This window comes from Delphinus delphis, chromosome 15, assembly GCF_949987515.2.
Source record: "Delphinus delphis chromosome 15, mDelDel1.2, whole genome shotgun sequence".
Classification (NCBI taxonomy): domain Eukaryota; kingdom Metazoa; phylum Chordata; class Mammalia; order Artiodactyla; family Delphinidae; genus Delphinus; species Delphinus delphis.
In genome coordinates, this window is record NC_082697.1 from 3,761,226 (window position 1) to 4,049,583 (window position 288,358).

General features: G+C 47.5%; 2 protein-coding genes across 2 annotated transcripts; both read right to left on the reverse strand.

Annotated features, from left to right (window-relative positions):
• Positions 1–51,501: 51,501 nt before the first annotated feature.
• On the reverse strand, positions 51,502–72,137 carry EDN3 (endothelin 3). Its single transcript, XM_060032638.1, has 5 exons — positions 72,086–72,137; positions 71,169–71,457; positions 54,549–54,722; positions 53,418–53,473; positions 51,502–51,542 (listed from the first exon to the last, which is right to left on the reverse strand). Exons 1-5 carry the CDS (start codon positions 72,135–72,137, stop codon positions 51,502–51,504), a joined length of 612 nt encoding a protein of 203 aa, XP_059888621.1.
• Positions 72,138–111,114: 38,977 nt separating this feature from the next.
• On the reverse strand, positions 111,115–223,106 carry ZNF831 (zinc finger protein 831). Its single transcript, XM_060033321.1, has 7 exons — positions 222,823–223,106; positions 188,172–191,801; positions 186,806–186,945; positions 162,443–162,594; positions 136,312–136,326; positions 113,932–114,083; positions 111,115–113,193 (listed from the first exon to the last, which is right to left on the reverse strand). The coding sequence occupies exons 2-7, from the start codon at positions 191,763–191,765 to the stop codon at positions 112,348–112,350; spliced, it is 4,899 nt and encodes a 1,632-aa protein (XP_059889304.1). The 5' UTR covers positions 191,766–191,801; positions 222,823–223,106; the 3' UTR covers positions 111,115–112,347.
• Between the last annotated feature and the right edge of the window lie 65,252 nt (positions 223,107–288,358).

Below are 288,358 nucleotides of genomic sequence, written 5' to 3' on the forward strand. Positions count from 1 at the left end.
GGGGCACAAACCCGCGTCCCCTACATCGGCAGGCGGACCCTCAACCACTGCGCCACCAGGGAAGCCCCAATTTTTTTTTAACTTTTCCCAGGCAGTACCCCAGGTGGAAGCAACCAAGCCTAATTACAAACTCACCTTTTTCTCTGCAAATTAAAGCTCAACGAGATACCATTCCACGTGCGTGAGAACAACAAACATTTAAAAGCCCATCAAAACCGAGGCAAGGATATAGAGCAACAGGAGTTCTCAGAAACCACCGACGGTGGTGGGAAAAGGCACGACTACTTTGGGACTTTTGGGAAGTTCTTGATAGAGTTTAACAAGGAGGTATCGCGTGACACGGCAATTCCACTCCTAGGAATTGACCCAAAAGGAATGAAAGCACATGTACAAGAGTGTTTAAAGCAGCTTTATGGATGACAGCCCCCAAACTGGAAACAACCCAACTATCTCTCAATAGTAGATAACAGTAAACAGATTGAGGTATATCCACACAATGAAATATATTCATACAAGAATAAAAATAACAGATTGCCGAGGTAGACAACACCATAGCCGATTCTCAAAAGCATTATGCTGAGTGAAAGAGGCCAGGTGTGACTGCGTATGTCTGTATCAGCCCAATTATATGAAGTTCAAGAACAGGCGGAATTAGTCTGTGGTACCAGCAACCAGAACATTGGGTGCCTTTGGGTCGCCAAGGTTGAGGGGTGTGGGGTAGTCACCTGGAAGGAGACAGCGGGACTTTCTGGTTGAAGGAAATGCCTTATGTCTTGGTCAGGATGCTGGCCGCATGGGTGTACACGTGGTAGAGTTTACAACGCTGTAAACTTAAGATGGAAGCATTTTACTGAACGTAAATATACCTCAAACCGAAAACGTGGGGGGAAAAGAGCCACATTTCCCAAGGCCAGATTTCTAGCCCCGATCCTTCATCAGTGTTTCGTCCTTTGATCTGTACTAACTCTGCATGCCAAGACCCTAGCGGCGGGGGTCCTCCTGGGCTCCAAAGGCACGCACTTGAAAAGAGCATCCCTTAAGCAGCTGGGGGCACAAAGGAAGCCGAGAATAGTTGAGAGCTATTTTGACACTGTGGTGAACACGTACGGAATCGTTCTGTGTAGATGAACGCTTCTGGGTATTTTCTTGCCTAATAAGGAGAAAGTTCTGTGTGCCATTTCTTGGCCTTGGAATTCCTGCCAGGGCGACCTGTTGAGGCCCAGGAGGGTCTGTGTAATAAGTGATAGAATTTTGTTTATGGGGAGCCAGGTACCCTGGACCCACCTGGTGGGCTGATGGGTGGGATCAGCTCTCAGGTGATTGCTGAAATTACTGGCTTACTGGCTCACAAAACTGAGGTGCTAGCTGCACCCCGCTGGGCTGGGCCTCTAGATCCTAACAGCCCCGGGGAGTAGTTACATTTGGTCTTGACATGACCCCACATCTCTATTTCTAACGGTTACTTATTCTGCCCCCGAACTCTTGCGTGTCCGCCTTGCCGACAATTCCAAAGAAGCTCCCTTATGTGGGGAAGAAGATGGGAGGCTTCCGAGTGGTCCCACACGGTGGAGAGCGGCAGAGCCAGGTCCCCAGCCTGTCGCTACCATACACCGCATTGCCCCCGGCCCACACTCTCTGACTCCGCAAAGCCTCCATCCCTCCAGGGGTCTCTGCTCACGGGGCTACCCAGATTCTCATTCGCTGCCTCCCTGCATTCCAAACTGGCTTAACATCCTGGATGGTTTACCGCTGAAAGTGGGCGCCTCTCACAGCACCTGGGAGAGCCTCACCTCTTTGGACAGCTGGTCCTCGTCTGAGGTCTTCACAGCATGGGATTCAGGGCTGAACTGATGTCAGGGAGGCAGAGGGGGCGGAAGCATGCTCGGTACTACCGATTGATCCATTGACTGGCCCGCATCCCATTGGCGATCTGTTTTAGGAGTCTCCTGGGGCATGCACGCTTCCGGATTCGATTTTTACTCCATCAATTAAGGATGCTGTGTGAGCCCGCTGTGTCAGCTAAAGATCAAACTCTAAATAATGCTTAGCGTCTGTTCCGGAAGCATGTTTGCTAAGCCTCGATCCCACGCTGGAGAGGTGAGGCTGTGAAATGTCTAACACCCCACGCAATGCAAACACACCGGGGAGAGCCAGCGTAAATCAATTAGAAGTATGATCATTAGCATTCAGGTGAAGGCAGCTACTGAAGGGGGTTGAGATACGGAGGGTTTTTTTTTTTTGCGGTACGCGGGCCTCTCACTGCTGTGGCCTCTCCCGTTGCGGAGCACAGGCTCCGGACGCGCAGGCTCAGCGGCCATGGCTCACGGGCCCAGCCGCTCCGCGGCACATGAGATCCTCCCGGACCGGGGCACAAACCCGTGTCCCCTGCATCGGCAGGCGGACCCCCAACCACTGCGCCACCAGGGAAGCCCCGGAGGTTTTTTTTTCTCAACCACAAGGTCATTTCGCCTTCATCGACCTACCGACTGTTTTCAACCCCGGATTTAAACAATAAAATGTGTTACCCAAGTAAAAATGCGGCAGTGAAACATCTTTATCACTCTAGTGTGGCTTCCTGGATGTCAGCTAGGAACGTGCAGGGAGAGGGCAGAGGCAGGTGGCGGCGAATATCTCCCCTTGTCCTGACCCCTGGGAAGAAAGCTTCCAGCAGGAGCTTAGGGCTGTGAAGTTCTGGGGCAGAGGGCTGCTGAAGGACATATGGGTCTTTATGCTGACCTTGGACAACAGGTGTGTCCCAGAAAGGTGTGCCCGTCTGCATGGGTAGGGGTGAACCCACCCCGGGCACCCCCAGACACCGAGAAGCGTTACCTACCCCGTCTCTGTGCTCTGGCCCATTGATTCTCATTTGCTGTTATGTCCACTTCTTTGCCTTTGTTTCAGTGCCCTCTTCCCATTTCCTCAGCCCTGCGGGTGGTTTGATTATACTTTTTCTTTCTTAGCCTTTTAAAATATTCGTATGCTTCGGGGACCCTGGTGGGGCCGCCCTTCGAACAGGAAATAAACCTGCTATGTGGACACCAAGCCCTGCTCCATCCGTGGCTCCAGTCCCAACTTCCATCTAAACCACAGCCCAGGTGAGCCGCAGCCCAGCCCAGCCCAGCCCCGTCCAGTTCAGCCTTGGCTGGTCCAACTGGAAACCATCTGGCCGCTCTCTTGCCATCACCCGGGGCTGCAGCGGCCAGAACCACGGGGGGCCAACAGGAACATGCCCATCAAGCAGCCAACGTCAATAACAGCTCGAACGAGGACATTGGATTCCTGATATTCTAAATTCAAACTGATGCTAACTTTTCTTTCAAAACTTTTCTTTCTTTCTTCCACCCTAAATACAATCCTACATTAAAATGCACGGAAGGAAAGAGCCAGGGAAGGCTGTGAGCAAAGTGGGACCTGGTGAAACCGGGGGCATGAGACAGCCGTTCTCCCGCCCCCGCATCCTCCCACCCCCACCTGCTGGAAGGACTTTCAGATTCCAGAAAGTCTTCAACATGCTAATTGATGACACCCCAATGAAGAGCTAATGTAAACACTAAATGAGAAACTGACTATAATAACGTCAGCTTCTGGGGCCCCTCTGGGTTTGAACAGAAGATACCTGCTGGGTGGCGGAACACCTAATTGGGAATTTAATGAGGCTCCGGTCGCACGCTAACAAGTGCTCCCCAGGGTGGCGATGCGGATGCCCCCCCAAATGTACCCAAGGGGCCGGAGCAGATGGGCCGGGCCTTCTGCAGCTCCAGGCGGCTGCTTCTTGCTCAGAAATTAGCCCGAGAGGCTCCTTGGAAGCCAAAATGACTTCTTCAATAACTGCAATTTGAATTTCTTCCCCATTCGCCAGGGCCTTAAATCTATATGGAACGCGCACGTGTCGGCAGTCGCGCTCGCCGCTGCCTCTCGAGGTCGGAGACGTTCCATCCAGGCAGATGCCGGGTTTCTGCGGAGTCCCCCATCCCTGCCCTGACTGGCCTGGCTGTAGAGGGGGCGGATTTATCAGTGGCCAGTCGGGATGGGGGAGCTTTGGGCAGAGAAGTGGAAGGCCAGCCCAGGAGGGAGGGAGCCCTGCAGGGGAGGGCGCCTGATCCCGAGCAGGGGGTCCGGGAGAAGCAGCGCAGCTCTGGCCTCACAGGACAAGCTCTCGGTGCCTCCTGGTGACCTCTCTGCTCTCCTCAGAGGAGCAGCGGGGGCCTGCATCTTCAAACCTCTCGTATAACTGTACAGGGAGGGGCACAGCTCCCTAGAGGCACACACCAGGCGGTGACACCTAGCCACCGGGATCTCAGAGGGCCCACGTCGCTGCCCTGCAGTCACCACCCACTTTGGAAGGGCAGCCATGACCCTGACTCCCACCAGCATCACCTTACTTCCCCTGCTCCACAGACTGTTAAGTGGAGCCATTCAGAGAAGACTCTTTTAACATCTGTCTTCTCTCACCCCCGTGTCTGTGGGATCCTTCCAGGTCACAGAGGTTGCCGATGGCGACTTACGCAGGATTCCGTCACGTGGATGGACCACCGGCCCTTGGGCGGCTCCGGGCCTGAGCTCTTGGGGAAAATGCTGCTGTGAATATTTAGTGAGTTTGGGTGGACCTAGGAATTTGTACCTGGCATGGATTTGGGCCACAGGCCGGGTACGTGTGCCGCGGAGAATGCCAGGCAAGTGTTCATATGGAGTCTACAGATGATTCTTTTTATTCTTTACTGGATTAATCATTTTGATTTTGGAAATCGCTACGGCAGCTTTCTCTCTGGATCACAAAACGTTCTCCCTTGCCGTGACAGTGATCGCTACGGCCATTACTTTTCTCATTGCTGTCGGAGTGGTACTTTTTGACGCAGTCTGCCAAGAGCCAGAGGAGCGCGCCACTCCCCAGGTGAGGCGGAAGGATCGTGGCGGTGCAGAATTGAACAGGTGGAAGTTTAGGCTTAAGCGACAGAGATAGTAACAGTCAGCACCTGCCTCTCATCTTACCTGAAACCTGGCTATCTTTAGACCTTTGGACCTTTTAAAAGTCTCGAGCATTTTAAAAGGAATAAATGTTGACTTTTTAAAAGCTTAAAAAAAAGAAAGACGGGCTCGCTCTCACCACTCAGCATCCATCCGAATGCCACATGCCTGGAGAGGCCTCAGCAGACCTCACTAACCGGACACCCTCCCTCAGGAGGCCCCACCCCTTCCTCTGCGGAGCATTTGTCATCATTTTTAGTTGGACATTTATTTTTTTGTATATCTGGTTAAGGCCTGTCTCCCTGCTGTGCTATAAAGCCCATGAGGGCAGGGAGCTGATTCTGCCTTCTGCTCTGCACTCATCCACTCCGTCAACATTTATTAAGCTCCAACTGCACGCACGGCACCCGAGACTCAGCTGTGCACAAGACCAAGTCCCTGTCTTCAGGCGTCTCGGAGCCTGACAGTGGAGAGCGATTTTAAGCAACAATATAGAAGGAGTCCTAGGTACTCAGAGGGAGTGGGGGGATGGGTAGAAAGAGTAGGGGGCCCCCTGCACAGAAGGAGCCACAGCAGCTGCAGCGAGGGGCTCGGGTGGGAGGGAAGGAGGTCAGAGATGGGACGGGGGTAGGGATGGCAGTGCAGGTACATCAGGGGCTCAGAGGGCAAGGGGAGCCCCCGAGCCCAGCCCAGTGCTCCATGTGAACGAATGAATGAACGAATGTCCTCCTAACGGTTCACACAACCAACAGAACACTCTTCCTGTCCACCGCTCGGAGTCCTTGTCCCTTCTGGAAGCTGCAGCCTTAGAGGATCCACTGAGCACGTTTGCATGCAGAGAGTCTCTGACTTCCCCTCCCTCCCTAACCCTGCCGGTCAAGACTACCCACCCCACCCCCGCCAACACCTGGGGCAGCCGCGTTGCGTAGCATTTCCCAGGAAACTAAGCTGAGGACATGGGGGCAAGCAGCAACTTATCAGTCTCTGCCCCTCGAGGCTGCTTGTAGGGCGCGGTCAGCTAACTGCTACGTGGCAGGAAGCTGAAATAAGCTGAGTCATCCTTCCTGTGGCCACTGCGCTTGCGCTAAGTATACTAATGAGGTTTTAAAGTAGCAACCTATCCGATGCTGGCTCACAAATCGCACCATCGGCGAAAGCCAATCACAGAGCGACACATGTTCTTAATCCCTATATAAGCAGACTGCTATAGGATTGCGGGGTCTTCCTTCCATCTTTCTTCAACCAAGCTGTGCTCCAATAAAGTGTGATACGAGAAGAATCTTGCGTGTGGCGGCTCGTTATTCTGCTGGTCGGAAGCGGCCCGCCGCAAGTGGTGCCGAAACCGATTCAGAACTCGACACACGGAGTGAACCGTCGGTGAGTAGTCCAGTCAGGTATGTTTTCAAGATAGCGCATCAGAGAATGAATAAACAGGGACTACGGTAGATAGGCCTGAAATTATGAAAAGAGAAAAAAGAAAACAAAAGGAAAAGCAAGAAACGGTGCCAGGATTATATCCAATCCTAGATGAGTTTAAGGAATTATATTTGTTTCAAGATGAATTAAATCCTAGAGAGGAGGAAGATTTAGAAGGAGCGGCCGCGGCATATGAACAAGAGCGGTATGGGCATTGGTACATGCCGCCACTCGCTAGCCCACCATATTTTAATCCTGCGGAGGCTAGAGCTTCCGCCCCTGATATCTAATAGAGGGATAAGACGTAAGTTATAAGGCATGACCGCCCCTATAGAAGCCCGCGGAAATTTAAACCGCCGAGGCTTGGGTTTTTCTCAAGGGTCACTGAGTTTATGATTACATGGAGGACCACAACACCTGTGTGGGTACCTCAGTGGCCTTTGTCAAAGGAAAAGCTGGAGGCGGCATCCAAACTAGTGGATGAGCAGTTACAATTAGGGCATTTAGAACCCTCCCAGTCACCCTGGAATAATTAAGAAAAAATTAGGGAAATGGCGTAAAGATTGTTTCTTTTCTATTCCTTTGAATAGTCGAGATAAAGCCCCTTGTATGGAGTTGCTTGAACAGGCCTTAGGCGTTTTGATTAAATATTTAGGGAATGGGGGATTGTTTCTTGCTCCCGAGGGAATACAGAAGGGAGATGTTGTAAATTTTTTAGGAGCTGCTGTACATGGGAATAAGATAGTACCTCAAGAAATTGAGATTGGGACTAATTGCTTAGAAGCATTGAATGATTTTCGGAGGTTGCTTGGAGATGTGAATTGGATTCGGCCATATTTAAGTTTTAACCCGCTTGGATCTAAAACCTTTGTTTAGTGTATTAGAGGGAAATCCTGATCTTAATTCTCCACGCCAATTGACCCCAGAAGCCCATCAGGCACTTCAAAAGGTAGAACAAGCTATTACAAATGCACAATTAGAACGCTGTGATGATTCTCAACCTGTTTGGATGTGTATTCTTCCTACCTTGGGGTTTCCAACTGGTGTTCTTTGGCAAAGTGGACCTTTATTGTGGATTCACACCAAATCTGTGGGAATGAGAACTTTGTCACATTACCCATCTATGGTTGCCGAGGTCGCCTTATTGGGTATTAAGCAATGTGTTTCCTCTTTTGCAAGAACGCCCGAAAGGCTTGTAGTCCCATATACGAAAGATCAAGTAGAAGTGCTAGCAGCAGCTACTTCCGAGTGGTCCATACTTATATGTATATTTTCTGGTATTATTGATAATCATTTGCCAAAGAGTGAACTTTTGAAGTTTGTGACTCAACAATCTGTTGTATTCCCAAGAATTACTGTAGATCAGCCACTGTTTAATGCTTTGACCATTTATACAGACGGGTCTAAAACGGGAAAAGGAGCTTATATGGTCCAAGGAAAACAACCAGTGATCATTGAATGTCGACCTGATGCTCCTCAAGTGGTTGAATGTCAAGTAGTCTTGGAAGTTTTTAAACGCTTTCAAGAGCCTTTTAATTTAATTTCTGATTCCTTATATGTGGTGAATGCTGTTAAGCACTTAGAAGTTATTTCTTTTGTTAAAACATCTAGCACTGTAGCTTCCTTGTTGACAGGAATAAGATGTCAAATATTACATCGTCAACATCCCTTTTATATTACCCATATTCGGGCTCATTCTTTGTTACCCGGCCCCATGGCTAAAGCTAATGAACAAGTTGATCTGGCCACACGCGCTCTAACAGCGCTAGACTCTACGACACAGGCTCAAGAGTTTCATAAGCTATATCATGTGTCATCTACAGTCTTAAGAAAAAAATTTAACATTACCAGAGCTTTGGCTAGGAATATTGTGAAGAGTTGTTCTGCTTGCGCCCAATTTTTGCCTACCCAAAAGACTGGGGTTAACCCCAGAGGCATTCTTCCAAATGAATTATGGCAAATGGATGTTACCCATGTTTCCTCCTTTGGAACGCTCCAATATGTACATGTTTCAGTGGATACCTGTTCTGGAGTGGTACATGCCACGTCTCTTTTTGGAGAAAAGGTTCAAAATGTTATTACCCACTGCCTTGAAGCTTGGGCAGCGTGGGGCAAACCCGCTAAGATTAAGACTGATAATGGCCCAGCCTATACTTCCAAAAGCTTTGCTCTTTTTTGTCAAAAAATGCAGGTGATTCATATTACAGGCTTGTCCTATAATCCACAAGGACAAGGAATTATAGAACGCACAAATCGCACGCTTAAAGAACTCTTAATAAAACAAAAAGGGGGAATCGCAGAGAACTGTACCCCTAGACAGAGACTTTCACTTGCCTTATTTACCATAAATTTTTTACATTTAAATGATGATAAAGAAACCTCTGCTGAACGCCATGTGGCAACAAACCATAAAAATTATGGCAAAGTGATGTGGAAAGATGTGTTGTCCAATCAATGGAAGGGCCCGGATCGTGTTATTACTCGATCCAGGGGATCTCTTTGTGTCTCCCCACAGGATCAAGATCCGATCTGGGTGCCATCAAGACTGACGAGAATTGTTGAAGAAAACTTCAGAGAAGATGCTGAGCTGGATGTTCCTGATGATTCTTAATCGAAGTCTTTGTATTAGTTGAAATTCCACAAAGGATTATTCAGATTGTGCAACTGAGTGCTGCCGGGCTAGAGCCCGTTGCCTTTGGAGATTTTGCCTCTTGGCTCTCTTCTGCCTTTTCCTCCTTTGGGGAGTGGGTGGGGGTAGGAATCTTTGGAGTCTGCTGTGTATTTGGGATTATGCTGTGTCTCTGGTTGGTCTGTCGTGTGCGCATTAGGGCACATCGAGATAGGGTCCTGCTCACTCAGGCACTTCTGGCTATTAATGAAGGAGATTCTCCCGCAGCCTGGCTCTCCGCCCTGAATAATTCGAAATGATTGCCCTTGCACAGAGAGGCCTTGTTGCCATTGCACCTCTATAGGGAGTCATTCATTGTCCTGATTGCCCTTGCACAGAGGGGCCTTGTTGCCATTGCACCTCTATAGGGAGTCATCCATTGTCCTGATTGCCCTTGCACAGAGAGGCCTTGCCGCCATCGCACCTCTATAGGGAATCAGCCATTATTCTGAGGCAGCCCTTGCACCCTGCGGCCCTTGTTGGCATTGCACGCAGGAGGGTGCCTCAGACATGCCAACAGAAAACTGCCCTGGTACGGGCTATGTTCTGCTTGGTGTTCTAATAAATAAAAAAGGGGGAGATGTAGGGCGCGGTCAGCTAACTGCTACGCGGCAGGAAGCTGAAATAAGCTGAGTCATCCTTCCTGTGGCCACTGCGCTTGCGCTAAGTATACTAATGAGGTTTTAAAGTAGCAACCTATCCGATGCTGGCTCACAAATCGCACCATCGGCGAAAGCCAATCACAGAGCGACACATGTTCTTAATCCCTATATAAGCAGACTGCTATAGGATTGCGGGGTCTTCCTTCCATCTTTCTTCAACCAAGCTGTGCTCCAATAAAGTGTGATACGAGAAGAATCTTGCGTGTGGCGGCTCGTTATTCTGCTGGTCGGAAGCGGCCCGCCGCAGCTGCTGTCCCCCGGGCAGGGCTATTCCGTTTCTACTGAGGAAACTGAACTGCCAAGAGGCCACTCAGGGTCCCTCAACCCTTGATGTCTGTCCCTTCATCACCACCTATTTTTGATTTCCAAAAATGCAGCTGAAATAGCAGCAGAACAGATGCTCCCTTTGGGACTACAAGGGGACTTGGGGACGTTGGTGGTGATGGTGGGGGTCGGGGGACGGGGGAAGCCCTGTGGGCTCCAGGCCTGTAGAAATGGCCATGGTTGCAGCAGCCGTTTCCATGGGAAAGAACCCCAAAGACTAAACAAAGATGGCTTGTTTTGGCCGAGCAAACTTGGGAGTTGAAAGGCTCCGGATAACGTATGTCAAGTTTCACAGCTCTGAGAACAAGTTCACGTCCAGCCAGCTGAGGAATTCCAGGCAGAGGTCAGAATTCACTGCTGAGCCGTCTGCACAGCGGAGGGTAGAGGACTGGGCCCGGGACGGGAGCCAGGGGAGCCTGCTTTCTCTGTGGTTTGGCCTGTCAACATCGGGACTGGAAACGAGCATGGGAAAGGTCAGCGAGGGGGGACCGGGGTTGCAGTGTGTGAGGGAAGGTGGGGTCTCTCTTCTCCTCCACCCATCCATCTCTCTCTTCCTCTTTCTTTCAAGAAACAAGCCAGTGGAAAGCATTCTGTTCATCAGTGCTTAGATTTTGAATCAGCCATTTAATCATCCAACCCTCTATCCTAATAACCAACATTTTGTTTATCTATGTATTCAAGTATCCGACATTCATCTATTCAAACATCTCTCTGACCATCCACCCAACCACTTGTTTGTCTGTTTGTCCTTCCTTCCGTCCATCGAATCACCAACCATCTATTCAAACACCACTGGAGAACCATCTACCTGTCCACTCACCTACCTATCCATCCACCCACCCATCCATCCATCCAACAAATATATCTTGTACTCACTCGGGATCAGACATGGTTCTATGAGACACAGTGATGAACAATACAGACCCAGTTCTTCTGGAGCTCATTTCCTAGTGATAAAATCCAACAAATATTCAGTGACTGCCTATTCTGTCCCCGGCCCTTAAACGGGAAAGACTGATACAAAACGGGCAGTTGCCCCAGACCTCTAAATGCTGGGGTCGGGGAAGCACAGAACCTAGGGGGGCATCAAAGAGGCTCCTGCCTCTGGCCGGCACGTTCAGGAAAAGCCTTCCTGGGAGAAATGCTCTGTAGGTTCTGGGCGGTGAGTAGCAATGAACAAGTAGAAAACAAAGTCCAAGCGCAGGCCCTGCCCTTCCTCCCCAGCGTCTAGAACAAGATGTAACAGGCAGTAGGAGCGCCATAAACCCTTGTTGGATGAATGTTGGGTAAAAGTGAGAGAGAGCGAGACGGTGCTTTAGGGAACTTGACGATCGCGCTTGGTACGGGGCCCGAGGCATAGTTTTAATGCAGTGAAAGGTTAGAGGGCATAACCGTTAGCCCATCTGTACAATGAGGATGATAACAGTGCCTGCCTTGCAAGGTTGTGATGAGGATTAGAGCTCCCAAAACACTCGTGGCACACACTGGTACCCTGTGTTACTATTAGTAATTAAGGTCAATAGCAATTGATCATTAATGACGCAATTAAACAACACGATACTGCAACGATAATCACACTGAACGCTACCTTATTGGCACCTAGCTATTATTATTGTCATATAGTACCGTCATTCATTACAGGTGATGCTTTTCTGTACCGCTTTGCAGGAGGTATCTGCTGGGGAGTCCGGAGGGTACCACGGCCTCATCTCTTTTCTCTCCCTACTGAGCCCTGGCTGAGAGCAGTGGAGTAGCCCTTGGACTGTTGGACTCAGAGGCTTCTAGGAGGGCCTGCCATGTGCCCGGCCTCTGGCTGCTGTGGTGACGAGGGGATGGCTGCAGAAACGTACAGGTGAGCAGGTCCCCACCTGACCGGAGGTAGGTCTCGCCCACGGCTTCAGAAGTGGTGCGTCCTACTCTCTAAATAATGCCATTATGGCTGTCACCCATGAATTTCGCTAAAACCTTTTGGAAATTGTTTATATTTTCAGCCGAATGACCTCTCGGGGTAATGAGTTTCCATAACGACTAATGGGTGGCCGGCGTGCTTCCGCCAGGCTGGGCACTGCCTGCTGGTTGAGCGCTGATGGAAGTTCCTGTTTGCATCCTCCCGCAGGCAGGGGAGGGGCGGGTGAAGGGCTGGGTCTCTGGCTTTGCCCCCAAATACCCTCTGACATGAGCCTCTCCCCACTTGGGGCTGAGGGGACAAGCTTGTGGCTGGCTGGAAGCTTGGAGAAAGCACTCCTAGGCCCAAAAAGGGGACACCCTGGCTCCGTGGCCACCTCTGCAGCTAAACAGAGGGAAAGCTTGGAACGCGAGAAAGCGAGGGCATAAATCCAAGTGTCAGCGTCCACGTCTGGCCTTTTTCTCGATCCGCTGTTCCTGCCGGTCGGGGAAGAGAAGGGGAGATTTACGGATACCACAACAGACCACCTCCGATGGAACTAGGTGTTACAGTAGAATGGGCTGCCTCTGACTTGCAGGAAACACTCTGCCAGCCAGCAGACTCCCCAGACCCCGCTCCGGGCCTGGAGGAGGGAAGGCTGGGCTCAGTTTCCAGCCTGGAGCCCTCCCGGCACGGCTCCCACCAGAGGGGATAAGCGATCCTACACTATTTTCAGTGCGCAGAGGTGAGCTGATGGGCAGCTCTTTATGAAGGATTAAGAGCCGGGGAAGCACCTGGCAGATGTCAGTGGCCTCAAAACGACTCTGTCTCTTTCTATATTGGGAGCCGCGTGCCTCTCGCCGGAACTGAGCTCTTGGTACCAGTTTCAACTCCTCACTGGAAGTGAGGGGCCTCGGTCACTGACAAGGCCAGGTGGTCCCATTGACCCCGAGGGCCTTTTTGCCAGGCTCAGAGGCCACGTGGCACCATCTACCTTCTTTCCAAACCCAAAACCGCCCGGAGGGTACCCCCAGGGTGGAGAGGGGACTACCTGAGGACCCCACTAATAGCTGCGGGGGGAACCCTCCCAGGATGATCAACCTACTGGGAACCTCTGCTCCCTCGTGTGTAAAATGAGCTCAAGAAAGATGAGCCCAGACTCACGAAATGTCACAGCTGAAAAAGGCCTGTAATGAGCCTTTGGCTGTGTTCCAGGGCCTCCGAAACTCGTCTGATCACAGAATGCATTCATTCACTCATGCACTCCGCTGACGTCTCTGAACACCTACTATGTGCCAGACAAGGGGCCAGGCGTGCCGATGCAAGGATGAAAGGGCACGTTCTCGTGAGGCAGGAGACACACGAGCAGATAAACAGAACAGAATTCCGGGCCACGATACGGGGCGATGCTATAGGAAGGTAGACAGTGTGACCTGGGGAAGTGACCACTGAGCTGAGGATTGAAGAACATGATGGGTGGGCCACGGGCAGATCAGAGCATTCCAGGCAAAGGAAACGGCATGTGCAAAGGCCCTGCGGTGAGAACCACTTTGGAGAGAACCACCGACTGAATGAAGCCCAGAATGGCTTAACAGAATAAAGAGGGAAAGAGCGGCACAGGTGCAGGCAGAGACAACAGGGGAGGACCCTGGGGCCACAGTCCCAACTCCTGTGGGTTTCACTCTCAGTGAGTTGGGAGCTGCTGGTGAGTTCTGAGCCAGGGTTTAGACTTTAAAGTTCACTAGGTAAAGAACAGACGTGGGGGCCAGAGAGGCATTGACCGCTGGAAATACTGAGTCAGGGCCCCCGGGCAGAGCCAGGCTGTCAGTGTTTCTGTAGAGTTTGGTGCTCAGGCAGAGGTGGACCCCTCTACAGGCTCTGGCCCCTCGGTGGTGGACACAGGTGAACTGAGACCCTGAAGGGTCAGCGACTCTCCCAAGACGGGCCAGGGGCTGCTGGCTTCTCGGCCTTTCCTCTGCACAGAAGTGAAGCTATGTCAACAAAGGGGAGAAATCAGAAGCAAGAAACTTTCTGAGCCTCTGTTAACTGTGTCCTGAGCAGAAAGAAAGAAAAGAGCTCAGAAATGATGGAGGGGGGACGATGAGCCGCATAAAATTGGGCTTATGAAAGAAAAATCAATCTGTACTCCTTCTCAGGAAGAGGGCCCCACGGGGCCCAAATTACCCCTGTGGGTTATTTGGTTTTGCCTTCAAATCAGAAAATTGTAGTTATTACAGCCCCAGGACTGATTGGCACGGAGGCGGCCTCGGGCCGCACCTCTGGCTTTGTCTGCGCAAGATGGGGATGGAGGGTGGGTCTCATTTCCTCCCTGGTGGGTGAGGTCCGGGAGGGCACAGCATGGGCGTCTTCATGGGGCCAGTGAACCAGCAAACCGCTTCCCTCACGCGCTGGAGCCCTGGTTCCTCTAGTCTGACACGTGCGGACGCATCGCATACTTTTGATGTTCAAAGGGGTGCAGTCAGAGCTGCCCCCCAGCTCTGGCAGCCCCTGCCCCCAAGGCTGCAGCCTGCTGCCCCCTCCCTCCAGCACAGCACAGCAGTAATGGCCCATTGATCATCCACAGGCTTTAACCTTAATCCCCTTTAAGCCTCAGTCAATAGCCCTTAATTCACGATCACCTGAAATGCCATTGATTTTTTTTTTTAATTTAACCTGCCGTAAGTTTCCACTCGCTGGCACTGCCTCCCAGAGGGAAGGAGATGATTTCAAACCCCCTCCCCAGAGCCATTAAAACACCCCCCACCCCCCTCCAAAATAAAAGCCTATCTCTCAAGCACAAAATAAGCTTTTTTTGGGGGGGGTGTCATTATTTATTGTAGCTCCATGACCTTTTAAATTCCTAACAGCTCCAAGAACAAAGGCAAGTCGCTAGGGCACGTTAGTTTTGCAATTTGTTATTAATTTGTGTTCCTTGGATGTGAGCAGATACCTTCCCTCTGGTGTGTGTGTTGGGGCCTCGCCTGCCCCCCCCTCGTGTGAGGTGGGTTTCCATTTGCCAGTTGGTCTCCCCTAACCCTGGTCGTCCCTGGTCACTTTTGTCCACACCACCAGACTGGAGACACCTTGTCAAACCACCACACTTTTTTTTTTTTAAATCTCTCCTCATCGCGTATCATCTTTAGAGGAGATAAACTGGTAAGAAGACATTTTTACCACCAGCCGTGTCGGTTATTCAAGGGCTAAATTCATCCGCAAGTCAAGTTTCCACATATTAATCATGTTCCCACAGAGTGGGGTACTGGAAAGTCTAGAGGGGCAGGTGGGGTGTGCAGGCATCTGACCTTGACGTTGCCTGGCTTGGCCACTTACAAGCCTTGTCATCTTGGGCCAGTCCCTTCAGCCTCTCTACAGTTTGGTTTCCTCATCTACGAAAAGCGGATCAGAGTGACAAAACTGAATAGAACTATACACACACACACACACACACACACACACACACACAAATGGTGCATGCAAAACCAGTGATCTCTGAGTAAGGGCTGCAGATGGAACCAGTGTCAATGTTCCTGCTTTTGATACTGGGCTATGGTCACATAAGATGTCATCAAGCTGGGTGAAGGGTACATGAGACCTCTCTGTTCTTTGTTTGCAATTTCCTGTCTATTTCAAAATTAAAAAGTTGTTTTTCATAAACAACAAGGTCCTACTGTATAGCACAGGGAGTTATAGTCAATATCCTGTAATAAACCGTAATGGAAAAGAATATGAAATATACGTATAACTGAATCACTTTGCTGCACAGCAGAAATTAACATTGGAAATCGACTATACTTCAATAAAATCAGTGTTTTTAGAAAAAATTTTTTTCTTAAGGGCATAACAGTGTCGATTTTACCAGATTTTAGAGGGGATTCAGAGAGCTAAGTCAACGCGGAGTGCTGAGTGCCAAGCCTGGCATCCGTTACTGTGTTTACTAATGGGATTTATTTTTGACCCATCGGTCTATTTATTTAAACCACCGGCAGCTCTTTTTCTCATTAGGAGTGTCCAGAAAATCAGAATGGTGTTTGTTGAAAGGGTGTCTGCTGTGCTTGGCAAAAGAGAAACTTTTTCTTTTGTGGTGGTTCATTTATTCTCAAGGTTAATTGTTGCTAATTGTACCACTGGATTGTCAAAAGAAGTGTCAACACAAGCCCAATTAGATGTTCTGGTTGTTGATTGGCTCCCGGAGGTGGCCAGGAAGCAGAGCCTTGGGGAGAGTTTGGGGTCCACAGAACAAGATAAAGTCCAAATAAGGGAGGGAGGACCCTGGCCACTGGTCCCTGTGGTGCCTGTTATCCCTCCTACCCTGTAGGAATTCAAGTCTCCTCCAGGCCTTTGCAAAGCAAAGTGCGTCTCAGATAGAAATGAAGCTCTGTCTTCATTTCGGCTCTTAGGCATCAGACGTAGCCTTTTGCAGAGACCTACAGTTCTGCTCCTGGATTCTGTAGTTGCACGACAAGCCCCTGCTCCTGCTTTTTAAGCCCTTCGGTTGTTCACACTTACAGGCAGCTGGGGGTGTCACAGGCAAAGCTGCACCCAGATTCATGCTCATATCCCACCATTGCTGTGTGACCTATTGCAGGTTCCTTAACCTCTCTGGGCCTCTGCTTTCTCTTAGAGATTGCTAATTAAAAACACTTTTTGCTGTCAACACAAGGGAAAGCTGGCTGAAGGGTCTAGAGGAATACTATTTTTGCAAGTCTTCTGTAAGTCTCCATTCATCCAAAAAGTAAAAAAATTTGACCCAAGCACTAACTTCCTAGGTTGTCTGAGGACTGGAGATGACAAATGTGAAGTGCTTGGTATGTACCCGGCATTCACTAGCTTTTATGCAGAAGAAAGAAACAGCCCAAACATTGCTTCATCTTCTTTTTTTTTCCTTTTCTCCCCTGCTGTACTCTGTTTCAGATTAGGAAAACAGATTGATCCAGCTCTGAAGGGGTGATATAAATTAAAGAAGCTTATGGTCTATGAAAGAATACTCTTGATTCTATGGAGGGAAGCGTGTTTCTCCCCTTGGGATTGCAATCACAACCTTAGAAGCGAGTTCCTGGGGCCGCCAGCTGAACGCACTGCTGCTTCTCCCACACCAAGGGTGAGAGCCCACCTTCTCCCTAGGGCCATGCAAGGCAGGAGATGGTGGGGCTGGTACAGGACCCGTCCTTAAGCTGCTGAGAATAAAAGGAGGCTCAGCTTCCTCCTGTGGCGGATCCCCCAGGCGCTCCTGGCAAGCTTAACCATTCTGGAGCCCAGGGACAGATGAAGAATGGCCTGTATCCATTTCTGCTATTAAAGCAGGAGGGGTCCCTGATTGTATTTACAGGGAGAGTTGGCAGCGGAAAGGCAATTCAATTAAACAAAAGGCAGGACGCCCGGGAAGTTTGAAAGGAGGGTCAATGGCTGAAATGCTTCATCCAAACACAATTGCATCCCCACCTGGAGGCTGCAGAGAAGCTGCGTCCTGCGCAAGATTTACGGCCCCGAGCATCGCCTCCATTGGGTAATAAACTGTGTCCTCTAATCAATACCGGTGCTGGCTGCCCGTCTGCAGCCTGGCCACCCATTTAGCAAGATCACTGAGTAATGGAAAACGCAATCAAGTTGTATAATGAGTCTGGGTAATTGGATGGACCAGGCAGAATGGCCCAGCTAAATATATGCAGGCTGCCCGTGTATTAATTAAAAGCTTGACACTCCAAGCCCCGTCCAAAGTGCCCCATTAATTATTCTTTGAATCCAAAGGTCAGAGGTAGTGGGTGAGTTACAAGATGGCGATCACATTGCTCAACACCAAGGCCTTTGTGGTCGGCACCGCGTCGGGGCCGGGATTGACCTGTAGCTCCCATGGCGCATCAGCTCTCCTGTCACCTGGGCACCCTGGGTGCCGGACCTGGAGGAAGGGCCAGCAGCTGCGGGAAGCGCTGACCCAGCTCAGCCCCAACCCGGGGCCCGGGCCGCAGCCACCCAGCAGCAGAGTCTCCCTTGCATCGGCCCAAGGAGGAGCTCACCCCATTAGGCCCCTCACCTGTGACCTCTGCAGGCACACACAGGTAAAGGGGCTTACCCAGAGTCAGCAGGTGAGGATTCAAACCCAGAGCCATAACATGGTCCTTATTTTATATAGGAAGAAACAAAGATATTTTGGGCTTCAAGCAAAAAGCAGAAGTGGTGGAGCTCCCCCTGGGAACCTGACAAGCTGTGTGACCTTGGGCAAGTCGCTTTGCCTCTCTGGGCCGCTGTTTGCCTATAATTGATCAGATCACCTCATCTCTGGGACTCGAAACCACTTCAGAGAGGAGTGGACCATCGGGAGGGGTGGCCTCACTTAGCAGCTGCCCCTGGGGCCTCAAACAATCCTTGAAGTTAGTACAGAGGCACGGTAGGCGGTAGCAGCGGCTCCAGAGGCCTCCATCTCCACCGCGCTTGTGTCTCTGGGCCTGAAAGTGCCAGGCGGAAAGAACGTACAAGACTTCCGGAAAAACCCAGAACCGTGCCAAGAGTCAAGGACCAGCTATCTCCTTGGAAGGGTCAGCAATTTGACAATATCCCTCAGAGTTAACCACTTGGCCCCTTTGATTTGGGGACTCTGCTTCCAGGAATTTACCCTCCTGATCCATTGGTTCGTGCGTCTAAGAAGCAAGGGGCTTTCAGGCAGGATTTCTTACAGCCCTCACCTCCGGCTCCTAGGTCCCTGAGACCCATGAGGGGGTGTCGCACCATGAGAACCCCACAGCCGGCCAACAGGGAGGCTCACCTGTATTCCTCCACTCGATGCAAATATTTCCGGGGGGCTACTTCAAGCCAGGTGCCGGGCCAGTGACCAAGATAGGGCCTCCGCCTCCCTGGGCTCATATGGGAAGAGATCCCAGTTAATCCAGAGGAGAAAAGCTAGTGGCAACCAGCACACAAGAGGCTCCACTGTAGTTGTTAAAATGTAAGATAGACACATACACGGGTGAATATATATGGAAAAGTTCCAGAAAAATGTAACATCAGGGTGAAGGAGGGGGGAACATTTTTTCTTTTAAATTGTATTTCCTCCCATCATGATTAATTTGCTTTTGCACTATCATGAACACATATTTTATAATTGTTTTAAAAAGAGTTTGAATTTGAAAACTTCCATGACCAGCCCTGAAGTCTGCCGATGAGACGGAATTCCTCCTCCCTCCAGGGATGGCCCCCCACCTCCTGGCCTCTGAGGGAACCGCACACACATCAAAGTTCAGAAGCCAGCAAAGCCCGGGAGAGAGCGGCCAGGCGGTGTTCTAAGCCCGGCTGGTCCTTGAAACCATGTGACTGTTTATTTAACTGATGGCTGCTGTCCTAATTCAAACGATGTTCTCCCTGTAAGAAATGAACGCCCCTGAATCTGTCACCGTGACAAAGTGCATCTGCGCGTGTCCTTCAGGGGCCAAGCTGGCAGCTTAAGGTTTTGTACATTAATTTTTAACACCTTTTTGTAAATGGGTCTTTAGAGAGGGAATCAGTAGGAGATCACATACGGTCTCCCCGCCTCCTCCTTCTCCCGGGGTTCGTCTGGAGGCAGAATGAAGACACCCTTGTGGGCCCTGCCGTGGAAGGAAGGTCACGCTCCCCCAAAGCTGTGGCTGATGGGTAGAAAGAGGCAGGTGACTTTCTAACCGCGAGAGGACACCCCGGCTTGTGTCCAGACGCGTGCGCCCCCAGTAGGAACATCCTGCTGTCCTTTGAAAATGCCCAAACCTTGTCAAGGCTTCTGGGCTGCCTTCTCCCCTCGCTCAGCCTGCTCTGTCCACATGGGCACCGTTTCTGTTCCTTGTCTTGTTCCCACAACAAATGTTCTCCAGGTGAACTGATTTATTCTGTTTCCGCGAGGCTCTGACGTGGATCTGGCTTCAACAAGCTCATGTCCCATAAGGAAGGACAGAAAGGTTCTGCTGTGTGAGCTTGTTCGTTCGTTCATTCATTCATTCACTCATTCATTCTCAGCCCATCTGAAGCTCCTGATGAGGGCTGAGTACCACGCTGGGTCTGGGGACCTGGCGGTGAACCATCACACGGGAAAGCCCGTCCACACGGAAGGGGAAGGCTTCCCAGGCGTGGTGGGCACTCGGGGATGGATCCCCCTCCTCCATGGTGCTGGAAACCAAATGGAGCCTGGGACGTGTGAACAGGCAGGGTTTGAAGGCAAGGGGAGACGGCCAAGGAGCCCGCAGACTGTTACCAGCTTCTTGAGGCTGGAGCTGCGTGCCCTCAGTGCTGGGTTTCCATCTCTGTCTCCCACGCGCCTTTGCTCACACTGAGCGGAACTCATCCTCGGAAGCCTTCCCCACCCACTGCCCAGCACAGGCCGCCTTCACCCCTCAAACTCTCTGTGCCTCTGTTTCCTTATTCCCCCAGCAGGGATGGGACAGCTCCTGCGTGGCCGGTGCCAGGCTGCCTCCTAAACCCTGTCTGTGCTGCATCCCTGTTCGTCATCCCAGCAACCAATGCAGCAAGTTCTAGCTCTGCCCCCGCGACCCCAGGAGGAAACTAAGACTCAAAGAGCCCAGGAATGGCCAAGGCCACGCTGCCGCTGAGCGGTGCAGCCGGGATTTGAATGTGGCCACGTCTGACGTGAGTGGCGATGGCCTTGACCACGCCCCTTCCTCCACGGATGGGGGTGGGAGGCACTGGGCTGCAATGTGTAGATGCCAGGGCTGGGCACGGCCAGGCTCAGTTACAGCTTCCTTCCTTCCCGCTGAGGTCCGGCCCGCATCCGGTCAGCATGAAATACACCACGGATGACCTCAGCTCCAGCCATATCCGGGCCGTGGCCTTGGGGGAGCACCCAGAGGGGGTCCAAGGCTGGGCCACACTGAAACCCCAGACAGTGGGTGCCCTGCATCTCCCCAGACCAGCTGAGAGCCCACACGGGACCCCACCAGGTAGAGGCAGGGGTCACCTCCACCTGCTGGAGAAAACTCCTGGTATTTCATCGCACCCTTTTGTTTCTTAGAGGGTGGGCCCTGGTCCCGGTGAGCAGGTGGGGACACAGAGAGAGACAGACACAGAGAGAGAGGGTGGCAGCGGTCCTAAAGACAATGGAAAGCACAGCAGAGGAAGCCTGGCCCCGACTTCGATGGAGCTGAGTGGGGAGGGGGAGACGCGCAGAGGTCAAAAAGGCCAAGGCAGCATTTCCCTTCTGCTTTCCTGGACCCCAGGAGCCCCTTGGCAAATGTCCCTGTGGTTCCCTTGGGGCCATCCCCGAGGCCCTGCGGCCCGGCGATAAACCCATGACAATGGGGGCTCCCCTGAGGCCTGCTTCCTCCTTCCCCACGTGCACTATTAATTATAACAACCCCGAGGATATTCAGAATAGCTGCTTCCTGAGCCCTTGCCATGCCCGGCGTGGCTGTGATCCCACCGGACACTCATATCAGCCCCATGGGAGAGGAGCTGTGGTCACGCCCATTTTTCAGATGAGCAAACTGAGGCTTCAGGAGTCCAGCGGCCCACTGCCCAAGGTCATTCGGCTGGAGCAGCAGGACTGAGCCCATGACCTCGCTGTTCCCTTTACTTCATTCATTTGACTCAGTGACTAGACATGAAGTGGACGAGTCTATCCTCTTAGAAAGGGTCCCCCGGACAGGCCTGCCTCCCCAGCTACAGTGGACACACCTGAAACAAAGGCCTGTGATGGCCCACAGGGCCTGGTGCTGGGCAGTTATAGAGGTCCAAATCCACACTGTTTCTATCCAATCTCAGCCTTATCAGGTAATACCATACCTTTGTGTAATTATACTTAATTGAGGGGGAATTGGCTTTTATCACAAAAGCCATAATTCTGATTTTGCTTTTTCATTTTAAAAATTCCATTTATTTAAAAAGCAAAACAAAAGGCCTAAGAGGGCAGGGATGGGGGTATTTAGGCTGAGACAAGAAGAGCCGGCCAGGTGAGTGGGTGGGGGAGGGCATTGCAGGCAGAGAGAAGAACACGTGTGACTCTCAGACGGGCCCGGCCAGGCACTGGCTAAGGACACAGGGATGACCAGCCTCTGCTCTGTGCACACAAAATGGAACAAATGGTCATAGCAGTGGCCAACTGGAAGCCGGTGAGATTCAGGCCTGGCTTGACCTGGGGTCCGAATCCTAGTGGGTGACCTGGGGGGGCCTCTGAGACCAGCGTCCTCATCTGTCTCGGGGACGGGGTTCAGATTGAAACGCGAAATTGCTACTGCCCCAGTTGGTGAGTCAGGCAATGGCCCCCTGCCCAGAAGGATGCCGGTCCAGAGCCTGCAGGCCACACAGAGCAGGGAAAGTGCCCTCCTGCCGGGGGCTCCAGGCTCCCGTGGAGCCAGTGAGGATCTCAGGCCACAACTCAGAGGGGCCATGTTTCTTAGTCTCCCCATCACTGGAATTCACTGCCGTGGGCCTCTCCTGTCAGCTGGAGGGCACCATGGGGCTCCCTAGGGCGTGCTGAGGTCTGAACAGCCTCCAGAGTGAGGAGAGATGCCTCTGGCTGGTCCACCATCCACAAAGGTGCCCACACTGCCCCAGCCAACGAGATCACGTTGGGGAACCCGTGTGAGCTCAGACCTCCCTCCTCCGGCCTGTCCTGGGCCCCGAGTGAGGATGAGCGCCCTTCCACAAGCTCCAGCTTTCCTCTGTCTCTGCCAAATCGCCCCCCGCCCGCACTCTCCGCAGTTCCCGCAGGACCCCCAGCCTTAGTTCTGCAAACAGCCATGATCGGGTGGGGAGGGCGGGATCGTCTCAATCTGACCCAGACGTGCACCCGACGTGTGTACATCTTCTGCTCCATGTCAGTGACCCGCGAGGCCTGGGATGCAGTGGGTCCAGCATGGATGGAAACCAGGGAGGTGAGGGCCCCCTTCCCTCACTCAGCTTCAAGCAGGCAGGAAAAACAAGCCCCCTGAAGGCAGCGACGGCCCCCAGCTCCAGCCCACTGTTGCCAAGTGTGGATGCCCAGATCACCCGGCTCCTCAAGAGAACCCAGGTGCCTGGCTTTTGTGTGGAACCTGCGGATTTCCCGTGGCCAGTTCACAGGGGACCTGCTTTCATGGGAGGAGGGAAGCTCCAGCAGGTGACTCCCACCTGGGCCCGTGGAGCACACACCTGGCAGGAGGCCAGGGGGTGCAGCCGGGCCGGCGAGCTGCCAGAAAAGGGGGAAGGAAAAATAGGAAATCCGGCCTGAATGACTGTTTAAAGAAATGACCAGTTAACACTATCTGGGGAGGCCAGTCCTTGTGAGGAGCAGAGAACAGGGTCACCCGAGGAGACCCCCAGAACCATGACTGAAAAAACAGAACCATCCCGAATCCAGTGGGCCAGAGTGAGGGGCAGCGGGAGGCGTGTTCTAGGAGAAGGGAAGGAGAAATCTCGGCACCACAGGAGATCCTATCGGCCCTGCCATCTCCTGAGAACAAATGATTAATTACCCAGATCATGCCAGTGGTACCAGCTCTGAATTCCTTGAACGATTCAGTACTGACGTCAAGGTTCAGGTGGATAAGTAACTTCCGCCTTGGAGAGGAAGGAGTATAGCATCTGCCTGTCCTCAGATGAAAGATCTCCAGATAAGTGCTGCACTGTTGCTGCCACACTCCATTAGGGAAAGCAAGTTTAACCTATTCCAAGCCCTCAGGTTATGAAACGCAGCCACAGTTTCCGAGGGAGAGAAAGTCATTTTTCTTTTGTTTTTTTTCCACTCTTCAAATTTAGTTTCACTTGCTAAGGCATGCACCAGAGCTTCCTGCTGGCAGGTTGGGTCCCAACTCAGCAAGTTGGCACACAAGCCCACCCCAATGTGCTTCTCCCACCCACCTCCCTCTGCCCCTGTCACCCACCCTACCTGCAGGAAAACGGGCCCTCCCTCCCCTGGGTCCCCATTGCCTCTGTTACCACTCTTCATCTGACTGGGCCAAAACGTAGGTATTTATTTGATTCTCTTTCCCCACCATGATGAGCGAAGGACTTCCAGAAAGATCACTGTGTACTCCTAAGGACTTCATACAGAGCCTCACATCGCAGAGGCACTAAGTGATAATTGGATGGATAGATGGAAGGAAGGAAGGAAGGAAGGAAGCAAGGAAGAAAGGAAGACCTGCCAATAATTAAAGCAACGCTCATCAAATTGTAGTGTGCAGAGTCCTCATCTCTAAAATGGAAACAGTAACCCTACCTCTGAGTTGGGGGTATTATTGCCTCCATTTCACAGATGAGAAGGCTGAGGCTCAGAGAACCCAAGTTCCACAGAGGCTGCCTCCTGGTCACCTGCCCCAGAGCCCACATCCTCAGCCTCCCTGTTGATGAGACACACACAGCTCCCGTCCCCTGGTGCTGAAGTCTAGGTGGGGAGGGTGGGAGGCTCGTGGCTAACTTGTCCTCTGGCTGCCACTGGGTAAGGGTACGGGGGAAGCAAAGCAGGAGGCATCGGAAGGGCCAGAGAGGGACTCCACATGGCGGGGGGTTGGGGGCGGCGGGGGGCGGGGATGAAGACGGTTCTGGATTCAACTTTCATAGTGATTGTTTGCTCTGATTGGCTCAGGGTTACTTGGATAGCTATAAAACGGCGACCTGGCCCAGTGCATTTGCCAACACTATCAACCCTTGGATGGGCAGGCGGTGGTGAGGAATTCCTGTAAAAGAACTGAAGGCAACTCTGAACTTGCCTCTAGGTCTCCCTGGTTAGCTGACATTTTATTTTTTATTTTTTGCGGTACGCGGGCCTCTCACTGCTGCGGCCTCTCCCGCTGCGGAGCACAGGCTCCGGATGTGCAGGCTCAGCGGCCATGGCTCACGGGCCCAGCCGCTCTGCGGTATGTGGGATCTTCCCAGACCGGGGCACGAACACCGCATCCCCTGCATCGGCAGGCGGACTCTCAACCACTGCGCCACCAGGGAAGCCCTAGCTGACATCTTTCAGAGCTGGGTTGCCTCCTGGGTGGCCCACTGAAGCACAGATCATAGCTTTTCTGGTGCATTAAATGATTCCCCCATTAAAGGGGGCCTGTTTGGCCAAAGATCTCTGGGGGAGGAGAGGAGAGGTACGTGATGACCCCATAGTGAGGCCGTGATATCCACATAGACAGTGACGAACAGCCCAGGGCCTCCGGCAGGCTACACTAAATGTTCATGTCATCGTGGCTGGTTTTTGTTCCTTACGTATTTGTTTAGATTACACCATAATCCCTGGAAAAGGTAAAAGGCCCTTCCAGAGTATATGTTTAAGACCCATTAGGAAAACCCTGCTGTGTTCGAATAGAAAAATAGGATCTGGGTTAATGAACTGCTTCTTTGTGTTTGTTTTATCTTGGTGTCCTAGGGGGTTAGTGCTGGAAGCAGCACGGATGGCCCCTTCTTCTCAGCCCTGTGTTTTACAGAAGGGGAAGCTGAGGTTCTCTGGACTGCAGGTTTCTCGCTGTTTAAGTGACATAAGCAAAGAGGGGAGGTGAAAATGACCCATGAAGTAGTGGGTTACACTGGAGATACCAGTATGAACTCACTGCTGACCTTAATATAGACACAGGTAGTCGCCTATGAAAATATGTGTTGATACGTGTAGTGCCTGGCTTAGTGTACACACACCCATCTCCTCACTGCCGGCTGAGCACACCTGGAAGCAACAACACCCCAGAAGCAGTGAACACACCCAGCACCCAGATCTTGGTTTCTAATACCATTCTCCAATAAAAGCAACCAGAGCTCCTTAGAGAAGTAGCTTATTCTGGACAGGAATATGCAAGATGAACTTGGGGCATCTTACAGTGCCAGAAAGTCAGGAAATGCTTACTAATAATAATAATGACCACCCACAATGATTGGGGGTAAGTCAAAGAGACACGGGAGCCAACGGAAGAACCCCGAGCGGTCAAAGCCGGACAATTTATGCAAGAAAAATAAAAATGTAATACTGGATTAAAACTCAAAGCTAAAGCAAATATCCATGAGACCATACTGACTAAATAAATGATTGAATAAATAAATAAACTGGGGAGAAGAGAGAAGTCTCCCATGAAGAATAATCCCTAATAGTTGATGTATCCTCCAGCCTCAAGGAGGTGGAGCGTGACCCCTGCTCTTTACGTGTGGGCGGGGCATTGTGACCCCTTCCAAAGGGGATGGGATGCAAAGGGAGGGGGGACAAAAAGAGTAACTTTACAGTAGAAAAAGCTGATAAACACAACCTCAGCCAGGTGGTCAAAGTCAACGTCAACAGTGATAAGTCAGGTTGAGTGCGTGGACTCCTGATACGATGTGAGGAGAAGGGTGCCCTTCGACTCTTCCTCCCCAAAGCCTTTAACCCTAGTCTAACCAGCAGAAAAGCATCAGACAAACCCAAATTCTACAAAATACCTGACAAGGAAAGTCTGGAAAACTCCACAGCCAAGAGGAGCCTAGGGAAACGTGACTATCAGATGTCATGTCGGGTCCTGGGTGGGATCCTGGGACAGAAAAAGGACATTAGAGACCTAAATGGGAAGGAAATCCAAAAAACAGGGGATATGTGTACACGTGTAGCTGACCCACTTTGCTGTACAGCAGAAAATAACACAACATTGTAAAGCAACTACACTCCAATTTAAAAAAAGAAAAAGGACATTAGGGGGAATTCCCTGGCGGTCCAGTGGTTAGGACTCTGCGCTTTCATTGCCGTGGGCACAGGTTCAATCCCCGGTCAGGGGATTAAGATCCCATAAGCCATAAGCCTCACAGCGAGGCAGAGGAAAAAAAGGAAAAAAGGACATTAGGGAAAGGACTAAGAAAACCCACACAAAGTACGGACTCTATTGCTCCCTTAGTTGTGACAACATACCACACTGATCTGAAACGTTAGTAGGGGAACTAGGTGTGGGGTACAGGGGAACACTCTACACATTCTTCACAGTAAGTGTGTAAATCTGAAACTGCTCTAAAATACACAGTTCATTTGTTAAAAAGGCCTTCACCTCCACTGAATCTATAATCAGGAAACGGCAGTATACTAAAACATGGCCCCCCAAAGAGATGGGGTCCTAATCCCTGGAAGCTCTAAACGTGCCTTTGTTCGGAAAACGCATCTTTGCAGATGTGACCAAGGGTCCGGAGATTACCCTAGATTATCTGCGTGGACCCATAGTCCATGACAGGTGTCCTCATAAGAGCGAGACAGAGGAGAGGAACAGAAGGGGGGAGGCCACCTGATGATGCAAGGAGAGACGGGAGGGATGTGGCCACCGGCCACGGAACCCCTGGGGCCACCAGAAGCTGGAAGTGGCAGGAAGGATCCTCCCCTCCAGCCTCTGCAGGGAGTGTGGTCCTGAAGCCACCTACATTTTAGACTTCCACCTCCAGAGCTGTAACAGGATACATCTCTGCGGTTTTAGGCCCCCCCCGCCCCGGGTCACAGTCATTTGTTACAGAAGCCACGGGAATGCAGTCAGTCAACCATCTTTTCACAGAGTCCTGCCAGGAGCCCGGTGCCTCCCAGGTGCCCACGATTCAGCCCTGAGAACGACAGCAGGGTCCCCGCACTGAGCAGGACAGTAAGCACAGCAGGCGATGAGGATATAATTACAAATGTTCGAGGGATCACGATGGGCTGCATCGTGAGAAGTTCACGGCCACAGCAGCACGGATCCGGGGATCTCACCTAACCTTGGCGCAGAGGAGGCCCCGCTGACACTTTAGCCGAGACCTGAGGGGGAGAGGGACCAGCTGAGTTTGTGTGGGTGATGGGGATGAGGGGAAGAGCATCCGGGCACAGGGAACAGAGTGAGCTAAAACTCTGCGGCAAAACGAAGCACAGTTTGCTGAAGGAGCAGCAACAGGACCAGGGGCGGGATTTAAACCATGAAGCACCGGTAGCATGGTGGGAGCCATCATGAGAGAAGACCCAGGTGGTCGCAGGGGTCTGGACCCCTCCTGACAGCCCAGCTGTCACCCCTTTGTTGATGGATTGGGAGAGGTCCCGAAGGTTCCTGGGGAGGGGCGCTCAGGGCAGCCGCGGTTTAACAACCGGCAGGGAGGGATTTCACAATTCCAACCAGGCGTCAGAAAACATTTTCTGTAAAAGGTCACATAGTAAATATTGTAGATTTGGGGAGGGACGACTCAGCAGAGGAAGTGGAGGAAGCAAGCCTGGAGCAATCCGTAAAAGAACGGGCGTGGCTGCGTTCCAATAGAACTTCCTTTGTGGGTGCTGAAGTGTGAATTGCAGGTAATTTTTCAGGTCATGAAATATCGGTTTGATTTTTAAAAATTTAATCAACCATTTGAAAGTGCAGAAAGCGTTCCTGGCTTGCAGGCCTTACAAAAACAGGGGGTGGGCTGGATTTGGCCACAATTTGCTGGCCCGATTGTCCCATCGATCAGATCGTAGCTGCACCCGGCACTGAAAGTATCAGCCCCGAGGTTTGCAGGGCTCCGGTGTGCAGAGAGCAAGGCGGAAGGGGCCACATGCCCCTGGGGGCGAGCTAGGCGAGGCGGGAATACAGGCCTCGGTGCTAACCTGGCCTTCCAGTGCCCAGACACTGGAAAGCCTTCCCCTCAAATCTACCCTTTGGGCTTTCTTTCCAAAAGACCATGGAACAGCAGGAGGACGGGGCTGAGTCTATGGGTCCCACTGCCTTGGACTCTGTCTGCTCAGAGGCGACGGCAGCAAGGCGCCTTTCTCCGTGGGGCTGTGGTTTTGCCATTGAACTCAGACTCCATTAGGCAAGGCTGGGCTCTAAAACCACATCTGAACCTGTCACCCTATGGTCCTGCCCTACCCCCCACACATCTGATCTCCGCCAGTCTTGAAGGCATGGGGGAGGGGAGGCAAGTCCCCGGCAGGAGGGTTTTACTTGGAAGTTGATTTTGAAAGATACAGCTTTCTTGACCAGCAAGGCACGCCCCTTAGAAGAAGCTGGGCAAGGGATGGGGGCCCAGGGAGGCTGGGGCGGGAGGCCAGAGGCCCCTATTTTCAGGTCCTCCAGGCCTGCGCCGAATGTCAGCAGCTACAAAATATGTTATTTATAAAGCGCCTTTGCAGAGACAGCACCAAGGTGAGGAAGCAGCCTGGCATCCCACTGCCCGAGCCCTTGCCAAGGTCACCTCTGTCTCTCACCTGCTTCCCTTCCACCCCTCCGGCTCCTCCAGCAGCCCCTTCACTGTCAAGTCACCCTCTGCTCAGTGCCCTCCAATAACCCCTCATCTTGGCCTCCGAGGCCTGTGTGGTCCAGCCCTTGTTGATCTGCCTGGCTGCATCTCCCTCAATTCTTCTTTTTCACATGCCCCTTCTCCCCTAACCACAGGGCCTTTGCACCTGCTGTTGCCACTGCTGACGCTCCCTGCCCTGTTGACTTAGTTACCTCCTTCTCACCCATCAGGGTGCAGGTCCTAGCTTCGTTTCTCCCCTCTTCTCTCTCTCTCTCTCTCCCTCTCTCTCTCTCTCTCTCTATATATATATAGAGAGAGAGAGAGAGAGAGAAAGAGAGAGAGAGAGAGGGAGAGAGAGAGGGAGAGAGAGAGAGAGAGAAAGAGAGAGAGAGATTCCCTGGAAACAATATGTCTCCAATGGATACAGTTATGTAAAGCACTTGGCACATAGGAGGTGTTCAGTGAACGGCTACTGTATTTTTTCTATTGGCTCAGTCACTATGCATCAGGACCCTAACACATAACAGGTACCAGGCTAAGTGTTGGGGAAGAGGGAGGTTTGGGGTTGAAAGGCCTGTCCTCTGGTTCTCACAGTCAAGTGTCATTATCATCTTCCTTTTACAATGAGGACAATGAGACTCTGAAAACTTAAGTGACAACTGCCCAGAGGCAGGACAAAACCCGACCTGAAGTCCATGCTCATGACCCCGATGCCACACTTTTGTACAGGCCTTTTCATCTTTCCAGGACACCGTTCTCTTTCATCTTTACCTCGTGGGTAAGCAGAGTTACTATGCCACGTTATGGATGGGAAAGCTGGGATTCAGGGAAGTCCTGAGGGTGACACCGGGTCTGGGCCAGGACTCGCCTGCCCACATTCTCCCCAGCCGCCGTTTGCTTAGCAGAGCCCCAATTCCCAGTGGCCAGGCAGACTGGGAAGAGCATTCACACCCATCCCCTTGAGCCGCGCCTTCCAGAACTGTGTGGTCCTCCCAGCCGTGGGTTCCACCAAATGAGTTTTGCTGTTACTTCAGTTAGCGCTGCTTTTGGAATCATTGTCTCTGTTGTGTTTCTCTCGCCTCAGTGCAGCCCAATATGTTCATTTCCATGAGCCAGGAGCCCCCACGAGGTGCTAAGAAACAGAGTCTGAGCTACAAACACATCTGATGTTCTCTCGCTGCTCAGCCTGGGAGCTGAGGGCCACTGCAGAGACTTCGGGCCACATGCAGTAAAGACATGAGGCTCTTTCTTTCTCTGGGAAGTTTTTTTGGTTATTGAAACAAACCTCTTATTGACTCTGGTTCTGTTATTATGGGGACTGGCTCCATTGGAGTCAGGGTCTACCCTCTGGTCCTAACACCCACTAGTCATGTGACTTTGGCCAAATCAATCTTCTCCCTGAGCCTTGGTCTATTTACTGTACATGAGTCAGCATCTGCTGCATAACAAACAAGTCCCAGACTAAAAGGCTTGAAACAATAAACCTTTACTATTGTTCATGGGTCTATGGATCAGCCAGTGGTTCTTCTGGGCTCAGCTGAACTCACTCGTTATTCCGTGGTCCTCTGCAGTTTAGGTGGGCAGCTCTGCTGGTCTTGGCTGGGCTCTCTCATGTGTTTGGGGGCTGGCTGGTTGTTGGCTGGTCTAGGATGGCCTTGGCTGGGACAACTGGGCTCTCCTGCTTATGGCTTCTCATCCCCCACAGGCTTATTCTCATGGCAGCTGGGCAGGGTCCCTAGAGAGCAGAATCACTGAAGACCTCCTGTTGCCTGGGGCTCTGGGCTGGCACACTGGCCATTCTGATTCATTAAGGTGAACAAAGCCAGCCACAGCCCAGCCCAAATTCAAAGGATGGGGAAACCGACATCTTTTGGGGAGAAGACAGGGAGTCACATCACTAATCCTGTGGACACAGAGAGGGTTAGGAACCGCGGTCATTTCTGCCATGTCTGTCGCCACCTGTGTAGCAGCCACTGGTTTATCTTCTCTGGATTTTTGACCTCCAGCATCCACTTCTTCTTTCTCACGTCATCCTTTTGGGGAACTTCCCCGCCCTTGAATGTCATCAGGCAAGACTGTTAATAACGAGTGTCGCTGTCCCCAAGCTAAGAAGCGGGCCCACCAGCATGCTGGCCGATCGACCCTCCCTCCGTGAACAGTGATGATCCAGCAGAGGGTAACCGAGCCTGGAAACGGCTGCATTCGCTCACTCCAGGAGTGATTCTGACCAGACATTTCCTGCAGCCCCTCTGTCCTGGGCCTCGAAAGCGTCTTTGGTTCCAGCCCAGCCCCAGGCCTGGTTCTCCTGCCTCATCGATTCTGTGAGCCCCCAATATCCTTCACTGACCTCCTTGCCCTCCCCCATCTCCAAGCCCATCTCCCCCCGGCCCAAGTGGTCCTCCCAAAGCATAAATCCCAAGACGTCACTCTCCTGTTCCCAGCCCTGCAGGGGCCCCTCAGCTCAGAGTCCAGACTGCTTCCCTGTGGCCTCCAGGCCCCCAAGTGCGGCCGGCCATCGGTGACCCCGGCTCAGAGCCGCATGGCTTCAGTGTCTGCTTCCCTCTCCACGTGGCCTCTTCCCTGTGTGTCTGCATCCTCTCCGCTTCTTCAAGGAGCACCATGTCCCTAGATATTAATGAGCATCTTGCATCTAAAGGTGGCCAGTGCCGAGCAGTCTTGGGGTTCGCCTTTGCCCGACCTGCTGTCAGCGGGCACTGAGTTGCTCTCAACTTCTCACTATTCACGGCGCCTGGGATGAACAGCCTTCTGCAGACACACCTGCTGCGCTCCTGCGGGATTCTTTCCAGAGGTGACCCACTGGAGCCAGGAACACATGAACTTCACCTCTTGGCCTCAGCCTCCCATGACCCTCCAGAAAGGAGGCCGCCACTCTGGCCTCTGCCGGCGGAGTATCAGGGTGCCCACCTTCTCACACAGTTGCCTACAACATGCAGATGGCTTTCAAGACCCTTGGGAGTTTGCCCCATGCTGGACACCGCAGACAGTTTAACCTGAATGTGACCAGGTCCTTGAAAAAGTGGCACAGGAAGTGGCTGAAGCCTTGTGTAAATGTCCCAAGGCTAACACAGGCTCTGAGGCATCGCCAGTGAAGTAAAAAACAGATGAGAAAGGTACGTGGAAGTTTCGATCTCTGGGAGACCTTTGCCTGCAGCCTGACCAAGGCACATCATAGCCCAGCAGGCGACAAGGTCTGAGCTCATTTTCAGCAGGTCAGCCCAACAGGCAGCGTTGATGCTGGGGATGGGTTGGAGGAAAGGGGGCACCTGGAGATATTTTGAGGTCATCTTAGCCTCTCCCTAAAACATGAGTTCTAAGCCGGGACCGATTCCTCAGGGCACATCTGGCAGGTCTGGAAACATTCTTCACAAGTGGAGGGGGGCGGGTCTACTGGCATCTCGTGGGTAGAGGCCAGGGATGTCGCTAAACACCCTACGATGATGCACAAGGACAGCCCCCGCGATGGAGAAGGATCCAGCACAAACGATCAGCGGCACCGGAGCTGAGAACCCTTCTGCAGAACTGGCGAGAGGTTCGGATTGTGGCTCAAGGTCAGCCTCTACCCGGAATCCTTCTCCTTCCCTAGTTTCCTCATCTATGGGATGTATATCAAAATGGTCCCCACACAGTGTTATGAGAATCGGGTGAGACAGAGCAGATGACGAGACCTCCATCACCAAGAGCGTGTCTCCGAGCAGACGCCCAAGTGGCTTTTCCAGACGAACGTGGGCTCCTGCAGCAAAGTGAGGACCAGGCAGGTGCAAAGCAGAGGCTGCCGCCCTGTGGCATCTCCAGAGCGTCTTGTCTTCATCTCGTTTCTCCAGTGCATCCATCTGCCGGGTGTGACCAGCCCAGATGAGAGGGCACCAACCGGCAGGGCAGCAGGCCATCTGCACGGACGCCCAGACACCTCCCTAAATCACAATCGCTCCTGTCGAAAGATGGCGGCCACTGTCACCACGCTGCCTGGTGGCACTCTCTTTGACAAAGGAACTCGGGGCTCTGGAGTTTTCTGGGAAAGAATGTGTGTTCCACGTGCACCCAAGTTCAGCAGCAGTCAAGCTCCCCCGACGAGGGATGGGCGGGGAGGGAGACACGTCACATCTTGGCCATAAATCTCTCTTGAGCAGACTTTTCCTGAGAGCAGGTCAGCAGCCCCTCCGGCCTCTGTCACCTCGTGCCTGGCTGGGCTGTTGTTCCAGTGCCCCAGGGTCTCTGGGGCCCTGTCTGACCCCTAACCCTGTGGGGAGCCCAAGAGCCCCTTCTAATGTGAACCTAAATGTCCCCGCCCCACTCCATGGCTCCTCAAGGAGCCTCAGTCTTTGATGCCTTACTAAAAGCTGCCTTCTCCAGGAAGCCCTCCTGATGCCTTCCCAGAATCCCAGGGCAGAACAGTAACAGGGAGCTTGTGCCAGTTTTCCAAACACTTAGATGTATTACCCCATTTAACCCTCACAAAAACCACAGATGAGGGCACCAGCACAGAGAGGTTGAGCAATTTGCCCTAAGTCACAGAGCCAGTAAGTGGGGAGCCAGGATTGGCACCGTGGCCGTCGGGCGGTCTCCAGAACACTTAGTGCCCTGGGATCCCGCAGTATGTCTTTTAGACCTTTGATCGCCCTCCAGATGGCTGCCTGGATGGCTCTACCCAGAGGACCAGATTCCAGGAGGCAAGGACCAGCCTCAGAGCCCCAGGGCTGAGCCCAGAGCCTGGCGCCGGGTCAGTTCTGAATTGTTTCCACCAGGCCCTTTGGCTCATGTGTGATTCCAAGCTGTCTGAAGGACGGGCTGAGAGACTTTCTTTTCATCACCATCCATCTCCCCAGCTGCTCCCTGGCAGGCACCCCCGGCCTCACCATGCTGGGCGCAGATGTCGTCTGGCTGGAGCAGAGCAGCGCCCCTTATGGGTGAACCCCTGCACCCTGCGACTTAGCGCCCCGTCTCCTTGCTGTTCTTTCAACATGTGCTTCTTTGCAAAGACGACCAGTCGGGGAGTCCTAGTCTGACAGGGTGCACGTTCCAATAACCCAGATCATGTCCTGGCCGAGGCTTAGAGCGGCCCGAGGGGGCTCCTCGTGTCACACGCGGGCGGCCGCTGGACGGTGAAGGGTTTCATGGCAGATACATGGAGGGACTGCAGACACAGGCCCCTCCTCTCAGCCCCTCTTCCTCATGATTTTCATTGATGACACATGCCCCGTGCACACCCTGCTAAGTGTTTATGAGCACCAGCTCCTGTAGCCGTCACGACCACCCCGTGAGAAAGCGTCCTCACTATCCCACTTTACAGATGGGGAAATCAAGGCGGAGGGAGGTCAAAGAGCTTGCCACAGACGGCCAGAGGTATGGGGTCAGGCTTCCGGCCCCGAGCACTCAGGCCTCCCCGGATGCTGCTGATAAGGGGCTGCACCCCAGACCCCAGCTTTCGAGTGCAGTGCATCACCGCTGCCTCACGCTTTCACCCTCACCTGCGCGGGTGGAATTTCTCGGAGTCCCCGGCGGCCTCTCAACTTGTGCAGATACAGGGCCACGTATGTCCTCCAGCAGGACACCGGCCCTCCTTTTCTCCCAACTTCCAGGAGAAAACCCATCTTCGGAGAAAGACCTCACTGATGAGGTGCTGCCACCCAGAGCCATATCGTGGCTCTCACTGGTCCCAGGCACTTTCGCCCTCCTGGTCCCCTTCCTCCCTAAAAAGTACTGAAAAGCATATTTTACAATTACATCGGTACAAGGATGAAGGTAATCCAGGCTGAATCTGTTATTAGATACTCATTGTAACGATGTGCATTTTTCTTCCGACTTTAAAAGAAATGTCAACATTGTCAAAGCGCCCTGGAAGTCTTGTGGGGCGTAGCGCTGTGTTTACTGAGTCTAATGGGGAAGGTGGCTCTGAACTGCTGGGCTTGCGGCAGAAGGGGGGCGGGTCCCGAACTCTGCGCCCCTGGTCTGGGGGCCCACAGCTGCGCTGACTCCACCTTCTCATGAGAGAGCGGCTCACGTCCACATGGCAACGGGAAGGTAGGCAAGGGGGATGCCACGGAACCGCCCCCCGTTTCTTGTCTCTGTCCTTTAGGAAACCACCTTGCCCCAAACTCTTTCATGCACGTCAACATTGCGGGTAACCCACAACCCATCAGTTCCCCAGACATCAGGCTATGGATTCCAGCCTCGGCTTGGCCAGGCCACCGTTCACCGCCCTTCCGCCCACCAACATCCCAGGATCCAGCAAACACATGCGTCTGCCTTTGTAACAGGGGGCCCTGCCGCGTGTTGGAATTGGAACCACACCAGCATCCTCCCAGCGCACGGCTGCCAGCCTGACCCTAAGCCTGCCTGGAGCCCTTACACCACCCCAGACGCTGTCAGGAGCGCCTCAGTTTAGGCAGAGCTGGTGTTCCTGACGGGTTATGTGTGAAAGGAATTTTGCATGCGTTTTGTATGTTTCCTAAGACACCGATCCAACCCTCTGACTTCAAGTTTCTCTGAACCTCGGGCCCTGGGTCAAGGAATCAGAGTTGATGGTCTGTGCGTGAGCCCTGATGAATGGTCGAGGGGCCAGCGCATCTGCAGAAGGAACCCCTCTGCACGTGGACAGTCACCTCCAAATGTCCGTTCCCGGGCCAATGACAGCCCAGCCAGAAGACTATGTTTTGGTGTTTATATTTTCTCACTCCACCGAAAACTTCTTTGACAGCTGTCATTGGATTTCTCGCTTCTTGCTAAAAAACTTAGGGGAAGGTTTCAGAATATTATTTAAGCAACAGGTTTTTGTTTTTTTTCTCTCCAGGTATTTTGCTATTTTAAGTAACATTGTGATGAATACCTTTGTGATCAAAGTTCAAGGTATGAACATTTGCAAGTTCTTCCATCATTTTGACAGACTGTTTACAGATGGACCATTGCAGCTTGCACTTCTGCCAGGAGGCGATGAGGATGGTACCTCCCCTGTACTGTTGTCAGGTTGGGTCATTGCCGAAGTCAGTTCTACGCTCAGAAACTGCTGTCTTGTTTTGTTTTCCAATTAGGGAATAAAGGGCTGAACCGCGCCAGACACAGACATCTGTTGGAATGTGCAGAACGAAATCTCCTCGACCTCAGATTACCAGATGAAATATAGGACACGCAGTGCAATTTGAATTTCAGATAAACAACCAGTAATTTCTCAGCACAGTATGTCCCAACGATTGTATGGGATATACTTCTACTAAAAATTTATTGCTTATCTGAAATTCAAATTGAACTGCGTTTCCCACATCTTAGTTTGCTAAATCTGGCAACCCTACCCCAATCCCCCTTTGTAAGCCTGTGTGTTTTATCTGCTCTTTTCCGTCACACATCAGGGCAAAGCTTGTTACCTCTATCATTTATGAGCTCTTACTCTATGCTAAGATGGTCCTAAAGCACTTTCTCTGCATTGACTCATTTCATCTTCACAATGACCCTACAGGTCAGTACTATTGTTTCGCTTACAGCAATTAAGCAATTTATTATCTTAAAAGTTTCTGTGAGTCAGGAATGCAGGAAGGGCTTGCTGGGTTGTTTCCACTTGGGGCCTTTCCTGAGGCTGCAGTCAAGATGTAGACCCAGGATGCAGACTTCTGAGGGGTGGCAGTGGGCAGGACGATCCACCCCCAAGGTGGTTTCTCTTGCCAACCGGGAACGTTGCTGCTGACTGTTGGCAGGAGGCCTTATCATCCCCCATTTTTACAGGTGGAAAATTTGAGGCTCAGAGAGATTAAGGAACCAACCAGGGCAGCAAGTGGCAGAACTGAGGCTGGGGCCCAGGCCTCCTGACTCCAGAACTGAGCCCTGCATTTCTTCTCCGTTTCATCGTGGGTGAAGTATTCTAAGTGCATCAGAAAGGAAACTGTTGTAATGAGCTACCTTAAGTGCTACTGTGTGCGACTCTGAGCACAGCCAAAACCAAGAGGAGGTCGCCCACCAGAATTCTGGTAGACCTGGAAAAGACTCATCGGTAATTACCCTATGAATTTATGACACAGTAACAGGTGTGCTGAAAGGGCATGGAGTTTGTTCCTATAGGCATGTCCCATGCCAACAGGATTATGCTCTTAATTTGCTATTTCATAGATAATTTGAAGATCCAATCCGTTCCCTGTCAGAACAATTATAAACTCGAAATTTATGGAGCCCACATTACCGAGCGTGGACCACGCAATTCTGCAGGTGCAGAAAATACGACATCAGAGGATGATTTCATTGAGGCCTGAGTGCAAAACAGTACAAATTCTGCTGTTCCGGGCCTTTTTGCTAATTAACCCTGAGCCTCTCAGAGGCTTCCAGGCTGAATGCCCATCTCCCTAATCCTTTCACAACAGTCTCTTCCCAGCTTCCTCTGTATTCCCTGCAACTCTCAAGTGAGAGACGGCTGGGCCCCCCTGACGAGGTTGGGAGAAATGTGGTAACCAGAGCAGGTGGGTACCACTTGTGGTTGGCTCCAATTCCAGGCCCACAGCTGCTGCCCAGCTGCAGGGACCCAAATCCAAACATTTTCTGAGGATTTTCCCACCATCTGGGCTCAGACACTCCCATGCCCAGAAGCTTCCTTGTGAGCCAAAGGGGCCCAAGTGTTCCATTTCAAATGTTACCAGTGCCATTTCCAGCCTGTTCCTGTCCCTGAGAACATTTGAATCCCCTCCCCCCGATGCCCCCCACCTCCTGCAGCAGTGAGGCCCCATCTGTCTTCCAGCAAGGACTGTCCATCAGAAGACGGGCTTCTGCCCAGACCCTCATCATGCCTGGTTCAGAAAGAGCCTGGAGCCTCTCCAGTAACATCATGTTACCCTTTGCTGTCCTCGTGGTTTTACTATCCTAACAGAGAAAAGAAGCAACTCAAAGTTCCGAGAAAAAGCCCTCTTCCCATGCTTCAAAAGTCTCAGGATATTCTCCCATTAGCTACGTAACAGCCCAGACATCTGACACACGACAGGGGACCAGGGGTCCATGTTGTTCCTCACAAGACCCCAAGAGCCTGGGCAAACCTCCTTGCCTTCTTTTCCTCGCATATGTTCTATTGCTGTGCTCTTGAAAAGCGGGTCTCGGGCTTCCCTGGTGGCGCAGTGGTTGAGAATCTGCCTGCTAATGCAGGGGACACGGGTTCGAGCCCTGGTCTGGGAGGATCCCACATGCCGCGGAGCAACTAGGCCTGTGAGCCACAACTACTGAGCCTGCGCGTCTGGAGCCTGTGCTCCGCAACGAGAGGCCGCCATGGTGAGAGGCCCGCGCACCGCGATGAAGAGTGGCCCCCGCTCGCCGCAACTGGAGAAAGCCCTCGCACAGAAACGAAGACGCAACACAGCAAAAATAAATACATTACTTAATAAACTCCTACCCCCAGCATCTTAAAAACAAACAAAAAAAGCGGGTCTCACATCATTAATTCATTCATTCAACAAACTTCCCTGGGCTCTAGACAGCCAGCAAGAACAGCAGGAAGGTCACGTTTATCGAAACCATTCAAGGTGTCCAGGAGCTCGTCAAGCCCCTGGCAGATATTAACAAAGTCCACACGGCAGCCCTGTGAGGAAGCTGACATTGCCACCCCAGTCTTGAAAGCAACCGGGGCTCAGAAGATTAATTCACTGCTTCAAAGGCAGACAACTAGTTAACAGCAGAGTTACAAACCCCAGAACCCAAGGGAGGGAGGCCTCTGATGAGACATTGGGACCAACACACACACTTGGACACCACACAGCTTGACGCTGGGAAAGACCATCACAGCGAATGTGCGTTTCGCGTCTCTGTCACTGGACTTAACATCAGGAAACACAGATTGCACTGTATAGGACAGACAGAATTCGGGTACAAGGAGGTTCTATTTCTTGCTAGGGCTAAACATTTCCTTGAACTATAAAACACAAATGAGAGATTTGCTGTCTATCTGTGATAAATACACCACTGTAACTCCAATTTTCCACCTCTCTCATATATCCACGCCCTTTGCAATATGATTTTGTGATCCCTGCTATTGAGAAACGGAGTTCATTTCTGTGCCGCTCGAACCTGGGCTGCAAGATGTGGAGGAACTGAGGCCCCAGGGACCCTGCATCCTTTGCTCCCTCACATTCCTGCCTCCAGCAGGGAGACCAGCCTGTGGGAAGAAAGGGACCACACGGAGTAGAGCCAGGTCAGCCCAGCCAGTCCCGAGCCAAGCCACCAGCTGACGGTACATTATAGAACAACCCGCAGACAGCAGCCAAGCCTGCTCAGTAGATACACTCAGACGACCCACAGACCCATGGGCAAAATAACAAATGGTTATCTTTTCAAAGTCACTAAATTTTGAGATGATCTGCTACCAAGCAATGGCTCACTGAACTGTTGACAGAAGCTAGCCACACGTCAACCATTTTGCTTCATTTCTCAAGACTGATCATTTGAATCTAAGCAGTACTTGGACCCATGATAATCTAGAACCCTACCGGCAAAAAAAGAGAAAGAAAAAAAGAACCCTAATGGCAGCCCGGAGCCATTCTATCCCGAGGCACATCCTTGTAGGAACAAGGCTTCGGTTGAGAAAGCGCTCAAGGACCCGCGTTTGAGGGCTGAAAAACTATGAAATCTATTGGCTCCGAAATACAAACAAACCTTGCAAAATAAAATTGATAAATGCTTCACTAAAGGCCTTCAAAACATTAGCATTTCGTCAACTAGTCAACTGCAACTCTGCTGTATCCACATGTAGCTGTCTAAGTCCAAGTTAACACACCCGAGCCAAATGAATCATTTCTTCTGAGTACAATTTAAAAATGTTGAAAATCATAAGTTCGTATAGTTATATCTTTGCCACTTTAACTGACCCTAATTCCACATGTGTCCAAAGAAAAATAATAAACCTTTCAGAGGATTTCACAGGCCCCGCAAAATTGTCTAGCAGGGATGTGCGCCTACTTTCATGTAGTCAACATATTGTGGCCCGAGACCGCTGACAGTGATGGTGACCATGGCCTGCAAAAGTCTGCAAACAGCTCTGGGAAAGCATCCTCATTTTTCAGATGGAAAAAGTGAGATCTTGAGAGGCTAACTGCTAAGGAGACATTAGCACTGATCTAAAGCAAGAAACACACCACGGGCAGACGAATGTGGTGACTCTTGGTGAGACAGCGGAAGAGCCCCATAGCTGGCAGGTACCTGTTAGGTGTCCTGGAGAGGAGGCCTGCTTGGTCCTTGCTCCTGTATCAGTCACAGAATCCCAGGCTGATCACGCTCTGTCTGCTGGCTTGCTTTTCCACTGGACGGTGGGCCCTCCAGGCAGGAACTGGGCAGTACTCCCTGTGAGGGCTGACTGCTGGTCTGAGTGCTGCGGTCACGCAGAAAACACGATGGATGTCCTAGCATGGGAGACTAACAGAGGGGACGAGAAATAAACAAAATGACAAAATAAGTATGCGCAGGACCAACTACACATGAATTAACAAGGAGGTCTGCAGCCTTGACCTGCACCTCCCCCTCTGGCTCCTCCACCTACCCTGTCTGAAGGGGAACCCCCTCTGTGAGATGGAACTGGGGAGAAGGGCTGAGGACGGGAGGCTCTTGCCTCGTGGGAGATGTGGAGAAAGTGTGAGCGGGTGCGCGTGTGCGGGAAGATGCTGACACGTGTTGCCGATCTGTAGGGTCTCCCTTCAACACCTCTGGGAAATTCAAGTAAAGGACTCGGGTCTTTTCCATCACTGAACTGTGCCTCTTAGCGGCTCTCTCCCAAGACAGGACCATGTAGAGGAAGGCTTGGTGTGCACGGTGAAGGTCACCAGGAGGACAGGAACTCAGGAAGCTGCAAGGAGTCTCGTGTGGTGGGAGCATCAGTAGTAACTGGGCAAGATGAGGTTGTAATAGATAAACAACAGGAACCTACAGCAGAGCTCAGGGACCTATAGTCAGTATCTTGTAATAACCTATAACGGAAAAGAATCTGAAGCCGTGTACCTGAAACTAACACAATATTGTCAATCAACTAGCATGAAATCTAAAAAATAATTTAAAAGATGAGATTGTAGATGGGGAAGGACCAAATCAAATATGGCCTCACAGTCACAGGAGGGATTTACGCTCACTTTATCTTAAGAGTAACTGGTAAGCAGTACGTTCTTAGGAACTGGCCTTCCCCCTGCCCCGCACCCCATGCCAATACTGACTTCCAGTTTACATAAACCAAGAGAAAAAGCAAAACCTTCAGAACTCATCTCCCCCCAGATCTAAGCTAGGGCCATATTTAAAGTCCCTGCGCCAGTTGGAAGTCCCTCTGTTGTCAAATAACTTTGAAGAAGATTCAATAGCAATTCTGATTCATACTGATGTTTTCTTATCTCTAACTTATACCTGTAATTAGGACTCCTTGATCCCAAGTAAATCAATTAGTCACTAGGAAAATGTTTCCCCTGGTCTTTGATCCAAGCAACTAAGTGCATGAGTACTTAAAATATAAAAGATATGACTTCTGAAACTCCAGACACCCTGACCCTGGGTAAGACTGGAGTATGGTTGTGGGTGATGGTTTCCTGGGCATCCCCGTAACGCTACACACACACACACACACACACTCGTTGGCCTCAGACTTATAGTTACATTGCAATTTGTGAGACAGTCTCCTCTAACACTTTTCTTAAAAAGAAGGCATATTTCCCCTTTGAATTTTCTCTTTCCCCCAATTAAAACCCTAGGCTCTTTCTTAGGTCACAGGGCATGGAGAGAAATAAAGATGGTACCGGGTCTTCTCTGGTGAGAAATGCTAGAAAGATGTGCCTGGAAAGAAGTCCCTGAACACGCCTGTCAAGATGCATTTCACGTTGGCAGGCTGCAAACTGAGGAAAACCATGGTTTCTCTTGGAAGCACTTAGTTCACTTAATTCAAGGCAGACATGATACCTTAACCAACGTCCTTGGGTTACAGGCACGTGCAATAGGGCCCCATGGGTTTAGCTGCCCATCTCCCATTTCCCCCATCTTCTGAGAAGAGCATTGAAGCTTCCTTCAGTCCAAGAGCTGAGTGAGCATCGGAGCCCAGGCCAATCCTCTGGCCCAGTGACCAGTTCAGGGATGGACAGATGACCCAGGTTGGCCCGGTTGCAATGGATGCAGGACTTTACAGGAGCAACGGAGTCAAAGCTCTCTCTTTTCCCTTGGACTTGGGACCACAAGAGCTGGTAATTACTGGGTTCTGTCTGGTAAGTTAGAGGAGAGTGCCCACATTAGAATTTTTATCCCATTACATGAGCTTCAGGAACCGGAGGGATTTTGCTGAGAGAAGAATGTGTAATTGCATAAAATCCAAGTGTAAAGAACACCCAGTGCTTATACGAAGTTGAGCCAGAGAGAAAGCATCACCAAGAACCATCACCAAGAACCAGGCTTCATGCTCTCTTGTCTCTCTGCTAGGACTGTAGGTTCCTTGTTCCTCTCTCCATCTCTGAAGACGGGCTTTCTTCAATGCTCTAAGGCAGTACACACATACACACAAACACACACACACACACACACACACACACACACACTGGAATATTACTCGGCCATAACAAAGAATGAAATAATGCCATTTGCAGCAACATGGATGAACCTAGAGATTATTATACTAAGGGAAGTCAGACAGCGAAAGACAAATACCATATGGTATCACTTATATGTGGAATCTAAAAGAAAGATACAAATGAATTTATATACAAAACAGAAATAGACACACAGACATAGAAAACAAACTTATGGTTACCAAAGGGGAAAGGTGGGGGGAAGGATAAATAGAAGTTTGGAATTAACATACACACACTATATATATATAATAGATAACCAGTAAGGATGTGCTGTAGAGCACAAGGAACTATACTCAATATTTTGTAATCGCCTATAAGGGAAAAGAATCTGAAAAAGAATAGATATATATGTATGTAAAACTGAATCACTTTGCTGAGCACCTTCAGCTAACACAACACTGTAAATCAATATACTTCAATAAAAAATTAAGAAACTTTTTAAAAAGAAAAGGGAGCTCCTTCCTGAGCTGTGACACCCCCAATTGCAGCGCCCTCACCCCCAGTATCTATCCAGCTGTCAGACCATCCCACTTCTAAACTCCTAATGGACAGTTTGTTCAGGTGGCCAACCCTGGTCCAATCAGATATGGCCAGAGTGGCGGGGTCACGTGGTATAAACTCTGCCACAGAGATCTACCCTGTGGGTGGGCGGTTAAGTTTTTAAAGAATGGGCTTTATAGACACCCCCAGAATGTCTGGCATACACGGATATGGACCTTGTCTTTTGCATTCTCTATGAGGAAAATATGCTCGTGTTGGTGAAAAGATGCAAAAGCTATCATAATGGGATGGAGGCCTAGTGTTTCTGAAAATGGCAACCAAACGAAGGAGTCCAGTCTGAAAGAATTGCCTATGAGGGGGTTCACTCAACAGTAAGGAAGAAACAAATCTATCCTGTTTTTAATGGCTCCCACTGCCCTTCCTGATGTTATCAAAATTCCAGAAAGAATCAGTCACCCCCAGGATCACTATGGGACAGGAGAGGTTCTCAACAACCTTCAGTGGCTCCCACTTCCTTGTGTACCAGTCCTCACTCCACTCACTGTTTTCCCTAATGTTTCACGAGTATCACTCGTGAAACGTATCTCCCTTTACCTAGACAGTACTTTCCATCCCAGCCCATCAGGCCTCCCTAATTCTTAAATAAGTTGGTCCTTCTTACCTCCTTATTAGCCGTGGCACTTTGGGGACATTACTTCACCTTGTTAAGCCTCAGACAGATTACTTCTCTAGAGGTGGGGATAATAACAACACGTTCCTCAACTATGACAGTATCTACCCAAAATACGGACATCTTTCCGCTTTAACACACCGATCTCACTTCTAGAAATGATGTGCACGTATATGAAATGACCACTGTGGGGTTATTCATCATAGTATTATGTGTCATATAATAAAAATATTGAAAGTGACCCAGTTGCCTATCAATAGGTATCAGTTGAAGAAACCATGGTAAATTCATCTCCTAGACATAAGAAGCAAAAAAAGCGAGGTACAAAAGAAGTGTGGGTTCATGGTATAATAGAAAATAAATATTTGGTCTCTGTGCCCAGTTTCTGTCACCAAGCTTCTAAAACCTCTGGAATTTCCTATCTTTTCTGTACTAATGAGGTGACTCATGGCGGGGGGCAGGGGCCTAGGTATCTTCAGGATGGGGGCTGATGCCAGAAGGACGAAGCCATGATTAAAGGGTTGGAACGTTCAGCCCCATCTCATGACCCCCAGGGAAGGGAGAGGGACTAGAGGTTGAATTCAACCACCAGTGGCCAGAGATTTAATCAGTTATGTCTCGATAAAAACCCCTACTGGGGTTTGGGAGCTTCTGGATTGGCGAATACATTGATGTGCTGGGGAGGGGGTGGGCTTAGAGAAGGCATGGAAGCTCTGTGCCAGCCTGACACCCCCTCCCCCAACAACCTGTTCTATGCCCCTCTTCCATCTGGCTGTTCTTGAGTTACATTCTTTGTCAAAACAAAACAAAACAAAACAAAACACCTGTAGTTGCAAACAGAGTGCTTTCCTGAGTTCTGCAAATCATTCTAGTGAGTTATCAGACCTGATGGGGGAGGCAAGGTTGTGAGAATAGCCAAGCTGTAGTCAGCTGGGCAGAAGTGGGGATCCCCTGGGGACCCCTCTTGTGCTGGTATCTGCAATGGGGTCGGTCTCCTGGGAATGAGCCCTTGATTTGTGGGATGCGATGCTACCTCCAGGTACCTTGAAATGGAATTGAATTGACACCCAGCTGGTGTCACAGAATTGGAGTATTGGTGCGGGAAAATGACACGTATTTGGTATCAGAAGAAAACCATGCATTTGGACTAAGAAGTGGTGTCCGGAAAGAAAAATCACAGTGTCGTATGCTTTCACATAAGAAAGGAGAGAGAAGCAAGTCTATGCGTTTGGATTTGCCCATATTCTCACAATGGAACAGCAGAAGGGGAGACTAGAAAGTAACAAAAATGACCACCTAGAACAGGGTGGCCAGGTCAGAGATGGGGATAAGACTTCCCTATATGTAATTTTTTCATAGTTTTAATTTCTCAATCACGTAAGAGTATCACTTGTTAAATGCTTTAATTTACAAAATCTTCGTAAAATTATCACGAGCCTTAATTCCTCACTGTCTTGCCATTAACTAAGTGAGCGCTATGCAGATAGGTGAGGACCAAGTACGAGCCACGTGACTGTGGGCTAATTACCTCTCTGGGTCTCTGTTTCCTTGAGAATCTGAGATGAGGACAATGAAAGCACCTATATCATGGAATTAAATATACCGAAGATTTTAAAAGGTGGCACATACTTTGAATAAATGGGAGAAATTAATGTGTGTTTTGGACTCCTCATAGTACCTTGCACAGGGAGAACCCCTACAAACATCTGTGGATTGACTGACCGGAATAAAGCTTTACAGGAAAACTTGCTCCCTGGAAAACCTAAAAGAGTCTTCTAATGATAGGCCTGGATTTTCAATACTAAACTCAGACTCAAAGAAAGAAAGAAAAAGAACATAAAATATGCAGGCAAGGGAACATGAAGAAAATAGGTACTTGAAATTCTAAAGATGTGATACACACACACACACACACACACACACACACACACACACACACACAATGGAATATTACTCAGCCGTGAAAAAGAATGAAATAATGCCATTTGCAGCGACATGGACAGATCTAGAGATTATCACACTAAGTGAAGTAAGCCAGACAAAGAGAAATATCATATGATATCACTTATATGTGGAACCTAAAAAGAAAATGATACGAAGGAACTAATATACAAAACAGAAACAGACTCAAAGACATAGGAAAAAGATGAAAGGTTACCAAAAGGGAAAGAGGAGGGAGGGATAAATTAGGAGCTTGGGATTAACATATGCACACTACTATATATAAAATAGATAACCAACAAGGACCTACTGTATAGCACAGGGAACTATACTCAATATTTTATAATAACTTTTAAGGGAAAAAATCTGAAAAAGAATATATATATATATTATATATATATAATGTATAACTGAATCACTGTGCTATACACCTAAAACTAACACAAAGTTATAAATCAACTATGCTTCAATAAAAAAATAGATTTTTTAAAAAGAAATTCTATTAATAGACACTCCAGAGAGACAGACCAGCAGAGCAGCAGTACTGGGGACAGAGCATAACGTCTTCCAGAAACTTTTAAAATAGGAGCTGGGGGTAGAGATCCTCAGACTGAAAAGTTATACGAAGTACTAATTGGTATACACTGGAGGAAAAAAAAAAAAAATCCCCACTTAGACACTTGCTACTGAAACTTCAGACCATCAGCGATAAGGAGAAAATTCCTAAAGTACCAGAGAGAAAAGACAAATTACCAAGGCAGGAAGGGCAGTTGGTCTTAGACAAGATTTTCCCCAGCAGTAACCGACATCAGGAGAGAATGACATAACATCTTTAAGCAACTGCGGGAATACAGCTGTCAACCTAAATTCTATCCCCAGCCAAACTGCCATCTATAAATTCCAACATAAAGACATTTCAGACGGACAAGGACACAGAAAATTCACTACTCACGGAGTTCTCTGTAGCAGGGATTGGCAAGTGGTAGCCCACTGGCCCACTGACTGTTTTGGCAAACAAAGTTTTATTGGAACACAGCCAAGCCAGTTCATATATTCATATACACATTATCTAGGGGTGCTTTCCAATTACAACAGCAGAGTAGCTGCCACAGACATTGTATAGTCCAGACAGCCAAGGATATTTACGCTCTGGTTCTTTACAGGAACATTTTGCTGATCCCTGCTCCACAGGACTCAGTATTTACACGTGTGTCTATTCATCCAACATATACTTGCTAAGCCACACCTAAACACGGTGAGATGAATGATGGCAGGTCCTGGTCCAGGCAGACGGAAGCTTAGCAAGGGCAGTGCTGGATAGCCACCCCTCTTTTCTGGGAGGTGGAGCCCACAGGTGTGTCTGAAAACAGCAAAACAGACATCTGTCTCGAGAGAGACAACTCAGCCCCCTTTGAATCTCATGTTTCAGACAGGGAGCTGGTACCCTGAGATAGTTCAAGGGTCACAGAGTTGGCTTTGGTTCCTTGTGTCACGGACCTGGTCATGAATTCCTCATCCCTCTCACTTGCCATCTGTCCACATCTGCTCTCTCTGACTGTGCCCTGATGCACAGCTGATGCTGCAACACCCCGCATCCCACCCCCGCAGGTGGTGCTGTGCGGGGAGCCGATACTGGCCAGACTTGACCTTGGTGGTTATTGCCAATAGTGTAGATAAATAGGAATGGATGTAGAGCAGCTCCATGATGGAGGTCTGTTCAAACAAAGACGGGAGAGGAGAAGGGAGGAAGGAAGCAGGGGAGGCAGCAAGCTCGTGTTCAACAGACGAACCCCTCCTCCCCGCCCCGGTCCCATGGGATTCTTTCCCTCTGTCACGAATTCTTGATCCCTCTGCCTCTTCCGTTTCTCGCCCACCTCTTGTCATTTACTCAGCGCCTCATTCCGGAATGCTGGAAGGATTAATGTGACACGCGTGGCAGAAGGGTGCTCATGTTTATTCACTCCGGCCCCCCACTGTTATAATTCTTACAATTTCCCTGCACTAAATACCACTCAGATCTCAACAGTTCTGAGCTTTCCTGCCAGCTAAGAGACAAGAAATCACATATTCAGGTGACGGAAGGACCCAAGTGGATTTATAATGGTGTGAATAGCAGGTAGCTTGATTTACCAAAGCTTCGAGATACTTAAGAATTCATATAAAAGGATTTGGGGATTTTGAGAATACATGTCTTCCAGGGGTGGGGATGGGGGTAATTGACTATCCTGACAATTTCTCTAAGTCAAATTCTATTACTCTGAGGAACATTCACAGATGTGCTTCCGTGAGAAACTTCTAAGTAAAAATAGGAACCCGGGACTAGTTCAGGGCAAACTTTGAAGACTGTATCTTTGCCTTGTGTGAGTTTAGGATTCAAAAAGTTGTCTATATACTTGTTTCTTTCCACTTGGCCTCCCAATAAGGCTGTGCGGTAGGCAGGGGCCAGTGGTCACATCCATTTATAAACGAAGAAAGTGAGGCTCAGTTTAAGGTTGGTTCCCCTCGGAGATTTGGTGGCAAAGCCAGGTCTCCAGACCGAACAGCCCCTTCCACTGGGCTTCCCCGGCCTGCAAACTGGGCAGGTGATAGACCCCGCGCCTGGAAAGGCCCCCAGCTTGGTTCTACTGTTGCCGTCTTGAAATTCTCAATAATTTTGACCCAGCGTTACCGAACCAGGTTCATTTTGCCCAACGCACAAGCGAAAATGCTAAGACTCCAAGGTTTGCAGCAAAGAAAGGGTTTACTCACGTGGCAGCCAAGCGAGGAGATGGGACACCGAGTCCCGGACGCCCCTTCTTGAAGGCAAGGGGCTTGGGGTATTTGGGGATGAAGAAGCAGGGTGTTCTGAGGCGTGGGGGCCGTGAGCAGCGTGGAGAAGGTGGTTGGAAAAAGATGCAGTCATTGTCATTCTGCACAGATGTAACCAAGCTCCAGGCCTCTGCACGTTAAAACATGGAGGTGCTTAGCACAATCGGAGGGTGGAGACTTGAGCCCTCTGACGTCAAAGGTCACCGAGCAGACGCTCACACATGCCCAGTTGGAGGGCTGGTGGTCTTATCCAGTCTTAACTGGCTCCGCTTGAACTAGACACAGCTGACTCCAAGTTCTTGGAAACAACTTGGACAAATATCTTATTCTTTAGGCTACGTGCCCCTTGGAGGACAAGCACGTTTTTTGTAGCAACAATTAAAACGACCTTGGTGGTGAAAGCAGGGTACAGGTGTAATGGATTCAGCTAATGATTACCCGCGGTCTCACCAGGAGTCCTGCATTGGCATTTTGCACGGGGCCCTGTAACTCCTGTAGCCCATCCTACCCACAGTTCCACGGGCTCCCCTTCTATTCCTCCACCCGGATGCCAGAAACGCCCGCCACACTGGGGCTTGCTCTCCCAGCTCCCGGGACTCCTCGGCCCTCCTCCTTCTCCCTGGATCTGCAGCAGCTAAAAGGGCTGAGAGTCCAGGAGGAGTACCCCCATGCACACTGGCAGCTCCTCCTGAGCGGCTTCACATCCTACAGGATAAATCAGTACCCAACTCTATCAGTTCATCAAAGTCAAAATTCTCTAAAATGTGTTTAATTAAAACAAGAGTCTCTTGGGCTTTCTCAGATTAGACGTGATCAAACCCACCCAGAATACTGGATTTCTCTTGGCGTTTAGGCTGGGTCTCTGTCCAATTCCCTGCCTCTGATGGTCTCCAATTCTTGACTCAAAAGGGAGAGAGGGAGGGAGAGAGAGAGGGAGGGAGAGAGAGAGGGAGGGAGAGAGAGAGGGAGGGAGAGAGAGAGGAAGGGAGAGAGGGAGGGAGAGAGAGAGGGAGGGAGGGAGAGAGAGAGGGAGAGAGAGAGGAAGGGAGAGAGGGAGGGAGAGAGAGAGGGAGCCCATCGGAAAGGCTGCAAAGGTCCACTGTTGGCTGTTGGCTATGACCGTCCTCTCCCTGGAATCCTGCCCAGCACGTGTCCGTGCCTCTGGGGACAGAAGACAAAGCTATGCATCGCTATGAAGGTGACCAGGATGGTGCCCGGGGAAGAAGCCAACGCTCTCCCCAGATTTCTCTCTTTCCAACCACCCCGAATGTTCTTTCTTCCTTGGATGGTCTCCAGATCCCGCTCCTTCCTTAAAATTCAAGCAGCCCCCCTCACCCATCTTGCTCCATAATTGACTTTAGATGAATCTACTTCCCGAACGGTAACTCTTTTCTGTCCTCTCCAGAGGTCCATCGAAAACTGACATGTAACCATGCATATCACACCAGCGAGAAAAACCCACATCAGAGCAAACTTTGAGATTTTTTTTATTATGCATTTGACAGTATTTTGTGTTAGCACAATGAATGAATTTCTCTCTGAGATATCATCTTGCCACAGAGACAAACAGTGCACAGGTGTTTAAAAAATGTGATTCAAGCCCTAAGGACTATGAGTGGGACTCAGAACACAAGTGAACATCTCTCTATGTACAGAGGCTTTGCGTTGAACACATCCGCCACAAGGAGTTGACACAGAGAACAGTTTCACAATAAATAATTGCTTCTCTAAACTGTACCCCATCCTGCTGCCAAATCAGTCCTTTCCATTTCCTTGTGACACTCACTTTTATACCTGTAACGCTTAGGATATACTCATCGAAAATTTAGCATTTGGTCAAGGCTAGCACCCCAGCATCCACCATCACATCAGGACCTCGGCAGGCACTCAAAATGCCGGCTCTTATCTCTCTGCCGTCGGGGGAGGGGGCGGCCTCTCCCCATCCCCGTGGATGACTAAACACTGCATCAGCTTCAGAAGCTCAGCAATCTCAGCGTGGCCGCTAGAGCACAGCTGAAAGAGATTGCGAACTGTCAGGTGTTACGATTCCCAGTTGTTGCCAATTACATAGATAAATAGAGATTTACGTAACTTACAAAGCCTTTGTGTCTGCAGCTTACTTTCAAGCCGTTCGCCCAAAGATCCACATTTCTTCCGGAAAACAAATATCACCTTAATAGCCTTGAGCTGGGGGTGCCTTTACAGTGGCTTCCAGGCAACTGGGTCTACTGCTCATCATCTGCCTGTGAAGGGCACAGAGGTCTCTCTGCTGCACGCCAGGGGGTTCAAAACACAGGTGTTAATTTCCTCCTTCTCTTATCACAAACATCAAGGTTTCTTCTTTCTTTCTTTTCTTTCTTTATTTTTTTGGAGATACATTCTTTTAGCGGCACCAAGCACAGCTGAAAATGCCTGTCTAAATCCTCTAAGCCTGAAACTAAACTCATCAAACCTGTACAGCTGTGATCCGCGTCTCAAGTTGACGCCCGGCGGCCTCAGCGGCTCACACCCCATGCCTGCCCCATGTGAGGGCTCAGACGTCGGCATGCTCCTCCCAGGGCCTGCATCTGTTCCAACATGGACAAGGTTTACATTTGCAAAGAGTTAGCTTGAAGTCCACTTATTCTCCAAGAGAAGTGGCTTTGCAACGTGCCATACCTCTCCGCAAACAATTTCCTGCATGAAACCGGAGCCCTGGGCGGCGGGCCCCAGGGCACAGCTGGGATCGTTTTACCCATTAGGGAAACTGGGGTCTTTGGATGGGGCATTCTTGGGGAAGGGCTGTATTGTTAAGTGAGGACCCTTTGAGTGGGTTTTCTCCCCCAGGCAAAACTCATTTCTTGTCCTCAAAGAGGTGGAAATGTGAACCCAGCAGAAGCCATAACTGAGGCCTTCCTGCTGCAGGACCCTCCCCCAGGGGGCTCCTGAAAGGGCAGGCAGAGCCCGGGAGGCGGGGAGGTCCACTCCCCGGGCAAGCATTTGATGGTGGAGGTCTAAAGCCTACTCGCTTTGTCCGGCCTTAACTTTAACCTATCTCGGAAAAGGGAGGCAAAAGAAAAAAAAAAAAAAAGAGGCCTGTTACAAAAGACGAGCTCTCTGCTGGCTGAAAGAGGAGATGTCTCCCCAGCCTATCTCTAGCCCGTTCCCTGTTTTGAACGGAACCTCCTCGCCAGAGCTTCTAGGCAATTTCAGAGCCTGCCATCCACCTGGGAAGGTGTGAACACAATCATCGCTGCTGACGCGGCCGCGGCGCGTTCTCTCTCCCACGGTCTGCTCCCATCTTTGATGATCACGTGCTCAGGATGGCAGCAGCTTCCACTCTGAGAATGTCAATCTGGAGATTACTGACTTGAGTCTTGCAAGAAAGTAGGGACCGGGCTTGTAAGGAAAGACTTTTTCTTCCCAAGTAAAGCGTCTTACAGGAGCTTGACATGCATCGTAAAGACCTAGAAGAAGCACCTTTCCAGGCCCCAGTGGGACATCTGTGCCACTGTTCTCATCTCCTGGACATCCAACAGAATGATAACACCAACAGCAAAAGCAACCAGTGCTTTTTCTGTGCTGGCCTCTGCTGCCTTCCTAGAACACACCCAGCACAGCACATTCCTACCACAGGGCCTTTGCACTTACCCTTCCGCTGCCTGACATCCCCTTCCCTCTCTCATCCCTCTGGCTCACCCCTCCCCACTTCCTCCAGTTCTTTATGCCAATGTCACCTGGCCAGTGAGACCACCCCTGTCCACCCACGCTGCAACCACCCCCAACACTTCCTGCCCCCAGCCTGCTTCCTGCTCTCCTTCATATGCCCCATTCTGTGTTTAATGTATTGGTTTGCTATCTTTTTCCCCCACTATGTAAGTGCCGGGAAGGCTGACCTTCTGCCTTATTCCCTGTGGTGTCCCCAGCATCTGGGACGGTGCCCTGCACATCACAGGTGCTCAACAAATCTTTGCTGAATTGAATAAATGCCACGATGGATGGTGGTTTTAATCACGTCCCTCCCTTGCTGAGAAGGGTTTGGTTTTGGGGTGAGGAAGAGGAGAAAAAGGAAGAAGAGGCAAAGTGGGGACCAGCTGGGGCCTAATTCATGCTCTCCTGGGGTCTGTCTCTGCCTCTCCTCTGCATTTTCATTGTGGATGCTGACAGAACCCTCTCCAGACGGCTCAAAGCAATCTGCCACCAATTTGGAAAGCCTCCCGGATACTAAGCAGGGTTTAATCCTCCCTTGATCAGACCCTGTAGGACCCCAAGCCGCCCCCCCCCAGGCCATTACTATGAACATCAATTACCATCCCGTTGCAGATGTGTAGGCAACTCAGTAATAACGATTTCTGATCGACTGAATGACAGATAAACCCAGTTGCGCTGCAGGAAACCCTCAGGATCACACAAAAAGACAAGTGGGTTTAAAAAAAAAAAAATTCCTAAAATGAACTGGAGGACTCGGAGGGCCTGGTGCCCAGCTGCTATAATTCACCTCTGTCCAGAATCAGCTGCTGAAAAGAAGAAATGATTCTTTTTGTAGAGACCACCAGTTGTTCTGGGAGCAGAGGGGCAACATGGGCACCGATAGATAAGCCTGCAGGGGCTCCGGGAAGCAGCGATCGGTGAGATTTGTCCAGACCTGGTGAAATCCAGGGCTGGACATCACTGCTCAAAAGCTACAGGGAGCTCAGGACTCAGCTCCTAAGACGCAGGGCAGGCTGTCCACAGCTTTAGGCTGTTCTGTCCCCAGGGTAATCTACCAAAAGCACCATTGCCCGTGGATGCCCACCACACGCGGTGTACCGCTGTCGGCCCGCACAGACCAGATGCACCCCACACGTCCTCTGTGCCCCCCATATGGCAGCGACTCAGAAAGCAGCTTCACCTCCTCGGACACACGCCCCCGGCAGCACCGCCAGCCTGCTTTCCTGCTTCTTTGTCAGGTGTTTGTGCCGTCCTTGAATTCCTGTGGGGAGAGAGCTGGTCTGAATGAATCAACCCACATTTCCACACGGCTGGTTCTTCAGCACCCAGTTAGGAATGATTTCCTCTTCCCACGAACATGAGCGCGGTCCCCCAGGTCCGCATCTCAGGCAAAGTTTCTGAAGGCTGAGCACACGGTCAGTGGATTCCTACCAGAGTCCAGCCTCCACCCACACTACTCAGTTATTCATCAGATGTTAAGGAGCCAGGAAGGAAAATGTGATTGGCGCTTCTGGACAGCAGATCCTGGGCCCCTGGCTACCACAGCACCTGCTGCATAGGAAGCCCCCCTGCTTGTGCGTTTCACTTGCTCAGGAAGCACCTGGAGGTCCCATCCCACCAGCGATGGCTCTTGGAAGAGGCAGCTCTGCCTGGCGGGGCTGATGCGTCTTGGCCCAAAGTAAAGAAAAGGAGGAGCAAGGGGCATGAGTAGTAAACACCAGCTTAAGTGGCTACACGGGTCGCACCTAGGGTCTGCTTGTTTATTCAAGTCCACACTGACTCACAAGCTTCTCTCCAGCAGTTAGAGCAGACTACAGGGTCTCAAACTCAGGGGCCTGGGGGGCCACCAAGTAAGATGATGAGTGACACAGGTGAATGGACATTGCATGTCCCACTCGAACCTGAGTGGTCCTTATTTGGTTCCAGCCTATCCGGCCAAGAGGGGATGTGGGCTGGTGAGACCAGATGGTCCCATTTGCTACTTTTGGAGAAGCGTAAAATATGCATTTGTTGAGGAGGGGGGTGATTCTGCAATTTTAAAGTGTTGGCAACTTATTCAAATTTTGGCAAATTGCTGTGCAATTCAGAAGAAATACGTCTGGAGGCCAGACATGGCCGTGGCGCGTTCAAGGCCTTGTTTTGAAAGGCATTGAAGGGACGGGGCTGCTGCACCCTCTGCGCCCAGCCCGCCCCCACACTCACCCACCCCCGCCTGCAGGACCGCATCGGGTGGAACAGGCAGAGCCCTGCTGCACCCACGTGGCCCAGGGCAACCGATCTCTGGAAATGCAGAAAGCCAGGGAGGGGGCTCATACCCGCGGGCAGCCAGGGTCCGGGGAGGGGGTCGTACCCGCGGGCATCCGGGGTCCAGGTGCAGAAATGCACGCAGGCGGCGTCCTCGCTCTCCGCACAGGCGCAGCGCGGCGTCCCCTTCGACGGCTGTGAGCTCCGCGGAAAGGTCCCGGCCGACCTCCTGCCCCGGAAGCTGCCTCTGTAGTTGGACAGCCCATAGGGCACAGTCCGTCTGCAAAGGACAGAGAAAGGTCAGGGCCACGTCTGGACGAACCGCCCCAGCCTCTGTGCTCATGGAGCTGGTGAGAGCGTCTGAGATGGTGGGCCTGGGTATGAATGAGGCAGGTGGTACAGTCCTGTCCCAGGAACTGGTGTCCACACCCTCCCCTGCACCTTGGGCCTTGGGAAACCTCTGGAGTGAATCCGTCATCCCCGCTACCCCGTACTCCCCAGGCAGTGGGCTGGGGCAGCCGGGATGGAAAGATGGGGAGGCCCTGGGGGAGATGGATGATGGCCTCTCTACATCCTCCCAGCAGCCAGCCCTCTTGCGGAGGGAGCGAGCAGACGCCGGGTGGATGCGTTTTTAGTCTTTTCAAGACCCAACTGTGGCCAGCGCGCCTCCCAGCCCGGGTCCTTCCAGGGCAGTTCTGGTTTTCCTTCCAGCACTCAAACCCCTGACATTGACATTCCCGCTGCCCTGAACACTGGTCCCAGCTTTCATCCTTGAGCCAGTGGCACCTGAGCCTGGCCATCCAGACCAGTCAGACACCTTCCAAACCCGCAGCCCAAGGCCGGCCCTGGCTCCCGCCCTGCTGGCCACCGAATTTCTTCTGTGCGCACATCATGTTTACAGTCTGTACTAACTGGAATAGGACAAATCCAATTACGGCCATTAGAGACACATGCTGGCCCCCGAACACAGCTTCCTCAAAGCCACAAACGTCAGGGGAACCCTCTGTGCCCTGTGAGATTCAGCTGAGGACAGAACTGACCTTGGGAAAAGTCTTCTTATGAAACTGTTTACCCATCTCATTTACGGTTGGAGCTGGGATGAGGGTGATGGTGTCATTTGAAACAATAAATGTTTACATCTGTTTCTGATGCTCGTGTCCATCCAAACCATTGCTCTCCAGGGACGGGAGGCCACTGCCAGGCAATTCAGTGGGGAAAAGTGAAAAGCATATGCTTAATTCATTAGCTCTACTGAACAGGGTTTGGGGGACAGACTACTAGTAACTAGAGGAAACACATGTGGCCAAAAGTTACTTTTCCAATAAGTCTTGGTTTTCCTGCTAGTTCCCAGGATCCACCACCTTGGCTTCCCTGAGCCCCATGGAGTCTCACCAATCATCCACCTCAAAGGGGGCTCTGACATTCTCTGTGCGTTTTCAAAATAGCATCAAATTGAATTTCCTTTAATTTGAAACACACGCCATGGAGCCTTTCTGGGGTGGTGAGGGCAAAGTGGGGGGGGGGTGCCCCATCGTGACCTAATGCTTGGAACGGACCTGCTCCCTGCTGGGCAGGACACTGGAGCTAAGAACATAACCCCATAACCCCACCCTCTTTCTCTTTTCCCCTCTCCCCATTCCCTCCCACCCAAGTGAGTTGAGAAATGGCCTTGTACGGCTTCCCTGGATCCAAGCAGGCCCAGTACTGAGCAGTCTGTGCTCACAGGATGGAGAAAGGAAGCGGGGGCCAGTCCCCTTCTGAGCTGAATCTTGGCTAAAACCCCATCTTTTCTCAGGAATGGGAAATAGGGGTGGGGGTGAGGTTGCAAAACAATACAGACATTGTGGTGAGGCAGGATTTGGCTAAAGGTATAGATTTCCAGTAACAGGGCCACATGAAATCTCTAGGTGTTGACATTGAACCCACACCCCCATTTCTTGGTGAAAATTACACACAAGGAATAACAACCACGGCTCCCATTTTTCCATCAACAGCAAGACCTGCAATTTTGAAATTGCTGTCAGTGGATCAGGCATCTGTGTGCGCAGAGCCACTCAACTTTGCAAACGCACGAAGTGTTTCTAGTGAGGAAACAAGGCGACATGGTATTTGGTAACAGAGAACCGCTAAGCGCTTTCCCAGCAGCCTCGTGGGAGGAGCTAGTATGCAAATGAGCCCTTGTAACTTTCCAAGAATGCTTATGGAGGCACGAACCCCCTGCTCCCAGCCCCAGGTGCTCAAGGTGTGCACTCCGCTGGCGGACCTGGAAGCCGGTGGGGGATGACAACATCTATGAACCAGAGGACTTAACAGATGGTCCAGACCACAGATGGCCCACCCCCATCAAGAGTTCCGGGTCCAGTGAAGGCCCACCTCCCATAGGTCAAAAATTTAAAGGTTTCTAAATTAATCTGATAAGTGCTTAAATAAGACAGTTCAGCTTCAAAACACCTTGGAAGTTGGAGCTTGATTTTAGGGTTCTGGGGCTCCTTGGAGTTCCATGTTGGAACACGGCAGCACAAGGTACATTACCTTCCATCCTGCTCCATCCCACATGCAGCCCGAGCTCCATCTACCCCCCCATCCCACAAGCAGCTGTCCCTTGACCACCCTGTAGGCCTTGGGAGATGTGCTGGAGCCCTGTTCTGTCCGTGGGTATCAGACCCTGGAAGTGGGCTCAGGGACATCTGAGTAGAGGGATTCCAGGATGGTGACTACCTGGAACATGGTCTAGAAGAAGGGGTATATGGCTTTCAGTCTCATAGACTCCTTGCAGTGGGGTGGGAGATATGGCCAGAGGAGGGTCAGAGGTACCCTCTACGCCACAGGACCAGGGCAGGTGTCTTTCTTTTTTCTATATATATGTATTTTTTAAATTAATTATTTATTTACTTTTGGCCACGTTGGGTCTTCATTGCTGCGTGCAGGCTTTCTCTAGGTGTGGCGAGCAGGGGCTACTCTTCGTTGAGGTGTGCGGGCTTCTCGTTGCGTTGGCTTCTCTTATTGCGGAGCACGGGCTCTAGGCGCGCGGGCTTCAGTAGTTGTGGCTCGCGAGCTCTAGAGCGCAGGCTCGGTAGTTGTGGCGCAACGGGCTTAGTTGCTCCGTGGCATGTGGGGTCTTCCCGGACCAGGGCTTGAACCCATGTCCCCCGCATTGGCAGGCGGATTCTTAACCACTGCGTGCCACCAGGGAAGCCCCTAGGTGTCTTTAGGTCTAAGAGTGGATACCAGCTCCTCAAGAGTACAAGAAAGGGTGACTTCTTTTGCACCTGCTGTGGACCCAGCACAAGGCTGAGCAAATGAAGACTATTAATTAAGCAACTGGTTGTTGATTGTGAGATAAACTAGTCCAATAAGACTGGATTCTCTCCAACCTAACATTCAACAACCACAAAATTCATTACAAAGAATTACCAACACCTGCCAAGCATCCACTATATCTGGGCGTACCTCATTTTATTGCGCTTCACAGATATTATTGATTTTACGAATTGAAGCTTTGTGGCAACCCTGCATTGTCAGATGATGATTGGCATTTTTTAGCAATAAAGTATTTTTTAAGGGATATACATTTTTTTAGACATAATGCTATTGCATACCTAACAGACTGCAGTATAGCGTAAACGTAACTTTAATATGCATTAGAAACCAAAAAATTCGTGTGACTTGCTTTTTCGCTTTGTTGAGGCTGTCTGGAACCAAATCCACAATATTTTCAAGGTCTGCCTGTATCTCCCTGGTATTAGTCTAACTGTGACGAGGATGCAGAAAGGCCTTAAGGAGTTCACATGCTACTGGTGTATGAAAACAGTACAGGTAAAGGAAACCTGACAAGCCCAATACGCCCAGGTATGTGCAAGGTACACAGAGCACAGAGAAAGGTTACCTGGTGATCCCGTTATTATGTTGTAAAGCACTTACATGATGAGCACTCCACCCGCTCCACAGTTTCCTGATCTATGAAAGGGCTGTCAGACGGACTGAATGATACACTGCACTTCATGAAAAATGCTTAGCAAAGAGCTCCTAGTGGTGAATTAACGTGGCTGCTGTTGTTGCTTTTTTGGTCTGGGAATTCAAGTGAGTTGTACCAGGCAGAAAAACCCCATCTACCAGGACTGCGTTTGAGATGTGTGCCTAAGTAATAAAGACAGGTAAGAAGGACCCAGAGTGTCGCAGGGCACAGCAATGCCATTCTTTGCCAGGCTTCCTTTTGGCTGGTCTATCATTCTACACTGTCTACCCAATAAGCACTCGTGTTTTAGTTGGTTTGGTACCTTTATCATTTCTTGAATGTTTCTTGAACGGTGAATTGGAAGGACCTAATGATGGAACCAGGAAAATGAAGTTAAATCGGCTGAGAACTTTGACCAGCACACCATCTGACCTGTGGTTTAGCCTGTGTTTTACAGTGGGGCTTAGAGAACACAATTCTTTGTAAAAGTAGTCAGTTCTCCCACCTGTTAATGTTCCAGTTATAACACAGAGCTCCAAACAAAAGAGAAGCAGATGAGAAGGTGAGTCCAAGTGCTCTTAGACAAAACACCCCAAAACATTCACATAGGCAACGTCTAGCATTGTGTGTATTTGTATAATAAATTGTCCTCAGCGTATGTGGTCAGAACATTCATTAGTTGATCAGTGATGGTGGTACCAGAGTCATATTTACCATTTACCATTTTCTCCCACGTGTCATACATAAATGTTAAATACTAAACTTCCAAATCTCCTGTATTCATGGTTCATCTGCATCGTCACACTGGAAGAACTTTCTTTCTTTCTACAAGAAGTTTTTAAATAAGGAAAGTTGAATGTTTCTTTTAAGAATCTGTTTTTGAGTTCAGTGTTGCCTTTTCCTACATGAACCAACCATCTCCACCTCTCTGATCGGAAAATTGGCTTCAGTCCCTGAAGTGAAAGGAGGGAAACAGATATTCACAAGGGTCAGCTAGAAGCAGCAAAAGGAGCTTCACTGGCCGAATTCTAAATTCTCAGGAAAGTTTATCGAATTGTCCTTGAAAACCCAGTTTTCATATCCTCCCCCCCAACGCTGAATAGCACTCAACAAATACCTGTGGAGTGGTTTTCAATGTACGGGCCCTGGACTAGACTGTGGGTGAACATCCGTGAACGAGACAGACCAGTGGCCCTGTACACACACAGTTGTAATCTAGTACAGGGGTTAGCAAATTGGCATTTTTGTGGGCTTCATCCAATCAAAAGAGGGTGGTTTTTCTTTAATCTGAAAATTTCATATAAACATCACAACTTCCAGCTTCTCTTGTATAACTGGAAGTTATACTCGCTCCAACCCCACACTCTAACGTGGCAGCAGGTGTCTGGAGCTGAGTGATACTGTCAGAGCCTGGCTCAAGCTCTCTGTTTGGCCCCAGTCCCTGTATCTGTCCTTCTTTGCTTGCTTCTCTCACCTGTCTAGCCCTCAGGGGCATGTAAGTTTACAAGGCCTGCTCTAGCGGCTTGTCCCATAAAGCAAAGCCAGACAGGTCACGTGCCGCGGTGACAAAATTAGCACCTGCTACTATTTTTACAAATAAAGGTGGTGTCATTATCAATTCAAAAAGCCTAGGTTCTAGGGAGTGTCTCCCCAACGAACAGAACATTTTCACTTCACGGTCAGAACATGAAGTTGACGCTCTGGTTCACATTTTTCCTGCTGAAAGGGAAAGCAAGGACAGGATCGCCTTTGGGACGCACCGTACAGAAGGCGTGACTCTGATGACCAGTCCTGCAGCCGAGAGGAAGGGGAACAACTGTTTCTCAGGGGGAGGCAGACAGGCAGGGGCAGCAGCCCCAGCTACCAGGCACCAGCAGTCATTAGATACTGCCCCCCCCCACTCCCCAGAGAATCAACTTCGAGACTCCAACATGCTTTCTAACTAGGGCTTGATTTCAGATTTTATTAAATTCCTTCCTTAGAAGACACCACTCACTTGTTCTCTCAAGCTTCAAAATATCTTCTTGGGCAAGGAAGAAAGTGTGGATCGACTTCACTGACTGTCTTTGTAACCTTAGCCAGAAAAAACTGCTAGCTAAGAACTCTGTCTAAGAGTAAGACAGGATGAAGTAACTACAGGAAGTGGCTGAATATTCAAAGTCTATAAAAGCATCCATTCACTTCAACAAGCATCTAGTGGACCACCCCACCCCCCCCCCCCCCCGCCCACTGCCACTTTGCACAAAGACATAGAGGCAAGAGGGAAACACCAGCTCAGAGACAGGAGCACCCCTCTCGAAGGACTTAAAAGCCCACAATTCTCTAGAGCCTGGGATCAACGCTGGCTGTTTTTGTCTCCTGGAATCCAATCGCTTATCTTTCCCCTGGGGAATTATCCCTCCCTCCCTGTGTGAGGTCCTGCAGAGACTGTCGACTGACAGTCTCACCTTCCCCTGCCTCAGGACTCAACAGGTGACCCAAGCTGGCCCATCACACCCGCTCCCTCCCAAGACACCTGAGCAAAGCAATTCACGGTCAGAAAATACTCTGAAGCTGCTACTTGCCAGGTGGCTCCGTCCTGCCTTGTCTGTTCGACTGTGCCCCCACTGGGACCCCCAGTCCCGGCCTGGCACCTCTCCTTTCTAAGCCTGGTACCGCTTCCCCCTCCCTCCCAGTTTGTGGGCCACGCCGCGTCCTCCCAGGAAACTCCTATGCCGTGTTAGCAACACTAGGTTTCTGTTGCTTGCGACCAGCGACCTCTAGCTGACCCCGGAACTCACTTTCTCCGGATGGATGCAACCATGACCTCTTGGGTTTCATAGAAAGACCCGGAGTCTCTGCAGCTGCCAAGGACAAGTAGAGATTTTCTTCATGGAAACAAGCACAAAAGAATATGTTCCGCATCAGGACAAAACCCAGCCAACGGAGCTGGCTGGAATCCTTCCTTCCCAGGTATGCCCACTGTGAAATGTTCGGTTTGGATCACACTTTGGGCGGGTGGAAGCAAGCGGATGACCCCACGATGCTCAGGGCCCAGCCCCCAGACACTTGGCTGACCACCTCACAAGGCTCACCCTCCAGTGACTTGATTCCTTGTCCACTCACCAAACGCCTGTGAAAGTCTGCTTGGGACAGGCCTTGTGCCAGACAACCACTGGGTGCCCTTCCGACCTCCAGGAAGGAAAACAGCCAGAACACATCTCCTCGTCGGCCTCGTTATGCGAGCAGAAGCACACACACACGCTTTCTGGTTCTAAAGGATACGCCCCAAGCTTCATGCTCACAACATAAAGTGAAGTGACCGTTTGTAGCTTCACTTCTGCAGAAAATCCCCGCATCTCTAAGGGGGAGGATCCCAAGGCGGATTGCTCCTCCACCACCCGGCACTGGGGAAGGTCCTCCTGCAGCCTCAGAAATAGCCAGTGGCCCAGAGCATTAGAAACATCAAAAGAGCGAGCAACGTGCTGTGGGCTGGAGATTAATTTTTTTTTAAGACATTCCCCCCACCCCACCCCCCAAAAAACCAACCCACGACTTTCGAATTTATCCAGGACTTGGTTGTTGGGGAATTTTACCAGAATTACACACATTTTCAAAGAGAACAGTGACTCTCCATCAATCGGACCCAAGGCGTGGGGGCGTTCCTCACCTGTGCTGCAGGTGTGGCTTCCTTCTTGTCCCCTGGGGTTGGTAACAGCTGGTCTCTGCCTGTTCACCTCGGCACCCAGGGCAGCCCAGGCAGTACCTGGCTCAGAGCGGGTGCCCAATAATACCTCAGCATCTCGGTAACAAAGGTCTGCTACGTGAAGAAAGGAGGGAGGGAAGGAGGTCTCAATTGGCCGTTTCTTCTAGGCCGTGCCCAGCCTGCAACCGTACAGAATTCCTGGCTGAGTCACTGGACTTCACTATCGTTGTCCTCAATCGGCCCCTCTTTGCGGTTCTTCTAGAGAGAATATGGTCTCTAGATCACAAGAAATGGAAGAACCATGTCTTGATAGTAACTTCCACAGACACAAGAGGAAGAAACCAGGCTGCCCGGATGGATGAGGCCTCAGAGACAAAACCAGAGGCTGCCCTCGGCAGACAGACCCAGGTTTCTGGCCCAAATTGAAGACTAGCTCCCTGAGAGGCCCTAGGCGACTGGCTTCTCTCTGGGGTTGAGAAATGAAATGACTGGCTCTCCGGAAGGTCCGTCCAGCTCCAAATTCCATCGAGAGATTCCCGAATGCCCTCACTGTTACTTGAGCGTCTCCGAACAGCACAAACCCTAGAGCAGGGCCCAGCCCTTCTCTCCAGCAATTAAACCACAATGAAATGTGGGGTCTCTACCCCACCCAAGCGGAGAGATTCCCAGGATCTCACCAACTGTATTTAGAAAGCTTTGGCCCGAAGAGTAGGACTCTCCCATGTCCTACCGCCACATAACTGAGCTTAAAAATCACCCCAAAGCCACAGGCTGTCTCATCCCATCAGCTCCCTGGACACGGCATCCTCCTCCCCTAATGCAGACACAGGGGCTCTGAATGAAGGATATTTGACCAGTGGTCAAAGCAAGGGAGAACGGCAGAAAAATCCTTCTGTGTTCGGTGTGTGGGGTGGGATTTCCAAGAATGACAGCTTAAAAAAGAAAAAAAAAGTTAGGGCAACAAACGCCTGCAATATTTGGAGAATGAAGCCATCTATGGAATCCAACAGATTAGCTGGTTTCCCCTCCATCTGGTACAACCCAAATGCGGCCATACGAGTTAGGCTAGAGTTTCTCTCCCCAACCCCCAGTGACCCTAACGAATTCCAGGTCGAATGTAGGCATGAGCAATCCACGTCTGTCTGGCATGGCCTCATTATAACTTTATGCAAAGCTGCAGACAGATGTGGCTCAAAATAGTTCCCAGCAGTGGAAACAGAAGGGGTGAAATAAGGAGCAGGTATTTTTTTAAGAATGGGGGGTATCTGTACAGGGATTAAAACAAAATACAGACACCATCACACATCCCTTTAAATAACCCACAGAAAGCAAGAGAAGACACCGTTGCTAATTTTCAGGAGACTTCATCTTACGGATGGAAAAATCCTACTGAAGGAAGACATGCTCGCCATGGCAACAAAAATAAAGACACTCGTTTTCTTCCTAATCTAATTGTTTGCATCCTTGTGGCAGCTCTGATCACTGGATTGCTGACCTCAAACTAAGAAGACCTGAGTCCCTCTAGAGAGACAGGCTTTATCCCCAAACAAGAACCAAGCACAGGGGCAGATCCTGTCTTTATTAAAAATGTCGATATTTGGTCGATTATGACGAGTGATTTTTGCACTAATGTTGACTTTTTAAAAATATCGCGTTAAGTTTTATTTTGCTTTTTGACATCTCCAAGTTTGCACCTGAAAGAGTGGGTCATAAGTCTCACCCTATTCTCCACCCTGCAAGAAACCCACGGAAATCGGATTTAGAAAAACCCAGAAAAGCTACAGACACCTCTGCTCTCTTGCCAACTTGCTTCTGACTTTTGGCAAAGCTGCTGGCCGCTCCCCAAGTTGTGGGCTGTTCGTGCCATCACCGAGCAACAAAGGATCACAACACGTCGGCCACATCAGCCTTCGAGGCTTTCTCATGGATGCGTGAATCTGTTTCTGTTTTTTAAATTACCGGGCCGGGCACAGGGTTCGCTGGCTGCCCTGTTCTAGTGTTACTGTTTATTAAGGCCTCCTGCTAAGTCAGCCCTGAGAGGCTATAAAAGAAGAGAAGACCTGTGTCGCCACGGCTCTGAACATTGCCAAGTTCTCCCAAAGCTCTTGGCTCTCCTGAGATTCTGAGCTGGGACACGTGAGAAAGGCCAGGGGATGCCCTAGCCTGCTGTCCATTCCTAGGAGACTTAGCCGGGGAGCAGGGCTTTAGAAACCCCCTGAACTGTGTCTGGACCGGCAGCTCATCTACACTGTGGCCATTGCCCGGATTTATTTTCCTTCCAAATACAATTGGTTCCTATCCCAAATAGGGGGAAAGTGTGTGTGTTTGTGTGTGTGTGTGCGTGCGTGCGCACGCATGCGTGTCCCATTTTAAGGAGGTCTCTGTTTCCACCGAAACATGACTTAGAATGAGATGGGGTCATTTCCCTCTTAAACAGTTGATCTATTTGTTATGTGCTCCAAAGCTGAGCGTCAGTGGCACGGGGTTACCTGGAGCTAGGAAAGGGGCCCCAGGCAGCCCCACTGGACGTGCTGAGATGCTGCCAATCCGGAGCGGGATGAAGAGCTGGCGCTACAAAGCCCTGTGAGTTCCGACCCAGCCGTGGGACCCCCTTAATGAAAGCAATGTTTGCTCCCCAGCTTCCTTTGTTTTAAATTCTTGCAGGAATATACCGCACCAGAGATGTCAGAGCCTTTCATCTGCCTTCACATTTAAGGCCAAGTTCCTAGCTGCAATGCCCCTTTCATCTAGCAGAAATCTAAATTCTCCCTCCAGGGTCATGCAGGGTCACGACCTCTTCCTACCGAGTTTTCTGGAGGCAAATCAAACTGCCTTCCAGCCTCAAGCCTCTTTCTCATCCAGTCAGGATCAGCTGCATTTCAACGAACCCATTTCTGTCCCTGGATATCTCACCTCCTCACAGCCACTCTGGGGTAGAAAAGGGGACTTTCAGTCCAAGTGAACCCAACCGGAAGGTCACCTTGTGTGAGCCGACCTTGCCAACAAACTCTGAAATTTAGCCCCGAGGCCGTCAAATTTGAAAGACGCATCTTGCTGTGAAATGTTCTGAGCTACGGCTACCCAAACTCAAAATTGGGATGGAAACATCTACTAGATTTCCAAGGGGGAGATGGTTACACGGGAGGGAAACAACTCAGAGCGTCAAACCACGATCACTCAGAACCCTGAGTTCAAGATCACTTTTAGTCCGGCTGATACAGTCTTTTCTTATGTGTCCTTATTTATTTACCACTTTTGTAAACAGATTCCGTAGTTATTTCCTGGGATCCCTTCCTAGTGGCGCACACTCAGGTCCCCGGCGGTGCTGGGTGCCTGGGAAACGGCTGCAAAGCGTTGTGTCTATGCTGCTGGACTCACCCTTACTAAGATTTCATCGTTTAACAAAAAAGTTCTAAACAGATCATTCGAATTATCCTGAAATGCCACACCCCCTCCCTCTCCCCTGCTTCAACTGTACCCACCTCCCCATTTAGCAGAGGGAGCCCAGGGCAGCACCTTCCGAGAACACCATGCCCTGTTGCCCCAAATTCTAGTTATTTACCAAGGTAGGTAGGACTCACGCAAGAAAGGAGGGGCAGAAAGGGCAGAAAGAAATCTCATCAAGCCTGTAACAACCTTTGGCCACCAGAGCGCTTATCAAGCCACTTATCAGCAGTCCTCCAAACACACCTTTTCCCAGGGTCTGTAAACCTTATGCAAATCAGATGCTAATAGACCGCGCACCGAGGGCCGTAGAGTAGGGAAAAGCTGAGGTATCCGGGGGCAGGCTCCTCAGCGTTACTGCAGGAAGCAGCGCGAGCCCAGTCGGAGGGTCCAAGGAAGCTGACCTCAGCAGGACTCGAGCTACCTAGTCACCGGCTTCTCCAGTCACAGACTGGGATACGGCAGGTGCAGCGGCAGGAAGGGTCAAGCAGCCCCAGGGGCTGTACAGTTATCTGCGTGGTCACGTCTTTGAGGGACTGAGTGTCTGCTAGAGTCCAGACACTGTGCTGAGAACGCCCCTCACGCTTTCTCATGTCATCCTCACACATCTTTACTCAGAAGCCACGGTCAACATCAGTGTGGACCATTGTCACCATCATCACCATCGTCTACATGGTCATGACGTAGCTCAGAAAGACTATCCTTCTGCCTCAAAAGCTGCATCTCCAGCAACGATGCTCCCAGTCCTGACTCACGGGTCACATGACCGTCACTGGGGTCTCCGAAATCACATGGTGGGCGGGCAGCCCGCCCCGCATCAGTGGGAGGCTGCAAACCAGATCCATCCATTCCTCTGGGATGTTCTCAAATTTAAAATGTCCCTTCTGGGGCTTCCCTAGTGGCGCAGTGGTTAAGAGTCCGCCTGCCGATGCAGGGGACGCGGGTTCGTGCCCCGGTCCGGGAGGATCCCACGTGCCGCGGAGCGGCTGGGCCCGTGAGCCATGGCCGCTGAGCCTGTGCGTCCGGAGCCTGTGCTCCACAACGGGAGAAGCCCCAACAGTGAGAGGCCCGCATACAGGGGAAAAAAAAAAAAAAAAGTCCCTTCTTAGAAACGTGCTGGCATATTTCTCTTGAACAACACAGGAGGCAAAGATGAGTCTGTGGAATTGTTGCCTTTTTGTGGTAGAATACATTGAAATACAATTTAAATGTTTTGCTATTATTATTTTCACTCTGGGGAGACACATGTCATTCCTGAGTCAGTGTGGCCAGGTTGATCATCTTGTTAGGTCACCATCCTAGAGCCACACTGATGTCTGCAACTTACCCAGGGGCACAGGGAGAGGGTGGTACCACCCCCAGGCCATGCAGCGAGTCACATTCAGGACACAGGGCAGAGCTCCTGGGTCTGGAGTCTTCCCACGAGATTACAGAGCCCAGATTTTCCACCACAGCCATGATTCCAAACATCCCGCACTGCTCTTTCCAGAAATACATTCCTACTTGTCAGCCCATGTGGCTCGGATTTTTGTTTGGAAACATGGTCACTGTCACAGCACCACAATGCCTCCCTCATTATGTCCTTGGAGGGATTTAACAGATGGAAATTTCCCTCAATTCTCAGGAGAAAAGTGGGGAGGAACAGAGCAGGGCTCCTTGCTGGGGGCCCTGCAGCTGACTCCACTGGCCATCTGAGAGTGAGTGGCTTCACTCCACAGCCAGGTGCACAGTGGCAGGTGCAGAGGGACTGCCCTGCTATGGGGTACCATTAGCACCGAGAGCTCTGTGATGGTTCATTTTTTATGTGCCAACTTGGCTGGACCATGGTACCCAGATATGTGACCAAATGCCAGTCTAGATGTTGCTAGGAAGGTATATTTTAGAGGCAATTAACATTTAAATCAGTAGACGTCGAGTAAAGCAGATCACCCTTCATAACGGGGGTGGGCCTCATCCAGTCAGGTGAAGGAGAGGGCAGAGAGGAGTGAGGTGCCCTGAGCAGGGAGGGAATTCTGCCTCCAGGATGCCTCAGACTGAAGAGTGCAACATCAGCTCGTGTGTGTGTGTGTGTGTGTGTGTGTGGTGTGTTTATATACACATAGATACCTACACACACACGTCCTATTAGTTCCATCTCTCTGGAGACCCTGACAGACACAATCCCCCACCATGTCACAGGACACTCCTGTTTTTGAAGTATTCTCATGGAAAACAACCCCGAGGGCACAGGGATGTAAGCACGTGGGCTACTTGTCCCTACTTCTCTACTTATTATCTTATTCTCGGCAAATTTTCCATGGCCTTAAGACGGGATGTGTTTTTCTCTGGTGTGGAGTTTTGTTTTTGTTTTTGTTGGCAACAGTGGGGCTGCTGGGGGGAGGGTAGGGGCGGGGCTTCCTAACGTGGCCAAGGAGAGCCATGAGCATCCCTTGTCCCGTGGGTGAGCTGCTATCTCCGCCGCCTCCCCAGGGGCGAGAAGGGCAGTGCCCAGGATGCACTTGGTTCATTTCTCTTTGGGGTCCCAGATCTTCTGGAAGAAACAATGGAAGTTATGGGCAACAGCTCTGGGAAAATCCACATTCCCGCACACGTCTATAGGGATGTGAGACCTCTGGCAGCACCCACACACCCTGGGACAGCAACGCCTCATGTGTGGGAGAAAGACCCGCAGACAGAACCTCAGTGACAACAAAGACAAGGGCCTCACAGGAAGTCACCAGCGTTACTGGGATCTACTACGTGCTGGGTGCTATTCGAGCGCAGGTCTGGAAGAACCAAGTGTGCAGAAGGATGTGGGGAAACCAGAGAACTTGGATCTCACACCCAGAAAACACCTCTGGGAGCAGCTGGTCTCTCGAGCCTTCACTTTCCACGTGAGATACAGTAACTACAGCATCCCTCCTGAAGCTTTTGGGTCCTTAAACGCAGCCAAAACAACCATTCTCCAAGAATGCCTGCAACCTTGCAAGCATCCTTCCGAGATACAGCCGGATTTTTGCCTCTGCCTCCATGTGACCGAAGGGCAGAAGAAGGAAAGACACCAGAAGCTGAAAACCACCCAAAGTTCAAGACTCTCTGTTTAGGCCTGAGGCTCCAGACCCCTGCGGGTTCCCAGCATAGCCAGCGGTGGGGACGGGATGCAACTCACACCCTGGAGAAGTTTTGAGACAGCAAGAGGGTCTGCTAAAGAAGAGGGGGTGACAGCTAAGGGGTGGGGCTGGAAAAGCCCTCGGTGTGTGCTACCCTCGTCCGTTTAGCTCAATCCAGTCATTCTTCAGATGCTTCCATTTCTCCAAAGGTCCAAGTTCCCTAAAACCCATTTCCTCACTTCGCGATCTTATCCAACATGTTTTAAAGTTTGCCAGTGGACCTGTCCATATACCAACAGAGAATTTTTGGACGGAAGGGAAGAAAGAGGGAAGGAGGGAGGGAGGAGGAAAAGAAAGGAAGACAGAGAAAGACCATCCAGGAACATCTTCCGTATAAAAGTTATGTCGCTTGTCTGACTTCAAAACGCTCAAGCCTGGCTATTGTCATTTTTTTTTGTTTCCCCGGGTAGCTCACGAAACTCCCAAACACCATATTTAATCCTTTCCCCCTAGTGTTTAAAATGAATCAGGGTCAGGGAAGAGGGGAAGAGGTAAATCAAGCTGTGAGGGGAACGTTAGCAAGTTAGCTAGAAAAAGCCACAGACCCATGGCTTCATCTCGGGCCCTACACCACAGCTCAGAACTGGGAGACAGGATTCGCACCAGGTCGCAGGGCTTTGCGACAATCGCTTCCCGCAGCCAGTGCTCAGGGCTTGGCAACAGGCAGAGAACTAAGGTGGTCTCCAAATGTCCCCTCCTCTCCTCTGCAAAGGCCCCCCTGCCCCAAATTTGCTTAGCTTTCTTCTTTCTCCTTCTTGACCCACAGTCTGGGATTCCTACCAAGGCTGCCCTCAGTCCTGGGTTCTGTGAAGCTAATTTGGTCAGAGGACAATGCCAGGAAGATAAGTATCAGAAATGACAAGTGTCAGGGTGATGGGGACGGTAGGAGAAGGTGACCCTGATCACTGTCTGAGAACAGAAGGCAATCAGTGACAGCCCGTCCAAGGGTCCCTCCCCAGCACACATCACTTTTATGACCTGGCCCCATCCTTCCTACTGTGGGCTGACGGTATGTGCAGGAGCTGATCAGACACAGCCCGGCAGGCAAATTCTGCAATCAGGGTCAGCTTCATTTTGGGGGACCTGGGATAAAATGCAAACGTGGAGCCCTTGCTTCAAAGAGTATTAAGCATTTCCACCGCTGTGCTGCACACCTGAAACTAACACGATATTGTAGGTCAACTATACTTCGATTTTTTTTTTAAAAGTATTAAGCATTTCAAGATGGCAACAATACGCTTTAAACCATGAGGGTCTTTCTGACCTGGAGCCCTGTGCACGTGTCCAGGCTCCCCGCTGGAGCCAGCCCTGCTTGCCATGCTGGACAACAGGGTGACTTTCCAGACCTCTCCCAGATGCACTGAGAGGGTTCACGACCTGGTTTGAAACACATTCGGCCCCCCAGGTTCACCCTCTTTTGCACTTCATCCTCGAGGTGTCAGTGAAACAAGGTGGGTATGTGAGGCCCATCGAGATATCACCCAGGGTGCTCAGAGGTTAGATGGCTCGGGATGAAGGAACCCCTGAAAGACCCGAATCAAGGGGCTCCAAACACAGTGGCAAAGTTGCCTTTGCGGGCCAAGGGCTCCAGGAAGGCTAAGAACCCCTAGTCAGGTGCAAGCAGGACGCCCAAGAGACCCCAAGAATACCTAGAGACATCTAGAGCCATCTGGTCCAAGTCCCAGACTGTAGAGACCAGGAAGGCAAAGTCCAAAGGCTGGTGACCAGAGCACGGTCAATCCCTCTTCGCAGTTTGCAGGATGATGTTTCTGCAGAAGGGGTTCCTGAACTGAGTCGCTGCCCACGGCCTCGGGAGAGAGTGAGCTTTACAGCAAGGAGACCCCACAACTAAGTCAGGTGTCACTGTCTCGGTCCTGCAGTAAGAGAGTTCTTAGGGACCGGAAGGGCCAAGGGGGAGCTGTCCGGGGCAGGGGGTGACAGTGGGCAGGAGAAGCCAGCCTGGGGAGGACCCGTGGGCTTGCCCCCACAGGAGGTAAGGAGCCTGGAGCCCATGGAATTTCACCCCTACGGGGCAGGTTCCACGAGGTCCTGCCAAGCCCACCCCTGTGCTCCCTAGAGAGCGGGCTGATTTCAAGGAATCTGAAACTCCTTGGAGGCTGGCAGGGTCAGCAAGGGGGGCCAGGCCCACTTAGCCCCTGGGGCAGGAGATAACTTTCCGGGCTTCTTCCCTCCCAGAGGGACTTCTCAGGTGTCTAATCCCTCTGGCCGGCTCATTTCACTCAGAGGGAGGGCTCGCCCTTCCACCGGATCAGAAACTCTGGGGTTGGGTTTCTCCTGGGCCAGACCCTCAGAGGGGATGGGGGTCACACCCTTGACCTGCAGACCTGACCTGGGCTGGCAGGAGAGCCTAGCAAGGGCTGAAGGCTGTGCCAGGCGGGCTCTGGGCTGACCAGGCTGGGATGGGACCAGGTCATCCCGGAGTGTGAAGAGAGGGGCCTGGCCCAGGAGCCCCCGCCCCCAGGGCTGACTCACTCAGGAGTGTTGATCCAGATGATGTCCAGGTGGCAATAGTAGACACACTCTTTGTCCTTGTAGGTGAAACATGTACAGCGCCGGGCTCGGTGGTGCACGGGGCCCCCCTTGGCCGCCTGCTCCCCAAACCGACCAGGTCCCTCCTCCTGCCCAGGGCTTCTGGGGCTTGGACCGCGCACTGCTGTTGTGGCCACAGTCTCCTCTGCGTCCCCCTCCGATGTGGCGGCAGAGGGGGCCCGGGGCTCGCCGCTCCTGCCAGCGTCCCCAGGCTGGGGGCGAGGCACCAATCCTGCAGAAGGCAGATTGAGGGGCTCCTGAGTTGCCGAGGGTGCAGGCCCCGGACACCCACCATCCCCCAAAACCCAGGGGAGGGGGAGCCAAACCTTCTGCCAAGTTTGCAAGCTAATGGTACTTTCTGTTAAGTCTCCAAGCTACGCCCGAGGTTCGGAAAAGTGTGCAAAGCTAGGCGCGCCGCTTCCGAAAAGTTTGCAAGTTGCGTGCACGCTTGGTGAAAAGCTTGGGAGCTCTTCTCGCCGCGCAGCGCGCGAGCTATCTGTGCCCGCTGAAAACGTGCAAGCATTGTGCAGGCTTTCGGAAAACTGTGCAGTCATTTTGCACAGTTTCGGAATCGTTTGCAAACTTTTGGAAAAGTTCCCGACTTCACGAAGTATCGACAAAGTCCGCCCCGGGCCCCGGGTCTCCAGTCTGCGTGTGGGCTGCAACCTCCCGAGCCCCCGGGGGTTCGTGCCCTCAGCTTCTGCCCCCCAGCCCGCCCCCCGAGCGCCTGCAGGGGTGGCGAGCCGGGGCCAGAGGCCTCTGCCAGCAGTGCCCCCTTCCCCGCGCCCCCCGCCCCGCCCGTCCCGGGGTCCTTTTGTGTGCGCTCGCGCCAGGAGCCGCGCGCCGCCCCGCCCGCTTACCTGCGGCAGAGGTCACTGCGAGCCCGAAAAGGAACCACAGCCGCAGCTCCATGAACCCCGATCGGCCGCGGGAGCACCGGGCCGGAGGACGAACGCCTGTGGCCGTGAAAGGGGGCTCGTGCCGGGCACGGCGGGCCTCGCCCTCCGGCTAGGCGGTCTTCGAGGCCGACCACTGGCTGGCTGCGTCCCGGGCTGCGGCCAGGAGTTGGCTGCGACGGTCTCGAACTTCAGAGCGCGCTACCCATCCCGGCGCAGGGCTGGCCGGCTGTGCGCTCCGGCTCTTCTGCTTCCCGCACCACCCCCCTCGCCTCCCCGCCCCCCGGAGGGGCTGGAGCTGCCGCGCAGGGCCTTTGAACCCGGGGCGCACGGGGGTCGCCTCGCAGGCGCGGGGGAGCCGGCCAGGCACAGGGCCGGGTGCGATGGGTGGGGGCCGGGACAGCTGCCGGAAGGCCACGCGCGCACACACTCGCATACACACGCACACGCGCGCACTCACGCTCACGCGCCCACCCCGCCGCGTCGCTGCCCGGACCCTGCAGCTCCCACCGCAGCTCAGTGGGAGAGAGAAAAGGCTGCGCCTGAATCCTATCTTTTATCTCTGGGGCTCTGGAAAGCAGCATTTCTCACCGTTCACCTAATGACACCTTACCCTTGCACAGACCTGCCTGCCAAGGCCCTGGGCGTACTTTACACTCGTGACTCACGGGCACAGGCAGCGTCTGCCCGCCTCTCCCGGGAGCTCAGAGCTCAGAGGGTTTGGGCAGCAATCAGGGACAAAGTCAACCAAGAAGTGGAGCTAGCGGTCCTGGGGTGTCCGTGACTTCCGCACAGTCCCCTGCACTGGGGAGGTGGCTTCGGTGAGAAGCAGGTTCCTCTCTCAGTCGTGGTCTTCCCACCCCACGTGTCGGAGGCGCTCCTAGCTCACTTGAGACTGGTCTCCTGCCCTGAGCACCACAGGAGAGAGGGTCGGTTAATTTCCTTGTTAAACACCCCCTTTGCTGAGAACTGTGCCTGGGCACAGGAAGTACTCAAGAAAGATTTGTCGATGAATGAAAGAATGAATGAATAAATGCTTCCCATGGACTCCGCCCTGGACTGCTGACCTCTGAGCACACCAAGAAGCCCTTAGAGCCCCTCCCTGGCCAGAGTTCCCCGACCAGAGGGAAGGATGCAAAGAGAGGCAGTGCTCCAGGTGGCATCGGGCACTTCCCTCTTGGCCACTGCCTACCCCATCAGCTTGGACTGGATTGGAGTTGGCGTTCCCTGAAAACCCCAGGCAGGGCAGGGAGTCACAGGCCACACAGAGGAAGATAAACAGGTCTGAGGCCCTGGAGTCACTCCTCATGTCGCAGGGTACTTGTGGTGACTTGAACATGTCCACCAGTCCTTTGACACTCCTCCCACAAAAGACACAGTCGAGTACCACCCCACTCCCCTTCAGCCTGAATGACCCACTTGGAAAAAATCGAAGGCAGCAGAAGTGACATGAGTGCCTTTGGAGGCAAAGTCATAAAAGGTGGCACAGCACCCACATGGCTCTCTCCCTTGGGATCCTGGTCCTCTGGACACAGCTACCATGCCGGGAGGAAGGCCAAGCAAGCCCACAGAGAGAAACTGAGGCCTCGCAGACAACAGCCCATGCCAACCACTGTGTGAATGAATGAGCCTTGAGGTGACTGGAGCCCCCAGCCTTGAAGACTTCCAACCGAGGACTAGCCATCCCCGCTCTGTGCCCTGTCTGAATTCTGACCCAAGAACCCATGGGCACAAGAAATGGCTGTTCTGCACCCCACTCTGTGTTGGGCAATTTGTTACAGAGCTGTAGTAACTAGAAAGGTACCCGAGTCCCCAGAACTGAGCTGAGGCTTAAACTTCTCCATCACCTCCAGCCCCCTTCCATCCTACCCAGTCCCTGAGTCTAAGTCAAGGTGTGGAGAGGGAAAGATCACATCTTTTAAGGTCATTTGTCACCAAACAGGACAAATACTTTACAGGGGCCTCTTCCTCATTTTCTGTGTTGCATGTTTTGAAAATTAGAAAAGTCCAAGACTAGAATTACCTTCTGCTCCTGCCGGGCTAGAACCTGGATCGCTTTGTTATCATCCCTCTCCTTGGACTTAAAATATTCATCGCCTACAAAATGAAAAAATCCTGGATTGGGGGATGGCTGGAGAAATAGAAAATACGGTATACTCATCGGCTAGAAAGAGAAAAGGGGTAGAGGGCAGTTTCCTGGTATATTCAGACACAGGAGAGGTCAGAGCTCTTGGACCACTCTGAGTCTGCTGCCTTCCACGGCTTGGACTAAAACCTGCCCCACCCGGATGAGCCTGCAAGGCACACGTAGCTACGGAATACCAGCATGGCACCGGCCCGTCCTCAGAGTCTTCTAATCTAGTTGAGAGAAGGAGAGTACGGTCAGCTGGAGAGTCAGAAGAGTGAGAATTTCAACTGGTCCTTCCAGCAACCTGAGGACCGTGACGGAGGTGTCCCTGCCATGACACTCAGCGGCAGCCACGCACAGGTGAGAAAGGTCCCCCCTTTTCTACTCCTTCAGTCCTTCTGCCTGCGCCCAGGAGGCTCCTCAGTTGGGTGTGTCTTTAACGTTCTAACAATCGAACATTTTTGTGCTTAGAGCCGTGAGCAGGCCACCGAATCTAGCTAGGATTTTTTCTCGTTTTTTTGTTGTTGTTGTGCTAACATGCGTATCATGTAAAATCTACCATCTTAACCGTTTTTCAGTGTACAGTTCAGTGGCATTAAATCCACTCATAATGTTGGGCAACCATCACTAACACCCATTTCCATAACTCTTTTCATCTTGTTAAAGTGAAGTGCTATACCCGTTAGACATTAACTCGTCATCCTTCCCTCCCCGGCCCCTGGCCACCACCATTCTATTTCAATCTGTCTCTGATTTTGACTACCCTAAGTACCTCATGTAAGTGGAATCATACGGTGTTTGTCCTTTTGTGACTGGCTTATTTCACGTAATATAATGTCTTCAACATTCATCCATGTGTCAGGATTTCCTTCCCTTTTAAGGCTGAATAATATTCCATCCTATAGATAGACTACATTTTGCTTATCCCTGCATCTGTTAATAGACACTTGGGTTGCTTCCATGTTTTAGCCAACGTGAATAAAGCCTCTTTGAACATGAGTGTACAAATACCTCTTTGAGACTCTGCTTTCAGTTCTTTTGGGTGTATACCCAGAGGTAGAATTGCTGGGTCATTAGGTAATTCCACTTTTAATTTTTTGAGTAACTACCATACCATTTTCCACAGTAGCTATACCATCTTAGATTCCCACTAACAATGCACAGGAGTTCCAATTTTTTCGTACTCTCCCCAACATTTGCTGTCTTCTGGGTTTTTTGCTTTTTTTTTTTAATAGTAGCCATCCTAATGGGTATCTCATTGTAGTTTTGATTTGCATTTCTCTAATTCTTATTGATGTTGAGCATCTTTTTGTGTGCTTATTGGCTATTTGTATATGTCTTCTTTGGAGAAATGTTTATTCAAGTCCTATGCCCATCTTTTTTTTTTTTTTTTTTTTTTTTGCCACAGCACGTGGCATGCAGGACCTTAGTTCCCCTACCAGGGGTCGAACCTGCGCCCCCTGCAGTGGAAGCGCAGATTCTTAACCACTGGACTTCCAGGGAAGTCCCCATGCCCTTTTTTTTTTTTTTGCGGTACGCGGGCCTCTCACTGTTGCGGCCTCTCCCGTTGCAGAGCACAGGCTCCGGAGGCGCAGGCTCAGCGGCCATGGCTCACGGGCCCAGCCGCTCCGCGGCATGTGGGATCTTCCCGGACCGGGGCACGAACCGTGTCCCCTGCATCAGCAGGCGGACTCTCAACCACTGCGCCACAGGGAAGCCCTGCCTATGCCCATTTTTTAATTGGATTGTTTGGGGTGTTGTTGGGTGTTGTTGGGTGGTGTTGGGTGGTGTTGGGTGGTGTTGTTGCTGGTCCACTTAGGACTTTGTAACGTCGTTTTCATTGCATTTAAATTTATATTTATCTTTCACTTATGGCATGTGTGGTAGTAATATAAATCCCTTTCTAAATTAATTTAAGTTTTAAAGATGGAGATGAGCTGGAGAAGCTGGGTTGTGTCCTGATTTGAGCCACTGGATCCAACTGGGCCTGAAATCCACACTCTCCCTGTACTTTTCATTTGTAAAAGCTCATAGTTTCTAGTTTTTTAAAGTTGATTCGGGATTCTGTCCTTTCACCTGAAAAATAATCCTGGCTGGAGCACTACCAGTCTTCCTGGGCTCCAGGCTGTGCAGTATGCAAAGGAAACAAACATACAATTCACAAGCTGGTGGTGAGGGTTTTAATCATTGTTCTGACCTGTGAGAGCACAATTTGTACTATCATTATCCTCATTTTACAGATGAAAAAATGAAGGCTCAGAAAGGTTAAGTGAACGTTCTACAATCACACAGCTGTTAGGTGACGAGTCGGTATTCAAATTCAGTTCTATCCAATATCAGGGACACAGTTCCTAACACAGTTCCTAACAGCGCTGCTTCTAGATCTCATACCCTGTGTTTATAATCACACCCATTTTCCTCCGAGTGTCATCGATGAGTCATGGCTTCTCCATTTGTCTTGTTTCTTTATTCCCATAATCTCTGATGAAAGGTCATGGGAGGGAATGGAGACGGCACGCCTCCCCCGCAGAGGACACTAAGGAAGGGTCCTTCTCCCCCTCTCGAGTCTCCATCCCTCCTTAGTCACCCTTTGCTGTCTCTGCCATCAAATGCCCCCCTAAGAGAAGTGATATATCAGGACACTTCTGCGACTCCGCCAACTGCATGGCTAGGGTCCTTCTGTTTAGTTTTCATTAACATTTTCCAAGCTGGTAGATGTGTGGATGTATCTTTGAGACGGTATCTCTCGCTTAAATTTTGACTAGACATCCAGCTGTTAAGAATATTGTGATTTATCTAGCTAAGCATCCCCTCAAGATGCCTCTTCATGTGCTTTATGACTCTTTTGAAGATTGTTTTCCCTTAAAATGAGGGGACTTAAGTGAGAGTAACATAATACGTTATGTAGTTTTCCACTATCCTGGAGTTTCTTCCTCTCGCCTGGCCTCATCAGTGGAAACCCTGGACTTGCCCAGAAATCTGATAATTAAGTGCTTTTCCACGCTGCCCAAGTCTTAGCTGTGCACCTCCCCATCTTCCTGTGGTCACTGGGATCCACTGGAGGAGGTACCAGGCTCCAAATTCCTTGCTTTAAAAGCGACATAAATTGTTTTTCAAGTTCTCAATGAAATAAAATTACCACAGTGCGTTCCAAACTTCAGCCCTGCCAATTCCGTGTGCTCAAGGGCTAAAAGAAATTAGTCGATCCCCAAAAGAAATCTGACAGCGAGTCTCAAAAAATTTGTTTAAAAGAGATTTTTCCTGTGTTTTCTGTTACGGATGCTTGCTGTTGCTGCCCCTTGGCCATCCCGTTCCTCCAGCTCTGGTTCGGACTACATCTTCCCCTGGAAAACAGCTTCTCCACACACTATATGGTTTGGGTGGGGCTGCAAGGCCAGGCTTGTGTCTCTGGATTATCCAATCAGAGCATCACATCATATTTGAGATAGGCAGGCCTCCAGAATTGTAAGATACTAAACTTGCTTTGTTTTAAGCCACTATGTTTGTGGTCATTTGTTACAGCAGCAAGAGGAAATGAACACAATCTTGAATACAGTGAATTGAATACAGTGATTGGTTCGGATATAAGCCCGTGAGCTAAGCCCAGCCCTATCAGAGCCAATGGGATTCAGTTCTGGGACTTTGAGTGGGACACTCTTCTCTTTTTCCATGGAGGTGCTGAGAGGACCAGATGGAAGCTTGAGGTGCTGGCAGCCATCTTGTCACCATGAGGGAAAAAAAGTCTGTCCAAGAATGGAGCCAATATGGAAAGAGCAGAAGTACAAAGTGGAAGTAGGGAGATGAGACTAAGTCTTGAGCCCCGGATCCAACATGGTACACTAGACTTTTCACCTACATCAGCCACTACATTCCCATCTTTGTTTAAGCCAGTTCAAATTAGGTTTCTGCCACTGGCAGTCAAATTCATACTGATATATTTTGTCTCAACTCATTGTGAAACGGGAGTCAGTTGTCAAGACAACTGATGCCGGGGTGAGGCATCATTGGGTAGCAACTGGCAGTAGATGTGGCTACTGGTGGTTGCCTCAAGACAGAGTAGCAAGACGTCATGCTGGTTGACTTGGTTGGCGATGAGAAGGGCCACCAAAGTAAATATTTTAAACTTTTTAGAACATCTGAGGTTCCATACTTCCAGCAGGCGAAAGACATGAGTACCTGTTCTAAAACCATTTCTTGTGGTAGCAGGAACTACACAGGAGGGGCTGGGAGAGCTAGCTGAACCGTGAAGCAGCATACTATACAACCAGCAGGTGCAGTGCCGGCCCAGAGCCTCGTGGCTGCCTGTCACAAGCATCAAACCACAGAGAGACCGTTGCCTGATGGAAGGGCACAGAGACTCCACCTTTTCCAGCCTCAGCCCTTGGCAGAAGCAGATTTAGTTTGGGAATCTCTGGTCTACATTTCAGTGTCTGTTTTCCTTCAGCAATGCCTCCAACTCACGCCTTTCCCACCCCCTCCTAAGAGCCTCCACCCGGACCACGGTCTCACATACCCACTCTCAACGTACCTCCGACGCTTTACCTAAAGGCGGGAATTTCAGGCATCCCAGCAGATTAATGGGCGAGATACTTTTGAACAAGTTAAGTCAACATGCCACAAACACACCTGCCCCTTTTACCTGCCTTGAAGTAGCCTTGACTTTTATCAGAGGAATTTCTCACAAACTGTAACCTTCTAAAGCTCACAGAGGGGTAAGTTCCCATGTCCACCAAAGGCAGCCAGTCACTGCATTTGGGAAGCTTGATTCCAGCAGCTGTCAGACGCCTTGATCTCTATGCGGAATAAAAATATTCACAAAACTTTCCTCCATTCCCTTCACCTCACGGCACGAATCCTGCCCAAAGCCGCTTTAAAGCCCAAACGCTGCCCCTTCTAGAAAGTTCTACCTGATTTGCGTGGTTAAAGGGAATACCTTCTGAATCTCTTAGAGCTCCTGAAACATTTAGACTTGCAGTCAGGCCAAATGGTAACACTTGCGGGTCTTGGAACTGAACGGCACCTAACTGAAATCCTGACACCCCCTCACCTTGCCTAGCTGTGTGACCTTGGCCAGGTCACTCCACCTCTCTGAGTCTCAGCTTCCTCATCTTTGAAATGGGGATAAAAGTAGTAGTCATCTAGTAGGGTTGCTCTATGGATTCAATGAGAGACTACAGGTAAAGCATTGAATATAGGGCCTGGCACAAAATAAATAAGCATTTCACACATGTTATCCAGCTGTGGTAGTAGTTGGAATAATTACCGTTGTGTGCAGACTTTACCGATCGATTGGAAGTCCTCTGAGGGTGGCGTTTTCATTACCTAGTGACACAATAGTATGTGTAGGAACTGTAACAATTGGTCCACGAAGCACTCATTGGCTAAGCAGCTCTGCAATCGTACTGATCTCACTCATCTATCCAGTGGTCATCTGACTGGTGGGGGGGCCAGGTTGACCTTCACTGAGACAACAAAAATGACTCAGCTCTGCTGGCGTGATTCTCACCCTCCAGCAGCCCAGCCCAGCCATGTCCTTCCTATGGCGGTAGGAGGGGCTCCAGTAAGAGAAAACCCGATGCGCTGACCCTTCTCAAGCCTCTGTTGTTGCCACATCTGTGAGCATCTCATTGGCCAAAGCCACTCCCTTGGCAAGCCCAAGACTGGGGAGGACACTACAAGGTTACAGGGTCAAGGGCATGGTAAGGGAGGCATGAAGAATTGGACCCCTTAGCAACCAACCACAGGCAGGAACTTAAATCCTCCAACACGCCTAAAATGGTAGGTAAAACTGACCCTGAGAAATCTGCAAAGGTCGGCTGAGTCGGACACGACCTTGGGCTCCAAACCTAAGTTGCCAATGTTGCCAGACATCAGAATTGGCGATTAAAAATAGAGGAATTTACAGACTACAGGTGATTCACTGTTACTGAAGTTTGGGTTTCTTTTTTCCTCCTCCAAACAGCTAGCTTTACTTCCTTAGATGGAAATCTTTAAACTTTTGTTCCCAGGGTCAGAGAAAAAAAAAGATCTATTCCATTTGCCTAAGTTCCCTTGTGTGTCAAGCACTTCTCTCCTCATCGAAGTCTCCTGTACACCTGGGGAACCGTCCAAACTTCCAAGAGAAGTAAGGAAACGAAGGGTGAGAGGGACATGAAAACAAATGGGAGGAAGAGGAAGTTTTCGGGGGGGGGGCGGGACAGAATCCTAAGGGGCTGCCTGATTCTGGAACTTTCCAAAGTTAGAATAAAGAAGGGACTCCACAGAACTCAAGTTATGGCACGGATGCACCTTCTTCTGAAAGAAATTTCACAATCGCGTTTTGAACGAGCTCCACATTTTCTCCTATAAAAACTCTTTCCTTCTAAAAGACAAGAGAAGCCGCCGCAGCTGGACACCAGTTAAACAAAAGAGTAATGAACTGAGTCTGGAAGTCATAACTCAAGTTCAGAAATCCAGAGAGGCCAGGATTTAACCTGATACCTTCTCAGAGATGAAGAGCTCTGAGACGCAGCAAACTCTCCGGCCGGGACGTGGTGATGAATTGGGGGAGGAAATGGAAACAGGTTGCTTTTTTTAACCTTAGGATTAAACTCTTAGTTCCCAGAGATGTCCACGGGTGTCACAGTAAAAGTGAATTTAAAAGGGTCCTAAGTGTGTTCCTTTATTCATTCAACAACCGTTTGTGAAGCAACTGTCGGGAACCAGATACTATTCTAGATACTGACGTTAGGACTTGAATGAGACGGATGCTTCCGTGGTGCCTGCAGGCTATCAGAGAAAGACGATCACCAATGAACATACAAATGATTAATTCACATGAATTTGGGTTGGGATAAGTTCTATGAAGAAAAATGCATGAGGTGAAGGAGTAGAAGTGACAGAGAGGGCAGGGAGGGGGCCCCTGTTTCTTTTACTATTTTTACTTTTTAAATGTTATTGAAGTATAGTTGATTTACGATGCTGCGTTAATTTCTGCCTTACAGCAAAGTGACGCGGTGATACATATGTATGTGTGTATATATATACATATATTCTTTTTCATATTCTTTTCCATTATGGTTTATCGGAGGGGCCCCGTTTCGAACGGAGTGGAGAGGGAGGTTGCTCTGAGGACGTGCCATTTGAGCAGAGACCCAGAGCTGAAGGAGAAAGCCCCGCCATGCGAAGACACGGGAGAACGTTCCAGACAGACAGAACAGCACGGCGGGAATGAACTTGGCATGTTCCAGGAAGGGCAGCAGGTCCAGGCTGTTAGTTACTCTCCACAGTATCATCTGATCTGCCTTCCGAGCCCGGATCCAGGGCGGCTCACTCCCCTCCCCGTTTAAGCCGAGTGCGGTCTCCCATTCTTTTTTTTTTTTTTTTTTTTGTGGTACACGGGCCTCTCACTGTCGTGGCCTCTCCCGTTGCCGAGCACAAGCTCCGGACGCGCAGGCTCAGCGGCCATGGCTCACGGGCCCAGCCGCTCCGCGGCATGTGGGATCTTCCCGGACCGGGGCACGAACCCACGTCCCCTGCATCGGCAGGCGGACTCTCAACCACTGCGCCACCAGGGAAGCCCGGGTCTCCCGTTCTTGATGCTCCTGGGGAGACTCCCGATTTGTCCCTTATGGTGTTCTTCAGAGTTGTGACCAAATGCCCATTTCTGTGATGACCTGGTGAGTGTCTGGTGCCCCCGTGGCCTTGCTGGAAGGCATGGACCACGTCTCCCTGTTCGTCGCTGGGGCTTCAGTACGTACTCCAGGGCCTGACGCTTAGCAGCATCTCCCCAGATGCACTCGGCACCTTCTGTGCATTCTCTCCTTTAATCCTCGTGACACCGCTGCCACGTGGGCACCAGCATTTCATCTGTGAATGGTTATATCCTCATTTCACAGGGGAGAAAACTGAGACAGCGTGGGGAAGTGACTTGCCAAAGGTCTCACGGTTGCGGGAGAGAGGGGCGTCAGGATTTAATCCAGGCCTGTTTGCCTTTAAAACCCAACCAAGGCACCCCACCCTCTGGAGAGGTGACGTGTTCAGGGGTGGGCACGTGACCCAAGCAGAGCCAGTGATGAATCAGGCAATACTGCTGGGGCTTCTGGGGAAGAGAAGCCACCTCCATGGAAGATAGGATGGGGCCACTGAGAGAAGCAGGTCTACGGTGACATCATCTGAGGCACTGGGTCAGCCTCACCTGAGTCAGCCCTGCACATGGACAGCCAAGACTTCCCGTTGTAGGGTGGTGGGTCTGTGTCTTTGCCTGGAACATCAATATTTTCTAATTGATGGGGCATTCTGGCAACAGTCATCACCCTCCCTACTGGGGTTAGTGTTTTATGGAAGAAACTACGATATAAATATGTACATATTTGACCAGAGCTGGTTACACATTGAGTTTCCTAGAAAGGTTTCATCCCCTCCCATGTTCTCAAATTTCCTACGGTAAACCAGCTGTCCCCATTCCCTGCTGTGGCTACCGTAGCTCCGGAAGGAACGAGATGCCTGGAAAGTCTGGTGGTAAGAAAATTCTGAGCCCTGTCTGCCTTTTCCTCGATACCATGAATAAATGATTAATTCGTGTCAAATGCTGAATTCAGGTAACAGTCATGTGATCACTGTTAAGCCCAGGAGAGATGAATCCATCAATCACCGGCAACTCAGGAGCGTCGTGCTTGGGGCCCAGGGGCAGGCAGAAGTGTGACACAGTCTTTGCACTTTAAAAGCCTGTGATCTGCCAGGGAGATGAAGGAAAAGACAGGGGATTGTTCGAGCGCAATGCAATCAGGGCTAAGTCGTGTCCCGCGGTCTGTGTGGGTGATGGGCGTTCAGAAGATGCAAGGCTGGTTCTCAGATGTGATCCCTGCAGCAGGGCTGTCACACACACTCCACCACCACGATTCTTGCCCTAGCTGGGGACTCCCCTACCATTAGTCACTCCATCTCTTCCTTTTTCCTGTAACTTTTTTTCCTCAAAGTTTTTGCTTTAGAGAGATGGCATCAGCTACACAGACACCAGTCTCATGGGCCATAAAGAGAAAGGAACGATAAAATGAAACCTAACGAAAGCACAAAACAGCATCATGCAACATCTAACCAGACGTGATCGTGTGCCAGAGACTCTCAGCTCCTGGCTGGCCCTCTTTCTGCAGAAAAGGGAAGTGAGCAAGTGGTAGGGAGGTGCCCAGGCTATGCTATTGGCAAAGAGATACTGACTGTCTTGGAGGCAATCAGGATTGAAATAGAACTCGGCAGTGGCCTTATCAGGAGGTGATCAGTGTCAATGTCATGTTCCCTGCACCGTCTAAGACTCTCTCACTCGCCCCACTTGGGCACACCTGCAGGGTAGCTGTGGGCGAGGGCGTCAGCATCCCAGCACTAGTTCAGATGCCACTCAAAGTGTTGGCTCTGAGCACCAGACCTGTATCGTCCTTGGAGAAACGGAGGCAAGAATGATCCCTAACCGGCTCGCAGCAAGATCGGGAGGATTTTAAGTGAGATGACCCTATGTGCAATGATAACTCATCATAACTCGACAACTCTAAGCTGCTTTATTTTTGCTGCAATTATGACGGTGACGGTGTTAACGACCAAGACCCACAGCCTGCCTGCTGGGGGGAGTGGCTCCAGGTTTATTTATCTGGCACTCACTATGAATGCTCCCTTGTCTCAGACACTGTCCCGTCCCTCCTGGAGTTTAGACTTCAGTGGGGCAGGAAGTATCATTCCAACAAAAGCAAGGTGACAACTTTGACGACAGCTGCAAGGGATGAGCCCAAGTTGCTAGAACAGGGCAAGCCAGACTGGTCTGAGGAATCAGAGAAGACCTCCTGGGAAAGCGCCCAGTGTTGGTGAGGGGAGAACAGGTGAGAGGGAACATCCCTGCCATGCAAATGAGCAGGTCTGGGCAGCCAATGGGAGAGCAGCTCCAAGCACCTGGCGGAGATAGATGGGCCCTGGGAATTTCCACCCCGTATCCTTCTGGGCAAAGGCCAGGCCGGCCTCACAGGGAGCCGATTGATCCTGGGTGAGGGTGTGGCCAGGGAGGCCCACGCCGTGTTCATTCCAAAGGGCTGCCTGGGTGTTGCCGGGGTGAAGTGCTGCCACCACCCTCCGTTCCCATCACCCAGGAAGCCTCGCTTTCCCCGTGAGAGCGCCTTGCTGACCACATAGCAGTGGAACCCGAGCCAGGCACGCCCAGACATTGGTGCGAAAGCAACCCTGGAATCACTCCTTTTGCAAAGTGTAGGAATTATTTATAAAGTTGAAAACTTCGATGTATCGTGTCTGTTTCTGGGAGACCTAGGGGCACCACAGGACACAGTCTGGAGACAACTCCAGAAGCTCCGTCTCAAACCCCCAAATTCTTCTTTGCTCCCAGAATGCATCTCTGGAGCAGCTTCCCACTGCAGTGATACTGAGTAGGATGCAAGCACAGGAGGGGATACGGTTCACCCTCTGCACGGCCAGATGTAAAACCCAGGAGGTGGGTTTCTGCCGAGTTGAGTACAAATCATAACTTATTAGTAAGATTAAAAGCTACCATTTACTGATTCTCCGCTATGTACCAGTCACCAGGCTAAGCTCTTCCCTTACCTCATCTCATTTAATCTTCACGTCAGCCATGGGGTAGATAGCCATATGATCCCTTTTTTGCTATCTGGGAAACTGAGGCACAGAAAGATCGAGTAACTGGCCTTAGGTCAGAAAGCTGAAAAAAAGAAACCAAAAAACGGAGGCACCGGAGCCAGAATTCAGGTCTGTCTGACACCAAACCCAGGCTTTTCATCAGATTCTCACACTCCCTCCTCTGCAGTAGCGGTCTTGCCCTGGCATGTCCCCGCTAATGGAAGGCGAGCTCCTTGGTGTGAGGACCGTGCCATTGTCACCTTCATGGCCTCAGCATCACACAGTACCTGGCAGGTGATAGTGCCCAACTGAAGCTCATCAGGTGAGTTTGCAGAACTGAGCTGACATTGAAAATATGTGAACAAGGAGTGGTTGGTGTCAAGACGTGCTCTGGTATCTGGGGTTTATGTTAAAGATAAGCAAACCCAGCCCCTCCTCTGGAGGAGAAGGCGGGAATCCCCTGGGCTTGGGGACCTGTGTGCCTGTCTCCAGCCAGAACTGACTTGCCAAGGGCACCGTCTTGGGAGCAGAGGCTGGGAACATGCAAGGTGGCATCAATAGGACCCCATGGCAATGCCACCAGACCTTATGAGGGTTGCTCCAGGCACCAGCTGCCCCTCAACTTCCCAGGTCCAGTTGCTCACAAGCAAAGCAGTTGTGCAAAGACCAGCAAGGGCGGAATCAAGCCTCTTAAAAGGACACTTGTCATTGGACTCAGGGCCCGCCCTAATCCAGAATGATCTCATCTCTTAATTATATCTTCAAAAACCCTTCTTCCAAATTAGGTCACCCTCACAGTTTCCCTGGGGACATGTCTTTTGGGGAGCATTACCAGTCAACCCACTACTGGCCTCTGGCTCCATCTGACGTGCAAAACATATTCACCCCAACCCCAATTCCCCACAAATCTCAACCATTACAGCATCAACTCTAGTCCCAAATCTCATCTAAATATCAACAACTCAAAAGTCCAGCATCTCATCATCTAAATCAGCATGGATGAGACATTGGTTATGATCTATCCCAGGGTAAAATTATTTTCCACCTGCTTACTTGTGCCCTAGGAAACAAGTTATCTGCTTCCAGAATACAATGGTGGGACAGGTATAGGAACAGACACTGCCATTCCGAAAAGGAGAAACTGTGGGAAATAAAGGGGTCACTGGTCCCAAGCAAGTTAGAAATCCAGCAGGGCAACTTCCATTAGGTTTCCAGGCCTGAGAATAATTCTCTGTGGCTCTTGGCCCTCTAGCAGCAGGCAAGGAACAGATTTTTGATTTCAAGGACTGAAGCGCGGAGCCCAGTTAAGAGGCTTGGACAGACCAAACAGGAGATGACGATGGCTGAACCTGAGATCAGGGTGGTGGCAGTAAAGAATCATGGTCAGATCAGGTTCAGAAAGTATTCTGGGGGCAGAGCCAACTGGATTTTGTGATATTGAATTTGGGAAGCAAGAGAACAGTGAGGGAAAGGACTCAAAATGCCCTCGAGGATTTTGGCCTGAAACTTAGGAAGAGGGAGTGGATGCAGACGTGTTTTGGAATGCGTGGAATTCTGAGTGAAGAGAATTTTTCATGCCATTTCAGAAACTGAAACTAAGGGGTGGGCAGCCCCTCTACCCCAAGATTAGAGGGTCACACCCCAAAGTCCTTTCCCTTAGCACTCAACGAGTTTCTTTCTTTTATTCCATCCCTCATCTCTACTTCAAACTCAAAGCACATTTCCTATAGAAAAGCTTTTGTGGGTGAAAAAGAGAAAAGAGTTAACTTGGAGGCCAACTCTGTAACCCAGAGTCCTGGGAGGGCCTCCCTCCAGCCCTGGGACCTCCTACCCACCCCTCTATCACTTAAGAACAGCCAGGAGATGCTAGGGTCTACAATATTTTAATTCTTGCTTTCATTTTCCCCCCAAGTGTTCCTTATTAGAATTGATCTTGGGGGCTTCCTATAGCTGAAACTTAATAAAGAAACTAAAAATAATGCTCGCCACTTGCTGGGCCCCTGCCAGGTGCTGCATATTGACACACAAAATGGATAATACACAGCAGCAAGGAAGGTCATTTTATCCCTGTTTTACAGATGGGGAAACTGAGAAGCAGAAAGGCTCAGAGACTCAACTACAGTCTGAAGATTCGGATTGGGGAGCTGTCAGCAGATGGATTGCGTGTAATGCTTTCAGGATCGGCTCATCTTGGAAATAAATGTGGACCAAGAAGACATCTGGAGATTGAGACCTGGGGAGATCCAAAGTTTAGAGCTGGAAGATCCACAAAAGAGGACAGAGAAGAGAATCTAGCTGTGATTCAACCCAACTGGGCCACTTCTCCCCACTGATAAGGGCGGGAGGGTACAGATCCAGACATCCGTGGTCACTCCCATATTCCCAACACCGTTTACCCACCAGCTCATCTGTTTACTCAACAAAACTTCTTGAGACGTGAGCAATGGGCAGGGTATTGCCGAGGTGCTCACTGGCTGGAGGAGAAGGCTTGTGGTACCAAATCATTCGAATTCTGCATGAGTTACCTATGAAATGCCTGCGGGTGGGGGTCAAGTTTCAAGTTGGGATCAATGTACACCCACCCACCAGGTCACTTAGGTCAATATGCGCACCTGACTACATTGATCCGGACAATCTCCCAAATAAAAAAGAAAGCCACCAGGCAACTCAAAGAAACAAAATACTGAGAAAACCTGTTTAACTGTTGTTAAGCATTTTATAATCTAGTGGAACTACTATATAGGAAACCAGGATCACACAGATGCTGTTAGAACACGGCAAGTTCAAATAATGCATAAATACAGTAAAAGTTATGAATGCAAGTGCAGAAGAAAACCCTTGCATATATATGCAAATGATTTTCAACCAGGGTGGCAAGGTCCTTCAATGAGGAAGAGACAGTCTTTTCAACATACGGTACCAGGAAAATTGGAAATCCATATATAAAAAAATAAAGTTGGACCCTTACCTAACACCATATACAAAACTTAACTCAAAACTGTTCAAGGACCTAAACCTAAGAGCTAAAACTATAAAACGCTTAGGAGAAAGCTAGGGGAAAAAATTCATTACTTGGGATTTTGCAATGATTTCTTGGATATGACGCCAAAGGCACAAGGAACAACAAGAAGAAACATACCGTTCTCCACAGCGGCTGCACCAATTTTCATTCCCACCAGCAGTGCACCAGGGCTCCCTTTTCTCCACACCCTCACCAACGCTTGTTGTTTCCTGCTGTTTTTGATAATTGCCATTCTGATAGGTGTGAGATGCTTTCTCACTGTGGTTTTGACTTGCATTTCAAAGCCAAAAATTAGAACTACCATATGATCCAGCAATTCTACTTCTGGGTATTTATTCAAAGAAAACAAAAACACTAATTTAAAAAGGTACATGCACCCCTGTGTTCATTGCAGCATTATTTACAATAGCCAAGATATGGAAGCAACCTAAGTGTCCATCCATAGATGAACGGATAAAAAGATGTGGTATATATATACACAATGTAATATTAGTCAGACATAAAAAGTGAAACCTTACCATTGGTGACAACATGGATGGGTCTGGATGGTATTATGCTAAATGGAATAAGTCAGAGAAAAAACAAATACAGTATGATTTCACTTACATGTGAAATCAAAAAAACAAAACAAAGGAACACACAAAACAAAACAGAAGAAGACTCATAATACAGAGAAAGAACTGGTGGTTGCCAGAGGGGAGGGGGAGGCGGAGGGGGGACTGACAAAAAAGGTGAAGGGGATTAAGAGGTACAAACTCCCAGCGAAAAAATAAATGAGCCATGGGGATGTAATGGACACATAGGGAATATAGTCAATAATATTGTAACAACTTGGTATGGTGATAGATGGTCTCACTGCAGTGACCATTTCATAATGTATAAAAATATCGAATCACTGTTGTGAACCTGAAACTAATATAATATCGTATGTCAACTATAACTCAATAAAAAAACCAAACAAGTTGGATTTCATCAAAATTAAAAACATTCGTGCATCAAAGGACACTATCAACAGAGTAAAAAGGCAACACGCAGGATGAGAGAAAATATTTGCAAAGCACATACGTGATAAGGAACTAATACATAAAATATGTAGAGAATACTAAAACTCAACCACAATGAAACAGATTCAAAAGTGGCAAAGGACTTGAATAGACATTTCTCCAAAGGAAAAAAAAAGTACAAATGATTAATAAGCACATGAAAAGAGGTTCAGCATCACTAATCATTAGAGAAATGCAAATCAGAACCACAATGAGATATCAGTTCACACCCAATAAGATGGCTACTACTGAAAACAGAAACTAAGTATTGAGAGCAGGGACACAAACAGATATTTGTACACCCATGTTTATAGCAGTGCTATTCACAGGAGCCAAAAAGTGGAAGCAACCCAAATGCCCACTGATGGTGGAATGGATACATAAAATGTCGTACATACTGCATACAGAGGCACATTATTCAGCCTGAAAAAGGAGGGAAACTCTGACACGTGCTGCAACAGGGATGAACCTTGAAAACATTTTGCTAAGTGAAATAAGCCAGTAACAAAAGGAAAATAGTGCCAGATTCTATGTATATGAAGAGCTGAGAGGAGTCTAATTCCTAGAGACAGAAAGTAGAGCGGTGGCTGCCTGCGGCTGCGGTGCTCAAACGAGTGGGGAGGAAAGGGGAGTTAGTATTTAATGGGCACAGTTTCAGTTTCGCAAGATGAAAAACGTTCCAGTGGTGTACGACCCAGCAATTCCGCTCCAGGGCATGTATCCCGAGGAAACTCTAATTTGAAAAGTTACCTGCACCCCTATGTCTGTAGCAGCGCTATTTACAGTAGCCAAGACGTGGAAGTAACCTAAACGTTCATTGACAGAGGAATGGTTAAAGGAGGTGTGGTATAGGCACACAATGAAATATTAGCCATAAAAAAGAATGAAATAATGCCTTTTGCAGCAACATGGATTAGCATAGAGATGATCATACTAAGTGAAGTCAGTCAGACAAAGACTACATGCTATCACTTATATGTGAAATCTACCAAATGATACAAATGAACTTATTTACAAAACAGAAACAGACTCACAGACATAGAAAACAAACACGTTTACCGAAGGGGAAAGTCGGGGAGGGATACATTAGGAGCTTGGGATTAACTGATACACACTTGTATATATAAAATAAATAAATAACAAGGGCCTACTGTACAGTACAGGGACCTATCTTCACTATCTTGTAATATAACCCGTAATGGAAAATAATCTGAAAAAGAATCTGGGAAGAATCTAAAACGGAATCACTTTGCTATACACTAGAAACTAACACAACATTGTAAACCAATTATACTTCGATTAAAAAAAAATGGTCCAGTGGTGGCACTGATGGCTGAACGACAATGGGAATTTTGCTTAATGCCACAGAACTGTACACTAAAATATAATTAAAATGGTAAATCTTATGTTATCTATATTTTACACCATTAAAAAATAAATTAAAAAGCGGGGGGGGGGGGAATCCTCTCCCCCGGCCCCAAAAGTTACTGATGACAACAGTGGCCAAGTACGTTTTTTTTTCAGAGCCCTGTAGTCCAAGGGCAGAGGGTGACACTTTGAAAGAGCAATTAGGGCAAATCATTTCTCTCTCCTCCCAGCTCCCCTGCAAAGCATAACTGGTCTGCAGTGAGCTGCTCTGCATTCTCCACACCGCCTCTTGAAAGGGGAGGTGAAGCCCCCCGGAGAGGGGACCCTGAAATACGATCCTTGTCTTAATGGCCGCTGTAATGCTGCCCTGCGACGCCCAGCACCAGGCGAGGCACTTGGAATGGGGTGGGTCCACACTGCTGGACGGATGTCTGGGCTTCTCTGTAGTTTTCCAAAGGCAGTTTTAGGAAGCGGGGAGGCAGGGGTTTGAAACATAATGCAAGTTTCAAGTGAAAGAGATGTTCCGAATCTCTCAGTTTAAACAAGTGCCAGGAGAAAGGTCAGGGAAGAAAGGTTACATGGAAATGAAGGAGCGGGGCGCAAATGCCAGGGGGGCTTTGATTTTTTATTTAAATCCAGTACTAATTGCTAGCTTCTGCTTTCCATGAATGATAAGCAGAGACTGTCCAGATGCGGCTGCCCGGGGCGATCAAACCACACCGTGTTGCTATAGAATACGTTTCTCTGGGTGGAGCGTTCCAACAGGTGCTGATTTCCTGGGAGGAACGACCTCTTCACCCCCAAGGCGAGAAAATACTCCTCTTGCATACCCTGCCCTTCGAAGCCGGAAAAGCATCTCGGCTAATGTGTGACTGATTCCCTTGGTAGGTGTCACCTCCTTCGCTTTGGGGTCACTTGAATTATAATTTTTGAACTTGCCTGGCCTTTGAACAGACACAAGCTCTCTTTGAGCAGTTTTTCTCTCTGGAGGGGAATTTTAATTTTAAATGCCAATAGCTATACAAATGAAAGCTTCCGTGCCAACTCGGGCTTTGTTCGGAAGAGAAACGTTATTTTATGACATCTTGGAAAATATTTCAAATGAATGGATTCCTTTGATGTTCAGACATATTAAAGAGTAAATCACTCCACGAAGTTGCCAGGGACAGGAAACAAGATTACTTCCTATGTGCATGGCTTTTTTGTTTGCCTTAAATACTTATTCTGTATCAGTCCCTTAGATTTCCTTGAAAAGTCAGTTTTTAAATGTACGTTGGCATGGGTTCATCCAGGCAGGACCTCTGGGTCATCCCTCGATTTGATCAAATCCGTGTACAAATCTGACATATGGGTCCATGGGTCTTGCTGGGGTTTTTTGTTTGTTTGTTTTTGTTTTCCTGCATTGGCTACTTAAAGTACTTTAAATTCACCCTTTTCACGTGTCACTGAGGAATATACGATTGTTTCCTTGGATTGCCTGACGTATCCTCTTGAGCGCAGTCCTGTCTCCTTCTGCAAAGTGTGTGTGTTTGGGATGGGAAAGAGGTGCGGAAAGTCTCTGGAAAGTTGTGTCAGGGGATTAAAAGAAAAAAAAAATTCCAGACAAAGCAGGGGTAATGAAGTTAAAGGCTGACGTGCAGTCCGCTCTGAGACTTTCAGATTTGGTTTTTGCCATGGGTGCATTTCCCCACAGAGTCAGAAATACCGGTACATTTTCTGGGAAACAGAGAAGCATTGCGGGGAAAGATTGGGCGAGGGGTAGTGATGCGTTTGACTTCTGAGGAGGTTCTGTAGCTGTGGTGCCTTTGTTCTGTCTCACAGTAGATTATGAATAAGATTTCGTGGTTAGAAGTAGCCTTAGACAGCTGGGGAAGCAAGGCAGGGGCCTCGGGAGAAAATCCTGACATCAACCAAAACGGAGGCCAGATGTTGTCTAAATAAGCTTTGAGAAATAACAATTCGGCAAGAAGCAGAGCCCAGTTCTGTGGTGTAATGAATGTTCAAAGCTGTCCAGATTCAACGGAAGAGATGGCTGTGTGCAAAGGGACATCTTCCTGACGTCAAAAGCCAATGAAAAAACTGAGGGCCTGCAGGGCCGGCCTCCGAGGTCCCATCCCCGCAGGCTAAAACGCATGGAAGCTTCACCTGGCAAGGCCGGTTCTGGGACTTTTCACGCCTGCAAACGGAAGCAAAGGGAAGCCTGCATTCTAGCGACGGAACCCAATTAATTACACGATCCGTTCTACACCTTCAGCTGCAGAACTTTGGCAGAAAGCACATTTGTCGTCTCAAGAGGACTTCGCTGTTCTAAATAAATAAGTGCAATTAGGATGATAAGCAAACTTGTGCTTATTTGAAACCCCTTCATCATTAAGAGAGAGAAAGATGGAGACAGGGTGGAAATGTGAGCCGTGCTCGGTAAGACATTAAATGACTCCAACACAGACCAGAAGCTTCTGGAATATAAATGTCTGGGATCAGCATTGGCATCTGAAGACGGCAAACCTCTTCTAAACCAGAAGGAGCACAAGAAATGAGATCTTGACCTTTCTTTCATTTCAATCCACCTTGTCTCACTTTAGTCTAGTTTAGTTTCTGGTGCTCTCATCCAGTCCGTGCGGTACTTTTTATAGAAGATGTCCAATTGCAGGTTTGTTTAAATCAGTGGGTCTCAACTGGGGGCGATACGCCTGCTCCCCAGGGGACACTGGGCAGTGTCTGAAGACAGTTTTGATTGTCGCTGCTTGGGGGAGCGATGTTGGTTACCGGCATCTAGTGGATGGAGGCCAGGGATGCTGCTACACCTACGGGGCACAGGACAGCCCCTACAAGGAAGCATCTGGCCCCAAGTGTCTATGTGCCACGGCTGGGAACCCTGGTGCCCAGGAGTGTGCATTTTAAAGCCTTCAGTCATTCAGACAGGAATGCTTACTAGGCATCCCTTTGCAGACCGGGCTCTGTGTTTAGAAACCGGGGAGGACTCTTTAGATGACAAAACACAAAACACGACTCAAATCAGCTCCGGCAGAACAGGGAACCCAGTGACTCTAGCAACTAAAATCTACGGCTGGAACATTTGGGTTGAGAATCCCTGGTACCCTCACACCAACTCTGCTCACACGGACTAACATCTGCAAACAAAAATTGGGGTATGAAAAAAAAATCCAGGTATGTGTTCATTTTATGTGCTTTGTCCAACTGAGACCATCTGCTGGAACGCGCAGAACTTCTGTTTCTTGTCAATGGAGGATGGGAGAAAGAAAAAGAAAAAAGGCTGGAGCCCTTTGATTTTCCATTGTCTTCTAACTCTAGGACTGGACGCTATTCCCCTGGGGTTCGAAACTTTCCCTGGAAAATCATGGTGAAAATAAGTGCAGTTCATACACGGCATAAATTTAAAACTCCTAGACTCCTAGAGCTCAAGCACGTACATTGTGCAATGTAACTCCACTTGGAAATGTTCCCTGCAGGCTTGCCCATCAGTGCTCTGCTGTAAGGGAATCTGTTGAACTTTGGAGCATTTGTAAGTCCTAGGTCCACTTATAAGTCCATGGTGCTAAGCTAGCATCCTCCCCCTGCCCTCAAAAATAAGAAATAATTAGTTTCCCCTAGTATCCATTTTTCACCCATGATCCTATACGTGCTGTGAGCGCTTCACTGATGAGGAAAATGTGATTAAAATGTTCCGATAGTTGCGAAGAGCAGAACATCCCACACGTACCCATCACTGCTGCTTCTCCAGTCAAAAAAATGAAAGCTCACTTGAGTTCAAGGGGACATTCATTGTGATTAAAGAATACCCCAAAAGCAGGGCTGGGAACTTCTTACAGGCTCCTGTTAAAACCATAGCTTGCTGAATTGGAACAAGTTCCCAAACTGCTATCCTCCAAGATTTTCAACTAGAACAAGACAATGGCTTTGCGTGTTAGGGAGTTATACTAACCATGTTGTGCCTTGGTTGAAAACCTGTTATTTAAAAATTGCCTATCTTATAAGAGACGGAGAGTTGCCCTCCTTCTGGCCACTCAGAGGCAGCAGAACCGCCACAGCAGCCTTTTTTTATAGTTGGTGGTGTCACCAGGCTGGTGAGAAAAAGGGATGGAAAGACAGATGAGACCATCTCACCCAGCCTTTTATTTATTATTTTAGTTAATTTTTTTTTTTTTAACCACGTCCAACGGCTTGTGGGATCTTAGTTCTCCAACCAGGGGTTACATCTGGGCCCACGGCAGTGAAAGCCCATGTCTGAACCACTGGACCACCAGGGAATTCCCAGGCTTTTATCTAGAAACCTTACATTTGTGTTGCACTTTTTCTTTTCAGGTACTTTTTCCATGTTTGGTACCTTTTGAGTCTCATCATATTCTAAAACTGAGCTTTTTGTGAGGACTGGTATCTTTTTTGTCTCTACATGTACCCAAAGGCTAATCGACTTAAACTGGAGAAAAACTCCACTCGGCAAGGACTGCCCCCATTTTTGCACACGAGGAAATCAACAGTGGACATTTTGGAGGGCTGCTTCCAAGGTAGTGTGGGAAGTCAATGCGAGAGACGCTGCAGGTGTTCCACTCGGCCACTGGGTTCCACCGAGAGCTATTTCAAAAGACTCCCCCCCTTTCTAGTGGCTCGCTGTCTCCACTGCAGGCTGAGCTCATTCTTTTGAACCCTGCAGCGTATGCATTGAACAGATGTACTATGGTTTATTGAACTTTTTACTTGTGGGTGGACATTTATGCTGCATTCTCCTAAAAAATGTCTTGGGGCACCTGTCAACGTGTTTTTGTAGGATAAAGGTAGAGAAGTAGACATGTTACTTGAAAGTGAAAATGGGCAACGACCACACCACGGATGGACCTCAAGGGCTCCGCCATCTCTCACCTTGACCCTGGCTCTCTGCGGCCAGCACTCGATGGTGCCTTGAGGCTTGTTCTGTGAAAACTGAGGAGAGAGCTCACGTTGAGTGAGAACCTTCTGTGTGTGTGTGTCGGGCTCTGAGCATTTCGAACTCTACGTGCTTTTAACCCTGTGAAGCTGGAACAATTACTACCCCCACTTTACAGATGAGAAAACGGAAGCTCATGGCAAGTCAGGAATTTGCCCCAAATCGTAGAACTGATGCATGAACAGAATAGGAATTTAGCTCCAATCTTGCCTGACTCCGGAGGCTGTGCTCGGCACCTCCCCTCCCCCTCCCGGTGGCTGATGGTGGGTGGACAGATGGATGGATGGGTGGGCGATGGATGGATTACTTCCACAGTAATTGATTAGAAATCAGAGCAATTGGTGTGGGGTTAGATACGAAGTTCTCTTCATCTGGTTTGAATTATTACGAAATCAAGATTATGTTGCTATTTTTTCAGGCTACATCCTGGAGGACAGTGATATTTATTTTCTTTTTCTATCAGCTTTAGCTGCTAAATCCTCCTCAGTATAACCTTCTGGATCTTCCCAAAATTGCACAGGAAGAGGAGGCTTTGCTGTGTTCTAAGCCTTCGGCTTCATAGGGTAGGTCAGATGGCCTCACGGGCAGACGGGCACTTCCCAGGTCTTTGTCTTTGGGGCTATTCTGTCCACAGACTTCTGGCTTCTCAGGGAAAACACGTTTCTAGATGTGGAGAAAAGGGAAGCTTCGCGCACTGTGGTGGGAATGTAAATCGGTGCAGCCACTATGGAGAACAATATGGAGGTTTATCAAAAAACTAAAAATAGAGCTACCGTGTGACCCAGCGACCCCACTCCTGGGTAGATATCCGAGAAAAACAAAAACACTAATTCAGAAAGATCCATGCGCCCCAATGTTCATAGCAGCATTATTTATGATTGCCAGGATATAGACGCAACCTGAGTGTCCATCAACATATGAATGGATAAAGGAGATGTGGTGTATACACACACACACACACACACACACACACACACACACACACACAAAATGGAATACTACTCAGGGGATTCCCCACAAAGAGACTGGGTGTTCCCGTGCTGGGCACCCACTGTCCCCTCACTGCTTCGACAGAGCTGGGGAGGGGAGAGAGGAGAGGAACACGTTTCTGAGGCCAGTCTTGCCAGCCAGACGAAAGGCATTTGTGAAACATTAAGCTCCGAGCCAGCAGCAGCCGGAAGTGAAACTGCAGAGGTGAAGGAAAGGACCACAGTGGGCACAGCGTGTGTGATGCTATCAGGGATTTCTCAACCCTGATTGTTGGTAGGGTGACCAACACCCCCGTTTGCCCAAGACTCAGGGGAATCCTGGGATGTTGCGCTTTCAGCCCTAAAACTGGGAAAGTCCCAGGCAAACTGGGACAAGCTGGTCACGGTGGCAAACATCTCTATCCCGTTAGGGATAAAAGAACGGACAGAGCTCATGAAGGCTCAGACTGGACCACTCCCCGAAGCTGGGCCCGTGGCCCTTGATTCTCAAAGGCACATTCTGAAAAAGTTTGATGGAGTTTGGGAATGCAATAAGAAATGCTAAATATTAATGACCTTTCCCCCCAGGCGCTTCTGATTAAATCTAGAGTGTTTATCCCTGATGTGGGCCTTGATGGTGATGAAATCAAATCCCCTTGCTGTCCTGCAGTTCTACCCAGGGCAAAACTCTATTCCACGCACCTACCAAAGCTAAACCCACAGAGTGTATGGCAGGGCCTTGGAAATGGCAAAGCATTATGCAAATGTAAGTAAGATATTATTATCATCCTGGTTTGTGAAGGTCCCTTGTGGTACTGGTGACTTTTTATATGACAAAGATCTATGCTTTTTCTGTGCTGAATTAATAATTCACTTATGCTAATAAAACAAAGAAATCCAGTTGCCAGTGTCTCAAATACAATCTCATTTCCTCCCATGAATTCTAATGTGGCTGGTTTTTTCCTCTTCTTCTTTTCTTTTGAACTGGCAAATGGGAACAGGTGAGTTGCAAAGTCTTGACATATTTTGAGCCAAAAACGGTCCACGGATTTGTTTTAAGTGTGAGACATATTCCTCTGCTTTTGCTTGGCCTCAGAGGGTACCACCCCCACCCCCACCCCACCCCCGCCCCAAGCTGCAAGTCGTTTGAATCAACTACCCACGTTTTTGGTCAAAGCATGAGAGACCTGTGCTGATGGGACATTTTCACTCCTCTCCCTTAAACGTGTGTGTCTCGTTTGTTCTCCACAAATTTACATGGTGGGTTGGCCCCATCACAGCATGCTGATGGCCGGGGGATTTCTAAAGCTTTTCGGGTGCTCAGACAGACAGACTCTTCTCTGTGAGTGACCTCTAGTCCCTGGAGATGTTCTAGAATGCGAATTCAGTGATTAAGGAATGTTCAGATTCTTCAGGACTGTTTTCCAAAGCCTTGAATCTCGATTCCAATGGGCTGTCCGTCTCTCCCTCCATCCATTTCTCTGAGCACCAAGATGAACTGGCCCTTGGAGGATGGGATGGGATCGTTTCCATAACAGAAGGATGTCACAGTACTTCCTGGCTGTCCCACCTGCTCTCATTTACCAAGAGCTTCCTGTGTCTGATGCTATTCTGGGTTCTCTGAATGAGAAGGGGTTAGGGAGGAACACAGACCCTAGGGGCAGACAGCTGGGTTTAAATGCCAGCTCTGCTGCTATTAACTGTGTGGCCTCAGGCAAGTTTCTTAACCTTTTGGTGCCTCAATTTCCTCATCTGTAAAATGGGAATGAAAATAGTACTTACCTGGAGGGTTATAGTGAAGATCAAAGGACTTGCCACAGTGGTGCTGTGGTGAGAGCTGGGGTCCCTTTCAAGGGGTTTGACACCATTTTCAGAGAAATACTCAGATGTTATTGGCCTTTTATATTCAGATTCTCTTAGGAGCACATGGTGGAATTTTCCAGAGACCACATGGAGTGTGATACTGCAACAGACATTGAAAGAGATGTGCAAAAATGGCAAACAATGCCCCTCTTTTCACTAAATGTTTGGTTTGGAAAATATTGCTGTTTTCTATATAAAGATATGTCATGGGTTTATTATTACTACTTTAAAATGAATTAATACATAATTTTAAATAGTTTTATGTTGATTTATAGAATGATAAATATTGATCACCATTTTGTAATAGAGATTTTGTTATCATTTTGTAATCTTTTCAGGTTCCCAGTCATTTTTAGGGTGTCGTCAAGTTCTGAGACCAGAGCTGCTGGCTAAGAGATGAAAGGTCCTCATTTAATGCAAGAAACCCAAGAGCTGGTTCTCACTGTCCCTATTTTATGGAAGGAAAAACTGAGGCACAGAGGAGACTCAAACCAGACAGAGTCAGAGCAGAGGCAGACTCAAGCCCAGGTTTGTCTGGGTCCAAAGCGTTGAACACATTCTCCTATAAGCCTTTGTTTTATCTGGTGACCCGTGGACGCTGACTCTGAAGATTTTAGGCACTCTGGCTTGTTGACGGCTTGTTGAACGAATGGATCACTGAATGAGCATTCCAGCTCACACTATATAATTGAACACATCTTATTCTGAGCCTTCCTGTGAGCAGAAGCAGGTCTGTCTTGGTCTCGGAATCTCGGCTATCCAGCACCAGCTGGACCCACAGGGGCTGCTCATATGCAAATCGGCCACCCCTGGTGATTTTGAGAGGGTCTCTTCTCCATGAAAGCAAAAGACTTTCTTGTTCAAGGAAACCATCCTCCTTTCTTATGATCAACCCTATCACAAACACCTTGTCTTTTGTTTGAATACCGGAGGAAAACTCTGGAAGCTTAACCGAAGAGGATCTTTCAAACTTGGATGGTGAAGAATGCATATTAATGCGGAAAAGCCTTCCCCAGCTGGCCTTCCCCTTATCTCGACATTTAGTGAACCCCTGAAAGATCATTTAAATACAGACACAACCTGCCTTTTGTCTCTCTGACTTGCAGGGTAGAAAATGGCTGAATGCACCCAGAGGTAGTTCGTATTCAAGGCAGATCTGAAGTCTATTCAGGCCAGGGCTTTGTAGGAAGGAAGAGAGCATGTGCTTCAACAGAGAGCTGACCAGGTGGGACCCTTATGGACTGGGGGCTTTTCACCCTCACCGTGCCCACCCCCAGTGCTCTGTAATTCCACCATTTTATGGGGTGGTGTAGCTCTGCTCAAGTGCGTCCAGAGATGGGTTGCGACTCCCCAGCCACACGAATTCTTCCCTCTGGTACACCAGGTGTCATTTGAAATTCATACGTAGGTAACTGGAAGCTACATTTCCTCCCGGTGTGCAGGAGACCACCAAGCAGTGACCACTGGGCTGATTAATAATATAGCTGCTCCTAGGTTTAGGGTAGAAATCAATTAGATTTCCACCTTTAAGTTCCCTGCTGCTCCAAAGCGTATTATTTCATTCAATCTGTCAGTAATTTCCAACAATCCGCTTATAAAATCAAAGTACAATCCTTAGGATTTTTTTCGTCCATCCCTCCTCCTATAAGCTCTTTCTCCCTCAGATGAGATTGTGATGAAATCTGCATGATGAGGTCCTGATCTCTCGGCGTATGGCGGCGCCCTTGCGCGGTCCCACACCTGCGGGTCTTCCCAGGCAGAGAACCATTACTTCTCCAGCTCTGTTAATGTTTTGTGGCAAATGCGTCCCCCAGGAGGGGACTGCAGCTTTGCTTCCTTTGCCACTTGTGAAAATTGAGTTCTCGCAGCACGGGGAGTCGATGATCATTTCTAATTCCCCCTTGGTGGGAAGCATTTAGCTTTGGGTCAGTTGCACGGGCCAAGGCAGGTACCAGGACAGCGGGGGCAACAAGCCCATCTTTGTCACCCAGGCGCTTCCTGTAGCTGTGAAGCCACCGGTGGTTTAAAATGTTAAATGTTCTTCCTTCTCAACCGTTTCCTTAATTAAAGACCAATATGCACCTTCTGTTCCCAGGCTCCCAGCCCTGAAGGGTTATCTTCTGACACTTTGAAGACAGCACATTTTGAAGTGCTTTTTCCTGATGCCTTCCTGGTCGGATGTGGACCATTTTTATAAGCATCAAATAAAAGACGACTCATCTACAATGACCCAGGAATTGTTTTTTTAATTGGCTGATCTCTACGAGGTGAGAGCTCAGCTACTGACTGAAAAGGTTAAGCGTTTCAAACTTTAAATCTACGTGAAATAAGAACGGAGGTAGCCGAACAAAACAAAGCAGCCCCGGCGGGTGCGGTGTTCTGAGTGGATCCTGGGTGAGACCTCACATCAGTAGAGTCTGCTCCTCCTTCAGCCAAAAATAGGCTTGTTTTTCAAATGCTTCCCCACCATTCTCTCTCAGTGAAGAGGGAATGAGAGGGAGAGAGAAGGAGGAAGACTCCAAATCCGAGTCTAAGACTCTGGAATTTTCTCAGATCCCAATTCATCTCACTTCTGTTCCTCCGTAGTCAGAAGAGAAATGTCTTACTTCGTGAGTCTCATAAGACGCAACCCCGGACAGCAGACATTTGGACTCTTCTGGTTGTTACAGTGACTTATTTTCTGTCATCTTTTCATCCAGGTGACTGTAAAAACTGCAAGGCAGGGGCTTCCCTGGTGGCGCAGTGGTTGAGAGTCCGCCTGCCGAGGCAGGGGACACGGGTTTGAGCCCTGGTCTGGGAGGATGCCACATGCCGCGGAGCAACTAGGCCCGTGAGCCACAACTACTGAGCCTGCGCGTCTGGAGCCTGTGCTCCGCAAAAAGAGAGGCCGCAACAGTGAGAGGCCCGCGCACCGCGATGAAGAGTGGCCCCTGCTTGCCGCAACTAGAGAAAGCCCTCGCACAGAAACGAAGACCCAACACAGCAAAAATTAATTAATTAATTAATTAATAAACTCCTACCCCCAACTTCTTCTTAAAAAAAAAAAAGAAGAAAAACTGCAAGGCAATTCAAGCCATCTACTTCTTCATTAGAGGGTTTATGGACAGCAGTTCTCAAATCCTGTGGTCAACTGACCCTTTTAAGTATTTCATTTTATAGCTTAGATTATTCCGTTGAGATAAGCTGCTGTGAAAATTACCATGGTCAGGGTGAACCAGATGCTGAGACAAAACTCTAAACGGCTCCATATGTAATTCTGTGCAGCTCTGTGCAGCTCCCTCTTGAGCCCGTTGGAAGATGCTATTTTCATCTTAGGTACCTCCCATTCTCAGGAACAGTATGAACTTTGCCGACAGGAGTGTGCGTTTACACTTTAAGCCAATTTCCAGCTTTCTAGTCCCAGGAGGATCTCCTTCCTAGATCCCTAAGCATGGTGGGGATGTTTTGGTCACAGCCTTTAGGATAAAAGCATACTCCTTAACTCTGCCCATAAAATCCCCCAGGTCTGGCCCTTGCCCCCTGCAGTCTCACTGTCTGCTCCCATCCCACATGTCAGGGCCACATCACCATCCTTTCGGTTCCTGCCACTCAAAGCTCCCTCCACCTGAAACGTCAATTTTCCTCTCATCCTAAGTCAGCATTCAGGCTCAAGGTACCCCGATTCTGTCGGTTCCCCCAATTCTTTTCTCTTTTCTCATCTGGTATGGTCCTTTTTTATCATTTGACAAATTTTAAGTAAATAACATGCACTATTTTGTTTAATGACAGCTTCTCTACCCGGCTATACCTGGCAGATGGCAGGTGCTGAATAAATATTTGTTGGATGCATGGCAGTAAGGAAAGAAGGAAGGGAGGGAGGGAGGATGGATGTGCCCGCAGTGGAGCCTCACCGTAGTGGATACTGTGAACTGCCGCCAGAACCTCTTTAGCAAAGGATTGTTGCCCCAGGTGCCGGAAGTGCTGTCAGCAGGCACTGGGTCCCTCTGACGACTGCCTCAGCTGCAGAGATCTGCCTCCCCAAGGCCATACCCCTTCTCCAGAGCATCCCAAGGGTTGGCCAAGGCTGTCATGGTCTGTATTAGAGTTCAGCTTCTCCCTCTGCCCAACCTGCTTCTCTAGTCTCCTTTGCACAGCTGTGGACCTCAAGGGCATCCCCTGATAGACCTTGGCACTGAACGCTGTTTCAGAGTCTGCTTCCAGGAAAAGCCAACCTGAGACTCATAAACCTTTCATTGCAAATGGATGTCCCCTAAGCCTAGTTGGACCAAGCCCTAAAACTCAGGTTCCCATGGCGGGTGAGGGGACAAAGTGAGATTCCCAGCTGCATCTCTGAAGTTGAACCATAATGGTTTTGGCAAAAACCTTAGAAGAATGGCCTTTCTCGAACGCTGGAATCCAGCAACGAGGCATCTAGAAGTTCCTGACTGAAAGTAATTTTAAAAGCAGAAAAAGTCACAGAAAGTGTAGCCTGGTGCCTGGCAACATACTAATACCCAATAAATGTTTGTTGAAACAATGAAAGCTTCTTTTCTTTTCTCTCTTGTTCTCTGTTTCTCCCCTAAGAATTTAAAACCAGAAAAAGATAATAAGACTAACACATTCACTCCCATGTAGTTATTTTCTCCAAATCACTTGTTTTTAGCACAAAAGGGATAACTACTTATGATGTATTTTTCCATTACTTTCTTTGTGCAGGAGGTTTTAAAATTAATTTATTCTCTCTCTGCATCAGGTTGTCTTATAATTGAAGATGAGAAGTGTTTGTCTTCCAAAGGCTTTTTGGTGATGTCTTTTTTGCTGTTAACACTTCTTTGTCTATGCTTGTGATCCCTGCCAAATTTATTGTACCCAAGTACATAAATTAGGGGACCACATAGGCACCACTCACATCTATTTGAGTCCAGATGTCTTAGGAGAGAAGTTTTCTTTTTGCAAAACCAACAGAATAACACCTAGATTAACTAGAACATTTGGGGAATGGGTTCGTGGATAATTTAATTTTCTGGATGATTTCTAGTTAACCAGAACTCCATTGGTATTTCCCAACCCTGATGCAGAAAACCTTTATGAATGTCTTGTCCTACTTGACCCTCTTAGCAAGGACAGCGGACATAATGGAAGATTTCAGAGGCAGGACCTGGTCATGTCACGGCAAGCATGTTGGACTTGGGGGCTTTGGTATTAGTCACAGCCTTGCCTCTGACTCGAGCCAGGACCAAATCCTCTGGTTCTCAGTTTCCTCTACAAAGAAGAAGGTTCAAAAGCAAACTTTCAGATTTCGTGCACCCCAACCAAATCTGAAAACTCCCTGGTTCCCCGCAGCAGTATTCATGTTCTTTCATTCCATTTGGCTGTAGAGGTCAATGGAGTAGTATGGGACTTTGGGTTGCATTTACCCTCACAGTAAAAGCTGGTCTTTTGATCTGTCTTTACTGAATGTCTAGTTGATATTCACACATCTGTTCACATTGACTTAACTTCCCATGTCCTGGTTCTTTCTCCTCAAGGTGGAGTGAAGAGTGGAAAAAAAAAAAAAAAAATGAAGTTAATTGCACCATAACCCATAGATGGTCTACTGTGTGTAGACTCAAGACACAAGTCCTCACGCAACTTGGAAAGTTCCAGATGTGAGGCTACGGAAAGCATACCGGACTGGGATACGGAGCCCGGACTCTGCTTCTGGTCCTGCCAAGGCAAGTCTTTCTCCCCGTTCTAATCTCGTCATCAGTTTGAGGACAGGGCTGTTCTAGGGTCTCTAATAGAATGTGACCTTACCTCCTTAGACCAGAGTTCCTAACCCTCAGCACTACTGGCAGTGAGACTGGATACTTCTCGATGGGGGCCATCCTGTGCCTCGTAGGATGCTGAGCAAATCCCTGGCCTCCAGCTCAGATGCCAGTGGCACCCCTCACCCAAGCTGTGAAATCAAAACTTCCTTCGGTCAACACTTCTCCAAAGAAGACATACAGATGGCCAACAGGCACGTGAAAATATGCTCCACATTGCTAATTATTAGAGAAGTGCAAATCAAAACTACAATGAAGTACCACCTCACACTGGTCAGAATGGCCATCATTCAAAAGTCTACAAATAATGCTGGAGAGGGTGTGAGACAAGGGAACCCTCCTACACTGCTGGTGGGAATGTATAATAAATTGGTGCAGCCACTGTGGAGAACAGGATGGAGGTTCCTTAAAAAACTACAAATAGAGCTACCATATGACCCAGCCATCCCACTCCTAGGCGTACAACTGGACAAATCTACAATTTGAAAAGATACATGCATCCCAATGTTCACAGCAGCACTATTCACAATAGCCAAGACACGGAAAATACCTAAATGTCCATTGACAGATGAATGGATAAAGAAGATGTGGTATATATATACACAATGGAATATTACTCAGCCATAAAAAAGAATGAAACAATGCCATTTGCAGCAACACTGAATGGACCTAGATATTATCATACTAAGTGAAGTAAGTCAGAAAAAGAAAGACAAATACCATATGCTATCACTTATATGTGGAATCTAAAATATGATACAAATGAACTTATCTAGGAAACAGAAACAGACTCACAGACAGAGAGAACAGACTTGTGGTTACCAAGGGGGAGGTGGGGAAGGAATGGATTGGATTAGCAGACGCAAACTATTTTATATAGGATAGGTAAACAGCAAGGTCCTACTGTATTGCACAGGGGACTATATTCAATATCCCATAATAAACCATAATGGAAAAGAGTATGAAAAAGAATGTATATGTGTATAACTGAATTATTTCGTTGTACAACATAAATTAACATAACATTGTAAATCAACTATACCTCAATAAAATCAATTTTTAAAAATAAGACATTAAAAATTTTTTTTTAAACTGTCTTTGGTCATTGTCTTACGTCTTCAGGGAGGTAAACTGCTCCCTTTAAGGATGCTTTCTTAACCTTTCCTGAGAAAAAGAATCCAGACTTGAGCACATCAAGTCATCAAACATTTGATGGTTTCTCCTGAGAAAATTAGCTGCAAAATAGTGCCCACCTGGGTTTCTCTGCTACCGTGGGATCCAACAGGCGTTCACTCTCTAAGTGCTAAGGCATGTGGAATTCAGCACATTAGCACAGGCGGCCCCAAATTACCATGCTTACTGATGCTAACTGAAGCTTTCAGGAGAGTAAAAGAAATTATAAGTACAAGACTAGAGACACGTCACCCTGCAACATTCTCTTCTTCACGTGCGAAGAACTGAGGTGGTGGCATGAAACAGAAAAGGAGATAGATCTTAATGTGTAGGATGGTTTCTCTTCTGCTGAGGACAACAAAAGAAAAGTGTTTATTTGCATTAAACGTTTTGAATTAGGGTAAGATAAACCTTCTAACGTTCCCTTTGCGTTCTTAGCCATTGGCAACGTCTGATAACACGCTGCTTACACATTTGTTTGCCTGGTTGGTTCATGAATTGGCATTCTCTCCCCCAAATAAAAGCCCCACAGATGCTGTATGCCTTTTCCACTCCTGTATTCCCCTGTGCCTGCTATGTACTTAAGCACTCGATAAATATTGGGCGCATGAACGGGATGGAATAGTCATGGAAAATTGTCGCTTAATTCTGAAGTCACTGGACAGGAACGTCTCTCGATGCCTTGGCTCATCTCTGATGAGGAGGCAGGTCTCCATCAGAAGAGGGGTGTGTCAAATTACCCATCTTAGAATCTTTCTTTCGTCTCCCTGCCTGGTGAGCTATTTCCATTCGTTTACTTAGCAAGTGTGCGTTAATACCTGCTCTGAGCCAGGCACTATTCCGAGATGAAGACACCATGGGCCCTGCCTCCAAGGAAGTCTCTTTGGGGCCATTTAGGGAGCCATTTCTTACCTCATTGGCCCACTCCACCCACTTCTTTATTTTAACAAGAAGAGGACTTTCAGAGTAGGGTGTGGCTTACGTGCGTGTGTGTCTGTGTGTGTGCGCACACGCACGTGTGCCCACATGCGCATAAGGTGGGGTTCTTTAAACCAAACACAAGCCTAGATATCTGGCCTTTCATTTACGATGGCGTCAAGGGGCTCTGTCTGAATTTCTGCTGGATTCTGCTGAATTCTACTCTGTTTCACGCAACATACACATAGAAGACAAACTAGATCGCCACTGGGGCCAGAGACAGGGCTGGGTCCCGTGCCCAGATGCTGCACGTACAAAACCGCCAATTCCCTAGAGGAATCCGTTCACGCCTGCATTTACCCAGAAAACAATTCCCCTACTTCTGGGTAGAAATCGCCTGGATGCTCAAAAGGGTGTTGAGTTTGCCCCCCGGCAGAAGCTGAGGGAGGCTGAAAGCAGACATCTGTCGCAGCTGGAGACAAATGTCCTAGATGTCACCAAGCAATTCCTTCTGCGTTTGCAGCCCAGAGATCAACAGGCTGTCCCCAAGCAGGAGACTGGAGAATTAGGGTTAGTACAGACAAGTTAGTACAGTTAGTACAGCCAAATGCATTTGCTTCAAGTTCAAGAGTATGGAAGCGGGTGTTTCATCAGAACTGATGGGAGTTACTGGTGGTTCAGCATGAATCCCTAACCACGCTTTCCTGTATATCATTCCGTACTCATTAACCAACCAACCGACCAATAAAATACCAAAAAAGAAAATATATATATTGACATTATATGATTGTTCCTTTGAGACTAAAAGAAGTGAGAATCCTTTGACTTGGAATGCTCATTAATCAGCTGTAAAGTTTCACTGAAGACACTTATCTGATAAACCTACAACGCAACTTGCCGCCACCAGTTCTGCTGGACTGGAGAGAGAGCTGAGCTTAACAAAACCCGAGATAACTTGGGCTTCCCTGGTGGCGCAGTGGTTGAGAGTCTGCCTGCCGAGGCAGGGGACGTGGGTTCGTGCCCCGGTCCGGGAAGATCCCACATGCCGTGGAGCGGCTGGGCCCGTGAGCCATGGTCGCTGGGCCTGCGCGTCCGGAGCCTGTGCTCCGCAACGGGAGAGGCCACAACAGTGAGAGGCCCACGTACTGCAAAAAAAACCAACAAAAAACAAAAACAAAAAACGGAGTAACTCAAGAACTAACAACACATGTACCTTTTAGATTAGCTCCATGCTTCCCCTGAGTGTGGGGTGTGTGCCAGGTAGTACAAAGGTGATATTTAACTGGTACATGGATAACCAGTCTTAATACTTTTATTTTAATGCATATCAGAAGATACACACAACTACCAAATTAAGGTTATTTCACAGATATTATTACTTAGGAAAAGAATAGCTTCTTTAAGACAAAGATGATTTAAATGAAAGTATTAAGTAAATAATGTACCCACATGTGGACACATATGGCCAAAAGCAGTAAGATGGTTCTCAAATGATGGAAATTTGGAAATAATGGATTAACTTATCACTATTAGAGTTTGATAAGTTAGCAAAAAAGCCATGAAGATCCATCAGTTGGTGTATCTGTTCCTCCCATGTTTCCATTCCCACTTTTTCTCCCAATGCATCGTGTCTTCATTGACTTCACGTGGCTTCAGGAGGTATAGACATAGAAGAATATTGTGTTGGTATGTAAAATAAGTCTACTTGTTCTTGCCAAGAGTACATGATTTATCTTCATAAGGAGGCACTGCTTTGAATTACAGATTTTTTTCTCTGCTAATGAATAACATTAATTATCTAAGCAACATCAATTCTAAGGGGAAAACTTTGGGATTATTGCACTGCGGATAGTGCCCTCGTGTGGCTTCAAACTTTAGCTACATTTAGGAATTTAAAAACACATTTCTAAGTTATGAACCATAAAATATGGCAGACAATGACAGAAGAGACACATGGGAAAAGAAAACAGCACAAGAAAATGTGATAATTTGCCATAACCTAATCCTTTCGTTGAGTGGAATGGGATACCAATATGGCGGCCAGGACGCTTGGTCAACTATTTAGGAATAATCAGACATCCAATTTATATAGGACATTCTTTGTGGTAGTTTTGGTTAAAATGTGAACAAATCACACAAGGCATTTTCATTTTCAGTTTTATTTTTATCAAAACAAAATAATTTAGCCATATAAAGAAGGAAATACATTTAAACAAACCACCAAGAAGCCAATAGCTTCTTGGTTGTGAACAATCAATAGAGTAGTAAGTTCTGAAGAGTTGACTGCATATATAAGGTATTGAGTCATCCTCTAGGGCCTCAACTGACTGAGGCTGACTATTTTCCCTGGTTTCTTTTCTTCCAGTGGTGAAGTAATATGCTCAATGTTCTATACTTCAGATTGAATTATATGTATTCCCACATAAGTACAAAGCATGGGTGGAAAGGACTGTACAAGGTACAAACCTGGCACTGGATTTTTTGGGTCCTGACACCTATGTTCAACGAGTATCTGAAAGAGAAGGGCAAAAACTTGTGCTTATGTATTGAGAGATGTAGTGTTCCAAAAGCCGAAGAGTCTCCCTCAAGAATTATGGGAATCACAACTGAAGTGAGAAGAAATACACAAGCCCTGTTTGCTGTGGTTGTAGAAATATGGTCACCATAGGGCCAGGCAGACCGTTTTCTCCTCACCATATTGAATTATGTCTGGGGATCTGAGCAGTGGTACATCCCGATAATGATGAGTTTCCATAACTATAGAAATCGGCGGCACCAGGCAAATTTTGTGCAAAATGCAAATTTCTATGCTGGGGGAAAAAATGAATAATGTGATCATTCTAAGTAATGAATGTAAATGCAAGGAAATACGTTTTGGCGTGAGGCTGCAAATCGTTCACCGGTCATGCCAAGAACTGTGGCCACGATGCGTTTTTACAAGGCCACTCTTCCCATCTGAGCTTTAGAGGAGGGATTTTAGGAAAGGGAAGTTTAACTTGCCCTCAGGTACCCATCATGCTATTGACAGGGTTTTGATTCGAATCTAGAAGCACCAATCCCCTGTCTTGTTTCATCTCTTGACAAATGAACCATAGGTTCTTCTGGATTGTGAAGTAAAGGATATTAGCTTCGTCCAGAATCTCAAATGCAACAGGAGACATGAGTTGTCTCCATCATGCTTTACAACAAGGAGGATTCAGGTTGTCCATCAAAAAGCACATGACGTTAAGAGCCACTTAACAGTATAGGTTGCCAAGGGGGAACATGAAAGCTCTTTTCTCTATGCATCTTCAACAAGTGAGATCTGGCCAGGTGTAGGTACAGCTGGAGAAAGAAACTTGGCAGTGTCTCGAGCATCATGGTTAGTGGCATTTGTATACCTTGCTCTGAGAGAAAAGGAAAGAATTCAAAGTGCCCTTTATCTTAGTCGGTACCAGCATCCCAGGAGTTATTCTCTGTGGGAGAAGCTGAGACACCACGGGTTAAGGCCTTACCTGAAGGTACAATGAAATTAGCAGTACTGGGGAGAAAGGGGGAATCCCTGATCTTTAAACTCTAGTTTGCCCTGTTCTAAAATAAATTTGTCTTCCCTGAACCATTACACAGCACACACTTGCAGAGTCACTGCAGCAACGATCAATCCATATTACTGAAGTTTTATTTTCAATAACCCAAACTGGGTTCTAGATCACTGATACTATCTTTTAAATGTATCCCTATAGTTGCATTCCACTTTAAGAAAAACCCTAGGAAAGTTAACATTTATAAAATCAGAGATTGTTTGTTGATTTATAAAAGAGTTTTTCATTAAAAAAAATATTCACCTTGGGATGATTTTCAGTAGCCAAGTCCCCTCGGGTCACTCAAAATACATTAAAAAAATTTTTTTTAAACCCACTGAAATATAGCTTTTCACAAATTCATGTTGATATAAAGTAAGGTACACTTGTAAAACATTGCCGCCAACTAGCTAAATGACCAGCTGAGACAGGAAATTTTGGTAACCTGCTCACTCTTGTATGAGAGACACGGGGAGTTGGAGATGGAATCAATGTTGCGTCATGTTTGATGGAGGTTGGGATGTGGCAGCCAGCATCCGTGGCTCGTAGAAGGATCAAGCTTCCGCCTAACCTGACTATCCTGAGGTCGGCGCTACTGGGAGCAGTGACTCACTGACCTCAGTCCAGTGGTCCAGCCAACAGCTCCGCAGCCGTCCAGGAGAGAAGCATCTGGATGACCAGTACCTCCCAACACAAAGTAAACCAATCCAGCCCACAGACATGTTGTCTTCCACTCACACAGTAGTGTTCTGTTTTTGCTTCTAATTTTTGCATTATGAGCCACCGTTTAGAAATGGGTTGACTGCACCCCCAAATCTAGAGCTCTGGAGGAAAAAACACATTAGAAGGAGCTTCCCCGAGCTCACATTCTTCAAAAAAAATAATTGGCTTTAGTTCCCCACAGCCCCCTCCCAAACTCCTTGAGCGCAGGACCCTTTCCCACGGGGACCACCTCCGAGCCACTCGCACAAGGGTCGGGGCCTGAGGTCACATTCGGCACATCTTGTCTTACTCTCTTCTTCCCAGTCGGAGAAACAGGCGCTGAGAGGGCGTGAGTCTTCGCCAAGATGCCCCAGCCAGCTCAGGACAAGGTCCCTTTCTCTCCCTCCAGGATTCAGACCATTTTCCTAGACCTCTCTCTCATTATAGTGGCACGGACGATCCAATGGGTAGATAACGACATCACTTCTGTTTGGTTTAGAAAGTCCACGCAGTGAATGCTTAGCATACTTTTACCTCCCTTCTCATGTTTTCCTTGGCTGGGCTTGAAATCACTCGGCTACGTATGAGTGCATCTGAAATGACCACAGACATATGCTAAGTCACCCGGGGCAGCTAGTCCCACCCTGACGTTTCTAGAGTTACCCTAAAATTGGAAAACTCACTTGAAGATACGTGAAATCGGACCATCCTTCGTCACAGACAAGGACGTATTAAAGCATCTTCGTGCACGTGAGATGTTCTGCATTGCTGCCCCGCCTTTGAATTACAAGATGTCACATGAACATCCTTACATCAAAGTGAAGCCAAAAGAGCTCGGCTATAAATTTCAAATTGTACAAAACCATACCAAAAGCAAGTATAAAATTTTATTGGAATGCAGCAGTGTAAATGTCTTGAAGTTTTTCCTCTCCCGTTTAAGGAGGAGGAGAAGAGCGCAGTTAATCGGAGGCTTTGCTCACTGCGTCGTGTGACGCAGATCACCTATTTTCTTCTGCACAGGGGCGCACGGGCTTGGAACACTGGCGAATTTTCTCTGTGCTGTTCTGACTTGCACAATACAGAGGCTGATTTAATTTGACAGCAAAGTAACACCAAGCCCCCAAAATAAAATTACTGAGATGTAAAACAGCGTCAAAACTCCAATTAGTTTTGTATCCTTGAAGCTTCTGGAGGAAATCTAAAAGGCTCCCATCACGATGAGCAGGCATCAATTTAAGCTGCAGAGATTACTAAAATGTAACCCTCTAATTGAAATTGCTCGGAGCACAATATGACAGAAAGAATCAGAGGAAAATAAGTGAATTTTTCCCCCTCAAAAATGACTCATTACAGAGACTGTTCTATTAACTTTTAACACAACGTTCCTTTTGCAAGAACTGGAAAAACCAAGGGTGTCAGAGGTCTCCACAGAAAAGGCACTGGGCACAAGAGCTGTACATGCTTGTGTCACTGAATCATATATAAGCACTGACCATTTGTGCAACACTGAAAGATACTTAGTATTTCACCAGATCATGGGCATTCTGAAGTATATTTACAACTTCCATTAAGGAGGCAAATTATTGGGACCAAACTTCAGTTTTTGAATGAATCTGGATTTTGTCTCCAGAATAAACAGAAGTGTCTCGATGCCCAGTTCACACCCCATCTCTTCTGCAAGCTACCCCAGTTTTCCCAAGTATGCTCACTCCCTTTGAAGCCAACCCCCAGCTCACTAACAGAGGAAACCTGTCACCTTGACTCTGGGGGGGTTCACATTTGTTCGGAAACAAGTCGATCGTGGCTCTCTGGGTCAATGCCATTTTCCCAGATGAGGCAGTGAAGGACCAATGCAGTGGATACAGCTGGGAGTCAAGCCACAGTCACTGTGTAGGTCAAGACTTCTTAGACCTTGCTTCACTGCCAGCTTTGCCCAGCCTGGTGCCTTGTGAGCAGGGCCTCTTGGGAAGGGTGAAGCTGCGTTTGGGTTTCAGAGTTGGTTGGGGAGATCTTAGAAAGACCCCCAAATGGCTTTCCTCTCTGTAGGGGCTTCATGAATAGAGTTCACTTCTCCTGCCCGCTTGACGGCATTTACTGTGAAGCATCATCTGTCTTTGACCGTGGACGCATCTTTCTCTGGAAGTTTCAGATCTCTATCACCAACCGATCTTCATCATCGCTGCTGGTGTCGCTGAACTCCACGCGAGTTTGCTTTCTCATTCCTTCCAAACTCCTCTTCCTGAGGGTTTTCGAAGGGGCTGCAGGGATCTCCGTGGGCTGCCCTGGGCTAGACGGAACCACACCATCCTTTAGAGCGATGAATCCAGATCCTTGACATTTCCCACTGTCATTTCCTACAGGAGGGCAGGGGACCCGCACTTCCCCACACCCGTATTTCCCCCCCGAAGGGAAAAATGTCTTGTGTTTCCCTTCCTCTTGGTGTGAACTAGCTGAACCTGGTCCTGAAGCTGGTATTTCAAGATGAGTTTTTCCAGTGGACCCCAGTGGAACTGAACCTGAAAGTCTCTGCCCAGATGAAGGTTTCCCTGGCAAGAGTGATGGGGACACACCCTCTGCTATCGCTTTTCTGTCGGGGGAGCTTTGTGTCAGAGTCTCCCTTGCACCCTGGCTGTGGTCTTGTGGTTCCACACTGTGAATTCCCAGGGTTGTGTGATCTGCTCTTTTCCCCAGAGAAGGACAAAAGGCAGCCACAGAGGTAGCAAGGTCATGGCAGAGAGAGGTTCCTTTGGACTCAAAGGAAGAAGGTTCTTGAGCATCTGAGGAAATGCGTGGTGTGGGGTCTGTTGAGACTTGCTCCTGGGGGGGCGGCAGGTGAGTCTCAGGCAATCCCATGTGCAGACCTTTGCCACGGGCTGGAAGTCTGTCATTAGCCACTGCCACCAAGGAGTCGGATGGCAGAGATGATCCTGACCTCACAGCTGTATTCTGAGGACGACGACCCCCATGCTCACCGGCAGATGGAGAAATCTCCTGCAGCAGTGTGCAAAGGAAAATAAATGGAGGGACAAAAGGTTAATTGGTACAAAAAAACTTGTGGTCAGAAACGTGGTCCTCAATGGGAACAAGGTCTGGAGGTCTTAATGATTCTTTACAGAGCCTGAACTTCGATACAGCGTTCTCATCAGTTTTCATTAATAACTAATTGATGCATTAACTCCAGCAAAGTTCCGTGTTGACACACAATAAGCTACTGACACAGCTCTGTATTTGTATCTGGCCTTGTGAAAACCCAGCCACTCAATTATCCAACCGGTTCCGAGCATCCGATTTTAAATCATCGCTGCTCCTGCGGCGGGTGTGCTACTTTATAGTACCGTGCATTTGAGTGTTTCCAGATTAGTGGTTTTTCAAGGCGCGGTCTGGACTATAGCATTTTCATGTTTCTCAGCCCAAAGCCCCCCAGTCTGCCTGGCATTGATGCCGCATTGCAGTGACCTCCGCAGGGTGACAGGCATCTCTATTCAGGTACGAAATAATAAGGGACTTGGGATTTTTTAATCAACTGTGAGATCATCCCAAGTTCACAGCCCAAGTCGCCGTCTGATTGAGCGCAATGTCTGGAGGCGTCTGTTTGCCTCACGGGGTTTCTGTGCCAGGAAACCTCTAGGTGGCCCAAGCGAGTTTTGCCACACTGGACACTAACAAGAAAAAAGAGGCATAAATCTAGAAAAGAGATAGGCAGAGACCGCTCAGAACCACAGTTCCCACCTTCGAGGTTGATCTGTCTGTTTCCCTGACAGCTCTTGAACTTGGGTGAGGACAGGAGCTTCCCGAGCTGTGTCTGTTGCCCTCCTTCCTCTCCTCCTTCTCTCCGTCCCCAACACAAAGAGAGGATTCTGAGGCAGCACAAGGTGGCTCCCCTGACAGATTTAGACCTAAAAAGGGGGGAGGCACATGGATATACACCTGAAGTTATAAAGTCAGCCAACAGTCATTTCCTAGGAGTTGATCTGTGTCTTCACGACCAGCTCTGAACTCATAGCCTCCTCTCACGCGGTGTATCTGGGAAATGGATTTGCCGTGAAACGGTTCACGTGGTCAAGCAAAACGTCTCCACTTCTGATAAGGAAAGAAATGGCAAAACCAATTCCCAAGGCAGAAAACCCCCTTGATTACAGATATTTGAGAAGATATTTCATGTGAATCTTTTTTTCATCAAAGTCATCTTCCTGGCCACATGGGTTAATTTTGGATCGGTCTGAATTCTCTGGCCATTCAACTGAGGGTCGAGAGTAGAAATTTCCCTATCATGTAGGATGCCTTAGTCTCCATGAGGGCGCTGACAGCAGGAGGGAGGTTGGTTTTTGTGTTGCTGTGGTTCTGTGGTGGTGTTTGTGATGTGTGGGGGGAGAGGGGTGACAAAGATATGGCCTTGACAACATCCCCAAAACAGCATCTCCCTTTCAGGGGAAGAGCTGCCCTTCCCTCGTCCTTCATCGGTACTCTCTCCTCCATTTTGTCATATTGGCCTGGGATACAAGTCCGAAGGACCACAGAGTTTCAGCAAGTAGATCCCATCATGAGAGGAGATCAGAAAAACATTCTAGAAGAGCTGTGTCACCAGAGAAAAGCATTCAACCCACTTTTACACCTGCTTTTAGCTTGATTAACGTTACACATGCCCAGAGTTTTTAAAAGTCAAGTGTTTCTGTGTATTAAGAGAAACAGCCACACCTGCCCACCCACTCATCTTTTCCCACTTTGGATTCCTTTTGTATTTATCTCCTTCTCTCCTAAGAACAAGCGCGTAGCACCCCTCCTGGATTCCCCGTTTCCGGTTTGGAGGATAGCCTATGACGTCATGAGGGGAGAGGAGGGTTTAGGACGAGCTCCCCCATCCACAATCCTTATCACCTGCACACCTGGGCACACCCCCTCCCCTCTCTTCTCTCTACAGTCATACGACAATGATGTCATAATTTTGTTTAGGATATCCAGTGTTTACATCGCTATGCTGAGGAACACGCTCTTCACCACCAAGCCAGGTAGCGTGCTGTGATTACATTGCCTTTCTTGCCAGCACTGTTCTCCCTGGAGTTAATCATTATTTTGTCTTTTTCTTTTGCTTACTTTTTTGTATGGACTTATTCCTAAAATCATCCTCCCACCTCCTTCCCTGTGGTCTTTTATTTCATTTATTAGGTTCCATTTCATTTCCTTGGAAATCTGTCTCTCAAAACTTTCTGACCTGCTCCCAGTGGACCACTGCTCCCTTGGCCTGATGGGGGCTGAGCCTGTGCGCCACCCTCATCCTGGCAATTTTCTTCACCTCCTTGGTTCCTGGACACCCACGCTTCTTTTTCCTGGGTTTACTCTGTCTGCATTCTTTCTTAACGCAAAACTTCCAGCAGCTTCATGAGAAAGGGTGAAATAAAATTGTTTAGACTTTAATTGGCTACTTGTCTGGGTATAGCTGTCTGAATTAAAATTCATCTTCCTTCAGTAGAGCTCAGCTCCACTGAGCTCTAGTTGTTGAGAAGTCTGGAGCCAACATGATTCATGGTTCCCGATCCTTTGGAGGAAACCTTCTGGTTTCTCTCTCTCTGGAAACTCCTAAACTCTTTTTATGCCAGTGTTACCGTGGTCCTGGGTCTATTTCCATTCATTGTCAGGACATTCAGTGGGCCCTTTCAACGTGAACCACGTCTTTCCATTTTAGAAAAATATGTTATTTCTTTGATATATTTTTTTCCTTATTTTTTGTCTTTTCTTTTTCTAGAACTGCTCTTCGTAGGTTATTGGACATCTTGATCTAATCCTCTATTTTTCTTATCTTTTCTCTCCTATTTTCTAATTCTTTGTCTTTTTCACTTGGGACAATTCTTTCAACTTTCTATTTCAACTCAGTGGTGTCCGTGTCTGCTATCATGTTTTTAATTTCATTATTATTATTAATTATTATTATTCCTTCTTTATAGCATCCTGTTACTATTTCATGGCTCCAACATCTTCCCTTCTGTCTCAGGCAAGATTAACAATGATCTGTTGTCACTGTTATTGCTGAAGTTCGCCTCTTCCTATATTGTCTCTCTTTCTTCCAAGTTCCTTTGTTTCTGTATGTTTTTATCTCTCTCCTTCCCACTAAAGGCTTCCCTGAGATACCCGGCAATCTTAACTACCTGCTCATGTTTAGGAAATAGGCACTGAAAAACTGGTTAGAAACACTTTACAAGCATAAAATGTCAATCGTGGACCTCCCTGCAGGGTTATCTGGTTGCCCTGTTGATGTGGGGAGACCTGAAGTAATCCCCGTTAGGTCTTCCACACAGGCCGGTCGGCTTCTGCCCAAGGAGTTCTCTGATCTCCTGCCTGGAAAGTGTAAGGCAGGTCCCAGCATCCTGCAGTCGGAATTGGGATTGAGAGCGGGGCCTCGATGTGCAGTGCCAGCCTTTGCTTAAACCCCCTGTTTTCAGTACAGCCCCCTTGCTCCCCAGCATTTTGTAGAGTCTCCAGAGAGTAAGCCCAGAGTCTTATCTGGGGGCGAGAGCGAGAGCGAGGGACGTGACCAGGCTCTGAGAAGCAGGGGCGGGGTGCAGGTCTGGGGGGGGTGGTTTGAATGCTGCTGATTCTTTCAACCAACGCTCCTGTTTTCAGCCCCACCTGGTACCATGGATTTCTGAATGTCTAGGGCTTGACCACTGTTAAACAAGGATTAAGTTCACTTGGGTCTGCTAATCAGTGACCACTTAGCCTCTGCATTCCAGCCCCTACAACCATGGCGCCATTTCTTCTCCGGTCATCTTGTCCCCTTGGGCCTGGGCATTCCAAACACATTCCTTCACTAATGTCTGGGAGGGAAGTGTAGGAAGTGTATGTGCTCTGTCCTCCACCTTGATCCCAAAAGAACAGACCTACTTCTTATACCCCCAGGGGTAGGTCGCTAAGATGATCGAGCACACTAATCTTGAGCAGATCAACTTTAAAAATCCATCAACGTTGCGACAATTTGGGAAAGGAAGCAATGATTTTTCCTTTAATACAAACAATCTTCACTTGTGCACCACGTTACTGAGATCACCTAAAGATGCAGCACCGGGGTCTTTGGTATTTCATTCATCCGCTCAACAGACATGTCCTGGGCTCCTTCAAGGAACCAGGTACCATGTTCAACCCTGAGGAATTGGAGGACAAGACGAAGGTGCCCTGGCCCTCAGGAGCCTCTGTTCCGACGGGGAAGAGAAACAGAGACAAGTAAGATAATTGAGGTTGTGACGGGGGTCACGAAGGAAATAAACAGGGGGGGACCCCAGAGAGGAACGATACACAGGAGGCTATGACAAAGATGCAATAAACAGGAGAGGGTAGAGTAATAACAAAAGTGATGATAAACAGGGAATATTATAGAGAGTAACAGTCCCTGAAGGGCAGATTACAGAGAGTAACTGGCTTGCCTAGTTGAGGAAGGCATCTCTGAGAAGGTGACACCTGAAATGAGACCTTCAGGATAAGAATGGCCCTCAAAGGCCATTCCGGACAACGGAGGAACAGAGGCAGGGGCCCTGCGGCGGGATGGAGCTGGGAGGATTAAGGAATCAGTGGATGGCGGTGGTGGAAAGACGGTGGTGAGGGAGCCACCAAGGGCTCAGATCTTGTAGGGTGCAGGCAGCCCTGGGAGGGGGTTTACATTTTATTCTTCATTCATTGTGAAGAAACCAGTGTTTCCAGCAAGAGGTCTATACCTTCTAACGAGGCACTTGGCTACTATATGGAGACTGAAGAAGGAGAGAGGGGAATAGGATGGGAAAACCAGTTACAAGGTTCCCAAAGTAGTCTAGGGGGCCAGGTGAGATGACTTGGCTAGGGCAGTGGAAATAGAAATGGAGAAAATGGATGGATCTGAGATCCATCTGCATTCTCACCTATGAAAAATCACCCAAAGACCACAATGATGAAAAACGTTTCTGGAGCTCCAGAGTTTACCAAGCCCAAGCGCCTCGCTCTAAGTGGATTAAGCTGTGCTCCCACAGTGACAAAACCACCCGGCAATTCATTCAATTCAAAGAAGACGTAAAACCAATTAGTACAGAGAAAATAATCAGATTGGCCAAGCATCTTCTCAGCAGGTCATTTGGGTTTTTAAGCTTAACGAAAAGGTCATGCACGCCTTTGACCAATAACTTCTGACTCATCCGAGGAAGCAAGGGAAGAAAATACATTGATTTAATTTGCCTGTGACCTAACAGTCTACAGAGAAAAGTGCGTTACCTTTAATCATTGTGAAAAATGCCCAAATAATGTCACAGAAGTGTGTTAAGCGAATTGTGACTCTTGAAGAAGGAAAGCATCCCTGCTATTAGATGAATGGTCCTTTTCAAAAGGTCGGTAGGGCTCCAGTCAAGGGTTAAAGCACAGAACGGCATCCTCTTTACGTTTCGGCATCACTCTGGGAATCACTTTGTACATCTTCAGAAATTATGGATTCCACCGTCCTATCGCAATCTTTGCGAATTCGACCGCTCTTACGCAATTACCAGAATCTTACTATAGGACCCATCTCTCATCACAGCTCTGTGTGCTGTTCTGCCCCCCCCCACCCCGATTAAAGGCTGCGTTTTTAATAATTTCCCTCAGAACTCATTGCCAAACTACGTGGGGAGAGGAAGAGACTGCTTCGTATTGTAGCAAATTTAAATTTAGCCATCTTGGAAAGGCGGCAGGAAACTGTAAAATAATTAGAAGGAAAACGGAGTGAAGAAACAACACGATGAAACTTACAGCTTAACTGGTGACATCTTTAATGTCAAGCCTCCTGCAGGCTGTCTCATTGCGAGGCCTTGTTAAAATGCTAACAGACATATTACTCTATTATATCATTATCTGAAAATGTAAGTAATCTGATGCCTTTTCATCAGTTGCCCCAATATACCCCAAACCTCCATGAATTTGGAGTCCAAAGACGCTGAATTATAAGGAAGGGGCAAAAATGAGTCTATCACGTTGGCCTCATTAAGTAAGCTATAAGCATCAACACGATCCCAGGGGTAATCTCCCAGACTCCTAATTTATCTGAGATGAAATTGTTTACAAGCAACCCTGTCATCGAAGGATGCAAAATGTGCTAGCAATTAAAATGTGCAATTACTTAAGGAAGGCGGGGCAGAACTCTAAGAGGAATCACTATGTGGGCAGCTATTTGCTCATATTCCAAATACTAGTTGAGCCCCTTTGAGTCCATATTTTTTGAGCCCATTTATGAGCCCATATGATGGAGCCTAAATATTTATTGAGCACTGACCACAGTCAACGCTCTGTGCCAGGAACTGTGCTGAACACAGGCAATGTATTCAGTGATGGAGGCAGATACCCTCATGGAAATGACAGTCTAATGGGGGGAGAAATTCAGCCAGCAAATAATTACACCAAAAAAAAAAAAATCACTTACAAATAACAAATGCTGGAGAGGGTATGGAGAAAAGGGAACCCTCCTACACTGCCAGTGGAATGTAAATTGGTGCAGCCACTGTGGAGAACAATATGGAGGTTCCTCAGAAAACTAAAAATAGAGCTACCACGTGACCCAGCAATCCCACTCCTGGACATATATCCAGACAAAACTCTAATTCAGAAAGATACGTGCACCCCTATGTTCATAGCAGCACTATTCACAATAGCCAAGGCATGGAAACAACCTAAATGTCCATCAACAGACGAACGGATAAAGAAGATGTGGTACACATGCACAACGGAATACTACTCAGCCATAAAAAAGAATGAAATAATGCCTTTTGCAGCAATATGGATGGACCTAGAGACTATCATACTAAGTGAAGTAAGTCAGACAAAGACAAACATCATATATCACTTATATGTGGAATCTAAAATATGACAAATGAACTTGTCTACAAAACAGAAACAGACTCACAGACATAGAGGACAGACTTGTGGTTGCCAAAGGGAAGGGAGGGTTGGAGGAGGGATGGACTGGGAGTTTGGGGTTAGCAGATGCAAACTATTATATATAGGATGGATAAACAACAAGGTCCTACTGTATCACATGGGGAACTATATTCAATATCCTGTAATAAACCATAATGGAAAAGAATATGAAAAAAATAAAAGTCCAATCGGAAAAAAAAATCACCAAGTATATGTAGCGAATGCTAGGAAGGAAAAAGCAGAGGGTGCAATGAGATGGTACAACGGGGCCCTGACCCCACCTGTATCCACGGAAATGAGTAAAACCACGCATACTGTGAAACCGTTCCCACATGCCACCTGTTTGGGGCCGGTTTTCTCTCTACCGAGTCTGAATCATTCATTCGAGTAATTATAAAACCAATATTTTTTAAGGCTCTATGGCACATCAGATATCAGACTAAAATTTTCTGCAAGTAAATTCATTTGTTTCTGCAATCGTATTACAATTTTTGTTTATAAGGCCTCTGAAGAAGAAAAAAATACGGCTGAAGATGATGGAGGGAAGAAGCTTTATTCTTCTCAGGCAGGGGCTGGGGACATTCATTCCAATCAGAAAACAATCAGAAGTGGGTGGACTGTAGGACGTGGGGAGCGGCCACCCACTTGAGTCTCACAGGCAGAGAGCGACTTGAGAGACAGCCAGGAAAATGTATTGATCGAGTACAGCATCGGGTATTTCTGTGCTACCCTAATGCAGTCTTCGGAAGGTTCGCCTCTAAGTAATCACAAATGAACCTTTTATTTCAGAAACCACTTTCCTTTGTGGTTCTCATCTCTTTTCTGTTCCTTTGATGGAAGGCAATGAAGACAAGAACTGTCCCCGCACAGAAATTCTTCACCTAATAGACTATGTTTAGTGCAAATCGGTGTTTAAAATATTGCTTTAAGGGGCTTCCCTGGTGGCGCAGCGGTTGAGAGTCCGCCTGCCGTTGCGGGGCGCACGGGTTCGTGCCCCGGTCCGGGAAGATCCCACCTGCCGCGGAGCGGCTGGGCCTGTGAGCCATGGCCGCTGAGCCTGCGCGTCCGGAGCCTGTGCTCCGCAACGGGAGGGGCCACAACAGCGAGAGGCCCGCGTACCGCAAAAAAAAAAAATCTTGCTTTAAGTTAAAAGTTGTATCCTGTCCAGACAACAAGAGAGTGACTTTAAAATACAGAGTGAAAATAGGATGATGAAATCACGTCAGGAAAAGAGATGATCGAAGAAATGCCATTTGAAACGTTAAATGCCAAGACAGAACACAGCAGCCCATCTAGTCTATGTATCGTTATTTTAAAAGTTTCCTATGGCTAAATGAAAATTGTCTATGAGGGTCCCTTCCTGGGGACCTAATTGATACACTCACAAAAGCTTCTCATTTTGCCTCGAGATTTACACGTTGGAAGGAAGGAGAAATTACCCTGTTTCAGCAATTCCAGAGCTCTGTGACTTAACTAATAGCTTTAGGGAAAGAATTAATACTTCTCTATTAATTCTAATGAGAAAAGATGTAGGAAAGTCATTTGCTCCTGTCAGAGAAGGAGAGAGAAGGCAAAGGGGGAGAAAAGCCCTGGAGAGACCCCCTCCCCAGCCTTGCTGATTCTTCCTGATGCTTGGGAACATTCTGAGGAGAACTCTTGTGAGAACAGAAGGGGAGAAGGGTGCTTGCCCGAGGCCCTAAATCACAAAAAGAAAACCCAAGGGAACAAAGGCAATGTCTCCCTTTCTTCCAGGGACTTATTCAAGCCTCTTCATCCAGTATTTAGAAATTGTACCTTTTACGTGTGTGTGATTAGGTAAAGCTTTTACTTGAGAAACCACCTGGAATCACGGCCGTGTCTACACTTCTGTTCCGGAGATGAAAGGAAAGTGTTTTGATCACTTTCTCCGCTCAGATATTTTCTCGCAATGCGGCGAATGGGGCTGGTTTGAAATATTTCCGTGACTTTAAAGCTTGGTTGTGTACAGAATTCAACAACATTCCTTCAGAACCCGAGACAGAGGCCTACAGGATAGAGAGAAATAATGAAAGTGGCTCAGGAACACGCTGGGAAAAGTTGATCTCAACATCCACCGAAGAAAATGGGATTTGTGGGTCTGTTTGAGCCAGTGGTTTTCAGCCGGAGGTGATGTCCGGGGACTTTCCTGGACATGCGGTACACAGGATGGACCCACGGCCCACCCTGGATGGACCCAGCTGCGAAGGTCAACAGGGCCACGGCTGGGAAACCCTGGTTGAAACCAGGAATCACAAACTCAAAAGCTACAGGGCCAGGCCAATAACAGAAACAAGGGCTTCTGCCTGGGGTGAGGGCTGTGGATGGAGAGGGAGGACAGGCCCAGCCTCCAAGGGCAAGGCTGCCCCTCAGCTCCCACCCACCAAGACCACCGAGGACCAAGCATCCGGTTTGCCAGAACTATCCATTTTCCAAGAGAAACCGGAAATCTGAGTTCCATGATTCCCTTTAAACACTGATAACGAGTTAATTTTCAAACAACAGCGCCGTGCTAACCAACGTATGCGTGGCCTGAGTGCTGCCAAGAGAGGCCAGTGTGAGACCCTTTGTCCATGAAGAGGTTCAAGGGCGCCCACGATGAAGGGAAGGCTTTAGTCTCCGCGCAGGCTCTGCTCCTTTGCAGAAGCGGAGTTTCTTTTCAAAAATACTGTTAAAAAGGTATTTATGGGAGAGTAACCCTGTTTTGGAAAAGTAATTTAGCAGTATCTTATAAAATGAAATTTATAATTATAAAACATGCATTGATCCAGCAACTGCTCTTTGCAAAATGGAGCAAGAATATTTACTGCAGCAACAGCTGTGGTAGGAAAACCAACAGAACCAACAGGAACATCCATCAGTACAGGAAGAGTTGAATAAATAAAGATGGTAGAGCTATACTGTGGGATTCTGCACCATTACTAAAATGACCTATCGATCTGTAATATATGCCTAGAGTTATATACAAGATATATTAAAATGATCTATCGATCTGTAATATATGCCTAGAGTTATACACAAGATATATTAAGAAGAAAAGAGCTGTCGATGACTATGTGTGGTATGATCTGTCTGTGTAAACCACAAAATAAAGTGTCCATCATGGATGTGATGGCCACATCAGCCCAACTCTGGCAACCTCGGGGGGCCACGAGGCTGGGGATTGTCGAGCTTTCCTTGCATATGTCAATGTTGCTTTTCTGTTGCAACAAGTATGGGATTGCTTTATTCGTTTGAAAGAAAAATCAGAGGCAAATAATGACACTGGCTCTAAAATTCAGACTGAACGTCATGAAGAAAAGCCCCAGAGTGTACAAGGGAGGTCATTTCAATCAGAACACACATCTGACAGAGGGAGATGGACCCTCACACCCTCATACCAAGAGTTCAGTTTCTCAGGATGAGAAAAGGTTGAGAAGACTCAAAAGGAAAAGAAAAATATATTTTCCCATCTCTAACCAAATCTGAAGTATTTCTGTTCTAGCCTCATTTTTTTGTGTGAAATTCTGCCTCTTCCGAGTAATCATTTTCCAATCTCTTTTTTTCCAGAAACCACTTTTCTCTACGATTTAAATTTCTCTTCTCTTTCTCTGATGAAAGGCAATCAGTTTGAGAACACTTCACTTACCATTTTCTCTAAAAAAATATCTTTAGTGGGAAAGTATGCTTAAAATCTTTCAATAAGTTGAAACTTGAATCATCCTCAGACAATAAGAGAATGCCTTCAAATAAAGAGAGGACAAATTGTGGGGAAGAGAGAAAACGAAATGACGAACAAAGAAAAGAAAGGAAGCAAAAAGAAAAACCCAGCTAATATTATTTGAATTATTTAGTGCCAAAATTGAATCAAGAGAACCTACTTTAAGGGATCATTACTTTCAAACTTTCTTGACTCTAAATGAAAATTGTAGCAGAAAAAAAGTTCAGGCTTTGGAATATAATTGATGTGTTTAGGCAAGCGCCTCATCATTTCTTAAGATTTACACCCTGAGAAGGAGGTGTTACCCCTGTTTCAGCAATTCTGTAAGCAATATTACTTAACTAATGGCTTTAGGAAAAGAATATCTCCCCATTAAATCTGACAGGAAAAATAATGGTACGGAGCCATTAGCTCTAGTCAGAGGCGGAGAGGGAACTGGTGGGTGACGGAACCCTGGAGTTCAGGCTGCCATTTTGTTTCTCTCAGGAAAACGTCTGGAGGCGATGTGTGACAAAGACAGCAGGGCACAAGTGACATGAAGTAAACCTCCCCAGGCCCACCTCTGCCAGTTCACTCAACTAACAAAAGTTGAAAGGGTGAAAAAAAAAAAACAACAATTCACAGCTACTTAATTTCAGAGAATTGCATCACCATCCTCCCATAATATTGAACTATTCTACCTTTTCAACAGGATTAGGTAAACCTTTTATCTCAGGAAGTACCTGTCAGAGAAGTTCTCTTTACCTTTCTATTTTTTCAATGAAAGACAGCTGCTTTGATAACGTCTGCCTCAGAGGAATTTTTCCTAAACTATGTTAACAAAAAAAAAATCCAGTTAAAATATTTCAGTCCCTTAAAAGCTTAGGTACGGACAGAAAATTCAAAAGAAGAGATTCCGGTGAGAAAGAAAGTAAATGAGGCCAGGAGAAAGCACAGAAGAGGCTCCTTCACCCTGGAATTAAATATGGGGTTACTGTTAATGATTTAAGAAGCTCAATTCTGCCTCGCTGAGGTAGTACACACGTAGGTGAAGAGAAGAAAATTAGGACATAATTATATAAGGATTTGTATTGTGGTAAATGCCACAAAGGAGACGGGTTATGAGTCATACCACAAGGACACCTAATCTGGCTTGAGAGGAAATGACCAGCCTGAGGAATCATGAAAATGTCACCTCAAAAAACCATCCAAGGATTGGACTGATCTGCAGATTGCCTTGGGTAGTACAGTCATTTTAACAATATTGCTTCTTCCGATCCAAGAACACGGTGTTATCTTTCCATCTGTTTGTGTTGTCTTCAATTTCTTTCTTCAGTGTCTTATAGTGTTCGGAGTACAGGTCTTTTTGCTTCCTTAGGTAGGTTTATTCCTAGGTATTGTATTCTTTCTGATGAGATGGTAAATGGGATTGTTACCTTTCTGATCTTCTGTTGTTAGCGTCTAGAAATGCAGCAGGTTTCTGTGAATTTCTTTTGTATCCTGCAACTCTACCGAGTCCGCTGATGAGCTCTAGTAGTTTTCTGGTGGCATCTTCAGGATTCTCTATGTAGAGTATCATGTCATCTGCAAACAGTGATAGTTTTACTTCTTTTCCAATTTGGATTCCTTTTATTTTTTTCACCTCTGATTGCTGGGGCTAGGACTTCCAAAACTATGTTGAATAAAAGTGGCGAGAGTGGACATCCTCATCTTGTTCCTGATCTTAGAGGAAATGCTCTCAGCTTTTCGCCATTGAGTATGATGTTAGCTGTGGGTTTGTCATGGGTGACCTTTACTTTGTTGAGGTGGGTTCCCTCTATGCCCACTTTCTGGAGAAGAATAGTATGAAAACTCAACTGGGTTCTTCAGAGAGAACATAGTTGAAGGACCCACCAGAGGGACAGAAAAACACATTCATCGAAATCTCACTACATGCCAGAGTATTTCTTTCTCCTAATGCAGTTTTCTAAGCAATCATATGTTTTATTTCAGAAACTACTCTCAGTGGTGCTTATTCTCTTCTTTGATGAAAGGCAATCAGTTTAAGATTTCCCTCTCAGAGAATTTTTTTTTTTTTCCCTGAAAGATGTTGAGTGGAAAGCCATGTTTAAAATCAATCCTGAAGTTAAAAGTTTGTTCCCAGACCATAAGCATGTACCTAAAATTTAGAGAGCCACTCTGGGGATGAGGTGAAAGGGAAAACATCCAATTACTGAAAATACCATTGGGGATCTATAAGGCCCAGATCGAAATCAAGAGTATCTACCCTTTGAATTACGGTTTTCAATGCTTCTCATTACGAAATGAGTCTGTAAAGATGGTCCATTTCTCGACATATGATTGAGATATTTGAGAGCTCATTTGTCCTCAAGATTTGCATCCTTAAAAAGAAACAACTGATCCATTTCAATGGTAATAGCTGGGAAGAAAGAGCTTCCCTCTTCTCCTTCACTAATCCTGATAAGGGGGGAAAATGGACCAATTTCCAACTAGAAACAAAGACGAGAAAGAAAATATTGGCGTTGGCCTCCTCCATTTTGGTTACCCACTCGCCTTAGGAAAGCAAACATTCTAAGTTCAGTCTCTGTGAAAAGATAAATGTTCGGGGAGGATCTAGCTCTTCCCTCAACCCTAAGCTGCAGTAAAACTTAATTAGACAAGAAAACCAGGAAAGAGGATGAGAGAACACTTTTCTGGTTTTGTAACGTGTTTAGGTACGCCTCTCACATGGTACTTGGGCATTTCTTTTCTTTCTTCAGAGCACCTGCCACTCTAGTTCTACCTTTTCTGAGGAAAGGCAAGTGTTTGGAAAGCTGAAAACTTTCTCCCGCTGAGATATTTCTCCTAAACAACATTAGCGAAGGAGTCAGGGTAAAATATTTCAATAATGTGAAATCCTGTGCGCGCACAGAATTCGACAGCATTTCTTAAATACTGTTGAGGAGCAAAGGGGACTGAGAGAAAGGGAAGAGAATAAAGGCAGCTCAAAAGACTCTTTGAAAACTTTTCAGACCAAAATTTACTCAAGAATGTATCCTTTCAGCCTGATTTTCTAAGTGGGGTTTTTCTTAATAATGAAAGAAACTCTACTGGGTGGACTCTGCCCATAACTGAAGGACTTTCAACTCGCCTTCAGCTCTTCTCAAGATTTCCAGCTCAAAAGAAAGAGTACTCCTGCGACTGCAATTCCGTAGCAATGCGACTCAATGAGTGTGTTTTGAGCAAAAGCCTCTATGTGGTTTCTACGGATGCTGGCAGAAAATAAAGGGGGACAGTCATGAGTTCTTTCAGCCGAAGCAGGAAATAAAATACCAAGGGTTGACTCTGCCCTGAGATGAAGAGGCTTGACTCGGAAGTGCACGCAACAAAGGGGAAAAGAGTAATAGCAGGAAGAGATAGACCCAAGTCTTTCAGAATCCTATGAAGTCACTCTTTTGTCCTCCCACCAGCTTTAGAAATTCTACCTTTTATGATGGGAAACTTGAATTCAGGACTTTTTTTTTTTTTTTTAACTTCAGAAACTCTCCTAGACTCAGGGTCACACCCTTTATCTCCCCCTACATTTAATCAGTCTGCTTAAAACACACTGGAAATATAAAAGCTCAGTTACACAACCGAAGGCTTTCCTGGAAATATAGGCAGGACTCCCAACGCAACATTAAGGAAAAAGAGAGGCTAAAGAAGAAGGAATACCGCCCCAGAAATAAATGTTAACCCTACCAAACTCATTAAGAAATTTGATTTCTAGATTTTTTTTTTTTTTTAAGAACAGCGATCGACATATTAGGACCGTTGAGAAAGTCAACGCTTTGAGGCATTTAAGAAATCTTTACGTCTTTCCTTGAAGATTTCTACTCCATCACCCATAAAAGGAGTCTGTTTTGCAAGTCAAAACCACTTTAGGAAGGAAGACCCAGATCCTACAGAAAGTGGGAGATGCCCCTTAACCCTTGTCTGGGAAAGAGTATAAATAATGTCACACATCCAGAAAATTCCACCTGGGGAAGGAGTAGGGAATGGAGTGGAAGATGAGACTTGAGGTAGATATACAATTCCGCATAAATGATATACAGAGGCGAAGGAGGTTGTGGGAACAACAGAATTTAAAATATGCAAATTTTGGGACTTCCCTGGTGGTCCAGGGGTTAAGAATCTGCCTTCCAATGCAAGGGACGCTGGTTCAATCCCTGGTCTGGGAACTAAGATCCCACATGCCGCGCGGGGGCTACTGAGCCCGCATGCCACAACTGGAGAGACCTGCCTGCCACAATTAAGACCCGACGCAGCCAAAAATAAATAAATACTTTAAAAAAGAAAAAAATTAAAAAAAATAAAATATGCAAATCTTGCTCCAGGGAGAGAAGACAGTCTTACAAACTCCTGCCTTCAAGCAGTTTCTGGAATCCTCGCTGGGGGTGGTCCCGAGCAGGGTCGGGCTGGGGTCACCACTGCAGCTGACCACACAGCTGGCCCCTGGTTATTTTCTTGAATCAAAGACAGTTGGTTTGATAAGACGACCCCCCCCCCACACTCCAAAGTTTTCTCCTCATAGAAGTCCCAGGGTCCGTTTAAAATGCCTGGATAAAGAAAGGATGACTCAATTACGTATGTAAAACTAAGGTCCAATAAAAGGACGTTAAAGAAGGGGAAAAAAAACCAAAAACCCGGAAACGTCAGCAGTTGTCATGGAAAATTTATTCAGGAAATCTTCTTGACTTCTGTCTTAAAATATGTTATTACTAAATTCAAATCAGAAAAAGAATACACGGCTTAAATTATCATGGAGTAAACTAACATAATGGTTTTGAAATAAAGTAGTTTACACTGTTCCTGTGAAAGCTGAGAGAAAAATAATGAGACAATAGTATGAACATCTATCAAAGAATGAGGGCTAGAAGCACCGAAGAGGGGGTTCTGGTAAGCTTTCTCAGTCAGACCTCTCATGAAAATGTAAAAAGAAGAAAAGTCACTGTGGGGAGAGCATCAGAAAGATGGGAAATGGGCTTGAACCCCAGAGGATGCTGGCACCCAGAGAGACAGGATGACAGCAGCCTGCCAGGGAGGGAAGTCATAAAGATGCTCACAGCAGCTTTCTGCCCCTTCAAGGGGTTTTCAACTTCTCTATGCAAAAGCAACCTTCAACACTTCCATCTTGAGAAATAATGAGTCTATCTTATCTCAAATATTTCTCTCGGACAGAGGAAAACAAGCCTGCCCATTTCCCTTGTAGAATACCCTCCAATCCTGTATGTTCACCGTGAGCGTCTGCCAAGCATACTTCATTATTATAAAAGTTCTCTCAGGGAAAGAAATCCCTACCGAGCCTCTAATAAATACGAGGGGGGAGGGCAAGAGGAGATGAAATAGCAAGAGGAAGATGATAAAATTTAAAATAGGTTTCAGTGTAGAAATGCACCCTGCCTAGAAGGTCACCCCTGATTACAGCTTCTGAGTGTGTGTTCTGAGCCAGAATGGGGCAGCTTTGATGCTGTCTCCCGCACATATTTCAAAGAGAAGAGAAAATTAACCCCTTTCTTTCCAGGGTTTGGCTTGGCAAAGAAAGAAAGTGAAGGTGACCTTTCATCACTCGTGGAGTGACAGGACTTGGAGGATGCGCGCCTCCCTCACCGACCTGGCTTGGGGTCTGGGTGTCTGGCTGAGTGGCCTCAGGTCACAGAAGGAAATGCCTTATCCAAGGGAAGCAACCCAGAAAGCAAAGACGGCCAGAGGGAGACACAAAGGGAAGTGGGGAGAGAGAGAGAGAGATCAAAATAGACTGATTACAGGCGAAACTGGGGGGTCCGGGTGCCCAGGTGACCGGACCAGCCTCCCACCCCTCTTAAGAGGCAACCGATTAAGAGCTGGAACAACTTGACAGCCCAGGAGTCAACCCAGCTGCAGGAAGAGCCCCACGCCACGCAGACGGGGAAGAGATGACAGAGCACCCCCAGGCTGACCGGAAAATGCAGACGTGAAATCAGACATGAAAGGACATGCAGGTCCATTTTCAAGCACATGGGGTCCCCCCGGGATGGGCTGGGCTGGAAAGGGGGGTCTGAGGGCCTTAGGGAAAGGCGGCCGGATGAAACGTGGGTGCCCAGTTAAATCTGAAGGTCAGGTCAACAATGAATGGTTTTTAGCATACGTGTCTTATTGCTATGTTTGGGGGCATACTGTGCTAACACGTATATGTTATATACACATATATGCACGTGTGTATAGACATGTACGTGTTTACTGTTCGCGTGAGATTCGGCTTTAACTGGGTGCCTGCATTTGCACCTGCTGACTCTGGCCCCCGGCGTGAGGTGTGGGGAAGGGGAGCTGGCTGGGCTCAGAAGCATCTGCCCGGGCAGCCACCGCCTCCCCGCAGGCTCCAGGCATTGCACGCCGCCGTCAACCCAGGGACAGATTGACTCAGGACGAGCCATTATTATCAATAAAGCCACCTCTGTGAGGAGGTGCCTCGCAAACGTTTTGAGTGGGGACTTGGTCCCAACAGCCCTTGGTGACGAAATGACTTAGGAGGGTTCCAAAAACCCTGCGGAGACGAGCCCACCAGCAAAAGACAAAAGACAAGCCCACCAGCAAAAGACAAAGAGAGGAGCAGCATTCTGTGGCCCTTCTACTATGGTTAAGAAATGTTTAGGGCTTCCCTGGTGGCGCAGTGGTTGAGAGTCCGCCTGCCGACGCAGGGGACATGGGTTCGTGCCCCGGTCCGGGAAGATCCCACGTGCCACGGAGCCGCTAGGCCCGTGAGCCATGGCCGCTGAGCCTGCGCGTCTGGAGCCTGTGCTCCGCAACGGGAGAGGCCACAGCAGTGAGAGGCCCGCGTACCGCAAAAAAAAAAAAAAAGAAATGTTTAACACCACCACAAAGCAACAACCTTCAGAAATTACCAGTCTCTACAATCTCAGAGTTGTTTCTCCCATCCCCATGGATCCAAGGACCCCAGGCTATCTATGATCGTCCCCTAACCCAGCCCCACCAGGAGAGGCCACCAAGGAGAGCTCACTGTTACAAAGGGTTTTTCTGGGTGAGAAAGCCGGGCGAGTCTCTAATAAACACAAGAGGGGAAGGACGGGGCGGCAGAAATGGCACAGTGGAGATGATCACGTTCAACAGAGGCGCCACGTGGAAACGCTTTCTGGAGGTCGGAGCCCAACGGCCGCATTCCAGTAACTGCAGGTCTGGACACATTTTCCAGATGAGAGTTTCGTTAGGCTCCTAACTTCTACTGCTACAGTTGTTTCTGTTTTGTTTTGGTTTGGTTTGGGATTGCACCGCACGGCTTGTGGGATCTTATTTCCCCGACCAGGGATCAAACCCGGGCCTCCTGCAGTGGAAACACGGAGTCCTAACTACTGGACCGCCAGGGAAGTCCCCTCCCACTAGAATGTTTAAGCGGGGCCAGGGGAGAGAAAAAGAATAAAACCCCTTTGCTTCCCCATTTAAGCTAGGAGGCGAAAAGAGTGCAGACTTTGGCTTTTATAGTGAAACTTGTCAATGGTGTGTACTTCACAGAAGGGCAAGGGTTGACTTTGCCATTCACCTGAGGGCCAATGGCTCGTAAGAAAATGGTACCCATCCGAAGGAGAGGCCTCAGCCCACAAGACAGGGTTCCCTGAAGGGACAAACCAAGCCACCCAGGAAGACACTGTGTGTTCATCTCCGCCTCTTCACCTGGCAGAGGGGAGAGAAGAAAACAAATGGACGAATGGCAGGTCTGGTCCAAGTGGCCAGTCGGCCAGCACGGCACACACACACACTTCCTTTTGTGTCCGATGGAAGCAGAAAAGGTCCAGGCACGTCATGACAGTACCTTGAGTTTGGAGGGCTCTCAGACAGGCCCAGATGGAGGAATGAATTTAAAACGACTTCAGACAGACCCAGGAGGCCACAACACATAGACAGAAGGGAAAGGACTGATGGACGGTCAAGCTGTGAAAAATCGGAATCCCACATACTTCCTGTCAGTTCAAGACATTTTTAACCTCACTATGCAAAATCAGCCTTCGAAAAGTCTATTTTTAAAAAAATTCCTAGTCTGTTTAGCTCAGAAACATTTCTCCCCCGTAGATGAGGACTCAAGGCGATCCACATTTTCCCCACTGAAATCGCCCTCCCCTGCTGCCTTGCCCTCGCTGGCAGAGAATCGGATGCGTGCTCCATTATCACGAAGGTCCTCCGAGGGGCAGGAGGCTACGCCCACCTGCTCATAAATTCAAGGAGAGGAGATGGGAATCGATGAAAGAGTACAGGGTAAATAATAAAATTCGAAATAGGTTTCAGTGTGGAAATGTACCCGGTGGTTCTTTCTTTTTTTTTATATAGGTAATATCTCTCCTCTGATGACAGGTTCTGGGTCTATTTTCTCAGCGAGAATTCTCATGCACTGCCTATCAAATATTTTCAAGGAAAATAAAAGGAATTTACTTTTCCAATAATGTTTCGGTTCGGGTAGAGACGACGGTGAACTTGATCACCAGTAGCGGCTCTGGGTTCTTTGTTCTAGAAATAATAATTACCTCCTGCACCACAGGAGATGAGATTGGGCGAGTGAGGAGAGACTTCAGGGCAGAGTTTGCAACCGAAGGAAGCCAGTGGTAGAACAGGGACGCAGAGGCAGTCCTGGACACTGCCGGTGGAGAGAAGCAGAGTTCCTGTGGGTAAAATGTCTAACGGTGGGAGGCGGTGTGGGATCACTTGACAATGGAGAACCTGAGAGACCTCAGCCAGGTGATGAAGGTCGACAGCGGCAATGATAAGCCATGTTGATGGTTTAGCCTTGATAGGATGTTATGAGAAGGGCACTGCGCCTCTGGGGTCTTGCTCCTCAGACCCATCCCCCTAGTCTAACCTCGAGAAAACCACTAGACAAACCCCAGTGGAGGGACATTCTCCACAACAACTGAGCGGGACTCCTCCCAACCGTCAAGGGCATCAAAAACAAGAAAAGTTGGAGACGCTGTCAGAGACAAGAGGCACCTAAAAACCTCCTGGAAGTGCACACTTTCTCCCTTACTCTTTAGATCTCGGGCACACGATGCAGCTCTTCTTCCGAGATGTATCATGAGAGCATTTTTCCTTCACTGATGGGTATATATATATTTTTTCCAGTTCTCCCATTTCAAACCACTTTCTCTGATACTACCCAGGGTATTGGGCTGTCAGGACAAACTACCGAATTTGCAGGGCCGAGTGAACATGAAAATGTGGGGTCTTTATTCAAAATGATTAAGAATTTCGACTCATACAATAACCAAGATATGGAAGCATCAATAGGTGAATGGATAAAGTGGCCATCAATAGACAAAAGGATAAAGATGTGGTATATACATGCAATGGAATATTACTCAGCCATAAAAAAGAATCAAGTCTTGCTATCTGCAACAATATGGATGGACCTAGAGGGTGTTGTGCTTAGTGAAATAAGTCAGACAGATAAAGACAAATACTGTATGATTTACTTATATGTGGAATCTAGAAACCAAAACAAACATAACCAAACAGAGTCATAGGTACAGAGAACAGATAGGGGTGAGGAGAGGAAGAAATGGGTGAGGGAGACTGAGAGGTTCAAATTTCCAGCTACAAAATAAATGAGTCACTGTATGAAATGTACAGTGTAGAGAATACAGTCAAAAATTATGTGATACCTTTGTATGGTGACAGATGGTAACTAAACTTATCATGGAGAACATTTTGAAATGTATAGAAATATCGGATCGCTGCGTTGTATAACAGGAACTAACATAGTGTTGTAAGTCAATTATACTTCAAAAATAAACTCATAGAAAAAGAGGTTAGATTTGCGGTTACCAGAGGTGGGGGCAGGGGCGGGGGAACTGGACGAAGGTGGTCAAAAGGTACAGGCTTCCAGTTATAAGACAAACAAGTGCCAGGGATGTAACGTACAAGAGGATAAATATTACGGGCACTGCTCTACGTGATACATGGAAGCTGTTAAGAGAGTGAATCCTAAGACCTCCCATCACAAGGAGAAAAAATTTTTTTAATTTCTTAAATTTTGTATCTGTATGAGAGGGTGGATGTTCGCTAAACTTATCATGATAATCATTTCATGACGTATGTAGGTCAAATCATGATGCTGTGTATCTTAAACTGATACAGTGCTGTATGTCAGTTGCATCTCAATACAACTGGAAGGAAAGAAAGAATTTCAAGTCATCCCAGCAGACCAAGCTTGGGGCCTTCTGAGTTTGGCCCTGTGTCCTGCACGGGTCACAGGCACACCAGGATTTCTGTTAGAAGGTGTTTATTTCTTCTGATGAAACCAATCTTAACATCAACCATGACAAGAACCAACAGAACAATTCTTCAAGGACAGAACGAGCTGAAGAATGGAGCTCTCATGTGGAGCGAGGTGAGGCTGTGTCTGAAGGTGAGGGGCACACCTCTGTGCTCTGTTACTCCCCAAAGGACCCCGAGACCCCCAGACCGCTGGCTGACCTTTCTTCTCGGGGAGGAACCCAAAGCCTATGGTGGCAAAGCTGCTTGCGGCCAGAGGGAGGGAAAGCGGTGAGAATGAGAAGCCCATCTGGGTTGTTTTCTCTTTTATTCTTTTTCAGAGGATGGGGAGAGGTCGCAGATTGTCGGACACAGACACAGACACACGCATTAACACACACACACACACGGATTAACTCATCAACGCTGGGCACATGGTGAAGGCAGTTGTCGGCTTTGATCCTCAGGAAAATTAGAGAAAGGCCTTGAGAGAATCCTTCAAGGTCTCTCCCCAGTTCCTGCCGTGTGTTTGGGATAAAGCAGAGGTGCGCTTTAGGTCTGATAAATAAAACTTTCATCTGACCACAGCCCCCGTGTTTAGAGGAACTCTGCATGGGGAGGAGGCATGGGCACTATTCTTCCTCTGAAGTTATCGTTTCGAAGCCCTCGGCTTTGGTAGAGTTTAAGCTCTTGGCTATTTCCTGATGAGACTGGGGTCTCCTGTTCGTTTGTTTTGGAGCTCTGTGTTTCGGCCGCCCTACGGTCTAGGGTGGAAACAGACGCAGCTGAGTTTCCCTTGATTCTGGTCAGGCCACCTGTGCCCCTGCTATGCAAGTTTTCCCCCCACCGCGCCCAGAGGGGCTCAAAGGCAGATGTTGGGGGGAGACCATTGGCCAAAACGGCGGCCTTGTGAGGCACAAAGCCAGTCATTTCGGGGCGGGGGTGGGGGGATGGTTACTGAGCCGGCCAGGAGTTGTAAAGAAATGCTCACCTCCATGCACAGATCACTCCCCTCTGTGCCTCCTCATCTGTGTAATGGGAGGAAACTAGCACTTCCTGCCAGGGTGCTTGAAGGAGTTATATGGGTTCATACCACAAGCACCACTCTCAGGACCTGGGATAAATGCTCCTGGGATAACGGCGGGGCTCTTATTCCTGCTAGCATGGCCTGTATCATCACCGCTCGGTGTTGTCTTAGTCATTAATTTGTGGTTTGTGGCCCGTCTCCTTCCACCTGGAACGTCAGCCCCATGAGTGAGGGTTCACGGCCTGTCTTTATGGTCCCCGTTCTTCCAGCACCTAAAGGTCTATGAGTGAACAGCACATATTAGGTGTTCGATAAACACCTGTGAAATGAGCTTAGGGAGTGAAACTAAATCGGTCTGACTCCAAAATTTGGGCCAGATGCTGCTTTTCCCCTTGATTTCTCAAATGGCAAATATGACCCCTGAACAGAGATTTTTTCCCCCTTTGATGTGATGGTAGGTGCACAAGCTCCAGGGGAAGTTCAGCAAGGGTTAGTAAGTGTCCAGCACCTCAGCAACTCGGGTAGGGGCCCCAGGGCAGAGGTGGGCCCCAGGGAGCATTCCCAGTTGGTCAGGCTTTACAGAAAAGCTCCTTTTCTGATGAATTCACGGCAGTTCTTCCTTCCCACCCCCACGAGTGAAATCAATAATGATTTGACTCTGCTCCACTATTCCCACTGATTATAATCATATTTTAAAACCCTGATCATTTTTTTAAACTCCATTTAATGTCAGTTTGCATTCATCAAGGATTTTTTTTTTCTTTAAAGCGGTAGTTCTCTTCAAAGGCTCAGTTTGAATTTTGAACGTAACAGGCTCTATGTCTGAAGGGAATCTGAAGAAGAAGATTAAAGGTGACCACAGGTTGCAGCCCTGTTTTCCCCAAGAAGGGAAGCAGAGCCTCAAAATTTACACGCCAGCTCACGTTTCCGGGCCCCATACAGCTTCCATCCTCTTCGTTCCACTGAAATTAATTTTCTTTTAGGGGATATACAGGTATAACCACGAGTTCTCCCCAGCTGATCAGTCGGGGGTACTGGGAAGAAACAGTAGCATATGTACGAAAAATGGGACACCCTCAAGCAGCTATGACAGTCTCACACCTTGTTCTGTGTAGATACCAGCAAGGTGTTTTTACTACTGTTATTACCATAGCTCACCATATAATTTGAGATTCCTTCAGTGGGCAATGGAGGAAAAGCAGCAACGACTGCACGGAAGTGACAAGATGAAACCAGCCACCATCAGGTGCAGGACCTGGAATGGTGGGGACAAAGGAGGCTACCTGGTTCCTTGTTTGACAATTGGGGGTGGGGGGAGCATGCCAAAGGGGTTAAAAGCAGAAGCACGTGAAAGGACTTAAGGAAGAAATGCACATCCCCGAGCTTGCCGACGTGAACAAGGGTGTTTAGTAACAAGATTCTTGAAGTGGTATCACTTGCTTTCTGCAGATAAACAAACAGAAACATGTTTTTCTCTAACTAGAATTTCAAAGTTCTATCTTTTCTTTAACTTGTGATGGGGAGTAGGGAAAGGAATAAGATGTTACTACTGCCCAGAGAGACTCATGATCAAGGCACAGAGGGGAAATTTTAGCATGTACATAGTACCTGGAAAATGGCATTACTGGCATGAATATTAACTGAATTTAAAGTTTGGACTTTCACCCCGTCTATATCTCTAGCCCTAGTGGCAGAGCACGGGAGTTGCCTCCCTATTCTCTAATCCTTTTTCTTAGTAATGAGAACCCACTTTCTGGATGGGGTGTGTTGCCACTCTGCTAAAAACTACATTTCCCAGTTTTTCTTGCAGCCAAGTATGACCAGGTAACTAGGTTTTGGCCAACGAGATGTGAGAGCATGTGATATACACAGTTTCCAAGGCATGCCCTTAAAGGGAGGGCTGGTCCCCTCTCATTCCTCTTTTCTCCTATTAGATGGAGTGCAGATGTGATGGCAAGAGCTGAAGCAGCCATCCTAGACCACAAAGCAGGAAAGCTATGGTGAAGAGAACAGAGCAACAAGACAGGAGGAAACTGGGTTCCTACCACACCACCGAACCACCATCCTAGATCGTTCTACTTACACCCAATTGTTACTTGTGAGAGAAATAAAATTTTACAAGTATCTTTTAAAATTCACTGTTATTTTCATTCTTCACTAGAGAAGCCAAAGCTTTATCATACTAAATACCACAGTGATGAGAAATATTTTACAGTAAGAGTCTAATAAACTTTAGACTATTACCTAAACTTTGCTTATCCCCATACAACCTTGATGAATTTGGCTTATCTGCTGAAGCCTTCACCATTTTGTCATATCTACAAATTATCTGGACCAGGGATCAGCAAACTACAGCCTGAAGACCAAACCTGGCCCTCCACCTATTTTTATAAATAAAGTTCTATTGGAACACAGCCATGCCCATTCATTTACATAGTGTCAGTGGTCGTTTTCTCCCTACAACGTCAGAGTTGAGTCTTCGCAATAGAGACTGTATGGTTGGCAAAGTAAAAAATTTACTATCTGGCCTTTTACAGAGAGAGACTATTAATTACATAAAAATGTTTAACTCCCTTTTTTCACTTAAATAAGATTACTTTTAAAAATTAATTAATTAATTAATTATTAGCTGCATTGGGCCTTCCTTGCTGCATGCGGGCTTTCTCTAGTTTGCGGTGAGCGGGGGCTACTCTTCATTGCAGTGTGCAGACTTCTCATTGCAGTGGCTTCTCTTGTTGTGGAGCACGGGCTCTAGGTGTGCGGGCTTCAGTAGTTGTGGTGCATGGGCTAGGTAGTTGTGGCTCACGGGCTCTAGAGCACAGGTTCAGTAGTTGTGGCACACAGGCTTAGCTGCTCAATAAGATTATTTTTTAAGTAAACTTTCTAAGACTGCTTCAGATGGAAATGCTAGTATCACTTGCTGAGGCTGACACTGGGAGTCACCTACCCCCTATGACTCTCCCCTTCTTTCTCATCAATAGAACCCCAAAGATGTTTAGTGCTCCTCTAGAACACTCTTTCCCAGACTCCCTACAGCCAGGCGTGGGCTTGTGACCCAGTGCTAGACAATGAGATGTAAGTAGGGATTGTTGGAAACCCTCCAGACAGCTTTATTATTGTTTTTTTTTGCATATTCTTCACCCTTAAGTTGTTCCTTCTATATTTACCTGCCTTTGGAGGAATTAAATTATATCATACTATCATGTAGTAGATACAGGTGGTATTTAGCAATCTTTTTTTCAGTTATATGTATGTATATTCTTTTTCAGTTTCTTTTCTGTTATAGGTTATTACAAGATATTGAGTGTACTTCCCTGTGCTATACAGTAGGTCCTTGTTGTTTATCTGTTCTATATATAGTAGTGTGTATCTGTTAATCCTAACCTCCTGATTAATCTCTCCCCCCCACCCACCCCCACAATCCCCTTTGGTAACCGTTAGTTTATTTTCTATGTCTGTGAATCTGTTTCTGTTTTTTAAATAAGTTCATTTGTATCGTTTTTTTAGAGTCCACATATAAGTGATATCATATGATATTTGTCTTTCTCAGTCTGACTTACTTCACTTAATATGATAATCTTTAGGTCCATCCATGTCGCTGTAAATGGCACTATTTTTGTTCTGTTTTATGGCTGAGTAATATTCCATTGTATACATGTACCACATCTTCTCTATCCATTCATCTGCTGATGGACACTTAGGTTGCTTCTGTGTCTTGGCTATTGTAAATAGTGCTGCTATGAACACTGAGGTGCAGGTATCTTTTCAAACTAGAGTTTTCTTGGGATATATGCCCAGGAGTGGGATTTCAGGATGACATGGCAACTCCAGACAGCTTTTTAAAGGCACACCCCTTCGGATCTTAGGCCTTTTCCCTGCCTGAAATGCAATCATGACGCCTGGAGGGGCTGCGATGATGATCCTGTGCACAGGATAAAGGCATAGGGTGGGGAGCGCAGGGCAGAAAGGTGGAGGGACCCTTCACTGCTGGGCTCCCTGCCCAGCTGCACTAGCCCAGAGCACGTATCCCTAGCCTACCCATTATGTGAAAAGATGAACCACCTTTTTTTAAGGGCTGGTAAATGTGTTCTAAATTGCAGCCACATGCACTAAATAGAAAGCAGAGTTGACTGATTACAAGAACAAAAAAACAAACAAAAACAGCTTCCATTCTTCACCACTCCCTGTATCCACACCCTTTGCAATGTGATTTTTAAAGTCCCCCATCAGGAGGTGGAGTCAATTCCCCCCCACACCCCTGCCGCCTTGAATCTGGGCTGGTCTGTGACTCTCCTTGGCCAGTAGAATGCATCAGGGTAACGTCATGCCAATTCCGTACCTAGGTCTCAAGAGGTCTGTGAGAATCTGCCCTCTCTCTGAAACCCTGGGAGGCTGGAAGACATATGCTTCATGCAACCCCACTCTCCCTGCTGACAGTCAACCGACGTCCAGGATGTGAGTGGAAGACCATCCTAGACCAGCCAGTCTCAGCCGTTTCCCCACTGACTCCACAGATGCGTGACCAAACCCAGCAAGACTGCCAAACCTGAATGCCCTGCTAACCCAAAGACTCACGGGCAAGAATAAAGATTCATGAACCATTGAGTTTGGGGGTGTTTTGTTACATGGCAGTAGCTAACTTATATCACAGGTCAACCTATGTTTGACATAAGTTAGCTACTGCTATACAGTAAATATATGTATCATTACCTTTGATACAAGATATATGTATATATTTATCATGACTAATATGTATATTTTGGGATGATTAAAATTCTTTCAGAATAGTTGTTTATAAACCATAGACGTAAATGTACTTCATTTGGGGCTTCCACTGATAATTAGTGAGATTTGGAATGAGAAGCATAGCATTTCATAACCTGGGTCTGGAGGCAGATTGCCTAGATTTTCAGCGCTTGCTTCTCGTGTAACCTCCTCATTTCCTGGCTTTAAAATGAGTATAGGGGAATTCCCTGACGGTCCAGTGGTTAAGACTCCATGCTTCCACTGCAGGGCGGGGGGCACGGGTTTGATCCCTGGCCAGGGAACTAAGATCCTGCATGCCGCACAGCACGGCCAAAAAAAAAAAAAAAAAAAAAGACACGAAAGAGTATAATTTTAGCACTTGTATTTCCATCAAGAAGTTCACAGGGGATGATAAAAGAGCTCAGAAGAGTGACTCGCCCATGGTGTCCACCCCGTTGATATTTGCTAAGATTATTCCTCTTGTGAATCTTATTAGATAATATAAGACATTGCAAACAAATTATAATATGGCTGAGCAATGAACAGAACTGAAGTTTGAGAATAAAGATGTTTATAATAAAGGAATTTGAAATGAATGACGTTTTAAAATAATTCATGGGCTTCAAAAACAAACTTACCAAAGGGGAAACGTTGGGTGTGCGGGGGCTAAGTCAGGAGTTTGGGATTAACATACACACAGTACCGTACGTAAACTAGGTAACCAACAAGGACCTACTGTAGAGCATGGGGAACTCTACTCAGTAATCTGTAATAACTTATATGGAAGAGAATCCAAAAAAGAATGGATATATGTATGCGTATAACTGAATCACTTAGCTGTACACCTGAAACTAACACGACATTGTAAATCAACTATAATATAAAATACAATTTAAATTAAAAAAATAAATGCATAATTCTAAAGCAGAAAACAGAACAATAAAATAATGCATATGGGGAAACATAGCTACTCCCAAATATCCCCATATGATTGGATCATCATTTAGATATTAGGTCTTTTTCTACCTCTGTTTGTACTAAGACAGCAAAGCAAGCATCCCTTCTCCATGTCCTCCCAAATTTCACTTTGCTTTCAAGATGTCACATCTGAGTCAAGCAAGACCAGCTGGTCCCATTTCGGTTCCTTTGATGATCACTCAGAGGATATGATATGCCCAAGTGTAAGAGAGGTTTCCCCCCCCCAATTTATCCCTCAGAAAAGAATGAGTTGCTTTATTAATCAAATCCCTACAAAGTCTCCCATTTTCCAGGGAGCTCTCTCCGTGACTTCATTGTAAATGACAAAATACTATTTAGGAAGACACATTAGCCTGAAACAATGCCAGTCAGTGCTGGTTTGGGTCCTACATAGATACCATCTGAAAAAACTGGTTTCAAAAAGTGATGGGAGGGGGGACCCTGAATATACATTTAGTCATTTTTCCTGGGTGCTTGGGACACAATTATAAGCTTTGGGTGTTATCGTAAACAAGTCCCTTGTAGGCTGCTATAAAAAGCGAAACAGGATGTGTTTATTTGGTGAAAACTGGGAACAGGTACCTACCTGAGAAATGAAAGCGGCCGACCTAATATTATGTAAATGGGTGCTCATGGCCGTGGATAAATTTCTAGGATGGCATTGCACTCTGATTCTAAAAGTTCTAAATCTCAAAGAGCTGGGACGAAAGTGAAGATGCTGCGCTCGGAAATCTCTGTTAGGTGCCTCAAACCAGGGGCTCTAGCGATGACAAAAGCCACCTCAAAGATGCATGCTACAAGTGCAGCTAGAATGGCTTCTTGAAATTGAGTAGAAAACACAATGTCGCTCCACCGGTATTTTATGTAATGTGTGATTTAAAGGGCTACGTGCAACCACCTGAATACGTTAAATACTATAAGTAGAAGTTTGCCTGCTTCATCTCTGTCTTGATGTTGTATTTCAGGTTGGTCCAGAAACTCCTTCGGATCTTTGTGTTGAGAAAATAGGGGACAGCCTTATACCGGGGAGTAAGTGGTGAATAGCTGTGATTCTCGATTCATAAATAACTGGTATCTCGGGCTCTCGTGTAACTGACTTTTTGAGAGGGCCCACCTGAGAGAAACTTGAGATGCGTGAGAGAAGCCGGACGAAGTTAGATAACAAGGATTTCTGGAGATGCCCACAGGGAGGTCTGGAGTGTGAACTGTATCACAAAACTCATCCCACCCGGAGGCCAAAGGGCTGAGTGGTCCTATCCCTCCATCAATCAGTCAGGGGCTGTGGACCAACCCCAGGGTCTGTGTCTACGTTGGGGGCAAAGTAACTCCCATCAGCCAAGGGCCAATCCTTTGGAGAAGGGTACAGATAAGAGAGGGCAGCAGCCAAGACATAGAGATGGGTGGGCGCCTGGCTTGAAAAGGGATCTGGGCAGGGCACCAGTGGTACTGAGTACAACTGTCACCTTGTAGCCCACGGCACGCCGAGCGCAACTGCCCCACTCTTTGTTCTCCTCTACCTAGGATGCAAGAGTGGGTTGTTCTCTGATTTCAGCAGCCTTTCCTCCACCTTCCGGGAACATCTCGTCTCAATACGAGTTGGCTGGTTTATAATCAATCACCGCCCCCTCCCATCTCCAGGAGTGGGCATATTCCACTCATCTGGACAAACAGAAGGTTCAGGGCTAGGCACGCGACTCAAACCTCACTAAGTCAGAGTCAATGCTGGACTTCAATTAGAACACTCCCTACCGCAATTGCTAAGTGGGTAGGATGTACGCTGGGGCCTCTGGGGACCACCACGTGCCTGGGAATGAAAGCCACCCAGAAGAAGGCTAACTCAGGAAGAGGGCGAAACCTCTAACCCTAAGTCTGGTGATACTGTTTGAGTCCCTGGGCTTTTTGTTTCACGAGGAATCGTGTGCTTAAATCTCTCTGAGTTGGATTTCGGTCCCATGCTGCCAAGAATTAGAACCCATGACAAACTGTTCTCCTGACTCTTACAGCCATTGCTTACTTTCCTTCTGTCCCAGAGAAGGAGGTGGGTGTGTGCCATGGACACCCAGGATCCCCAGCCCCTTCCTAACCACGCTGAACGTGGGATTAAGGATTTACCTAACGTCACCTAGTGACAGACTTAAAATTTGCGCCCTGATTGTCTGCTCCCAACCCCTGGAAAACCATCCAGTGTGGGCACACACCATGAGCCCAGTGAAAGGAGCCAGTCTCTTCTATTAAGAGTCCCTGCCAAAGGACAGTGATTAATCTAGTTTCCCATTCTTCTAAGCAAAATAATAGAGAAATCATCTTCTCCCTTATCTAACTACACAGATGACGGCATCGTGACTCCTCAAATTTATTGAGTGGCAAAACTGGAAGCAAAGAAATACGTCCTCTGTCCTCAGAAGCACTGAAAGCTTCAAGCTGTCAGAACCAACGCAGGTCTTACTAAACGAGCTGCAGATAACCCAAGGAGAGATGGGGGAAGGTAAACAAAAGCAAACACAACCGAAAAGCACCTCTTCCTCTTCAAGGAAACTTCCAGACTAAACCAGGCTAAGTGGATTTTCTTAGCTTTGATGCAGCATGACTTAAAAGTCACTAAAAATGTTCCCCATTTCTTAATTTAAAAAACAATATGTATGCATTGAATCTATAATGAAATGTTACTCAAATTAATCCAAATTCATTGGAATTGAACACAATAGAACATAGAATTTAAAAGGTAAAGCAGATAGAGATTAACAAGTGAAAAATGAAGAGCCTTTCCCCCTCCACTTAGCAACATGCAGTATTTTGCTCTGCAGAACGAAAAGGGAAAGAAGAAAAAAAAACGAAACCAAAAAAAACCCGTACAGACCCAGGAAGCAGTTTTAAAAGGAAAATAATTGCTTTCATACTAAAACATACAAAACCAATTTCTTTTGAAACACTAATGTGTGGTTTTAAAAATCAATAACATATTCTGTTTACTCCATCTGAACCAAGATAGATGGGAATTCGTGCCTCTGGCTCTCGGTACTCTCTAATGCTTTTTGGAATCACTGTGCCATGTAATTTCTGTTGTTGTTTTCTCTATGACACTTGGAGAAGCTTTAAACTCTCAACATTTTTGGAGACAATGGGAGCTCAGTGAAATGGGCTTGATGTGCCCTTCAAGGAACAATGTCACGGCACAACAGATGTTCAGTAAGTGGCCTGTGAGTGCATGGAGGGCCGAGTGAAGGAAGCACCTCGCCCAGGGCTGGGCCGTGTGCAAAGAGCAGCCGGAGAGATCAAAGCAGTAAGAGTAGATGGGCAGTGAGGCACGTGCTCAGGCATCAGGGCAGAAGGACGTGCCAATCAGGAGGGGACACAGGAAACCCAGGAGGGCACTAAGCAGAGGCGAGCCCCCCCCATGCTCTCCTCTCCTGGTGCAGGAACTTATGAGAAGCCAGCCTGGCAGAGACCAAACTGAAGACAGAAGCCAAGATGTGCCTTGAAGCACCAAGGTTGAAAGGCACCTGGGCTGGTGAAAAGCACACAGTTGCCAGGAGGGGCAAGCGGGGTCTCCAGGGACAAGGAGGGGAAGTCCCCCCTCCCCACTCCTCCGTGGCTGCCCACATGCCAACACATTTCCATCATGGCTTCCTGGTGGGCATGGGCTCAAAGTGGGTCCCCTCCCACGTTCTCGGGGGGAGGGGTGGGGGGAGAGGAAAAGGGGTCATTTCCCCAAAATCCATTCACCCCGAAAGAACTGTGACGCCACTGGCTTCAGCATTTGGCTCAAGTGTCCCGGATGTGCGGGTAGTAGGTGACAGGGAGGGGTGGCAGCCAGCCCCCTCCTCTATCCTCCCTCCCCTCCCATGCCTCCCGGCAGCCTGCCAAGTAAAGGTCTCGAAGTACCTGACTCTACTGGGGCTCAGACCACTGTGTATGTATGTGTTTGTTTTTTAATGTGAATTCATTCCCATCAAGTACAAATTGGGAGATTTAACTTAATGGAAAAGTCTGGGTCTCTGGTTCCTCTCTAGAGATAGATTAATAAACAGAAGCTGGCATGCTCACCGTAAAGTATGATGCTAAGCCCTATTTTAAATGATAGACATAAGTGATATGTCAACAGCCCAACAAAAGGGATACTGTTATTTATCGTCTCCACGGCACAGATGGGGAAACTGAGGTGTCGGGCAGCTGAGGCGCCTCGGGAGGACGCAGGACCGCAGCTGCTCTCCGAGCCCGCCCTCTCGATGCTGCCCCACTGGTGCCCCTGCTAAGCAGGCTACCGCACGCTCTCTCCTCTCCCGCATCCCTAGTTCAGAATATTTGCTTTTTGATACTTTTAACGTGTGCGTCTTAAAAACACGGCCAGTTCTGCAGGAGAACCGGTGTGTTTCCAAGTTGGGGAGGATAGAAATCTCTCACATACTTGGTACGGAAAGATCGAAAAGTCCTGTTCGGTGTGCAAAGAGCCGGGAGCCTGCGTTTGCAGCAGAATCCTGGACCCTGCATCACATACCTTGGAACAGGGAGCCCTGAAAAGGTCCGGCAGCCCGCCCTCCCGCCCCGTTGAGTCCTTTCCTTTACCCCATCTTATCACCCTTCTCTTTTTTCCTCTCCCCCTCCCTCCTTTCCCGGCTAGGGCTTCTGCCCCTTCTCGTAGGACCGGCTTTTACTCTTGCACATCTGGGTGGCATTTACATGAGAGCAATGAAACGAGCGAAAAAAAGCCAGGGTCGCCTGTGTGCTGAGACAGTGGCAAGAGTCACTTCTTCAGCGGGGGTCCAACCTGTTTCAAACAGCACTTGGGCTCTTGGATCAAAACTGTCCTCTCCCATCCTAGGGCTGTAGTCACCTGAATTCCAAACAACAGAAAAAAAATCCGTGCCAAGGGGTCGCCTGGTATTCAGAGCAGGTCTCCCCGACAGCACAGCTTCCCCCGCGCTTGAATCGAGGTCCGGTCCAGGCCGGACGCACAACTGGGCGAGATCAGGTCCCCCCCCCCCCCCAGAGAGGGACCCCAGAGCTGGGGTTTCAGCCGGGCTCGCGGGCGAGAGGGAGCCGCGCTGCCTGCTCCTCGCAGGCTGGCGCTAGGGGGCGCCCTTGAAGCTTGGAAGACGATTTCCCATCAAATAAAAAGTCGTGCTGCCTTTTTTTTTTTTTTTTTTTTCTGGGTAATAAATTCCCAGGGCTTCTTTTTTAACCCCCACCAGAGGTTAGAATAGTTTCATTAAAAAAGTTTTGGTAAATTCATGGGCAACTTCTGAGGTTATGTGAGGTTGTTGTCAAAAAAAAAAAAAAGAGAGAGAAAGAGAAAAACAGCCTTTCTCTCTGCTCATGCAAGACTCAGCATCACGGGGTGTGAGGGCGCACAGGAGGGGGTCTTCGGGCTTCTGTGTTTTTCCAGAAGGGTCCACTCAGAGATTGGGGTTCTCGAGGGTCCTTGATGCCAATCAGTGGGGGGCAGGGCCCCCCGGGAGCTGAGCCCGAGCTCATCCTGCACCGGCTCCGATGCCGCAGAGCTGCCCGCGGCCCCGCTGCCCATCAAAGGCTGCCTTTGCCGCCTTCTCGATTTTTCCATCGCTCCGCTCCCACCCGCAGTCCCGGGCGAGTGCTGGTCACAGCTTTTGCACTCATTTCTTCCTGGCAGGTAGTCAGGAACAAACAAAAAGTTCCAGCCCCTGAGTAGGGGTTAAAAAGAATCAGAACTTTATCGGATTGATAAGAAAAGAGACAAGAGGGGGCAGAAGAGAAACAGCGCGGTTAAGGGAGGGGGCGTTGCACATTAACTATGATTCAGAGACTCAAATGCACTGAGTTCATTTTTCAATCTGCCTTTAGCGAAGGGGAAAAAATCAGGAAATTATAGAAAATTGAGAAACAAACATCTCCGGGAGTGCTTTGCACCCGGGGGTGCTTAATGAACACTTAATAATTTCAAACGCGAGTACTTAGAAAAATGGCTTTGGTCCATTCCCGGAATGCCAGGTGCCTCGTGGCAAAAAGGGAGAGCTGAAAATGACTGAAAATGATCACTAATGTCTGTGTGGAGGGGGGCACGAAAATTACTTTTTCGTGTCTCTGGAAGTCAGAGAAGTAAACAAGCCAAAATTTAAAGAGTTTTAGCAAAGGAAAAACCTTGGAATGGAACTTTCATTCTTTTCCTTCATGTCTGAACTTGGGCAAGACTTCTAATTAGGATGGAGAATGGCCACGACATTCCCCTCCTGACCCCAAGGGGCCACACTGAAAAGTGGATGAAGAAAAACATTTGGAGGAAACTCCAAATGCTCAAGCAGGAAGCAATCCTTGTTGGACGAGATTCCCCACTGCTCCCTGCCAGCATCCAACAGTGGGGTGAAGGCCGCCGTGAATGCATTTATTTAGAGGAAGACAGCATCCCTAAGAAGAGCTCATCGTTGCTAGGGAGGTGTGAGATGGGATGGGGCAGGAGCAGAGGATTATTCAAATCCCTTTGCCTCCTCTACCTCTGGGGCCAGTCTCACCCCAGCAGGGAGAGCACCATCTGTATCCAAGTGCATAAATTCATGTGCCCCCAAGTATCGGCTCAATACCGCGTAGCTCCCTAGCTGAAATGCACTGTTCCTTGATTCATCGCTTTGACTTGCAGATATCTTCCCCAGACCTGGGTGGAAATATAGCCCATGGTCCCCCACTGTCAGCCACGATAACCAGCACACCTACAAAGTCCTTCATAGGTGACACAGCATCTTTCCAACTCACCATCTCATGTAGCTTGAGTGTCTCAACAGTCCTCTGGAGAGATGAGTGGGATATTTCTAGACTGCCCTCATAGGCTTTTCAAGGGCTAGGTTAGCGAGTCAGCATAGGTGAATGTCTCTGACACCTGCGGACTCAGAAATGGCCCCATTTTACAGATGAGGATCTGAGGGAAAGAGAAGGGAGGATCTGAGGGAAAGAGAAGGGATGACCTTGGCCAAGGAAGTGGTAAGAGGAGAAGTCAGGACTCAAATGAATTCTTCTGACTCCAGAAACAAAGTTTCTTCCCCTGCACTACTCTTGGCCTAAGGGAGGCTGTGAGAGAGGGAGAGGGAAGAAGTATTTGGCTTTTCAAGGCCTGTTGTAGGAGGAAGCTGGGTGAGATGAAGTATCTGGCCTGAGAAGGTCCCTGTCAAAATACAAACAATAAAAACAGAACTGTGTTCTCAAATTCTAGCTAGAGGTTGAAACCCAACCTTTGTCTGTTCAAAGGGAGATTAGTAAAGACTTTTAGTTAGGCAGGTGTTAAAGACATATTAGCATCAAAACAAGACTTCCTTTGTGATGTAAGCAAGAGGCTTAACAGGGAATTGAGAACGACCTTCTCATTAAGACTCCATGTAGTTGGTCTATATAACAGTATTTCCCCTCTAGGCTCCCTATTGGTGACACCATTCTGCCTCCCCTTGCCACTAATCCCTTAGTTAGAATTAACCCTAAAGGCCACCTGTCTCCAAAACCAAAGCAGCCTTGCCCCTCCTAAAGACCAGCTCGCAAGTGGAGGTGAAAGAGCCAACAAGGTGAGCCCGGAACCCCTCATGATTTTGTCCCCCATCTGCAGGTCTGTTGAAATCATCACTTCCCTCTGATTCCATTTGTCTACCAGCCTTAGACATAGAAAATTCTACAACAAGACTCCTTTTGTGGGTTCTGCTGAGAAGGGGCTCTCCCAACTCGAAGGTGAGGACAGTTTCCAGAGAGTCCTTGCAAAGCAGAGCCATCTCCACTTCAGGTTTGGGATTGAAGGCATGTGACTCTAGGGCCCTGGCCTCCCACCTCCCCGGTGGAACCGGCCATGAGCGCACTGGCCACTTTGGCCCTCCCACCTTCTGTTGGCGCAGAAATCAGAATTCAGATCGCGTCGCCCCGTTTCTTTAGGAATCTGTTAGCGACTGCCGAGGGAAACACTTAGCGTTTTAGGTAAATAAGTAAATAGTAGTTAAGTGCTGTGCACCTCCATTTCCGGCAGTTTAGTGTGGATGGCAAAAACCCTTTATTATCCAAGGAGGAGAAGAGGAATGATGAAGAGTGACAGGCTGCGGGTCTCCGTAGGGGGCCGCGCTCCTCCTGCAGCGGGTGCCCCGATGCGGGGGCCTTGGGATGGGCGTCGGAAGCACGGCCCCCTCCTGTTTTGTTCCTGTTTATGCTAGCCCACTCTCCCTTCCACGCTCCAGCCGGTCTTGTCAGGATCGCTCATTTGGAAGCTTAATCATATCAGCCAGCTTACCGCATTGCATGTGTAATGACTTGTTTACCAGTCTGTGCCGGCTCCCTCTGCCAGACTGGGCTCTCCCTAAGGACAGGGCCGTGTTGTGTTCTTGTCTGCCTCTCGTTCTGCTCCCACACACTGCCTGGCACAGAGCGGGCCCCGCTAATTGCACAGGAGCTCTCATCTATTTCACAAAGGTGTCTCGGTCCACCAACTGGTCCCCAAGCTCCTTGAGGAGAGGACTCATGGCATCTTGTGCTTCTCCCCCTCTCAGGGGGCATGACTGCTCATACACAGATGCTGAATTCCATTAAACCATGAGTAAGAGGCGGTTTGGACATCTGGGCCCCAACTCTTTTGGGAAACTGTCTCTCCTCTCCTCTTAAAGGCTGTAGCGGAGGTGGGCCCCAACCCGTCCCTCCATACAAGGACAGGGGCCGCTCAAATCCCCAGTGACTGGTTCAGGAGAGACGCCTACCCCCAACCAGGCCACCCGGCTTCAGTCTGGGGACTTGGGTTACGGAGAGGAGTCAAGCATGTTTGGCAGGCCAGGTACTAGAGGAGCCAGTGATGCTGACCCAGAAGAGCAGCCAAGAGATGGAGAGAAACTGAGTCCGAGTGACATCGCTGGTACCTCTGGATCCAGCCATGCCTGAAGCCCCCTTCTCTGTTCCATGAGATGATGAATGTTTCTGTCTAGGTCAATTTACATTGAGTCTCTTTGCCCCACACCCCAAAGAGTCCTTTCTGATACAGGCAGGCAGAGTTGAAATTTCCACCTCTGGTAGAGCAACTTTTCAGAGCGAGATAAGCAAGGTGTCTGTCTGGGGATAATCGCAGCTTGCGAAGAGAACATTGCTATCATATGGGCAGCTGCGGCTCCACGAGGCTTCTCATTTTATTCCGGGAGCCTGGACTATGGCCCCAAATCCCACACTAAACCAGAAGGGGCTGAGAACTTCATCACTCTGGCTTCTGTTTATAATGAGGAATGAAGACAACGCTCGGCCTTTGACTAAAGTCTCGCATATTACTGTCTGCTCTGTCGAGCTCCTGGGCGGCCTGAGCTTTCTGGGAGGTAGCTGAGTAACACTCAGTGCTGGGCAGCCTGCAAATCAATTAATCTCTGCTGCAAATTGCTCACCGGGTCTAATGAATTGGCTCGGCACAGAGGAAGTCCTGTGTGGCCTTGTGTCCTCTGCAGTGACGGACCTCTCTCGGAGCAGACTAAGACTTCGTGCCTCGGCCGAGGAACAAATCTATTAATATTTGGAGAGAACATCAGATTGTACCCAGTGGACTTAAAGTTTGGTCAAGAGAAACTCACTTCTCTGTGATTTAAAAGCAAAATGGTCTACTCAGCCCTCCATGTTTTTTTCCACTGGATAATTAATGCCAGGCTTCCTCATGGTCTGTCTGGGGAATGGACCCCCCAGTGGGATGCAAGGCACGGGTGGAAAGGCCCTCCTGGCCATGGGCATTCGAGATAGCATCTTTTACCCATCTTGCAGATTTTTTTTAAGTTTGATAAGATCCATGAAAGAAGTACATGCTATTCACGGGAATGTGAAATAGAAAGCAACTTGGAAATATCTAATAAAAATGTGCGATGTAACAAAACGACAATGTGGTGTCACCTCACACCGGTCAGAATGGCCATCATCAGAAAGTCTACAAATAATAAGTGCTGGAGAGGGCGTGGAGAAAAGGGAGCCCCCCTACACTGCTGGTGGGAATGCAAATTGGTGTAGTCACTATGGAAAACACTATGGAGGTTCCTCATAAAACTAAAAATAGAGAGCTACCATATGATCCTGCAATCCCACTCCTGGGCACATATCTGGAGAAAACTCTAATTTGAAGAGATACATGCACCCCAACGTTCACTGCAGCATTATTTACGATAGCCAAGACATGGAAGCAACCTAAATGTCCACTGACAGATGAATGGATAAAGAAGATGGGGTGTACATATACAATGGGATATCACTCAGCCCTAAAAAAGAATGAAATAATGCCATTGGCAGCAACATGGATGGACCTAGAGATTACCATATTAAGTGAAGTAAGATAAAGACAAATATCATATGACATCATTTATATGTGGAATCTAAAAAAAAATGATACAGATGAACTTATTTACAAAACAGAAACAGACTCACAGACATAGAAAACAAACTTATGGTTACCAGAGGGATAAATCAGGAGTTTGTGATTAACATATACCCACTACCATATATAAACTAGATCCATCAACAAGGACCTACTGTATAGCACAGGGAACTCTACTCGATACTCTGTAATAACCTATATGGGAAAAGAATCTGAAAAAGAATAGATGTATGTGCACGTATAACTGAATCACTTTGCTGTACACCAGAAACTAACACAACACTGTAAATCAACTATACTCCAATATAACATAACATTTTTTTAAATGTGCAACATAAGAAAGACCCAGTGATTCTTCCTCTTGCGTCTTCCCTAGAGAAGCCCCCTGCTTGGGTCAGGGAGTCATGGACAGTGGGTCCAAAGAGCACGATGCCATAGTGAAGCACTGGCAATGATAAACTGTCCATTATTGGGAGAATGACTACCTAAAATTACAGTAGCCCCACCCCGAGAGACTCTGTCCCTACCTACACTGTTGAGATAGGTCTGTATGTACTAGCAGTGTGGGAAGACCACAAAATGCTGTTGAGTTAACCAAAAGCAAGTTGCACGATGAGATGGGCAGTGTGGTACCACTCACGTTAAACACAGACATACACACACACGCGCACACGTGTACAGAAATAACGATCTGGCAGATGCCCTCCTAATTCCAAACTGTAGTTTTATCTGGGAGGGCCGTTGGGAATGGGGGTGGTGGTCAAAGTGAACATGAGCCTTATTACCATATTTTAAGGTGTTAAAAGAAGCATGGTTCATGATTAGACGCATAACTAGAAACTAATAGTTAACGTTTCTATTCCTCTAGGTGGAGCATCCCTTTTTTCCAAGTTCTTTTTCAATGCAAACCTGCCCAACCTGTTTCAGGAACTTTCTCATCAGTCTCCTAGGTATCCACTCTACCTACCCCGAGCCTCTCTCCCCCCTGCACCTACGTTGATCTTCCCTCTGCCCTCCTCTCCTGCACCCACATCCACCAATGGCTCCCCACTCTCCTCAGGAGAAGGATGAGTCCACACCAAGGTCTCAGATGTGCCTGGTCCCTCCCGCCTCCTCTCTCTGCATCCTGGGCATTTCCCACCATCCCTCCTTCAGCCACGGAAGCCTCTGGGTCAGCATCTCAGACTCTTTTTTTTTTTTTTTGCGGTACGCGGGCCTCTCACTATTGTGGCCTCTCCCGTTGCGGAGCACAGGCTCCAGACGCGCAGGCTCAGTGGCCATGGCTCACGGGCCCAGCCGCTCCGCGGCATGTGGGATCTTCCCGGACCGGGGCACGAACCCGCGTCCCCTGCATCGGCAGGCGGACTCTCAACCACTGCGCCACCAGGGAAGCCCCATCTCAGAGTCTTAACAAATGCAGAGTTTGAACCTGCCTAGGAGACCTCTGACACCCCCAAGCTCCCACCCCCATGAGGCAGAAAAGGTTCGGTCTGCAAGCAGGGTCTTTGCAGAATGTTGGTCCATGGCCTCTACAGCCAACTCTGTTGAATGTAGAGTTTAAGTTGATACAGGTGAAGGCCTTACAAGAGTTGAGGAAATCCCAGATAAGACCGTAGAAGCCGGGGGGATCTTACTGACAGAGAAAAGCGGATATGACAGCACAAGAAAGTCCCAGGGAGGGGCTCAGACCCCCAGTGGGCGGTGAGTCACAAGCTTAGTGTTAAATAAAATGGAATCACCCAGTGAGAAAGCTATTCTCCCTACACCCTCTGATTAGGGAAAGAAGAACGTCTCAGCTGCATGCTAATATATCTCTAACACTTCCCTAACGCTTCCAAATCTCTTTTTAAGCAAAGGGAGTGTACCTAGCGCTCTTGGTCTTCTGCCCACAACAGTCTAGCTAGAATTTATTTACCAAGAAAATATTGTTCATAGCATTTTCTTTCTGTAACGTTCTCTTAATGGCATGTGATATTGGCTTTCCATTTTTGGTGTCAATAAACAGTTTTTTTTTTTAATACATGTATTTATGGTTTTTGTCAGTGAGCTTAAATGGATCACATAAGCAACTAATTGCACAGGTGACATGCAGATGTGACATTTCTGACTGTAGGACACACCATGGACCCCCAGATTCATCATCTGGGTGGCCCTGGGCAAGTCACTGGATGCCTCTCTGAGTCTCAGTTTCTCCCTCTGCAAAATGAGAATGAGTCACTCATCACAAGTCTGTTGGGGGGGTTAGATGTGGGTGCAGCTCCTAAAATGAAAGCGCCCTCTGAGTTCAGTTATTGGGAGATTTTTTCTAAAATCTCACTTTTAAATGTAGCCCCGAATCACACAGTGTTTACTGCCAGAAGCCACGCCAGCTGCAGGAAATTGCAAACCCAGAAACTCGGTGGAGTTCGTATCGTTCAATAAAGCATCTCCCTCAATCAATATGACTTCAGATGTGTCATCCGGGCGCAGGGCCACACTGGGCTCCTCTTCAGTGTTCCAATTTTAGTCTGTGTACCGGCAGAAGCAGCATGGCTTCCAATGTGCCCGGCAAAAGCCCGAATAATTAACCTCGACCACATCAGTGTTCTCCATTCAGTTCCACAAAATGCGTTTCTAAGGAAATATTTAAGAGTGCTCTTTATACCACGGAATGTTTTAATGTATCCCAGCATTGGAGGCAATAGAACAGGTCTCAGTTAATGGAGCAGGTCCTTTTAACACAAAGGATTTCAATAATAAAATAAATAAAAGTTGATATGTCATCGGCTAGAGAGAAAGAAATGTGCACAGAAGCAGGGCAAACCTAATTATGAGATTCTTCTTTTGCAGCCCAGGGTCAATAACTGTGATATTAGGAAAAGGGTAATAGGGCTGTGGCTGCTGATGGGTTTTAAGCTCCCAGAGACTAGAATGTCCCACTCGAAATGCAAACAGCTGAATGACGCACTCATCCCCACCGTGCCCCACGTTCTGGAAAGAAAAGTATTCATTTCAGAGCGGTGACCTCATCAGGAGAGATGCATCAGGAATTGTATAACCACAACAAAAGAGGATCAGTAGTGGCTTTTGCTCAGGTGGTGTCACCCACTTTGTATGGACGTGTGGGTTTTTCAATTGCTTTTCCTAATGGAAAAATAACACTCAAACGCGAGAACACAAATGCACACGTGCGCGCACAGCACGCACTTGCAAAGCTGCCCTTCCTGAGTCCCTAAGACCCTAACTTGGTGAGTAAACAGCGGAGAGATCGCTTTCATAACAAGCTTAGTGGTGAACTTCCCCTTAAGCTACAAAAGATGGTCTTTCTCTGACCGTTAATTACACGGGCGTAATTGCCAAGTGGAGGACGGCCCCCCAATTCTTAAACTGGCACCAGGAAGACAGGTGCTCAGGTAAGATGAGAAACCACCCCAGCAGGGTCCCATCACACATTTAACTTAAACCCTGACTTCTGAAACTCACTACCTCCTACACAGATCCAACATCTCAGTTAATCCCCCGGTAACAAGCCAGTCCAGTAAGACGTCATCACAGTTTCAGACACTTCATGCTGAAACCAAATCGCATACACCACGCGGCCAAGCGGGGACCTTTGAGAATTCCTCACCAGAAATTGCTGTTTGTTGTCAAAGCAGCCCGGATGGACGGACTGCCTTTTTTCTTTCCTTCCTTTCCCTCAATGGTCCTCAAACATGTTATGCCTGAGAATTTCTGCTCAGAGTTGTAGACACCGCTCATACTCTTATGATGGATTTATAGAATTTTCAAAGATAATTTTGACTACTGCTGGCTTTGGAAACACATCCCCCACTCAAGATTTGGTCCCGCTGTGGTGTAAGAGAGGACCCCAGGTTAAAAGACATCAGAGTGAACACCTGCCGGCTCAAAGCCCCCATCTTTGTCTCGCCAGAGCTCTCACCTGTAAAGCGGAGGTGGCGTTAGATGATCCTTACGGGTGAAGATGGCGATTCCACAAATTTGAATCTAGCAAGGGGGCAGGGGGAGCTGGAACTATTTTTAGATAAGGAAGTTTCTTTTATGAGGAAAAGAACGATGAAGTTTGCTTTTATGCTGCTTAGCCCACCACCATCCAAACTCCATACCCACTGGATTCTTCCATTGCTGACACATCCCCAAAACACCATCAGGAATGAAACCTCCGGATTGCATGTCCCTTCCTTCATTCTTAAAGATTTGGGGGCTGGTTTTGAATGTCCTTTCAACTGAAGGTGAGCTTAAAGGAAGCTTAAAATAAGGAGACTCACTTCTGCTGTTCAGCTCAGCTGGTCACTCAACAAACACTACGGATCTGCTAGGCGCCTTGTGCAAAGGAGAAGATGACTTATCAGCTGGGCAAACAGGGTCCTTATTAGCTGAGGTCATCGCCACGGACGAAAGACCACGAAAAATGAATTCATTCACAATGGGGACCAAAATTTCACAGTAAACAGTGGAAAATTAAGGACTTGGAGAATTTCTCTTGAAAAACCATGAAACCTAATGTTGTGAAAATAAGCCGATGAACCTACAAAAATGAAAGTAAAACAAACTTCCAGTTTGTGGGTTACAATGACAAGCTATGAGCTAATTGTTAACATCAACAAAGGTTAATCGAACGTTGATGGGGGCAGAGTACATCTTTCCACCAAACTATAGGGTAGAACAATGGGCTGTTCTTCACTTTCACATTCACTTTCAGAGCAAGATTATCGAGAGACACTTTTTCCCATCCCAAAAATATTCTAGACTTTCCTCAATTTTTCTAAGGGCTTCTCTTAAGCCTTTGATGTTCCCATCACTCTCTGGAATGAGCCTCACCAGTTTTCTCTTATTCGTTACCTGATTCTGCCAATGGGAATGAATCAACCCAATGGTCACTCCCATCAATCTCATTAAATTCGAAGTCTTGAGCATGATTTGCGGTTTCACTTGGCAATCGGTTTACATGACATTGTGAAAGTCAATCTGAAGGGCAGGGATGGAAAGTAATGGTAAGGAGAGATGGAGAGAGACAAAGAGAAGTGTTTGAATGGGGTCTAAATGTATCAGCAGTCAGTTTAGTAGGGACTGTTCTCATTCTGTGACAGTCACTGCCTCCCCAGCCGACCTCCGACTGGGAGGTGAATCCCGTGAAGAACGTCTGGATTACGAGGACTGTCCTCAAGGGGAGGCTTGCTCTCCTGGGGACATTCAACCACTTGATATCTAAGAACCATTTTTTACCAGTCCCTTCAGTGAAGCAGCTCAAGTGTCTGAGATTAAATCCACCTAACTCCACACCTCAGCCCTGATCTGGAAGCGACCCTGGGTGAGGAAGGACTTTCTTTGAAATAGGAACAACCCTGCAGTTCTCAGTCACATTCAGCCTGGGGCGTCTGGTAAGTCAACGATACTTGATGTCTCCAAAGAAACTTCCAGCTCCCTCCACACCTTTGCTGGGAACTTGGATGGGATGGACCACTGAATTTAGGTTTTAAAAAAGTTCACTCAACATCACTAATCATTAGAGAAACACAGATCAAAACTACAATGAGATATCACCTCACACCAGTCAGAATGGCCATCAGCAAAAAGTCTACAATTAATAAATGCTGGAAAGGGTGTGGAGAAAAGGGAACCCTCCTACACTGTTGGTGGGAATGTAAACTGGTGCAGCCACTACAGAGAACAGTATGGAGGTTCCTTAAAAAGCTAAAAATAGAGCTACCATTTGATCCTGCAATCTCACTCCTGGGCATACATCCGGAGAAAACCATGGTTCGAAAGGATACATACACCCCAGTGTTCATCGCTGCACTATTTACAATAGGCAAGACATGGAAGCAACCTAAATGTCCATTGACAGATGGATGGATAAAGAAGATGTGGTGTATATATACAATGGAATACTATTTTTTTACTCAGCCATAAAAAAATAATGAAATAATGTCATTTGCAGCAACATGAGACCTAGACATTACCATACTAAGTGAAGTAAGTCAAAAAGAGAAAGACAAATACCATATGATATCACTTATATGTGGAATATAAAGTATGACACAAATGAACTTATCCACGAAACAGAAACAGACTCACAGACATAGAGAACAGACTTGTGGGTGCCAAGGGGGAGAGTGGGTGGAGGAGGGATGGATTAAGAGTTTGGGATTAGCAGACACAAACTATTATATATAGGATGGATAAACAACAAGGTCCTACTGTATAGCACAGGGAACTATTTCAATATCCTGGGATAAACCATAATGGAAAAGAATATGAAAAAGAATATATATATGTATATATATAAAGAATATATAAAGAATATATATATGTATAACTGAGTCACTTTGCTGTACAGCAGTAATTAACACAACATTGTAATTCAATTATACTTCAATAAAAAAAGTTAAAAATAAAATAAATAAAAGGCATGTGACATTGATAACAAACAAACAGAAGAATAAAATAATGCCATTTGCAGCAACATGGATGGACCTGGAGATTATCATACTAAGTGAAGTAGGTCAGACAGAGAAAGACAAGTATTTTATGACATCGCTTATATGCAGAAGCTAAAAAAATACAATGAACTTATTTACAAAACAGAAACAGACTCACAGACACAGAAAACAAACTTATGGTTACCAAATGGGAAAGGTGGGGGGGGGAGGGATAAATGGGGAGTTTGAGATTGACATAAACACACTACTATATTTAAAACAGGTAACCAACAGGGACCTACTGTATAGCACAGGGAACTCTGCTCAATATTCTGTAATAACCTAAATGGGAAAAGAATTTGAAAAAGAATATATATATATATATATGTAAAACTGAATCACTCTGCTGTACACCTGATACTAACACAACATTGTAAATCAGCTATAGTCCAATATAAAATAAAAATTTTAAAGAAAAAAATTAAATTCAGTGGTATTGGAAAGTCAAAAGAATAAAAATAAAAAAATGAAAACGTTCAGTTCTAAGGAGAGTCTCAAAGATCCCAATCACCATAAAATCTTATAAATTAGGTCTCCATCCTTGATGACTCCTCTGGCCTTCTGTGTGCAGATGACTTCACAACCAAGCCATCTGTTAATTCGAATGATTAGTACCAAGCTATTGGAAGAGTTGAAAGGAGAGGGAAATTAAGCAACCTTTAAAAAGATACTGTTCCAAAGCATCCTCTCTCTCATCTTCGTAAACTATTGACAGGAAGTTTCTCCAAAAATAAAGAGGAGAAAGAATCTGTTACAATATCTTATTTCGGCCCCTGGACACAAGTATTCCTGTCTACTTATTTGAAAATGTTTTGCTGATTCTAATTGGCCTTCAAGGATCAGGACCAAAGGTTTTCCCTACCTTCGAATTGGGAAATTCCCCTGCAAAGGTTATTCTCGATTTCTTTGTTGGGTTTCATCAAGTTCCCCCAAGTTACAACCCCTCAGGTCACCCAAAACAGATCACCCTATCATTGTCCTGCTGTGGAAACCAGGTGCTCCCCCCACAAAAATATACGTTTGCATGCATTCACAAGTATACTCACGTGCGCACACACACACACACACACACACACACACACACACACCCGTGAGGTCAGCTCCCTCACTGAGCAGCCAGCTCTGATCTCTCCAACCAGGACCTGCCAGGTCAAAGGACACAAGAAATTTGTTTGTAAATGGTGGGCGACCAAGGGCCATCTTTAGGTTCCTTTGAAGTTACAGCACTCTGTCTTCAAACACCCAACACTCTGAGTGCCTGTCACTCTGCTGTGAAACACTGGCTTTGGGAGATGGTGTAAATAAACTTCCCAAGCTCCTTTGATTTCCAGGTGGTATTTATTTTAAGGCACTCTACCACCTGCCCCCAACCCAGTGGTGTCCATAACAGCCCGTCCACTCCGGGCTTGCTGGTTTACCCAACCTGCCATCCCTGTTTCCTCTCTGACACTTCAATAAGGAATGGGGGTGGCGGGGTGATTAATATTCCCCGGGCCAATGCTTAGACCACACCCCACAGGCTCACATCTGTCCTGAGTGGACATTGTGGCAGGAGGGAGCCCTTTGAAAATGGGCACCAGTGACCCAGACCTCTGACTCAAGTGGCTGTTCCAATAACAAACATGAAAGTGCAGACATTTGTCACCACCCTGCTGCTGCACCGTTACTACCTACATGGAGGGAGGGGCACTAGGTTCCCAGGGGGATTCGCATTACATTTGGCCCCTCAATCTTAGCTCCACATTTAGATTTCGCTTCTGGTTTTTTTTCTGTTTGGGGCTGGTTTTATCCCCCATTCACTGGAGCCCACAGTTTGCTCTTAGGATTTTGGTAGGAAAGGCCGACGTTGAGATCAGAAGTGCACAGAAGTGGGATTCTCCCAACGTGGAGGGAGCAAGGCCATTCCCCGAGGCCAAGAGAAGCTTGTAAAGGAAAGACGGTGTGGAGAGGACCATGAAAGATCAGAGGCTTTCCAGCTGGTCTCTCTGCTGGCACTGGGGTCCCCAGGGGTACCATGAGCACACGGCGTACACATGTAAATTAGGAAGAGGCAACAACTTCCACTGGAGGATGTGTGGAAAGGTGTCCCCCACCCCCTTGGGAGAAGGAGGAAGGAGCTCCTTGCTTTGGGTGGACAGCCCCACAGTCAGAGCAAAAGGCTGCACCAACCAGTGGTGGCTGGATTTCAGCCCCTATGGGCACCATCCACACAGCCACACTCAGAGGCCCTGCCCACCCCCTATCCAGCCGGCCACAGGCCTTCTTCCCAAAGAGAAGCGAATAGGGCCCCTTACCCAACACACCTGTCTCACGATCGGAGCTGCCTGTAGCCACTTGGACAGGACTCCCCACAAGTGTGAACACATCCTGCTGGGTGGTGGGCTGGGTGACCCCGTTTTAATGAATACATACTGATTCAAGCTTATAATAGAACTTTCCTGCCAAAACTGTTGGCAGGAGTGTTCATGGGTGCTGCTGCCTTTTTCACTTAGAAACACATTTTAAGGTCCCTTCTGTTGGTTCCCAGATAGGGGGAAAGTTGTTAGTGGTTGAATCATGCCTCCCCCTCCAAGTCCTAAGCCACAGAACCTGTGACTGTGACCTTACTTGGAAAAAGGTATTTGCACATGAAATGAAGAATCTCAAAATAAGATCATCCTGGATTTAGGGCGAGCCCTAAATTCAACGGCAAGTGTCCTTATAAGAGAAACACAGAGGGAGATCTGACCCACAGGAACACAGGGGAGAAGCCCTGTGAAGATGAAGACAGAGACTGGAGTGATGCGGCCACAAGCCAAGGATGCCTGGAGTCCCCAGAAGCTGAGAGGCAGGGAAGGATCCTCCCCTAGAGGTTTCGGAGAGACAGCGAGACTCCTGGCCTGCGGAACTGGGAGAGAATACACCTTGGACCAAGTTTGTGGCAATTTCTTTGGCTGCCATAGGCAATTTTCTTCCCCAGTCCAGAAAGCCTCTGTTCTATTCTCCCTACACCTGAATTTCCAGAAGAAGCCGTCTCTCTCCCGAGAAAACTCCCCCTTTGGGCTCTTCCTCCAACCCTGACCTTGTCCTCTGCTAAACAACAGGCACACTGGTTACCACGCGCTCCACACTCACTGGGTACTCAGCACACGCCAGGTCTCAATGCACATATGCTTATTATGCTCAGGAGATAATTACAATCAACATTTATCACCTGCCTTGGCGTCTGCAAATTCCCTGCCGCACACGAGCTCGCTCTGTGCTCACACTGAGCCATTGGGTGGGCAAGACCTCCATCAACGGCCTCGTTGCACAGACATAAGATTCCCAGGAGGGAGCTCACTGACCCGCCAGTGTCATTCCCCATGTGATCTGAGCAAAGGATGGACAGCAAGCCTGTCTGTCTGTCTTCACCCTGAACCACATTTATCCAGAGCAGGGACTGTCGTCTTTTCCCTTCAGTTTCTAGCACGGAGCTTAGCAATGGAAACATGGAAGCTGATGGGAGTTTCCAGAAGCAGCTTGATTCAGCTCTATTTATGGTGCTGGGAAGAGAGCTGGTGGGAAAGCACTGCCATTAGGGACAAGTGACAGAGTTCTGGTGGGTTCTGGTGGGTTCTGCTGTGGAGGTGGTATCGCCCATGAACACCCCAATGGGCAGTTCCATTGGCTGTATCTATCTGACCAGGAGGAAAGCAGTGGAGTTCAAGGTGATGAGCCACAGAAAATGAAGAAAGGGCAAAGCCGGGTGCCCTGACTGCGCTTTTGTCTACACCCACTCAGCCTCCCCCCATGAGGTCTTAACCCTTGACGTTCCATAAAAAGACCGTGCTTTTGCCTTCCACAACTGGCCATCCAGTTGAGCAAATACCTACCTTGATTTAAACTCTCACTGAGAAAAAGACTAATCCTCGTCCTTGCCTGCCTACCAGAGAGGGCGTTGGGGTTGGAGGTGGGGGGTCGAGGGGCAGCATGGAAGCACCATCTGCCCGCAGGGGGCGCTGGAGCCACACAGAGGGGGAGGGGGAGGGGGAGGGGCCCCAGCCAACTGTCTCCAGGGACCAAAACCGCAGCCAGCAGGCAGAGCCCAAGGTCAGCCCTTGAGCCAAACAAACAGCAATCAGCCACAAAAGGGTGGTAATTCAGTCACCACTGGCCAGATGGGACCGGCCACCTTCTCAAATATGGTCTCCATCTTCCCCAGTCAACACATTGCCAGCAAGGCTAAGGCTGGGCTCATGACTGCCAGGCAGATGGGAGGAAGGGAGGGAAATTGTTGGCCAGAGAAGTCACGCGATTTGCCCTCGTTGCCCAGTGACTGCACCTTAAAATAGCCCTTTTCCAGGAAGCAGCCTCCATTAGTTCATCCTTTGTTTGTTTCCGAGAATGATGGAGAGGGCCCTGCTCACCACCTCCCGTGGAAGCATGTTCCCTGCAGCTCTCACATCGTAACTCCTCCCTATTCTTCTATCTCACATTCATTCAAAAGCCCATCCACTGACCCATTTTAGCCTCACAATGGCCCTGTGGAAAGAACCCAGTGAACTTCCTCTTTAATGATGGGGAAAAGTAGAGGCACCCAGAGTTCCAATTCAGGTTTTCCAGGTCCTGGAGGGAGTCTGTACTTGGACAGGGCTGAGCATCCGTGGCCAGTACTTGAGGACGTTTGTTGTCTTCTCAGTACTGGATTCTCCATATCCTCACCCAGGACCCTCTCCCCTAGTTTAGGGTCTCGACTGTCCCACATCACCCCACATGCATCTTCTCCCTGCTGGACTTCAGGCTCCGGACAGCAAGGATGGCTGCTCTGCTCATTTCATAGCCCAGCAGCCTGGTGCCCGGTTTGGATGCACCTCCAAGGAGAGCCTTACCTGCCGTTTCGGAAGAAGCCTGCCCGCAGGTCCTGCGTGGCGCCGGCCCCTCGGATGGGGGTGAACGGCCGTCTTTCCTCAGCACCCAGTGTGGCTTCCTCAGTCTGCTGGCTCTCAGCTGGAAACGACTTTGCAAGAAATTCCCTTTGTACCTGGGGGACAAGAAGCACATGTGCAGTGATCAGCCTTGAGAGGGTGTCCGGGAGCTCAAAGGCACAAAAATCCAAGACAGGATATGCCCAGAGGATAAAATCCAGGTCCGTGTGGGAAGCCTGGGAGAACACAGGGACGTGAGGTCCAGGCAGCTCATCAGCTGTCAGGAACCCCTTTTCCCTCCAATCCTCATTCTCCCGCCAGGACGTGGGGATGAAAACAGGACTCAACTCAGGTGGCCGTTGTAGGGATGAAATGAGATAGTGCCTAGAAAATGCTTCCCACACCACTTAGCACACAACAAGCGCTTAATAAAGGTCAGCTGCTGTAATTAAATACTGAATTATATGGTCTTGACTACTTACTAAACAGGCTGTCCAGTAGAACTTTCCACAGTGATGGGCGTCTTCTATAACCTGCATGGACCAATACTGTGGCCACTAACCACAGGCAGCTCTAGAGTGAGTGAAATGTAGTTCAAGTGTCCGAGGAACTGCGCTTTACATTCAATTTCATTTTAATGAGTTTAAAAAGCCACTGGTGGCTAGTGCCTACCGTTACTGGACAGGTCAGGCCCAAAGCATCTCCTCTGAAAAAACGGGCATCACACATGCTACCCCTAGAGAAGCGCTTCCAGATCATCTGGTCTATGTAAAATAGAAAGCTAGTGGGAAGCAGCCGCATAGCACAGGGAGACCAGCTCCGGGCTTGTGACCACCTACAGGGGTGGGATAGGGAGGGTGGGAGGGAGGGAGACGCAAGAGGGAGGGGAGATGGGGACATATGTATACGTATAGCTGATTCACTTTGTTATACAGCAGAAACTAACACACCATCGTAAAGCAATTATACTCCAATAAAGATGTTAAATAAATAAAAGGTGAAATAAACATTCAAAAAAAATATAATAATCTCTAAAACAGAGCCTTCACATCCCAGGGGGAGGGCACGACAAGGGTAGAGAAAGAAAACAGTGAGCTTCTCAGCATCACTATTAGAGAAATGCTAATCAAAACTACAATGTGAGGGCTTCCCTGGTGGCGCAGTGGTTGAGAGTCCGCCTGCCGATGCAGGGAACACGGGTTCGTGCCCCGGTCCGGGAAGATCCCACATGCCGCGGAGCGGCTGGGCCCGTGAGCCATGGCCGCTGGGCCTGTGTGTCCGGAGCCTGTGCTCCGCAACGGGAGAGACCGCAACAGTGAGAGGCCCGCGTACCGCAAAAAAAAAAAAAAAAACAAAAAAAACTACAATGTGAGACTTCCGGGAGGATGGCGGAAGGGTAAGACGCGGAGATCACCTTCCTCCCCACAGATACATCAGAAATACATCTACACGTGGAACAACTCCTACAGAACACCTACTGAACGCTGGCAGAAGACCTCAGACCTCCCAAAAGGCAAGAAACCCCCCCCACGTACTTGGATAGGGAAAAAGAGAAAAGAATAAACAGAGGGGAAAGCTTCGGTGCCGCGGAGGAGAGCGCAGCCACAGGGGTGCGGAGGGAAAAGCGGCGAGATTACCGCACAGAGGATCGGTGCCGACCAGCACTCACCAGGCCGAGAGGCTTGTCTGCTCCCCCGCCGGGGCGGGCGGGGCTGGGAGCTGAGGCTCGGGCTTCGGTCGGAGCGCAGGGAGAGGACTGGGGTTGGCGGCGTGAACACAGCCTGCAGGGGGTTAGTGCGCCGTGGCTGGCCGGGAGGGAGTCCGGGGAAAAGTCTGGAGCTGCCGAAGAGGCAAGAGACTTTTTCTTCCCTCTTTGTTTCCTGGTGCGCGAGGAGAGGGGATTAAGAGCGCCGCTTAAAGGAGCTCCAGAGACGGGCCGAGCCGCGGCTAAAAGCGCGGACCCCAGAGACGGGCATGGACGCTAAGGCTGCTGCTGCCGCCACCAAGAAGCCTGTGTGCGAGCACAGGTCACTCTCCACACCCCCCTTCCGGGGAGCCTGTGCAGCCCGCCACCGCCAGGGTCCCGTGACCCAGGGACTACTTACCCGGGAGAACGCACGGCGCGCCTCAAGCTGGTGCAACGTCACGCCGGCGCAACGTCAGGCCGGCGCGACGTCACGCCTGCCTCTGCTGCCGCAGGCCCGCCCCGCCTCCGTGCCCGCCCCGCCTCCGTGCCCCTCCCTCCCCCGGTCTGAGTGAGCCAGAGCCCCCGAATCAGCGGCTCCTTTAACCCCGTCCTGTCTGAGCGAAGAACAGACGCCCTCCGGCGACCTACACACAGAGGCGGGGCCAAATCCAAAGCTGAGCCCCCGAGAGCTGTGCGAACAAAGAAGAGAAAGGGAAATCTCTCCCAGCAGCCTCAGGAGCAGCAGATTAAATGTCCACAATCAACTTGATGTACCTGCATCGGTGGAATACCTGAATAGACAATGAATCATCCCAAATTGAGGAGATGGACTTTGAGAGCAAGATTTATGATTTTTTCCCCTTTTCCTCTTTTTGTGACTGTGTATGTGTATGCTTCTGTGTGAGATTTTGTCTGTATAGCTTTGCTTCCACCATTTGTCCTATGGTTCTATTCGTCCGTTGTTTTTTTTTTTTCTCTTAATAATTATTTTTTATTTTAATAACTTTATTATATTTTATTTTATTTTATTTTACTTTATCTTCTTTCTTTCTCTTTTTCCTTCCTTCCTTCCCTCCTTCCTCCCTCCCTCCTTCCTTTCTACTTCTAATAATTCTTTCTTTCTACTTTTTTTTCCTTTTCTTCTAAGCCGTGTGGATGAAATGCTCTTGGTGCTGCAGCCAGGAGTCACTGCTGTGCCTCTGAGGTGAGAGAGCCAACTTCAGGACACTGTTCCACAAGAGACCTCCCAGCTCCACATATCAAATGGCAAAAATCTCCCAGAGATCTCCATCTCAACACCAGCACCCAGCTTCACTCAACGACCAGCAAGCTACAGTGCTTGACATCCTATGCCAAACAACTAGCAAGACAGGAACACAACCCCAACCATTAGCAGAGCGGCTGCCCCAAATCATAATAAGTCCACAGACACCCCAAAACACACCACCAGACGACCTGCCCACCAGAAAGACAAGATCCAGCCTCATCCACCAGAGCACCGGCACTAGTCTCCTCCACCAGGAAGCCTACACAACCCACTGAACAAACCTTAGCCACTGGGGACAGACACCAAAAACAACGGGAACTACAAACCTGCAGCCTCCAAAAAGGAGACCCCAAACACAGTAAGATAAGCAAAATGAGAAGACAGAAAAACACACAGCAGATGAAGGAGCAAGATAAAAACCCACCAGACCTAACAAATGAAGAGGAAATGGGCAGTCTACCTGAAAAAGAATTCAGAATAATGATAGTAAAGATGATCCAAAATCTGGGAAATAGAATAGACAAAATGCAAGAAACATTTAACAAGGACCTAGAAGAACTAAAGATGAAACAAACAATGATGAACAACACAATAAATGAAATGAAAAATACTCTAGATGGGATCAATAGCAGAATAACTGAGGCAGAAGAACGGATAAGTGACCTGGAAGATAAAAGAGTGGAAATAACTACTGCAGAGCAGAATAAAGAAAAAAGAATGAAAAGAACTGAGGACAGTCTCAGAGACCTCTGGGACACCATTAAACGCACCAACATTTGAATTATAGGGGTCCCAGAAGAAGAAGAGAAAAAGAAAGGGACTGAGAACATATTTGAAGAGATTATAGTTGAAAACTTCCCTAATATGGGAAAGGAAATAGTTAATCAAGTCCAGGAGCACAGAGAGTCCCATACAGGATAAATCCAAGGAGAAACACGCCAAGACACATATTAATCAAACTGTCAAAAATTAAATACAAAGAAAACATATTAAAAGCAGCAAGGGAAAAACAACAAATAACACCCAAGGGAATCCCCATAAGGTTAACAGCTGATCTTTCAGCAGAAACTCTGCAAGCCAGAAGGGACTGGCAGGACATATTTAAAGTGATGAAGGAGAAAAACCTGCAACCAAGATTACTGTACCCAGCAAGGATCTCATTCAGATTTGATGGAGAAATTAAAGCTGTTGCAGACAAGCAAAAGCTGAGAGAGTTCAGCACCACAAAACCAGCTCTACAACAACTGCTAAAGGAACTTCTCTAGGCAAGAAACACAAGAGAAGGAAAAGACCTACAACAATTACAAATAATGAACCCAAAACAATTAAGAAAATGGGAATAGGAACATACATATCGATAATTACCTTAAATGTAAATGGACTAAATGCTCCCACCAAAAGACACAGATTGGCTGAATGGATACAGAAACAAGACCCATATATTTGCTGTCTACAAGAGACCCACATCAGACCTAGAGAAACATACAGACTGAAAGTAAGGAGATGGAAAAAGATACTTCATGCAAATAGAAACCAAAAGAAAGCTGGAGTAGCAATTCTCATATCAGACAAAATAGACTTTAAAATAAAGACTATTAGAAGAGACAAAGAAGGACACTACATAATGATCAAGGGATCGATCCACAAAGAAGATATAACAATTGTAAATATTTATGCACCCAACATAGGACCACCTCAATACATAAGGCAAATACTAACAGCCATAAAAGGGGAAATCCACAGTAACACATTCATAGTAGGGGACTTTAACACCCCACTTTCACCCATGGACAGATCATCCAAAATGAAAATAAATAAGGAAACACAAGCTTTAAATGATATATTAAACAAGATGGACTTAAGTGATATTTATAGGACATTCCATCCAGAAACAACAGAATACACATTTTTCACAAGTGCTCATGGAACATTCTCCAGGATAGATCATATCTTGGGTCAGAAATCAAGCCTTGGTAAATTTAAGAAAATTGAAATTGTATCAAGTATCTTTTCCAACCACAACACTATGAGACTAGATATCAATTACAGGAAAAGATCTGTAAAAAATACAAACACATGGAGGCTAAACAATACGCTACTTAATAATGAAGTGATCACTGAAGAAATCAAAGAGGAAATTTAAAAATACCTAGAAACAAATGACAATGGAGACATGACAACTCAAAATCTATGGGATGCAGCAAAAGCAGTTGTAAGAGGGAAGTTTATAGCAATACAATCCTACCTTAAGAAACAGGTAAGAACAGGAAACATCTCGAATAAACAACCTAACCTTGCACCTAAAGCAATTAGAGAAAGAAGACAAAAAACCCCCAAAGTCAGCAGAAGGAAAGAAATCATAAAGATCAGATCAGAAATAAAGAAAAAGAAATGAAGGAAACGATAGCAAAGATCAATAAAACTAAAAGCTGGTTCTTTGAGAAGATAAACAAAATTGATAAACCATTAGCCAGACTCATCAAGAAGAAAAGGGAGAAGACTCAAGTCAATAGAATTAGAAATGAAAAAGGAGAAGTAACAACTGACACTGCAGAAATACAAAAGATCATGAGAGATTACTACAAGCAACTCTATGCCAATAAAATGGACAACCTGGAAGAAATGGACAAATTCTTAGAAAGGCACAACCTGCCAAGACTGAATCAGGAAGAAATAGAAAATATGAACAGACCAATCACAAGCATTGAAATTGAAACTGCGATTAAAAATCTTCCAACAAACAAAAGCCCAGGACCAGATGGCTTCACAGGCGAATTCTATCAAACATTTAGAGAAGAGATAACACCTATCCTTCTCAAACTTTTCCAAAATATTGCAGAGGGAGGAACACTCCCAAACTCATTCTACGAGGCCACCATCACCCTGATACCAAAACCAGACAAGGATGTCACAAAGAAAGAAAACTACAGGCCAATATCACTGATGAACATAGATGCAAGAATCCTGAACAAAATACTAGCAAACAGAATCCAACAGCACATTAAACGGATCATACACCATGATCAAGTGGGTTTATTCCAGGAATGCAAGGATTCTTTAATATACGCAAATCAATCAACGTGATACACCATATTAACAAATTGAAGGAGAAAAACCATATGATCATCTCAATAGATGCAGAGAAAGCTTTCGACAAAATTCAACACCCATTTATGATAAAAACCCTCCAGAAAGTAGGCATAGCGGGAACTTTCCTCAACTTAATAAAGGCCATATATGACAGACCCACAGCCAGCATCATCCTCAATGGTGAAAAACTGAAAGCATTTCCACTAAGATCAGGAACAAGACAAGGTTGCCCACTCTCACCACTCTTATTCAACAGAGTTTTGAAAGTTTTAGCCACGGCAATCAGAGAAGAAAAGGCAATAAAAGGAATCCAAGTCGGAAAAGAAGAAGTAAAGCTGTCACTGTTTGCAGACGACATGATACTATACATAGAGAATCCTAAAGATGCTACCAGAAAACTACTAGAGCTAATCAATGAATTTGGTAAAGTAGCAGGATACAAAATTAATGCACAGAAATCTCTGGCATTCCCATACACTAATGATGAAAAATCTGAAAGTGAAATCAAGAAAACACTCCCATTTAGCATTGCAACAAAAAGAATAAAATATCTAGGAATAAACCTACCTAAGGAGACAAAAGACCTGTATGCAGAAAATTATAAGACACTGATGAAAGAAATTAAAGATGATACAAATAGATAGAGAGATATACCATGTTCTTGGATTGGAAGAATCAACATTGTGGAAATGACTACTACCCAAAGCAATCTGCAGATTCAACACAATCCCTATCAAAATACCACTGGCATTTTTCACAGAACTAGAACAAAAAATTTCACAATTTGTATGGAAACACAAAAGACCCCAAACAGCCAAAGCAATCTTGAGAATGAAAAACAGAGCTGGAAGAATCAGGCTCCCTGACTTCAGACTATACTACAAAGCTACAGTAATCAAGACAGTATGGTACTGGCACAAAAACAGAAAGATAGATCAATGGAACAGGATAGAAAGCCCAGAGATAAACCCATACACATACACATATGGTCACCTTATCTTTGATAAAGGAGGCAGGAATGTACAGTGGAGAAAGGACAGCCTCTTCAATAAGTGGTGCTGGGAAAACTGGACAGGTACATGTAAAAGTATGAGATTAGATCACTCCCTAACACCATACACAAAAATAACCTCAAAATGGATTAAAGACCTAAATGTAAGGCCAGAAACTATCAAACTCTTAGAGGAAAACATAGGCAGGACACTCTATGACATAAATCACAAGATCCTTTTTGACCCACCTCCTAGAGAAATGGAAGTAAAAACAAAAATAAACAAATGGGACCTAATGAAACTTCAAAGCTTTTGCACAGCAAAGGAAACCATAAACAAGACCAAAAGACAACCCTCAGAATGGGAGAAAATATTTGCAAATGAAGCAACTGACAAAGGATTGATCTCCAAAATTTATAAGCAGCTCATGCAGCTCAATAACAAAAAAACAAACAACCCAATCCAAAAATGGGCAGAAGACCTAAATAGACATTTCTCCAAAGAAGATATACAGACTGCCAACAGACACATGAAAGAATGCTCAACATCACTAATCATTAGAGAAATGCAAATCAAAACTACAATGAGATATCATCTCACACCAGTCAGAATGGCCATCATCAAAAAATCTAGAAACAATAAATGCTGGAGAGGGTGTGGAGAAAAGGGAACCCTCTTGCACTGTTGGTGGGAATGTAAATTGATACAGCCACTGTGGAGAACAGTATGGAGGTTCCTTAAAAAACTACAAATAGAACTACCATATGACTCAGCCATCCCACTACCGGGCATATACCCTGAGAAAACCATAATTCAAAAAGAGTCATGTACCAAAATGTTCATTGCAGCTCTATTTACAATAGCCCGGAGATGGAAACAACCTAAGTGTCCATCATCGGATGAATGGATAAAGAAGATGTGGCACATATATACAATGGAATATTACTCAGCCATAAAAAGAAACGAAATTGAGCTATTTGTAATGAGGTGGATAGACCTAGAGTCTGTCATACAGAGTGAAGTAAGTCAGAAAGAGAGAGACAAATACCGTATGCTAACACATATATATGGAATTTAAGAAAAAAAATGTCATGAAGAACCTAGGGGTAAAACAGGAATAAAGACACAGACCTACTAGAGAATGGACTTGAGGATATGGGGAGGGGGAAGGGTGAGCTGTGACAAAGCGAGAGTGAGGCATGGACATATATACACTACCAAAAGTAAGGTACATAGCTAGTGGGAAGCAGCTGCATAGCACAGGGAGATCAGCTCGGTGCTTTGTGACCACCTAGAGGGGTGGGATAGGGAGGGTGGGAGGGAGGGAGACGCGAGAGGGAAGAGATATGGGAACACATGTATATATATAACAGATTCATTTTGTTGTAAAGCAGAAACTAACATACCATTGTAAAGCAGTTATAATTCAATGAAGATGTTAAAAAAAAAAGAAAATACTTTAAAAGACATATTTACAAAGTACATTGATTTTTTCAGTCGATTCCATTTTATTGATTTTATGAAATGAGTTAATCATTCATATTTCACTTCAGATAATAAATGGTTTGATATTGCTTCCTAAGATACAAAATCTTTAATCTTCCTAATAAAATTAAACCTTAAAAAAAAAGAAACAAAAATAAAGTATTCTCTTCTCATAAGGAAATAGTAAAGATACACGTAAAAACCAAAAGACCAGTAAATATATTCAAAGTCAAGCTTGGCTACCCATGAAAATACTAGATAAAAGCTGGTATTGTAGAGTTGATTTAAACACAAGTGAAGAATCTTGAAGACCAGGGTTCCACCAGAATGTTGAGATTACCAATTCAATTTTGTGATACAATTTTATGATATTGTTCCTATATATCATAAAAGGAAATCTCCTGTAACAGAATCTGACCATTTTCTGATCACCTGAAGTCTTACCACCAATGATAAAGTGCTTATTCCTAGTGGATCCATTGATGATCCCCCAGAAAGGCTTAGAGAGAGACCTTCCAGCAACTCCTGCCCATCAGAGCCACTTCCAGAAATGCAGAGGGCTTGTGATTATAACCAGAAGTCACAACTCAGCCAAGGCTTCTTAATCACAGGATGGCTTCCTGAGGCCTCCCGTCTTGCTGCTGGAAATGGCCAGCAAGGAACACATGTCAAAGTGAGCTCCACAACTGGGAAGTCTCGTCTAAAATGACTGAGTTTAAGTCTAAATACTGAGCACCCAGCTCAGGACCCTTAATGAATGTCTTTTGTTTGTTTGTTTTTAATGACCCCAAAAGAAAGGACAGAGGGAGGGAGGAAGACAAAGGTAGAAAGACCCGAATATGTGACATGGTGTCTATGGTCTATGGGAACTGCTTAGACAGTTATTCCTTATGGTAGGAATTATTGTAATCATAACTCTAAACTGCTATTTAAATGACAAACATCCTACATATCACTTACAACAAAACATGTAAGACATGCATTTATGGTTTCTTAATTTGTGCAAAATCTGGTATCTATCAAAGCAACATGACAAGCCAGAGGCTCCTAAATAATCCTAAAAAATAAAAATAAAAATAATTTTTAAGGAAACTATCAACATTGCCCTCTACCTCTGGGCCTATACAGCTATTCAAAACCAACTGGTGCTTATTTTACGGTTAATGTTTGGTTTTTTTCTTTAACATCTTTATTGGAGTTTAATTGCTTTACAATGCTATGTTAGTTTAAATAAAAAACAAACAAACAAACAAACAAAAAAAACTACAATGAGGTAGCACCTCACACCATCAGAATGCCATCATTAAAAATTCTACAAATAACAAATGCTGGAGAGGGCGTGGAGAAATGGGAACCCTCCTACACTGTTGATGGAAATGTATATTGGTACAGCCACTGTGGAAAACAGTATGGAGGTTCCTCTAAAAACTAAGCATAGAGTTGTCATATGATCCAGCTATCCCACTCCTGCGGATATATCCAGACAAAACTATAATTCAAAAAGATACAAGCACTCCTATGTTCATAGCAGCATTATTCACAATAGCCAAGACATGGAAACAACCTAAATGTCCATTGACAGATGAATGGATAAAGAAGATGTGGTATATATATACAACGGAATACTACTCAGCCATAAAAAAATAATGAAATAATGTCATTTGCAGCAACATGAGACCTAGACATTATCATACTAAATGAAGTAAGTCAGAAAGGGAAAGACAAATACCGTACGATACCACTTACATGTGGAATCTAAAATATGACACAAATGAACTTAACTACAACACAGAAATGGGTTCACATACATAGAGAACAGATGTGTGGTTGCCAAGTGGGGGGAGCGGAGAGAAATGGATTGGGAGTTTGGGATTAGCATATGCAAGCTATTATATATAGAATGGATAAATAGCAAGGTCCTACTGTATAGCACAGGGAACTATATTCAATATCCTGGGATAAACCATAATGGAAAAGAATGTGTGTGTGTATATATATATATATATATATATATATATATATATATATGTACGTATAACTGAATCACTTTGCTGTACAGCAGAAATTAACACAACACTGTAAATCAACTATACTTCAATAAAATAAAATTTAAAAAATACTGAGCTTCTATCTACAGTTATTTTTATCTAGACTTTCTTATATCTATTGTTGCAGGCCCTTTATAATGTACATAATACATTAGGGGAGTAGAACAGATGGATAACTGGTAAATGAACAGTTGTGCATTTCTTAGGGTGCAGGCTAAAAATTTTTTACCAATAAGAATGTGCAGCCAAAAGCAGACCAGCAAGCTGGTCTAGCGCCCCACTTGGCAGGTGAAAGAACTGAGAGGCAGAACGCCTGCAATATGCCCTAAGGCTCGAAGCCCTGGAGCCAGGTGGGAGCTAAACTCTTGACTCGAGTCCCTGAACCATTTTGACCATTATCAGTGCTCAGCTCTTTGGAAAGATCTTTGCACCGCTTCTAGCTGCCTGGTTGAGCCACAGGGACTCCCTTCCCTTTGCAAGCCTCAGTTTACAAGAATTCTGTTCCCTCGATGATGCTCTTTAGAGCCACCAGGCTGGGGAGGAAGGTGAGGTAACCTGCTTCGCCATTTTTCTTTCTCATTTGTCTGAGCTGCCGCCAACATCCAGCCGCAGTCCCCTAATAATCAGGGCTGCTTGCAGAATTTAATTTAAGTAAGATCTGCAGAATTCCGTATCCTCTTGGGCGCTCATTTTCATAGCAGCAACAAGGAAAAAGCGACTTTTTCTTCATCTTTTTCATGTTTGGGAGAGGCTCCACTTACAGGCACTATGGCCTCCTGGGCCCTGGGCAGGAGCTGTCACTCCCCAGGGGTGCTTTCCTGGTTCTTTGAAGCAACTCATCCCTGCTTGTCAAGACCCCAGGTTCCTGAAAGACTATCTGAGCCCAGGTGGAGAGCAACAGGGCTGCCGTTCTGCTAATCACAAATCCCTGAACCAGTCGGGGCTCCTGCTGGGCCGGGGGAGAGTGATTTCCAAGTACAGAGACAAAGGCAGGAAGGAAAGTGGGAGGTGTGGGAGCATTCTTCCCCTGTGTGCCGTGGGTCACCTTTGCCCCCAGTCAGTGGGTGGCTGCCTACACGCTGGCAGGTGTTAAGAATGGCACAGTTTGAACTGCAGGGAGGTTTGCTTTTGGAAAACGGACAAAAGCGAGGAACTGCGCTCAATGAAAACAACGAGGAGACTGCTGAGAGAGCTCCAGCCTCTGGATTCAGATCTCATTAAGACAGAATTTGGACCCTTTCGGCCTTGGGGGGAGCCCAAGTGGATCTTGGCATTGTCTTCAAAGCAATTTTTGTTTAGTCACGGGCAGGGTCTCCTTTTTTCCCTCCTGTGTTCTCCAGAACATTCTGCGTGCAGCCCCTCCTAGAGCAGCATCACTCTGGGAACGGACAGCCACGGTGGGGCAGGTCATGCAAGCTCGCCATCACCCGTCCTGCCAGGCCCCTCGCGGTTCAGCAGAAGCCATTAGTGCCTGTCTCCACCGCCTTCACCGGGCTGCTCGTCTGGGGCCGGCTGCTGGGACGCACACTTACCACCTTCTCAAGAGGGCTGCCCTAGGCCAGTGGGAGCCAGCTTGCCTGGAAGGCCTGGGGGAGTGTGCACACCCCCCACGAAGGGCCCTTAGCCATTGACTGACTGTCACAGGGTGTGAGAGCCCAGTCCCTTTGCCTCTGAGCGGGACCATCTCTGGGATGCACTTCACACTCCAGAGCTCCCTGTGGGATCAGGCACGACTGGACACCCAAGCCCGCATCTTTGCTGAGTTCTTCCGTCGCCCTTGTCTGCTTCCGTCATCCCTTACACACCTCCTGAGAGCCCTCCCTGCGTGAATCTCTTGTACAAGAATCCCCGTCTCAGGCTCTGCTTCTAGGCAGCCCAACCTCAGATGCAAGGTTAGAGTGTCGCCCCTGCTTTTCTTCTTCTCACTCCCATCCGCCTATTTCCCCCAGAAGCACTCGGGCATGTTTGCCAAACCTCCTTAAATATGCATGTATCCTTATGAATATGTAGTGTCGCTTTTGTGCGTGACATTGTGCCACAGAGCCATTCTTATTCTCACTTTATTTTTACTCAAGGCTATGTTTTGAAGATCAGTCTCGATTTTTGTATTCATGTCTAATTCTCTGCTTTTAGCTGTCTTGTACAGTGCTTTACATTTTGTTTTAATAAGCTGCTATTTAAGGGCCAGACTTTAAATCCAACTCATGCTTGACACACCCTCTGCTCTCTTGGTCTCTCTCTCTGTAGATCTTCCTGTAAGAGCCGACATTATCAGTACTTACGTAAGAACAGCACAATATCTTTGTTTATAGACCTCATGGAAGACCAATCAGAAGAAAGCTTTCTTACCCCAGGTCAGCTCCAGCCGGGGCACTGATGACTGGTGGACCAAGGTCAAGAGAACAGGGGACACCAGCTTTGCCTGGAGTCCAGTGGGAAGCTCACAAAAGGAGGCAGGGTGAGGTCTGTCATGTATCTTGATGCCGGTTGACAGCCATTGACCACCCTGCCTACTCCAATCCCGCCCTGACCCCCACGCCCACTGTCCCTTTTATCAGCCAGGTCTTGGAAGGTACATCCAAGGAGGCAGACTTGCAGGTTTGCATGGTCTGCCTGACACACGCTCATCCTGGGGAAGGAGTATGTGGTGTGTCATATTATCCTCCTCACTTTCCTCTCTTGATCCCACGGGGAGTAACAAAGCAAAGAGAAGTGGAGTGGAGGTATAGCAGACCCTCAGCATCCCACCAAACCGGACTTGAGACTGGGGTCAAAGCTCTGGTGCCGTGGAGCACGTCACAGAGGGTCTCAGCCATGAGGAGTGGCGGCCACCTCGTCCCTAGGTCTGCGTCTCCATCTCACCTCAGAGTTACCTCGTTGAATGAGTAAAAAGTGAGCAGACACAGGCTCAGACTATAAACATCTGCTTTATAAGGAAAAACACCATCAATTAAGAGATTTCCATCCTCTGTGCGTTCTCCTGTGCTCTCCCCTTCTGTGACGAAGCTACATTTTAGGGTTTGCAAAGCACCCTTCACCCATATAACCTCCAACCTCCTCTCCACTCATCCCGCTTCACCTGGGGCTTCATAATTCATTGTTCATTGTCAGGAGCTCCCTAGAACAAGTCTCTGAGCGTTTCATGCTTCGTACAGCACTGTACACAGTTACAAATTAATCAGTAAAATTCAATTCCATGGTCCAGTGCCTGCTCTGGGCACGGCCGAGACATTGTTAATGAATGCTCTGAATCTCTATGCCTCTAGTTAATGTCAGGGCAATTAGGTGTCCAAGTATGAATTTTCTACATTTTCCCATTTCCACTCTGAAAATGGACCCTGTCTTTTCTAATCCCTCTCCTTTAACTCATGTGCTTTCATTAATGACAACACCCATTTTCATTACAGTGTGGTGTTTGGAGCTGGCAACAAAGAGTCGAATGATACACAAGGGAGGGCCCTGAAATAAACTTCAGGTACGAACGGGAAGTTAAAATACAGCAAATAAGTGAAAAAAGGGGATTGGGCCAGGGGTCTATAAGCTTTTTATATAAAGGTCCAGGTAATAAATATTTTAGACTTTACAAGCCACATACAATCTCTGCCACACATTTTTCATATACATATATATACACATATGTGTGTGTGTGTGTGTGTGTGTGTATGTATGTATGTATTGGGGTGGCCATAAAGTTCGTTCGGGTTTTTGGTACCATCTTACAGACAAACCTGAATGAACTTTTTGGCCAATCCAGTATACAGATACACATTCTTTTTAAAATGTAAAAATCATGCCTACCTCACATACAGGTATACAGGACATACACAGGGCATACAGAAACAAGCCAAGAGCCAACCTTGACCCAAGGTCCACTGTTTTCTATATAAACAAAAATAAAAATAAATCCTTCTTTGCATTAATATATAGAGAGAAAGAACATAAGGGACTATCTTTCTGTATTTGTGACATTGGGGGCTTAAGACAAGGAAAAATTTCTTGGACAAGAACACAAAATAATAATCGTAAAGGAAAAGGTAACTCCATCTGACTACATCAAAATATGCAATTTCTTGATGAGCAAAGAAGCATAAGCAAGGTTAGAAAATAAGAAGCCCATTTCTAACAGTACAGTGAACTGGTTACTTTGGTTGACTACCCCCATATTTACCCTTATACTGAAACCAACGAAAAATGTAGATTAACGTTTTTATATTTAAAACGCATTGGTGTTCTGATTAAAAGGTAAGATATATTTAAAAGTTAAAAACCAAGTGGAAAAAAGTGAGAGTGATTTCATTTTGAGGGCATTTGCCAAACCAGGTGAGCTTGCCCTTTTGTTTCCACGATCCTGCTCTTCCATTTCCATTGTCTGGTGGGGTTCAGGGTGCATGATTCAAACCCAGAATCTACCCTGTGAGTCCCGTGGAAGATCCAACCTCTACTCCTGCAGAAAACTGAGACCTCAGAGGCTATACCCTCAATATATGGGTTAATTAGGGATAATACATCCTACCCCCACCACCTGCCCAGAGAATATATATATTTTTTAATTCCAATCTGATCACTGAGTGGAGGGGGCAAAAGTCTCTCCTGTTAATTTCATAACAATAAGACAGTCTTCTCATGGGTTTGCAATCTGAATTCACACTACCCTGTGACATGGAGAAACCTACCACCAAGAACCTTATTTAAAGTAGTGCTCATTGTGTGCCCCCAGGCACCTAGCGGAAGCAAAACAAATCATTACTGGAGAAACCCACCACAAAGTTGCAAAAATCTCAGCTCACCATCAAATATCCAAAAACAAACAAGGAAACAAGATACCATAAGTGAGAGCTCATATATAAAACAGAGCCAGACATGCCAAGACTTCCTGTGTTGGCATTATCAGATGCAAAATATTTAGTGTGTCTTTTTAAAAGGTTGAAAATAAGAGTACAGTTTACATAAATAGAAAAAACAATCCTAAAATACATATGGAACCACAAGAGACTCCAAATAACTGAAGCAATCTTGAGCAAGAAGAACAAAGCAAGAGGCATCACACTTCCTGGGTTTTTAAAATATATCACAAAGCTACAATAATAGAAACAGTATGGTACTGGCATAAAAACAGATGTATTAACAAATGGAACAGAATAAAGAGACCAGAAATAAACCCCCACATTTACTGTAAACTGATTTTCAATGGGGGTGGGAGGAAGAGGACAAGAATATACAGTGGGGAAAAGATAGTCTCTTCAATAAATGGTGTTGGGAAAACTAGATGTCCACATGCAAAACAGTGAAATTAGACCCTTGTCTTACACCATACACAAAAAATCAACTCCAAATGCATTAAAGACCTAAACATAAGACCTGAAACTAAAACTCTTAGAAGGAAACATAGAGAAAATCTGCTTGTACTGGCCTTGGTAATGATTTCTTGGATATGATGCCAAAAGCACAGGCCACAAAAGCAACAATAAACACGTGGGACAACATCAAACCAAAAAGCCTCTGCACAGCAAAGGAAACAATCAACAGAATGAAATGGTAACCTAGGGAATGGTAGAAAATATTTGCAAACCATATATCTGACAGGGAACCAATATCCAAAATACATAAGGAACTCACACAACTGAATAGCAAAACGAATAGGAAAAAAACCCAAGAACTCAATTATTAAATGGGCAAAGGACATGAATAGATATTTCTCAAAAGAAGACATACGAATGGCCAAAAGGTATATGAAAAGGTGCTCAACATCAGGGAAATACAAATCAAACCTACAGTGAGATATCACCTCACACCTCTTACAATGGCTCTCATCAAAGAGGCAAAAGGTAAGTGTTGGTGAGGATGTGGAGAATAGGGGACCCTTGTACATTGTTGGTAGGAATGTAAATTTATGCAGCCATTACGGAAAGCAGTATGAAAGTGCCTCAAAACCTTAAAAATAGAAGTCCTCTATGACCCAGCAATCCCACTTCTGGGTAAATACCCAAACAAATTGAAAGCAGGATCTTGAAGAGATAACTGCACACCTATGTTCATTGCAGCATTATTTACAATAGCCAAGACATGGAAACAACCCAAACATCCATCGATGACTAGATAAAGAAAATGTGGTGTATACATAAAATGGGATATTACTTGTCTTAAAAAGGAGAGAAATATTGCCATTTACTACAACAGGGATGAACTGGAAAATATTATGCTAAATGAAATAAGCCAGATACAGAACAAATACTACATGATCCCACTTAAATCAGGAACCTAATGTAGTCAATGTCATCAAAACAGAGAACAGAATAGTGGTTACCAGGGATGGAGGGAGGGAGAATCAAGAAGGTGTTGATCTAAGGGTACAAAGTTTCACTTCCACAAAATGAATAAATACTAGATATCTACTGCACACCACAGTGCATACAGTTAACGATATTGTATTATATACTTAAAACGATACCGTTAACGATACTGTATTGTATACTTAAACGATATCTGTATATCTAATACTTAAACGATAACTATCGTTAACGATACAGTTAACGATACTGTATTATATACTTAAAAATTTTTTCATTTAAAATTTACATAAAATTTAAATTTTATGTCAAATATTCTTATCAAAAAACAAAAAAGAGGAAGGGAAGAAACTTCCAGAGATGATGGATACGTTTAGGAAAGTGTAGGACACTGAATGTGGTGATGGCTTCATGGGTGTACATGTACCTTCAAACTTGTCAAGATGTATATATTAAATATACACAGCTTTTATGTTTGTCAATCATACCTCCATTTAAAAAAAGAAGAGTAAAGAGCAAGAGACTATAAAAATGACCAGGCAGATTTGAAAAATAATTAAATGGAACTTAAAAAAAAATAAATATAATATTGTCAGGAATTAAATTTAAAACTCGACAGACATGTAAAAGCAGGGGACCAATTAAGAGGCCATTGCATTAGTCCAGGGAATTCTTCTGACCAAGATGGTACAGCAGTGACTAGATGTGCCCTCCCAAATAAAAAAATGGACAAATGTCTAAAACAATGATTCTCAGGACATTAGACACCAAGCAATGAAGGCAGTGGTCCCTGAGAGAAGAGGAACAGATGAGGTGAGCCTCATGATTGCCTTGGCTTCCTGGTGGGGAAACTTTCCAGGTCCAGCAAAATTTGTTGAAAAGACTATACTTTTGCCATTGAACTTCCTTTGAACCTTAGTCAAAAATCAATTGACCATGTATGTGTGGTCTATTTCTGTATTCTTTATTCTGTTTCATTGATCTATTTGTCGATTTTGATGTGAATACCACACTGCCTTGAATATTTAAGTTTTAGAGTAACCCTTCAAGTCAGGCAGTGTCATCAAAACAACATGGCATACGCATCAAAATAGACAAATAGATGAACAAATCATGCTGGAACAATTAGGCATCCACCTGCAAAACTAAGGACTTTGATTTATACATCACACCATATACAAAAATTTGATCCTAAGTCTGAATATTAAACCTACAACAATAAAGCTACAGAAGAAAACTTAAGAGAAAAATCTCTGTGGCTATGATTTAGGCCAAGATTTTTTAGTTATGACATCGAAAGCACAATCCAAAGAAAGAATGATAATTGGAATTCATCAAAATTTAAAATGTCTGCCCTTTAAAAGACACTGTTAAGAGAATTAAAAACAACAAAAAACAAGGCACAGACTGGAAGGAAATAGTTACCACTTGCATATCGGAAAAAGGACTTATAGCCAGAATATATAAATAACTCTCAAATTTCAATAAGAAGAAAACTAACAACCCATTTTTAGTGGGAAAAGATGCAAACAGATATTCCACCAAAAAAAGATACATAAATGACAAATAAGCACATGAAAAGATAGTCAATATCATCATTAGGGAAATGTAAATTCAAACTAATACAATACCATCAGACATCTATTAGAATGACAAAAATGAAAAAGGATGGCCATACTAAGTGTTGGCAAGGAGGTGGAGAAGCAGAAGCTGGTCACACACTGCTCGTGGAAATGTAAAATGATACAACCGCTTTGGAAAACAGCTTGGCAGCGTCTTAAAAAATTATGCCTCTACCATATAAGATCCAGACGTTCCACTCTTCGGTATTTACTCAAGAGAATTTAAAGCTTATTCCCATACAAAGACTTGTATATGAATATTTATAGTACTTTTTATTTGTAACAGCTCAAAACTGAAACAAGCCAAATGTCTACCAACAAGTGGTTGTATAAACAAATTGTGCCGTATACACCCAATGGCTTACTACTTAGGAATGAAAAGGAACAAATGACTGATACACACAACATGGACGAGCCTCAGAATAATCATATGGAGTGAAGAAAACGCCCAGCCGAAAAAAAAGGGGGGGAAGGTATATATTGTCTGCTTCCATTTTTATAAAATTCTAGAAAAAGTGAAATACTCTATAGTGACATAAAGCACATCGGTGGTTACCTGGGGGGGCGGGGAGGGTGGCAGGGTGGGGGCAGGAGGAAAGAATTACAAAGAGGTACATGGAAACTGTGGGCATTGCGGATACGTTTGCTATCTTGATAGTGTTGTTGGTTTCACCGGTGGGAACATGTCAAAACTTATTGCACACTTTCAATATGCATATTAAAATTCAATATATGTCAATAGGGCTTTGAAAAAAACACACGGTGGATTAAGAAAATTAGTAACATTTTAAAGATAACATCCGAACAAAGTATCTAGGTTATAGCAGGGAGAGACAAAGTTGTTGAAAACAGAGGTTAAGAGACATGAAAGACAGATCTAAGATGCATTATTTCAATGTTCCAGAGAAGAGGGAGACTGGGATGGAGGCAACATCTAAGGAACAATGGCTGAGAATTTTCCTGGTAGACATCAATCCAGAAATTATAGAAGCCCAGTGGATTCCTAATGGAATAAATTAAAGTGACGTGTACCTGGATACATCAAAGTAAAAGTATGGAACACCAAAGAAGAAGATCTTGAAAGTAGCCAGAGATAAGAGACCTTCAAAAGACAGATGAGTAGACTCATAGCTGACTTCTCACCACAAAACAGAAGCCAAGTGACGATGCAATAACAGCTTTGATGGACTGAGAGGAAATAACTGTCAACCTGAGACTGTGTACCCAGAAAAAATATTTTTCAACAACAAGGGTGAAATAAATGCTCTTTCAGGCTAATAAAAACTGAGATTTTTCTTCTCTAAAGGAAATTCCAAAGAATATACTTCAGACAGAAGAAAACAATCCCAGAAGGAAGATCTGACATGCCAAAAGGAATGAAGAGGCAAGATGTTTGCAATTATGTGGGTAAATATAAATGAATGGGCTTAAAAAGTCAGATAATAGACCTGGAAAAATATCTGCAATATATATAACAGGCAAAGAATATAGGCAAATCTAGGATATATACACAATCCTACAAATTCTGGGTGGGCAAAACATTAAAAATCTGCTCCTAACAAACATTAGTAAGAATATGGGAGCAGGGCAAACTCTCACTGTTAGCTGGAGGAAACCTACAGTGACACAAGCACTGCAGAGAGTGATTTGGTAATAACTTGCAAAGTTGAAAATGTGATTATCTTATAACCCAGTAATTCCATTTTAGGTATGTTTCTTAGAAAACTTCTCACATTGTGTCTAAGGAGGCACGTATAAGCATGTTCATTGCAAAGTTAGCACACACACAAAAAACTGGAAATGATTTAAATGTCCATAAATAGGGGAATGGAAAATACAGTGTGTTATTTCCATGGGACAGGATACTCTACAGCAATTAAGATGAATGAATTTTATCTGTATGTACCAAACATGGCGAGATCTTCAAAAACACAATATGGAGTTTAAAAATCAAACTGAAGGATGATAAATTCATATATGTGTGTATATATATATATATATATATTTTTTTTTTTTTTTTTTTTTTTTTTTTGCGGTACGCGGGCCTCTCACTGTTGTGGCCTCTCCCGTTGCGGAGCACAGGCTCCGGACACACAGGCTCAGCGGCCATGGCTCACGGGCCCAGCCGCTCCGCGGCATGTGGGATCTTCCCAGACCGGGTCACGAACCCGCGTCCCCTGCATCGGCAGGCGGACTCTCAACCACTGCGCCACCAGGGAAGCCCTCCACTGTTGGCTTTTAAGAAGCAAGCTGCCATCAATTCCATGCCTCAAGAAAATGAATTCTACCAACAACCTATGAAGGAAATAAAACAAGACGATGGGATGGAGAAAAAAAGTGGGGAACCACTGAGGTACAGGGGTCAGGTGAGTCTCCGCCACAATACCAACGTCTTTGCTGAGATGAGGGGGAGCCAGCCCCATGAGGAGCCAGAGGTGGTGTGTGCAGGTGGAGGTAAATAGATCAGCAAGTGCAAAGGTCCTGAGGTTAGAATGACTCAAAGGACGATCATGAGCCAATAAAGGCACGAATGATGAAGGAATCACGGTCGACCAGTCAAAGTTTGGTGAATGTAAAAACTTCAAGAGCGTCATCCCCAGTGCACCCAGTTGGAGGCTCCAGGACAGAGCTGTCGAGCCTGGGTTCTGACCTCTCCTGTTTGCACGCTGGGGTCCCTCTGCCCCCTCACTTTTTCACCTGCAGCCTCTTGCTGAGAAGCTCACTGACTGGGAGGCAGAGTTTTGGCTCCCACAAAACCGGATGTTAAGATGAAGATTTGCAAACACGCATGCCTATGAGGGCCAGGCAGACTACATGACTAAACGTAAGACACTAGGGAACAACCTACAGGCGGTGAGAAAATATTTGCAAATGATGCAGCCAACAAGAGATTAATCTCCAAAACATACAAACAGCTCCTACAGCTCAACACCAAAAAAGCAAACAACCCAATCAAAAAAATGGGCAGAAGATCTAAATAGACACTTCTCCAAAGAAGACATACAGGTGGCCAAAAGGCACATGAAACAATGCTCAACATTGCTAATTATTAGAGAAATGCAAATCAAAGCTGCAGTGAGGTATCACCTCACACCGGTCAGAATAGCCATCATCAAAAAAAAAAAAAATCTACAAATAATAAATGCGGGAGAGGGTGTGGAGAAAAGGGAACCCTCCTACACTGTTGATGGGAATATACACGGGTGCAGCCACTATGGAAAACAGTATGGAGTTTTCCCCCCAAAATAAAAATAGAGTTGTCATATGACCCAGCAATCCCACTCCAGGGCATATATCCAGACAAAACTATAATTCGAAAAGATACACGCACCCCTTTGTTCACAGCAGCACTATTCACAATAGCCAAAACACGGAAACAACCTAAACGTCCATCAACACATGAATGGATGAAGTTGTGGTACATAAATACAACGGAATACTACTCAGCCATAAAAAAGAATGAAATAATGCCATTTGCAGCAAGCTGGATGGACCTAGAGATTATCATGCTAAGTGAAGTAAGTCAGACAGAGAAAGACAAATACCATACGATAGCACTTATAGGTGGAAACTAAAATATGACACAAATGAACTTATCTCAGAAACAGACTCACACACATAGAAAACAAAAGTATGGTTACCAAAGAGGAAAGGGGGGTGGTGGGAGGAGGGATAAATTAGGAGTTTGGGATTAGTAGATACAAACTACCATATATAAAATAGATAAACAACAAGGACCTACTGTAGAGCACAGGGAACCATACTCAATATTTTGTAATAACCTATAAGGGAAAAGAGTCTGAAAAAGAATGTGTGTGTGTATAATGAATCTCTGTGTTGTACACCTGAAACTAACACAATATTGTTAATCAACTGCACTTCAATTTTTTAAAAAAAACTAAAAAACAAAAAAAAATGGGAAAGAAGGACACTAGGGACAAGTGGGGACTGAGGCAGGCTGCAGAGCACAGGCACCGTCCACAGGCATAGCTGCTGCTAAGCCCCAGCCAGCCGCTGCCCTGCAAGAAGGCAGGCCCAATGTCTTCAGAGCTTCAGCTATTTTAAGAGAAGCCAAAATCCAGGTTTATATGTGAAATCTCCTGATATTTATTATTTGGATACTAAGCATCAAAACTTTCAACAATGTTGCGGCCAAATAAGATTCCTACATGGGCTGTCTGGCCCCGGGGCTGCTGATGGGTTTGCAAGGCATCCTGGAGAGACATCTCCAGGCCTCTCGGAGGACCAGCCTGGGACCACCAGCCTTATTTGGGAATGTTTCCCCAACGGCCTCCACAGGTAGACACCTGGCACCTAGCAGGTGCACAATGAATGTCTGTTGAAACAGTCAAGTTCCAGTGTTGGGACCTGTAGATGAGGCACCCCACCTCTGTCCCCCTCCCCACATCTCCCGGGACTCTGACTGAGGCCTGGAGACTTCAGGCTTGCCAGCTGTCACTCAGATGTAGTTTAGTGCTTTGTGGGAGCAAAGCCACGTGCCAGTATCCCTGAGCTCCCGGGATGTGGTCTGCGTGATGTAAAGCATTGCTCTCCAAGCTAGCTCACTGGACCAGCATCCTCAGCGTCACTGGGAAGCATGTTAGAGATACAGAATCTCAGGCCCCGTCCCAGACCCACTGAATTTGACCCAGCATCACAGGAAACCTCCAGAAAACCCTAGGTGACTCTCACGTCCACTACGGGCTGGGAGCATTGGGGCAAGCTGCTGTTTAGCACTTGGGCTCTGGAGTAAGGTTTGCTGGTTCAGATCCGGGTCCTTGGGGAAGTTGCCTGACTTCTCTGTGTGTCTCAGTTTCCTCGAGAGAAAAATGCTGTGCCTGGCACACAGCAAGCCCTCAGCGATGCCAGCCCTGGAAACGTGGTCCTGGCAGACAAGTGAAAGCGGGTGCAGGGGCCTCAGAAGAGGGTATGTCATCTCTGGCCAGTGAGAGCCTGAGCAGCTGTAGGCAAGCATTAGGAATTCGTGTGGCCTCTCGACAAATACCTATGTCTGGACCAAACACTGACAATAGGAGAAGGCCAGGCATTCTAGGAACGGGAGATTGCGGGTGCAGGAGAGCCTTGGGGATATGGGTTCGGAGTGTCAAATAGAGAATAGGCGAGGGCTGGGACCATATGACATCACACTGAGAGGGAGGGGGGCGACCATGGGAAAATGGGACCTAAAAGCTTTGCGGGGCGGGGTGTTGGAGGGAGGAGGGTACGCAGTGGGCAACCTGAGGGGTTTTGAGCAAAGGAGCGAGACGATCAGAATGACGCAATGAAAGAGGGGTTTTAAAATCCATCTGCCCCCCAGCCCGCATTTGCAGTCAGGAGATTATGTACGTGCACAGATCACAGAGAAAAGTCTAGAAGGGCATACACCTAAACGTGATTGTCTCCGAGTGGTGAGATCACTAGGATGTTTTATTGTCGTCTCCTCACTCATCTGTATTTTCTAATTTTTCTGCAAAGGACATGCATCACTTGCATAATTAAAAAAGCAATAAAAGCTGTAAATAATTAACATGCTCTCTCTTCAGGACTTAAACTGGATGGATGTGTTTTCAACTCAGTTATTTCGAATATTTGCTGGACGCCTGGCCTTAAAAAAGGCACCACTGAAAAACACATAGCCGGTAGGCTGATGGGGAAACACACTGAGTCCTTTAACCATGAAACTCCAGACCCCAGTTCCTATACAGGACTCTGTCTCTCTCTCCCTGGAACGCAGAGATGCCTTTTGAATCCCTTGTGAAGTTTTCCTCGGGGGTTTACTGAAATCGCAGTTTGCAGCTCCTGACACTGTGGGCACACGGGGAAATGACAGAGGTGGCCACACACCCTACCTTTTGGAGCGGTTCCTCAGCTGTTTCTGCTTGCTGCTCCCACGAGGCATCTTTGCCCTCCTACGAGGCCATCCTTTCTTCCGTTCCGGCTCAGACATCCACTCCTGGGATGGCATCCCTGGGGCTGTTGGGTCGGAGAGCTGAAAATACCAGGCACGCAGGCGTCATATTGCTCACAGCCCTCACGGTGGGAACAACACAGAAGGGTTCTCTCTCTGCAGACAGGATGCCTGTCTGGGGAAATCGGGCATCGAAATGCTGCATTGCCAAATGGTCTGAGCATTGCTGGGCGGAACCTTCTGGAATCCTGCCTGGGCTGGATCCACAGAAGAAAAAGCCCAGACCTTTGGTGATAACTGGAGGTCTAGGGAACACCGTGGCCGGCTCCTTTCCCTCCTCCAGGAATGCCCACACCCAGTACCTGATGGCCTTGTGGAGGAAGGAGGCTAAGCTGGGCCTTGGATTCACCCTCTCTCAGGCCCAGCACATTCTTTCTTAACCCCCCACTCTCGGGATAAAGGCAGTGTTACCATGAGAACAGCCTTCAAGCTCTGGGACACAGACCCTGTTGTTCCACATGATTAAGTTAAAACTGAGGCTGCAGGATCCTCTCCAGTCACCCTGGCCCAGGACATCCCAGAGCAGGACAACACCCTCAATTATACAATCCAGATGCATGGAGTCGCTCTCAAGATGGGACTACAGGGACTTCCCTGGCGGTCCAGCGGTTAAGACTCTGCGCTTCCAATGCAGGGGGTGCAGGTTTGAGTCCTGGTCGGGAAATAAGATCCCATATGCCGCGAGGCACGGCCCTCCCCCCCCCCCCCACAAAAAAGATGGGACTATAAATTTAATGACCAGTGAGAACTCTCTAGAGCACCCAGCTCCTTTCCCCTTTTGCCACTGCTTCCAGGAAACTCAGGGGTAAGTTAAATCTGACCATAGCAGCTATTTTCTCTGGAGTCCCTGGTATGATAACTATCTCCTTTTAAGAGTTTTTGTTTGGAGTCTATCTCTCAAAAAGGGTTTCTGATTTATAAGCTCTCCTGACCAGCGTTTCATTTTTACTGTTTGCCTCTGCTACCAGGAAACTCAGCATTAAGGTTTATGTCTAGCTATGAAAAATCTCACCCGGAGTCTTGGGTACAGTCATTCTGTCCTTTGAAACCTTTTCTCATGATGTTCTTTCGTTTTATTTTACATGTTGTGCCTTTTTTCTCTCCCTTGGGAGCAGGCTGAGAAGGTGTTATAATGGACAGCAGATGCTACACAGGACGGCTTCATACTTCCTCTCCATCGCTGTAAGTCCTGCCTGCCAAGCATCCTCCCTCAGCCCCCAGGGCCCTGGAACAAAGCTGGGTGTTACCTTCAGTGTCTGCGTCTGCCCTCCTCCTCCAGGGCTTATCCTGGTCCATCTTCCAGACACTGCCTTGCTCGCTGGCTGGGCGTCAGGACCCTCACCCGGGAGACTGCCAGCAGGGAAATGCAGCGCCAGGTGCACGGAAGTGTCCTTTTCCTTCTGCTCCAGCGGCAGAGGGAGGCTGCGGCTCAGGCAACACCATGTGAGCCGGGGCTCAGCCCTCAGCGAGGGGAAAGGCCCCTGGGCCCTGCAGCTCCCGGGGGTCTCCGCGGGCGCACACAAGGCCAACTCAGGCCAGCCCGGGGGTGGGAGGGCCGAGAGGGAGGGGCCGGGCTGGCGGGAGCAACCGGCACTGAGCCCCGCTAGTGGCCCTGAAGAAGGGCCCCACGGGGCACTCTCGAGAGGCCCCCCCAGCTCCCCAGTGGATTCCCAGGGATGGAGGACGCCCCCAGAGGGCCTGGCTCGCGCCCAAGTGCTGCTGCTGCAGGCTTGTTGGGTGTCATGGGTCCCACTCCTCCAAGAGTCACACGTTGGCGTGGACGGGAAGGAGACTGCCCCCCTGGGGACCCCAGCTGCTGGGGTGCCAGTGTCCAAGCCTCCTTTCTCCTCTCCCTGCACCCCCTTTCTCCTGTCACACGGCGTGGACCAGCTGGGGTCCTCCCCGAAGCTGTCTGCTCCACCAGGGGCCTGGCCTGAGGTTGGGCTGGGAAGCAGGGGGGCCTCCAGCCCTGACTCCATAAAGGATGCCCGTTCCTCAGGTCCCCCTCTCCTGCAGAGAAGGCCCCGGCCTTGGTCCGGCTTCTGGGGGATGGGCGACGGGCGACGGGTCTCTCCCTGGGGTAACCTGAGGAGGTACTGTGGGGGGAAGGCCATGTCCACTGGGGCAGCGAGGACGCCGGGGGCCCGAGGCTGCAAGGCCAGCTGGGAGGGACACCCGGGGGCTGCAGCTGTAGCACGCAGCCGAGGCTCTGTGTCCCGAGGCCCTGCCCACCTCAGGGTCCCAGCCCTGCCCCTCGCTGTGCAGTCGCCGCCTCCAGGCAGCCCCCCTGGCTTTTCCCCGGGGTCACTGTCCTGGTTCTGAGGGGGCGGGGAGGCAGCGTGCATGGGGCCCCCCGGGGTCTCTCCTCCTGCTCCCGGGGGCTCCTGGCAGCTTAGCGCCTCCACCTTCAGCTTCTTCCTCTCCGAGGGGAGCTTGACCTCTGTGGGCTGGGGTTCCCCGGAGCTCCCACCCGGCCGGCTCGGGACCACGTGGGCCTGCTGACAGGTCTCCTTGGCGTCCCCTCCGCCACCCCGGGTGCCACCTTCCAGCTTGGGGTCCGGCAGACCCCGCCTGGGAGCCTCTAAGTCACCTCCTTTGGGAGGACTGGGTGCTGGGAGCGGCTGACACCCCAGCTCCAGCCTCCCGTTTGGGGGAAGCAGAGGGCTCTTGCTGCCCAAGCAGAGGGGTCCTCTGCAGCTGAGGGCAGGGCGTGAGGCAGCCCTGTTCACACGGGGCTGGTCCCTGCCTCCGGCTCTGGCCACTGTCTCCCTCTGCTTGGGGGGCTCAGTCACCAAGAGGCCCTCACAGGCCGGTGGGCTTGCGCAAGGCGCTGGCCTGGCCTCCACGGCAGTGTCCTCGGGGCCCGGGGGCCTCCTCCCATCCTGGGAGGGGGCTGCACGCCCGCCACCCCCTGCATCCTGCTGGAGAAGACACTCCAGCTCGACCCCGCCGCCCGCTGTGACCTCCCTAGCCTTCTTGCCTCCGTGGTGGCCAGCTTTCGTTTTCTGGTAGATGCTCTTGAACGTGTCCTTCCCGTACACCTGCCACTTCTCCTGGGAGAACATCTTCAGCCTCCTCTGGCCGCGTTGCTTACCAGCCGCCTGGCCCTGGCCGGCCTGTCCCTCCCCCGCAGCCGGTCTCTTTCCATCCGGGTCCTCCGCCGGGGCCGAGGCGTCTCCCGTCGGGGGACACTGCAGGTCCTCCACCGCAGCCTGTCTGACCAGGGCCCGGGGGTGACTGCCAGGGACATCGGCCAATCGGGCGGGGGCAGGCCTGGGGCTCAGAGGCTTCTGCCTCCGGGACCAGGCGTCCCGGGGGTCCGGCAGCTCCGGCCACGTCCCCGTGCCCTCGACGAAGGGCAGCGAGTTGCTCCTGGTGACAGGCACACATTCGGTGCCGGTGGAGAGCTGCGTGGGGACCGAGTGGAAGAAGAGGGGCCGCGCCCTGTCTGGGGGCGCGCAGGTGGAGCGCGCGGCGCGGAGGGCGGCAAGCGTCCTCCTGGGCTCCGGTGGCCGCAGGTCGAAGTGGAAGGAGTCCTTGTAGGTGTAGGGCATGGGCAGGTCGATGCTGCCCTGCTTGGACAGGACCGTCTTGCGGGGCCGCACGTGGGCCAGCTGGGGGTCGTCCACCACGGCCTGGTTGTGAGAGATAAGCCTGGCGATGCGCTCCTCCAGCCGCCTCTTTTCCAGCTCCAGGCCGGCCGCCCGCTCCGCGCGCCCGGGCCCCGGGCCTCCCTCGCCCTCGGACTCGGCGCTGTGCTCCGACAGGCTGTGCAGGGGGCTGCCGGCGGCCGGTGGCTGCTCTGCGCTGTCCGAGCGGGACAGGTAGCCCGAGTCGGTGCTCTCGCACTTCCGCAGCCGACCCTCCGAGGGCTTGGCATCCCCGGGCTTCTCCACCTGCTGCTGCTGCAGCACGGAGCCCGGCCTGCTGGCCGTCGGGGACCGCTGCTCCGGCAGCTTCCTCCTCGGCTGCGAGCTGGCCAGTGGGAGCCCGGGGGCAGAGTCTCCAGGGGCCTCCCTGACATCGAACGTGGACCCTGGACAGGCAACAGTGTCCATCTTCAGGTCCAGGCTCTTGGCAACCGGGGACAGATGCGCCCTGGGCAGCAGGCAGTGCCCAGCAGACTGGGCACCCGGAGAAAGGGGTCTCTCTGATCGTGCCCCGTGGGTCCCGGAAGGCACTCCGGCCTTGTCCCCCTCCTCCGGGAGGCTGCCTCCCCCGCCGTCCGACTCCAAGGACAGCCTGGAGTTGTTGAGGTGTGTCTGGGTCCGTCTGTGCTTGTACAAGTTGCTCTGGGTCTTAAAGGCGATGCCGCAGGTGGCGCACGGGAAGGGCCTCTCACCCGTGTGGGAGCGGATGTGCTTCTCCAAAACGCTGGGCTTCAGGCAGTCCCGGCCACAGTGCGGGCACAGGTACTTGCCGGCGTTGCGCACCTTGCAGGGGCTGCCCAGCATGGGCCCCAGGCCCGGTGACAGGATGGGCAGAGCACCCACGAAGTTCACGGTGAGCGCTGGGGCCGCTGGCTTCCCCACCTGGGTGGGACCGGGCCCTTCAGGCTGCAGCAGGGGGCTGAGAATGAAGGGCACGCTGCCCCCGTCCACGCTGCCTGACACGAGGGGGGCACGTGGCTGGAGGCCCCCTGGAGGCACTGTGTGGTACAGTGGGATGGGCAAGGCCTTCAGGAACAGGGTGGGGGCCAGGCCCTGCTCTGGGGGCAGGATGATGGGGCCCAGGGTCAGGTGAGGCGAGGCCTGCCCACCTGGGGCCCCTGGGGGGCCAGAAGCAGGAGCTGGCTGGTCCCTGGCAGGCAAGGCAGGGCAGGTGACTTCCGGCACCTCCATCCCACATCGTCTGGGTGGCCCTGGATGCCGGGCAACCTGTGAGCAACAACCGAGCTTTACTATGGGTAACTCTCTTCTCTCATCATACAGTAAACTCTTCCCTACCCCCCATCAGGCATTTCGTCACCTCCACTGAAGCCACAACAATCCCCCAAGAAAAATACCCCTATCCCCATATAAGGAAAGGGGAAACTGAGGCTCAGAGAGTGGAAGTGACTCGTCATGCAGCTAACATGTGGCAAAGCAGGTTCAGACCTGGGTCTGTCTCAATCCTATCTCATTTAATATGCCCAAAGGGAATTCTCTTTTTTTTTTTTTTTTACATCTTTATGGGAGTATAATTGCTTTACAATGTTTGCTGTACAACAAAGTGAATCAGCTCTATGTTTACATATGTCATCATATCCCCTCCCTCTTGAGCCTCCCTCCCACCCTCCCTATCCCACCCCTCTAGGTCATCACAAAACACTGAGCTGATCTCCCTGCGCTATGCAGCAGCTTCCCACTAGCCATCCATTTTACATTTGGTAGTGTATATATGTCAGTGCCACTCTCTCACTTCTTCCCAGCTTCCCCTTCCCCCTCCAACCGTGTCCTCAAGTCCGTTCTCTACATCTGCGTCTTTATTCCTGCCCTGCCACTAAGTTCATCAGTACCGTTTTTTTTTTAGATTCCATATATATGTGTTAGCATACAGTATTTGTTTTTCTTTCTGACTTACTTCACTCTGCATGACAGACTCTAGGTCCATCCACCTCACTACAAATAACTCAGTTTCGTTCCTTTTTATGGCTGAGTAATATTTCAAAGGGAATCCTTTTTTGGAGGGGGAAGTTATCTTTTTTTTTAACATCTTTATTGTAGTATAATTGCTTTACAATGGTGTGTTAGTTTCTGCTCTATAACAAAGTGAATCAGTTATACATATACATATGTTCCCATATCTCTTCCCTCTTGCATCTCCCTCCCTCCCACCCTCCCTATCCCACCCCTCTAGGTGGTCACAAAGCACCGAGCTGATCTCCTGTGCTATGCGGCTGCTTCTCAAAGGGAATTCTTGATTCTTCCCCTGCACACGGGTACATGGCAGGCTTGTCACCATTGTCTCCCAACACCCAGCACAGTGCCCTGTGCAGAGGAGACACTCAGAAAATGTGCTGACTTCATGAAAAAGAAAAATCGTGTAGCTCGGCAAGGTCCTCAAAGTCCACAGTGATCCCATGAGCTGGGGCAAGTCCCTTTCCTCAGATGGGACTCAGTTTCCAGGTCTGTAAAATGGGCACCTCCCTAGGGCCCTTCCCACTCTGGAGTTCTGAGTCTCCGCTACTGGATTAGGACAATAAGGAAGAAAACTGACCTGAGGGGACACTTACTAGATTGAGCAAATGAAAACACAAGATTCCTAGATAAATTTGAATTTCAGATAAACAATGCATACTTTTTTTTTTTTTTTTTTTTTTTTAGCGATACACGGGCCTCTCACTGTTGTGGCCTCTCCCGTTGCGGAGCACAGGCTCCAGACGCGCAGGCTCAGCGGCCATGGCTCACGGGCCCAGCCGCTCCGCGGCATGTGGGATCTTCCCGGACTGGGGCACGAACCCGTGTCCCCTGCATCAACAGGCAGACTCTCAACCACTGCGCCACCAGGGAAGCCCTGTATACTTCTTTAGTATATGTATGTCCCAATTCTTGTATGGGTCTTGCTTACACTAGAAAATTATGCATTATTTACCTGGAATCAAAATGTAACTGAGGGGACTTCCCTGGTGGCACAGTGGTTAAGAATCTGCCTGCCAATGCAGGGGACACAGGTTCAATCCCTGGTCCAGGAAGATCCCATATGCACAGAGCAACTAAGCCCGTGCACCACAACTACTGAGCCTGTGCTCTAGAGCCCACGAGCCGCAACTACTGAGCCTGTGCTCTAGAGCCCACGAGCCACAACTACTGAGCCCGCATGCTACAACTACTGAGGCCCGTGCACCTAGAGCCTGTGCTCTGCAACAAGAGAAGCTGCTGCAATGAGAAACCCATGCAAAGCAATGAAGAGTAGCCCCCAGTTGCCACAACTAGAGAAAGCCCACGTGCAGCAACGAAGACCCAATGCAGCCATAAATAAATAAATAAATAAAATTTAAAAAAATGTAACTGGGCATCCTGTATTTTATCTGGCCACCCCAGCAGGAAAAAAGCACTTCTTTAGCTTCAAGATCAGGCTTGGGTCTCTGCTCAAAGGTGGGGCTTCCAGAGCCCCTCCAAACCCAACAGAGACACAGCTGGTTCCCTCTCAGCCAGGGGTAACAGCTGGGCAAATGCTAGGCGAGGGAGCAAGAGAGACCCAGCCATGCTCTTCCAACTGTGGGAGGGAAAGCCAGATGCAATGAGAAAATGTAAACAGGCCCATGGCTACAGAATTGGGGGGCCTCCAGACCCTACACCCTCAGGTGCCCATCTCCCAGGAGCTCCATTGGTTGAGTTCCACTTCAACCAATCCCCAGCTTAGCTCCTCAAGAAAAACAAATCCAAATTCCAGCCTTAGCAGCAAGACTGTTCAATCAGGGAAAGGTAGAAGTCATGGCAGCTCATACCAGCTCACACTGGCTCACAAGAGCTGATTGTTAACTTTTCAGAAATTTTGCTTGTTATTTTAGTTGTTAAATGTGGCCATAATTAAAAGTTAAATTATATAGACTTACAATTCGATAAATTATATTAAAAACAAAGTTACTACAACTGAATATTCACATGCAAAAGAATGAAGTTGAATCCCTACCTCACACCACATACCAAAATTGACTCAAAATTGATCAAAAACCTAAATGTAAGAGCTAAAACTACAAAACTCTTAGAAGAAAACATCGGGGTAAATCATGACCTTGGATTTGACATTGGATTCTTAGATATGACACCAAAAGCAAAATCAATTAAAAGAAAAAGATAAATTGGACTTCTTCAAAATAAAAAATAACTTTTGTGCATCAAAGTACACTATCAAGAAAGGGAAAAGACAACTCACAAAATGGGAGAAAATATTTGCAAATTGTATACATGATAAATCCAGAATATATAAAGAACGCTTCTAACTCAATAACAAAGAGACAAGCAACTCAATTTAAAAATGAGCAAAGGACTTGAATAGACATTTCTCCAAGGCAGATATACAAAGGCCAAAAACACATGTAAAGATGTTCAGTATTATTAGTCATTAGGAAATGTAAATCAAAACCACAGTATGACTTCACATCAACTAGCATATTAATAATAAACTGAAAATAACCAATATTGGTAAGGATATGGAGAAATTTGAACACTTAACCACTGCTAGTGAGAATGTAAAATGATGCAGCCACTGTGGAAAACAGTTTGGCTGTTCCTGAAAAAGTTAAACACAGAACTACCACATGACCCAGAAATTCTGCATCTATGTATATACCCAAAAGAATTGAAAATAGGTATTCAAATAAAAACGTGTACATAAATGTTGATAACTGCACAATGCAACAGAGCCAAAAGATGGAAACAACCCAGATGTCCATCAACTGATGAATGGATAAACAAATTGCAGTCTATCTGTACAATGAGATGTTATTTAGCATAAAAAGGAATGACGTATTTGTACAGGCTACATCATGGACGAGCCTTGGCCTTGGAAACATGATGCTGAGTGAAAGAAGCCAGTCTCAGAAGGGCACACTGTATGATTCCTTTCACATGAAAAACCCAGGAGAGGAAAATTCATACACACAGAAAACAGATGACAGTGGTTGCCAGGGGTGGAGAGGGAGAGGGAGGCGTGCATGCCTAACTGGGAATAGAGCTTCCTTTACGAAAGGAAGTGATGAAAATGTTCTGGAACCACATGCAGTCAGTAGTTGCACAACATTGTAATGTACTAAATGCCACAGAATTGTACGCTTTAAAATAGTTAAAACGGTGACTTTCATGTTATGTGAATTTTATGTCAGTAGTAGAAAAGGAACTCACCAAGCTCATCACTTACTAATTATTTTATTACATCTCAGCATGATCAATGCTCTGGACGTTACTCACGTGGATTGCGTCGGGATGGTGGAAATACTATGTAACAGAGTGGCACTCCACATCTCCACCTCCTGCCAATTTTAGGTCCAGTAACGTCACGTTCATAGCTTGCGATTGGCCGTGGTGGGACTATTTACACCACAGAAATTGGCAAATGCTACAGTCAGTCCTTTTTTTCTTTTTTATCCCAAGACCATCATTCCCATTCTCTATTCCTCATAAACCTGTCCACATTAGAGATCTCACAGATTTGAGACCTTATAATTTTTTAAGGAAAGATTGACAGACAGAAATCCCTAGAGATGGGTAGGAGCTATTAGAATTCCTAAGCACTGATGTGAATGGAAGACAAGGCTTCCCTCAAGCTGAGAAAGTTCGAGATGCTTCCCAGGGGAACCATCAGACCCGCCTTCCTGTCCCTGCTCACCAGGCTTGCTGGTGGACACCCCCGAGACCCAGCTCCCAGGTCACTTGGGCACAGCTCCTGGAAGGATCAGATGAAATAACGTGTGAGAAAACACCGAGGGTGGCGTCAGGCACGGAGGAAGTGCTTGGCTCAGTTGAGTTTCCAGTGATACGCCATAATATTTTGAACTATTAACTAGCGAATCCTCCCCACCCCACCTTCCCTCCTACCCCTTGTCTTTTCCCCATCAGTCAATGCAGCTGGCTCCCTTCAGTGCCTCCAGGAAAGGATGCCGTTCACAGGTGCAATTCCCAAGAAAGAAGGTCATTATAAGGATTCTAGTTGGGAGGTGATCTCAGGCAATGCTAGCAGGGGAGTGGGAAAGCTGGGGTGAAGGACGCTTTAAAGAGTGTGTCATCAAGCCAGTCCCCACCGATGGCAGCTGGAGCTTACCAAACTCGTCTGGGGACCAAGAGATCACATAGAACACGTTACCCCACAGGGGACTGAGGGAGCAATGGTGTGCTGGCATGTCCAGCTGGTCAAAGGGACACACCCAGCGGGCTCTGTGGCCCCAGAAATTCTCATGCCCAGCAATGCTGCCTGCAGCTTGTTCCAAAATGGTAAAATGCAGAGGGGGATTGATGGGCGGGGCCTCCACTGAACTTGCTGTGGCAGAAACTGAGTAAAGACTTGTGAATTCCAAAGCCTAAACCCTAAGGGGAATCTGAGGAAGACCAGCCAGTTTTCCCCATCCTCGGGTTGGGAGGAGGTGGGAGGGAAGAAAGTCGGAGGGGGGCGACGAGACCTTCCAGCTTTGGCTTCAGAGGGGACTTGGGTAGAGAGAAGACCTGGGACCCCCATTCCTCGGGGCACTCGGGAGAGACCCCGCCCCCCGGACAGAATAGCAACATCCCTAAGCCCGAGTCCAGGCGGGAGGGAGGGAGGAAGCCCCCAGGGTTCTGTGCCCAGAGCCGGTGCAGCTCAGGATGAATCCCAGAGCACCCAAGAGGGGGCTGAGCGTGACTGAGAAAATGGGTCACACCAAGGGTAATGCTGCAGGAGGGGTGACTCAGCGTGGAGCTTGGGGAACTGGGGGCTGAGCACCACCTGTACCCCGAAATAAGCCCATCCTCAGGGGAGAGAGAAAAGAAGCCCAGAACTGACTGCCTCGGGGTGGGAGGAGCGGGGGCTTCAAAATAGAAATTCCAGAAAAAGAGCGTTACATTTCTGACACACCTGCCACGATGATTATTTTGCTCTCTCTGCAGCCTGTTCCGTGATCCCAGCAAAATCGATGCCTTTTAGCAGCAGCTGATCGCTGACTGGGAGGCTGCAAGCCCACCAGCACCTTCCTGGGGGATACGGCACTTTTCCTGGGAAAACCTCAAAGGGCTGCCACTGATGATTCTCACTCTGAACCAGGGAGGTGGCAAGTTGTCTCATCCCCATCGAGCAGGGGGGAAAGTGAGGGCGGGCGCACCAGGGAAGCCTCTGGGAGGACCACCTGCTCGGCGAGACCCACTGCCAAGCGCTGTCCCCGCGCCCGGTCGCCATCCCGAGGGTCCACCCTGCAGATAGCCCGTCGGACCCCTCACTTCCTCCCTCTGCCACGCGTGGGCTCCCCACTCCCCGACACCCCCCCAAAACTATGTTCTTCTGAGAGAGTGTGCCACCCCATGGGGAGGGAAAGTGACTATTTCCAAAGCCCCCTTTCTTCAAAGCAACCCACGAGGGGGCCTGGGCAAAAAGAGAACATGGGAATGCCACAAATAAGTTTTAAAAACTCGTGTTTTGGGCCCTGAGAGAGAAGACTATGGAGAATGGATTAAACGTATTCAGCAGATCGAACTTTCCAGAAAGAACGTGGTTGCTGAGACTGTTGTTCCAGTTGCAAGTTTCCCAAACTTCAGTCTGTCCTGCGCGCCTGTCAGCCGCCGTGCCGCATGCGGGGCCACTTGCTTCCTCCCCACCCCTGGGTACCTGGCCTAGCATTACGTTGAAAGGGAACTATGTGCATAAGGATGTGAGTGTACTTAGCGCCACTGAACTGCACTTAAAAAGGGTTGAAATGGGGCTTCCCTGGTGGCACAGTGGTTGCGAGTCCGCCTGCCGATGCAGGGGACGCGGGTTCGTGCCCCGGTCTGGGAAGACCCCACATGCCACGTTGTGGCTGGGCCCGTGAGCCGTGGCCACTGAGCCTGCGCGTCCGGAGCCTGTGCTCCGCCACGGGAGAGGCCACAATAGTGAGAGGCCCGCGTACCGCAAAAAAAAAAAAAAAAAAAAAGGTTGAAATGATCAATTTTATGTTATGCATATTTTACAATTTTTAAAAATTAAAAAGGGGGGGCTATATCATTACCCAATTATCCAAAAACTTATTTTCATACAAAAGCCTGCAAACCTGTTTATATCAGCTTTATTCATAATTGTTAAAACTTAGAAGCAGCCAAGATGTCCTTCAGTAGATGGGTGAATAAATAAACCATGGTGAACTTCCCTGGTGGCGCAGTGGTAGGGAATCCATCTGCCAGTGCAGGGGACACAGGTTCTAGCCCTGGTCTGGGAAGATCCTACATGCCGTGGAGCAACTAAGCTCATGTGCCACAACTACTGAGCCTGCGAACCACAACTACTGAGCCTGCGTGCCACAACTACTGAGCCCGTGCTCCACAACTACTGAGCCCGTGTGCCACAACTACTGAGCCTGTGCACCACAACGAAGAGTAGCCCCTGCTCGCCGCAACTAGAGAAAGCCTGCGCTCAGCAACAAAGACCCAAAGCAGCCAAAAATAAATAAATGAATAAATAAATTTATAAAAAATTTTAAAAAAACATGGTGCATCCAGACAGTGGAAAAACATGGTGCATCCAGACAGTGCATTAAAAAGAAATGAGTTTAATTAAAATTTAATTTTAATGACTTAAAAGACTTGGGCTATCAAGTCATGAAAAAACATGGAAGACACTTAAATGCATATTATTAAGTGAAAGAAGCCAATCTGAAAAGACTGCATACTGTATGATTCCAACTATATAACGTTCTGGAAAAGCCAAAACTATGGAAACAGAAAGAGCAGTAGTTTCCAGGGCTCATCAATTATAACAAAAGTACCACACTAAGAAAAGGGAACCCTCCTACACTGTTGGTAGGAATGTATATTGGTGCAACCACTATGGAAAACAGTGTGGAGGTTCCTTAAAAAACTAAAAACACAGTTACCATGTGATCCAGCAATCCCATTCCTGGGCATATATCCAGGAAAGACAAAAGCTCTAATTCGAAAAGATACATGCACCCCAATGTTAATAGCAGCATTATTTACAATAGCCAAGACATGGAAGCAACCTAAATGTCCACCAACAGATGAATGGATAAGGAAGATGTGGCACATATATACAATGGAATATTGCTTAGCCATAAAAAAGGAACGAAATAATGCCATTTGCAGCAACATGGATGGACCTAAAGATTATCATATTAAGTGAAGTAAGTCAGAAAGAGAGAGACAAATACCATATGATATCACCTATATGTGGACTCTAAAAAAGAATACACATGAATCTATATACAAAACAAAAAGACTCACAGACACAGAAAACAAACTTATGGTTACCAAAGGGGAAAGGAGGTGGGGGAGGGATAAATTAGGAGTTTAGGATTAACAGATACAAAGTACTATATACAAAATAGATAATCAACAAGGACCTACTGTAGAGCACAGGGAAATGTTTTCAATATCTTGTAACAACCTGTAATGGAAAATAATATATGTATATATCTATGAATCACTTTGCTGTACACCTAAAACTCACACAATATTGTAAAACAATTATACTTCAATTTAAAAAAAAGTGCCACACTAAATGTAAGATATTAATAACAGAGGAGACTGTATGAGGGGTGTAGGTAAGTGGTATATGGGAACTCTCTGTACTCTCCCCTCAGTTCTCTATAAACCTAAACCACTCTAAAAATTGTCTGTTAATCTTTAAAATTAAAAAAATCAAAACAATTAACTTTTTTTTTAAAAAAAGACATATGTGAAAAGACGTTTACTCTCACTGGCCAAGAAGTGCAAAGTATATACCAAATGCCATGTGTTGCCTCTCAGTTAAAAGAAAAAACCCAACAAATAAATACTTGTATTAACTGGAGGGGAAACGAGAGGAGGGCTGTGTCATTACCAAAAAAAAGGGAGATTCCAATTTTTTCTAAGAATGATGAAAATAAATGTATAATGATTAATCTTTTAAGCTGTGTATCTGTCATACAAACTAGCACAGCTGAGCGGTGTGGTCCCATACTTTGGGGAAACATGCCTCTAATTGAAGATCTTGACCTGAGATACCTTCAGGCTAGACCCTCCAGACAGACCCCATCTTCCTCCCTCTGCCCTGCGTCCCCAGGGTGTAGCCTCCTGTCCTGTGGTGTCTACACCCACAGGTCAGAGTGAGGAGGGAAGAGAGTCAGGCCAGGGCTGGTTCCAAGGCTGCTCTGTCCCTCTACTCAAGGCCACATTTTTGCCAGGCGACATGCCCCAGTCCCAGTTATGGTTCCCACCGTCCCCGGTCCCTGGGGTAACACCGCCGCCCTCCCCCCCGCCAGCCCTCACGCCCCCCCCATTATACTCGCCCCACTTGTGCATCCCACTCGCATGTGCATCAGGCCTGCCAGGCTGCAAAGTGAAACTACAACTTAAATTACGTGCATGGGTGAATTTTCCCAGAAAGCGAGAGCATCTCTGACTTCTGTCGGATTCTCAAGGGTCTGGAAGGGTCCCTGAGAGGGGGACTACCTAGTTCGGGGCATCACCTCCCTGAAAGCAGCCCCAGGACCTGACAGGCCCAAACACACATTGGTCCCCACCACTACTTCACCCAAATTCATTCCGCTTGATTTGCTTGAACCAAGTGAGATAAGGGAACAGGCCAGAGTTTACAAACAAAAACACGCCATGCAGAAGGCTTGCGCGAGTGAATGCAGAAGAGCATCCCGGGCGATGGCCTAACTTTCACACACAAATTACGGGATTTCCCTGTAGACGGTCGATAGGTTTAGGATGTTTGGAGGGAAGAGGCTGAAGTCAGGGCAGCTCTGGCAGGTGGGAGGCAGGGGGGGCTATGCCTCTGATCTGCTGTCCCTGGGGCTGGGGACGCCTCGGTTGAAGACGGAAACCCCCTCCAGGTTCACCTTCCAGTTTGACCACTTACCCCCGTGTGGCTTCTGCAAGTTCTTTTAACTTCAGATTCTCATTTGTAAAGTGGGGGTGAGGGGTGGGATCAAGGAGGATTAAACGGACACCATCTACAAGCACTTGTCACAGCACCTGAAAAGTGTTCATATGCTTCCCTTTTTTCCTTTTCTAAGTTAATCAGTTTCACCTTGGTCAGCCCGAGGCAATTATCTGCCCGAAGAGAAACCGAGAATTTTTACAGGTTCAGAGCAGACGTGGCCGAGCCGCACATAATGCCTACCACGTGCCATGGGTCACCATGCCGAAGGCTCAACATACACAAGTCATCTAACCCACACAGCGACCCCTTCACATAGGCGCTGTTACTGTTCCAACAAGGGGAAGCAGGCGCTGAGAGCTGGAGAGAGATGCTCAGGGTCAAGTTGTCGGGGAGGTATATCCCTTCCTAAAGAAGGAAGAGAGACACAAAGAACAAGGGAAGATTCAGCTGCCAGCGTGCAAAGTAGGACTTCCGGGCAGACCGAAATCTTGAGAGCAGATATTATTGTTGAGAGTGAAACGTTTCTCAAAATCGCCTTCTCTCTTTGCTTAAGGCTTCAGGCTCCAAGGCAAGACGTGTGTCGGGACTTCTCCTGCACAACAGAGTAGATGCCCCCTCGTAACAGGGCCACAGCAGAGCTACAGGAGTAGCTGCTCAGAGGTGGAAGGAGGCTGTGATGTAAGGGAAGTGTAGTGGGTTGAATCGTGTCCCACAAAAGCATAGGTCTATGTCCTAATCCCTACTCCCTGTGAATGTGACCTTATTTGCAGTTAGGGTCTTTGCAGAGGTCATTAAATTAAGGATCTCAAGAAGAGATCATACCAGATTTAGGGTGGGTTTTAAATCCAACGACCAATGTCCTTATAAGAAGAGAGAGGACACAGACGTACAAGAGAGACGGCCATGCAAAGACCCATGTGACCACGGAGGCTGAGATTGGAGGGATGCGGCCACAAGCCAAGGAACACCTGGAGCCACAGAAGCTGGAGAATGCAGGAAGCATCCTTCCCTGGAGCCTTCAGAGGAGCATAGCTCTGCCTACACTGTGATTTGGGACTTAGAGCCTCCAAAAATGTGAGGGAGTCCATTTCTGTTGTTTTAGCCTCCCAGTTTGTGGGACTTTGTTACAGCATCCACACGACACTAATAGAGGAAATGAAAGAAAATGCTGCTATTTTCATAGTCTTGAGAGATGATGATGAGGGGACCCGCCAGAGGAGGAAGGCAAACAGGAAGGTCAGGTTTCAACCGAGAAAGGAGAAGGTGTAAGTCAGGGCAACACCAAGACTGTCCCCCACATCCACCTTGAAGCGCTGTAAGGAGATGGCTGGAGCAAGGCCAGGTCCTGCACAGAGAGACCCCCTCGGGCTGAGCTGTCCTGAACCCCGACAGGTCCTCCAGTGGCCTGTGGGGTCTGGCTTGGAGCTCGCAGAGTGCTGGGAAGGGACACCCAGAAGGAGGAATAGCTCTGTAACGAGAGCCCCCGAGAGGACCCAGTGGACCGCCAGATGCCATCTTGAAGACATGGGGGTGGGGAGGGGGTAATCAATTTGTTGCCTGCTTCAGTAGTTCATTCCTTTGGTTGCTGAGTAGTATTCCCGAGTGTGTGTGTGTGTGTGTGCGCGTGTGTGTGCGTGCGTGTGTGTGTGTGTGCGCGCGCGTGCGCGCCGCAGTTTATTTATTCACTTCCCTCCATGCTGGGTGGTGTCTGATGAGGCTGCAGGGAGCGCCAGCATGTTCACCGCCCCTCAGCAGCAGTGAGGCCACTCCTGTCCACGGGGTCAGTGTAAGCCACGTGGGGAGCAAAAACCAGGCCTCCTATTTCCCCTGGAGACACCAGTGATGGCTGAGTGGGCAACCTGGACTTCCATCCACCCTATGCCCCTGCTGAGCAGCGTCAAAGGAAGCCAACACAAACAGAAGGTTTAATCCATCCAGACTCTCATAACATAGTAACCAAAGTGTTCAAGTTTCAATCAAAACTCACTTGGGGGGCTTCCCTGGTGGCGCAGTGGTTGAGAGTCCGCCTGCCGATGCAGGGGACGCGGGTTTGTGCCCCGGTCCCAGAAGATCCCACATGCCGTGGAGCGGCTGGGCCCGTGAGCCATGGCCGCTGAGCCTGCGCGTCTGGAGCCTGTGCTCCGCAACGGGAGAGGCCACAGCAGTGAGAGGCCCGCATACCGCAAAAAAAAAAAAAAAAAAAAAAAACCTCACTTGGGACTTCCCTGGCGATCCAGTGGTTAAGACTCCGAGCTTCCACTGCAGGGGGCGTGGGTTCAATCCCTGGTCGGGGAACTAAGATCTTGCAGCACGGCCAAAAAAAAAAAAGAAGAACAAACAACTCACTTCTCACACCAGGAAGATGTCAAACTGAATGAAAAAAGATAATTCATAGATACCAACACCAAGATGCAAGAGGTGTTGGGATCATCTGACCAAGATTTTAGAGCAGCCGTCATAAAATTGTCTCCATGAATACTTACAAATATGCTTGAAACAAATAAAAATAGTCTCAGCGAAGAAATCAAAAGTAAAAGAACCAAATGGAAATTTTAGAAATGAAAACACTACAACCAAAATTCTAAAAACTCAGTGGATGCACTCAACAGCAGGATGGAAGGGACAGGAAAAAGAACCCATGAACTTGAAAACAGAACAATAGAAATTTCCCAGTGTGAACAACAGAGAGAAAGTAGGCTGAAAAAAGATGAGCAGAGCCTCAGGGACCTGTGAGATTAACAAAAGGTATAACATTCACATCATCTGGGTCCTGGAAGGAGAGGAGAAAAAGGACTGCGATAAAACAATACTCAAAAAAACATGGCTGAAAAATTTGGCAAAAGACATAAACCCATGGAATCAGTACACTAGTGAACCCCAAATAGGATAAACCCAAAGAAATCCTCACCAAAACACATCATAGTCAAACTTCTGAACTCTTAAGACAAAGAAAAAATTCTTCAAAGCAGTGAAAGAGAAAAGACACCCTTCCTATAGGAAAAACAAATCCTAATGCCAGCAGGTTTCCCATCCAAAACTTGGGACCAGAAAGAAGTAGCACAACATTTTTCAAGGGCTTAAAGAAAAGACCTGTCAACTGCAAATTCTATATCCAACAAAAAGATTCTTCTTGAATGAAGGGGAAATCAAGGCATTCTCAAATTAAAAAACAAAACAAAACAATAAAATTTGTCACCAGCAGGAATGGCTAAAGGAAGTTCTCTACATAGAAAGGAAATAATAAAAGAAGGGGGAATCTCCCTGGCTGTCCAATGGTTAGGATTCTACACTTTCACTGCCGAGGATGCAGGTTCAATCCCTGGTCGGGGAACTAAGATCCCACAAGCCACGAGGTGCAGCCCAAAATTTTTTTTAAATAAAAAATAAAATAAGAAGTCATCATAAATTAATGGTGTAATCCACTGTTGTAAAAAATAATAACAGAAGGACACTTGGAACCTCAAGAAGGAAAAAGAATGATGGAAAGAGTAAAAATATAGGTAAATACAATATTTCCTTTTGAATTTTCTAAATGATGTTTGATGGTTCAAACAAAAACACTGTCTAATGTATTTAGAGAAATATTTAAGACAGTTTTAAGTGGGAGAAGGTAAGAGAGGTAGTTTTTACATTTCACTTCAGCTGGCGGTAAAGCAGTGACGCCCATAGACTAGGATGAGTTATGAATCTATAATGTAAAACATAAAACAACCACATAATGAATACGAGGATATCCAACAGAGCCTGCCCACCACAGGCCACGGATGTGATCTCTCTGCAGCCGTAGAGCCTCGGGTTGGAGAGGATACAGCTGCAGCTTCCTTGACAGTGAAACTAGGGCCCTGCGCAGCCAAGGCACATCCCGTCTGTGGCTGGGGGCCCACATGGACTGGTCGCTCCCTCTGCAAGCCCAACCTCCCTCCACGCAGCCCATGAGCTTGGAAGGCTTCCGTCCCCACTGGCATCCGGACTCCCAATGCATGCCCACGTCCCCTGCTGTCCATTGCCTGCCTCCTACCCCCACTCCAGAGGGCTGCCCATTCTGTGCCCAGCGATTCCAGACCAGCTCCAGTCTGGCTAACCCAGCCACCCTCTCTGCTATTCGGTGACTAAACCACAGCTTCTCCAATGAAGTCTGAACCCCTTCTGAGTTTGCCTTTCTTGGGCCGTCTCTCTCAATCCTAGGGACCATACAGAATGTTCTTGTCTTATAGTTACTCTTTTATCATGGTTAATCAGTCTTACCCTAAACTTTCCCAGTGTAACCGGCTATGTGATTTCTATCTCCTGATTAGATACAAATACTACAGAATTAGTAATTAGATCGGTGAATGTGGGATCTGGGGACTGATTCAGCCATACCCTCGGACTTGAGTGTGACGCTGAGATCCTTGCCAATGAGAAATGGGATGCTGGCCACCCATGACGTGTAGTGGCATTGCAATTAATCAAGCCATCACCCGTGGTTTATTGCGATAAAGTGCCGATGGGAGTGCGTGCCTTGGGAACACAAGCTGCATGGCAGTAATAATGACAATCAGGGATGTGGTGTGAGATGAATTTTTTTTGAGGGCCCTTGAGCACTTAGAGAGAAAATGACAAACCCAGGTCCATTAACTCCCACCTCAAGTCATGATCTGAGAATCAGACAGCTTCCAGGACAGCCCTGAAAGGATTTCTTATTTCTTATAGCCACAGGGCTGACACGGCTGAAAATCAAACACAAAATTTAATGGTGCAAGTCGCTGCATTTAAATGGGTTGAATTCATGGTCTCACCAAGTTTCTCAGGTGAAAATGAGGGCATTAACCGTCTAAGAATGAGATCCTGAAACTTGGAATAAGGACACTTATCAGATCTGGAGAAACCGACAGCGTTGACCTCCAGGTCATTCTGAGCTTCTCTGACCAGCAGGGGCTCAGCAGTGGCTTTTCCTCCAGGGTTCAGGAAGACCAGTCTTCCTCAGCTCAAAAACCCCGTGATACCCTCACTTGGGGTAGATGCTTTGAAAGGGGATGCTCCCTCTTCTCAGAACCCACCACAAGCCCCCCACTTTTGCCGTTAGACCCGTAACTAGAGCCAAGTGTCAGCCTGATTCAGGGGACAGGTACAGGCTCTGACTCAAGAGGGAATAGCTTATACACCAAAAGAGCCGTAGGTCCTCAATAAGATATATCACCAGGGAATGCATGTGCGGGAATGGCTTCTAAGGGTGTTATACCAGAAAGGGCAGAAAAGAACACCAGCCATCGGGCCACAGTTATTGATAGGGGTGCTTATTAGACAGTCTCAATTCAATGTATTAGTTGAGCAACGGGATGTGGTTTTCACAGCTTACTTGGTTGATTAACAGAAACCTGGACCCCATAGTGACCTAGATTTAATGAGGTTAACATGCCAGCGGTTCTCTGGCCTGATGTGGAGGTGAGAATTCAAAGGCTCAGATAACTAGGAAGGCTGGCCTGGATGTACCACGTGTAACATTCAGACCCACCCACCAACTCCCCAACTACAATTCTCAAGAAGACCCAGAAGGCCCTCTCCTCCCTAGGGCATTGAGAAATACTTTAGTGAGGGACACCCGCATCCCTGAAAACCTCTGTGGTTGCTCTTTTTTCAGGCCAAGTATGACTAAGGGCTGCCAGCCTTGAGATGGGCTCCCTGATTTCTGTGGGAATCCTGGGAGAGCAGAGGCCAAGAGGCAACACTTAATTGTCAAAGGGAAAGTGGGCACATCGAGCACAGGGCAATAGGAAGGTGCCAGGGGTCAGAATTCTTTGGGTCACAGAGATCTTTAGCAGTAGCTAATTGACCATGGTGTCCCTAGGGGTAAAGTAAGAGGTCACCCCACTAGGACATGGCTCGCTCGACATAACAAGAAACTCTACGTGGCCACTAGCAAACCAACTTGAGTCACCCAAAAAAAATCACAGCCCTTCACCCAGTTTTCAGACCTAAATCAGTTCATAGACCCAGAGGCCCCCGATTGAAGGGAAGCCCAGATCCCCTTGATAAAGGTCCCTGTACTATTGCCACAAAGACACACTGTCAATCTTCCTACAGCCTTCCCCAAAGGGACCTATGTGACTGTGATCTGGGGAAAAAAGTAAATACTCAAACCTTCCAGGGATTACTAGATACTCCAAGAGGTACCCAGAGCAGCTGAGGTTCTGCCCTAAGGGCAAGGGAAGGAGAAAGTCATAGACATGAACTAGAATCTGTGTCCACTTCCAGAGGCACAAGGCTGGGAGGGCTTCGTGTGCGATGCTACGCACGTTCCAGGAATGAGTTATTGACACACACCAGTTATTCTCTACCTCCCTCTCCTTCTTCGTATGTTTAAACGTCTACATGAGTTATTGGGGGTTAATTTTACACCTTAGTCTTGAGAGAACAGAAGAGTCAGTGAGTCATAGACTAGATGTGAGGGACCATTAATAGAGCTCATGGTGGATCCAATGACTGGGGCTTCTCATGGTGAAGAAGAGAGAACGTCTTCATTCGTGAGGAGAGATGTATCTGGCTGGTGGAAACACACAGTTGTTTTGTTGTTTTCAGGAAGTTCCAGTGCGTATAAAAGGCTACATGGAGAAGCTGAGCAGCCAGAGAGATAGACTGTGTCAGTTATTAGTTTATTGCCTCTCGGCTCCAAATGCACCTTCAACATATGCTGTATAATGAACAATGCAATTCAGTTATGCTTTTCACCTTCAGAGTGGACACAATGCTCAGTTCTCCCCATAGAGGATGTGGGAAGGACACTTTGGGAGGGAGAGGCTTCCTGCAATTCCCAGCAGAAGCCAGGGAGATGGTCAGTGGGATGGGTGTGAGGATGTATACACCAGTCCTACCCCTACCAACGGCCCCAACATACTCCCTGTGCAACCTGGTGGCCTCAGCCTGGCGCTGCCCTGTCTGCCTCCCCCCACACACACATAGAAACCAAAGGTCTTACCTAGACTTCACGGAGCCTGTCTATGGCCCAGAGGGTCCACATGGCTGTGAAGCTCCTTCTGCAGCCCCGTGCAGCCGGCACACAGCCCACCATTGGTCACGTGTCCACAGAGGGGCACTCCACAACCCAGACATGCGGCCCATGCATTCCAAAGGCCTTTGTCCCCACTTCTGTCCAGAGTCCCAATGCACACACATGTCTCCTGTGGTCAATGACACGCCTTCTGACCTCCAGGCACTCCAGAACATTCCCTGTTGTTTGCCCAGCAACCTCCAGTCTGGCTAAACCAGCCAACTCTTCTGCTATCTGGCGGCCAAATCCCAGCTTCTCCAATCAGGTGTGACTGTCTTCCAAGTCTGCCCTTCCTCTTAATCCTAGAATACCATGGAGGGTTCTCTCATGTTCTACAGTCACTCTTTAGAGTTAATAGTTCTTATTTTAAATTTCTCTTGTTGAACCTACTACATAGCTTCCGATTCCTGACTGGACCCAGATCGCTACACCAACATAGCTCATATCTCATAAAACAAACCTCAGCAAAGGTAAAGAATTGAAATCATACAGAGAGCGTTCTCTGACCATAACAGAATCAAACTGGAAATCAATAACAGAAAAATAACAGAAAAATCTTCAAACACTTGGAAACTGAAGAGCAAACTACTAAATAACCCACAGGTCAAAGAGGAAGTGTCAAGGAGCCCAGAAATACAGAGAATGAATGAAAATGATACTGGAACATCTCAGAATCTGTGGGACGCAGCTAAGGCTCTGCTGAGAGGGAATTTATAGCATGAAATGCTTGTTCTAGAAAAGACCGTCTCAAATCAATAATCCAAGCTCCTACCTCCATAACCTAGTAAAAGAAAAGCATAGTATACCCAAAGTAAGCAGAAGGAAGGAAATAATAAAGAAAAGGAAAGAAATCAATTAAATTGGAACAGAAAAATAATACAGTCAGTGAAAGAAAAAAAGAGTGTTCTTTAATAATACCAATAAAATTGATCTTTATGCAACCTATTATATGGAAAATGGACAAACAAGGTCCTAGTGTATAGTACAGGGAACTATATTCAGTAACCTATAATAAAACATAATGGAAAAGAATATGAAAAAGAATATATATATGTATAACTGAATCACTTCTGTACAGCAGAAATTAACAAAACATTGTAAATCAAGTATACTTCAATAAAATAAATTTTTTTAAATAAATAGACTTCCGGGAAGATGGCGGAAGAGTAAGACGCGGAGATCACCCTCCTCCCCACAGATACACCAGAAATACATCTACACGTGGAACAACTCCTACAGAACACCTACTGAACGCTGGCAAAAGACCTCAGACCTCCCAAAAGGCAAGAAACTCCCCACGTGTCTGGGTAGGGCAAAAGAAAAAACAGAGACAAAAGGATAGGGGCGGGACCTGCACCAGTGGGAGGGAGCTGTGAAGGAGGAAAAGTTTCCACACACTAGGAGCCCCTTCGTGGGCGGAGACTGCGGGTGGCGGAGGGGGGAGCTTCGGGGCCGCGGAGGAGAGCACAGCAACAGGGGTGCGGAGGGAAAAGCGGGGAGATTACCGCACAGAGGATCGGTGCCGACCAGCACTCACCAGGCGGAGAGGCTTGTCTGCTCCCCCGCCGGGGCGGGCAGGGGCTGCGAGCTGAGGCTCGGGCTTCGGTCGGAGCGCAGGGAGAGGACTGGGGTTGGCGGCGTGAACACAGCCTGCAGGGGGTTAGTGCACCACGGCTGGCCGGGAGGGAGTCCGGGGAAAAGTCTGGAGCTGCCGAAGAGGCAAGAGACTTTTTCTTCCCTCTTTGTTTCCTGGTGCGCGAGGAGAGGGGATTAAGAGCGCCGCTTAAAGGAGCTCCAGAGACGGGCCAAGCCGCGGCTAAAAGCGCGGACCCCAGAGACGGGCATGAGACGCTAAGGCTGCTGCTGCCGCCACAAGAAGCCTGTGTGCGAGCACAGGTCACTGTTCACACCCCCCTTCCGGGGAGCCTGTGCAGCCCGCCACCGCCAGGGTCCCGTGACCCAGGGACTACTTACCCGGGAGAACGCACGGCGCGCCTCAAGCTGGTGCAACGTCACGCCGGCGCAACGTCAGGCCGGCGCGACGTCACGCCTGCCTCTGCTGCCGCAGGCCCGCCCCGCCTCCGTGCCCGCCCCGCCTCCGTGCCCCTCCCTCCCCCGGCCTGAGTGCGCCAGAGCCCCCGAATCAGCGGCTCCTTTAACCCTGTCCTGTCTGAGCAAAGAACAGATGCCCTCCGGCGACCTACACACAGAGGCGGGGCCAAATCCAAAGCTGAGCCCCGGGAGCTGTGCGAACAAAGAAGAGAAAGGGAAATCTCTCCCAGCAGCCTCAGGGGCAGCGGATTAAAGCTCCACAATCAACTTGATGTACCTGCACCTGTGGAATACATGAATAGACAACGGATCATCCCAAATTGAGGAGGTGGACTTTGGAGCAAGATTTATGATTTTTTTCCCCTTTTCATCTTTTTGAGAGTGTGTATGTGTATGCTTCTCTGTGAGATTTTGTCTGTATACTCTGCTTCCACCATTTGTCCCAGGGTTCTATCCATCCTTTTTTTTCTCTCTTAATAATTATTTTTTTATTTTAATAACTTTATTATATTTTATCTTACTTTATTTTATTTTACTTTATCTTCTTTCTTTCTTCTTTTCCTTCCTTCCCTCCCTCCTTCCTTCCCTCCCTCCTTCCTTCCTTCCTCCCTCCCTCCATGCCTCCCTCCTTTCTTTCTTTCTTTCTACTTCTAATAATTCTTTCTTTCTACTTTTTCTCCCTTTTTTTCTGAGCCGTGTGGATGAAAGGCTCTTGGTGCTGCAGCCAGGAATCAGTGCTGTGCCTCTGAGGTGAGAGAGCCAACTTCAGGACACTGTTCCACAAGAGACCTCCCAGATCCACATATCAAACGGCAAAAATCTCCCAGAGATCTCCATCTCAACACCAGCACCCAGCTTCACTCAACGACCAGCAAGCTACAGTGCTGGACATCCTATGGCAAACAACTAGTAAGACAGGAGCACAACCCCACCCATTAGCAGAGAGGCTGCCCCAAATCATAATAAGTCCACAGAAACCCCAAAACACACCACCAGACGTGGACCTACCCACCAGAAAGACAAGATCCAGCCTCATCCACCAGAACAGAGGCACTAGTCCCCCCACCAGGAAGCCTACACAACCCACTGAACAAACCTTAGCCACTGGGGACAGACATCAAAAACAACGGGAACTACGAACCTGCAGCCTGCAAAAAGGACACCCCAAAAACAGTAAGTTAAACAAAATGAGAAGGCAGAGAAACTCACAGCAGATGAAGGAGCAAGATAAAAACCCACCAGACCTAACAAATGAAGAGGAAATGGGCAGTCTACCTGAAAAAGAATTCAGAATAATGATAGTAAAGATGATCCAAAATCTGGGAAATAGAATAGACAAAATGCAAGAAACATTTAACAAGGACCTAGAAGAACTAAAGATGAAACAAACAATGATGAACAACACAATAAATGAAATGAAAAATACTCTAGATGGGATCAATAGCAGAATAACTGAGGCAGAAGAACGGATAAGTGACCTGGAAGTTAAAAGAGTGGAAATAACTACTGCAGAGCAGAATAAAGAAAAAAGAATGAAAAGAACTGAGGACAGTCTCAGAGACCTCTGGGACAATATTAAATGCACCAACATTTGAATTATAGGGGTTCCAGAAGAAGAAGAGAAAAAGAAAGGGACTGAGAACATATTTGAAGAGATTATAGTTGAAAACTTCCCTAATATGGGAAAGGAAATAGTTAATCAAGTCTAGGAAGCACAGAGAGTCCCATACAGGATAAATCCAAGGAGAAACATGCCAAGACACATATTAATCAAACTGTCAAAAATTAAATACAAAGAAAACATATTAAAAGCAGCAAGGGAAAAACAACAAATAACACCCAAGGGAATCCCCATAAGGTTAACAGCTGGTCTTTCAGCAGAAACTCTGCAAGCCAGAAGGGACTGGCAGGACATATTTAAAGTGATGAAGGAGAAAAACCTGCAACCAAGATTACTGTACCCAGCAAGGATCTCATTCAGATTTGATGGAGAAATTAAAGCTGTTACAGACAAGCAAAAGCTGAGAGAGTTCAGCACCACAAAACCAGCTCTACAACAACTGCTAAAGCAACTTGTCTAGGCAAGAAACACAAGAGAAGGAAAAGACCTACAATAATGAACCCAAAACAATTAAGAAAATGGGAATAGGAACATGCATATCGATAATTACCTTAAATGTAAATGGACTAAATGCTCCCACCAAAAGACACAGATTGGCTGAATGGATACAGAAACAAGACCCATATATTTGCTGTCTACAAGAGACCCACTTCAGACCTAGAGACACATACAGACTGAAAGTAAGGAGATGGAAAAAGATATTTCATGCAAATGGAAACTAAAAGAAAGCTGGAGTAGCAATTCTCATATCAGACAAAATAGACTTTAAAATAAAGACTATTAGAAGAGACAAAGAAGGACACTACATAATGATCAAGGGATCGATCCACGAAGAAGATATAACAATTGTAAATATTTATGCACCCAACATAGGAGCACCTCAATACATAAGGCAAATACTAACAGCCATAAAAGGGGAAATCAACAGGAACACATTCATAGTAGAGGACTTTAACACCCCACTTTTACCAATGGACAGCTCATCCAAAATGAAAATAAATAAGGAAACACAAGCTTTAAATGATACATTAAACAAGATGGACTTAATTGATATTTATAGAACATTCCATCCAAAAACAACAGAATACACATTTTTCTCTACTGCTCATGGAACATTCTCCAGGATAGATCATATCTTGGGTCACAAATCAAGCCTTGGTAAATTTAAGAAAATTGAAATTGTATCAAGTATCTTTTCCGACCACAACGCTATGAGTCTAGATATCAATTACAGGAAAAGATCTGTAAAAAATACAAACACATGGAGGCTAAACAATACACTACTTAATAATGAAGTGATCACTGAAGAAATCAAAGAGGAAATTTAAAAATACCTAGAAACAAATGACAATGGAGACACGACAACCCAAAATCTATGGGATGCAGCAAAAGCAGTTCTAAGAGGGAAGTTTATAGCAATACAATCCTACCTTAAGAAACAGGTAAGAACAGGAAACATCTCGAATAAACAACCTAACCTTGCACCTAAAGCAATTAGAGAAAGAAGAACAAAAAAAACCCAAAGTTAACAGAAGGAAAGAAATCATAAAGATCAGATCAGAAATAAATGAAAAAGAAATGAAGGAAACGATAGCAAAGATCAATAAAACTAAAAGCTGGTTCTTTGAGAAGATAAACAAAATTGATAAACCATTAGCCAGACTCATCAAGAAAAAACGGGAGAAGACTCAAGTCAATAGAATTAGAAATGAAAAAGGAGAAGTAACAACTGACATTGCAGAAATACAAAAGATCATGAGAGATTACTACAAGCAACTCTATGCCAATAAAATGGACAACCTAGAAGAAATGGACAAATTCTTAGAAAGGCACAACCTGCCAAGACTGAATCAGGAAGAAATAGAAAATATGAACAGACCAATCACAAGCACTGAAATTGAAACTGCGATTAAAAATCTTCCAACTAACAAAAGCCCAGGGCCAGATGGCTTCACAGGCGAATTCTATCAAACATTTAGAGAAGAGATAACACCCATCCTTCTCAAACTTCCAAAATATAGCAGAGGGAGGAACACTCCCAAACTCATTCTACGAGGCCACCATCACCCTGATACCAAAACCAGACAAGGATGTCACAAAGAAAGAAAACTACAGGCCAATATCACTGATGAACATAGATGCAAAAATCTTCAACAAAATACTAGCAAACAGAATCCAACAGCACATTAAAAGGATCATACACCATGATCAAGTGGGGTTTATTCCAGGAATGCAAGGATTCTTCAATATACGCAAATCAATCAACGTGATACACCATATTAACAAACTGAAGGAGAAAATCCATATGATCATCTCAATAGATGCAGAGAAAGCTTTCGACAAAATTCAACATCCATTTATGATAAAAACCCTGCAGAAAGTAGGCATAGAGGGAACTTTCCTCAACATAATAAAGGCCATATATGACAAACCCACAGCCAACATCGTCCTCAATGGTGAAAAACTGAAAGCATTTCCACTAAGATCAGGAACAAGACAAGGTTGCCCACTCTCACCACTATTATTCAACATAGTTTTGGAAGTTTTAGCCACAGCAATCAGAGAAGAAAAGGCAATAAAAGGAATCCAAGTTGGAAAAGAAGAAGTAAAGCTGTCACTGTTTGCAGACGACATGATACTATACATAGAGAATCCTAAAGATGCTACCAAAAAACTACTAGAGCTAATCAATGAATTTGGTAAAGTAGCAGGATACAATATTAATGCACAGAAATCTCTTGCATTCCTATACACTAATGATGAAAAATCTGAAAGTGAAATCAAGAAAACACTCCCATTTACCATTGCAACAAAAAGAATAAAATATCTAGGAATAAACCTACCTAAGGAGACAAAAGACCTGTATGCAGAAAGTTATAAGACACTGATGAAAGAAATTCAAGATGATACAAATAGATGGAGAGATATACCATGTTCTTGGATTGGAAGAATCAACATTGTGAAAATGACTCTACTACCCAAAGCAATCTACAGATTCAATGCAATCCCTATCAAACTACCACTGGCATTTTTCACAGAACTAGAACAAAAAATTTCACAATTTGTATGGAAACACAAAAGACCCCAAATAGCCAAAACAATCTGGAGAACGAAAAACGGAGCTGGAAGAATCAGGCTCCCTGACTTCAGACTATACTACAAAGTTACAGTAATCAAGACAGTATGATACTGGCACAAAAACAGAAAGATAGATCAATGGAACAGGATAGAAAGCCTAGAGATAAACCCACGCACATATGGTCACCTTGTCTTTGATAAAGGAGGCAGGAATGTACAGTGGAGAAAGGACAGCCTCTTCAATAAGTGGTGTTGCGAAAACTGGACAGGTACATGTAAAAGTATGAGATTAGATCACTCCCTAACACCATACACAAAAATAAGCTCCAAATGGATTAAAGACCTAAATGTAAGGCCAGAAACTATCAAACTCTTAGAGGAAAACATAGGCAGGACACTCTATGACATAAATGACAGGAAGATCCTTTTTGACCCACCTCCTAGAGAAATGGAAGTAAAAACAAAAATAAACAAATGAGACCTAATGAAACTTCAAATCTTTTGCACAGCAAAGGAAACCATGAACAAGACCAAAAGACAACCCTCAGAATGGGAGAAAATATTTGCAAATGAAGCACGTGACAAAGGATTAATCTCCAAAATTTATAAGCAGCTCATGCAGCTTAATAACAAAAAACCAAACAACCCAATCCAAAAATGGGCAGAAGACCTAAATAGACATTTCTCCAAAGAAGATATACAGACTGCCAACAAACACATGAAAGAATGCTCAACATCACTAATCATTAGAGAAATGCAAATCAAAACTACAATGAGATATCATCTCACACCAGTCAGAATGGCCATCATCAAAAAATCTAGAAACAATAAATGCTGGAGAGGGTGTGGAGAAAAGGGAACCCTCTTGCACTGTTGGGGGGAATGTAAATTGATACAGCCACTGTGGAGAACAGTATGGAGGTTCCTTAGAAAACTACAAATAGAACTACCATATGACCCAGCAATCCCACTACTGGGCATATACCCTGAGAAAACCATAATTCAAAGAGTCATGTACCAAAATGTTCATTGCAGCTCTATTTACAATAGCCAGGACATGGAAGCAACCTAAGTGTCCATCATCGGATGAATGGATAAAGAAGATGTGGCACATACATACAATGGAATATTGAATATTGAAACGAAATTGAGCTATTTGTAATGAGGTGGATAGACCTAGAGTCTGTCATACAGAGTGAAGTAAGTCTGAAAGAAAGAGACAAATACCATATGCTAACACATATATATGGAATTTAAGAAAAAAAAATGTCATGAAGAACCTAGGGGTAAAACAGGAATAAAGACACAGACCTACTAGAGAATGGACTTGAGGATATGGGGAGGGGGAAGGGTAAGCTGTGACAAAGTGAGAGAGAGGCATGGACATATATACACTACCAAACGTAAGGCAGATAGCTAGTGGGAAGCAGCTGCATAGCACAGGGAGATCAGCTCGGTGCTTTGTGACCGCCTGGAGGGGTGGGATAGGGAGGGTGGGAGGGAGGGAGACGCGAGAGGGAAGAGATATGGGAACATATGTATATATATATAACTGATTCATTTTGTTGTAAAGCACAAGCTAGCACACCATTGCAAAGCAATTATACTCCAATAAAGATGTTAAAAAATAAATAAATAAAACTGATCTTTAGAATCTCTACCAAGATTTAGAAAGGAAAAAGGAGAGAAGACACAAATTACCAACACCAGGAATGAAACAGAATATCATGACTGACCCTGTAAGTATCAAAAGGACAGCACAGGGATACCATGAATAACTCTATCCATATACATTCAATAACTTAAATAAAATGAACCAACTTCTCAAAAAGCACAAATTAGCAAAAGTCACCACATACGAAACAGATCATTTGAATAGCAGTGTAACTATTAAGCAGACAAAATTTGTAATTTTAAAACTCCCCCAAAAGCAGTCTTCAGGTCCTAATGGACCCGAAGAATTCTGCCTAGAGTTTAAAGAAAAATTAACAACAGTTCTACAAAATTTCTTCCAGGAAACAGAAGAGGAGAGAGCATTTCCCCATTAATTTCATGAAACTAGGTATTACCGTAACACCAAAACCAGACAAAGACAGTCCAAAAAAACAAACAAACAAACTACAGAGCACTATCTCTTCATGAATATAGATGCAAAATCCTTCACAAAATGTCAGCAAATAGATTCTACAATATAGAAAGAATTACACATCATGACCCAGGGCCCCAGGGCCTCAACAGTGTAATCCACCATGTTTACAGGGCAAAGAAAAAAAATCACATGATTTATCAATTGCTGGAGAAAAAGCTCCTGATACAAGTCAACACCCATTCATAATAAAATCTCTCAGAAAATAGGAATAGGGACTTGCCTGGTGGTCCAGTGGTAAAGAATCTGCCTTACAATGCAGGGGACACGGGTTCAATCCCTGGTCAGGGAAGTAAGATCCCACATGCCGCGGGGAAACTAAACCCAGGTCACAACTACTGAGCTCATGTGCCTCAACTAGAGAGCCCGCGTGCCACAAAGCACAGAGCCCACGTGCTCTATAGCCCGTGTGCCACAACTAGACAGAGAAAACCCACATGCCACAACTAGAGAGAAGCCCATGCACCACAACGAAAGATCCCACATGCCGCAACTGAGACCCAACACAGCCAAAATAAATAAATAAAATTAATAAATAATTAATTTTTTTAAAAAAAGGAAAAGAAAATAGAAATAGGGGGAAAGCTTCTCGACTTGATGAAGCATCTAAAAACGTTACCCTTTACGGCAGAAAACTGAATACTTCCTCCCAAAGATCAGGAATGAGACAGAGATGCAACCCAGCCCTTTCACATAACATAGATATGCAAATTCCAGCCAGTGCGACAAAGCAAGAAAGGCAATAAAGGACATACAGACAAGAGAGGAGGAAATAAAACCTGTCCCTAATTGCAGATGACATGATTGTCTACGTAGAAAATCCCAAGGAAAAAAAATTTTTTCTAGAACTAATAGGCAAGTTCAGCAAAGTCTTGAGATACAAAAATCAATCCTACTTATATATACTAGCAATGAATAGTTGGAAACCCAAATTTTAAATGCAATACCATTTGTAATCACTCAAGAAATTGAAATACTTAAATGTAAAACTAACAAAACATACCCAGGACCTATTTACAAAACACTGATGAAAAACTCAAAGAAAATCTAAATAAATAAGAGGTAGATTATGTCATGGATTGGAAGACTGAACATAGTAAAGATGTCAGTTCTCCCCAAATTGATCTACAGGTTTAATTCAATTCCTATCAAAATCCCAGTAAGATTTTTTTGGTGGGCATAGACAAGATTATTCGAAAATTTATAGAGAAAGGAAAAGGAACTAGAATAAATCAGTTTTGAAAAAGCATAATAAAATGGGAGGCATCAGTCTAAATTTTCAATAAATTTGAAAACTTATTACAGAGCTACAGTAATGAAGACAGTGTCATATCAGCAGAGGAACAGACACATAGATCAATTGAACAGAACTGTTTTAAAAAACAGAAAAAGACTCACACAAATAGGCCCAACAGATTTTTAACAAAGGTTCAAAAGCAATCTGGTGGAGGGAGGGTAACCTTTTCAACAAATGGTGCTGGAGTAATTGACATACATAGACAGAAAGAATAACCTCAACTAAACCTCACACCTTACTTATACAAACATTAACTCTAAATGGGAAACAAGCTTAAATGGAAACTGTAAAACTGTAAAGCTCTAGAAAAAAAAAAAAATAGGAGAAAATCTTCAGAATCCAGGGCATAGGAAAGAGTTCTCAGACTTGATGCCAAAAGCATGTCCCACAGGAAGAAAAATTTATAAACTGGACCCCATCAAAATTAAAAATATTTGCTCTACAAGAGCCCCTGCTTTGAAGAGGATGAAAACACCCGCTACAGACCAGGAGAAAATATTCGTAAACCATATATCTGACCAGGGACTCGGATCTAGAGTATAAAAACTTAACATTAAAAAAAATTCAAACTATACTCCAATATAAAATAAAAATTAAATTAAAAAAATTCAACAACAATCCAATCAGAAAATGAGCAAAAACACGAAGAGACACGTCGCCAAAGATATACAGATGGAAACAAGCACATGAAAAGGCGTTCAGCACCATTAACCATCAGAGAAATGCAAATGAAAGCCACAGCGAGCTGTCACTGCACACCCATCAGAATGGCGGAAATGAAAACCAGTGATGACACCAAGAGCAGGCGAGGATGCGGAAATATGAGATGATTAGCTGGTGTGGATATGAAGTGGAAAGGCCATTCTGGAAAAAAGTTAGGCAGTTTCTTTAAAAAAAAAAAAAAATCATGCCACTACAATTCAACCCGGGAATTACACTCCTGGCCTTTTATTCCAGAGAAATGAAAACTTAAGTTCACACAGGAGCCTGTACACAAATGTTCATGGTAGCTTTATGTGTAATAGCTGAAAATTGGAATCAGCCCTGATGTCCTTCAACAGATAAATAGTTAAACCAGCTGTGGAACATCTATATTATAGAATATACTCAGCAATCCAAAGGAGTGAACAATTTTGAGAATTGAGAATTATGCTGAATTATGAGAATTATGAGAATTATGCTGCATGAAAAAATCCAGACCCAAAGGCCACACACTGTAATTTCATTTATATAACATTCTTCTTCTTTTCTATATTTTATTTTACTTTTTCCATTTTTTTATTGACATGTAGTTGATGTATAATCTTATATAAAAATTACAGGGGTACAATACAATGATTCACAATTTTTGAAGGTTATACTTCATTTAGTTAGTATAAAATATTGGTTATATTCCCGTGTTGTACAATATATCCTTGTAGCTTATTTTATACCCAATCGTTTGTACCTCTTAATCCCCTCCCCCTCTATTGCCCTTCCCCCTTCCCTCTCCCCACTGGTAACCACTAGTTTGTTCCCTGTATCTGTGAGTCTGCTTCTTTTTTGTTTTATTCACTAGTTTGTTGTATTTTTTAGATTCCACATATACATGATATCATACACTCTGTCTTTCTCTGTGTGACATTTCACTCAGCATAATGCCCTCCAAGCCCATCCGTGTTGCTGCTAATGGCAAAATTTCATTATTTTGATGGCTGAGTAATATTCCATTGTATATATATGCACCACATCTTCTGTATCCGTTCATCCAATGTCCATTGATGGACATTTAGGTTGCTTCCATGTCTTGGCAATTGTAAATAACGCTGCTATGAACACTGGGGTGTGTGGATCTTTTAGAATTAGTGGTTTTGTTTCTTTCAAATATATACCCAGGGGTAGAATGGCTGGGTCATAGGGTAGTTCTATTTTTTCATTTATATAACATTCTTGAAATGACAAATTATGGAACTGGAGAACAGATGAAAAGTTACCAGGGGTTGAGAGGAAGAGAGCAGGAGGGAAGTGGGTGTGGCCATGAGAGATCCCTGTGGTGATGGAAATAGTTTGTATCTCGACTGTATCAATATGCAGGTTGTGATTTGCAAGATGTTACCATGGGGGGGGGAGAACTGGGTAAAAGGTACATGGGCTCCCTCTGGATTATTTCTTACAACTGCATGTGAATCTACAATTATCTCAAAACAAAAAAGCCTAATAAATAGTAAATAAATAAATCAAAAGAGAGGGCACTGAAACAGGAAACAACCTTCACAGTGTGTGAGTCCGTGTTATTTACTGCAGCATCTAGAGTTGACCTAAAACCACGTCCCTAGGCCTGGGCTGCCCTTGGAGAAACACTGACTCAACACACATCATTTTCCTTGGCTTTGTTTCCTTTGGGTCCACTCACTTGCCCTCAGGTACCCTTATATCAGAGGACATTTGACATCACCGCCATATATGGAGAGGCTCCGCCATTGTATGAATGCAAATAATCGTCGTGAAAATACAACGATAGCAACGAAGACCCTCAAAGACCTCTCACTTGGTTGCAAGTCAAAGCAGGGAGAAGGTTGCCTACGGATGCCCCCAGCGGACTCTGCAGAGATTCCTGAACGCAACCATTCACATCATCAACCATTCAACCATCCCTGCCGAGCCACACCCAGGAGGATTGAATACCCAGACCTCAGAGACGAGACCTGTCTTTGAACCTGTGCTCTGCTCCTTTCAAACTCTATGACTTTGTAAATTATTTTTTAAAGTAATGTAAAACATCATTTTTTTTTTTGGCCACGCTGCGTGGCTTGCAGGATCTTGGTTCCCCAACCAGGGATTGAACCCCGGCCCACAGCAGTGAAAGCCCCGTGTCCTAACCACTGGTGCACCAGGGAATTCCCAAACTCAATGACTTTGAATAAGTCACCGTGACTTTCAAGCCATGTTTTCATTCTTTAGAGGGTGGGGCTCATGTCCACTTGTTCAAAGGACTAGACAACCAGTGAATGTATGGGTGGTACGCATTCCACGTTGGGATTTTCCCCCTTAATCACACACAGACCTCCCCACCTCCTTCCACTGTCTTGGTTCTCTGCATACATGCTTGTGGTTTCTACCACGAGAAAGGCCTCTGGCTGATACCCGTTTGCCCCTCCTGGTGGCCTCATTTCCTCTCGGCAACTAGGCAGTGATTATTTAGGTTTTGGGAGGTTCCCCTCCCCCGACTTCCTGGTCAAAGTAAAACTGAGGAAGCAACCCTTCATCTCCTGGCTTCTCAAAATCTTCCCACAGCCCCCAAGCCTTCTGCAGAAGCTAAACACTTGCTCTGATGGATATCAGTCTTGTGATCCTAAAAGCTTGCCCTTAGCTGGGGCAATAGAATTAGGGTAGTTAACAAGCACATTATTTTAAACCGACCCTGACGTTTATTCTGCTTTTCCCAGTCAGCTGATGTTATCGGTTTTCTAAGTTGCATCCTGTCTCCCCTTGCATTCTGGCAGATAACATCTCTGCTTTCATTCTCACAGAAAGATTTGCTACGGGAACAGAGGAGCCAGCCACCTCTCAGAATATGGGCTCCAGGGCTTATCTGACAGACCCTCCAGCTCTTAGCTATTCTGGATGAAGGGAAGCCAAATATATGTATAAATACGTGGTCCAGGGTCCAGGGTCCCTTGTAAATCTCGTTGAAAAATGCTACCCTTGGGTGGTTGAACAGTAGAAATGCTAAAAATAGTGTCGCTATCAAATACCTTGATATTTAGATTATACTGTATGTTTTATTTTTCTAACCCTTGGGCTAATAGAACTGATGTTTCTAACCAATTCACACCTTCAGTTTAATTAGGTCCATCATTGCAAAAAAAAAAAAGAACTGCTTATAAAGCAACGAATTTCCTTGTAGGTTGTTCTGTGTTCAGTAGAACACGGATTGTGGACTCAGTTTCTGACAGCCGTTATGATTTGCAGTAAATATTCTGACAAAAATAACAGTTGTGACAGGCACACAAGACAATTACTGAACTGGGTCAGGCCCAGTTTTGCGTAGCATTTTCTTTTTAACTGCACGCTTGAAGGTAAATATATCATTAAGAGCACAACGTAAAAAAGAGTTGTTTATTTTTAACTAGGATCTTCTACAGACTTATCTTGTGGAGTATGTTACATACCTTGATGAAGAGAGATGTACTTGCAGCCAGTGGTGCTCCGATTCAAACACGAATGACCTGGCCTGAAACTGGGGAGACATCCATAGCCCCAGAAAAGACAAGTGGGCAGGCGCCCCAGAGCAGAGAGGCACTGGCCCAGCCCTCCTCCCACTCTCTTTGCTGAGACGGCCGTCTCAGGCATCCTCTCTGGTCGCTACTCTGCAGGCAGCATCTCAGAGGACAGAGGCATCCTCCCTGCATCTTAGAAAATAAAATAAAAGAGGATGGCCTCCCATGGCTTGGCCTTTGAGTCAACGCCGGGTTTAACTGAGAAAAGCACCATTTTGAACCACCTGGAGGAGATGCAAGCAGAGACGAAACTTGGGCTGGCTCAGAAACAGGAAGTCAATTCTTTTCTATACATCACTTAATGTCACAGTAGCAACGCTTAGAAAACAGGAAGAGAGAGCTGCAGAGACGGGGAAGAAAATACAGCTCAGCTGAGGCCTTTAGTAATTGTGACTATTGATCTAGCAACCCGGCCACCGAGCCTGCTGCTGGGAAATGAAGGTGTGGCACCCAGTGCATCAGAGATATGGTTATTCTGTGGAGGCTGGTAAGAATTAGAGCCAGTTTGGTCATTTTCCTGGAGATGCGGTTGGAATAAGCATCAGCAGAGCCTCTCCACGTATTAACGCTGGAGGTTCCCGAGGGCCCAGATTGAGCATTTCCACTGCAGGTGATGATGGTGGGAAGCCTCACAAGGATCTCTGCGATGCCGACTTTATTTAAAATGTCAATATTTTGTTCAATATGGAATAGTTTGCATCAATTTTTATTTTCAAGGTATTGCACGAAAATATTGTCTTGATGACTCAGTTTGCATCCATGGTAAGTCCTCTGTCTCCCCACCCTAGTTCCTGCCCTGCTCTCTCTGACTTTGGAAGGAGCAAACACAGGAGTGATGGAACGTGAAAAAGTACAGTAAGTACAATCCATAAACATGTAAAAATACAATATATCAGAATTCAATACATAAATAAAAATAATTATTCTCAATGGTGGAGGTTGAGAGGCAAACTGAATCTCTAAGCCACATAGAAAACAAACTTATGGTTACCAAAGGGGAAAGGGTAAGGAGGGATAAATTAGGAGTTTGGGATTAACAGATATACACCACTGTATATAAAACAAATGACAAGGACCTACTGCCTAGCACAGAGAACTATATTCAATATCTAGTAATAACCTATAATGGAAAAGAATTTGAAAAAGAATACATATATACAAACATAAATATAAAAAACTGAATCACTTAGCTGTATACCTGAAACTAATGCAACATTGTAAATCAACTATACTTCAATTTTAAAATATTACGGCTACTTATTGTGGAGATCATTATACATGCGGCAATGTATACAAATATTGAATCTTTATAAAAATAATATAATGTTATATGTGAATTACATCTCAATAAAAAAGATAATCTGAGCTCTTAAAAATAAATAAATAAAATAAAATAAAATATTGCAGCTATTGGTATTGCCAAAAAAAAAATAAAAAGGAATCTCTAAGCCAGAATATGAGAGAATGAAAAGAAATACGTTTGGGGGTGACGCAGGGCAGACCAGATGCAAAACTGGCCGTGTAGACTGGTGGTGCGTTAACTTGTTTAGGCCAGTTTCCTGTTGCTTTAAAATATGCCATTTATTTTCACTGGGGAGAGGAGTGCTTCCTTACCCCACTTTGCCATCAATAACATCCAGCTGGTCATGTATCTAAGCCTCCTGTTGAGCTAGATCGGGTTTGGGGAGGAATCGGAATCTCATCTGGCTGAGCGAGCTAGTCTTTGGAAGAACAAAATCATGCGAATTCACATGACTTCCACCCCCCACACACCCCGCATCAATGCTCAGGCACCACCCTGGCTCTCTGAGCCACCAGGCGTGCAAGAGGTCACACACAGGTCGCGTGCAGGTAAGAATGGGAAAGAGACAGACACAGAGCCAGAGGCAACGCCTCAACAGGGTCGCATGACCACACCTCCCATGTCCCTTCCCCTCCCCAGGGACCCTCCGACACCCCCCAGAACCCAGCACCGACACCAGCATCCGTTCCAATTTATTTACCTACACCTCCCTCATCGCTAACTATCATAGAACCACGCCCGGCCGTAACATATAAACAAAGCATCATGGGAGTCCGGGGGAGGAGGGTCTGGGGAGACTTCCTGGAGGTAATAGGTGGGCTGGCGGTTGCAGGATGCGTAAGAATTTGCTGGGCAGAAGCACCAACAAGAGGCAGGCTGGGGAGGCTTGGAATTGCACCGAGGTCAAACGCGTGTGAGTGCTCGGCAGTCCCTGAAAGGGAGACAGAGGGCCGCAGGGCAGCCGCGGGCCAGGGGGTGGAGAGGAGGAGACCGGAAATAGGAAATGGTACCAACTAAAGGCCAAACTCTCGTGCTGAAGAGCTGCGCCTTCCGCTGGAGTAGGGTAAAACTCCCAGAAGCAGAGAGCTATGGAAAGGAATGCAGAAAGGGCTGAGCTGGGCCGGTCACCTCTCTCCGGGACCTGGGACAGACGTTTCCCCAGGCTTAACCAAGGAAGCCCTCAGGAATGAATCTGTCTCTATATCTGAAAAGGACTTTGATTTGCCTTTTTTGCTCTCAAGTTACAGTGTGAAAGCACTTCGTTAAGATAAATTAATGAGAAAGTTTTCCTGTACAAAAGCTACTTTAAAAAGAAAAGGGGCTTCCCTAGTGGCACAGTGGTTAAGAATCCGCCTGCCAATGCAGGGCACACGAGTTCGAGCCCTGGTCCGGGAAGATTCCACGTGCCGCGGAGCAACTAAGCCCATGTGCCACAACTACTGAGCCTGTGCTCTAGAGCCTGTGAGCCACAACTACTGAGCCCAGGTGCCACAACTACTGAAGACCGTGCGCCTAGAGCCTGTGCTCCGCAGCAAGAGAAGCCACCGCAGTGAGAAGCCTGCGCACCACAACAAAGAGTAGCCCCCGCTCGCCGCAACTACAGAAAGCCCGTGTGCAGCAATGAAGACCCAACGCAGCCATAAATAAATAAATCCTTTGGAATTAATTGAAAATAAATATATCAATGGCTGATTATATAACAAAATGTGACATAGCTATGCCATGGATATCATCAGGCAATAAAAAGAGAATGAAGTTCTGACACCTGCTAAGATGTGGATGGACCCCAGAACTGCTGTGCTGAGTGACAGAAGCCAGACAGACACCAAAGACCACATATTGTCTGATTCCATGTATGTGAAATGTTCAGAACAGGCAAATCTGTAGAGACAGACGGTAGATTTGTGGTTCCCTAGGGCTGGGGGTAGGGAGGGGAGTGACTGCTAATGGGTGCAGAGGTTATTTGGAGGGTGGTGGAATGTTCTGGAATTCGATCGTAGTGATGAGTACACAACTCTGTGAATACACTAAAACTCACTAACTCATAGACTTTAGCAGGAAAACTTTATGGTATGTGAATTATATCTCAAGATAATAAAGAACCACCCCCCTTCCGATTTTTCTAAGCACTGTCATATAAATCAAGTCTCCAGAGCGGGCAGCAGGTAACCAGGCCACTAAGCATGTGACAAGAGTCAACAAAGACAGAAAAAAGTCATTTCCAAATGATTGTGAACTTGCCTTCCTGGGCCGTTTTCCCCCCAAGGAAACAAACAGAAAAGGTATTTCACTCTCTTGTTAAGGGCAAGGCTCATTTGGCAAAATTGGCAGTCTGTGATGACTGTTCTTTAAAGCAAGGCCCTTAGGTGCAGCTAAAAGAAAAGGCAGCAAAACCAGGACAGGGAGGACAGACCCTCCCTGAGGGTCTGAGGGAGACCAGGTGGGAAGAATAATGCACACAAGGGGCGATGCTGCATGGCCCTTGCATTCCTCGACACACATTCCTGTCCAGAAGCTGGGACCAGGGGGAGCAGAATGACCCCCTGCCTTTGGGGTTCAGCCCCCAGAACCTTCCCCAGTCCCCAGATATGCAGTCACGTGGCAGAAAGCCACGGGGGTGGGGCGGCTGCCCCTGGCCCCCTTCTTGTAACTCTGAGAGCAGCCACCTGCCTCACCCAGGACTCGGCAGAAGGATGAGTCTGTGCAGGAAATCTGGGGCCCGGTGACCCGGCTCAGCCTCGCCAGCAAGCAGGGCACTATGAAGTGCTTCTCGGGGCCTCGGGTGAGTCAGATCAGAAGTTCCTACAAGGCGAGTCTCTCCGGGCTGGTCCCCAGGTGCAGGCTCTCTCCCCACATCCTGCTGCCTGCCCTTCTCTCCCTGACCTCCGAGGGCCTCTGCAAAGCCTTGAACTGGGCCTAGAACAGCATCAGGATCCCCAAAGCTGTGTTAAATGAATGGAAATGAACAGATGTGTTTGTTTGTTTGTTGTTTGTTTGTTTCAACTCTTATACATCCAGTGGGACAATTTGTGAAGAACGGAGAGCACGAAAGACCGATCAGAACAATCACCCTTGTCCTCTGGACTCTCCCGAGACGGACCCTCACAGCACATTTCTTGTCCTTCTCGGGTTACCTGTCCCATGGGTCTTAAGTGATTGATTGGGCGTTCCTCTGTGTCCTCTGCCACCCTGCACAATGTCAGCCCAAGGTCAATATCTGCTGAGTGACAAGCCCGATCAAATTTCTCTGGCCTTGAGCCAAACCCAGATCTTGCACTGAGGGACTTAGACGACCTACCAGGCAGGTGGGACCTGCCCGGCTTGGAAAACCGCAGAGGCTCCAAGCTCATGAAATGCAAAGTGTGTCACGGTGGGCTTCGCGGGGGGAGGCTGGGGGACTCAGCCTGCTCTTGGGAACACACACTTGGATTTTCATTTAAGCCCCTTCTCTCTTTGGGTTCAGTTCTCCTTAACGCCCTCATTGTCAAAAGAGGTTTGTAATCACAATCCAGGTGTGATGAGAAACGAGGTTGACCTGTAGAGTCCCTGTAGAAAGGAGCGCTCCATGGACGTGTGACGATGCCCCTACAGCTGTTGTTCTCATTTCTGTGCAGATAGAAAAGTGCCCCCCACCCCCAAGTGTAATCACACGAGTGGCCCATGCAATTACCTGCCTGCACATCCTCAGGGCCACTTAACCATGTTTTTACTTAAAACATGACGTATCCAGCGGGATTTTGATCATCCATGATAATGAAGGGTCAAGGTTCAGCTGAATAATTGAAATGGAAACTTTATTCCCACAGTCTCCCTCACCTCCACCTCCTGCTTTCCTCCAGTTGAGAAGGGAGACACCGTCGGATTGTGGAAGGGGTGCCGGGATGGGAGTCTCCCGCTGGGCCAGTCCTCCTGCCGGAACTCTGCCACCGGTATTCTGGGGGACCTTGCACGATGCCCCCCCTTTCAGCAGAGCGGTGAAGAGAGGGAGCTGGACCACCCCGTGCCTGAAGCCGCATCCCCAGGCTGCACACCATCTTCATTTATATGTATATTTCTTCAGATCGACCTGCTTTTCCTCATCTAATTGGTTGCAAGCTGTAATCATAGTTGATGTGGTCATGGTATACTTTTGTAATATCCATTAAAATAACTACCTGGGTAGTCACTTTTTTAAAAGATATATCAGAAGATACCCCTTGGGCTTCCCTGGTGGCGCAGTGGTTGAGAGTCCGCCTGCCGATGCAGGGGACACGGGTTCGTGCCCCGGTCCGGGAAGATCCCACATGCCGCGGAGCGGCTGGGCCCGTGAGCCATGGCCGCTGAGCCTGCGCGTCCGGAGCCTGTGCTCCGCAACGGGAGAGGCCACAACAGTGAGAGGCCCGCGTACCACAAAAAAAAATAATAATAATAAATAAATAAGATATCCCTTGACCCTCACTTGGCCCCTAGAACAGAAGCCCAGCATTTGGGGAAAGACTGAAAATCCAAATAACGTCTGGAATTCAGTTACAGTCACTCATCAACGTCAACATTCTCCATCATGACACATGCCCCGTGTGTACGTAAGATGCTCACAACGGCGGCAAAGGGACATGAGAACTCCCTGTGCTAATTTTGCAACTTTCCTGTAAACCGAAAATGATACCAAGATAAAAAGTTTATTTAAAAAAATTTTTAATGGTCCCACCTAAAGTTACATAAGTTAAAAATTTTAAAAAAAAAAACAGTACCCCCCAGGGTCTGCATACCAATCTTGGGAAATGTCGGGTGAGACTGCGTGCCAGCCCTTCAGACTCTTCTGACAAAAGGGATGGGCTGGGTTTGGGTTGGTGTCTTGGGTCCAAACCCGCTCTGGAGAGGGCTGAGTGAGGAAGCACAAAGTTGCCCCTTGCCATGACCTGTGGCTCAGTGGGCAGTGAGCAGAAGTTTGCCAAGATGATGTCCTTCTGACTCTCAAGACAGTTTCCCCAAAACTGTCCTCATCCCCTCTCCCTGGGCAGCGAAGGCTATTGGGATAAATGCCACCCCCCAGCCTTTCCGGAACAGCTCCCATCTGGCTGACGGAGATGATTCCATCAAGCTGGCTCCGGGCTCGCACCGGGCTGTGACTGTGCTGCATCCGGGGAAAGGTTCAAAGCCTCCCAGGGCCCATCACACGCGATGTTCCTATGTTCTCCCGCCGTAATTGCCTGCACAGTTCATTTCCCCAGACCATCGCCCTGACTGTGCTCTCGCAGGGCCACGGAGAATGAAAGTGACTGAGTGACAGACGAAAAGCCAGGGGAAGGTGGGCCCTTTTGTTTCCCTACAAGTTGTACCCCTTTTAGGAAGACGTGATGTACCTCTTGAGCGCTTTTGGCTTATCAGATTTTAATCATCAAGTGTAAAAATGAAATCATTGCAGCACCTGCAGTGATTTGTGTTGGCATCACCCACTGTTTCTGTAGATTAATTTTTTAGACTACAAAGAAAAAGCCTTAACGTTTCAGCTATAGCAAGAAAAATTGGTTCCTCCTTCCACCCACTCTCAAAAGTTTCTTATGTAAGGAGTTTGTTTTCTTGTTTTTTTTTTAAGGGGAAAGGTTCACTGGTCCAGATGAGGAACAAAATGGCGGGGCTGAGAACCCACTCCACCCCACCCCTTGGGAGACTGGTCAATCAGGGTCTTTTGGATGTATTTACAAAAGCAATATGTTTAAACATTTCAATAAACAGATTAAAACACGGATTTGTATATTAGCCTCTGCCAGCTGCGTCTCCAAACCAAGAATCCTTTTCTCCTCGTGAAACCAAATGATGACTGCTCCTCGACTCCAAGTTCTGGCCTGGGAGACCCCAGAGATCTGGTTCTCTTTTCCTCTGGGTGGCCCTGATCTCAGGTTTTGGCTTTCTTTCTCACTGTCCCATCCTCTGGGTGCATCCTTAGTGTAAGTTCCCCCAAATCCTTTTTGGAAGCAGAGCTCAAATGATAAGCTACCCAGTTTCCCTCCAAAGCCAGAGTTCAGAATCCCACCAGCGCCCGGAGCGAAGAGCCAGCCTGACCTCAATACGTCTCTCCCTGCAGCACAGGGACCACCATCCCCAGCTCCCTGCAGGACTTATTTTTAGTGCTAGGGACTTCAGGGTCATTGGTGGAGCACCAGGGAAGCACACACTTCATCCATACATTCTCTAGGGTCACCATCGCTTCATACCCTCCCAGAGAGGTTTTCCAGCACATCTCTTGAAGACAGATGCTAAAGATGAAGTTTCCTAATGTAGGAAAATTTGCCCCTTTAATTAAGGCTCCCAGCCCATCTCTTCCCATTCCCAAAGGGATGAGATGGGATTTAGAGCTAGAGGTCCATCATGGACCATCTAGCCCAGGAATGTCAAGTTCAGGTGCACCTGTCCTCTCCCCTTCTGACACCCATGGCTACTTTGTCACAGCACTCTTCACCCCAGAGCTGGGCAGCAGATGCCTCTTTACCTGGACCTCCAAGAAATCATTCCCAGTGAGATTCAGCCCCTGACCTAAAGCCATTCAGCCCCTGACCTTAAAACGCCCTCGTTTTAAACATCACAGAGGTGGGACCAGAACCCACCTCTCACCAGAGCCCATGCCATTACCCACAACACCGATCTGGTTGCCACTGTGTTTGTCACGGTGTTAAACGCACATACATGCAAATGTGGGCATCTGTGCAGGTGCGTGCAGACAAAAACCTTGATCCCTGTGTGCGTCCAGCCCGCTCTGTTTTCCTATCCATGAGAAGCTGTGATTTGTCCAGTCTGTCCCTTCACTTCTCACCGCCTGAGAACGTTTTGTCTCCTCTAGACTGTTCTTTATCTTTTCTGTGATACATGATCAAGATGATTGAGGAGAAAATAAGGACCAAAACCAAACAGGCAGATACCAATCAAAAAAGCAATGAAGAAGAAAACAGACCCCCTCCTAGGTGTCAGGGAAATTGCATTCAACAGTTACCCACACGTTTACCAAATATTTCTTGAATACCAATCAGGTTCCAACTTCTGTTCTAGGTCAAAGGATCGGGGGAGAATAAGACAGATAAGGTCCTTGCCCTCGTGGGGCTGACATTTTGGAGCAAAAGATAATCACGAGTAAGAATGCGCATAAATGAGTGAGGTCGTTTCAGACAGATAAGTGTGACGAAGAAAGAAAGACGGAGTGGTGTTACCCATGATGAGGAGACTTGAAATACAAGGAAGATTCAGCCGTGGGGAAATCTGAGAACAAGCCGTTCCAGACAGAGGGAGAGTGGCGTGAAAAGGCCCAGGGGTGAGAACTCACTTGGCAAGTTAAAAGCAGCAGAATAGGCTTCCCTGGTGGCGCAGTGGTTGAGAGTCCGCTTGCCGATGCAGGGGACGCAGGTTCGTGCCCTAGTCCGGGAGGATCCCACATGCCGCAGAGCGGCTGGGCCCGTGAGCCATGGCCGCTGAGCCTGCGCATCCGGAGCCTGCGCTCCGCGGCGGGAGGGGCCCCAACAGTGAGAGGCCGGCGTACCGCAAAAAAGAAAAAAAAGCAGCAGAAGGCTAATGGGTGTGCAGAACAACAGCAAGGAGAACAATAGCAAACCGCTAGGAGATGAGGCCAGAGTTCATGCAGAGAACAAGTGATGTAGAGCGTTTGAGGCCACAGGAGAAATTTTATTCTAAGCAGCCTAAGACATGGCGCGGAGATCGGGAAAGCAATTGAGAGAAATAGGGTCAGGACAGAGGAAGGAACTTTGCACAGAGTTTGGAGAAGAGGGACATCGGACAGGGGAATGTGGATGGAAAAAGAAAGAAGAAACGTTACACGTTTTGCTGTGAATCATGAATCCCCTCCCCAGTGCTGAAGAAATCCAAACAAAGAACCTTGCTGTTCGCTTATCAAATAAATCACTCGCTGTTTACTGCACTGAGTCTGGTGCTCATAAAGTCGCTCTGAGACTGGGCCACATGGGTCCCTGTTCCAAAAGTTATATACTTGTTCTGCGGGATTGACCCATGTGTGTGACTGGGTGCACGTTTCCTATCCCCGAAGTGGGAAAAAATGATCCAACCTCTCTAAGTATTGCATCCTCTATGAGGCGTGACCCGACTTGACCAGGCATCTGGGGGGACTTCTCCACTCTCAGGGTCCCACGGCAGTTCGCACATTCGTCCTCGTCATCAGCTTCTGTCCCTCGATGCACTCCTTGAAGATGTAGACAAATTTGAACTTTCTTAGCCCGGCTCCAGGTAGGTACTTGGCAAGCAACCGTGAGACAAATCTTCTCAGCTGTGCTGGGAACGCAAGGTTGAAAGGGTTCCCTCCAGCACGAAGCAGCTCGGCAATAATTCCCTCTCCGAGGCTGGGCCGGCCAAAGCGACTTCCTACCACGCCTTGTCTCTCCAGAGTTTAGTATGGCAGGGATGCCCGACCTCTGACTTGCCCTTCCTCTGGTGCGCCGGGTGCGGCTGGTCAAACATGTTTGTCCAGCCTCCCAGTCAGGTCTCGGCAGCCGGGAGCCCCAGGCTTCCCCGGGCAGCGTCCCGCACTATTAAGCACTTCGCCTAGTGGCCTCGGAGCGAGATCTCTCGGGGAAGCCACCCGCTCCTCCTGCCAAGCCTCCTGCCTCGTGGGAAGCCCAGCCATGAAGATGCACCCGGCCCAGGGTGGGGACCCAAAGCGAAATCAGGCCCTGACCTTCTCAAAAGTCAGGCAGTGAGGCTCAGGCATGCTTAATGCCGTGTTGACTCCTTCCTGTTCTCGTGGGGTCCCGTGGTGCACTGTGTGGGCCCGAGGAGAAGCGCTCGGACAGTGTGGGCTTGGAGCCAGTGCACGTGTTCTCTGGAGGAGGGGCGTGGGGCAGGGAGCCAATCAGGGACAAACTCAGGAACAGGGTCCGCAGGAGCCGCTCAGCTTGCTGGGCTGGGGATGGTGGGGACAGCCAAGCGGGATCTGGATTGAACTGTCCGCCCACCAACGGCTCAAATCCAGTGACCTCCCTTCACCTCCAGGCCCCTCGCAAACCCCACGCTCCTCTCCGTGACCGGAGGGCTGGTTTTCAAACACAGAATATTCCATCCACGCACACCCGCTCTAGTGTCAACGCCATGAAGTGATCTCCGCCGCCTGTGTGGTCTAGAGGGCGCTGGCCTCTGTCCCACTCTGGGGCCCCTTCCCAAACCCCATTTCTTCTTGTTTTGCAGCCCAGCCCACCCTGGCCTCTCAGCTCCTACACTCCTGCCCTGTAGGGGCCCCGCAGGAGCTACGCCCAGGCCTGAGGTGTTCCTTCCTTTCCTCTGTACCTCATGGCCTTGCAGCAAACTCAGCTCTCAAGTCCTCCAGGAAGCCTGAGAGGATGCCCGAGCCACCATGCTTAGCCGTTAACCCGAGCTGCTCTCTTCAGCAGACAAGAGAGAGGGGCTGGGGCAGCCCCTCCCTGTCATGGTTCCCTGGGCTAAGCTCCTCTCTTGGGGAGCATCTCCCAACACATGGGGTTCGGTTGGCACCAACATTTGAGGCCAACCCTGTTCACCCTAAAAGCACAAATCCCAAAGCATCTCAGTTAAAACTGTTGCAAATCTCCATAAGGACCTTTCGAAAAGAATGCAACCTCTCCAAAAAGTCCGTGCCCAGGAGCCAGGTTTCAATCCTCTCTTTTAATTCTCCCCTAGCAAGGATCCCCGCAGCCAGATCTCAGAGCGAGGGCTTTAAGGGCACCTGGGGTTGTACCCGGGCTCCATTCTCACTAGTTGTGGGCAAGTTACTTTACCTCAAAGCCTCTGTGTGTTCCTCTGACCGGCAGGGACAATAATAACACCAGGCACTTGGGAGAATTCAGTCCAAGGTGCTCCCCACAGAGGGGTGGACCTCCAACCCCAGTCTGTGTTCACGGTAGCGTTACTGCTGTGATTACTCTCTCATCAGCAGTGTCCAGTGCTGGGCATCTTGGTGGGAGGATCCCAGAAGGAGAGGCTGCCTCTTCCTTTCCAGAGGGAGCCTGGAGGAGCCCCGGGAAAGGGTATCCCGGGAGACAGGAGCCGTGTGTCTCGCTGGGCGTGCACAGATCAAGGCGGCAAGTCACATACACCTGTGTGCCCCGTGAACGTAGACCTCACGGGGTCCCAGCAGCGCTCAGCCCGGTATACCTGCCCCAACCAGAAACCCAGGATGGCGGGGGGCTGGGCCTCCCACCCAGGTACACACTGCCAGGCGGGCCCAGTGTATTTGCATATAATCTGCATGTGTTGACACCGCTCTTTGCACAGAGCGCTTCCAAGCTAACCTGTCGTTACTGCTCCTCTGAAGCCTGGTTTTCCTCGGCACTCAGGCCACTTACCCACCCACTGCCAGAAAGGCAGTGAGACAGGCCACGAGCTGAGTCTGAGCGCCTGGCAAGTCACACCAGCATCCCTGGGCCTCGACTTCTCCCCTGCACAACGAATTTCATCACACCTCCCCCTGGGCAGAACCAAGGAGACTTTCCCGCACATGAGATGTTGGTACGTGCCTGGAGCCAAGGGCACAGGCTGTTTTATCCTCATCAGAGCCCGGGAAGAAAGTCTGATGGAGAACTCACCCCAACTCTTCCCAGATCAAGTTTCTGAGTGTCACGAGGGGGTCCCCTGTGTTACAGGTACTATATTTATAGAAAATATATAAAAATGCAGGATGCCTTGAAAAAGAATATATATATATATATCTGCATAACTGTGCTGTACACCTGAAACCAACATGATATTGTCAATCAACTATACGTCAATTGAAAATTTTTCAGTTTTTTGAACTATACTTCAAAAAAAAGGCAGGATGCCTAGTTAACTTTGAGTCTCGAAGAAACAATGAATAATACGCTAGTAAAAGTATGTCCTGTGCAATCCTTATGCTACGAGTAACCATACTGTCCCTGAAATCCAAATTCAGCTGGGTGTCCTGTATTTTATCTGACAAGGGGAGAGAGAACACGTGTTTCCTAATTTAGTCAAACATCGAAAACCTGTTCCTCGTTGGTTTCCGCGAGGACCTCCGTGGTTATCACTGTGGATGTGAGGCCACAGTTTCCTGTGGCGAGGGGCACGTGTGTTTGCATCAACAGACCCCGTTTCTAGGAATCTCCCCAGGATGTGAGGCCCTCGGTGGTCACAGAGGAAGAGGGTCGGCAGGGAGGCCCTGTGGGCAGGGCTGCTTGGGAGTGAGGGGCCCTGCAAGACCCTCAGCCCATGTGGGATAAGCGCCTCCGCCCCGGACTTTTGTCCACCTTCCCCATCGCACTGTAGACAACTGGGCCCGTCCCAGAACCAGAGGTGATCACTTGCCTAATTGCTGACCTCCACTGTGGGGTCCAGGGGGAAGGAAAGGAGCTCAGGGGCCTCTACTTTTCACTCAGAGTCACCGGCAAATGGGCACGAAACCAGCAGGGAGGCCGCCAGCTCAGGACCCTGCAGTCCATCCCTCCAATGGGCTGAGCTCAGGCTCTTCCACTGGGGTCCCTGTACTTCCGGAACGGGTCGGGGACCACCCCTGTAGACATTACAAGTAAACACGTGCCTCACCCAGGAGGGAGTGAGCATAGAATTCTCCTTCAAGAGTTCTTTTAGAGGGAAGGGTTATTTTATAGTAAGATCAATGGATCTGCTATGGAGGGCAATGCCAAATGTTTGTGTTTTGAAAATAAATGCAAAAAATAACATATGTAGGACTCTGGGTCCTCCATCAGGAGGTGATAGGGACAACGGCAGCCTCCCTGGGCGTTGTAAGGATTAGATAAAGAGATGCAGGAAGGGGCTTCCCTGGTGGCGCAGTGGTTGAGAGTCCGCCTGCCGATGCAGGGGACACGGGTTCGTGCCCCGGTCCGGGAGGATCCCACATGCCGCGGAGCGGCTGGGCCCGTGAGCCATGGCCGCTGAGCCTGCGCGTCCAGAGCCTGTGCTCCGCAATGGGAGAGGCCGCAGCAGGGAGAGGCCCGCGTACCGCAAAGAATTAATTAATTATTTTTTTTAAAAAAGAGAGATGCAGGCAAAGCCCTCCCTCCCGAGCACAGCACTGGGCAGAAATAGTCAGACCTTCTCTGATCATAATTATGAGACTGAGATCTCTTCATCTGGTCTCATATATCAGACCTCCCTGTGCATAAAGAAGTTACAAAGCAGCAAAAGGACTCCAGGCTCTCAGCTCCGGGGGAAGCTTTCACTTGATTTTCTAATGACATCATCTGGTCAGGTCTCAAACAGACGGCAAGAGCCTGAAGGTCACCTGCCTTGTCTAACATGCCCAGATGGGCACCCATCTTGTACATTTGTGGCCACAGACGTGGCTGACCTGGAAGATCCCAGAGATTCCCATGACCAATGGAATTCCCATTACCCAGCCACTGGCTGCCCAGAAAAATCCCACCGTGGATGCTAAGGAGGTCCCGGTAGAGGATGTGATGGGTCCGTGTTCAGGGAGCTTGGTGTGCTCCCCCAGACACACGCAGCTCAGATGGGTGGGTTCAGGATCCCTGAGTCGTCTGCCTGGATAGAAAGATAGAACCCAGTCTCTGGACAAAACACCCAAGGTCAGTGTCCTGCTTACTCACACCCTCTCGGTGGTCCTGACCTTCCTTCTTAAGAACTTCCCAAATTCGGTGATGTTAATCCTTCTTGCCGACCTGAAAACGGACTTTCCCAATGGGCACCGGAGATCGTCTACACACTTTGTATTTCTCCACTCAACGGAGACGCCAGCCACATGCCCTGGGGACTCTCTCTGGCCCTCAGTGGGTTGTCCGTGTCCCTGTCTTGGATGGACCAACCGTGAACAACCCATGAACTACATGGGGACCATACATAGGTCTCAACACACGGCTCTGAGCACATCGTTGTCAACAACTGAGTCTGACTGTAGGACCGTGAGGGGATATTGTAACTAATTAAAGAGAGCAGAAGGGATGTCTCCTCTAAGTAGGGGCCGGGATGTATTCTCACTTTCTTATTGACCTAATAATTGTTGCAAACGTACAAAGACGGTTGTCTCAACAGTCTGACTACCACGCGGCCCTCTGCTTCTCCTTCTCGCCTCTTGTTCAAGCCGCTGTTATCCTGTTATCACCTCGGAGAGTGAGACACCCTGCTCGTGACAACTCGTGCATTTAAACCGCTCTTGGATTTACAGCCTGGGCTCTGAAACATGCATAGGCGTTTTCAGGGTAATTAGCCTCACACACAATTTCAGCCAACCTGTGATCAACCCCAGCTCCATAATGAGCTCCTACTAAAATGTTACACTTCGTCTTGACTACTTCGGGAGCTACTCCCCGTTTATGAAAGATACTTTGCCAACATCAGCCCAGTTTGGAGGTTCGGGAGCCCCGTCCTTCTTTGTGGTGGTAGATTTGCCCCCAAAGCCATTTTTTTATTCCAAGCCATGATCCCACATCTTTTTTCCCCCCAATTTCAGCTTCATACAGCCTTTCCTTTTTGAAAAACAAAGCCTAACAATTGCAATTCTGCCTTGGCCAGTGGCCAGACATCCAAGGGCTGGAGCCAGGAGATTAACGGATACACCCGGAGAGGGCAAGGTCAGAGACCGGAACATTCTGGACTCATGTTTGTGCTGGAGACCAGACCCCAAGGCCCGAGAGCACCCATACATGAGGGTCGACACCTCCCGGTTTGAATGACATACTGAGGACCTTCGGAACCTGTGGATGAAACACGCCTATGACATTAATTAATGCCAGGCAAAATGTAACAGCAGATCTTGGAGACTAAAAATAGACCTATGCCAACTGATTCATCCCCTGACTGCACAGAATTCGGAGCTCTTTTATCTGCTTCTCTTCTCCAATAAGGTACATTATGGCCTTTTTCCTTTCCCTCCATCTTTGTCGTTCTTTTTTCATTTCTCTCCTTCTGGTCGAGAGAGGCTTAAACCTTCCGGCGGAGGTGTCCCCGCTCGGCTCCCCTCCGACCCACAAACACGCATAATAAACAAGGAAATCGTTTCTTTTCCTGGCCCACATGGTGGTGAGCGATGTAATTTATCCTGAATATTTTCCATGTGGATGTTTCTGCCTGTTGCCTCACACACAGAACTCTATAGCTTCGTTTCCGATTACAGTCCGTTCTATTTTAAACTTTGTTGATTTCTGCTGGGAAGGAAGCCTATTTCATACAGATTAGCTGGACAGCTGGGTCTGATTGCCTCTGATTACCGGGCTTGGGGCCACTGGGGAAACAGGTTTCCCAAAGCCCCTTGGTTGGAGAACCATTCCATAGGGTCCCAGAGGACCCACTTTGGGGTCAGTGCTCACTCGAGGGAAGAAGGTCAGTAGCCTCAGTTGGAAATCAACAGGTCAGGCCAAAGGCAGGGTCAGACCTTAGTCCACATCTCAGGCTCAGGAGGCTGTGCTGAGAGGTGAAGGGGGGTCCTGAGAAGCCCCCTCGTTCCAAAGGTCTCACGGGGACCTGAGTGGGGGACTTGTGTCAGAGCAAACTGCGTGTGTTTGGAAGGAAGCGTCCATCATGCTTGCCTGAGAGAATCACTCAGGAGGCAGCAGGCAAGGCTCAATGATTAAGATCCCTTCATCTGGCCTTGCCTCCCAGACCTCCAGGTGCATAAAGAAATCACAAAGACCTCTCTCACCTTGAAGTGGTCAGTCCACAGGCAGGTGGAGGCTGCCGCGCTCTCCTGAAAACCGGTGGCTCCGATGAGGCAGGAGTATTCTCCCTGTGCGTCCCATCTCTGCTTCTCTTTATGCCTTCTCTAGAGGAAACGGAATGCTGGAAGTTTTTGTTAATTGTGTGTGTGGAGGGTGCTGCGTGTCGGGGTGCAGGGGCGATGGGGGTGGCAGGGGGCCCCAGGGGGGGTAGGGCTGCAGTCTGCCCTGGTGTGGGCTCGGGTTTAATGGCCGATGCTGGGGATGCAGCTTGCCAGCCGATGCTCAGCGCCACTGCAGCTCTGTGTGTGGGCGACGGCAGCTACACGGCTGGGTTTCAAACCATCACACTGAACATTTGCAAACAGATAAAAAAACAAAACCATCCGGTACGAATGGAAACTTCTGCTTTCCTTTCTCTTTCTGCGCTCTCTCCCTTGCACCTCCCTTCTCGCGTTTTGGAGGAGGTGGGCGAAGGTGGGCGTCTCTCTCTGCAGGCCCTCCCGGTCCCATCTCTTCCCGGCGCACCGTCCACCCCTAGGGCCGCCAGCATGGACAGGTACATCAGGTCGTCGAGACCAACCCCCAGGGTGCTGGGCATGCCCAGACATTTAAGAAGGATTTTCTCTTCTCCAGGGTCTTGCCCAGATTCAGCCACTGAGACCCATCACACCCAAGGAGGATTTGGGTGTCCTTATCTGGCCACCTTTAGCCCTCCTAGTTTCAAAGCTACCTTAGAACTGGCCAGCAAAGGGGAATGAGGTGCACTTTCCTATCTGGTGAGACTTTTCCCAATGAATACTCTGTGAATGGTGGCATGAGATACTCCATAAAAAAGAAAAAAATTGTCCTGTGGCCAAATTACTTCGAGAACTGTTGCATCCTGTTGCTCTGAGATAGTCACAGAGCATGTTCGAAGGTAAAGGCTCTGAGAAGTCCTGCAATAAAGGATCCTATTTGCCTTTGTTTAATCCAACATTTCCAAAACGTGGAAACCTTAGACGAGTCCCCTCTCCCCAAACACCACCACCACCAATGACAACACACACACACACACACACACATTCATATCCGCCTCCCTCTGCCCCCCACCCCCAGTGGTGGCCTGACCCAAATCAACTCTTTCAGCCAGAGAGCAAGAGAGGGCAAACGAGGAGAGATCCTGGGAACCAGCCAGGTCAGAGGTCACCATCTCAGGTTACTCTCAGCTTGTTATTAACATGGGTGCCCTGGATGATCACCAGTGAACAAGAGACTGTCATTCTGGCTGGACGAGGAACCTGAGGGAAGCAATTTTTCAGGGCTGTGCGGGGCTGTCGGGGCATCTTCTCTCCCATCCCAGTGGGTCCCCTCCTCACTTCTGCAGCCCAGGGATGAGGGGCAGCCTGCGCTGGATCCCCACAGGGGCAGAGTCTGGAGGAGTTTTCTGGTGCCCTGCTCACAGACCTCTGCTGGGCGCTATAAAGATCAGATGACATGTCTGATCCCGGAGGGCATGACACTTAGGAGGCGGAAGAGTAGAAGCGTGGGGCACATAAACTCTAGGAGAGAAATTTGTGAATAGAGACATTGTCAAAAAGGGCTACGACAGGAGGACAGGCAGGGGAATTGAACAGGGGGTAGGGGAGGAAAATATGGTGCACTCTGCTGGATTGGGGGTACCGTGGCTCATCAGTGCCAACAGACTCCAGCTCTACGGCTCACTGTCGATGGGGACCTTGGGCAAGCCTTGACCTCCTCATCTGAAAACTGTTCTTTTGACCAAGGGTGATCTTGCCCCCCAGGGACATTTGGGAATATCTGGGGACATTTTTGTAGACAGTACTACTGGCATCCAGTGGGTAGAGTCCAGCGATGCTGTTAAACAGCCTGCAATGATGGATAGGGTGAGCCCATGACAGAGAACGATCTAGTCCAAATGTCAGCAGCCCAGCAGGTGTGGAGGACCCAGTCTGGGTGAGTCCTCCAGCCCCCTGAATGGGGCTCAAATGAGACAATACACGTGAGGATTCTGAATAAACCAGGAGGTAGTTATGTTATATTTGGTAAGAAAGAGACGTCCTTATCATTTACATGGCATTTCTTCTCTGATTGGGTGGTAAGATGGAAACAGATGGAAAGTGGTGTAAGAGCTCTCTGTTTCAGACCAAGAGGAGAGAAAGCCCGCCTGCCTTATAAACACTCCAAATTACATGATTTGAAAAATAAATAAATAAGAAAGGGGAAGAAAAGAAATGCCTCCTCTCGCTTAAGTATATCAGAGAACTTGAACTCTGTGTGAACAAAGTGAAATGGGCATAGAAAAGCTTTAAAAAGCTTGCAAGCACTTCGACGGATAATCTTTGGTAATTAGAGCATTTTACAGAATCCATTAAAGAGGCTTAAACAAAGCTGAAATTATTTGTTGCCCTTTCTCTGAAGGAGGGTGATGGTCGTGCTGGCAACACTAATGCATCTGGCCTGGCTGGGGTTTTTTTTTTTTTTTAAAGAAATCTTGGGCCAGGCTTGCAATTCGATCCCCAGCACACAGCAAATTATTGGAGACCAACAAAAAGGGAAAGTGAAATTCAAGTTCAGATGCATGTTCCAGCAGACTGACCAGCCTTGAGGAAGGAAAACTGACCATGTCTCATTCTGCACCCCAATTCCGGTAGGACTCCCAGGACAGGACTCAGAGTCTGGGCCCTGGAAACAGATTCTCCTGGATGATGGAGAAGTACAGGTGTGTGGGGGCCTGGGAGAGGCAGGTAGGGCCAGGCCTGCTGTGGATGGAATGAGGGTCAGGTCAGGCCTGGCCCAAGAGAGAAGGAAGGGAGGATGGGGGGCAGGCGGGGCAGGGGGGGCAGAGTCTGGGTCAACACCAGCGCCCTCGCAAAGAGGCTTTTGGAGAAAAAACAACCAGCCAAGTTTCTGACATGGACACCACACAGGACCCACACTCGCCAATTACATCATTTTCGTCCAGGGGCCAAGACAGAGTAAGGCCAGCCTGAGAGTCCAGATGCCCCTGTGCCTTCCCCATCCACAGACCCGTTCACTAACCAGGACAGGCAACAGCCATGTACCTGAGAACTTCCCTGTGCCAACACTTTGTTTGGCCCTAGGAGCAAAACGGTGAAGGAAAATGAAGAAGCATGGTCTCTGCTTTCATGGGGTGCATAGTCAGTTGAGGTAAAAAAGACCCAAAAAAGTCAAAGAATCATGAAAAAATCCAATTCATTCAATCATTCATTTGATGAGAATTTGAACCTCTACTTATTCTCGGCACTATTGGAAGAGAGGGAAAAAATGTGAGCATATAACTATCAAAAACCACAATGAAGGATAAACAACAAGGTCCTACTGTACAGCACAGAGAACTATATTCAATATCCTATGATAAACCATAATGGAAAAGAATATATATTTAAAAAGAATATATATATATATACATACACACACACACATGTATAACTGAATCACTTTGTTGTACAGCAGTAATTAACATTGTAAATCAACTATACTTAAATTAAAAAAAAAAACCCACAGTGAAAAGAGAACAATGTTATGAAACTCTGGCTGGAGAGTACGGCTCCGTAAAAGCCCTAAAGCCCAGGCCAGCTCTCTTTGTTAAAAGGGGCTGGAGGGACCAGCGTTAGGGACCTACTTATCCAGGCTGAGATGGTTGGAAAGGGAGCAGATTTCCCTTCCTCTATGCATCATTATTCAACACCAGATTCTGTGCCACCTGACCCCACAATTGCTGTGAACCCCAAACTTTGGAAGCACTGCCTCAAATGTGAAGAGGACCCCAACCGTCCCAGCACGGTCTTGAGGTCTCTCGGAGGGAAGAGGCTGTTCAGGACCTAGGACAGCGCTCGTGTGCCTGGTGGTCTAGCTCCCCTACCTTCCTGGCGAGGCCAGAGGAGGTTCAGGGCTCCCCGCTCAGGTGTGTCCCGCCTCAGGGAATCAGCTACTCTTCAGGTGAGTGGCTGCTGCTTTCTGAGTGCTTCGCTCCCTCGTGTGTCTGCTCCACCCCATTCCCAGTGCCAACCGCTGACTCTTCGTCTGACACTCAGATGTGCCAAGCGAGGATCAAATTGGTTCACTTGGTCCACATAGGGCCTTGCAGTTGCGCAGAGCTTGCCCTCTGGGTCAATTTGTAAGCTTTGAGCCATCCCATGGACGACTCCTGTGAAGTCAGGCCACCACTGAGCCAGCCCCAGATGAGGAGGCAAGGTCATGTGTATTTCCCCAAGGAGCGCTGCCAGCATTCCCGGGACAGCCCCTTTCCCAATACACAGGTGCCAGGAGATAAGGGTCCAGGCCGCTCTGACGGTTCATGAGATCGTTTCACACGGTCTACAGATGATTTTTTGTAATTGTAGTAGTTATATTTTTATTTAAATGCAACTTAGTACAGCTCTAGCCAACAGATCCAACTCATGTGTATCCCTTTTAAATACATTTTAATAGCCAATTTAAATAAAATAATAATTTTATTCTAAGACTTATATGGAAATCCAAACAAACTAGAAGAGCCAAAACGATTTGAAAAAGAATAAATTTGGAGGAATCACATTGTCTGATTTTAAGACTTACTCGATAGCTACGGTTATCAAGAGAGTGTGGTACTGATGGAGATAAACACATAGATCAATAAAACTGAATAAAGGACCAGAAACAGAGCCACACATATATGTTTGACTGATGTTGACAAAGACGCAAAAGCAATTTAATGGAGGAAGGATAGTCTTTCCAACAAATGATGTTGGAGCATTTGGATGTCTCAGGCAAAAAAAAGAAAAAGAAAAAAAAGAAAAATCTATGCTAAACCTTATACTTTATACAAAAGGTAACTGAAAATGGATTGAATAGTTAAATGTAAGATGTAAAACTGTAAAACTTTTAGAAGAAAACATGACAGAAAAGCTTTGGGACCTAAAGTTAAGGCAAAGAGTTCTTAGACATGACACCAAAATTACAATCCACAAGAGAAAAAGGCCAGTGAAATTAGACTTTATTAAAATTAAATCTTTTCCTCTGCAAAAGATGCTGTTAAGGGCTTCCCTGGTGGTGCAGTGGTTGAGAGTCCGCCTGCCAATGCAGGGGACACGGGTTCATGCCCCGGTCCGGGAGGATCCCACATGCCACAGAGCGGCTGGGCCCGTGAGCCATGGCCGCTGAGCCTGCGCGTCTGGAGCCTGTGCTCTGCAACGGGAGAGGCCACAGCAGTGAGAGGCCCACGTACCGCAAAAAAAAAAAAAAAAAAAAAAAAGATGCTGTTAAGAGGATGAAAAACAAGCTTTACTGAACAGCTCGTACTGGAACAACTGGACATGCACATGCCGAAAAAATGAATCTAGACACAAACCTTAGACTCTTCACAAAAATTAACTCAAAATGGATCACAGACCTAAGTGCAAAATACGAAGTTATAAAACTCTTAGAAGATAACATAGGAGAAAACCTAGGTGACATTCTGGAAAAAGGAAAACTATAGAGACAGTAAAAAGAAAAAGATTAGTAGTTGCAAAGAGTTAGAGGGGAAGAGGGAGGGATGAATAGGCAGAACACAGAGGGTTTTTAGGACGTGTATGCTATTATAATAATGGATACACGTCTTTATACATTTTTCCAAATACATAGAAGGTACAGTACCAAGAATGAACACTGATGAAAATTGGAGTCTTTGAGTTATAATGATGCATCAGCGTAGGTTCATCAGCTGTAACAAATGTAGCATCTGATGGGGGATGTTGATGGCCGGGGAGCCCATGCACCTATGGGGACAGGGGGCATATGGGAGCTCTCCTGGACCTTCTGCACACTTTTGACAGGAACCTAACACTGCCCCCCCCCACCAAATGAAGTCTTTATTTTTTAAAAACGGAAGGAAAATATTTGCAAACCACGTATCTGGCAAAAGACTAGCATTCGGAATATATAAAGAATTCTCAGAACTCAACAGTGAAAAAATAATAATAATCCAATTAGAAAATGAGCAGCAGACATGAAGAGACACTCCACCAAGTGGATAACCAGACGACCAGGAAGCACATGAGAAGATGCTCAACGGATCAGCCACTGGGGGATGAGAACTAAAACCACGATGAGATATCACCGCACACCTGTCAGAATGGCTAAGATAAAAAATACCAACAATATCAATCCTGGCCCAGATGCGGATAAACTAGATCACCCACCGGTGGCTGGTATGAGTGAAAAACGGGACAGTCACTCTGAAAAGTGGCTTCGCAGTTTCTTATGAAATTAAACATGCACTTATTAGGCAGTTCAGCAACTGCACTTCGGGGCATTTCTCCCAGAGAAGTGAAATTTTATCTTCACATACAAACCTGTACATGTATGTTTATAGGTGCTTTATTTGTAATAGCCAATAACTGGAAACAGCCCAAATGTCCTTCAACAGGTAAGTGCTTATATAAACTGCTGCGTATCTGCACCATGGGATACAATTAAGCAATAAAAAAAAAAAGACTTAATACACTCAACAACTTGGATGAATGTCAAGGGCATTTTGCTGAGAATGGAAAAAATAAACAATTGTACATCCCGTATGATTCAATTTTAAACGACAAAATTATAGAGATGGGAGAGCAGATTAGTGGTTGCCAGGGCTTAAGGATGGAGAGTGCAGTGAGACCACAAAGGGGCCACCCAGGGGGCTCTTTCATGGTGACTGACAGTTCTGTATCTTAATAGTGTCCACACGTGATAAAATTGCATAGACCTGTACACACACACACACACACACACACACAAATGAGTGCATGCAAAAACTGGCGAAATCTGAGTAAGTTCTGCAGCATACTTAATTGTATTGTACACATGTCAGTTTCCCACTTCTGATATTTACCATAGTTATTAAGATGTTACCAATGAAACAGGGTGAAGGACCTCTCTCTACCATTTATGAGTCTATAATTATTGAAAAAAGTTTTCCAAAGAGAAAATTTTGAATTAAATAACAGTACAGGTGATTCATGAATTCAGTAGAAAAATGGTGATGGTGGCACAAGACATGCCCAAGGTCTAGGGATGGATGTTCCTCTGGTCCCGAGGGTCCTAGTCCTACCCAGGGGCAGAACCCGTAGGCATCCAAGCCTTAGACACCCAGTGGACAACAGAAGCAAAACTCTAGCCCTTCTCCAGTTCAGAGGTGGTCAAATTTTAAATCACAGTGCCTCGAAGTCCAAATGAGCCAACTTTCTAAATGGCCAGAGACCTTGCTTAAACTCAGTTGAAACTGAATTGAATGATACAGAAGATGTCTTTGGGATAAGAGCAGCCTCACAGAAATACTACATTTCATCAACTTTAGGACACACAGTTGCAAGAGGCACCATTATTTTTTGTTCTGCTATGAAAGAAAAATACACTGCCAATTAAACCATGACACACTGCTTTCTTATCACTTAGACTTTTTAATTTTACTTATTGAAAGAATTCTTTGATACTTAATTAGACAGATTTTAATCACATATTACTATTGTGCATACATAAAAATGACAATACAAGTGAAATAAATTGGTTGTTATTCCTCAAACTTCTTTATACCGAGTCCAAATCTTCTGAATCACTTTTCAGCTCAGACTCATCAATGACTGGGTTTTTTTCCACACTCATACTCTGTGCGTTCATCTATAGCACTGATGATGTGGCATTTCTTTAAAGACTCCATAAAAGGATGAAAAGTCGTGAGTGCCGGACTCTGAAGCGGACTTTAGAATTCTATACGGTTTTTCTGCTTTGGTTCCCATTTCAGCAATGTTGCTAAACATGTATGATTTGCTCAAGTCCTCCATTCCTCCATCCCTATAACCATGACATGCATAGAGGTTAAAGGAAGCTTCCTATACAATACAAGATCTCCTTCCAGCATGCTGTCCTTGGTCAGTTGCATGTTAGTTACATGTGTTCACTGCAGAAGGGAACTTCAGATTTGGGGGCTGGTCTTTTTTTTTTTTTTTTTTTTGAGGTACGCGGGCCTCTCACTGTTGTGGCCTCTCCCGTTGCGGAGCACAGGCTCCAGACGCGCAGGCTCAGCGGCCATGGCTCACGGGCCCAGCCGCTCCGCGGCATGTGGGATCTTCCCGGACCGGGGCACGAACCCGTGTCCCCTGCATCGGCAGGCGGACTCTCAACCACTGCGCCACCAGGGAAGCCCTGGATGCTGGTCATTTTGATGTTCACACACACACGGGCAATTGAACTATATCACGGCCTTCATAACACACCATGGACTGTAAGCTACATCGTGATTTCAGCAGTACAAACGTGAAAAAATGTCCATCTTCCAAATAATGGAATGCAATAAGTGGACAAATAAAATAATGTCAGGTGGCCATACATGTTATGAAGAAAATCAAGCAGAGACATATGACCAGGATTGTCTGGGAGGAGATGGACAAAGCAAGCCATTCTGAGAACAGGATATTTGAGAAGAGTCTGAAAAATAAGAAGCCATCGGCCAAGGAAAATCAGGGGAAAGCTCCGCTACTGTATCTGCAGGAGAAGTTCGATTATGCTCAGAAAAAGAGCGGCATGGACATATCTACACTACCACATGTAAAGTAGATAGCTGGTGGGAAGCAGCCGCATAGCACAGGGAGATCAGCTCAGGGCTTTGTGACCACCTAGAGGGGTGGGATAGGGAGGGTGGGAGGGAGACGCAAGAGGGAAGAGATATGGGGATATATGTATACGTATAGCTGATTCACTTTGTTATACAGCAGAAACTAACACAACAATGGAAAGCAATTATACTCCAATAAAGATGTTAAAAAATAATAATACAACCTCCAAGTCTCAGTGATGTAAAAAAATAATAATAAAGATTTGTTTCTAATTTATACTTGGTGTCCATAAGCAGGTAGGCTGCAATATATCTTTCTCACTTCAAGACCTAAGGTTGATGGAGAAAGTGCTGTCTGGAAAATCTCCAGTTGCCATGGCAAAGGGAAAGGAAAGGGGTAAATTCTGTGCAGGTTCTGCAAGCTTCTGCCCAGAAACGACACATGTTTCTCTGCCCACGTTGTGAAAGCAAGTTACTAGGGCTGCCTAACTTCCAGGGGGTGGGGAGAGGAGCACAATCTACCATGTGCTTCTAAGAAGAACCAGAAAGACGTGATGAACGGCAGTAATGGTGACCACACAGGCAGGGCAGAAGAGCAAGCACAAATGCAGTAGGGTGCAGAGAAGCATGGTGACTGGGAGACAGGGAGAAAGCCAGTGAGACTGGAGAAGTATGGAAGGGGGCAACAGGGGCCAGAAGACAGCACCCTAAAAAGCGGAGAGAGGGCTTCCCTGGTGGCGCAGTGGTTAAGAGTCCACCTGCCGATGCAGGGGACGTGGGTTCGTGCCCCGGTCCGGGAAGATCCCACATGCCGCGGAGCGGTTGGGCCCGTGAGCCATGGCCGCTGAGCCTGCGCGTCCGGAGCCTGTGCTCCGCAACGGGAGGGGCCACAGCAGTGAGAGGCCCGCGTACCGCAAAAAAAAAAAAAAAAAAAAAAAAAAAAAGCGGAGAGACCTGTTCTAGAGCCCAGCCATGCCCTAGAAACCACCATTTCGTCCTAACTGTGACCTCAAATGCCTGTAGACAGAATTAAGCAACTAATTGTATAACGAGGTGGTTGAATTACACCTAATTTCCACAAATGCTTTTGTTGCAATGCCAGAATGTGGTTTTCAATCATTTAATTAGTCTTCCAAAATGCTCCAAAATCGGTGTTAATCACAGTTGTAAAATAATACACGTAATGTGTCCTTAAATACTTTACCGCGTCTCAGCATTAATCCTACAATTAAGTCCATTGAGTAACTGATAACACGCTTGACACCTGGTGCTTGGGAATTCGAACATAATGCATTTCTGAAAGCAGGTGACCAATGGGTGAAGCCCAGTGTGTGTTAGTGACATCCTTTGGGGAGGCCCGGGAGGGAGGGGCCTGGCTCTTGGAGGTAGAGGGGTGCAGAGATGAGGCAGGCACTAAAACCAAAGGCCTGGGGCTCCATGCAGGGTCAGAGGATAACTCAGCTGTGGCCAAGGGAACCTGTGGGCACGGCCCGGTCCTCCACCCAGCACTGGGCTTCTGTAACTGCTCCTTTGGCACTGCTCCCCCACCTGGAGATTCTGACAGGACGGGGCCATGTTAGTGATGTTGCCAAAAACCAAAGATTGAAAACTGCAGTTGGGCTCTTTCCTTCACAAGCTCCTCTCAACACAGGGACCCCTGCCCTGCATCCGCTTGACTGCTAGGGAGCTACCGGAAACTTCCAGTGGATGGAGAGCACATTAGTACCCCAGCTTTGATATCCCCATAAAGTTGGAGCCACCAAGAGAACCTGAAAAGGCCAAGTTTGGGGTTGACCATCTCTTGGGACCCAGAGACGTCAAGCAACATCTCTGCCCTCTCACTTCTTCATCCCAACTTCAGCAGTGGAGAGAAACGAAGAGGGATTTATCGCACCTAATAGAAAACTGTCGTGGAGATGCGAGATGTTTGTATCTTTACAACTATGCTTCATTGATTCACTCCCCAAAAAGTGTTTATTGAGAGCATCTCAAAGGCATCTTAAAATATATGACATGTCAACAATCTGGATATGGCGGTCTTGGGATAAAAGTTTTCACTTTTGTAATAGAGACCCAAAATAACAGTGGCCTAAGCAACATGAATGTTTATTTTTCTGCTATATAACAGTCCTGACACAGGCAGTGCAGAGATGGATGGCAGATCCAGAGGCAAAGAGCCAGGCTGCTTCTAACGGGTTGGTCTGCTTCCCTCGCATTCGCCCTGTCCACGCGACCCAAGATGGTGCACCACCTCCTTTCTGGGTGGACAAAGGGACGGGGGGCAGACACACTCCTTCCCTGTGAGGGCTTGACTTGAATAGCATATAACTCATGCCCTTCACAGCTCTTTGACCAGAATTTAGCCATAGGGCCATATATAGCTGCAAGAGAACATGAAATGTTTTATCTTTATTCTGGATGACCAGGTATTCTGGTAAAAACTGGGGAATCAGTTACCATGAGAAACAAAGGAAACATGATCTAGGACAACCTACAGGTTGTGCCGTGTTGCCCTCTGGGAGTGTGGAGTCTGCTGGGGAAGAAAAGCGTGGGGCCAAATTCCAACATTTCATCCTAGAATGAGCCAAACACCTATTAGGATGGAAGCCCAGAAAAGGGGGGAGTTTGGGGACCTACACCCAGAGGGAGCCACAGTATCTACCGCAAAGGATAGTTATAGGCTCAGCGTGAACTCAAGAGGGCAGGGACAAGCTGCGTGGCAGAAGGCAGCATGGGTTCCGGGTTCACAGACCAGAGCTTGAATCCTGCCCCACCACTTACTTTCTGGATGGTTGTGGAAGGCAGAATTCAAAAGAGATATCCTCCACAAGATTCCCGACCCCTGGTTATTCAATCAAACGCCAACATGGCAACATTTCATTCCTTTTTATGGCTGAGTAATACTCCTTTGTATATAGGTACCACATCTTTTTTACCCATTCATCTGTTGATGGACACTTAGATTGCTTCCATATCTTGGCTATTGTAAATAGTGCTGCTATGAACACTGGGGTGCATGTATCTTTTCAAAGGGGCAGGAACTATTTTAGTGCCATTTGCAAAAGAGGAAACTGAGGCACAAAGACATTAAATGATTTTCCCAAGGTTTTACAGCTCATAAGAGGCAAAGCTGAGATGCCACCCCAGGCCGTGTGGCTTCAAGCTCTGAGAGGAGGGAATGCAGATGCTCCCATCCCACCCCCATCGTACAGATGAGCAAAGAGAGGCCGGGAGCCCTGGAGTCCCACGGTGAGTCCGCAGTGAGCCAAGTGGGTCTTGGGTTGAGACAATGATGACCACATGACCACGGCCCACGGTGGAACTGATGGGTTTTGTTCATCCTTCCCAGATTGCAGGGAAGCCCAGGGTCACACTGCTCCGCTTCCAAGAGCAAGCTGCTGGAGCAGAAAAGCTATGATTTCCATCTGTTTAAAGGCCAAAAGAGAGAAAAGCAGACCAAAATCCCAGTAGAGTTCGTCCATGTTTTCAGCAATCGCTGGGCTCCTTCTAGATGCCGGGCACTGTCCTTGGTGCTGGCTGAGGAAGACGGGCACGGGTCCCTGCAAGGAGGTCAGGACAAGCATCAAGGAAATCAGACTGCTGTAAGTGATCAAACTAAACCAGGAAATCAAAGGAGTAAATCAGAGCATGTGGAAAGAGGGAGGCCTTCAGCCCTGGGTCCTGCCGCTTCAGGGCCTGCGTAGGGGGCTGCAGGGGGGCCGGGGGGCGGCTCTGTTGCCTGCTGCTGCCACTACCCTCTGTCCACTGTTCAGTAAGATTCTGAGCATCACTTTGCATGTAACAGGCATCTGGGGTGGCCCCTATGTCACTGGGAAGCTGGCAAGGAGGTCATGCCCAAGTTGTCCACTGGGCAGCAAGAAAGAGGGTCTGGGCTTTGCCTTGTCCCCATATCAAGATGCTGGTCTTCTCTGCTGACCGTCAGTGACCCAAACTTCAAGGCAATGGCACGCTAATCTCTGGATGCTGAGAACCAGCAGAACGGATGCTGAGCAGGGCCTAAAGGAGAAAGAGAAAGAGGAGGAGAAGGCGCGAAGTCCCCATCCAAGGCTAACCTGTGCCACCAATTTGCCTCCCTCTCTGAGCCCCATTTTCCAAGCTTTAGAACGAAAGACCAAAGAGCAGAGATGACCTCGCGGGTCCCCTCCCTGCCCTGGACTCTGACCCACACTTACTTCTTGCTCGCTCAGCCAGCCGTGATCTCCCGCCTGCCGTGCACCCAGCCTTGCATTCATGACTACGTTGGTGGTTTGGGTTCCCTCTTCGTACTTGGCAACTGTCAAACCAAGCTGCACATGGGGCCACCCGGCCCGCCCATGGGCCAGCCTGTCTGGTTCCGCATGGAGGTGTCTGATGCGGACCTGCGCTGGCCTGCATGGCTTTAAATCACCTCGAACGAGAGCTTGACGGGCGAGGTGTGTTTTCCTACTGGAAAAACAAGAAGAGCGACAGCCCGAGGCGACCCCACAGAAGTCACGCGGGACCAGAGGCCGAATAGGCCCTAACAGATCAGTTGAGAAGCTTCCAGCTGTGGTCGGCAGCATAAGGGGCCACTGTCAGGTCCTGAGACCCTCAGCAGAGCAGAACCTCAGCCCACGGGGTCTCGCCTGGCTCGGCAGGGCCCGCGTGGCTGTCACCCTTAACTGGCTCACCTCCCTCCAGTCAAAGCCTGCTTGAGATAGAGTTGAGGTTTGCAGAGGATTTAGGTCAATTCACCAGTTTAGCAGCCATCCGGTGGTTTATAACAAAAGAACAAAGAGCCCAGAATGGGCAAAGGTGTTTCTAGAAGGCACACAAATGCCTAAGAAGCACATGAAAAGATGCTTCACCTCTGGGATCATCAAGAAAAAAGCATGTGAACGTGAGATTGCAACCAGGGAAAATATTGCCAACACTTGGGGTGCGGAGCGTGGGGGGAGAGAGGCCTTCCCCTGCCCTGTTGACAGGCGTGGAAAATGGTCTACTTTTTGGAGTCCAACTTGGCACCGTTCGCACGGCAATTAATCATCTCGGAATTTTTTCCCAGCAACGTAATCAGACAAATTCACAATGTGTTTGTGCCAGGTGGTTTGTTGAAGCCAGAAAAGGCCCCCTCCCCCCAAAAGTTAACACCCCAATGTCATTTGCGGCAACGTGGATGGACCTAGAGGTCATCATGCTAAGTAAAGGAAGTCAGACAGAGAAAGACAAATACCGTATGATATCACTAATATGTGAAATCTAATTTTTTTAATGGTATAAATGAACTTATTTACAAAACAGAAACAGACTCACAGATTTCGAAAACAAACTTATGGTTACCAAAGGGGAAACGTGGGGTGGGAGGTGGGATAAATTAGGAGCTTGGGATTGACATACATACACTACTATATATAAAATAGATAACCAACAAGGACCTACTGTATAGTACAGGGAACTCTACTCAATATTCCGTAATAACCTATATGGGAAAAGACTCTAAAAAAGAATGAATATATGTATATATAAAACTGAATCACCTTTCCGTACACCTGAAACTAACACAACATTGTAAATGAACTATACTCCAATAGAAGTTTTTTTTAAAAGTTAAAGCCCCAACAAAAGAGGCTCAGCGAGCTCCACCACGGGACACTCACACGATGAAATGCAATGCAGTCGTGTACAATCCTGGCATCACTCTACATTTTCTGGCTGAGAAAGAAGTCTCTATTATAGTACCGAGTGGAAAAATAGCAAGTCACAGAGCAGGGCACGATGATGATCTCATTTATGTGAAATTGCTCCTGCGATGGGGTATGCGTGAGCCACGTGCCATCAGACGCTGCAGAGGACGTGGCCGCAGTGTTACCCGCTCCGTGGGAAGAACTGGAGAGACTTCAATGTTCAGCTTTACGCTTCCCAGTGTGGTTTGAATTCTTTACAAGGAGCGTGTATAGTTTTTATAATCAGAAAAAGTCAATTAAAACGGGTTCTATTTGAAGAAGAGAGCAAATTCAATAAGGCCCAAAGAATCAGGACCTGGCCTTGCCTGAGTGCAAGGTAAATTGACCCTGCACCCTGCAGAGCCAGGACCCTGCAAGGCCACCCGTGCCCATGCCTGCACCTGCTGCCTGAGACCTGCTGCTGCCCCCGAGCCCCTGAGCCTGTCCCCACCCCCACACACAGACACACACACTGCCAGGTTGCCATGTGTGCCAGGAAGCAGGCCCCCTGCTCTCCCCCAGGGCCCCATGAGGACCCCGACACCTGCACGGGTCTGGGAAGTGGAGGACGAGGGGGCGAGGGTCACCCCTGGGGGCATGAGTTGGGATGAGGACAGAGCGGGCAGCAAGAAGTTCAACGAGACCAAGGCTTCTGGAGCCAAACTGACTGGCTGAGCGACAGTGAGCAAGGAACTCCGTCGCCTCTTCAGTCCAGAAGAGCGAGATCCTGGGAGCGGATGCACAAGAGGGCCGAGCGCTGTCCGGGGCAGCGCCTGGACCTCAGAGCCGGAGCAGACAGTAAGTGTGAATCACTATCGTTATTAGGCGTGTGTTCCTGCCCCCCAAGGAAGTCGAGACTCTGGCTGGAGGCGACCTTAAGTACCTGGGGACTGGGCATCAGCCACCAGGGAGCTGCGCTGGGCTATGCGGAGGCCGCAGATGCTGGCAGGCCAGCTGGGAGTGCAGCATTGCTGCATCCCTGCTTGCCCTCCCGCGAGCTTTCCAAACGGCGGCTGAGAACCTACTATGTGCCACACACTTTCACACTCGGCTCACCTGGGCCTCCCAGCAACCTGGGATGGGACCAGTACCCTCCTTTCAGATGAGGGAACTGCACCTGAGTGACAGCCGAAGTCACAGGGCAGGAAAGTGCAGAGGCAGGGGCTCCACCCAAATGCTGGGTCCCAAGTTCCAAAAGCAGACGCCTTGGAAAGCACCCCGGAACTTCCAGACCTTCCGTCTAAGGACCACTGATAGTACCCCTGAACCCCCAGATCACAGGTGTTTCCCACCCGTAGTGAATTGGGGGCATTTTATCATTTCTGGGGCTCGTATTTGGGTTAATGATGTTCCGCAGCAGCTTCTGAGGTTGTACGTCAAGCTCTGGGAGAGAGAACACCTTGCGTTTCAAAAGTGCTCTTGTACATTCAGAGGGGCTGAGCCCGCCAACAACCACAGGGCACAGTCGTAGAGCCCATCTTATTCATTAGAGGGGGAGAAGCCAAAGGCCCCAGACGTCTTTCCAGCCGCTCGCCCCGCACCGCGATGTGTGGGTGGAAGGAGGCATGTCAGGTGACTACCTGCTCAGAGCCCTGGGGCCAGGACCCCTGGAACCTGAGGGGGCCTTTCACACTTCAAAGCCCCACACATCTCCCAACGGCTACAGTGGTTCACATCCTGCTGGAAAATTATCGGGAGGGGAGGAGAGTGACACGGACCCCAGGAACGTGCTTCCAGGCCCAGCCCCGATTCACGGTCCTCACAAACCCACCGCAGAGAAACCCCTCCCCAGCATTCGAATAGCAGCAAATGCTGGTCAGTTCTCACCAGATGCCAAGCCCATCCCAGCTCACACTCCCTCTCCCAAGTCTCTACCACCCCCCTTGACAAATGAGGACACTGAGGCTATGGGTTAGGTTTCCTTTTTCTCTCTAACCCACGCCCAACCCAAGTGCCATTGGCTCTACCTTCAATATACATCCAGAGTCTCAAAATCTGCAAAGGCCTAGTCTAGTCAATAGTATAAATAGTATAAATGTCCTTGGACAGATGAATGGTTAAACTGTGGTACATACATATTCTTAGGGAATGAATGTTTGTGGCGTATGATGTAACCCTACCTGCCAGTGTGATGGTATCAGAAGGTGGGGTCTTTGGGAGGTAATTCAGGTTAGACGAGGTCATGAAGGAGGAGCCCCCATGAATGGGATTCGTGCCCTTTTACGAAAAGACACCAGAGAGCTTGCTTCCCTCTCTGCTCTCCATCGCCTACAAGTCAGGAAGCTTGGCCTTACCAGACACCAGAGCTACTGGCACCTTGATCTTGGACTTCCCAGCATTTAGAGTTGTGAGAAATGAACGTTTGTTTAAGCCATCCAGTTTACAGTCATTTGTTGCAGTGGTCCAAGCTGGCTAAGGCAGATGCCATGGAAGGCACCAATAAAAAAGGAACGAGTGATTGATACACCCAAGGATTTGGATGAATCTCAAGGGCATTCCACTGAGTGACAAAGCCAGTCGAGCATAACGCATGCTTAGGTTTATATAACGTTCTCAAAATGAGAAAGTTACAGAGATGGAGAAGAGATCAGTGGTTGCCAGGTCTTAGGGGTGGGGAGTGGGGTGAGACCATGAAGGGGCAGCCCAGAGAGCTGGACAGGTCTGTATCTTGATAGTGTTGGGGGTCACATGAATCCACATGTAATAAAATTGTATAGAACTACACACACACACAGAGTCATAAACCCTCCACACCAGGTGAGGCAGAGCCCCCCTAGGCCAGCGGGAGCCACGTCTGGCCAGTTCACACTGCGTGCCCAGCAGCTAGCTTGGTGCACAGCTGGGTACCATGAATAATGTCTGCCAGCCTCGTCTCACCACACGGTGAGCTCACTAGGAAGCGTCAGGGGACCAGTCCCAAGGCACGCCAACATTTAGAGACACAGAAGGCAAGAACCCAGCAAAGAAGACCAATGTGATATAAACTAGATAACTAATAAGGACCTACCGTATAGCACGGGGAACTCTACTCAGTACTCTGTAATGGCCTATATGGGAAAAGGATCTAAAAATAGTGGCTATACGTATACGTATAACTGATTTACTGTGCTGTACAGCACAAAGTAACACAACATTGTAAACCAACTATACCCCAATTAAAAAAAAAAGACCAATACGGAGCCACCAGTGAGGTTGGTGGAAAATCAGGAAAGAGATAGAGGACAAAGAAAATGCTTCCAGAAAAAGAGGGTGACAAACTATGTCAAATGCTGTGACTTTCGGACGGTGGAATTTGCAACCCCAGGGCTCCAGGGAGCATGAAAAGAGCCTCATCTATGGGGTGTGAATTTCAGTGGATTTGAAGGAAAATGGAGGACAGGTAGAAACTGGGGCAACAGTCGACTCTTTGAAGAAATTTCAGGTAAAGGGGAGCAGAGAAAAAGGGTGATGGTGGTAGAGAATATGGATGGAGATTAGCCCTTTTTTTAAGATGACAGAAATAACATCAAGTGATAAATATCTTGGGAGGAGGGGGGATTGATGTCTCGGGAGAGAGAGAAGCAAGGCGGATACACACACATGGAGAAGTTGGCCTTTGACAGGAACACAGACTGTTGAAGAAATTGCGTTTCCTAAGGAAATCCGTTACTTTCCAGCGTGGGTAATGATTAAAAGTAATTTCTCACCAGATGTATTCTGCCATCCAGGGACGCGTCCCTAAGGGACACTCAATAAATATTTATTGATAGATTGATTTTCAAGTATGGTTCCTACTGAACTTGAACACACCGAGGTTCATTTACAATTGGAAGCATCTCATTGCCTCCACTTAGAGAGCCAAAGTCCGAACAACAATTTGCTCTCAGTCTTGCGCTCACTCCAGCCAGCCTGGCCTCAGTTGAAAGGATCACTTCCAAATTGGTGAGGCCTGAATTAATGAGATGTTACTGCCCTCACGGCTTTAGATTAAAATCAATCCTGTACCCGAATGCAAGTCGATGGAAAAGAGTCGAGGAAAGCAGAAACTCACAAACAACTGTCATATCTTCCTGTGAAACGCCGACCGAGGTCCCCCATCTCCCAGAGCTTTTCCACAACTCCTTGGTATACCTGAGATGGGCGTGTCAGAACCTGTAGACCCAACACCTATTACTCTGTCTTGGGGGGAAACTGAGCCCATCACTGTCAAAACCAACGTCCTCCTCAGTAGGGCTTGTGGGAAAAATACAGCCATTGAGGCAGGGCTCCTCGAGCTTGGGTGTCCGTGAGTCACCTGTGAATTCTAGAGCCAAGTCTAGGGCCGCAGGCATGGGGCAGCGTTGAGATGCCACCAGTGCCGCTGGTCTGGACCACTCTTGGAGGAACAGGGCATTGAGGATGCACTGATCTGCAAGTAACAGCAGCCAGCGCTTCAAAAGAGCTGAAATGATAAGGACTTTCTTTTATCTCACTTTACAAGAGTTCCCATAGCAGGGCAGGGCCAGGGATGACAAATTCAGGGGTCCTATCGAGGACCTGAGTCCTTCCTTTCTCTCTCTCTGGTCTTGCATCCCTGGAGTGCGAGCTTTGTCTCTGGGCTGTCACTGTCACAAGATGGCCAGTGCCACCCCAGGCGACACAGCCGGCCCCGACAGCGTCCCGCCAAAGACGAGAGCCTTGAGCCTCTTTTCCAGAGGCCCCAGACAGATGTCTTTAGTGCCCCATTGGCCAGTCCTGAGACCCTTGGTCCCTCCAAAGCTAGCGCTGGTCAGAGCAATGGGCTTGTCGAAGCCGAGTGGCTCTGATCAGAATTTAACCCCTGAGTGGGGATGAGGTTGACACCCCCGAATACATTCCCGACTTGGAGGAGGGTAGGCGCCCACACCAAACAGAGGTTCCGCCAGCAAGGATGAGGCGTGCTGGCCGGCGGTGCCTGCTACGTAACAGCTGCTACGTCCCAGGCTGGACCTCGCAGAGGGGCCACCCCTTCCATGGGGGAAGCTGAGGATAGGAGGGAGATGGCCTCACCGGAGCCCTGTCTTGTGACCCTAAGTTCAGCGCCGCCTTGTGTTACGTCCTCCTTGCCCAGATTGGGAGCCCGGTGAAGAAAGGAGACACTCCCGGACACGCTGTGCGCAAGGAGGTCTCTGACAGCATGGCTGTGCTCGCTTAGATATATCTGTGCTCCCCGGCCGAGGGTTTAGAGTCAATTAGAGCCCGACCAACCACTAATCATGACAGTGGAGGCCGGACGATCACAGAACTTGGATTGCTAATCCTGAGACAGATGGCGAGTCGGGAACACAAAAACAAACCCTGCATGGCACTGGGGGATGTTGCCAAGGGACAAAAAAGGCGACAATCTTATCCAAGACCAGGATCTGTACCCAGCTGTGCTTCCAGCCCGCCCATCTTAACACGAGGCCAGACGAGGCCAGCAACACAGCGACTGTTTTTCTTTGCCATCGGGGCCTAAGCTGTGACCCTGGGGGCTAACATTATAGGACACACACGGACAGCCTTGCGTCTGCCTCCCCCTCGGAACTTCATGAAACGAAAGCAGCCATGGAAGAAAGTTTATTTTTCCTGAGCTGTTGGCTGATCACCTGACGCTGCCACCAACACGGATTATTTGGCATCCCACGCCCTCCCCCCTCCTCACTCCCCACACCTGAACCAACACCACGGACCTTCAGGGGGCATGGACAGCGGCGCTGGCAGTAGGGAGGTCTGCATCGCCTGCTCTTGTGTGCCCTGGCCAAGCTAGTGAGAAGTCAAAACTTCACTATCCTTTCAACTGGCCTCCACTTCAAAGATGCTTTGCAGTTTTTTAACCTGGTTTCTGTTCTGTGAACAAGAAGCTTGGTCAGAAACCAGAGGTGCTCTGTAAAGCAGAGGCCCAGATCAGAGACACTCATGGGAAAATGAGACCCCTCTGCTGCTTGCTGATACTGGCAACTGAGGGAAGACACCACTGCCCGCCTAGGAACGAATGCGTAGCCCACTCCCCTCCGCTGTGTGGACCCTGTCATTGAAGTCCGCCGCCTTTTATCCTGCTTCCTCCTTGCCGGAGCTGGTCAAACACAGGGGCTACTGATTTGCTCTACAAAACCATCCTTCCCCAGATAATGCCGGCTCAGCTCGCCTCTGGGCTATGCCGATCGCCTTGGACCACTGTGGACCCCTCCTCACAATCATCACACCAGGCCGTGCACAGAGACCCTTCCCCCCGCACAAAAGTTCTTAGCTTGTGTTGTTTAGGTGGGACAGGATGTTCAGGTCTGAAATTCACCTCTGAATATGCAAATGGTATTTGCCCAACAATCTTTTGCTATGCATAAGATTCCCACGCACGGCTGGCGACTTTCTCTCATAAACAGATGCCCCAAACTTCCTTCCTCTCGCTCTGTGTTAAACCCCACATCTGGGCCATCTGTGTGGCTGCACCGTGCTGCAGGGGCAGCCGCCTCAGGGTAGGGGTGTCGGGGAGGAGATGCCGTCTAGGGAGCAGACAGAAACTTCTTGGGGACTTTGGGCAATTTCCTCCTTGACCAAGTGAAAAAAGGAAGCTATGTGACCCTTCCTGCCTGGCTGGCTAGGCTGCCACGAGAGGAAATGAAAGACGCGGCTGCTTCGGAAATTATAAGCTTGGACCTCCGACTGTATGATACAGAAAATGACAGTGAGCATCTTAAAAGGCACCACCAAGCCTCCCTGAGAAGATTCTGGATCTCACTGGGCCTCCCCAATATGACTTCGATGACTCTGAAAAGGAGAGGCAGAGTGACTTGACAGTAAAAATAATAGTAAGCACTTGCTGGGCTAAGTGCTTTTCATGCAGTAGCTCCCGGAGTTCTCACCACTTTTGAAGTTGATATTATTACGGTTCCCATCTCACAGAATGACTCTAAGAGGTCAGCAGGCTGATATAACATCACACGGCGAGTAAATAGCACCAGGACATGTACCCGGGGCTGGCTGACTCCAAGGCCGGAGCACTCAGCCACTCCACTAGAGCAAAATCCTAATGTCATGTCACGGGGACCTCGAGCAGCCCATCCTTCTCTCCTGCAGAGAGGGAAACCGAGGCCCAGAGCCTCGGTTTCCCTCTCTGCAGGAGAGAAGGAGGAAGGGACCAGACGCTCCAAACCCCATCCCAGCCTGGTCAAGCTCTCATTCTTGGAATGAAACTTGGTTGAGAGCAAATTGCAAACTCTTCAAGGCAGCACTTGGCGTCTGTTCTTCACGCTGCTCCCTGGCTCTGCGATTTCCCCCTACTGTGGGCATGGGCTGTGGAAAGAGACGTTTCATGTTGCTCCCTTTTTAGCCCCCAATTCAGGTAATGCTTGATTCTAATGGCCTGAGACCCCCATGGAGGCAAATTGTTGTGGGGGGAGCATTTTCAGTTGAATTTCTCCCCCTCCTCCTGATTCTTCCTATTTTTGATAGTCTCGTGCCTTCCCAGACTCAGATATTCAAACCTGTTGTCAAGGCAACCCTAGGTTTCCCTCTTTACACTCTCCTGTCTCAATGGGGGTATCCATAGCAACAGGAATACCTTGGGTTTTCAAAGTCAGTGACCTCCCAAAGCTTCGTGGGGCTTGTGGAGATAAATTACGTTTAGACCACTTTTTAAGCACAGAAACCAATGTAGTACGTCACAAGCCTAACTGATAACATCTGTAACAGTCAGCTTTTGCTGCATAACAAATAACCCCAAAACTTGGTGGCTTAAAACACTGCACATTTATGATTGCTCTGAAAGTCATCTGGGTGGTTCTTCTGGTCTCAGCCAGGCCCACTTATGCATCTGTCATGAGTTGCAGATGGGGACACAACCCCGCTCATGTTGACTGAACTCTCTCACATATTTGGGGGTCATCTGGCCATAGAATGGAACAGGATGGCCTCATCTAGGACAATCAGGCTGTCTTCTTCAGGGTCTCCCATCCTTCAGAAGCCCAGGGTTTTTCACATGGGGGAAGCAGGCTTCTGGGTCGAGACAGTGAGAGAGAGAGAAAGAGAGAGGGAGGAAATGAATGACCAGGGGAGGGGTGGAGAAATGTGGCCATCTTTGCAAACAATCTACCACATCTCTCCACATTTCTCGTAGAAAGATTCAGCCATCACTTACATGCAACCCAAGTTTCAATAGCCAAGAAACAGTCTTAGCACAGAAGGAATAGAACCCTTGGAATTCTCAAATCTCCCTGACTCCCTCTAGAATGAGCTCTGGATTCCCTCACTCTCATGACCATTCCAATCCTAGCTGTAGCACTGCCTCCCTCTGTGCAAGTGGATCAGCCCACTTGATCCACACGGGCTGAGAACACAGTAGGTCCCCAGCAGAAAAGAGAGATGCTGTCGCCAGAAAAAGGGACGTGAATGCTGTGCAGCCAAAGTCAGCAGGTGACGATGGCAGATCTCACCCAACCATCTCCAGCCAAGAAGCGGGAATCCACACCGGGTCAGCAGTCAGCTCTTCAGCGGAGAAATGGAGTGAATTCTTATCAGGTGAAATCTCCTCCACCTGTGACCGTGGGGCGGGTTTCAGAACTCTTATCAAAACTATTCTTAAACACTAACTCTAGAGGGCTTCCCTGGTGGCACAGTGGTTGAGAGTCCGCCTGCCGATGCACGGGAAGATCCCACATGCCGCGGAGCGGCTGGGCCCGTGAGCCGTGGCCGCTGAGCCTGCGCGTCCGGAGCCTGTGCTCTGCAACGGGAGAGGCCACAACAGTGAGAGGCCCATGTACTGCAAAAAATAAACAAACTAACTCTAGAAATCTCAGCTGGCCTAATCCTAGACAAGGAAAGCAGGAGCAGCTGTCTCAAGAATGCTGTGCTGCAGAATGGTCCACAATGGAGGGTCACGGCACGCTCGGGGTTGACCAGCTGCCCAGAAAAGGTGGCGAAGATCACCCTCTAACGAGTGCTCACTGTATGCCCGGAGCCACCTCCACTTCACAAACGTTAGCTTCTTGCTCCTCAAGATCCTTTGGGTGCTAAGTGACAGAAGCCCAACCCAGACTGGCTTATTTCTAAAAGGAATTAATCCAGTCGGGGAGTGAGGTCAGGCTCAAGCAGGTGGATTCAGATATGGCCATGTTAGGGTTACAGGTGATGTCTGCAGCCACATATCTCTCTGTCCCTCGGACGAGAAACAAGGTCCTTCTAAGTTCTGGTTGATTCGTCTTTGTCCCACCCCAGAAACGCCAACGTCCACAATGATGCCTGGGGCCCAGTAGACGCTTAGGAAAGGAGCTAATGAACAAAAGATTGTCAAAAGAAATTTTACATGCATCAGAACTCCTTGGGCAACGTGGTATTTCTCCACTGGGAATGTGAAAACACTCCTATCTGCCCGGGGTTCTGGCAGGGGAGAGCCGTCAAGGGCTGAGCCAGAGCCCAAAAGCTCCCTTCCCCGCATCCCCATCAGTGGCGAGGAGAGGGTTAACCTGCTTTCTGGATCTGCCGCCTCTCCTGCCTATGCCCTGTCACCCATCTCCCACTCCCTGTTTGTTCTTTGTGCATCAATGAAATAAGTTATCCTCCACCATTTGGCCTTCAAAAAGCAGGTTGAATAGTGTCGCATTTCGGGATGAGCCGTGCCCTCCGCCGTGAGGTCCCCTCTCCAGCTGTTCTCCTGATCTTATAACCCGGGATTCATCCACTTTAAAATTCCCGCTTTCCTCCCACTCTTGGAAATGTCAGGACCACCATGACACCACGTAATGAATTCCCTTACCCCCAGGTTGAAAACCTACTTTTTTCAAAGGTGGTTGTTTTAAACGGAAACCAGAAAGAATATCACAGTGTGAAATCATGACAGTCTGCGAAAGGAAAGAGTTGAAGACAAGAGATGATGGATGGGACTTTCTGGACACTTCCTCTTTATTTTTCTTTTTTTTTTTTTTGCGGTACGCGGGCCTCTCACTGTTGTGGCCTCTCCCATTGCGGAGCACAGGCTCCGGACGCGCAGGCTCAGCGGCCACGGCTCACGGGCCCAGCCGCTCCGCGGCATGTGGGATCTTCCCGGACCGGGGCACGAACCCGCGTCCCCTGCATCGGCAGGCGGACTCTCAACCACTGCGCCACCAGGGAAGCCCTATTTTTCTTTTTTAAGGGCACTTGCAAAATTCATCCCTGGGACAGTGACGATTCATGTACATGATCTCACTTAGGGTGGAAAACAGTGGCTGGAAATTATCACCCAAAAGAACCCCTGCACAGCTTCGCCTCTTACCAGAGACATAATAAGAGAGATCTGAGTCTAATCTTTATTAATAAAGAAGCTTTTTATGAAATATACTTCAGCTCAGACGCAAGTTCAACGGCTACAAAGTCAACAAAAAAGCAATATGTCAAAATTGATTTATCTCCTGCCTTTTTAATGCTTTCAGATCATTTTCTCATTTACAAATGTGCTGCTTTTCAATGACAATGCTTCATTTCTGTCGAAATTTAATATGAGGAAATTGGACTGATGAAGAAAAAGTATGAGGCTGGTCGCCTCGTGGGTCAGGGAATATGGTATTGGAGATTTCGGTAAATAATTGCTTTTAGCCCAGTTTAAATCTTTTCATCTCCATGGGCTTTGTGTGTTTTTGTTTTTCTGTTTGTTTTGTGACACAGGTGTGCTCACATTTTATACTACGTAAGTGAAATCCCCACGTTTGTGCGTTAAATTGCAGTACAGTTGAGGTGTGCACCTCTCTGTTCCTGCTTTGGCCCTGGCCACATCCCCAGCACAGAGCAGGTTGGCAATAGCTGCTGAATAACGAAATCTCCTTAAAAAGACTCCTTTAGTATCGTAACAAGTAGTCCTTGAATTGGTAAATCTGTATAATCCACAATTCTCCATGTTGAGTTTCCCGCAAGTGCCAGAGTGGGCAGCCAGCTTCTCAGATTATGGAAAGGAATTCCCGGGATCGGCTTGAGCTAAAAAAACAAACACTTGACATATAAAAAAGTTCTGCCCTTGGCCACCTTCTCTGTATTTCTCCACATATTACTCTCGATATATCAACACATTACATTAAAATAATTGTTGAAAGGCATCCCTTTTGGAGACAAGGCTGGGATTAGGGCAGGATGGAGACCCTCTCCACCTGTCCTTCTCAACAGCCTTGTCGTAAATATGTTGGTGTGGGTTTCTTACTCCTTTTACTCAATGTTCTTTACATGGAACAGGGGTCCAAACTCCCGCACATGTCAATATGATGGCTTTCAGAAAGGCTTTCCTCCAATTTTCCTTTCAGGTACCTTTGCTGTCTTGCCCCACGCAGAGAACTGGCACTTAGCATCAAGAAGATGCAACGTAGGCTTCCCTGGTGGTGCAGTGGTTGAGAATCCGCCTGCCGATGCAGGGGACACGGGTTCGAGCCCTGGTCTGGGAAGATCCCACATGCCGTGGAGCAACTAGGCCCGTGAGCCACAACTACTGAGCCTGCGCGTCTGGAGCCTGTGCCCCGCAACAAGAGAGGCCGCGACAGTGAGAGGCCCGCCCACCGCGATGAAGAGTGGCCCCCGCTCGCCGCAACTAGAGAAAGCCCTCACACAGAAACGAAGACCCAACACAGCCAAAAATAAATAAATAAATTTATTTAAAAAAAAAAAAGAAGAAGATGCAACGTCATTGTTCTTCCAGTCAGAACAGAAAGCCTCTCGCTGGTCCCCTGAAGTTGGCTTGAGGACTCTCTTCATGCAGATTTCATCTGGGCATCAACTCAGAGTTTCACACCACATCGAGGTCCAATATCCTCTGAGGATATTAAGGAAGAAAAAGAATCTCTTGGTGACACATGGTAATTAAAGCCCCATGTGGCCCAGAGCTATGACTATTTCTGGGCACTTATCTGCAGGCTCAGGGGTGATCTTTGCTGGGTGGCAGAACCAGAGGTAATCCGTCTCGACATTTTGTACCTGTTCTTACAAACGCTGAAGGGTGGGATTTGGGGAGGGAGGAAAGGGCATTTGAGTATCTGTCCCAATAACAAGATCTCAGCTCCCTGCAAGAAGCCACAACACTCCGAGTCAGACTGGAAACAGAAAAGAGTACGTGAGCAGAGGTCACCCACTTTAATGACCCATGGAGTGAAGAAACGAGGGCCTCCTTGCGGGCACGAGGACACTAGCCCTTTGTACAGACTCTCGGGAACATCTCAGCCATCGGAAGGCAGATTAGGACAGCCCGTCCCGCGGGAGAGTCAGCCTCAGAAAGCCACCCCCTCCCCAATCAAGGCTTTCAAGTACCAGCTGCTTCGGGAAGGTACTCAAGCCCACTTAAGCGTTTTCCCACAAGGAAATGAACTTAAAAGATTGAAGGTGCATTATCTCTACCCCTAACAACAAAGACTTGGGCTTTTATCTGTTGTCAAGGCAACGCTAGCATTTTTTTTCCCCCTGGCTTCTTAATGCCTAGATTTATGTTTCCATAGTTACAAGAAATCCCTAGGTCTTCAAGGTAACACACACGGGTCCACCCAAACTTTCAGGGGTGGGATTGTGGCCCTTGGACAAAACCTGCCCACAGGTATGGAAGACATCTGTCCACCTACCTGCTCACCCCATCCCCACCCAGGGCTGGGATTCAGCATTCCTTCCTGTCCTTGGGGCCTCCTTTGCCCCTAGGAACAGCTATCTTAGTAACCTGTTGGGCCAATCCAGGAACCTGAGAAGTTAGAAAGTGAGAGTGAACCCAGGAAACAGAGCTCCTTCAAAGCACCAGACTGAATTTGTTAGACCCACTGCGGCCAGAGCACCACCAAGAAGAACTCTGCAAAGTCAAAGTTACCCCTTGGGGCTCAGCACAAGAATGCCATGAGGACAGGGCGTTTGGAGGAACGGAGATACGCAAGCTACCAGAGCACCCTGCCGGGACCTCAACCCCAAGCCCCAGGCTTCGTGGTATCAATTTCTAGACTCAGAGACTAGTCTTTTCTCAGGATCAACTCACATAGTTCAGACCTTCCAGACATTTTCAGGATGGGCTTGCAGTGTGTTTGTTTAAGCCAATTGGTTAAGAAATCATTGCTTTTCATCTCTCCGTGGGCTTCTTGGCCTTTCCTAGGGTTTCGTTATCTCAGGAATGGTCTGGCAAATAGCTGGAAACTGTTGCTCAGGGTATTAGAAGCGAAATTGTGTGTACATGCGCACACGAGTCAGTGTGTGTGTACACACGCGCGGTAGAGAGTGGGAGAAGCCTAATCTGATGAATCAGAAATATCGTCAGAGTAACAGGGATGTGGCCAAGTTGAGAAACCTAGATAGGCGCCCCGAGTTGGGACAATATAGCCCAATTTTGAAGCTCTTCTTTGTCATCCACAACATCAACATCCTTAACAATAGCTGTTGCCTCCCATTGAGATTTGAAGAGAGCACTGGGCAAGTGATGTAGGGGGACACACACAGGGATCCCCAGGTGTATTAGTTTGCTAGGGCCGCCATAACAAACACCACGAACTGGGTGGTTTAACACGTATTTATTTTCTCGCGGTTCTGGAGGCCAGAAGTCCAGAATCGAGGTGTTGGCAGGGCCGTGTCCCCTCTGTTCCATGCTTCTCTCCCACCTTCTGGAGGTGGCCGGCGACCCCTGGTGTCCCTTGGCTTGTGGCTGCATCACCCCAATCTCTGCTCCTTTGTCACGTGGCCTCTTCCCTCTGTGTCTCTCTCTTCTTCTTACAAGGACACCAGTCACATTGAATTTCGGGCTACCTTACTCCGGTATGACCCCATCTTAACTCATCACATCTGCTAACGACCCTGTTTCCAAATAAGGTCACAGTCCAAGGTTCAGGGTAGAACGTGCCATTGGGACGGACACCATCCCCCCAAGCACGGGGATCAGGGCCATTGGTTAGGGACTTAGCTATCTCTCCACAGAGTTCAGCTGAGCCACCCCCTCCTCTAGGAAACCTTCTCTGACCTCCCCAAAACCAAGGTCGCTGCCCCTCTTTGAGCCCTGAAAGCACATGGCTCTCCCCAGCACTGCGGCTCTACTGTAATTGCCCATATGCTGTCCGAATCCCTCACACGTCAGAGGCCAGGGAGCCCTATTTGGGCCTCTCCCTGACTCCTCATTCTGGGAGTAGACCTCAGTGAATGTTGCTCGTCTCTGACTCTAAGTGACAGAAAAGCGGGGCTTATACACTGGCTAAAACATGAGGAAATTAATTTTCTTCCCAACGGGAAGTCCAGAGGTAGGTGAACTTGGGACTCAGGACCCAGGGCTTTGGCTTTGCTTGTGGCCTCCGCAGTCGTTAGCTTTAGCCCCAGGTGAGGAGAAAGACGGCAGCCTCCGTCCCAGGGGAGCCTTTTCCGAGGGATATTTCCCAGACTCCCCTGCTGTCAGGATGTGTCCCACATCTGTGGTCAGCCATTCGGTGGTAAGGCTGGCTTGGACTGATCATTCAGGGGTGGCTGGATTTTGGGGATTCAGCCAACAGGACCACTTCTCTATGTGAAGGAATCCACTGTAGTGCTTTGCTGTCTCTACGTTGGGCCTAGGGCAGCGCTCTGCTTGCAGTAGCCTTTTGATGTCATGGACTTTGAAAACTCCAAAGGCCCAGCTTAAACCCCCAGAGGCATTTTGCAGGATTACAAGAACCAGTGGAAACACATTTCCTCTGGCTTGGGCCAGCCTCTCCTGATGACTGCTCCTTCGTGCCAGCACTCATGGAGGTCAGCTGAGGGGATGGCTTGATGTCCTTTCTTGGCAGGAACCAACTTCTTTCTTGGAAAGTTACATGTTCCTGAGCCAGAGCTCCCAGGCTGCTCTTAGGTCACGGTTGTGGGTCCGTGGAGGGTCTGAATGAGTGTGGCTTGGCCTGGAAGCTGGTCTGGGGACAGATGCCTGCCCTCATTAACTCAGGATTTTGGCTCTCACTGGTCAGCAAAAGAAGGGGGTTGGAGGACTGGAGGTGACCAGGCACTTTTGAAAGCCAAGAAATTGCAGAGCAAGGTCAATCTTTATTTAGACGTGTTCCTGCAGAATAAAGGAGGTGTTGATGCTGTGTCTACTTCCAAAGCAAGATCAGGAGGACTAAATCCTCTTCGGGGAACGCTGATCTCCTATTGCTGCCTTACCTGAACTCTTTCGGTCAGCTGAGGGTAGTGAGGTGTTGACCCTAATTGCATCACAGGTATGCCTGCCCTTCCCCTGCTTAAAAGAGCTTCCTTCTTCATCTGGGGCCTCCTAATTTTGTGATAAAACACTTTAAAAATAGGAAAAAAAAAAAAGATGATGATAATATGTAAATTGGCCCAGCACTCACTATGTGATAAAGGCTATATGTGGGATGTTTCATTTAATCTAGACAGAAAATACAATATACCTCTGAGGGGTACAGTACTATCATTCTCCATTTTACATTTGCTGGGCTTGAGGCTCAGAAAGGTAACGTGACCTGCTCAAAGCTCCACTGCGTGGTCATGATAGGGTCCGGATCTGAGGTCAGGTCTTCCTGATTCCAAGCCCGAGCTCTAGACCACCACCCTACTTTGCCTCTCAAAACCCAGCAGCCACCCTTTGATCACCTCTCATATTTGTCCAAATAGTTACATTTTAGTGGTAAAAATAGGAGTAGTTCTTCCCACTGGCATCCTTTACTTTCACCATAAGTTGTGATAAAAGTGTTCTTTTTTCTCATGAGACACAACGTGATTTTTTTTAACATTTTTATTGGAGTATAATTGCTTTACAATGGTGTGTTAGTTTCTGCTTTATAACAAAGTGAATCAACTATACATATACTTATATCCCCATATCTCCTCCCTCTTGCATCTCCCACCTTCCCTATCCCACCCCTTTAGGTGGTCACAAAGCACAGAACTGATCTCCCTATGCTATGCAGCTGCTTCCCACTAGCTATCTATTTTACATTTGGTAGTGTATATATGTCCATGCCACTCTCTCACTTCATCCCAGCTTACCCTTCCCCCTCCTGTGTCCTCAGGTCCATCCTCTATGTCTGTATCTTTATTCCTGTCTTGCTCCTAGGTTCTTCAGAACCTTTTTTTTTTTTTTTAGATTTTTTTTTAGATTTAGATTTATATATCTGTTAGCATACGGTATTTGTTTCTCTCTTTCTGACTTACTTCACTCTGTATGACAGTCTCTAGGTCTATCCACCTCACTACAAATAACTCAGTTTCATTTCTTTTTATGGCTGAGTAATATTCCATTGTATATATGTGCCACATCTTCTTTATCCATTCATCCGATGATGGACACTTAGGTTGCTTCCATGTCCTGGCTATTGTAAATAGAGCTGCAGTGAACATTGTGGTACATGACTCTTTTTGAATTATGGTTTTCTCAGGGTATATGCCCAGTAGTGAGATTGCTGGGTCGTACGGTAGTTCTATTTTTAGTTTTTTAAGGAACCTCCATACTGTTCTCCACAGTGGCTGTATCAATTTACATTCCCACCAACAGTGCAAGAGGGTTCGCTTTTCTCCACACCCTCTCCAGCATTTATTGTTTCTAGATTTTTTGATGATGGCCATTCTGACCGGTGTGAGATGATACCTCATTGTAGTTTTGATTTGCATTTCTCTAATGATTAATGATGTTGAGCATTCTTTCATGTGTTTGTTGGCAGTCTGTATATCTTCTTTGGAGAAATGTCTATTTAGGTCTTCTGCCCATTTTTGGATTGGGTTGTTTGTTTTTTTGATACTGAGCTGCATGAGCTGCTTGTAAATTTTGGAGATTAGTCCTTTGTCAGTTGCTTCATTTGCAAATATTTTCTCCCATTCTGAGGGTTGTCTTTTCATCTTGTTTATGGTTCCCTTTGCTGTGCAAAAGCTTTGAAGTTTCATTAGGTCCCATTTGTTTATTTTTGTTTTTATTTCCATTTCTCTAGGAGGTGGGTCAAAAAGGATCTTGCTGTGATTTATGTCACAGAGTGTTCTGCCTATGTTTTCCTCGAAGGGTTTTATAGTGTCTGGCCTTACATTTAGGTGTTTAATCCATTTTGAGTTTATTTTTGTGTATGGTGTTAGGGAGTGTTCTAATTTCATTCTTTTACATGTAGCTGTCCAGTTTTCGCAACACAACTTATTGAAGAGGCTGTCTTTTCTCTATTGTATATTCTTGCCTCCTTTATCAAAAATAAGGTGACCATATGTGCGTGGGTTTATCTCTGGGCTTTCTATCCTGGTCCATTGATCTATATTTCTGTTTTTGTGCCAGTACCATACTGTCTTGATTACTGTAGCTTTGTAGTAAAGTCTGAAGTCCGAGAGCCTGATTCATCCTGCTCTAATTTTCTTTCTCAAGATTGCTTTGGCTATTTGGGGTCTTTTGTGTTTCCTACAAATTGTGAAATTTTTTGTTCTCGTTCTGTGAAAAATGCCATTGGTGGTTTGGTAGGGATTGCATTGAATCTGTCGATTGCTTTGGGTAGTAGAGTCATTTTCACAATGTTGATTCTTCCAATCCAAGAAAATGGTATACCTTTCCATCAGTTTGTATCATCTTTAATTTCTTTCATCAGTGTTTTATAGTTTTATGCATACAGGTCTTTTGTCTCCTTAGGTAGGTTTATTCCTAGATATTTTATTCTTTTTGTTGCAATGGTAAATGGGAGTGTTTCCTTAATTTCTCTTTCAATTTTTCATCATTAGTGTATGGGAATGCAAGAGATTTCTGTGCATTAATTTTGTATCCTGCTACTTTACCAAATTCATTGATTAGCTCTAGTAGTTTTCTAGTAGCATCTTTAGGATTCTCTATGCATAGTATCATGTGATCTGCAAACAGTGACAGCTTTACTTCTTTTCTGATTTGGATTCCTTTTATTTCTTTTTCTTCTCTGATTGCTGTGGCTAAAACTTCCAAAGCTTTGTTGAATAATAGTGGTGAGAGTGGGCAACCTTGTCTTGTTCCTGATCTTAGTGGAAATGATTTCAGTTTTTCACCATTGAGAACGATGTTGGCTGTAGGTTTGTCATATATGACCTTTATTATGTTGAGGAAAGTTCCCTCTGTGCCTACTTTCTGGAGGGTTTTTATCATAAATGGGTGTTGAATTTTGTCAAAAGCTTTTTCTGCATCTAAAAATTGACAGCGAGCTGAAATAAATGAATTTGAGTGAATATCAAATTGGTGCCTAACCAGACACACAAAAAGAAATATTTCAAATGATTTTAAAACACAGTATCTGGACTCTTGCCTCTAATGGAATATATCCTAAAGATAAAAGGAACTGTAAATAAATCTTAACTTGTATTCAAAAGTCTTGTTTTCAGTAAAAATATTGGTATTGCTATTTTGAAACTATTATATGGATAATGCAGGTTAAAGCAAAGGGCAATTATGTTAATATCATGGGGAACTAAATGTTTCAGCTTAAAAGTAAAGAGGTATACATATAAAACCCAAAGAAGTAAAACTCTAGAGTCTTAAAATATGAATCAGAAATATCAGTATGAACTCATGAGTTATTTTCTCCTTTAAAAACAGCTTACAAAGTTCTTAATTATGTCCCACTGAAAATAATGATTGAACCAATAGCATTGAGCACTCCAAGTGTCCAGATTGTGGTCTCTAAATATCATTTTCCACTAAAAAGAACCAGAGACCTTAGTGAAATGGCCAGTTCCAGGTCTGGGGCGGGAAATGTACAAGCTGAACAGGGGAGACTCTGTTCTACAGGAAAGCAAGAAAGCTATCAATGACCAATAGGATCATGTCAAAAGGATACAGGATAACACTGGGGCTTCCACTGGCCAAAGACAGATCAACTTGGGCAACAAAAAGAGTAATGGCTGCAATTGATGGAAAAAAATCAATAAGGTCAAACTGATATAAAAAAATAGAAACTCATTAGTTACTCTTAAAGACTGATAAGGCACCAATGTAGTCTGAAAAATGATGAAGAAAAAGAAATAAGCATTCATACTGTCTTTCTTGAACCCGCTGTACTTCATGGTAACCAAAGGTTGACAAGGGAAAGTTCTTTATAGAAAAATTTAGTTAATAAATGAAGAAGGAATAATAGGATTAGAATCTTACTATTTTGCTATCTCCAATGAATTTTGGCTCTGGGACAAGCTTCAAAGTTCTTAATACCCTAGGTGAAAGGTTAGTGGGAAGCTCTGTATGGGATGAACCAGGCTGGCAGCACTTAAGACAAATGATCAATCTTAGCATCGCTGAGGGACTTCCCTGGTGGTGCAGTGGTTAAGAATCTGCCTGCCAATGCAGGGGACACAGGTCTGATCCCTGGTCAAGGAAGATCCCACATGTCACAGAGCAATTAAGTCTGTGCGCCACAACTACTGAGCCTGCGCTCTAGAGCCCATGAGCCACAATTACTGAGCCCACGTGCCACAACTACTGAAGCCTGTGTGCCCTAAAGCCCACATGCCACAACTACTGAGCCCATGCACCAGAGCTACTGAAGCCCACACCTAGACCCATGCTCTGCAACAAGAGAAGCCACCGTAATGAGAAGGCCACGCAATGCAATGAAGAGTAGCCCCTGCTCGCCGCAACTAGAGAAAGCCCACGCACAGCAGCAAAGACCCAACACAGACAAAAAAAAAAGAAAGAAAACAAAAAACAGCATCACTGAAAGGATAAGGGAGCAAGTACAATAACACCACAAATAAGCAACCACTAAATCCAGAATATGGGACTTTCTATAGGACAAATAGCCCAGTTTCTGCAACATAAGGAGCAAAGGGGACAGAAAAGGCAGGGGTGGGGTGAGGAAAGATCTCTAGATTAAAAGAAATGTCAGACACATATCAATCAAATGCACTATGTGGACTGTGTCTGTAACCTCATTCAAGTAAATGAACTGTACAAAGAAACTTTGGGATAATTAGGAAAACATGACTGTCTGGATATTAGATGATATTCTTGTCAAATTTTTTTAGAGGTGATGGTAGAATTGTGGTTATGTAAAAAGTGTCTTCAATTAATAGAGATGTAATCTAACAGTATTTATAGATAAAATAATACACTCTCCGAGATTTGCTTCAAACAGTCCAGGGAGAAGAATAGATAAAACAGATTTGCAACATATTGAAAATCACAGGATCCAGGTGGATCCTGGGGATTTTCAATATGTTCAATATCCTGGGGATCCTGGGGATTTATTATATTATCCTCTCAACTTTGGTGGATGGTTGATCATTTCCATAATAAAAAGTTTTAAAAATAAGAGAAAATGGTTTCTTTATAATTAAAAAAAATGTGGCTCATTTTTATATTTCCTTGATCTGGTTATGGTACACAAAAAGTTTGCTTTGCTCTAAGGCCTGGTCTAGATCTCACCTCCTCTGTGAAGCCTTCCCTGACTGCCCTCCCTTGAAATAATCTCTCCCCAGTGAATTTCCAGGGACATTCTTGTCCATATATCACTCTAGGATGTATCCAGTATCAGTTGGTACCATTAGCTAGGTTTTCACGCCCTGAAGTCAGGATTTTCAGATCCAAAGGTCTTGAGTTTGACACCTGGCTCTGCTACGTATTACTTAGATGACATTAGGGAAATTACTTAGCCTCAGTTATTCCTCTGACATAGTGGGATAGTGGATGTTGCCAAGGGCTTGGCCCAATGCCTGGCATATGTTTAGAGCCCAAAGAATGATAGGTGTCACCTCTTCCTCCAAAGTGTCAAGGATGGTGTTATGGGTTGAATTACGTCCCATAAATTCATAGGTTGAAGTCCTAACCCTCAACCCCTTAGAATGTGACCTTACTTGGCAATAGGGTCATTGCGGTTGTAACTAGTTAAGATGAGGTTATACTGGAGTAGAGTGGGCACCTAATCCACATGACTGACATCTTTATAAAAGGGAGAAATTGGACCCAGGCAGGTATGTGAAATGAAGATGGCAATCTGTAAGCCAAGGAGAGAGGCCTGGAACAATCTTTCCCTCGCAGCCCTCAGAAGGCACCAAGCCAGGCTTGCCAGCAATTGGCTGACCACAGATGTGGGACACATCCTGACAGCAGGGGAGTCTGGGAAATATCCCTCAGAAAAGGCTCCCCTGGGACGGAGGCTGCCGTCTTTCTCCTCACCTGGGGCTAAAGCTAACGACTGCGGAGGCCACAAGCAAAGCCAAAGCCCTGGTGTCCTGAGTCCCAAGTTCACCTACCTCTGGACTTCCCGTTGGGAAGAAAATTAATTCCCTCATGTTTTAGCCGTGTATAAGCCCCACTTTTCTGTCACTTAGAGTCAGAGACGAGCAACATTCACTGAGGTCTACTCCCAGAATGAGGGGTCAGGGAGAGGACCAAATAGGGCTCCCTGGCCTCTGACGCGTGAGGGATTCGGACAGCATACGGGCAATTACAGTAGAGCCGCAGTGCTGCGGAGAGCCACGTGCTTTCAGGGCTCAAAGAGGGGCAGCGACCTTGGTTTTGGGGAGGTCAGAGAAGGTTTCCTAGAGGAGGGGGTGGCTCAGCTGAACTCTGTGGAGAGATAGCTAAGTCCCTAACCAATGGCCCTGATCCCCGTGCTTGGGGGGATGGTGTCCGTCCCAATGGCACGTTCTACCCTGAACCTTGGACTGTGACCTTATTTGGAAACAGGGTCGTTAGCAGATGTGATGAGTTAAGATGGGGTCATACCGGAGTAGGGTAGCCCGAAATTCAATGTGACTGTTGTCCTTGTAAGAAGAAGAGAGAGACACAGAGGGAAGAGGCCACGTGACAAAGGAGCAGAGATTGGGGTGATGCAGCCACAAGCCAAGGAACACCAGGGGTCGCCGGCCACCTCCAGAAGGTGGGAGAGAAGCATGGAACAGAGGGGACACGGCCCTGCCAACACCTTGATTCTGGACTTCTGGCCTCCAGAACCACGAGAAAATAAATACGTGTGAAACCACCCAGTTTGTAGTACTTTGTTATGGCCTCTCTCCCTGATCTAATTAGGAAACCAGTACAGTCCCCTTCATCTTACAGAACAGTATTTAGGACAGAGCGGGGAAGAAAGATGATGTGCCCATCTAAAAAACCTACATTTCCCAGATTTCTCTGCGGGAGAGGTTGTCACAGGACACAGCTCTGGCCAAGAGATGGGAGCAGCAGTCACTGGCTGGATTTCCAAGAAGCCTCCTCGGAAGAAGGTGTCCCTGATGCTTTGCCCTACACTCTTTCCCCTCCTCCCTGGTGAGTGGAGCTGCAGCAGGCACCTTGCATCTCAGTGAGAGGGAGAGGTCAACAGTGCAGCCGTGACCTTGGACCTGGTATCCCTGAGCGACCACATGTCCTGGAATGTCCACCTCGGGCTTCCTGTTGCAGGAGAGAAAAGGCAGCCCCTATCAGCTTAAGCTGCACCTGTTTGGATTTTCTGCTACCTGCAGGCATTCAATCCCTGACTGACACACATGGGACGGAGAAGTAAGAGTCAGGCCAATCATGGGCGAGTGAGGAGAACGTCCAGTGGAAGGGACCTTGGCTAAGTGCCAGATTCAGAGAAGAGCCCGGCATGTGGGGGGACACGGTGTCCAGCCCGACTGTGACACAGGATGGAACGGAGGCGTGAGGGCCAGAGAGGCCGGCGAGGACCGGACAGTGAGGAAGGCAGTGCCCCCTCCATCGACCCGGAGGACCCAGTGCAGCCTGGCCCACCCCCAGCTCCAGTCCCTGCATTTCTTCGCTGGAGGCCTTCCTTGAGGCAGAGCACCAACGCTTCTTGAGACCCCCCCCCCTCAGACAGTAACGGGAGGGGCCCACAGACACCCCAGTCCCCCGGCCCTGGAGCAGGACAGCTCCGAGGGGCGTGTCCCCCTGACTCCTTGGACTGCCCCAACGGACTGAGCTCCACTGGCCCATGCTGGTGACCGGCTGAAGGCACACCCTCGTGTGTGTTCTGGGGACAAAATTACCACAAACTGGGATGCAGGAGGCGCTGAAAACACCAGGAATTTATTCTCTCAGAGTTCTGGAGGCAGAAGTCCAAATCAAGGTGTGAGCAGGGCCGCACCCCCCTGAAGGATCTAGAGAACGCTCCATCCTGCCGCCTCCAGCTTCTGGTGGCCACAGATGGTCCTTGGCTTGTGGCCGCATCCATCCCATCTCTGCCTCCGTCATCCCATGGCCTCTTGCCTGCGTCTCTGAGTGTCAAAGCTCCCTCTTCTGTCTCTTATGAAGACATCAGTCATTGGACCGAGGGCCCAGCCTAAATCCAGGATGATGTCACCTCAAGATGCTGAGCTTAATTATAGCTGCAGTTAAATGACTAAACCTGGAAATAAGGTCACATTCACAGGAACTGGGGTTAGGGTGTGACAGAGCATATGGGAGGGCACAATTCACATCACTTATACACTCCCTCCCCAGCAGTAATTTCTTCACCTCCCAGAAAATTCCTTATACCTGAATCCTTATCTCAGGGACGCCAAGCCTAGACAAGAGGCTAGTGAGTCATGGGGACAGTGAGAAAGTCTGATGTCTATCCAGAGAGAAAGGATGTACCCACATGGATGAAAAGACCTATTAAGACCCACAAATTAAAAATGATGAGGGGTGGGGAAGGGATGGATTGGGAGTTTAGGATTAGTAGGTGCAAACTAGTATATATAGGATGGATAAACAAGGTCCTACTGTATAGCACAGGGAACTATATTCAATATCCTGTGATAAACCATAATGGAAAAGAATATGAAAAAAGCACATATATACGTATGTATGTATAACTGAATCACTTTGCTGTACAGCAGAAATTAACACAACATTGTAAATCAACTATGCTTCAGTAAAGAAATTTTTTAAAAAAATGATGAAAACCTAGTACTTTCCGCGTTCGAAATTCTCAAGGCTTCCTGCTACTATTTTTCAAGCCCCCTTTTGATTGCACTGGATACCGGGGTGTGTGTGTGTGTGTGCACGTGCTTGTGCGTGAATGTACATGCATGTGTGTGTGTATGGTGTATATATGTGTTTCCATAGCCACTGACTGTTTATGGAACATTCTCACACACACAACCTCATTAATCCTTATAGCAACCCTGAGAAATGTGACAACTATTTATAGTATATTTATATACTTCCCCAAAAGGCTTGAGTTGACTTACGATTACGGGCACAGATACCATCAACCCATAAAACTTTGAAGAGAAGCCTAGAAGAAGGTGGGAGGCGGATGAGGGCAGCAGGTCAGGTACAACCTCACTGGGGAAAACTAGACCAGTTAAACATGAAAACTTTCTCTAAGCTTCCTGGAAACCAAGGCAAAAAGAGAAACAATTCTAATTGTCACAGAGGTCTTATTGTCTAAAAAAGAAAAGATATATACAAGTTTGCCAAGAAAAGCAAACTTTTTCCCAAGCCCTAACTTTAAAAAGACTTTTATCCCAAGGGTTCTGAAGAAAGGGCAGAGGACAACTTCGAGGATGGTGCTTTTGAGAACAGTTTCTCAGAAAACGGCCATTTTTCCTATCGACCACGGTTAAAAGCTCAGAGCGTGAAGTTAAATCATGTTCTGTTTAAAGGCAGTTCTACAGGGAGCTTCTGGGCCTGCCCCTTCCCAGCGAGCTGGCCCAGTCAAGGGCCGAGGCTCCCAGAATGGAAAGAACCAGCAGCCAGTCTGTCCTCGGGGGCTGATTCCTTCCAGATAGCAGCCAACTTAGCAGAAGGCAGACTCCACAGTCATGGGGACAGCGGGCTCCACATCTTCTGTGCAGTTCATTCGGAGTAAAGCCTCATGCGCTGGGCCAGGGGTTTTCAGATTTGACAGATTTACGAGCTGGTTCCTTATTTAGGGGAAATGATATAGAGTTTCCAGCTTTTATTTGCCAAATACAGACACCCCCAAAATGCCCCATCCGCTCTCTTGTCCCTGTTATTTCCTCAAGGGGGGCAGTTTCATACTGAAAAATCAAGTGTCTCCTTAAATTGAATAAATCTACCTTGGTGGAAAAACCCACTACCTTGGGCCTATTTTTTCCCCTTGTTTCACTACGGAAGTGAGAACCTGATCTTGACCCAACTTTTAGGAAGCCCCGCCCCCCACGCTGACGGTGGCGAGACTGACGTTTGGTTGGGGTCAAGTGAAAGTCTGACCTGTCCCTCTGTCCGTGGGGAGGGATGACCCCGGTGACCCCTCCTGGTAGCCCCTTGAGAGCTGTGACTTATTTCTAGCCCACGGACTGTGGCTGAGGAGGCAAGAGGTCAGTCCCCTGATGGGGTTACCTTATGTAAGACTCCATCCTGGCCAACTGGAGAGAAAGACTCCTCTCACCCGCTTGAGAGGACGAGTAGCCATGTGGCGGAGGGCCACCTGGGGGGTGTGAAAGCTTTCTAGGGCTGCCATGACCTAATACCTCAAACTGGGTGGTTTAAACAGCAGAAGTCTGTTTATGTCTGTCTCTATGTCCCAATTTCCCCTTTTTACAAGGACAGAGTTGACGATATTGGATTAGGGCCCACCCTAGGACCTGATTTGAACTTGATCACCTGCAGTGACCCCATTTCCAAAGAAGGTCACATTCACAGGTACTAGGGGATTGGGATTTCAACATCTTTGAGGACCATAATTCAGTCCATGACAGCAGGGAGCTGCAGGCCTCCTCTGGAACCTGAGAGCAGCCTCCAGCCAACAGCCAGCAAGAAGCTGGGGCCCCCGGTTCCCGCACGCTAGGAAACGGATTCTGCATTTGCCAACCACCACGTGAGCATGCAAGGTGACCGCCGCCCCCAGATGAAAATGTAGCCCAGCTGACTCTTTGATCACAGCTATGTGAGACCCTGGGCTGAGCCAGCCGATCCGTGCCCCGACGCCTGACCCACAGACACTGGGAGATGATCAATGTGTGTGTTGTGTCATGCCACCCAGTGTGTGGTGATTTGCTACAGAACACAGAAGACTAACACAGGAGGGACGTCCAGCCTCTTTGGGAGAAGGGTCGCCATGTTGGATGCCCAGAGGCAGTCTGTCCTCAGGGTGGGGAGAACCAGAACCCAGATCCCATACTTACCCGCTGTGGTTTTGACCTTCATGACGAGCATGGAAAATTTCAGAGCAGAGGTCTGACCAGTATGTGGGGGGGCTAAATTGAATTACTGTGCACAGGGATGTGGGCGAATTAGGATCTAGTGTGTGGACTCCAGGAAAGCATTCTCTTCTGTAGAATAAGGGATGGCGGGAAGCACCTTGTCTCCTAAAAAGTTATCACTAGAGCATCTTCTTGACCTACAGGTAAAAAGAGGCTGACTCTAATTAGGGAAACCGAGGAGTGAGCTGGTAGACCTGGACAGTGGCCATTTCAGGTCACAGCAAATTCGCCCCAGACATGAGATCCAATTTCCTCGTCTCTAAAGTTTCCCAGCTGCCGCTCAGAACCCTGATCCCCTCCCTTTAAGCCTCAAAACCCCAGGGAAATAAGAATAACCAAAAACAAAACAAACAAACAAAAACCTAAGGCAACAGTAAAGCAAATGAAACCGTAGCAGAAGGTTTTTGATAAGACCCAGAGAGAGGCCGAGGCCAGGGTGAATCTGAAAACCCTTGACGAATCATAAAACACCACCCATTCTCGTGAAGTCCAAGTACCTGTGTCCACCCACCAGTTTAGAACCCTCAGCTCTCCAAAAACTAAATCTCTGCATCAAGCCTGCAGCCCAGTAGCCCAGAACTTGGGCCAAACCGCACTCACCTTGACCCCGTTGTGATGGCAGGGTTAAGTCAGGAGCCTGCCGAGAAAAAGGGCTATGGGGATAGCCAGAGCCAGGATGCTCTAGGGAAGAGCCATGGAAAATGCCGTCGCTTTCCACAGGAGAAAGCGCCCAGGGAAGTGTGCCAAGGAGCTGGGGAGAGACAATGAACCGTCCCTCCTCTAAACACTTTCCCAGGCGCAGGCAGCCCAGCCTCCTGCTTTACCCAGTCAGCTCCACCATCTTTTAATTTTATTATAATAGGTTCCCGAAGAAAACACATGCCAATATAATACTCTCAGTTAAGACTGAGTTAGACATTATCTGGCAGAACATTATAATAAAAGCAGGGATTATTTATACGCTGAAGAAAACTTCAAAAAGGGTGCCATTCCCAGCTGTGGGCACTCTCCGGAGGATGTGACTGACAGCTGCTTTTCGCTTTTCAACAAGATGGAATGGAAGTTGCAGAACCGAGGAGGCTGATGCCAGAAGTGCCAGAAAAGCACAGGTCTGGAGCAGGAAGGATCTAGAAGCTGTAGCTCACCCTTGGCTACGCTGGCATCTGCTGCACGGGGGCTGTCCTGTGCGTTGTAGGATGTTTAGCGACATCCTTGGCCTCCACCCGGTAGATGCCAGGGGCACCCTCCCCAGAGCTGTGATGGCCAAAAATGTCCCCAGACATTGCCAGACGTCCCCTCCTGGCTGAGAAGAAGCAGCTCTGTGATTTACTGGCGGTCTGACCTCAAGCTAATCCCTTCACCTTTCTGAGTGTTACTTTCCTCGTCGCTGCCCTGCTGGCTCTGAACTTTTGAGGAGGTCACAGAGGATCATGATTCGAAATCACTTTTAAAGCTCTGAAGTTCTATAGCCGTGGAAGTTACGGGAGTTCTATCACCTGCTACTCGAAAAGTTTCTAACATCTAGAGGTTTTTCATTTTCATGCTGGAAGCAAACATGAAGTCCTGCAGGAGGGATCAGAGTTATTACCTACAACAATAATCGCCCTGATTCCCTTGCCAGTGCCCTACAGGGACCCAGGGAGAACCAGATTTCACTCTGTATGTACAGGGGTCTGTACTGCAGGAGAGGAGCCCCCAAATCATTAATCTGGGAGTTTATATACAGAGGCTACACACTGACCCCCTCCTCTCTGAGAGAGAAACTTTGCTTCCTAATGTCTTACAATCCTTTGGAATACAAACGAACCCTTTAAGAAGAGGAAGGCGGAAGACCCTACCCCAAAATGCAAGTATTAGGCTCCAGGGGAGATGAGGGTGTTTTCCAGTTATTGAGCTACAACTGATATATAGCATTGTGTACATGGGAGGGGGTGGGGGAGGGATGGATTGGGAGTTTGGGGTCAGCAGATGCAAACGATTATACATAAAATGGATTAAACACCAAGGTCCTACTGTATGGCACAGGGAACTATATTCAATATCCTGTGATAAACCATAATGGAAAAGAATATGAAAAAGAATGTATGTATGTGTATAACTGAATCACTTTGCTGTACAGCAGAAATTAACACGACATTGTAAATCCACTAGACTTCAATAAAATTTTTTAAAAAACACTGTGTAAGTTTAAGGTGTATAACGTGAGGATTTGATATTATAAAATAACCGCCACAGTAAATGAGTTAACAGACCCATCACCGTACATAGTTACCTTTTTTTACGTGCGTGGTGAGAACATTTAAGATCTGTTCTCTTGGCGACTTTCAGGCATACGATACAGTGTTGTCAACTGTAGCCGCCCCTCTCTACATTAGATGCCCAGAACTTATTCATCTTATAACTAGATGTTTGGAACCCTTAACTAGCATTTCTCCATTTCCCCCACCCTGCGCCCCTGGCAACCACCAATCTACTCTTTGTTTCTAGGAGTCTGACTTTTCTACATTCCACAGATAAGTGAAATCATACAGTATTTGTCTCTCTGTGTCTGATTTATTTCACTTAGCGTCATGCCCTAAAGTTACATTCACCTTGTAACAAATGATAGGATTTCCTTCTTTTTATGGCTGAGTAATATTCGTGTGTGTGTGTGTGTGTGTGTGTATATATGTGTGTGTATATATATATATACACATACATATACATATATCACGTTTTCTTTGTCCATTCACTCAACAGCACACACTTAGGTTGTTTCCATACCTTGGCTATTGTGAATAACGCTGCAATGAATGCTGGGATTTACAAATGCATTTATCCCATCCCAGGGATAAATCCCATTTGATCATGGCGGATGACCCTTTTAACGTTGTGTTGAATGCAGTTTGCCAGCATTTTGTGGAGAACTTTTGCCTCTATATTCACCAGGGACATTGGCCTGTTGTTTCCTTTTCTTGTTGTGTCCTGATCTGGCTTTGTTATCAGAGCAATGCTAGCCTCATAAAAAAAAATTTAAGAGTCTTCCCTCCACTCTCATTTTTGGAAGAGTTTGAGAAGGATTGGCATGAATTCTTCTCTAAATGTTTGGTAGAATTCACCAGCAAAACCATCTGGCCCTGGGCTTTTCTTTGCTGGGAGACTTTTGATTACTCACTTAAGGTCCTCAGTTGTTATTAGCCTGTTCAGATTTTCTATTTCTTCATGATTCAGTCTTGGCATGTTTTATGTTTCTAGGAATTTATCCATTTCTTCCAGGCTACCCCTTTTTTTCTCGGCATCTAATTGATCATAGCAGTCTCTTTTGATTCTCATTTCTGATAAGGGACTCTTTTGTCCCTTGGGGGACTCTTTCACTCAGTAAACTCTCTGCCTCCTGACTTTATTAAAGCGGGCTCCTAAAGAGTTCTGCAAACAGTATGTACCACTACCTAAAACGGTCTCATAGATGTCTGTATTTATTTGTTTATTGACTCTATTTCCCAATAGAATATAAATGCTGTGACAGCAGACACCCGGTCTATTTGCACCACTGAATCTCCAGTACCTGGAAGTGTGCCTGGCACAGAACATATACTCATTACATGTTGATTCCTCTTAAACGTGTAGTTCCCAAACATTAGCATGCCAGTTGGAATGCCATTTCCTCTGCCTAGAAAGCGCTTCCTGACTCTCTTGGAAAACTCCTACTCATCCCTTAAGATACTTTTCAGACATCATCACCTCTACGAAACCTCAGAGTTCAATGCATCCCCTTCTATCTCCCATAGCACCTTGAATATACTAGTAATAATAAAAATACCAGCCAAGATTTTCTGAGCTGAAAAAGAATAGATGTATGTATATGCATAACTGAATCACTTTGCTGTACACCTGAAACCAACACAACATCGTAAATCAACTATACTCCAGTATAAAATAAACGTTTTTTTAAAAAAGATTTTCTGAACAGAGACAATGCTTTGAGCATTGGGCTAAGTACTTTATAACTCAGTTAATCCTGACAATGAAAGTGGAACTGTGAACATCCTCCATTTTACAGATGAAGAAATTGAGGCTCAGAGAGGTTAAATCACATGCGCAGGACCACAGAGAAATTAAATGATACAACCAAGATTTGAACCTACAGATCTGGCTCTGGTACCCACTGTTACCCACAGAGGTAACTGGTCTCCCATACCACCAACCACCATGGCCAGCACAGTAATGCAGGGTAATCGCTGGTTTACCTTCCTGAGCTCCCTACATAACGGGAAGCTCTTTGCAGGCAGGGGTCTCGTGTTACTCCTCTCTGTAACTTTATTGCCAGGATAGGGCCTGGTACAAATGAGACACTCAATTAATGCTCATGGAGTAATTGGTTTTCATACTGCTGACTTTTCCCTGGGATTTCTTGTTTCATTTCAAAAACCAGTATCAGCTTACACCTGAACCAAAGCCAAAAACATCCAACAAGCAAACGCTTATAACCATAGGAGCACAAAGTTCTCAAAATTATTTGCCATTTCCGATCTCATCCAAGGATGTCCAACACTGGGAATGTAAATTAACTCTAGACTGAAGTTAGAGGAGAATTCACCGGACTGAGAATGACAAATAAGTGAAAAGAACAACAAGAATATAATCTGTCCCCAATCACAGCATCCAAAATCAGACAGGAAAGGATTAAGTTTTACGGTTGACTTACCTGCCCAGAAATTGAGCCCCTAACTGAACAGAAAGAAGAAACCAGGCTATTTACTCCTAAATATGTTTTAAAGACTAGAATTTCATCCTATAAGGTATGGCAAGAAGAGATAACAAGTTGATTTTCCACTCTGGTAACTGAATTTGGAAGGAAAGAACCATTTATTTTTATCGGTTTCTCATTTGCCCATGATGGTGCTTTTGAAGGTGATGGTAGGAGCTTACAGATACCCAGTCATGAGGCAGCATACATCCCTAGTTGCCATCCAACACCATGTGAAAATTACAATAATTCCGTTCCGTAGAATTGATATCACCTTGCCTCTGGAGAGCTCTAGGCAGTACTCAAATTACATTTAAACACCAAATTAAAATTTTAACTATAAAAAATAACGGGATAAACAAGAGAGAATCATATTATAATATTATATTAGTAAAAATATGGCTGGGAGAAGGAAGCGGATTTTCCATATTGCCATTATGCTAAATGCAGTGTTATTTCCATTAGAGCCACAGGAAGCATATGGCCCATTTAGCATCAATCTTCATCAGAGTCCTGATCTCTCATGAACATTTATTAAGGACCCATGGATACCAGCTACTCTCCAAGTCAAGTCACTAGAGAGCAAATTCCTGTACAAGTTTTCCTAATGATGACTAATGTGGACCTACAATTTCCTATTTTCCAAAAGATATTTTCAATGAGAATAGAAAAAGGCATCTGGCCAAGCTGAGAACAGGCCAGCCATGGACTTCATACTTCGCTTTTCCTCCAGGTGTTCTGGCTCATGGGACCAAAGCCTTGTCAGGCAATTTTGCTGGAGAGGGGTCTCCTCTTGCCTCTCAAGACCCTCCTCTCCTCTCCTTCCTCCAGCCCCTTCTTCTTCTCCAAATGCAGAGGCCACAGAACTGTTTCAAGCTACGGAGCCTTTTTAAGCAGTATTGGAAAAGATTGAAGGACACATTTAAAGGAGAATTTGGTCTCAGGATTGATTTATGTAAAATAATAAATGGTGCACTTGACTGTTTATAGAGTTAGAGATAAAATTAGATTCTAGACATTCCTTCCTCATGCACCTGGGGTAACTCTGACGGATTACTGCCTTCATGTGACTTTAGGATAACAGCAGCTTGTGGAAATTTACAAGGGGCTCCTTGAGAACACATTTCCCAGCCACATCCAGTAATTCAGAAGGATATTCCCAGTCCCCAAAACGACTCAGATTTAATTCGGGACCAATACTTGAAAAGAGTAAGCGGATAAAAAGTATTAAATAGTTAACAGTGTTGAAGTTACTTCACTCTCCACAGCTAAGCAGAAACAATTTCTCCCCAGCCTCTCACCTCTTAGCCTGGCCACCCTCAAAAACATAAGCAAAGAGGGAGCAAGTAACAACCCTGAGGATGGAGGAGATGAACATTTCATCAGCGGCCCAAGAAAGGAGGAGTCTGGACTTCAGCTAATGCCCTTGACCTCGGCAGTTGTACTTTTTTATAAAGTTGGAAATCAGGCCAACCTGAGTGTTGATAGCTACATAGGCTTTAAAGATCTCTTGACCTGAACGTCAGCTGCCCTCTGGCAATAGTCAGCTGTGTTGAACCCACTCATTTATGGAACAAATACTTATGTGCAACTGCTATCTCCTTGGCACTTTGCTGCTTCTGGAGATGCAAACAGAGATCGAGAGCAGGCCATGCTCAAACTCAGCCTATAAAGCAGGGTGCAAAGTGCTCTTATGGGGGAAAAGTAGACGGGATGAGTTACGGATAGTTAAGCTGAGACCTGAACAGAGAGCGAGGCTGCAAGGCAAAATTCTTGCAGTGGATGGGTGGGGTGGGGTACAGAGATAGTATTGATGCAGGGGGGATTTGGGGCAGAAAAGCAAGAAGACTTAGACGGCTGAATTGTAAAGTGGGAGAGGGAGAAGCATGAGCGAGGAGACTGAAGAGTCAAGGAGACGCCAACTGATTAAAGGCCTGCCAGCCAGCCACATGTGGGAGCTAGAACTTTATGGAAACGATGTCATGTGACACTATCAGGTGCTGTAGAAAGAACACCCGCTAGAGTAAAAGGTTGGATGAAGACGCGCAGGGCAAACTGAAACGGGAAGACCCCTGAAGACCCTTCCAGGCCCTGCCAGTCATTCAGGTGTCCCCCACTGGGATGGGGGGCCACCACGGGATAGGTTCCAGATAGCTCTACAAGGCAGAGTGCACAGAACTTGCAGACTGATTGGACGAGCAGACTGAAGAAGGCGGATTCGCCAAGATGATGCCCAGGCTTTGGCAGGAGGAGCGGTGGAAGGATTTACTAGGGCCAGCACACCAGGGAGGCAGGTTCCAGGGATGGCTTCTGAGATCAGTTTTGCAGAGATGGCTTTGGAGGCGTTCACGGGGCAGAGCCAGGCGGAGACGCTTCAGAAGGAGTCTACGGCAAGTGATGGGAGTTCCCGACCCTCCCTTCACCTCTAGACCTGGAAGAGGAGGAGAAACTATTAGACCAGCAGGTAATTTGTGAGGCAACCCTTTCTCTGAAAACTACAAGGTTCCCGGAAAAATCAGGGTCTCCAGAAAAATCCACCAGAGGCAGCAGCAGCTATGCATTCGCGGGACAGTTACGGGGCCTCACTCGAAGGGGGCGGGACTTCCGCCGAGGCCGGAAGGAGCCGCCAACAGGCGAAGAAGATGGCAACATGGCCGCCTGCTCACTCCCTTCAGTCTCTGATGGCAGCAGTACTTGGACCACGTCTGCTCACCCAGAATTTGAAGCAATTCCACTGAAAGCAGAAAGCTTCTGTGCAGCCTCCTTCCTCTGCGGCCCTCACTCTCTGGCTAGGGCAGGCGATGCGTGTTTGTACTGGCAGTTGTGCAGGTCCTGGGGTCTCTTGCCCCAAAGCTGCTTCCAACTTTTCTGCTCACCACCATCCACCAGCTGATAATCCCAAAGGGCATCATGTTTCTTCCCGTGGAAGCTCCGGCTTCATGCTTTCCTTCCAGTCCCTAGACAGACACTGAGCAATCGAAATGCCACACAAGCCACGTATGTAATTTTAGATTTTCTAGTAAATACATTTTTAAGTGAAAATTTAAACGTGAAACTAATTTTAATAACGTACTTATGCCACTATATCCAAACTATTTTTTAATTATCAAGATAGTTTATAGCCTGTGTGTGTGTGTGTGTGTGAAATCTTCAATCTGACGTGTATTTTACACTTAAACTACATCTCAGTTTGCACTGGTTACATGTCAAGGGCTCAGTGGCCACATGGGGCTCTGGGATGGTGTTGGAAAGCACAGCTCTAGACCGTCAGGCCCAGACCTTCCAGTGCAGAGAGCTAATAATAGCCATGAGAGCTAAGGTGTATTGGGCACTGGCTGAATACCAGGGACCTTGATAAGCACTTTATGTGGGGTATAATGTGGATAAGTGCACAGATTCCTAGACTTCAGTCCTGGCACCAGCACTTACTAAATTCTGCCAGTTACTTTTTGTCTCTGTCCCTTAATTTCTTGCTGTAAAATGGGAATGATAATATTATGGTCTGAATGTGTCCCCCCAAAATTCATATGTTGAAACCTAACCCCTAAGGTGATGGTATTAGGAGGTGGGGCCTTTGGGAGTGATTAGCTCATTAAGGTAGAGTCTCAGAAATAGGTTTAGTGCCCTTATAAAAGAGGTTCCAGAGAGCCCCCTTGTCCCCTTCCACCATCTGAGGACACAGTGAGAAGCTGGCAGTCTGCAACTGAGGGGAGGGCCCTCAGCAGACCCCAACCATGCTGGTACCTTGATCTGGAACTTCCCAGCTTCTAGAACTGTGAGAAGTAACTTTCTGTTGTTTATGACCCACCCAGTTTGTGGTACTTTGTTATAGCAGCCCAAATGGACTAAGACAGATGATAATATCCAGCGAGGACTGTTGAGAGAATTAAATTAGCAAGTATTACACAAGTGCCTAGAACAGAGCCTGCCATAATACGCTCTGTATAATTGTTGCTATTCCTCTTATCCTAGACCACACAGCTTCCAAAGAGGTCAGTGTGACAAAGTTTGAAACCTGTCTGTTGGATTTCCAATTAGAAGTTCTTGGTGACCCTACCAAGGGCAATTGATTTGAATGGTGATAAAACCCAAAACCAGCCTGCTCTGTGTGGTGAGTAGGCAGTGATGTGAAAATCTCCATTTTCATTTAGTATCCACAGTTCCTTTAAAACCCGGATCAGAACCACCCTATGGGCACTTGCCTTATCTATGCTACCATAAATTGAACATCTGCAAGTCTCCTTAACACCCTTCACAATACCATTCAATAGTATTGAATGCCGCCAGAGAAGCCAGGGGCACAATTGAGAGCACCCAGACAGTGTAGAGAAAGGAACAGCAAACAAAGGGGCCTCAGGGCCTGTCCACATTTAGATAAGAAAAGCAAGTTAGAATTAGGCGGGGAGGGCCGATAAAGGAGAAGGAGGAATGAGAAGTGGACGGATAAAGAGGTATTGCTCCAACTGCTAAGCCCTGGATATCTGTGGCCTGTGCCTTTTGTTCACAGTG

Coding starts and splice junctions, on each gene's coding strand:
- ZNF831 (XM_060033321.1), bottom strand. CDS start 191,765: ATGGAGGTGCCGGAAGTCACCTGCCCTGCCTTGCCTGCCAGGGACCAG. Junction 186,946..188,171: donor GGCAGACGCAGACACTGAAG/GTAACACCCAGC, acceptor TGGTATTTTCAG/CTCTCCGACCCAACAGCCCC. Junction 113,194..113,931: donor CAGACAGATCAACCTCGAAG/GTGGGAACTGTG, acceptor ACACTGCTGCAG/GAGATTTCTCCATCTGCCGG.
- EDN3 (XM_060032638.1), bottom strand. CDS start 72,137: ATGGAGCTGCGGCTGTGGTTCCTTTTCGGGCTCGCAGTGACCTCTGCC. Junction 53,474..54,548: donor TGGACCCCGGATGCCCGCGG/GTACGACCCCCT, acceptor CATTCAGACCAG/CTCTCTCCCCACAGGAATTC. Junction 51,543..53,417: donor CCTGACAAAGAAGCAGGAAA/GCAGGCTGGCGG, acceptor CCCTTTTCCGAG/ATAGGTTAAAGTTAAGGCCG.